This window comes from Girardinichthys multiradiatus, chromosome 23 (assembly GCF_021462225.1).
Source record: "Girardinichthys multiradiatus isolate DD_20200921_A chromosome 23, DD_fGirMul_XY1, whole genome shotgun sequence".
In the NCBI taxonomy this organism is placed as follows: domain Eukaryota; kingdom Metazoa; phylum Chordata; class Actinopteri; order Cyprinodontiformes; family Goodeidae; genus Girardinichthys; species Girardinichthys multiradiatus.
This window is the reverse complement of record NC_061815.1, coordinates 22701264-22917609: the sequence shown is the minus strand read 5'-3', so window position 1 is coordinate 22917609 and position 216346 is coordinate 22701264. Positions and strand designations below refer to the sequence as shown.

Below are 216346 nucleotides of genomic sequence, written 5' to 3'. Positions count from 1 at the left end.
AGTTCATATTTCCAGTTTTTATTTGAATGAATACAAAGGCCCATTTAGGTTAAACAGCATGACTACTCTAATTAAAAAGTACAAGCATTGTAACGTTTAACAGGTATTTAAGTTCTCAATAGTATATTACTAATATATTAACTTTAAAGTTTAAGGAAGATGGTTTTGATTAGTTTCAAACATTGATACCGCAGCAGTCTCTTGATGTGTTGAATCCACAGCAATAAAACATTAGTCACATCATCTGTTGATTGGAAACATTTATCTTTAACTCTCTGAGCGAAGTTTTGATTGACTTTTATTTGTCTTAGTTCACCCTCCTGCTACAAAATAAATTCAGAACCAGTCTAGCAACTTCATTGTTATTAAATAGAAATGTAAAAAGCTTAACATTTTTGTAAAGATGTGTAGACTAGAGTGTAGGTATTATCCTCCACCCTTATCTGGGTACTAAATATTCTACTGATGGAAACAGAAAACAGTCATTAGTAAAGGTGAAAATATTTTATTTTGTTTTAAATGTTTTTTACTAAAACAACTAATATAATTAGAATAAAAAGAGGAACTATAACAGTTGTCCCACCCTCTCTAATAGCAGTGATTTTGGTTTAGACCTTTCACATTTATAACACCAGCTGTGTGATGATGGTGCATGCTCAAAAAAAGCAAAGGTTCAAGAGGAGCTGTCTGGTGCTGACTGGCTGTAGTTTGACACCTCAATGAGATTGTGGTCTGGATCTCTGAAGTAAAGTGAGGTGATGGGTCCCACAGCTCCACTCCTCTGCACGGGTCCTTCTTCAATCTCAACACCGCAAACCTGCAAAGAGATAAAATAGCACTGAGCATTAACACTTGATTTATTCTCCAAATAGTAACAAAGGGTTAGATGAAAAGTTCAATGGAGGGGATACCGGTCTCTGTGTGTTGGGAGTACCTTCAGATGGGCAGCTACTACACTCAGAGGGGTTTTGGTGACGAGACAGAGGTCTGCAGAGCCTGAAGTTGGATGCTTAGCTTTTGGCTCAAACTCTTGGCCCAGTTGGTGAAGGTTAAACTTTTGTTTCCCAAAGCTCAGAGCTTTACGACTACCCTGAAAACATTAAGATAGGAGATATAGAAAAAAATGAAATGCCTTGAAGCCAACTAGGGAGACGGATGCTATCAACTCGTTCAGAGTCAAATCCTGCTCTCTAGTGGCTGTTTTTCTATAGAACTACTATCACTACTACTGATCCTACAGTAAATATTTACTTAGTGTTTTATAAAAATATACTTACCCATTGAACTGTTTCACATGTTGACACATTACAACATCAAACTTCAAAATACTGCAGTGGGATTTTATGTGCTAGAGCAACACAAAGTGATACATAATTATAAAGTGGAGTAAAAAAAAATCTGTTCAGTTCAGTTGAATTCAATAATACTTTTCTGATTTTTTATTTTTTCAAATTTGACAACCATGGACATATCTTCCACGTCACGACTATGCACTACTCTGTGTCGGCCTGTCAATTAAGTTTGGGGTTGTAGCAAAATTTCAAAAGGTTCACGAGATATAGATTTGCAAGTATTATTAGTATTACTATTACTAATACAACGCAATCTTGTTTTGTAATATTCTTTGATGAAGGGTCACCTACCTTAAAAGTGATAACCTCCATTCCGAGAACTGATGTATAAAAGTTGATTGTGTTTGGCACATTTTTTACTGTCAGCACCAAATGATCCAGATGGCTCACTTCAACAGGACAGGTTGCCTTGAATCTGACAGCGAGGTGAGTTTCAGTGGGGCTGACCTACAAGAGGTGTGATAAATAATTTTCCGAGAATTACCAACACGTGCTGATAGGTTGGATGTCAAACAAAAGGAATGCAGCTTAGATTAAACAGCGCCCCTCAGCGGTGGCTGTATGCTACACACTTTTCACCTGAGTTGGGTGTAATTTTAGCCTAAATGGCCCACCATCCCTTGGGGTACATTAGCAGGGATTTTTCGGGTACTCCTGCTCCATAACGATTTACAGAGGCCCGTTCTCACTACCATAAGTCAAATTTCCAAAAGGACATCCTGAAACTGACAACTCTACCCGGAAATACGCACACAGATCTAACTCTCAGGCCATTTAAAAACGAAGCTGGCTATATGTAGCAGCGGATGCTTGTAAGCGAAGCGATAATAACACAATTTACCTTAAAACAAGTCCTCTGGAAATACAGCAAACGACTACCAGCTGCCCGGAGCGCCATCCTTACTGGTGTGTTCAAAGGTCCGACTGGTGTTGTGCCGAGAAAGTGTTCCCCTGACGCCTGGAGCACTTCCTTGTCCGACCTCCATGTGGATAATCCCACTAAACTGGTCTCGGCAGACCTGTACAATAACTATGCAGTACGTCTTCTATGAATTATGAAACCCTTCTATTGTAGTCCGCATTGCTGGTCCATCTCAATAAAAGACAGTAACGAAAAGGTATTTGATTTCAGTGTTTATTTATATAAATTTAGATGCTTACAACTAATGACAACTGAAAGTTCCGTTTCTCAGAAAATCTGATTACATATGACTAATAAAAATGATACCGACGTTTTGATTTGGCCTACAGAATCATTGGGAAGGCTGTTGACTGACATGTCCAGAAGACAGTCATCGACACCCTCCATTAGAAGGGTAAGCTACAAAAGGTCATCAAGCTGGTCAGTCACAGTGTGCTGCATCCATGTATACTGATGGGAAGTTTAGTGGAAGGAAAAACTGGTTGAAAATAGTGTAGAAGCAAAGCCTATTCAAAAGTTTGGAGAAGATTCTCAAGGAATGCACTGCAGCTGGAGTGACTGCTTTAAAAGCAACTACAGACAGACGTACCTTGAATATGGGCTGTAATTGTTGCCTAAATTACTTGTTTTAGTTCACACTGCCTCTGTATATATAGAGAGATACTACAGAACCAATTAGTAAACAGTCATGGCAGAGGAATTTAAAACTCAGACATTTACATCTCCCCACAGAACTGGCTTATTATAGTTTATCTAGAGAATTAAAATAAAAGCACTTGCTAATGGTGCATCACCAGCACCTGTCAAAAGTGTTTTTTTTAACAAGGTTAATGGTTTAAAAACACAACATTAAAAACACAAACCTATAGTTATATTCAACTTGCTCAGTTATTAAGTTCTAAGTAGCTTATTGGGTCAGGATTCCAAGACTTATCCAGGTACAAACAAATTTAGATGGGGTTTTAGTAGTATAGTGTTTTATAAATCAAACAGTACAATGCTAAAATTGTCTTTAAAATCCAACAGTTTCCAGGTTATATTTGTTTTTCATTTTCTACTTCAAGATTCAAACACTGCTGAGCCCCAAATTATTCACAGCCCCGTGAGATTCAGGTTCCATCTTTTACCAACATGTTTTTTCTGAATGGAGGCAATATTAGGCCTTGGAACAGAGTCTAGCCTCCAATCTGATAAGAGAACCCTTGGAAATAGTTACAGATTAGGGTGATGGTAAGGAGACTTTTGAACCTCAGAGACTTGGAGCTCATCACCAAATAAATCATTGTACCAGTGAAGACATGTACAAAGAAGAAGGGTTTGATTGGTGTAAGGCCAACAAACATTTCCCCAGATTATTGAGAGGGGTATATACCTTCAACATGGTATTTTTTCATTAAAATTCAACTAAACACATAACATTTTTATAATACTTTTACTTTTTATTTTTTTAGAGATGGCAGCCTCATTTCTTAACAGAAATAAGTGTCTTGTAGGAATGAAAATAATTTTAAATCTAAAGCTGCTAGGAGGATGAATAATTTTGGGCTTAACTGTGGATAAATACTTAACTTTATAATCATTCACTAAATAGGGTGCTTTACAGCAGTTCCTCCATGTTTTAATTGTTCCTAAAAGCAAAACAATTAGGAGATTCCGTGCTTTGACACATAAACCACTCAAGGTTTTAAAGCCACACACACCAGTCTACGATTCTGATCTGAAAAGCTTCTGAGTGCACCGCAGTCAAATTGCTTGTTTGTACAAACGTGATAATAAAACTGATTCTTTAGATACCGAAGAGGAATAAAAGAAAAATCTGAGTTTACCTGTTCTTCCTCTCAGTAATGCTAGGTTTGTCCAAAAAAATCTAATTGAGATTCAAATATTTTTACTTTAGACACCAGAATGAGAAGTCTGCACAGCCAAACATTTCTCCATACTTACCCGGGCCTGGAAGATGTCAAAGGAAATTCCACTCTTTACAAGGCCCAGTATGAACTCTGTTCAGTAAGTTCAGAAATCTAAATCATAAGCACCTTTAAAAACCTGACAGAAATCTTGTATATTATCTGTTCCATGAAGCAGAGCTGGATCCCTTTGGTGCGACTGTCTGGGCAACAAACCCCCCCGGCGTATTACTGGTCCACCCTTTGCAGCAAACAACGTCTTAAAAGCGAACTGGAACATCAAAATAAAGCATTAAAATCCAATGATGTAAGCGAATGATTGTTGCTACACAAGGGTATAAAATAGTTTATTTGCTTGCTTTGCCCCTTAAGCTCACCATGTCCACTAGAGGGCAGCCCAAAAATAAAGCTGTCAACACCACGTTGGGAATTTAACCCAAGGAAATAAATGACAGCATCAAATAAACTATTTTATACCCTTGTGTTGCCACACATGTATCATCATAAAAAACAAAAACACCACAAGCAGAGCCCAGAACTCATAGCTCTGATGTATTATTTTATAGCATAACAACTTATTTAATTCAGCGGTTAGTTTCATCAAAACACCCAGTTAACATCCTGCACTGGGTAGGTCACAGAACAAGGCCAAACCTAAGCCCGGCCCCTTTAGAGGAGACACACAGTTCATTTTTTTTTTTTTTTTTTTTTTACATGTTTATGCTATTCAACATCTTGCATTCAAATATCTGTGTCCCCAAAGGGGAGGCTATAATCGTGGCTAAGACATCAAACAGTGAAACAAGAAACAGGATGGCAATAATAGTGATGCCCTTCAGCTCCTTTACCGATGTTCCTGTTTAACATTTTTAAAACCTACATAGCTTCTAGATAAAATCAACTTCAACACAATGGTTATAAGTCTTCATTTAGGATTTCAACAGTTTTTAACAATAGTACACATTTAAATCATGGTCTGTTTTTACTATACTTGTACATTTTGCAAATATTGCACACCACTTGGGAGGATTTGCTCATAAAGCAGTTGGGCAACCTCTTGACTTTATGTTGAAACTTCAATTTTCCATCAATGTCTGAGAGTCTAAGCCATTGTTTGATGAACGTTTTAAACTCTGGCTTTAGCTAAGGTTAAAAATCATTTCCATCTGAAACCAGTTTCTGGTTGTATTAGTAACCCGGTACCAGAAAAATACGACGAGCTTGCTAGCAGGCAGCAGCTGCTGGTGAGAGCAAGGGAATGATTGCTGATTCACTGTACACCAGAAAACATATGAATAGTGGAAGAGGGACAACTTTAAATTTTGAGTCTGTTAGTCTAAAATTAGGACTCGTGTACAAAATGAAATCTGCCGACATTTCCTGGTCATTTTGCCCCTTTAAATCTGCCACAGGACGTTTGATCCCAACCATGTCAACAACAGTTTATGCCTTATAGGTCAAAGTAACTTTATTTAATCTACCTGGTCTATTGTAGGGAAATGTGGTTTTCTGCCTCCAATAAATTATATCTACAAGCAGGTGGTTGCTTAGAGTTTTACTCTGATCGGGGGTCATGATTTGTCATATTTCGCAGGGATTAACTGGCCCAAACTGGGCTCAGGACCCAAATAATTGTAGGCAGGGTATAATAAAAAGTTTTCTTAAAATATGGAAATTTAACATGTGAAATTTCTATAATTTATAATTGTTTATGAGTACAAAATGAAAGTAGAAAAAGATAAAATGGCAAAATGATGGCAGGAAATGTGGGTTCAAATTGTCAAAATTTACCTGAAGCCAATACAGGCAGATCCTTATTGCTGACATGTTTTCTGTTCAAAATAAATTAAAAAACACAGCAGGATCCCAAATGCTGTTTCCCTTAATGCCAGAGCAACTGTTTTTATTTATTTATTTATTGTTGTTTTAAACAATCTAGCACAAATTGGCAAATGGAACTCCAGAGTAGGGTCTTGTTTGGGTCATTAAACGAAAAAGGAGGAGCACAAGTTGCCCGCAACCAACTCATGTGTACACACATCTGCTATCCTGACACTGCCTCAAGTAACTGTTACTGAAATGACTCAGATCCTCGTGTGAGATAATTTACAGTCCTCAACCAATTCACTGATACAAAGAGTCAAAATTATTTTTTTACAAGCCTATTTACAGCTAATACTTTTCAACTGCTGCAACTAAGAATTGTGCTTGAGGTGCTAATTAGGATTCATACCAAAAGAAGATATCTGAAGTGTTTAAACTACCTGCAGGTGGGCAGCAGCATTTATAATCCAAGGGTTTAATATAAGATTACAGGTCTACTTGTGTACATGGCTTGGTGTGACGCAACACTGCATGGACACAACAGGTTGATCAACAGCATGCACTGCTTTCGCTCAGCCCTGCACAGCGCTAGCAAATGTCCAATGCACGTCAAGAGACGGAGCACCTCGAATGAAACCTGTAACATAATGATCAAACTCACAAGTAATGAGAAAAATAAATTTCCATAGTGGAGACATTTCTTCGAAGCATCTTACATGACTTGGATGTGTAATTAGTTTGAAATATGGAAAAGGTTGGAGTTTGTTAAGAGTTAGATCACGCTCTCTCGGTTGGCTGATACCAGGACAGCCCTGCGACAGATGGGGCAGGTAGAGTTCTCAGAGAGCCAGCGGTCTATGCAGTGCACATGGTACTCATGGGAACAGGGAAGCTTGCGTAACTTGTTTCCCTCGGCGTACTCCGTTATACAGACGCTACAGGTCTTCAAGGCGTCGCTCTCACCGAAGTTGCGCATAGCAAGGTTATCAATCTGTTCTTTGGTCAGCCCCTGAGGCTGGTCGTCATCGTCGTCGTTCAGCAGGAAGAAGTGAGCAAGTCGGAGGAAGGGCAGTGAGCTGGGCTCCTCTAGGCTGATGGGAGGTCTAGGTCGAGCCCTACCTCCCGAAGCCTGTGGGCCGGTGGCAAGACCCTCATCCACATCCGTCTCAACTGTCCTTTCTCTGGCTCCAGGAGCAGGAACAGCAGGTTGCTCGTCAGCAGCAGACACATCAGCATTACTAGCATCTGGATTGTTGAGGGTCTCCGTGTCTGCGGGTGTCCCGGTACCGCGGTTTGAATCTGTAGAATCCGAGTCGGAGTCCATGAGGTAGCCTAGCTCGCCGAAGCCTGTCATGATCTGCCTTATCATAGACTGGAGAGCCATCGATGTTGCCTCTCCTAACCCTGCATCGGAAATCCTACGAATCGGAATTCGAATGGTGCTGACGTAGGTCCTCACCCCAGCACGCTCAGAGCGGGAGAAGGTCCTGCGAAAACCACCTCGCTCGCTCTCATAGAGAAATGTGTTGTTGGAGTTCTGCGAGCGTGACCGGGTGCGGCTGGCAATGCTGTCTCTTTGCCGATATTCACCCGGACGCACACGACGCACCTGCAGATCGAGCATTATAGTAGGGGGACGTCGCTCTGCTGAGCCTCCTTCATTCCCATTAGACTCCCCTTCCTGAGGTCTGACATTCTGGGCCTCAGGGACGGATTCTGTTTCAACGCTGGGTGGCTGAACATTGTCGTCTACTGGGTTTTGCCTGGAGAGAATATGTTGACGAGTCCGAGAACTGCCCTCCACTTGAGGCACTGGAGGTGTGTCAGTGGAAGAACTGGGGCTTTGAGAGCCATACATGTGTCGTGGACTGGACACACCATCTAGGTGATCCAATCGGAGAGGTGAGCGGCTTCTGGCTAAACGGGCTCTTGTCCTCCGTGGTTCTGGGCTACGACTGCGGGGTCTCCGTTGTCCCCTTCGTGGAGAAGAACAAGGTGGGGGTTGCTCCGGTGAGGCTGCAGCTGCAACTAGAGCTGGGGCTGGAGCTGCAACTGGAGCTGCAACTGGAGCTGGGGCTGGTGCTGCAACTGGAGCTGCAACTGGAGCTGCAACTGGAGCTGGGGCTGGAGCTGAAACTGGAGCTGCAACTGGAGCTGGGGCTGCAACTGGAGCTGCAACTGGAGCTGGGGCTGGAGCTGCAATTGGAGCTGCAACTGGAGCCGGAGCTGGGGCTGCAACTGGAGTTGGGGCTGCAACTGGAGCTGGAGCTGCAACTGGACCTGGAGCTGGGGCTAGAGGTGGAGCTGGGGCTGGAGGTGGAGCTGGACTGGGAGGCTCCTCTACAGCTTCTTGTGAAGCAACCTCTTCCTCAGCTATTTCTTCAGGTTCTGGCTCAACAATGACAGCTAATTCTTCAACAACCGGTTCTTCCACCACCTCTGTCTCCATAGGAACCTGTGGCTCAGGATCTGCAACCCCTTCATCTTGGCCTGCTGGCGACTGCTCCGAAGGCCCCTGCTCCCCTTCAGCTGCTGCCTGCTGTTCAGCCAGGTTGCGGTTCACACTGATCTCCAGGCTAAAGCGAAAATCACCACTGTTTGGGTTTGTCTGGCTCACAGCCCGCCAAGACTGGTTTCCGCGATGTCCGGTTCTAGTTGTGTTGCCGGTCCGTCTCACTGTGTTTAGCCAGTCTAGCAGGCTATCCCCACCTTGGGAATCCTCGGAGCTCTCTGGAGTTTCTGGGTGAGGACAAAAACCAAAGGCAAATTACATTTAAATGTTGATGCAAATTAGGCACTCAAAAGTAAAAGACCCCATAAACATACCAACGGGATCTTCACTGTTCTCAGTACTTGGGTTGTTATTCTGCTGCTCTGGACCATCTTTGATTTGTTGAAGTCTATTAAACAGCTCATCCTCAGTTACCTCTCCTGGAAGAGATATTACAAAACATTTTTATTAAGTACTACTTGAAGGGTATAATCCACTTTGTCTTCTCTAGCAAACTGCTGGGAGTAAATACCTCCTTTAGTACCTATAACAAAAACCAAATATGATCTTACTGCAAAGAATAAAAAGCTGGCTGAGATACACACTAAAATACAGCTACATAATTAAAAGGTTACATCTTAATACATTAAGCATGAAAACCTAAACACCTGCTATTTTGAACTCAAGTGGAATTTGTTTTGTTGGACGCAGCAACAGGACAATACTTAAAAACCTCCAGACTTACCAGGGCCACTGTCCATTTAATTTCACCTCCTTGGTCCTCCACTAAAGGACGCTGCAAACTTATATTTCCCCACCCACTGTCCAGGGACAGAAATGGACTGGACATCTTCCACTGTCCACAGGCGGTTGCATTTTGAGCAAACACAAGTATAGTGAAAAAAGCGGGAAACTAGCCAAAGTAGGAAAATAATGGATTACATGATATGAAAGACACACGACTACAGACTAATAAACCCAGATCAATGTGATACTATGTCCATTTTTTTGTCCTTTAGAATAACAAAGTTTTGTTTCTGTAAACCTTGTGATGGGCCAACAATATTTAGGAAAAATTTGGTATAGTGCAATTCTCAGGTTCAATATGATTTTCTAAACTGAACTCTGAATGTATCAGTTAAGAAACTAAAAAACTAATATTACTAATTATAAAAAACGGGGCTAGTGGTGTAAAATCAGTTGCTAATCCTACTGTTTGCTGCAATCTTAAACAAATAATTACTTAACTTAAATGTTATTGCAAAAGATTCTAAATATAGTGCTAGATGCCGTATGTCTAAACTGTAAACATTGACACAACTCTCCTAAACACTTTTCACATGTCTCCATCTAAAATTGGAGGCCGACACATGGCATTAACTGGATTCCTACAAATGTTTCAAATTTCCAAATTCCAGTTTTCCAGACTCTAATTTCTTGATTTTCCTATTAGTTTTACAACATTTGGGATTTTTGGAGTACAAATGGGCTGTTTGTTACATTGTCTTTATGTCCACAGATGATAAAACGGCACAATGTTGAAGTTGGTTTCTTGTTCAGCAGTGCAATAAAGGGCTATTTCACTCTTTTTTGGCATCTGGATCAACTAAGGTTAGCTCTATTTCTAAATCTATGATCCTAAAGACTTCTCGAACCTGGACTGGATTTCTTCTATGGTTTCTTTAAAGTACAGTTGCCGTTCTGTGATCTTCATTTTATTTGTAAAAATTCCCAGAAATTAAAGGGTCTCACTGCTTCGTTTTTGCCTTCTAAACAAAACCAGGTCAGTCAGTTTAATAACCACGGGTTCAGTTTAAAACTCGGAGCTAAGCTGATCCAGAGGCAAAACAATTATCTTTGGAGAAACTGCCTTTTCTTAATATTAAAATTATTTTGAGTTTTCTTTTTTTCCAAATATAACCAGCCAAACTTTCTTTTACCATCCTATTGCAGAAGAAAATTATTTTAAAAACATGTTTTATCACCTGGATTGCCCAAGAGATTGTTGTCTCTCATAAGGCGATAGTCCTCATCACTGAGATTGTTGACGAACTGATAAAAGGCCTCTTCTCTGTCCAGACGATCCAACTGCCTTCGGCGCTGCGACTCTGGCTGGTCACCGCTGCCTTGCTCTACGCTGTCAGACCCTTCCATCGACTCTGAAGGGTAGAAGAATGAACGGGATACTCTGCAACTTTGAGCAAGATCCAGTTACTGCAAGAAATAAGAACGTTGCATTGTTAGAAATGTGAGGTAGGCAGTTACTATGAGTAAAGCCTGCAGCTGCCATTTTTATTCCATCCATTGAATTTACTGACTGTCCTGTCCACTCAAAAAACAAAAATAATAATTTGCTATTGTGGGTTAAAGGTTTTAGGTAACAGTAACAAAGTAAATTTACCCAGAATTCAATATGTTACCTTATTTACCTTCAGTTACTGGCATAACCTGGACGCAACTTCCAAGTTTTGGTCCAATAAACTTGTGTGTTAAAACCCTAATGATTTATTGGTCAATGTTTCCGAGTACCTCCTGTGAAGCTCAAAATGGCTAATCCCACCGGCAGATTTAGAGTTAATGTCTTTTTTTTTTAACCACAAAGTTTGTTTCTGGTTTGCAATGACAGAGGCATCTCCCAAAAGATAAAAAGACAATGTAGGAGGGGGTTACATTTTGAAAAAATAAATAATGGTTTATTTAGATTTAAGCTTTTACTCGATTATTAACGGAATCTCTACTCTGGTAGTATTGATTATTCACCTTAGTAATGAGCTCCAGTTGTTTAAGGTTGAACCATCTCTTTGCCATCACCCTAATCTTTAGCTCCCTCCTCAGATTCAAGTCAATATTACATCAATATTACTTCCAGTCAGAAAATACCCCAGAAATTTGGATTTTGAAATCCTTTGACTTTAGTCATCGTGAATCTATTTACATGATATGGCTTGAAAGGTATTTTGATGATCTTTCAAATTGCATCATTTGTTTTTGACAAACAAGCCTTCTTAACAATTTACTAACATAGCGAAAAACGCCTGATCTAACCAAAAATGCCCCATTTTATGCATTCAAATAGTCTCACAGGAGAACGGACAAAGCTCTGCAAAACTCCTGTTACGAGATCTAAACGTATTTTTAGAATATGTAGCTGTAACTTATGTTAGCACAGTTCACAAAGCAGACTGACAAGCTAGCCTTATAACGCACCACTTAGTTTTTAACTACAAACAGTATACTCTATAATCCAGAAATCATGGCAATTTACATCTACTTGGTTACAAATAAACTAAATCATTCTCAGACTATGTGTCTTGAAGTCCGAGTCGACAACAAGTATGTTGGTCAAAGTCGAGATAAAAACAAAATGGCATCTTATGACTTGCGTTTCCTAGCTGTCGATTAGCTTTGTGTAAGGTAGCTAATTCAGTCATTTGAAAATGAAACGCAAAGATGACGCTTTACAAAGTGGCCAGAAAATCCCAAAATGCGAACTCTTGACCCGATACTAGTTGTTTATTCGGCTTAATACACGATTATGAAACGATCAAACAACCCGGTTATCTAGCATTCAAGCTAGTTAGCGCTCAAGGTAACTGAGTGGCTATGTACGTTATAGTTAACACTAGCTAACTTTGCCAAATTGTCAACTTATTCATCAGTAGTTCATTTAGAGAAAACGTAAGAATAATTACATGTATACGTTCGATCTGTTTGCTAGAGGCTCGTTAAGATGCCATCAAAAATATATTGAGCATCAACGCAAGCTAACTTAACAAACGACGTCAACGAGTGACGTTCACAGAGCAAGCAAACAAGCTAAAATTTGCTAAGTATGAAAGAACCAAGTTAACCAGGCGTAAGGCGTTGTTTTATTAACAGTTAATGTCACTCTACCTTGTTAGTGATGCCGGTAGCAATATAGCTGGGCGAGAGGATTTCTATTTGAAGAATGTATTGAGAAAAAAGACTGATAAAGCAGAGTACGAGCTCAGGATTCCATTTTCTTTCTTGTAGGAAGGCTATAATGATTTTCCGGAAATGGATCTGAGGGCAGTTCGTCCCTGAGTTCAGCCTCAAGGCAGACAGTGAAAGAGTAAATGGTTCCTGTATGATCGCACATTTGCCGTTTTACCCAAGAGTATATGCCCTTTGTATACTTGAAATTACACGTATAAACAATTATACCTATATATAGTTTTTTAATGTTATCAGCAAAATGCGGAGAAATGCTACCCGACAGACAATAATAGGGGTAAATATTTACCCAAACGCCTTGGAAAGAGTGAAAATATGTTTATTTAGAAGATGGGTGCTGCTGCTCAAGCAGTTGTAGCGTCACGGTGTGGTTAGACTGGAGGACAATGCCAAGTTGACTTTACAGCATGCAAAACAGTCTAAGGTTACACACTCCGGTCAAAATACTGGCTTTTGTGACGGTAAAATGGAAGCCTGAAAAAACATTCAAAACGTTTACCACGAGAAGACATAATCAAAACGGTTGAATCCGTGTGCACACTTAAACTAATACATTCTGAGTCAGAAACATTTGCAAATGTTCTTCAGCCGTATAAGATTGGACATCCCTTGTCCACAGCATTGTTTAGGTGAGCCCGCAGATTTTTCATGTTGGATTTAATCGTCCACTCGTCTATTCCAAAGCCATTTTGTTGATTTCGATGCAGAAAACTTAAATTCCTCACGTTGAGCTTTCTAGCGGACGCCGAAAGGTTTTGATAAAACATTCACTTTGACAAAAGTTATCTAACGAAAGCATGATGGATAGATATAGTAGATATAGTTGGTTTTTTTTTTTTTTTTTTGCCAAACTCTACGGAGCCCTAAAACTCAGCTTTTTTGTTTGTTGCCCAGATGTTCAAGTTTAGTTTCACTAGTCCATAACCAGGTTTTAGACGTTTTTAGCCAGGCCTGAGTGTTTTCTTTGGAATAAACGGCTTCTGTCTTTTACACTAGTCTTTAGTCCAGACATAAGAATACAGGGGGCTGTTGTTACATGTAGAGGTATGGGAAGAAACATGTGCCATCAGAAACTGAATTTGAATTGCTCTGACTGAATTTGTATTTGTGTAATTTGAAATTAAATGCACTGGTTTGAAAAGGAATTTCACTAAACTGAAACTGAATTTTATGGTTTGAAACTGAATTCATTTGCTTTTAAAATGTATTTCGTTGTATTAAAAATCCTTGAAGCCACAGATTAATCGAACACAGATTTAATGATTCACGTATGTCATTCACTTATTGCTGGGTCCAAATCAAGGTCTGCATTCTTTTGAAAGATTCATTTGCAGGCCGATAACGTCCTGGATGAGGCGACGAATGCTGTCTAATCTCCAAGGTTCCAACAAATGCGTCCATTTTATCCCCAGATTTGAAGGATGGGTCCATTGTATCCTCCGTGTCCCACCCTATCCCATGATTCATTGCGGGTCGAAGTAGATTGTTCAAACAGAAGTAGCAAAGGCCAGAGGAGAGAGAAAAGTTAATAAAATTATATTGCGCATTCTGTGAAACAACTGAACTTTAACAATGTTTTTAGACGAGAATGTATGTAGATGTGTAAACCTAATATATCTGGTCAGTTTATGAAGATATCGCTTAATTACACAAATGCACCGATGTGTTCATCCACTGCCCCAGCAGCCGGCTCGCCTCGGCAGCTGTCAGCTGACCGGGTGGTTGAGGTGCGCTAAACCCAGAGAACAGCTGACTCCCGGCACATTGTTTTCAAACTCCCGCTGGGTTTCCCCAATGGGTGGAAGTTAAATGGATATAATTCAGTCAGATGAAATCTAATATTAATGTTTGGTTTATTTATAATAATAATAATTATTATTATTATTATTATTATGCTCTGCAAATAAACTTATTTAAACTTTGCTCCTAAAGTTAATATGTTAGTGTTTAAGTTGTTGAAAGCTTTACAAATAAATTAAACAAATGGTATTTGTCATCAATGTATTTTATCTAGTGTTAGATTTATATCTATGAACACTTTTCAACATTTTCAACATTTTAAATGGCTGAATAACGAACAAGATCATAAAACAATAACATAAAAAAAAAAAAACAGCATTATAAGCCATCAGCAATATGTAAAAAGGTTAAATAAAAACCGTGTAGTCATTTACAGTAGAGACAGTGTTATTAACCTTCAGGCTCCATTTGTTCGGCTTCACGCTAACACGGTTGCTAGGCAACAGAAATTACACTGAGGTAAGGGCAAGAGAAACGCAGACCGACGTAACACACTATGCTAATTTGGCATGTTTAGCTAATAGCTACAGGTAGCATAAGTGTTGCTGTCTGACCATCATTTATTTACATGATTTCTTATAGATGCTCATTTGACTTGGTGATGGACATCCGCTAAGCTCATGTATGCTGCTCTGCTCCAGCTCAACATGCCGTAAAGGAAGTTTAACCTGATGTGAAATGTAAATTGATGAATCTGTGTTTGATTAATCTGTGGCCATCCTCAAGGACCCGGATGTGTGACACAAAAAACTGAATTTTGGAACTGAAATTGAATTACAGACCTGAAAGTGAAAGTAGTCAAACTGAATTTTGAATACAACAAAATACATTTTAGAAGCAAATGAATTCAGTTTCAAATCATAAAATTCAGTTTCAGTTTAGTGAAATTCCTTTTCAAACCAGTGCATTTAATTTAAAATTACACAAATACAATTTCAGTCTGAGCAATTCAAATTCAGTTTCTGATGGCACAAGTTTCTTCCCATACCTCTACATGTACCAACAACCAGCTGATTTGACATATTACCAAAGATATTTTCCTTCAAAGAATTAAGTACCCATAATGTAAAATGCTTTAACACTTTCAACATTTTAAAGCTTTAACTTTTTTTTACACGTGTCCTTCTTGTATCATTTCAAAGATTAACTTAACCTTCCTACGGCATACTTTGTTTTGACATCAAACCATTTTGCAAATTTCAAAAATTTGACATGCTTGATTTTCTTATGTTGTTTTATACAGATCAAAACTGAAGCTTCAGTAAGTCCCACAACTACCATTAAGGATAAAACAATTTTGGTAAACAGTGACATTGGTAAATGCTTTACATGTAATCATGTACCCATTGATACTGAACTAAACAAGAATAAGAGGTTTTACTTGCTAACTGCATAGAGGTAAGCAAGGCGCATTGCCTGAAAATGTATAAACATCAGTGTTTATTGGTCAGTGTATGGAAAAATAAAGGCTATCAGTCAAATATTTGCCAGAAAGAGTGAAAAGAATCAACACAATCATCAAGCATGAACCAAAAGTAACTATAGGTTAAAGTAGTGCTTATTTCCCCTACCCTTTATCCATTCTAATTTTTAAACAGGCCCTGTGCACATCCCATTGAGTGAAACAATATAATTAAAAGTAATTTAGCCAGTTTACAATTTCCAGAGTGACCATTTTACAAAGTAATTCAAATACTGACATATACAAACAAACAACAAAACCAACGCTTAAAATGAATACCATACTTTTACAGGAATTAGTAGGAGTCAGTTGAGGGAGTACTTGATGATGATGCTTCCCAGGTACCTCTCTTTGGGGATCTCGGATGAGCTGGAGAATGCATTCGAGGATAGGGATCTTCGCAATTCTCTCCTGGACCTGCTACATCCACAACATGAGAAACTTTGCTGGATGTAGCATTATTCAGCACACTTTTCTGAAACCCACTCAAATGGTTAGACAGTAACAGTCAGTCCAAAGCATGTACTATATGTATTTCCTATTAGAAAAAATATAGGTAAAAATTGAAGCAGATTTTTCCCCATGGCCTGGAGAAGAAGTCAAGTCAAGTCAAGGCGCTGTACATACGGAAAAACATTACAATGATACAGAAAATCAAACAACAGAGGTAATTTAAGAAAAATAAAATAAAATAAAGAGAATAGAATGATGGATAAGAAAATGAAAGGAAAATTGGACTGAAAACATAACTAATAATGTTTAGATGGCACAGTCAAAGGCCACTCTAAACAAATAGGTTTTTAATTTTGATTTAAAGCAACTTAGGGTTTCGGTGCTTTTACAGTTTTCTGGGAGTTTATTCTAGATTAGTGGAGCATAAGAACTAAAAGTTGCTTCTCCGTGTTTGGTTCTAGTTTTGGGTACGCAGAGTAGATTTGAGCCAGAAGACCTGAGAGGTCTGGGTGGTTGATACACTGACAACAAGTGTGGAATATATTTTGGTGCTAAACCATTCAGTCATTTATAGACTTAATTTCTAGTAAGGAGATGAGCAGCAGCGTTCTGGATCAACTGCAGCTGTCTGATCAACTTTTTAGGCAGACCTGTGAAGACACCGTTGCAGTAATCAATTCTACTAAAAATGAACGCATGAAATAGTTTTTCAAGGTCCTGCTGAGACATTAGTCCTTTAATCCTAGAGATGTTCTTTAGGTGATAGAAGGCCAACCTAGTTACTACCTTTATGTGCCTCTGAAGGTTCAGCTCTGAGTCCATCACTACATCCAGGTTTCGAGCCTGACTGGTGGTTTCTAGCTGTATTAACTGAAGCTGTGTGCTAACTTTTAAACACTCTTCCTTTGGTCTAAAGATTATTACTTCAGTTTTGTTTTGGTTCAGCTGAAGAAAATTTAGGCACATCCATGCATTGATTTCTTCTAAGCATTTACGCAGCGCTTCAATGGGTTCATGGTCACCTGGTGACATCGTAACGTATAGCTGTGTGTCGTCTGCATAGTTATGATAACTTACGTTGTTGTTTATTAAAATCTGAGTTAGGGGCAGCATGTAGATATTGAATAGGAGGGGCCCTAAGATGGACCTTTGGGGAACGCCACATGTGATTTTTGTGCTCTCTGATGTAAAGTTACCTACTGACACAAAAAAGTCCCTGTCCTTCAAGTAGGATTTAAACCAGTTGAGTGCTGTACCAGAAAGGCCGACCCAGTTTTCCAGGCGCTCTAATAAAATGGAGTGATCAACAGTGTCGAATGCTGCACTAAGGTCCAATAATACCAGTACTGTGGTTCTTCCACAGTCTGCATTTATATGGATGTCATTGAACACCTTGACAAGAGCAGTCTCTGTACTGTGGTGAGCAGGAAGCCTGACTGGAAGACATCGAAGCGGTTGGTCATTGTTAGGAAATTGTTTAACTGCTGAAACACAACTTTTTCAATAATCTTACTGATGAAGGGGAGGTTTGTAGTAGTTCTGAAGTAGCAGCCTGTCCAAGTTGCTCTTTTTCAATAGAGGTTTGATAATTGCTGTTTTCAGAAGGCAGCATCGCAGGCCATTCCTGTGTGCATGTCCAGGTAGTGAGAGCTACCCCTCCGCGCCGCGGCCACTGAAGGATCCAACCCCCCCCCCCCCCCCCCCCCCACCTGCAACACTACTCCCTTTCTTCAGTCCACACTTGGATTACCATTTATCCAGAAAGGTTTGGTTCTTATTCAAAATAATATTTCCTTAAATATTATTGTACTAAATAAAGGAGGCTAATTAAACAAGATTAAGACTCATTTATCCAAATGTTTTGGTTCTTATTCAAAATAATATTTCCTTAAATATTATTTTACTAAATAAAGGCAGCTAATTAAATACCATGGAGAATTAGTCATCCAGAAGGTTAGTTTTATTCAGCAAACCATTTTTTCAATATTATTTTATTAAAATAATGTTTTATCTGATCTTACATCATGAATGATTGTTTGAAGGTATACCAATTATTTTCTAAGTTCCAAGACTAACTTAACTTCATTTTCAGATTCCTCAAGATAATTATTGGTTCTCAGACATAAATAACATTGAATGGTAATGTTGCATCATTATATTGGTCATGTTTTAACCATGTTTGAGTCATTTCTTTATATTGTATAGAGTTCATTGATCTTCCTTGTTCTTTCATTTTGCTTGATAGTTTTAGTTGGATTGTTCTAGGGTGGTATAGAGTTTGTTGACTGAAATATGTTTGACTTTGAGTTAACTTATTTTTGTTAATAAATTCTCGTATTTTAAGAAATTGTGTGAATTCATTCCATATATGTGTACAGTTTTGCTGTTCAGTAATGCCAGAGCTTGTTTCACCCCTTTTATTGTTGTTGTAATACCACCGCCTTATTGGGCTGGTATTCACAGACAACACCTATCAGACCGAATTATTACTAAATAAAATATTAATATTATATTCATAATAATAATCACAACAAAGGGAATGTTTCACCATTTGTAAAATTAGATGCTGATTTTGGCTCAAAGACTCTAATTTTCCCAAATTTCTTCATTAAATTTGACATCAGAACTGTGTGCAGGTCAGTCAAGATCTTTCTCAACAAACTCCCTCATCTACGTCGTATTTGGTCTTGTTTTGTGCACTGGTGCAAAGTAATATTGGAACAGGAGGTGGACATCCCAAAACTTTTTCTACAAATTTAGTTGCATGATATTGTCCAGTTTGTCTTTTTATGCTAAAGCATTAATAGTTAATTAAACTAAAACTAAGGTGCATAGTTCAGCACATGAAATTCACACCAGTGCCCCACAGTGCAATAAGGCTAGTGCTGTTCGCCTGGTATGACAAACCCAGTCATTCCCGGTCGCTTTCCCTTTGGAAATTTCATGGTTGAGATTTTTGCACAGGTGTCATCCTGTTACAGTACCATGCTGGAACTCATTTATCTATCTATCTATCTATCTATCTATCTATCTATCTATCTATCTATCTATCTATCTATCTATCTATCTATCTATCTATCTATCTATCTATCTATCTATCTATCTATCTATCTATCTATCTATCTATCTATCTATCTATCTATCTATCTATCTATCTATCTATCTATCTATCTATCTATCTATCTATCTATCTATCTATCTATCTATCTATCTATCTATCTATCTATCTATCTATCTATCTATCTATCTATCTATCTATCTATCTATCTATCTATCTATCTATCTATCTATCTATCTATCTATCTATCTATCTATCTATCTATCTATCTATCTATCTATCTATCCATCTATCTATCTATCTATCCATCTATCTATCCATCTATCTATCTATCTATCCATCTATCTATCTATCTATCTATCTATCTATCTATCTATCTATCTATCTATCTATCTATCTATCTATCTATCTATCTATCTATCTATCTATCTATCTATCTATCTATCTATCTATCTATCTATCTATCTATCTATCTATCTATCTATCTATCTATCTATCTATCTATCTATCTATCTATCTATCTATCTATCTATCTATCTATCTATCTATCTATCTATCTATCTATCTATCTATCTATCTATCTATCTATCTATCTATCTATCTATCTATCTATCTATCTATCTATCTATCTATCTATCTATCTATCTATCTATCTATCTATCTATCTATCTATCTATCTATCTATCTATCTATCTATCTATCTATCTATCTATCCATCTATCTATCTATCTATCCATCTATCTATCCATCTATCTATCTATCTATCCATCCATCTATCTATCTATCTATCTATCTATCTATCTATCTATCTATCTATCTATCTATCTATCTATCTATCTATCTATCTATCTATCTATCTATCTATCTATCTATCTATCTATCTATCTATCTATCTATCTATCTATCTATCTATCTATCTATCTATCTATCTATCTATCTATCCATCTATCTATCTATCTATCTATCTATCTATCTATCTATCTATCTATCTATCTATCTATCTATCTATCTATCTATCTATCTATCTATCTATCTATCTATCTATCTATCTATCTATCTATCTATCTATCTATCTATCTATCTATCTATCTATCTATCTATCTATCTATCTATCTATCTATCTATCTATCTATAAATAATAACTGTAAGGAATCATTCCCATGACATGTCTAGAAACTGTCTCAATAGGATTGACTTTCAATTTCAACAGGCAGAAGAAAAACATATTTATAGGCTGAACAGGTTTGTTAGTGGAGTTATGCTGACAGCACTGTCAATCAGAAAATTCAAGTTGATTGTCTGGTCCAGTACATTTACTTTTGTTTTCAGTTGTAATTTACTTCCTTTTTCAGTTGCTGCTTGGCTAGTATTTTCATTAAAATGACACAGTTTTTAATGTATGAACAAATTTGGTTTTTTTAAAATAATAATTATTAATTTGATTAAAAAGTACTCTATGAAGGGTTAGGAATTGCACTGAAGTTTTCCCAGACAAGGTTAAAACAAAACTTTCATCAATCGAAGATGTTTGATTGAGACACAGAAGACTATTATTGATGATTTGGGAAAAGGCATACCTTGGAGACGAAAAGTCGGGATCAGGATTTTGTTCACCTCCCAAATGAAGTTTACAGGTTTCTTTTCTTTATTAATATTTCTGTGTTCCACATGTCAACAAATATGTAGACCTTTGTAATAAAAGGACATATAATTATTCAATAAATCAAGCAGTATGTATGACTGCCTATTGGCCATAATACAACATTTCTGTGTTAAAACTACTTTCTTATGGTTATTGTGTATTCAGACTTCCTAAGAAAATGTATTTTGGGTTTTCATTAGATGTAAACCATGTTTATCAAAATTAAGAAAAATAAACACTTAAAATGCATTACTGTGTGTAATAAAACTTTGAGTTAATTTTTTATTAAATTAAATTCATTGATATTCTAATTCATTGAGAAACACCTACATTTGGGAATTTGGCATTTTTGAAATTGGTTTAGTTTTAGGTAAATATAAACAAGATTATCTTTTAGGAATACTTTGAACACATCAGATTAGGCTAAAAAACAGCATTTTGAAAACTTTGTTTTCAGCTTCTTGATTTTACTTCACTCTTTACGAAACGCAGAATTAGATATGCTTAATTCTTTGAAAATGCCATGCTGATGGCCTCTAAGTATCATAAAAAAAACAAATAAAACAAGACAAACAGTTGTCTTAATGACAGAGCTGCCTATTTCTGTCCAAGCAGTGAAAGCACACACTGACAAAACAAGCAGGATCCCATTTAATAATTACAGGTGCACCTGATGCATGGCATTAGACACTCCATCTTACAATTTGCTCTCTCTCTTATCTGTTACTGGTGAGTAAAGAACAAAAACAACGCTAATACCGGCTGACAATTTTGGAGACATACATAACAAGATCTGTTTGTGGTGGGAAGCTGTTTCTCAAGCTCCAATTAAGCATGCCAAAATGAGTTGCAGCACAGACCACAGTGGCCCTGGCTCAAAGTTATGGATGAGCAGTCGCTCCAGCAATGCCTGACCCTAAGTGCTAATTAGATGCGACATAAAATAGTAGGAGTGAAAGCAAGACTTGTAAAGAAATTAAAATGGCTTTTGTCTAAGAATGTGCCGGTATAAACAGGGAGAGACTAATTGGAGATATAAAAGGTAGGCAGGGATTGCACGTACACACTTGACAGCACAAACAAACACTCTGCAGAGATTAGATTTATCCATGCTACTATCATGTTAGTATCATAAGACAGGCAGAAATATTTGCCTTTCACAACTTAATGGTGATTTTCGATATTGGTCAAATAGGCAATTGCTCAGGGTGTCAGTAGGAAGGGGTGTGGACAAGCATCAGATAAAAAAAAATACATAACCTAGACATCCATGGTGTGCTGAACAAGTACTCTATTACGTAGGTCTGAGAATAGGGAGACTATATCACATGCTTTGTGCAGAAAGGCAATGTATTTTAATCAATCTCAGATGACTTTCTGCAGTTTGATTAGCTGGGGGGGGGGACCTATTTCCATTAGCCTTTCCTATTCTTACCTTAATTTAGTTTAATTTGTTCACAAAGAAGTTCATAAGTATTTTAAGTCATGTGATGTAGTCAAAGTGTGGGCAGTAATAAACACAATCCAACTCTCTTCAGAAAGCAGCATTCAAAATCTTATTTTAATTTGTATATTTACTCCATAAACATTATTACAAAACTCAGCAAGTTACCAATATTACATTATCACCATACAGGCTTGATCACAAATATTTAAAACCTTTGCAACAGTTACAACAAAACAAACAAAACAAAAAAAAATACTCAAATAATTTACATGAAAATCTATAAAACAGCAAATTGTTCACAAATTATATTTTTTCCCCAAGTTTTCATGTTTTTTTTTCTTTGCTTATTTGTGTTTTGCACAGTAACACAACACTCTCACAACAAGATCATGATCTTATTACAAAACTCCCAACAAAATGTAAATATTTCTAGTTTTTCTGTTGATACTTTCATATTTTGGTTTTTAAAACCAGAAACGTGTCGTCGTATATCCTTTCCACTGCCCACAGAGGCGCATAAAAGGTTACTCACACACACAAATACTTCACAGCACTTTCTAAGAAAAATATACACTTACAAAATATGTTACAAATTGGCACACAAAAAATATACAAGATTTTGTAGGGTCAAGAGTTCATTAAGATTCCTTCTGGTAACAACTCTAGACAGTATATATAAAGCTCGGTAATCTTTTAATGAAAAGAGCAAAAGTAATTCCAATCAGTGTCAAAGAATCATGAAGTGAATACATCAAACATAACATAACATCTTAATATACATTCATAAACAGGGTTAGGTACCTAATCTGTTTTGCATTTCTTTTTTTTTTCTTTTTTGATAATGCTGGGAAAAAAAAGTCAAACTAAAACAATAAAGAAAGGAATTTTCTGCTTTCTTAGCACCATTAACATGAGGCAGCTCAACAGTGGCACATTTTAAAAACAAAAACAGAAGAACAGAAATATTTCTTTAAAATAAAAATTTAGATGATCTCAGAGAAGTACATTCAATTTGACAATAGGCAGAAATGAGAGAAGGCAGACTAAATGGGCCTTCGGCCCATGTGGAGCTTCCCATCAGCAGCTTGTCTTGGACCTAACCCTGATACACTATAAAACATAAACAAAGGATCATGACAGAGAAAAGAGAGACAAAAAGATTGATTATGATCCTTGCCATATGCAAGAAATCTTTTTCTATAACCTGTGTGTTAGGGTTGCTGTATTCAATGTGACTAAGCCTGTTTTCAAATCAATCAGTTTGCAGTCTCATGTAATCACTGCTGTGTTCAAAATTATAATATTGTTCAAAACAGAGAAAAAAATTTAGGCCTTGCTTCAGTAGATATGAGTATAAGATACCATACTACAGTTTGATTGGCTCTGCACTCGTCCTGAATTTAATCTATTGAATAAAATCAAAAGATTTTATTACTTATTAAATGATTGTTAGGTCTATTTTAAGGTTGATTTTTATTTTTGGTGCTCTGAGGTAGTGAATGAGCCCAAAATAGATGACAAAAGTTAGGTGTTTATACATGGCAGACATTTTGACTTAAACATGTAGTGAACACATGTATGTGTTACGCAGGGCAGCATTCCACGTCTGTATCTGTGTGAGTCGTTTAGGCAGAATGTGTGCAAAACCAGAACTTCGTCTAAATGGAAGGCAGACTTTCTTAACGCACTTGTGTTTCCCTGCTCATTTAAGTCAAAAATGTCTGCTGTGAAATAGGTTAATTACATTGTTTCTTCCCTCTGAAGGTCATACATTACTGGTCAGTAAAGTAGGCATGGGCCGGTTCCCAATATCAAGGTACACCAACGTTTCAAAATGTTTCAGTGTTAAAAACTGGTAAAACCTCTAGGTCATATGAAAACTGTAATTTAATGTCCTGTTAATGAGATAATACAGAAAGTGCCAGAGTAATAGGAGTGTTCTTCAGCTGGAGTAATGCAGCACTGCCCCTTCCCCACCTGTTGCTGCACATTGGCGGTCAGCTAGCTGAAAGGCTACAAAACCTTTTCTCAGGTTACAAGAAAGTTAAATTTGTCAGTTTAGAAACAATTCTGGTGCAAAACACAGATAGTGTAAAACTAAAGGAGTGTCACCTGAGACTCTTATTAAAGGAATAGTTCAAATGTTTCAAAGTGAGGGTCTATGAATGTTTAAGTAAGAACGCCCTTAATTGTATTAGACAGTTTTCAAAACACAGTAGGTAAGAAAAAGTGGAGAAATCCTCAAAGCAGTGGTAGTCTAAGAACTAGACAGAGGAACCCATCATTTAGCAGTCCTTCACAATTTAAAACAATTCAAACCGAAAATGATTGTATTCGTGGGACACAACGTAGTATGACCCAATAATAAACTTTAGTGTTACCAAGCTAAAGTTCAAAGAGCAAAGTCCACTACTGGTGGACTTAGAGCTGAGTTGCAGCTGGTCAAGGTTGACTGACAAAGTAAACAGATTCAACGATTATAACTTTAGCTTAGCAACACAGATGTTGTTCAAGTTAGAAGACAGAAACAAACATAACAATGTTTTTTGCTAAAGAGTAGACATTTAATATTTGCTAATAGAGTGCTTTATTCCAAAGATATGTACATGTTCAGTTTGAGTTATTACAGGTTGGTAAAATCTGACGAGGTAGGGGTTCATTCCACTAGCTGTTAGCCCTCCATCGCTCTGAAGATTTCATTACTTTGTTACAAACTCTCTGTGATGTGACATCTCTGATACAGATAACTATTATTGATAATAACTTCGCAGAATTATAAGCTTAAAACAATATAATTATCCCTTTAAGGTAACCCTGTTCAAAAACTAGAGTTGGCAAGCTACAATCAGCCTCTCTGTAAAGCAGCACTCTGCAGGCTAGAAACGTTAGCACACAGCCTGATAAAATGACCAACTAATATCAGCTTGTTATACCTGTGTTACTCTATAAAGAGTATAACCACCAAAAAGTTTAATATCGTACTAGTATGTAGGAACTACACCTAAATTTAGAGGGTGTTTATATTTTTCCTCTGTGAATCAACATCAAAATGAAAATAATTAATGTTATAATAGATAACATTATTATCACTTCAATACTCAATATGTTATTATAGCAGCAGTAGTAATAATTGTGTTTTTTAAAATAGCTCAAATTAAATCATGTTATATATTTTTCTTTTAAGTTTTTTTGTAAACTCCAGGATACAGTAAAACTGTATTTTTACTCAATATTATCATTCTGTGAGAATCTCATCCCGGCCCATGTCTACTGGTCATAATATTTTTTCATAGACTGAAATTACAGGTAAGCTTTTTGAAAAACAAACACATGGCGAAGAAAAAAAGAAGTAAAATTGTTGACATGATGAAATAAACTTAATGATATGCAGCACCAGAAGTGCAACTTATAAAGTAAGGCATAGTTAATAAATAAACTGCATGGGAATGTTAAGAAACGTTTATGTTTAAATTACCTTCTCTAGTAAGACAGAAATAAAAGCTTCTATGAGGAGAGAATGCAAAGACATGCTTTCCATCATTTACAAGATTACTGATTCCATTTGTACTGAAAACTGCTCTCACATTCACAATAACCCGAACTGCAAAAATGTCCATTCACATCTGATGCATGCATCAGAACCTCTACGAGTGATAATCTGACTTAAATTTGCAGTACAAACAGCTATTCAGCAAGATGCAGCCCCAAATGACAAGTCATTTACCTGCTTACCCACAGACATTTCAACTACAAGCCTCGTGGTCCAGACAGAGGTCACCTGAACCTCTCTTTTTACCCAGTCCTTCCTCTACTGTGGCCATCAGAGAGGGGATCTGCCCTTTGCCTCTCTTTTGTTGCTTCTCCATGCCAGGCGATGTTGAGGTAAATTGAATTTGGCAAACAAAGTTCGGGGGTGTGGGGGTGGGCGGGAGGGGAGTAGAATTCAGAGTCATTCAGATTTGGTTTTGTGAGTGGCGGTGTACCACAGCCAGCTGTTGGTGCCTTTCATCAGAGAAGAGAGAAAACGTCTCAAATAAAGAATTCCAGTAGTTGCAACTCTCTGTAAGGAGTCTCCAACCCAAGCAGCCAATATTCCAATGGATAGAAAAGAGGAACAGCCAATATTCACACATATATAAGAGGTCATTTACACAGCATTGTTACTTTTGGCACATCGATTTTGAGATTATAATCATCTTTTTTTGCAAATATTGCATGTCCCTGTACAACAACATTGACAAAAATACTCTGAGGGTGGAGCTTTTATGAATTTGCAAGGCGTAAAAATGTAAATTTAGATAACCAGTTCTTCTCAACTGCAGAAGTAAACGAAACACTCAATAAAAGGAAATGGGAAGTCATTCCAACTTTGAGGAAGGAAAGAAAAAAAGACAAAGTCTGATATGTCATCAATACAAAATGGTCCCATCTTTTGTGTTTAAGATGTCTTGCTCTTAAATAGGGCTCATAAACGGTAGGTTCCCCTCTTGAAATGAGCCAGGCAGTGTATGAAGGACAGCAACAACAGGACATCCATATTCTGCATACAAAAACAGATGAGGAGGGGGGTGGGGTGCGTAGATGTCACTCAATGCATTTGTGTATATAGCTACATCTTTAGGGGAAAAGCGAAATAAATCTATAATTCAGGGGAGATAGTTCTGCTTAGAAAATACAAAAACAAAGTTCCTCAAAAAGGCGACAGTACTGTTTTCAAGGCTTATTCTCTTTTTTTCAGACAAAAGTAAAACAAAAACAACTATAAGAAGAACAAACAAAGCAAGAAACAACAAAAGCAAGAAAAAATGCAGCCATGGTCGTTTCAAATCTCAATCAAGCTTGACACAATCACTCAATAGGTAGTTTGCAAAGTACAAGAAGTTTTTTCATGCAGATATTCATTTCCTCTTCAGGGGTGGGGGTGGGGGGGTTAAAAGGAAGTTGGAGTAGTCAGGGGAAACGAAGTACTCATGCAGCTCTGGCATAGCATCTGTGTAGGTATGTTTGGGAGGGAGGGCTGAGCAGGTAGAGGGGAGGGAAGGAGTGAGAAGGAGGGGAGCAACAGCAGCTGATAACAAAATATTACCTCAGTTTTTCAAAAGAAGTCATCAGTGCTATATCCTTATTTGGGTCTCTCTCAGCTCGCTTCCCTTTCAGTGTCTCAATCCGAGGGAACTTTGCACTGGTCTTGTGGCGGTAGAGCTTTTTGTGTGCTGGCCCGGGGTTAATAAAGCTGGGTTTGTCGAACATGTTGCAGCCCAGCGCGAGCTGAGGGAATAGTGGGTGGGCCGGGTTGAATTTAGCCTGGTTCTTTCCTCCTTTTCCACCCGCCTTCCTGCCTCTACCGGCCCCTGTTAGTACGGCTCCCTTCTTCTTCAGGTCAGCTTCTGTTCCTGCCAAAATTTTGAGGGTCTTTAGGTTGAGGCTGTTGGCCTCAGAGGGCATGCATGCCTCAGACATGGGATTCCACAAAGGCTCAATGGAGGCCATCATGAACCGTTGGACCTCGGCCATGCCAGAGACAATGTTGGACAAAATATTGGAGGGTTCCTCAAATTCTCTCTGGTCATCCCCTACCAGGCTGTTACTCTCGGACCAGCCAGTGCCAGGCCAGTCCCCGGTGCTGTTACTGTCGCTTAGGCCTGCGCCAACTGCCTGATTCTTTGCTGCTTTTCCCTCTAACATGGCCTTTATCTTTTTGGTCGACCGAGAGTTCTGTTTGGGAGTCTTGACCTTTTCTGACTTGGGAGCTCTGGGAGCCCGGCCTTTCTTTGGGCTTTGTCCTGTGGCTGTCTGCTTGCAGCTGCCTTTCCTCTTAGACTTTATATTTTTTGCACCAGTCTGTTCCACAAACTCTCCCAGCTCTTTTTTATCCAAGCCACTGACATCCTGACTGTTGAAGTTGTGCAGGGGAAACTGGCCATCCTCCACTGTGTATGGATTTGTTGTGTGCTCCTGTTGCTGTATAGCTTCACAGTTCCACTTTACCTCCCTATTGCAGTCTATAGTCATATCGTTAACATCCTGGTATTCTCCAACATTCCCTACCATTTTCATTTCACGCCCTACCACCTGGGGGGACAGGTTAGGGGTCTCGGGAGGGGAAAGCTCTGACAGTGATGAGTGTCTGAACTTGTCAGGAGTGAAGTTGGAGATATCCAGCAGGTCTGAGGACTCCCTGAGTGGGGTAAGGGCATCCACACTTTGCTGAATCACCACTTTAGGGCTGCAATGAGTTAGGAAGCTGTCTCGGCCCTCCTCCTCACCCTCTCGTTCACAAGACTTGAGGCTGAGAGAGCTGTAATTGCTGGAGGAGGCTGACAGGGAGCCCACTGAGTCATAGCTGATGAGCCTACCATTGTCTGTGCACAGGGACCCTCTTTGGTATTGCATCTGCCCCTCCACGCAGGCAGACTGACATGCTTGCAGATCTGCCCCAGGCTGAAGCCCCGCCTCAGTCAGGTAGCTCTTCTCATAAAGCAGCCTGTCAGCCTCAGGGCTCAGCTGGTTGTAGTTAGACACTGGCAAGCTGTCATTCAGGGGCACATTAGCAGCTGGGAAGTTGTTGGGTAAGATGGGAGTCTCAGGGGTCTCAGGTCCAAAGCTCTGACTGTGATTTGTACAGAGCTGCGGGTGCCACATCTGGGGGAAGCTGGGGCAGTTCTGAGGAGACTGCTGGAGCTCCGACTCAGAGGGGGGAGAGAGCACGCAGCTCTGGGCAAGCTGCAGAGAGGACAACTGTTTCTCCTCCAGGGACAGCCCCAGAGGATATTGCTGCCTGGATGTTTGCTGGGGGAAATAAGAGATAGCTCCCCCACCAGAAGAATCTGTAGCATCTAACAGGGTCTGCAGGTAGCCCCCAGGGATGACAGGGACATTTGTCTCCACCTCCTCTGAGGAAGGTGCTTTGTCAGGAGAGCAGATGGAGGAGACAAAGGGAAATTTCTCATCGGATGCATGAGCGTTGGTGCCATTGTCAGAGAAATGGAGTTTGATTGTAGTTGAACTAACGGCTGCCAGTTCTAACCCAGCAGCAGGCTCCTCAATCTGTGCTGCACTGACACAGGCATCCGTTTCATTTGTCACACTCCTCCCCTCCTCTCCCTCTGCCTTTTTCATTTTCGTGCTCCTTAGCCTGGCTTCACTTTTGAATTTCCTTATCCTGACTTTTCCTCCCAGTCTTCTCGCTTCCCTCTCCTCCCTCTCTTGAGAGCGGCTTTTGGTTGTGATCATGTGCGTTATGGAGTTTGAGTCTAATGTGACAGGGAGGCCTGTGGCTGCTATTATTCCTCTTGCCGTGGGGGTGGGGTCCTCTTTAGTGATACCTGCATGGCTCTGATCAGAGAGAGGGGAACCCTGTGTTGGTGCTGATTGCTCCACAGTTTGAATTCTGTGAATCTTAAGCCTATTGGCAATCTTGTATTTCCTTTTGGGGTGACTGGAACTGAAAGGCCGATGGTGGCGTCCGTTTAGATGAAAACCCCGTTGCGGTTTATCTCTGGCAACCAGCTTAAGCTGTTCCTGTCTCTGTCTTTGCTTCTCCTGCCAGAAATCTTTCAGGGGAGCCAGTGTTTCGTATTTGCTTACCGTGTCAGCATTTAGACTTACTGTTCCATCCAAAGCGTCCAGCTTGCCCAGTTTCACTGACATGAGTCTCTCTCCTTTGAACCTGTTGATGATGATGTACTTGATGACCACAGGCGGCTCTTTTCGACAGGATTTTCGGCGTTTTTTCGGGCACCAGTCCACATCCTCCTCTTCTTTCTGACCTGTGGGACCTTTCTCCTTTTTCTCCGCATTTTTTTCACTCTCAAGAGAGTCGACATCGTACAAGTAATCTTCACTGTATCGCACCTTTCTCTTGGAGCGCAGGCCATAGTTGAGAGGGTTTGATGGGCTGAAAAATCTCTTTGAGTGACTCTTTTTAAACTTGCCTTCTTGTAGGGTGTCTGAGGAGGAGCCGGTACAGGAGCTGTCATCGCTGAACTCTCCAGACTCCTCAGTGGAATTAAAGTCTATTAGGTAGCTGACTTTGGAGGTGGACATAGGGGAGCATTGAGAGCCGTCAATCGGGCTCCTACCACTGCTGTCCCCACCTCTCCCTTCCTGTGCCTCCTCCAGTATGAGCTCATCAGTTTTGGACTGGATCTCCTCAGTGTTCCTCTTTAATACTGGCACTCCTTCGTCTTTCCTGGCACAGTTGGCCAGCACACTGGGAAAGAAGTTAAACTGTGTCTCCTCCTGGAGAACATTTGTTTTTTCCCTCATGTTGTCCTGGAAAGACTCGTAGCGAATCTTAAGCGAGCAAACATCACTGCTCAGCGTTGAATCATCGTCTTCATCGTCGAATAGATTGTCGACATCCTCCTCGGAGAAGAGGTTGACAGATAGTTCATTCTTGGAGCAAAGATCCAGCAGTTCCATCTTACTTTCGCTGATGAAGGACTCAAAGTAGCCCCAGTCCTGACCAGCATTAGCCAGTAGGACCTCTTCTCCACTAACTTTATCCAGCAGCAGTCCCTCATACAAGTTTTTAGCTGTGGCATCATCTTCTGGGTCATCACAGTCCACAGTGGTTTTATTTTCGTCTGCTCTCTTGGCCTCGCTCGGGGCTTTGGGAAGAGGGAAGCTAAGTAGCTGGTCGGAGAGGAGCTGTTCCCCAAAGTGGCTCGCTGGCTCTCCTGCGTGGCTCAGGCACTGAATGCTGATGTTGTTAATGTCAGAGAAGTCCTCTCGGCTCACATCCCCTATCCGTACGCTGAGCCCGGGATCCACGTCAGGATTGGTGTTGGGGTTAGTTGGGGGGTCCTGCACAGAACTGCGATCCGTAGCGTCACGGGTTTCAATTAGGCAGCCGAGGCAGGTTCGGGAAGGCTGGAGAAGACACTCCTCTGTCAGTGCAGACACAGTGCTGGGCTCCATCATTGTATTAGACAGTGGAAGGGTGATGGTGAGTGGAGGGGATGTTTTCTGTGGTTCTCTTGTTAGGGCCCAGGATCCTGCAGTTGGGTGGGAAAGTGATGTGGGAGCACGTTGAAGATGGGGACCTACAGTTTGAGCATCACTGGATAAAGGACAAGGTGCCACTGCTTGAGTCAGAGATAGGTCACCACCGAGGGCCAGAGGGAGAGGCGGCGATGCAGGAGTGGTCCTCTGGTGGGTTGAGAAGACCTGCTGTGGCGTCTCTGCAGCAGGCGGACGCGAAGAGGCAGGAGGAAGCGCAGCATCGACGAGTCTGCACAGACTCAGGTCACCACTCTGCTCACATACCCCTGCAGGGAGAAAATGAAAAAGGATTTCAGCGCTTTGAACTATAATTCTGAACAGTGTTTTTGTTCGGTAGTCGAATTCTTCTCGGCTGCTCAAATGTAATTAGTGTCAATTAACCCCCTGGAGCTCTAAATGTCAGTTTGTGATGCCATTCTTAAACATTACTAATTAACTTTTTGTACCAGATTCAATAAGGGGTATTATCAATGTCAAGTTGGACATCTTTGCATGTTGACTGCAAAAAAAAAAAAAAGACTATAGGCAAGATATCAAATATAGTCACCTGTTTTATGAAACATTAACAAGAATGGAGAAATGGAAGTGGCAAAGAAATGCAAGTGGTTAAAGTAAAAGTTCATTCATTCATCTTCTATACCGCTTCTTCCATAATGGGTCACGGGAGAAGCTGGTGCCTATCTCTAGCAGTCTACGGGCGAGAGGCAGGGTACACCCTGGATAGGTCGCCAGTCCATCACTAAGTAACACTAAGTAAACGTAAAATAATGAAATAAGCACTCATGTTATGTGGTTATCAGAGGCAGTACAATTTTTCTCTACATTAATTAAACAAGATGTTTTCATTTGCAATAATCCTCAGTTTTTATCATAAATTGGATGCCAGGACATACATAATTGGTTTGGATGTAGTGATACATTTCTAAACGAACTAAATCACAGAATAGGTGCGCCATAGTAACTTTATCACTATAATAAACTGAGGCGTTTTCCTGAGAAGGGTCATCCAGCTGCAGTCTGCATGACTTTGTCTAGTGAAATAGGAACGAAAGGACCCCCCATCAATCGCATTGTTGGTACCTGGTGGTAAAACAAATAAACTGAGACAGACAAGACATGTACGGCTGTGGAAAAGTATTTGTCTACTTACAGATTTTTTATGCTTATGTTCTTGTCAAACTCAAATGTTTCTAATGAACTAAAGTTCAGATGATAATTTGAAATGTTTGTGCTACCTTTGGTGGAAACAACTCCCATTGAGTGTTTGTGATGATTGGCAAACAGTCTTGATCATCTCTAAGGAGGAACTGAGGAGAAACTTTGGCCCACGATTATTTGCAGGTGTGATTTATTTTGGCCACATGGGAAGGTCTTTCAGCATGAATAGTCTTTTTATTATCATGCAACAGTATTCCAAAATGTCTTGACTTTAACCAGGCCATCCAAAACCTTTGGTGTTGTTTCTTTTGAGGCCTGCAATGCTTTGGATGTTGTTCTGGGTTCTTTTGTGACCTCTGGGATTAATCTTAAAAGTACTCTTGCATTAACGTTGGCAGGTCGCCCACTGCTGGGAAAGTTCCTCATTGTTCAGTGTTTTCTATTCTTGATAGATGCTAATGTCTTTTTTTAATCTGTTCTTGAAATTTCTATAGATCGGGGCATGATGTCTTGCTTTTTGAGGTCTTTGTGCCCGTTTAATGTTGTCAGACAGGCTCTATTAAAGTGTTTTTGACAGGTCTGAAGGTAATCAGACTTATGTATCAATTTCCAAAAATGTGCATAATTAAATAATACTTTAAAAAGAGGGACTGTTATTTTCTCACAAAAGGCCAGGTTGTTGTTCTTTGTATTTACTTAGGTTACCTTTGTCTAATATTAAAATTTGTTTAATTATCTGATACATTTAAGTGTGACTATAAGGAAAAACAAAAAAAAGCTGTAAGTGGGCAAATACTTTTTCACAGCACTCTAAATGATTTGTATACATTAATGAAAAAAAAAAGATTTATGCACCGTCCCTGACTAATAATGATGCTGAAGTTTGCGTCTGATTCACAGCATCCAATCTTGTAATGATCTGAACTGAAGTGAATGAAACTGTTGTTCCAAACTGAAAAGAGTATATTTTCAAAACACTGTTCTGAATACTTTTATTCTTTTGGTGAAAAAACATATTCAGATAACATTTTAAATTCTTTTTTGCACTAGGACTACTTTAGATTGAGAGGGAAAACTTGCAGAAACAGGATTAAACCATTCCACACCTACCATCAATTCTTTAAAACATACATTGAGTTTTGAAACTATAATACCATCAAAACTGATGCGCTCAACTATCAGCGGCACCAATATTTTGAAACACACACTTTTCCGTGATTTATCTTTTCTCATTTCTGAAACTTTTCAACAAAATAAAAAAAAAACATGCCCTGCAAGCCATTGCGAGTGCAGAGGAGCCCTTGGGCTGCTTGCATCTCCTTTTCAAAACAAGCATGGTAGAATAGCGTTAAGCATTTGCATTTCATAAGGCTTGTTCGTCATTGCTCGTCGTCTTCCGCTTTATCCGGGACCGGGTCGCGGGGGCAGCTGACTCAGCAGAGACACCCAGACGTCCCTCTCCCCAGACACCTCCTACAGCTCCTCCAGGGGGAGCCCAAGGCGTTCCCAGGCCAGCCGAGAGACATAGTCCCTCCAGCGCCTCCTGGAACACCTCCCGAGGAAGGCGTCCAGGAGGCATCCGGTATAGATGCACAAGCCACCTCAACTGACTCCTCTCGATGTGGAGGAGCAGCAGCTCTACTCTGAGCCCCTCCCGGATGGCCGAGCTCCTCACCCTAAGGGAGTGCCCGGCAATCCTACGGAGGAAACCCATTTTGGCCGCTTGTATCCGGGATCTCGTTCTTTCGCTTTTCGGCTCAGCTCTCTCTTCACCACAACGGACCGGCACAGTGACCCCATTACTGCGGCAGCCGCACCGATCCGTCTGTCGATCTCCCGCTCCATTCTTCCCTCACTCGTGAACAAGACCCCAAGATACTTGAACTCCTCCACTTGAGGCAGGAACTCCCCTCCAACCTGAAGAGGACAAGCCACCCTGTTTCGGTCGAGAACCATGGCCTCTGACTTGGAGGAGCTGATCTTCATCCCAGCCGCTTCACACTCGGCTGCGAACCGCCACAGCGCATGCTGTAGGTCTTGGTTAAAGGGGGCCAGCAGGACCACGTCATCTGCAAAAAGAAGAGACGAAATCCACTGGTCCCCAAACCAGAGCCCCTCCGGCCCTTAGCTCCGCCTAGAAATCCTGTCCATAAAAGTTATGAACAGAACGTGACAGACTCCTGTCATCTGCAGAAATACTCGGATGATTCTGCAGTCGTGGGGTGGATCAGAGATGGACAAGAAGCTGAGTACAGGATGGTGGTGGACTGCTTTGTGGCATGGTGTGGAAACAATCATCTCATTTTTAATGTGACTAAAACAAAGGAGATGATTGTAGATTTTAAGAGAAACAGGAATAAGTCAAAAACTATTTCTATCATGCGAGAAGAGGTGGAGGTGGTGGAGGAGTATAAATACCTCGGTGTTCACCTGGACAACAGACTAGAGTGGAGATGCAACTGTGAAGCCATCTACAAGAAGGAACAGAGCAGACTGTACTTCTTGAGGAAGCTTAGGTCCTTTGGTGTTTGCAGCAAGATGCTGCATATCTTCTATAAGTCTGTTGTGGAAAGTGTGATCTCTTCTACCATCATCTGCTGGGGAAGCAGCATCAGAGCCAGGGACTTAAAAAAGCTCAACAAGCTGATAAAGAAGGCTGGCTCCTTTCTGGGGACTCCTCTAGAACCTCTGGAGATCATTGTAGAAAGACGGATTCTTCATAAAATGAAGAACATTATGGAGAACCCTGAGCATCCTCTTCATGAGACTGTCCTACAACAACAGAGTGTCTTCAGTCAGAGGCTTCTTCAGATGTGCTGTAAGACGGAGCGCTACAGGAGATCCTTCCTGCCCACAGCCATCAGCATCTACAACAGCTCTTTGAAGAAACCTTCATAATGAGCTACAACATTTAATTTCCCTTTGGGATTAATAAAGTATTTTTGAATTGAATAGAATTGACAAAGGGCAGCCCTGCCGGAGTCCAATAGGTCCGACTTAGTGCCGGCAATGTGGACCAAACTCCTGCTCCGCTTGTACAGAGACCGGATGGCCCCTAATAAAGGGTCCCCGATTCCATACTCCTGGAGCACCCCCCACAGGGCACCATGAGGGACACAGTTGAATGCTTTCTCCAGGTCCACAAAACACATGTGGACCGGTTGGGCAAACTCTCATAAACCCTCGAGTACCCTGTAGAGGGTATAGAGTTGGTCCAGTGTTCCACGGCCGGGACGAAAACCACACTGTTCCTCCTGAAGCCGAGGTTCGACTATCGGCTGGACTCTCCTCTCCAATACCCTGGCGTAGGCCTTACCCGGGAGGCTGAGAAGTGTGATCCCCCTGTAGTTGGAACACACTCTCTGGTCACCCTTCTTATGAAAGGGTGAGGAGATGGGTTCCAGAGCCCACGCTGTGCGTGAAGGTGAGCCCGACTATTTCTAGTCGATATCTCTCGACCTCCTGCACAAGTTCAGGCTCCTTCACCCCCCAGTGAGGTGACATTCCATGTCCCTAGATCCAGCCTAAGCATCCGGGGATTGGGCCGCCAAGGTCTCCACCTTCGTCTGCTGCCCAATCCTCTTTGCATTGGTCCCTCACGGTTCCCCCTGCAGGTGGTGGGCCCACTGGGGGATGGCCTTGCGTCTCTCCTCCAGGCTTGGCCCGGCCAGGTCCCGCGAGGAGCAATCCAGTCACCAGGCGCTCTCTGACGGGTCCCGACCCCAGGCCTGGCTCCAGGGTGGGACCCCGGCTCCACCGTACCGGGCGACATCACGTGACTCGTTTGTTTAGTCCTCATGAAGGTGTCTTGAACCGCTCTTTGTCTGACCTGTCACCTAGAACCTGTTTGCCATGGGAGACCCTACCAGGGGCATTTAAGCTCCAGACAACATAGCCTCTAGGATCATTCGGGCACTCAAACCCCTCCACCACGTTAAGGTGGCGGTTAATTTTATAAGGCCATACCTGTTAATTATTGGCAACCAAAAATCTTCTAGACCCACGTTTGACTAAGCAAATAAACCATACCTACCATATAACCTTATTTTCTTCCTTTTTTTTAATTACATTTATTTTTGTAGGTAATGTTAATACCTAAATTAATATAATCCAAAAGAAAACTCAATAATAATACACAAATTTTATAAATATAATGAAATGCATTTACATGGAAAGGTTTTTTTGTCTACTGTATTTATGTATTAAATACATATATAAAATAAGGGATTTGTTTTATTTATTTTTCTCACACTGGAGGTGGAAATTTAAACTTTGTGCTTTCATGTGTCTTTGTTCATATTTGATTCTGTGGTAGACAATAAAAGAAAAAGTTTATTGTAAAAAAAACAATAGTTGCTTTTGATTTTTAGAGGAAAATTTGATTAGTTGGTGAATCAAATAATGGTCAATTAAATGGTCAGAAAAAATATATAGTGGCAGGCCTATTAAAAGTGTTTGCTGTGTTTGTAAAAACAAAAAATAAAATTTATTTGTTTTTCACAAACAATATTATCTCTTCTGATGAATGTATTGTTGCACCAGTATTGATTACTTTTATTTTGCATAAAATGAGTCATTTTGCAACTGCGTTATTTTTGCAAAATAACAATATTTTTCTTTAATTAAAACATAGACTACTATTTTATTTCTAGTTCGCTCTTTCTGGCAGGCAATTTGTAAGAAAATTGTATAATTTCTTTATATTGTACGTTTGTTTTTGAAGATACTTAGTATTGACCTATGAACTACCAAAGCATATTATTACTACTTTCAAAACTTTCAATAAATATCTATTTTTCAAGTTTTGATGCAGAGCATAAAGAAATGAGAGGGCCTTTTTAAAACTACCAAACAACAGCAGCCTATCATATTTCGTCTCTTTACGAAGGAGCACAAACTTCAGTGAAGTCATCCCTCTCTTAAAAACAGTGACAAACCTCGGTGTGAGACTGGACCCTCACTTTTCATTTGATAATCACATCAGTTATCTGTTTAAAACCTGTTTCTTCCACCTTCTCCCAACCCCACTGGTCCATGCCGTTGTCTCCTCCAGGCTCGATTTCTGTAACGCCTTGTTCATAGAGATTCCTGCGAAGAATATTCAGAAGCTGCAAAACATCCATGACTGTGCTGCAAGAATCCTCATGAAGGTTTGCAGACTGGAACACATCACTCCACTCCAGAAACTGGATTGTAACAGCAGCCTCGCTCATGGTTAGGGCTGCAGCTCTCGATTATTTTAGTAATTGATAAATCTAGCGATTATTTTTTGGATTAATTGATTCATCTAACAAGAGATACTCTTAGTAAATTATCATAATTCAATAAACAAGTGTTTTGAACCTAAAAAAATAACATTTATTGCACACTTTAAATACATTCTAAATGCCAAATAAAAAAGAGACCATGCATTTTGTTGCATGTTGCAAGGTGCAATTGTACAAAACATTTGTAAGAACATTCAGTGCTTAGGTGAAGATAAAATTATGTCACCTGAAAAGTTCTGGATAGAGCGCATTTATAGAAAAAAAAAGTTTTTCATTAAAATGCAAAACATGTATATTTTGTACAGTTTTGTCTTAATTACTGCTCTGAGTGGGTTGTTCTTTCAGCAAAAGGTATGTTTCAGAATCTGTATACTCCAGTTAATGATTTGATTCAATTACTAAATTAGTTGACGATTTTTTCAATAATCAATTATCACGATTAATCCGATGAATTGTTTCATTCCTACTCATGGTGTTGCACACCTATTGCCAAATAGTCATTCAAAGTTTTTAACTGCCTCCCCTCCACTCTTCTGTTATATCAGACAGCAGCGACGACACACATATTGACCAATCACATGCAGTCTAAGGAGGAATAAGTGGGAGAGAGAGAAGCGGGAAAAAAAGAGGCTCTCAGTGAGGAGCCAGTTCCCGTCGTTCACAGCTGTTTCAGTCACAACCGACTCGTGTTTTTACATCTTATTAATTCTAGTGTTTCAAGTAAGCACATTTTCACTGGGCCAGACTTGACGGATTTTGACGCAAAACATTACCAGTGATAAGCTACTGGTGCGCAGTCATGGAAGAAGCCTTAAACACGACCTCCAGCAGGGAGTGAAATTACACACCTGAATGAATGTCACACCCACTGAATCAATTAGAGTTAGAGTTAAAGAATGAACTCCAACAATTTCACACCTCCATACTTTTTTTTTAACTCCAGTAATTTGCTGTGAACCAGTGTTTTCATGGCAATGCTCCAGAATACCTAAAGGACCTCCACACACCCAACTAATGTTTTTATTTTCTTTCCTGTAGCACTTTGAGATCTTTTTTAAAAGGAAGAGTACTTTAACAATAAAATTCATCATTATTATAAAACACTGAAAATAAATTCACTTGAGTTCAGTTAATTTCACATTCCAGATTCTCTACATGAAGGTGTCCGGTTCTTCTTTAGGTGCAAAGCCAACTTAGCTTTTACGTAGCAGCACAGTGAATAAAAAACACAGACTGACAGCTTAAATAACACAAATACAAATTAGAACTACATTCAAAAACAGGGGGTTTTGGGAATTTACAACAAACATTTTATGACAAAGGCAAATCATTTGATGACTTCTATCGGACGGGTAACAATCGAAACTCAGGGATGCAAGCTTGCACCAGAAGGCAGATAGCTTTGTTTGCTCTGCATAATTAGATGACAGCAGCAGAGGTAGGTATGTACACATGGGACACGACAAGCCCATATGTTGTAGACTGTATAACCAATATCATCTCCACCTGCCTCCCTCACCGCCGTCCCAAGCTGCTGTCTCACACATATTCTTTAAAACAGTGCCAGGAAGAAATTTTGAAATTGAAAAACACAGCACAGCAATTAATGTGCTCACAGAGGTTAACTAGCAACAAACCCCATTTTAGAATTGGATGCGCCTAATCACTATTGAGGTAGTGATAAATGCTTGAGGCAAAGGCTGCTTAGTGAACAGCATTCATCATGTCTGTATTGGCGATGAGTAAATCTTTGAATATGGATAGGATTTGAGAGTGATTTAATGAGGTAATGAAATTTCTGAGAGCTGGTCTCTGCGGGTCTGCGGCTTGCAGACACACTGGTGCAACACAAAACGCCTGCTATGAGCTTACAACTGCTCTACTGTCATCTTTAAAGAAGGAAAACCTCCTGAGGAATATGCATCATCTCTTTTCCTCTTAGAGTAAAAAACTGTCATAGCAGCAACTTCTCAGAGGTGGCAGAAGCATCACAGTGAGGCATTTGTCATCAGCTCCTTTCAATCCGTGACCTGAGAGCAAAAAGCCTGGGACTGACACATGTTCTTATTGGAGAGTGAGGACAGACATAATTTCCTACATTTACTACTGCTGAACAGCACATAAAATACTGCTGGGTTGTTTCTTCAACCCAAATGCTTGATTTAGGCTGTTGGATCCGAGGTTGGGTAGTTTTCACCAAACATTTGAGCTGCCATGTAAAATGACCTGCACAGTCTCCACTGAACCTCTTCTGAGGCATGAAATAAAAAAATGAGATGGCTAACGTATGCCAACTAGAGACAAATGGCATTCAACCAGCCAGTGCTAGGTTTATACAACATTCATACTTTGACCAAACAATTGGTATAAAGTCAATACAAAGGTTTAGAATCTCCATAGTGCTGAAGCAGAGTATGTACCCCCTAGTAGGTGTCTTCTCTTTTACTTTTTTGTCAAATGTAGATGTTTGAGATCATTAAACAAATTTTAATATTAGACCAAGATAACAAGTAAATACAAAATGAAGTTTCCAAATTATTACTTAATCTACTAAGAACAAAAAGCTATCCAAACTTGTTTTTGGATCATTCTGAGGTGGACCTGCTAGTCCACTCTGGGTCATTGTCCTACTGTATAATCCCAAATATGCTTTAGCTTACACCAGACATAACGAGATGCACACCTTCCAAACAGGTCCACAGAATATTTTACCAAAAGTCTTAGAGATCATCAAGATGTTTTCTGTTTTTTTTCCATATGTTGAACAGGCCTTTGTGTTCTTTGTGGCCATGAGTATTTTTTACCATGGAGGCCATTCTTGCCCAGTTTCTTTCCTATTTTTAAGCTTTGAGCTGTGACCTTAACTTTCTTTGCTTTATATTTTGTTCTAGGTTTTTTTGTGTCCTCCCACATGAGTTGAAGATGTGTTTTTGGAGTACTTTTGGTATGTCACTCCTTGGAAGGTTCACCACTATTTTGTCTTTTTGGCTTCGGGAGCAAGAGTCCCAAAGCCTTAGAAATGCCTTTGTTAACTCCAGACTTATAGGTGTTAATTACTTTGTTTCGCATGTGCTTTTGAATATATTTAGATTGGAGCATGGTGTGTTGATTTTTGAGATATTTTAGCCCCCTCCCTATGTTGTCAGTCTGGTTCTTTATGAGTGATTTCTTCTTTTCTTAATTCAACATTTAAGGTTAGAGAATTAGTCAGTGTAGACATAGTGTCTGCACATTAACTAAGCTCATGCTATGCTGTGCAGACAGTCTGCACAGCATAGCATGAGAAGAAGGAATGTTATTATCAGATAAATGCTTCAACTTTTGTGTAGCATTTGCTTTAATTCTGTAGCAGAGACTGTCGCGTTCTGAGTTTAGAGTGACCAAAGCACAGACAAGAGCTCGGCAGCTGCATGTTTAAAGGAGTCTTCTTCTTTTATTCAAAGATAAGTTCAAAAGGTTTTCCAAACGTAGCAAGAACGTAGCAAAAATCACTGCAGGTACAAAAACACAAGTCAAAACTCCAAAAACTTACAGAGTTGACTCTGCAGGAATATAGTAGTCAAAGCTTTAGACGAGGATAGGTGAACGAACCAAGGAACCAGCGAAGAACAAACAAAAACAGAGAGCTTATGTACAGAGGGAAGTGGAGTATGGACCAATGAGATACTGAGGCAGGTAATCAGATGAGAATGGAAATCAGGTGTGGACCAGGCTATAGAGAACTGAGGGAATCTGGATGTTTGCTAAAGTGACCGAACTAGAATACAAAGGGAACATGAGGGAAGTTAGCCAATAACATAACCAAAGGAACCTGACTACAAAAACAAAACTATAAATAACAAGACTCAGGGAAACAGAACTAAGCAAAACTATAGACGAAGATAATAAACCAAAAGAGACATAAGAACCTAGAATAATCATTAACTAAATTAAACTGAGAAACTAGAGGTAACAGAAGAAACCATAAAAAGAATCCATAAAGAAACCCTCACCGTAAATAAACAAAACCTAAACCACATAAAGGGAACCAGGATGAGGAGGAACAGAGAAAATAAACAAGTAAACAAAGAGCGCAGGTGAACAAATATTTAAACATAAATAAACACAGATATACTAAAAAGGAAACTAAACTAGAAACTACAAGAAAGACAAGGGAACTAGAATAACAACGAATATAATAATAGTCATGAGAAAACCATAACAAGTAATAGAAAAGAAACCACTAAAGGAACTTAGACAAAACCCAAACTAAATGAAAGGTCGAAAACACAAGACCACAACAAAGACCAAAGATGTCGCTTCACGACAGTGATATGTTTGTGCGATGTATGTGTCCTCTCATTGTTGTGTTGTTCAGCTGGATAGCATGTTCCCTGCTGTCCAGGGAACAGCAGAATTATTTCACATATCCAAGAAAATCCATGGCAGCCTGGCTTAGCTATTAATTATGTTTTGTAGGCTACAGAGACAAATGGGTAGGACCACAATGTTGGGGTGTTATTTACTTAAACCTGTGCATATTCCATTGGCATTAAAATTTGATGGCAGATACACATTAGGGTAGTAGGGGTATACCCTAACAGTTTTAGTAATAATTTACGTGTAAGATATTGAAAAGAAGCAGAAAAAAGAAGATTAGAATGACCAATAGAGTATCTTTAGTTATTTGAAATTACACGAGGATAGATTTTGTTACTGCCGAAACTGATAAAAAAGGGTAATTAATAATCTCTTCTCTATTAGGGCAAAGCCACAGAAACAGGGAAACTGCATTTAAAAAGTAAAGAGAGAGAGATTATTTGCCTCCTTTATCACCTTGCATTTGTATGAAACCTAAGCTGCCGCCTAGTGTTGCCAAAGATTGTTGAAAAATGCTTGGAAACATTAAACTCATATTGAGAAATGTGTTTCCTCTGGACTTGTAATGGATTAACAATGTACCCTATCCAGCGTGTGTGTGCATGCATAGATTCATGGAAGAGTGTGTGGATGCTCATGTGTGTGTGTGTCGGAGCAAGAGATTGATAGAGTGTGAGTATTGGCTTGGGGGTATAGTGTTATCGAGAGGCCATCTGTCTCCAGCTGGACCATTAGCTCTTCAGCTGTTCAGAATGTGCCACAGATCAGTCAGTTAGACAGGTACACAAACACCCATACACACACATTCACACACAGACGGTCTTTCAGCGATGACTGAGGCTGACAAATCGAGTTTGACATTAGAGGTCAAAGGGGGATCAGCAGCTTCATATTTGCTGATACGATACAGCATAATGTTACCGCTGAATCTGAGTTGGCAAATGTACACAAGATAAGCATCCAAAATGCTCAACGCTGCCAGGACTCAATATCCAGCTAGCAGGGTGAATTACGCATATACTGACTATAAAACAAGCTTTAACAGATTCTGAGATCAACCTGAAACAGTTGCGGTTTGTAATGGTTTTATCAGGAGGGAAGCTCCTTGAATAGAAACCAATGCTGGATGTGACACAGTTCATGCAATCTGGCAAAGACATAAACCACTGAACATATGGAGGGACCCTGACTGCTGGCAGGTGGTGCTGATCTTCTGATCCCCGGTGCTGCCAGGCCCAGCCATGCTAGACAGCTCGGCTGCCTCCAAACTCAGGCTAGACCAGACAAGACCGGATCAGTTATCACACCCTTAGCTCTCAGGATCACATCTCTCTCCCTCTAGCCATTACGCTATGGACTTCTCCCACCTGAGGTAAAACCTGCCCTGTGCCAGCCGGCTCTATGAGCTAACAAGAACAAGCTGTGGGACACGGTGATGGACAAAAGGAGCGGGACTGGTTGGCGACTGCTGGTTCATCTATTACTGCTTCTGCAGCAGTAATAGATTACATTTCCATGCGCAGACATTTCCATGGTTTTTGTTTTCTTTGAAAGACACATATTTCATCTTATTCTAGAGCCTGATACATAAACAATTCTGAAAGAATAAAACATAAACTGGATGAGCCTTTTGATTGATTTCAAGGTGAAAAAAGTAATATTAAAAGACATTGTTCTATAACAAAAAAGAGCATTTTCACCACATCCACCTCAATATGAAGGCACTACCACATATGGATGATGGCTTCTGAAAATCTTTCATGTTAATTACAGAATGGACTTTCTTGACCTTTTTCCTCGGAATGTGTTGAATGGTGCTGCTTATTGGTGACAGAAAATGGATCAAGTTAGCAATTTTGAAACAAAGATTATCTGTACAGTAAACATAAAGCCCTGTGGAAGTATCGGGTTAAAACGATGGATTTCTCCTCACCCCACAAATGCAGTCTCTCTGCTGAAAAGACCTTTTGCCCCAGCATTATGAAACAATTAGAATCGTGACTTTAAGGAAGAGAATAAACCCAAACTGGAGGAAAGAGGACAAAGAGCCAGATCACTGAGGTGACCACAAGTGTTGTTTGTGAGCATAAAGTTTATTTGGCTAGACCATTCTTTTACAGTGGTTTTTACCTTTCAGGTGTCCTCTGTCAGTACATCTGCAGATGTCCACAGATTAGGGTCAATCAAAAACTGCTGCCTCCATATTATCCTTCTGTGTCTTTAGACATATTAATTAGCTTCAGTTGTGACTGTTTTTTTTTTATCTATGTCTGAACCAAAAGGATGAGAAAGCAATTCCCTGAAGCTGTTTTCCTTTTGTTTATCAGCATTTTAACTTGCTTTCCACTCATGTGTAGCATTAGCATGAAGTGACTTTGTAGTGGCAGAAAACATGGTGAAAACTTTAGTCACCTACCAGTCTTCAGAATAACATTTTGACATTAAATTGCTGTAAGGCTGTTAAACAATTACTGATTATGTGTGAGACTACCGAACCCTAAACACTACATGGCTTGCTAATATAAAATGGGCTATTCTGGTGACACAGTTGTAGTGAGGAAAATTTTGATGCACGCCTGTAAGTATCATTAGTAAAAATGTGAGTCTGAGCTTGAGCAGAAATTACGACATTGATGTTTATGCTGCCACATATGGAAGCAAATCGTTACCATATTTCAAATGAAAAAGCATTTTCAGAAATGCTTTTTCATTTTAAGAATGTGGCTACATTATTTGATTCATAAATAAAATTAGTTATCAATAATCTTATTTGCATTTTAATTTTCTTCTTCAAGACTGCTCATTCTTTCACTTAATTAAAATGAAAAAGAAAAACACATTTGAGATTTATTTTTCAAAATGTACCCCAGCAAATAGATACCAAAATTCAATTTGAAATGTAAAATTTGAAAATGAAAAAGCATTTCCAGAAATGCTTTTTCATTTTAAGAATGTGGCTGCATTATTTGACCCATAAATAAAATTAGTAATCAATCATCCTATTTGCATTTGCATTTTCTTCTTCATGACTGCACATTTGATGCCATAATCAAAAAGAAAACAAAGCAGACATTGCTTTTTTGTTTTCGTGGTCTGCCCGCAGAGTACTGCCCAGAACTCGAAAACGAAAAAGCATTCCGAGCTGCGGGCGCAGCAGAGTGACGTCAGCAGCTGCTCTTCCTCAGCTCCCTGCTGACCGAGCTACCCATCTTGTTCGGTAGGGGGCGCTGTGCACGTCTGCATTGCATTACATTGCAAATGTGCCGAGAAATTGTGGAAAGTGTGATCTCTTCGGCCATCATCTGCTGGGGAAGAAGCATCAGAGCCAGGGACTTAAAAAAGCTCAACAAGCTGATAAAAAAGGCTGGTTCTGTTCTGGGGACTCCTCTGGAACCTCTGGAGATCATTGTGGAAAGACGGATTCTTCATAAAATGAAGAACATTATGGAGAACCCTGAGCATCCCTTTGAGATTAATGAAGTATTTTTGAAATGAATTGAATTGAATTGAATTGAAATTGATTGAATTGCAGCAGGGCCGAGCTCAATTTGTGGCAGTGGCAGGCAGAACTGGTAGTTCCGGTGGCAGCCTCATGGCCCGGGACATCCAGCGTGTTTTTAAGCATTTATTTATATTTTTCTGTGAGTGACAATTCAGAATAGCCACTCGTGCTCTATAATAAACCGTCTGTTTGTGCAATAAATCTTCATCATCCTTTCAACACGTCACACATACACATAGTGCTATTTATTTTCCATGTCAAGTAAATACAATCACCTTATGTTATGGGTCTAAAGCTGTTTATTAAATAATGATCAATAATTAAATCATTCTTTAAAGTAACAGGCTATAACAACAATGACAACCCATTTGCCGATAATCAGCATCAGCTTCCACAAAAACAGTGGCAACCGCAATGGCAAACTTTTACGACCTGTCTGGCACCTTCTGGCATCCTCGCGGAATCCCGTGCCACCCTGCGGCAGACTGTGGCGGAACTGCCACATTCTGCCTGCCACTGCCACAAATTGAGCTCGGCCCTGCTGCAATTCAATCAATTTCTCAGCAGGTTTGCAATGTAATGTAATGCAGACGTGCACAGCGCCCCCTACCGAACAAGATGGGTAGCTCGGTCAGCAGGGAGCTGAGGAAGAGCGGCTGCTGACGTCACTCTTCTGCGCCCGCCGCTCGGAATGCTTTTTCATTTTCGAGTTCTGGGCAGTACTTTGCGGGCAGACCATGAAAACGAAAAAGCAATGTCTGCTTTGTTTTCTTTTTGATTATGACATAAAATGTGCAGTTGTGAAGAAGAAAATGCAAATAGGATGATTGATTACTAATTTTATTTATGGGTCAAATAACGCAGCCACATTCTTAAAATGAAAAAGCATTTCTGGAAATGCTTTTTCATTTTCAAATTTTACATTTCAAATTGAATTTTGGTATCTATTTGCTGGGGTACATTTTGAAAAATAAATCTCAAATGTCTTTTTCCTTTTCATTTTAATTAAGTGAAAGAATGAGCAGTCTTGAAGAAGAAAATTAAAATGCAAATAGGATTATTGATAACTAATTTCATTTATGAGTCAAACAATGCACCCACATTCTTAAAATGAAAAAGCATTTCTGAAAATGCTTTTTCATTTGAAATATGGTAACGATTTGCTTCCATAGCCACAGACTTCTTCTGTTTAGAATTAGAGTTTTGGCCCCTATTTTGTGCATTTCCCACTGTAGTAAATTACGGGTCTAGGCTCCGCTCCGCATAGAGTACTTTTAAATCTCTGGGTTGTGTGCTGGTGTTTTAGGTTTGCTGGAGACAAGATTTCTCCTGACTTCCTCCTACTCATAGGAAAAATCACCCTGTAAATATTCATCTTATGGACTCAAATCTGAGCTGGAGACTTTGCCATCACCACTTTTGCCTTGGGTGGACATGACGTCTACGTTCAGCATTTTCAAACGACATCAGTCTTTGGCAATTTTAATCTGCATTTTAAATATTTCTCTTTTTGGGTCATGGAATTAAATATAAATATCTCATGAAATGAAAGTCACTTTGTAAAGCCACATGAACTGATTCTATTTGAAGATGAGTTGAATGTAAAGTGCAAAGCAAATAAAACAAGTTACATGAGCTTTTTGTCATTTTTTCGTTAATGGCATTTCACATATATCAATGATTTCACTGTTTTCAGCTTACTATCTGTTTCCCATCAAACCTCCCTCTCCTTATCACTCTTCTACTGAAGGTTTACAATAACTAAATACAGAGCACTGATGCCCAGATGTGGGGGGGCTCACTCATGCAGCTTGGTTGTTCAGGCAGAGAATCCTTTTTTGCTCTGTTTCTACTACATATGACATTTTGTGAATGGTGGTGGAGAGAATGAGCCCTGCTAGTACAGAATGTCCATAATAAGTGGTGAGTAACTGCAGCATGATTCATAGCTGTCCTTTTTCAAAGAGGTGCCCTATTCCTGCACAGTGGGCCTGCTTTCAACCTTTCCTTTTGTTGGGCTCATACTCCAAATTCTTCTCCCTGCTTTCCTCACTGCTTCTCTGTTCCTCTGGGTGCCCCTTGAGAAGCAGGCAAGTTACTCAGGATAATCTGTGTGATTTTACCCACTGAACCCGACCAGTGGTGAAACACTAAGATAAATCTCACTAAAAAATTGGTGGTGCTGGGTTACTCTGATTGGTTACTGTTTCTAAAATGAACAGGAAACAACAATATACGGTGTAAACAGTTATTATGCCGAACTGATTGGCTCGGGGTCAGGTGGGAGAGAGGGTAGGGTGGTGGTGGGTGGTGTTGGGTATAAACAAATACAAGATGCAGGTTAGCAGCATTTGGCCCAGTTGCCAATCCTAGATACAGTGCTTGTGAGAAGTTTAAATACTCTCAATACGGATGTTAAAAAAGTAATCTGGGGTCATTTAAAAAAGATTTCAACTGTTCTTTTTTCAGGGTGGATTCATTATACAAATTAAGTAGATCTGGGTGGAAAAGTTTTAGTTCAATGCACATTTTCTGTAAAGCACTTAAGAGTCAAAATTATACATATGGCTTAAATATATACAGTTGAGGCCAGATGTTTAAATACACTGTATAAAAAGACACATGACCTATTTTTCTTACAGTCTGACATCCATTCAGATTAAACTTTTACTGTTTTAGGTCAACTGATTACCAAAATTATTTTTATTTTTCAAAATAATTGAGAGAAGATTTATAATTACTTTACTCAAATTCAGAAATGTACATACAAATTCTTAGTTTTTTTTAACTGTATGACTTGGGTAAATTGATTTGGGTATCCCTTCACAGACATCTCATAATATTTTGTGGGAATTTTGGCCCGATCCTCCTGGTGTAACTAAGCCGAGCCTGAAGGCTCACAAAAGCCACGCTCACATTTTCTATGGGGCAAAGGTCAGAGTTTTGTGATGGTCACTCCAAGTTTAAATTTCCTGTCTCATATCTTGAGATGTTTCTTCAATATTTCCAAATAATGTTCTTTTCCTCATGATGCCATCTATTTTGTAAGGTGCACCAGTAGTTCTGTGTTTAGCTACAGGACTGTAGCTAAACACATGATATTGTCACCCTGAACTTCACAGTTTGAATGGTGTTCTTACACTTACAAGTTTTGCCCTTTCTTTTGTATGGTCATTTTCTATTATGGTACTTCCTATTTTCTATTTTACTTTCACATAAAAGGTCTTTGCAAACTGTAATCGGCTTTCTATGTTGCTTTTGGAGTAACAGCTTCTTCCTAACTGAATTACCTTTTCACCTTAGATAATAACACTCCTTCTCTTATAGCCTTTTTCCACTGAACGACCTGTTGTTCTTGAACCGGTTAGGTTCCTTTAAACTTAGGAGTTTAGCTGAGCACCAACGTGTGTTTCAACCAGTTTTGGGAACGTAGCATGAGTTATCAACAGTGGGTGTTACACAATGCTGGGGGAAAGCATGGTAGTGAAACAGCAGAGTATGCTGAGCTACACAAAATGGTTCTTCTAAAGCAAAAACAGAGCATTCTTAAACTACCGTTAGATGGCGACTCTGTGCAAGAACATGGTGTGTACAATGTTTTCATTTGCATATGTTCAGCATCCGCGGGTGTAACGGAAATGAGTATTTATACAATGCGTGTTTAGTGTGTTTTTGCAAGCATACAAATAATGTTTGTATTATATGTTTTTTGTCTTCGCAGCCGTACTTATTGATTCCATTGTCTGCAGCTTTGACCCACCCATGGGTGACGTTGCGGCTCTTGAACCTCTTTTGGTTGGCGGAAACACGTCACCTAGTTCGAAATCACATTCGGGAACCAGAATGGGCTTTGAACTGCAATGGTGGTAAACGATTATGATTGGCCTCAGACAGCATTTTCACGAAGTTTTTTGCTCTTGTTCTGGGGCTAATCTGCATTCTTGGACCTGTCTTCTTCCTCAACAGTATAATAGCTGGACATTCCCATGGTGTTTATACTTGAATGTAATTGTTTGAACAGATAAACATGGCACCTTCAGGATTCTATTGCACCAGACTTGTTGAGGTTCACAATTCTCTTCCTGATGTCTTTACTGATTTCCCTGGATTTTTCTATGATGTCACACAAGTAAGCAACATGTTTGAGGTGTGCCTAAAACTATATACAAAGGTGTGCTTTAAATTAAGTTGTTGTGAAATAACCTATCTTAAGCTTCCAAATCCATAACATCATCATCTGGACTTTCTAAAGTAGTTTACAGGCATTGCAATCTTGGTGTTAACAAACATCTGAATTTGAAGATTGTATTACAAAAATATCTGTCTTATCATTCTGGAATATAGCAAATATAAACAATTGTGTTAATCTTCACTGAAACTTAAGTGAGAAAAAAAATAATTTTTTTCCCTATTTTATCAGGGCGAGGGCCATTTCAGACACTAAATGTTAGTCTGCTTGGTTCAGTCCAGATCTTGTCAACCTGTCAACAATTATGTCAACTTGACTTGAAGGGAGGTTGATGAATTTGAAGATAGTCCTTCATTATTCCATGCACTTTGTGCAATTCACCAAGCACTGAAACAACTCACAGCAAGATGGTGCCACCACTATGCTTAACAGTTGGTACACAGTGTTCTTAGGTTTGAAAATGTCACCTTGACTCCTTGAAGCATGTGTCTAGTCATTGAGGCCAAAGAGCCTAATATTTGTCTCATCTGACTATAAACCTTTTTTCCAGAAAACATTTTGATTGTCAGTGTGGGCGGTTGCAAATTTCAATTGTGCTTAAAGTTTTAAATGTTTTGTGGATACGTTCCATGCTGTTGTTAAACTTGCTTAACTGTGGACAGGGTCACTGGTTTTTGTGGTTCCTGGGTTGTTCTTCATAATGTTAAGCATTTTTGTTTCCTCTGATGACAGTTTGGGTTAGTAGGTTAAAAACTTGACCCACTTGTTCATTCCAGAATGAAATCATCAAATTGGGTTTTGGAACCCATAAGGTAGACGAACATTAAGCTTCTTGTTTCTATCTAAATTGTGTTGAAAATGTATGGACTACGCATAAAAACCAGTACTGTGCTGGGAAATCAACCAATTCACCCAAAACATTCCTTATAATAACATAAAGCACATTGCCAATTCTAGCTTTCAAAAAAGTCATTAAATGTGTTTGTTTTATGACCATTCCACACTAAAATAAACATTTTTAACTTTCAAAGTCCTAAATTAATATGATGTTTAAAGTCCATGAGGGCTTTCATCTTCACATTGGCCCACTGATTCCAGCAGTAAAAACCCTTTCGTCGAATATGGGCTGATTCAACTAAGATGATTTTGACAGTTGTAAAGAAATACAAAGTGTCTCTTTAGCTCACCATAACTATAGAAATAAGACATTGCTTTCTGTTAAACAAGTGTGCTTAGCAACTGCAGCCAGATGATGGTCCACTGCTGACACAGTGCCATGAAGTTTGGTTTTGTTCTATAAAACTGACTCAGAGGAGTTGCTAAATGAATCTGAAAATGATTATCCACACTCATGGGTCAAAATGTTCAGTAAACTGAACAGCCTGTGCTGCAAGCAAACACAAATACGTTTTCCACAAAGTTTTAAAATTAAAGGCTTACATCACAACAATATAAAAATCTGGATGAAAATTTTTATTATCAAAGATTTTTGGAGGGTAGAATTTTTTTCTCCACTATTGTTTTCATTCTGTTTTCTACCATAAAAATGCTGTGAAAGGTCTGCGCCTTAAAATACGACTGGAAAAAAATCTGAATACACATACACTGTACTGTATGGACCAAGGTTTTGTACAAGTGAATGCACAATTATCCTCGAGCCAGCCTCTAAACCTGTAAAACATCCCTCATGCATGGGCTACATGCAGACATCTGTGAATAAGCTCTGAATAGAGAGGCAGACTTAATATCTTCAAGCTGTGTTTACAGGATCGTGAAAAGAACCACAAGTACAGGTATCACTTCAGTGTGTTACATATTTAAACCATAAACATTCTATCCGTTCTGCAGTTATAGTTGTTTTCATCACACACGAGTTGAATAAACAGTGCAGGGCATATTCCATCATATAGTTTCAGCTTGTTGTGGTTCTTTTCTATCACACACTTTAAACACTGAAGAAGAACAACCTAATATTACATATTTATACAAACGACATTCATCTGTAGTCAAGGTTGTTGCTGCCTCTAAAGCTCACTGTATTTTCCAGGATATGATGCTGAGATTTATGAAAGCAAGTTCCTGAAACATCTCTCTTTTGGTTACTTTTTGAAAGTTTAATAGGATCTATAATCAGAATTTAATGCTAATAGTAAATATTTATAATATAAGGTGCTGTGAAAAAGTCTATGTCCCCTTACAGATTGTTTTGTTTTTGCATTTTTACACAAATCATCAAACAAAATTTAATAGTTTTCTAACGATTTCCTTTTATTAACGGAAAAACCCTCCAAACCATCCTGGCCCTATACGATAACAAGTGATTTCCCCCCTCTTTTATTTTCAATAATGAATTAATTGTAATCAACCACATTTTTTTTTTTTGGAAGCTGAGCTCGATTTCTTAAGCAATACCAAGGTCTGATTACTGCTTGATCTGTTGAATCTAGAAATCACTTAGTTAGAGCCTGTCTGACAACATGAAGTAGGCTGAAAGATCTTCAGAAGCAACAGATGATGCCCTGATCTAAACAAATTCAAGAAATACATCAGTCTGGAAAGGGTTACAAAGTTATGAGATGAGATGGGATGAGATGAGATGAGAAGAGATTAGATGAGATGAGATAAATGTGCAAAACCACATAGTAATAATAGAATAAAATAAAAAAAATAAGAATACTTATGTACAGTAAAAAAAGTGAAGGTAATTTGTGCCAAAGGGACAATGATTACAGGTATTTACAAATACAGAGGTTGTTGCACTCGTTATTTTTCTCAAATTATAACTTTTAGGAAGGTGTGTGTCGTTCAACATCTTTCATAAAAACTAAAACAGCATTTCAGAAAAAAGAAGACCATAGCTAAAGTTAAAGATGGTGGTAGTGTGATGTTCTGGGGCTGCTTTCCTGCTTCAGGACCTGGACAACGTGCTGTAATTGATAAAGGCTTTGCTTTCTAGCATAAAGTCCTGAAGAAGAATGTTTGGCCATCTTAAGCTCAAGCACACTTGGTTATGCACCAGGCCAGTATCCTATTCAAGACCACCAAGAAGTGTCCTAATCAAAGTTTAGAGTCAAATCGAATGGAGATTGTATGGGATGACCTTAAACAGGGCATTTATGCTGAAAAAACTCTCCAGTGTGGCTGATTTAAAACAATTTGCAAATAACTGTGGGCCACAATTTCTCCACAATGATGAAAGCGATTCATTGCCAGTTATCAGAAGACACTTGATGTCAGTTGTTGGGTGGCACACCAGCTATTAGATTTTTACATGTTTTTTTAGATAGCTAAAAAGTGTATTTGACAGATATTACACTTTGTTGGATTATCTGAAACATTTAAGATCTTAAAAATAAAAAACTGAATATTTCACAGAGCACTTTTATGGAACTAAAAGAAAGAAGAAAAACTATAAAACAATGTGTGCAGAAACCTGCATTATAAATTCAAGACACATGGTGAGAGTTAGTTATCTTTTGCATAATAATAAAAGAGACTGAACCTAGAATGAGGTCTTAGAAATTAACAAAATAATCTATACAAATTAGATTTTCTATGGGCATCTATTTGTCCATGGCAACAAGATTAAACATGTTTTTGAGCTTTAATTGTCGCCCCTGCTTTCATATTTGCAGCTTTATAAGAGAAAATGTCGATAGAATATTTTTGAGTTGAAGATGCATGAGGAGAGAGGATTAACAACAGCTTAAAAACCCTCATTAATGTTTCTTTTCCTCTTTTCCTTTGAAAAAAACAGGTGTTGCACTGTCCCCATTTCTTGTCAAAGAGCTTAAAACTAAGTGTAAAAAACTAATTTAAGAAAACTGTTTCATGAGCATGGTAAGACTAATTGTCTCTTTAAAGCTTTCATTAATTCAAGCTCACTTATTTTTAGGAAAAGGAAAAAATTCTCCTTTTAGATCAACGACTGAAACAAAGGAAACAAATAACACATTGTTGGACTGGTTGTTAGCACAGTTGCCTCAAAGGAAGATGGCACCGGGTTCATATCCCAGCTGAGCCCTTTCTGGGTTTTACATGTTCTCTCTGGAAGTGTGTGGCTTTCCTCCAGTTCCCTTACATATTCCCAAAACATGCATGCAGGGTTAAATGGAAATGGTATATTACATCTAGTTATTGATGTGCACATTTAGTGCTTGGCAGGAAGATTTATAATACTAAGTAGTGCAAAATTGTGAAAAGGAAGGGAAACAATAGATGGTTTTCAACATTCTTTAAAAATAAAAATGTGGAATGCATTTGAGTTCAGCGCTCCTGGGTCAATTGCTTGTCGAACCTCCTTTCCTTGCATTTATCTCCAAGTCCTTTGTCTCTATTTGTTTAAATGTCCAAAAAGGTACATTTTGATCTTCATCTAAACAGAGAGGTTTATACATGGATTGTAGCGAACTGCAAGCAGGACTTCTTATGGCTTTCTTTAAACAATGGCTTTGTCATTATCCCTCATCCATGAAGGCCAGATGTGTGAAGTAGATGAATAACTGTTGTCCTGTGAACAGAATCTTTCACCTGAACTGTGGATCTCTGGAGCTCCTGCTGAATTACCATGTGCCTCATGACGCTGATAATGCTCTCCTTGCCTGGCCTGCTGGTTAAGGTGGACTATGTCTTAGAAAATTTGTAGTCTTAACAACTCTTTTCATTTTCAGATGATGGATTGGAATGTGTTCTGTGGGATATCCAAAGCTTGGGATATTGTTTTATAATCTCTGCCTTAAACTTCATTATGCTGTTTGTTCTCTAATGTTCTCTATGAAACATCTGAGGCCTTCACAGAACAGCTGGAGTTATACTGAGATTAAATCACAAGTTGACTATAAAAGGTATTGCTTTGTTTTATTTAAGAGTAAAGAATAAAGGTTGCTGAATACAAATGCGTACCACACTTTTGAGATTTTTATTTATAAAAAAAAAAAGTTGAAAACCATCTTTACTTCCACTTAAATCTTCCTAAATTAAATGTCAGACATAGATGCTGATACCTGTATTTTCGACAACATTTGCATTTTCCGGTTCTGAAGTCTTCACAATCAATGTGAGACTGCTGTCTGCTAACACATCCATCAATATGGCTCACTGCTGGTCCACCTACGCATCATTCTGACGGCCCCACCTGTTGGAAAAAGACACAAAGACAGCACAGAGCATGGGTATGGTGAGTATTTTGATAGATCAACTCACATGTGACTAAAGCAGTAGTGCAGAGTTCAGGGTGGCCATAAACACAGACAAACACCAAACTCTTGGAGATGACAAAAAATACCCAGATTGAGACGTCAAAAAGACCTTTGAGGCACAGTGGAGTCACTCATTTCTTTTAAGACAGATTCATTCTAAGATTAATTCAAACTTTGCCAACCTACAAAGTAAACAAAGAGTCACTGCTGGGATCACTATGGCAACTGTAAGCCATACTATCCTAATTTAGGCTTCATTTAACATTTATGGCTTAGTTGTTAACCTATGTGGGCCTCACATGGGCATCTCTGAGAATATTTGTTTATTGTAATTAGCTGACTCCCTCCCTGAGCAACAAGGGAACTAGCAGGCTCAAAGAGGAGAGATTAAAGCAATGTGGCTGAGGAGGTGACGGCAAACTCTGAACACTGGCAAAACTTTTTATTTGTAGCAGTTCCTGATAGGGAGCGAGTAGGTGGGAGCTCTTGTGTGCACGTACAGCACATGTGTGTTGAGTGTGCACGCCGGGTATAGTTGGTGTGATACAAAAATGAAAAAATACAGTGAAGAAGCTTAAGTTTGTGATTGTGGAAGAAGAAGAAACAGACTCCGAGCCAATACACGATGAACATTTGATGTTGTGGTTTCTGTGCTTTTGTGCTGTTTTCTTTTTTCTTCCCTCGCCGTCCATTTCTGGAGGAGTGGTGCTGCTGGATGACAAATGAGCCGAGGGAGGGGATCTAATAACATGAGCTCCTTGTGGTGTGAAAGGGGTGGATGGGAGATTAAGACAGACGGTACACAATAAGACAAAGGTAGTGCGCAGCTGACTACAACCAAGTGCCATCTCTTTCATCCCCTTTCCTCTAAATGTCATTAGCTGTTTACTGACCTGAGTGGGAGAGCTACCTGAAGGGAAGCCCTGCTTCAGCCTTCAACTGCATACACAAGCTGCTCAGGGGGGTAATTACCTTATAAGCCACTGCATATACTCTTTGCAGTAGCTACAGAGGCATGTACATAGGTGGAGCAGGTAATGCAGGTATATTTATATATATATATATATATAAATTCAATTAATCTTTGAATATATACGTCTATTTGTATACATGTTTATTACCACTGGCAGAAATTGACACTGCGATGACAACTGCGATTCAATATTGTGCAGCTCTACCAGCAGTCCAATCAAAAATGCAGTTATGTCTAAGCATTATTGCCAGTAGGTGGTGACACAATCAACATTTACAAAATTCGAAGGTCGAAGATCTTAAGAATGACTTGTGGTGGATTCTGTTTGTGCTCAGCGGTGAGATGAGTGCGGATCACCATGCAGAAATTCAACAAGAGCGCCCCATGAAGTCAGATTTCAGTGTGGGAAAGTCAGAGTCACAGAAAGCTAGGTATCCAATATGGCTGCCGCACAAATAAAACAATCCTGGTTACAGGTATATATTTCTTATTAGCAGCTCTAATGGTTTGCTGCTTATTTATTCAAGAGCACAATTTGATTTGATTTGATGCCAGTTTCAAGTTTATATTTTATTGGCTAATAAAGATGTATTTAAACATTGTATTAAACAATCTTCACTTTGTGCTCGTGGTTTTGATTTAGCCAGTAAATCTGTTTTAAACTGAATGAAACAAGAGGGCAAATTATATAGATAGTTCAGGAGTTTTGAAGTAAGTGTCAGTTAAAAGCTTATGTTACTATATATATGTATTATAATCCCAGATTAGTTTATCCAAGGTGCTGCAGCTGAGACTAGCCAGAGAGGGGTAAGACCAACTTAGACTTTCACCATCTTTAAACAACTCCCATCTAAAAAAAAACTCAGTGTTTTTTATGCAAATGCTAGCTCGTGAAGCTTTGACAAAAGTTGTGTTTAAATATGGTGTTTATTTTCCCAAAAGGTAATGATTTTGTACTTGGTAAATCGAGTTAGGAGGCTGTGCGCCATCAATCATCTCCCTACCAGAAACACATACTGAGAATGGAACATGCAAAGCATTTCCAGTAGGAATAACTGTTTGAAAGTAAACTGTTAGTCTGAAACAACTATTTATTGATTTTTACTCTGCCTTACTTTAATTTCAGACAGTTATTCTGATTGTCTGTACATGTTTAGGACAAGCAGATCACAGATGGTGCAATGCTTCCTGTGTCTCAACAGTTTAAAGGTTGAAAAACAGAGTTAACAAAAAGAATTGTGAAGTTTCTCAGATACTAGTTGTTTTATTGTGCTTTGGTCTTCGCTCCTCTTGGACTACCCCTTAGCTTTGGCCTCTGGGACAAACTAATCAGGATTTATACTAAATGAAGATGCCAAGACAGTTATTTAAACCATCATTATAGGCGTAGTTATATTAATGCATAAGTTTCAGCATAAAGCATAATTTTCACATAAACATAAGTGATTAGGGCTGCACGGTGGCACAGTTGGTAGCATTGTTGCCTTGCATCAAGAAGGTCCTGGGTTCAATTCCCAGCCAGTGGTCTTTCTGCATGGGGTTTGCATGTTCTCCCCGTGCATGTGTGGATTCTCACCGGGTACTCTGGCTTCCTCCCACAGTCCAAAGACATGCCTGTTAGGTTAATTGGTCACTCTAAATTGCCCTTAGGTGTATGAATGAGTGTGTGCATGGTTGCTTGTGTGTTGCCCTGCGATGGACTGGCGACCTGTCCAGGGTGTACCCTGCCTCTCGCCCATAGACTGCTGGAGATAGGCACCAGCTCCCCTGCGACCCACTATGGACTAAGTGGTAGAAAATGACTGACTGACATAAGTGACTAAATGTTTAATGTATTTACAGTCCAAAACTGTGTAGATCCATCCAACATTTGGTCTTCTCTTTAAAGAGAAGCACTACTAGACCTCCAGCCTGAGATTAAGTGCTCATCTTGGTTTTGAGGTAAAGTTGTTTTAATAATTGAAATATTTAACTTCTACCTCTGGCGATAAACACATCTCCTTCAGAATGGCCTGAACTGGAACTGACTGGCTAAGATGAGCTGAACTCGACCTTATCAGCCTTATCAAAATAAAAAAAATGAAGCAAGCGTGGCAGCAGTTTATAAAAAAAAAGCAAAACAGGCTGGAGTCAGTGAGAAGTCTGACACAACTGCAGCTGGGATGCTGTTCAAGCCGCAGAGGTGCTGCTGGGAGCTCAACGCTGAGAGCTGCTCAAAGGTGTGTATGTTTGACTGCATGTGTGTGAGATAAAGCCTCATGGCTGTGGATCCACAGCATCAACATCCCCCGGCACAAGCCTGCACGTACAATCACATGAAGGGAGGCAGAAAAATCAAAGCGGGGCATTTACCAGCACTCCCAACACCCCTCTTGCCAGCCAGCTCCAGCTCCACTGCCTCAAATGTTTATTTTCTACATTATTCATTTTCCTTACCCCCTGCACGGTCCCTCCTCTCTCTCTTCCTCCTTTAACATATCCAGCACTCTGTCAAGACCTGACGAGAGGCTATTTCAATAATGAAGATGGACTAACTGCAATAGAGAGTGCACATAAATTGGAGCTACAGCCAACAAGCATGTCCAATTTGCCAAGCGGTTAAGCCTGATGTCTGGGCACAGCTTTGGAGAGCGCCGTGGCTGCCGTCAACAGGTTTGCTCCGACCTGATTCATCCATCCACATCATTAATACTTCACAGAGGGCACTAGCATTTAACTCTGCTGCAGGAAACTGCTCTTTAAACATCGCACATTAGGCCACGTAATCACCGAAGCACTCATTTCTGAAGCGTTCAGCAGGTGGAGGGAAAATTGCTGGTACTTCTGACCCTTCTATTGTTCTTCACTCGTGGGCCCAGGGGTCCTTTTGCACCAGGAGGAACAGAAATAGAGACAAAGAGCAGAGAGTGGGTGCAAGCCAAACACAATGATTAGAATTTGATTTATCCCTTTAAACCCTCCTCCACAGATCATGTGTTAATGTGCAAGCTGGATAACAAGATAAGAACGTGTTTACCCGGTCTATAAGAACTTATCAGCGCCACAATCTAATTCCTGCAAGCCTCTTGCCAGTTCCCCGATTCGCCACGCTTCTCCTCCATTGGATGTAATTTCTCTTCAATGAAGCAGCATCGACAGGGATTGTCAGAGTTGGATTGTGTATAACTGCCCACAAAAAATAAGATAGGAATGTCTCGCAGCAGTGGTACGTTCAGGTACAAAGGGGCCATTGTGTCAAAACAGGGGGAGAGTCAGGGGCCAAGGAACAGGTGACCGAGAGAGGAGCTCTGAAAGAGGGCACAGCGCCACGGGGAACGCTGATCCAAACAGACAGCGCTGAAATGGCGACTCGTCTTTTCAGCACAGGTGTACAGTTTCAGAGCAAGTTCACTGCAGACAGGATGAGTAACCCGTTCCACACGCAACACACAGCAATAATCCTGAGTTCAATATGTGGTTAGACTGCAGAAAAGCCCCAATTCAGTGCATACACAGCTAAACACATTTTAAACACAGCAGACACACCCTGCATTTACAGATTCAATCAAGAAGTAAATCTGGATAGATCCTGTTGGAAAATTGACCTTTTGTTAAAGTTTTGGTTGTTTTAGGCAATAAATGGAGATATAACCACTGAGCCAGAAAAACAGAATCTCCATATTCTTCCTCTCACAGAGGTTCTGCCTGGGTTATTTGGCTGAACACGGACAAACAGTTACTTCATGGGCGCTGCTGCTCATTTTTGCTCATCTTGGACTGAATCTAACAGGAGCAGAAGGAATTTTGCCTCCAGTCAGCGAACATTTGTGCATTCTGTTTTAACTGGGGAGCTGGAATTTGCATGTTTCCAGAAGGACATTTGAACAGGAGAAAAACAAGATTACTGACTTACAAAGTGAAAATTCTGACCTTTTAAAAGTTATTATTCTTAAAGGTGGCAATTATTTTTCTTTCAGTGGAAAAATGAATAGATCTTTCTTTCATCCATTCTTTTCACCCTGGACCTTTTCCATGGATCCCATACATGGATGCCCAGCCTCTTTCCCATTGTTTAATCATGAAGCTTTAATTGTGGCCTGCAGTGCTTTGGATGATGTCAGGAGTTTCTTCTGTGACCTCCAAAATGAGTCATTGGGACTCTCTAAGAGTAATTTTGGTTGGCTGGCCACTTTTTTGAACCATGTTGTTTTCTTGAGATCTTTCAGCCTACTTCATTTTCTCAGACAGATTGTATTTAAATGTTTCCTGATTCCACAGGTCAGGCAGTAATCAGACCAGGGTGTCTAGTGTCTAGTGAAACTGAACTAAAAAATGTGGTGAATTCATGGTATAACAACGAGAACAATTATATTTTCACTTCGGGCAGGTCGGTTTAGATTTATTGTTTAAAAATAATGAAATAATGTATGAAATAATAAAAAAAACTGTTCTTGTATTTACTGTTTTATCTTTATGTGATATTAAAATGTGTTTAATGTCACCAAACATTTAAATGTGATGAAGAAACCAAGTACGGAGGCCTTGGTCCTCGAGGCGGCTGTCACAGGTTCGAGTCCCAGCCCGTTGACGTTTGCCTCGTCTTTCCCATCTTTCCACCCCGTTTCCTGCCTGCTCCCTTTTGAAAAAATTTGAGCAAAATTAAAGGCATTAGAAATGTTTATTTGTTTTCTAAGCTCCACTTTAATTTTGTAGTGAATACCAGGGTATTAAATGCTACTGAATATTACTGCATGTGCCTATTTATACCTTACAAAATTTGGCAGCACATGTAACTTCTGTCTTTAAACATAACACTATTGAGTCTGAACTGTAGGTAAAAAAATAATAATACAAAGACGAGACGCTCTTTAAGGTCCCTCGATCCGCAACTGAGCCAGCCACGTCCCAAGCGGATGTAAGCTTTCATAAGTAAGCTAGTCTTGTGGAGCGCCTCAGCAGTTTGACCAAAAACCTCACATATTCAGGAACAGCCAACCCAAGGTTTACCTGGCTGTTAGGGGGATGTCAGGCTCTCCCATAAATGTGCAGTGATGATAAACTTGATGTTTAGGATAAAAAATATCAGGTTTTAATTGATAAAAGTTAAAGGTGACTATACATTTATTAAAATAATATTTTTTTTTTTTTTTTTTTACTCTTGTCTTGCTGACTGTTAATTATTCATTGAACACATTTTTTTCTTTGCTTTTTGTTGGCACTATGGACTTTGAACGCCACCTAGTATTTTTCCATCCAATTTATATTACTACTAGCATTTGCTGCTTTATACCAAGCTACTAATCTATGTGCTATGCAAAAAGCAGCGCTGACTACAAATTATGTTTTATGAATTTGAAGGATCATGATCAACATGAATTTCCAGCTTCCCTTTGTTCGGGTCCTCCGTTATGCTGCTCCTGCTGGAAACATCTGGTTGTTTAGGTGCTAAAAGATACTCAGTGAATATGTCACGTCTGTCTTCATCAAGCTGAAGGGTGAGAAGTTACTGTCTGCTGTTACTACTTGGTGTTTCATTCTGACTTGAAAACTGTCTTGGCCTCTTCATTGAATAAAATAAACAAAAATATATATATATGCAATAAAAGATACATTTTCAAACTAAAACTGTGAACTACAGCAACAGCTTGTGCTTCTGTTGTTGCAACTACCTCGTGATAGAAAGCTCAAACTCACTAACTCACAAAGATTACATGTCAGGTAAAATCGCTGCCACAGCCGAGGATTCAGACAGTCTCCAAGACATGAGAGGAGAAAGAATCTCTCTTATCTATATATCTTAATTCATTGGTGTCTCCTACACGGGCCCTTGCTCCTGTGCACCGTCTCCGTCAGCTGCTTGGAGGCTCCATTTGATCCGTCTTCCTCACCTCCGATCCCTTACCCAGCCACAGCAATGGCACAGATACGGCACCCGTTTGAGATAATCATCGTCAATCACAGTCTGCTGAAGAGCCAGGGAAGCATCCGATGAGTAAAGATAGACGAGGAATCAGGATTAGGATGTTTATTGGGGCAGCAGAATCTGCAGAAACAGATCTGGACCATTGTATTTACTGCAACCTCGGCGATTACAGTCTGCTGGAGGAGAAAAAAGGTGGAAGTGAAAATCCAACTTTTTCTCAGAAGGCTGTTAATTTTTTTGTCTTAATGTAATCACAGGAGAGTTGAAAGCTATGAGTTGTACGCCACGCAGGGGATTTTAGACGATTCATTTATCTTAGGAGTTTAAGAGTTTATGCTTAAGAAAATTACATCATTCTCTTCTGTGCAGCACAGATATATATGGATATATATATATATTTTTTTTTGATTCAGGAAATATATTTATATAAAAAATCTTAAAACGCCAATGCCTTTCAATTAAAGGCTTTTTTGTTAGTTTTTGAAGTAACCAGATTTGTATGGGTATAAAGCAGAGGCCTTAAACTTGCTTTTAAGATCACCATCAAAGTTTTACATCAAATATTTGCAGTGGGAACCAACCTTTGATTCATTTTGACCTTTGCCTTTTTGCCTTCCTGCCCACTTACCCACTGCCCCTAACCCTAACCCTAAACAGTTGAATATTGTGATTTTCTTCAGTCGAACTAAAGTATCTTTTCTTCTCCTATTTTCCATTTTATTCTTCCTTCCTTTGATCACAAATAGATCATAAAACTCTGAATTATCTTATTAAAATCCTCTTCTAGACATCCGGGAATCAAACAGACTTAATCAGATCAATTTCTGTTATAAAAAAAAGCTTTTGACATTAGATCAATAATATAATATAGCTGATAAAAGAAATATTTGTCTTGCAGATAGTAATTTATGTCTGTCCTGACTTCTTTGCTTTAGTGAGTGATTTGTATGAAATGTGAGTCCCCAGCCTCTGTTTCTGGTGGAAACAGAGGCTGGGGACTCGGGGTTGGACTCTTTCATCACCCAGGCTGAAGTCACCGAGGTGGTTAAAAAGCTCCGTGGTGGCAAGGCTTCGGGGGTGGATGATAAAACCTGAGTACCTCAAGTCTTTGGATGTTGTAGGGCTGTCATGGTTGACACGCCTCTTCAACATTGTGTGGCGGTCGGGGACAGTGCCTCTGGACTGGCAGACTGGGGTGGTGGTCCCCCTTCATAAGAACGGTGACCGGAGGGTGTGTTCCAACTACAGAGGGATCACACTCCTCAGCCTCCCTGGTAAGGCCTACGCCAGGGTATTGGAGAGGAGAGTCCGGCCGATAGTCGAACCTTGGCTTCAAGAGGAGCAGTGTGGTTTTCAGTGTGGACCAGCTCTATACCCTCTACAGGGTACTTGAGGGTTCATGGGAGTTTGCCCAACCGGTTCACATGTGTTTTGTGGACCTGGTGAAAGCATTCAACTGTGTCCCTCGTGATGCCCTGTGGGGGGTGCTCCAGGAGTATGGAATCGGGGGCCCTTTATTAGGGGCCATCTGATCTCTGTACAATCAGAGCAGGAGTTTGGTCCGCATTGCCGGCACTAAGTCGAACCTGTTCCCAGTGCATGTTGGACTCCGGCAGGGCTGCCCTTTGTCACTGGTCCTGTTCATAACTTTTATGGACAGGATTTCTAGGCGCAGCCAAGGGCCGGAGGCGGTCTGGTTTGGGTACCAGAGGATTTCGTCTCTTCTTTTTGCAGATGACGTGGTCCTGCTGGCTCCCTCTAGGCAAGACCTACAGCATGCGCTGTGGCTGTTCGCTGCCGAGTGTGAAGCGGCAGGGATGAAGATCAGCTCCTCCAAGTCCGAGGCCATGGTACTCAGGTTGGAGGGGAGTTCCTGCCTCAAGTGGAGGAGTTTAAGTATCTCGGGGTCTTGTTCAAGAGTGAGGGAAGAATGGAGCGGGAGATCGACAGACGGATCGGTGCGGCTGCCGCAGTAATGGGGGCGCTGTGCCGGTCTGTTGTGGTGAAGAGAGAGCTGAGCCGAAAAGCGAAACTCTCGATTTACCGGTCGGTCTACGTTCCTACCCTCACCTATGGCCATGAACTTTGGGTCATGACCGAAAGAACGAGATCCCGGATACAAGCAGCTGAAATGAGCTTCCTCCGTAGGGTGGCCGGGCACTCGAGATAGGATGAGGAGCTTGGCCATCCGGGAGGGGCTCGGAGTAGAGCCGCTGCTCCTCCACATTGAGAAGAGCCAGTTGAGGTGGCTCGGGCATCTATACCGGATGCCTCCTGGACGCCTTCCTCGGGAGGTGTTCCAGGCACGTCCCACCGGGAGGAGGCCCAGGGGACGCTGGAGTGACTATGTCTCTCGGCTAGCCTGGGAACGCCTTGAGCTCCCCCCGGAGGAGCTGGAGGAGGTGTCTGGAGAGAGGGACGTCTGGGCGTCTCTGCTGAGTCTGCTGCCCCGTGACCCGGTATTGGATAAAGCGGAAGACGACGAGTACGAGTACGAGTGATTTTTACTTCACAATATTTAATCAACTATAAACTTTGCATGGTGATCCTTTTAATAAATATCCTAGATTAAAATAAATCTACACTACTTTATAGCTGCAGTTTGTAAGAGCTTAATTGAAAGATTCAGTTCAGATTTCAGAAGAAATGTATTTTTTTGATAAGCCTTTAGACTGATTTGTTTTTGGATAACCAACAAGAAAGGTTGGTTTATGAAAATTAAAGCCATTTAGCTGTTTATGGAGTAATCTTTTGGTTCTTTCTGGATCACAGTCTATTCATTTATCAACCTTGACAAATACAGGCACACAAGTACCTTATAGCTGGACTCAAATCACCATGTTCTTCTGTGGTTGCCCTGCTGATTCATTTTAAGTTTCTTACTTTATCTTCACAAAGTAATATTTGCTTGGAACTATTAAATTAAAATACATTCCACCTCCCAAAGACCCTTACAGACCCTGATGTTGTTTTATAATTGATTTCATGTATAAAATTAACCAAAAAGTTTAACTTCAAAATTTGTGTTCTTTGTTTTAGGTAATAAAATGAGATTAGAAATTGCAAAAACTACTGTATTTTCTACGTATTAATTTTTTATAGTCAGCAATTATTGTAGATCAAAAACAGAATTAGGATCTTGCAATTTAAAGAAAAAAAGAATGCAATGTACAAAATGTTTTGGGTTGACTGTCTGTCTTAATGTTTATGTGTATTTTCAGCAATAAGAACAGGATATGGCTCACTCTTGCTTTATTTAACCAAATTTATTAAACAGCTGGGCCTGAGTCTGCTTTCTTAGTAAAAGTCAATGGATGTTTGTAAACCTACTTTCAACCAAATTAAATTAATAGCAATTGCACACTAACGTTTTTAAATGTGCATCTGCATCAACCGCATGAGCTGGCAGACCAAATTTATGCCATTCTTGAGTTTTAGTTGAGGGCTGCAAATGGGCCCCAGGCCACACATTGGACAGCAACACACACACACTTTTTTCTTTTCTACAATCAAGTTAAAACTTTGCTTAAAATGTTAGTAAAGCATCATTTAACTTCTGTGTACAACTCAAATACAACACCCTCCACATCTATTGGCACCAGTTAAAGACTGGCTTTAAAAGGAAACATATTTTGTTGCAGTAGTCTAATCTCACACAGACAAATTGGGAAAAACCCACGCTTTAATTTAATAAGACTGATTCAGTGGGAAAACAGTGGAACAAGACTTTTAGGAAGCTCACTGTTAGAGAACTGGAACTGGTTTTTAATGAAAGATTACGTTGCTGCAATAAAGAAAAAAATGTTTTATGGCTTTTTACATCTCTTTACCAGGCATGCCAATAAATGTGGAAGGTTCCTCTCGAACACGAACAACTTACAAAATGTTAAGTTAAACAAAAACAACTAAAATCTCAGTTTGAATTTGATTGGTAAATGGGGGCTTATTAACCGCTGTGTAACTCTTCAACTAACAAAGAAAATTTCCAGTTTTGAAAGTTGACTGAGCTACTCTTTCTATTACTTCTCACTGTAGACATTCAGCTAAGACACTTTCTGTTACATTTTCAATCTCCTAATGTGTTAACTGCAGTGGGTGTGAGGTATGAACTGCAGGCAGCTCAGTTTAGCACCTGTATCATCTTATTGTGGAGCCACGCTGTTTTACTGCGTGCAGAATGGAGTTTGGCAGTGATTTGCTGACATATGCCAGACATTTGTTGCCCGAAAACAAAACTAATAAATAAATAAAATAGAATCTGCATTCATGGTGCATTTACAGATGTGCCAGTTACACTCATGCAACCCTCATACCACCACAAATGATGGCTTTTGATCTGTATGCTGGCAACAGGCCAGATTGTCCTTTTCCTCTTTGGTTGAGAGGAGTCAAGTCCAAATCCATTTTCACCCATCCAGTTGTCGTTCTTCCTCTGCACAGTATTAGCTGATCTTCAGAGCATCTTAAACAGAATTTATAGCAAGACTTTCATGCTGGATTTGGAAAAAGCCTTTCGGAATTAACGTAACTAACAAAAAGTATACTATTTAAACAGCAATATGAATAATTGATTGTTTTCTGTTTTACATAAAATTAGAGCAGGGGTCTCCAGGACCAGTCCTCGAGAGCTCCTGTCCTACAACTTTTGAATGCATCCCTGTTCCAGAACACCTGAATCAGATGAATGGTTCATGAGCAGGCCTCTACCGAAATTAATGATTTGCTGAGGAGGTAATTTTGCCATTTTATTTAGCTGTGCTGGAGCAGAGATGTACCTAAACGTTGCAGTGTCCCTCAATTAGATCTAGTATACATTTTGTTTTTTAGTTTTTGTGTTAATTCTATGATACAGTGAAACTGCAATATTTCCATAATGGGAACCTTATACAGGCCGCATCTCGACCTTTAAAGGGACAAGGTTAACCAGGGCAGACGCAGACAGATGCTGCATAATGTCTGTGTTTAAAAATTGTTATCCTTTCTCTGTTTATCATTAGCATAGCTTGAGCTCTTCAACATGGGGACAAAAGGACAGAAAGAGATAAGGAAGGTAGAAAAATAAGCAAAGAGAAGGTCAAGAGTGAGCACATAGACAGACTATTAAAATACATCCTCGCTTTCCTCCAGAAACAGCTGGTATAAGTGTGTACAATGTTGTTCTGTCCATACATGCACAGATGATGGGGGAAACAAGTCTGCAGCTTAAAACAGAATAGAACAGAAAAAAGGGACGGCAATACAACGGTGAATGGCAGAGAGAAGAATGGCAATAAGGCAGGCGGTAGGCGAGGTGTTAAAAGTTGATTAGGTTGTTAAAGGTCACATAGTCAGGCCTCATCAGCTGTCCCAATGGAGCGCAAGAAGCAGCTCAGGGCCTCAGCTCAGGCGTTAATGAGACAGAAGCAATGGCATCCTCGCTCACATATGGATATATCCTGCGTCCATACAAAGCCATCTCTTTATGGCACATGAGAGCGCACACTAGCACACACGGTTAATGTGATGACATTAACAAAAAGCAGCTCGGCTAGCCCAAGGTTGTTATAACGAGCCCGGCATGCAGTACAAAGAAAGTTGAAACAAGTGCGGCAGACGGTACAGAGGGAGCTGCGTGGGGCCCTGCACTGTGGAATTATTTGATCACAGGCTTCGCAAATGGACTCTGAAACTGAACATGCTTGTAGCACACCCAGAACTTTCACGTTGCACATGCATTTGCTCATTTGAGCGGATTGTGTTCGGTCCGCCCACTGCTCCTGAAGGGTCAGTCTTATGAAACGAGTGTTTAATGAGGCTGTGCATGCACGCACGTGCACGTTCCCATACGCGCCCGCCGTGTCCACATTGCTCCCACTCGATAGAGTTAAAAAAGAAGCTGATGTATGACTAACTGCTGGTAAATACAAAAGTTGCATCCGCCCCCCAGAAACGCAGAGCCGAAAAGCAACAACAATGGCCCTTTGAACTCCTGACTGAAGCACAAAAAGGCGCACATCCATGCTTCAAATAATCTTTACTGCTACAGCAATAAAAGGTCAGCCATCAGAGAGGCAATTATCATATTTCCAACAGGTGCATTTATCAAAGCTACGCTTCATTTGCTGGGCTGAATCTAAATCAGGCTGGGGGGACTGGGGGCCATTACATTGCAGTGATCGTTGCTAATATGGTGACATAATATCCTGCAGGTTTACATGCCTGCAAAGGCACTGAATCAATGCCTGATTCTGCCTCAACAATTCCTGTCAAACACTTTATGGGTTGAAGTGATCAATATTTTTTATTACTGCCACTTTGTTCTACCTCAATCACATAAAAGCTCTTGAATAATGGACATTTGTGCAGTTTTCAAGGCTTTAACCCTTTCTTCTATTCACAACAGACAGCGTGAATGTGTTCCTTATTCTAAATAAACAGCTGAAAGGCTTTGATTCCAGCTAGTCTAGCTGTTTTTTATTTAGGTGTAGGTGTGCTTGTATTCAGCCTTGTGCATGTGTCATAATGAAGGATTAAGTGTCCTTCATTATGAGGAGCCCTAGGTGAAGCTGGATCACAGGGAAAGGGCATCAGAAGCAGTGATGATTGTCGCTTTGGTGTTGAGCTCAGTGAGTACATGTAGCCACGCTGAGGTATACTATAACCATTTTAATTTAGCTTCTGCAAGAACAGGCATGCCTGCAGCAGAGATGGAAAAAAGCAAAATCACACTCAATATCAGTGTTGGCTACAACGGCAAAGAATGGCTAATCAATAGAGCGGTGCACCTATGGGATGCATGTTTCATTAGGTCTGCAGGTCAATGTGTTTTCCAGCTGATAGTGCTGGTTCATTTTCCCTGGTGCTTGTACCAATCCACATTACCAGCCCCCATGCTCGATTAGCTGCCCTGCCTGGCTCCATTTATGTGTATCAGTGATCACCCCGGAGTCCTATCAGTCAGAAGGGAGAGGGGTGAACACGTTCAACCTATGACCCCTGCCCTCAGACTGAAGATGACCCTCAGTAAAAAGGTGTAAGTTTACAAAGTATTTGCTTCAGTTGGGCTATTGTTCACCTGACTGGAATGTATGCATCATAGCCACTCTGAGATGGCTATGATGTAGAGTGAGGTAAATATGGGGCCACACTGCTCAAAGACAGGTGAATGCAGCCAAATCTTATCATCAAAAATTGGCGATGCACAGAAAAATCGGCTGGTGACCACAATCCAATGATTAAGTATTACAATTCATGGATAATATTTTAAGTGCAATTGGCCAATGAACATAAAGATAAACTGAAAAAATATGTTCTGTTAGAACTCTAATTGATGTAGATGATTAAAGTTGACAATATACAATATTAATGTATGAATCTTTAAAGTTTTGCTTCTTTCAGACGCCAATTTGTTTGTGGATGAGACAGAGCCGTCTGAAACTGGGTGTTTATGATGTTTCATAACCAACCTCATCACTTATTATTTGAAGTAACTTACTTTGTTCTATTCATCATCTACTGTAAGGAAATGAGGTTTTGTGAGTACCTTAAAAAACACCTACCAGCAAGAAGTTGCTTATAGTTGTTTTCTTTTTCACATGGGAACTAAATATTATAAATCCTCACTTATTTGACATTCCAACCAATAATCTTTAATAAACACATCTCATCATAATGTATTCGACATTGCTAAAATAGGTCAGGTTAAATATCAAATATCATTATTATTATAAAGAAATAGTGTAAATTACACCACCACCCATCCCTGTACTTGTCATACCAATTATACATCAGATGGATGCAGAGTGGGATAGAAGCGTTGGAGCGGGTGATGACGCAGTTTCGTTTGGGCAAGCCACCGATGTTTCTTACTGACTCTTCTCCAAGAAAGCCATTATCCTGTACTTCTAGTTAGCTAAAAAATATGTAATTCAATCACAAGAGCGTTATACTATGACAAATAAATCTTTTTTATATATAAAAAATGTATACATCTTAGGTTCAAAATTATGCTGCATTCAAGATAACTTACTAAAATACAGAACAAAACTGATCCCGCATTGCTTTAAAATGGGAAACACAATTGAGCAGTGGGAAATGGGATAATACTGTATCTTAAAGGACATATGGCAACTCTACCTACAGCACAACCAGGTTCTCCTGACAATAACACCCTTCAGAACTTGCTGCTGCAGAAAATGCGATGCTGGTTGTAGTTTTAGCATTAGTGAGTTGTTTAATCTCAAAGAGATGTAAGAAGCTATTTTAAAGGAAGCTGCGTTTTCGGTGACATGATGAAATACTTCTACTGTTCATTCAGGCTGCAGGAAGTGGAAAGTTTAGCAGATAACAAAAAGGCTTAATGAGTACAGCAAAATTGCTCTGTTTTATGATTCCGAACGTTCATCCTCTGTCTCAATGACATCATAACGAATCATAAAGAAAAACACAAAAACCTTATAGACTTTTAGAAGAAAAGCATATATAGCCCAATGTAAGGAGAATGATGAGAAATGTAACAGCAAGCTTGGGGGAGAGCTGGACCCTGCTTTAGGAATCGGCTTTCCATCTTCTGTCATCATCACCTATAAACATATCGCCACTGACTGTTAAAAATACAAAATTAACAGTCTTCCCTATGGATTTAACATGCAACACAAGTGTCGAATAGGGGACGACTGCATGTCTTTAATGCTATCACATTTTCGCTACATAAAAACAAAGCTCTCAACCAAAAAAACATATAGCAGAGCCTTCAGAGAAAAGAAAAACAGTGAAATGATCAGTGTGGGCAATTTTGCCAACTTGTGTCAAGAACAGCTGAGATTTACTTTATTTCGCTCCATTCTGTTCTCAGCTTCTGACTGAGATACTTTAATTCATTATAAAAAGTATGGCTAAATGTTAATTAAATTTTACAAGAGCGTTTCATCCCTAACACGTTTAAGCCAGTTTATGAAGGTGAAAGAAAAGGAGGAAAACAAAACCGATGCATTGGAGCAAGGGATAGTCCATTGCATAAAATGTGTCCTATAAACAATCCAATGATCTCTTTGTTTTGACAGATCGTCAGTACGTTCAATTCTTCACAATCTACATTGGTGATGCTATTACTGTGCCTCATTAAGGCTGCAAGAAAGAGAGAGCAACGATTTCTGCAGATAACAGGAAGGCTGAACGGAGTACCTAAATTGCTATTTTTTATTTTGAGCCTTCAGCCTCTGTTATTGAAAATGCTGGATTTGGAAACGCTGATGGCCCTTAGAATATCACAAAGTTAATTCAAGAATCAACATTCTCTAAGATATGAAAATAGAGATTGCTATTTTGGTAAGGCTAACCACAATGATGTTAATATAAGATGCTAATTTTGTCATTGCTTTAAAATATTTGTGAAACCCTGTTGACATTTCCACTTTAAATTATATAAATATTTAATGAGTGGTCATGAATGGGAAGCAAGACAAAAATCCTTTTAATTGTCTTATATTTTCTCATTTTTTTGGCTAAAAACAATGTTGATATATCAGCTTTACAAAGATTGGATATAATTCAAAAAATTCTCTGTTCTGTATATCACTGGTTGGCTTATTAAAAGCACTGTTTTTCATGTGTGTGTGTGTGTGGGGGGGGGGGGTGGGTTATTTCTCCTTCATTTGATCTTTTGTCTGCATGCGCATCTAATCAACCTGAACTGACAAACAGAATGTGAGAACATGCGTAAAACACAATAGCAAGTAATTAATGAAATGACCCCTGAATGCTGCACCTACAGCAACCCCCCTTCTCATCACAGCCGCACACACACACACACACACACATACACATATATATGAGAATAGAATGGCTGTCTGGAACCTGCCAATTATTCTGTACTTTACTGGACTCTCGCTGCATCGGAGGTGTGATTGGAATAACAACCACCCCACAGAACCATGCAATTCTCCGCTCCCTGTAGGGCAGCAAAGGACTAGCAGGGGAAAAAAAGGAAGGAGAGATGGTAGCCATGATGAGGATGTGGCAGAGGGAGAGAAGAGTGGTAGAAGTCAAAGATGGGGGGCTCCCTGGCAACATGGAGCGGCAACGTGAGAGCCGTCTTGTGTGAAACTCACTCTCATATCCCCCCCTCTGGGGAAATAACCCCCTTAATCCAGAATGCTCCTTTAGACAGACAAGATCCCCCTTCTTCTCCCAGCACGGATATGAAATGCTCCCCCCCTGCGATTCAAATATTAGGGCTGGGAGAGGAATACACAACACTGTGACGTGGCGCGGCTAGAGAAAGACATCAATGTTCCCATCTCCTCCTCTCGAGCAGCTGAGTCGCTGCCATGGAAGAAGGGACAAAGTCATTGGTTAAAACAGGAGGAAGTGGCCTGCCATTGGGTCGCATCCGGGGAGGTGGCCAACAGTAACAGGAGTTGCAATTTTATGGAAAACGCACATTTTTATATTGAAACGTGCATTTATGTTGTAACACAAAGTGATTTTTCTTTCTTTTAATCCGCAGAATGTCCGGAAGAAAGCAACTCTTTTCCCTCTGCTTCATCCCTCCAGCCGCTTTTAACGCCTCGCACCCCTTGGTAATATCCTATCTAATAAGCATGCACAATGTGACAAACATTCAGAGACTGGATTAATTAATGGCACACAGCACTGGATTGACCAGCGAATCAATAAAGTCAAGGCGGGCAAAGTCGCAGCAGGCCGAACAGCGGGACCCGCCAACCACGTAGCCTTTTCAGTACAAACCAAGGGAGGTCTTTTTTTCTCCATACTGGTAAATCACTCCACAGCCAGGCTGCTTGGTACACAGAGAGAACCGCAGAGCTGGGCCGGCACAGTGTGATATTATATTAGCATTACAAAGGCTTTCCCACCATCTGTGACACGTTGTGGATAAAAAAAAATCACTTTCCAGTATCCAAGGCCCAAATGCTGATGTTTTCTACCGGTTCTTCAAGAGTGGCTGATGGGAATGACAAAAGGAACATACATTTATTACAGCCTCTCTGACAAGTCTGATTCACCTCCGATGCAGTACAAATAGTGCTCAACACAATAAACAGCCTGACAAACACTGTAAGCCATTAAAACAGCCGCTGAGGTCTAACAAATGACCAGCAAACACTACCACACTACTCTTCTTGTTTTACATCTAATTCAAAAAGCGGGTTAGGTTTCTAATCTGTAAGAAACCCTTACTGTGCCATGTTCTGCTTACTGAGCACAGATAGACGTCTGTGCTTCACTCTGCCGCCTATTGGAATGAACAGACTTGGCTCATCCACACAGCTCTCCCTGCTTTCCACTGTAGCCTGTTGTCACTAGCCCCTGGTCGGACGCCAGTCGCCTACTTGGCAGCGAGAGGTGCTGTACAAAGCAACTGGCAGGTCTGGTAAATAATGCTGATGGAGTGCGATAGAGAAAGAGGCATCTCCTTTATTCCACACAGCTACTCTATCTGTTTCAGCAATGAAAGAGTGAGGACATTTTTCTTTCTTTTTTTTTTACGATCCATTCAACTGGAGATTGATAGGAGGGGAAAAAAACGACCTACCTAGCTCCTCTTTGTGTTATCTTTCATTAGGTTTGCCAGCTTGAAAAAAACCTAGAGCTGTCAGCCAATGGTTTACCAGAATGCTACAGAGGAGGATGACCTGCCAACATCTGGGATTTACAGTCAAAACTTCATGCATACAATTACACAGATAAAGAAGGGACAAGTGGACAATAGCAATGTAGCAATGAGAGGAAACGCTCATCCAGGCATTCATGCAATGTCCTCTATGTAGGCAGGAAAAGCAGGAAGGAAAGGAGACACGATTATCACACACTGTATGACTGACTTCATAGTTTAAGCTTCAGCTGCTTGTTGATCAGTGGTGCTATCTGAATTAGATGTGAATTAACAACAAAGCCACTTTAAGTAGAGTTGACAATAAAGCTGCACATCTGTAACAACATAGATTAAGGCTCTGCCAAAACTCAACTTGGACCAGGAATATCTTAATAACATCACTCGTTAACACTGTTCCCAAATTTTACAGGGACACGTGCCCCAGGATGTACTGTATCCACTGTGCCCCAGTAAAAATCCCAGTCAAATTTCCTCCAAAAGATCCACTTTAAAGCAAGAAATTTCAACATTTACATGCATGTTCAAACCTGGAAGTAATGTCTATTCAGTATGTAGTTTTACAGAGAATAGCCTTACAAAAATCACCTCAAACAAGACCCCCACAATGAAACATGGTGGGGGCAGCATCATGCTGTGGGGATGCTTTTTGTCAACGGACAGGGAAGCTGGTCTGAGCTGTTAGTCACAGCAACAATCATTTCATATTTTTATATATCTGATTATATAAAGATTTAAAACAACTCATGTCTAACATGATATGGCTTCTTTTATTTAACACACACAATTATTCCATTTAACCTGGAAGATAACCTGCAATAAAGAAAGTTTTTAAATAATTATTTTATTTATTAAGGGAAAAAAGAAATCCAAACAAACCTGCCGTTGTGAGAAAATATAACTGCCCCCTTTGTTAAGATCACGAACTGTGATTAAACATGTATTTTGGATGGTTTTGGGGTTCAGTTTCAGTTGCCACCCCTAGACCTCATTCTTGGCATACCCATAAACCATAAAACCAGGTCATTTTTACTTGTTTGACAGTAAGAGGTAAGCTTAAAAGTCTAAAGAAAGTCTCTGACCTCGAAGAGTCAGGGAAGGCTTACAAACCCATTTCTAAGGTTTTGGGGCTCCACTGAGCATCATTATCAAAAAATGGAGAAAACAGAACAGTGTTGAACCTCTCCAGGGGTGGCAAGCCTCCTAAGATTTTTCCAAAAACACATTGCGACTCATTCAGGCAGTTAAAAAAGAACCCAGAACAACATCCAAAGCACTAACATAAGTCAATGTTTATGATCTAACAATAAGAAAGATAATAGGACTCCGTGGGAGAGTTCCACAGGAAAAAATCACTTCTGACCAAAAAGAACAAAATATTTCCCCAAAAACATCTTGGCGATGCCCAAAAAGATCATGTTCTTAGATTATCTGCTTCCAGTTACATCTAGCATAAAACTAACAGCACTTCAGAAAAAACATCATACAGGTAGCCAAACATGGCGGTTGTGGTCTGATGCTTTTGATGCTTCAGGAACTGGGCGACTTGCAATAAATGGTGAAAGTATAAATTCTGCTCTCTAGCAAAAAATCCTGAAGGAGAATGTCTGGTCATCAGTTTTTCCTCTTAAACTGAAGCGTATAGTGGGTTATGTAGCAGGACAACAGCAATCCAACCCTAAGGGGCTCAAGCACACCAAATGAGTAGCTGAGTCAATATCCGGATTTAAATCTGATAGAGATACTGGGTGGTGACATTATACACCGTTCAGCTGAAAACCCTGCAAAGTGCCTGAATTAAGTCAATTCTTCAAAGAAGAGTGGGCCAAAATTCCTCCACAGTGATGTAAAAATTAATTTCCAGCAATCACAAGCGAGTGGTGACAGTTCCTGCTGTCTAGGGTGGTACATGAAGTTATTAGTTGTTAGTTTGGACTGCTTTTTAAAAAAAATAATTAAATTAGAATTTGTAAACTGCTTTATGTATGTACTCAGGTTTTGTTTCATTTTAAATGTGCCTGATGATCTAAAACACTTCAATGTGACAAAAAAACAAAACAATAGAAGAAATCTGGTGGGGGGGCAATTGTCTCAAAGATTTGATTCGATTAACCATTATTAAGAAGAACATGATAAAACCATGTTTATGTCAGTATTAACTACCAGATTTCACAGATTCCTGCAACACAAAAAACAGCTTGTTGATCATTTTTTCAAGATTTCAATCACACTAATTAGTATTTTGAAAAATCTGAGGAAAAAGTTAAATAAAAATAATTTTGTTTAAATTTGCAAAGTCATTTAGCAGCAACACATACTAGTGGGAAAAAAAATCCCAAACATGACAGTGCCTGGTCCTATAGGACAACAGGTTTTCCTTGAATGAACACCCTGCACCTGTAGACACCAGTCAACTGATGGACATTAACTGTGAGTATCAAAAGAACATGGACGCCTCAGTTACAGCACGTAACGCCACTCTACATGTGAGTGCGAAGGGTCAATGAGGTTTCCAGCACAGCATAACATTCTTGTCAACGAGCCTGATTCTGAAAACACCTGTAGATGCATCCCCCGTCCCCTCCCTGCTGCTAAGTGTAACTCACATTAACATATGGCCAAGAATATCCAGTCAGGAAGACAACCCGGTGACAGCGAAGGTAGCAGGGTGAGCTCTCTTGTCAAAACCAATATCCACCTCTTGAAGACTAGACCTGGGAGAGGCAGCTAAAATCATCTGCATAAAGGAGAGGCCCAAAAAAAATCACTTCTCATAAAATACGGCAGGGGAGCCGGCTCACACTGGTTAAAGCATGATGAAAGGAATGGAATCCAGCACAGCTCCCTGTCTGTGGATAATCAAACAACCCTGGCGCTAAAAGCATGGCATTCAGATTCAATTGTGAAAGCCACTGTCGTCGGAGGAAAGAAAGAGAGGGAAAAATACATTCCTGTTGTTTTGAACCCAGTGGGGGCTTAAAAGATGTGTTTTGTAATGCCTCCCATTAGAAGTATACATACAAACCTTGAAGCTTGAAGCACAGTTTACAGTAATAAAGACATGCAACAGTGATTGTGGCAAATGGCAACTGATTGACAATGTTTTGAAGCCAATAAGGTTTTATTGAAGTGCAGGCAGCAGCAGGATTTTATGAAATCCTCAAGCCAGAGCATGACAGCCATATATTATCCTTAAGGGAACAGCGGTACATATCAACCAGGAGATGATGGCAATATATCACTTGGACTGTCAATGCACAATATCATCTTGGAGCTACCAGCAGATCAGCCTGTCTGACACAAGATAAAAGCTGGAAGATGTAAAAACAAAGAATGAAATACACTTCAAAAGCATCTTTCTATTTATTTAACATAAAAACATCAATTCACATGAAAGAGCCTCATACAGTCCCTGACACAGTAGTCGGGCTGAGACGTGGTGGCTGAGACATGGCGGTGCAGCCGTGGCGACAGAGAAAGAGTACGAATAAACGCCCCAAGCATGTGTGGAGCGGCGCTGGGAGACCTGGGAGCGGGGTGGGTATGACAAACATCTTGGTGTCAGAGAGGCAAAGGCTGATGAAAGCTTTGTGCAGAGTTGGTCTGAAAGCACAGACACATGACACAGCCCATAACTGCTCGCCATCTAGGACAGGATCGCATTCATGTAGCCCTCTGCTTCATGTATATTTAAACACTTGCAGCTCCAGTTCAATTTCAGCTGAAGAGGTTTTACTTTTTCAAACAGTTAAGGAAGCAAATACCTATGAAGAATCAGAAACTGACCCCCTAAAGTGGGAAAGATTCTCTTTACGCATTTTTTTAAATGACTCAAATAAGCAGAGAAAGTGAGCAGGCTGTAATGTCCCTGACACATTAAGACTGCATGATCTCACACATGGTTTGTCTTCAAGGCCCTTCATGTGTTTGTGTATTGGAGCCAACGTGAGAAAGTGTGTTTGTGTAAAAAAAAGGGGGGGGGGGGGTGGGCAAGTGACGATGAGAGAGTATGGAGCGAAGGGCTGAGATGGATATGAAAAAACAAAAACATAGTAGAAGATGGCAGCAGTAGGTGTCTGTGTGGGCCCAGGGGGTAGGTAAGATTACAGATGTATACACAATGTTGTGGAGCACAGGCCAACGGCTGAATAACAGAGTGTTGCTGCCTCTGCAGAGCTGCCCGCTGCAGCTCACACTGCGCCTCGTTCTGCTCAATGCCCAGGGCAGCCATTCAGAGACGCGCCCCGTGCAGACTCTTATATCCCGAACAACAGAGTTCCCCTAACAGAGAGGCACTGTTGTTGATGAAGCCCTTAGAAAAACAGCCGGAGAAGAGAACCTCCGCAGGGCACACATTTTTTATCATTGGGACATTACTCATGTTTACTCCCAGACAACCCCTTCTCCACATCTTTCCCCTGATATATATATCAACATTATGATTATTTCTATTACTTATTTCTATTGATGCTGTTATGTTAAAGCAGGAGATTTTGGCAAAGATCTACGGAGGAATCAGCTTGTGGTTGGAATCAGATGATTTTCAGCCTGATCAGGCCTGATCAGTCAACAGCTGCTTAGAAACTCATAGATCAGATCTTTTTCCAATCAGTAAATACACATCACTAAGCACTACCAGGTCACACTGACAACACTCTTTGGTGTAGATGCTCAAAATTAGGGGACAGAAAAAGGATGCAAGAAGCTATTCAAAAGAAAACGGTATTGGGCCACGATGTTTCGCTTTTTGACATCTTTTAGCCTACTTCATGTTGTCAGAGAGTAATTAAGTATTACTTCCATCCATTTTATACACCCACTTCTTCCAAACAGGGTTGAGGGGGAGCTGGTGCCTATCTCCAGCAGTCTACGGGCGAGAGGCAGGATACACCCTGGACAGGTCACCAGTCCATCACAGGGCAACGCAAACACACACAGGACAAACAACCATGCACACCTAAAGGTAATTTTAGAGAGACAAATTAACCTACAAATTATGTTTTTGGACTGTGGCAGGAAGCCAGAGTACCCAGAGAGAACCCACGCATGCATGGGGAGAACATGCAAACTCCATGCAGAGATTGAACCAAGGAACTTCTTGCTGCAAGGCAATGGTGCTACCAACTGCACCACCGTGCTGCCCTAAGTAATCACTTGCTTTAGGTAATTACTTGATTCTATATGTCTGGCAGTAATCAGGTTGGGTGGGTGTAGTGAAACTGAACCAAACAATGGGGTTAATTCATGATTTAACAAGGGAGTTTTTCGTTTGAAGCCTTTTATGCATTTTGTATTTACTCTGGTTATCATCGTTTGATATTATAATTGGTTTATTGATCTATGAACATTTTTAGAAAAAAAACCCAAAAGGAATAGTGCATTTTCACAGACTGTATTGTGGCATTCAGGATTAAAGACAAAATCAGAAAAACTTTCTTATGGAGAGTCAAACTAGAGAAAAAAATTTATTAAAATTTGCTTATGAGCATAGAAAAATATGTCATAAATTGAAAGATTAGGAACATCTCCCCATGTAAGGCTGCAGCTCACACCCAGAAAACAAATCTCTGACGTAATCAATTACTTGAACTTAAAGTAATCAGGAAGTCATCAAACGGAGGAGGGCGGGTATTCCCAATCAAGGCAATCAACTAGGATGGAGCTGGAAAAACGTAAGCAAAAGTGCTGGAAATATTGAAAAATCAACAACAAAAGAAAGACGAAAGAAAGCAGGTTTAAAACAAGGTCAGTTTATCCTTTTCCTGATCTAAATCTTTGAAGTTTTCCAGATGAAAATTTGTTTTACTTTGTGGTTTTTGGTTCTAATGTTGAGTAAAATGTGTCTTTTAGCCTCTTTTCTATAAAATATATAATTGCTTCAGTGTAGAAAGCAGCTGTAAATTTCACCGTGATACTGTATTACGGTGGGCCCAGGAAACACTGATTCTTGCTCACTGTGTTGAAGATAAAATAATCTGTCCAACACACAAAATGTGGTGCAAAGAAAAACTTAATCACAGCTAGCCTAAAAGCAAACTAATAGCAGAATATAACAGTTACATCTGGAATGACAGCATTGCAAATCGATGAAGAAACTACAACTGTGACTACTGATTTTCAAGTACAAAGTGACACATTAAGTTATAAAACTGCTTCCCATGCTGGGATAACGTTCCTGCCTGCTCTTTTATTTTAATACACGTAACAAAAGGTTTAAGAAGGAATTTGGTGTAATTGAATTGAATTTTTAGGCATGTTAAGCTCTTCCACAGAACCGTTTGTCAGGTTTATGCTAAGAGAAACATCAAATTTTAATTAGCTGATGGCAGGCTGAGGCACAGTCTGCGGCGATCAGGTGGCGGCAGGAGTAAAAAACCAAAAACAAATCTGTCCACTTTTCTGAAGACCTGATTGAAGAACTTACGCAACACGCTTGGCAAATTACAAGCCGTTTTGGATGACAAGAAACAACACCTTTCAATCAAAAGACAAGTAATCTTGTCTTAGAGGAAAGGTCTACTGTGCATTTGGAATAATCATTGGCAATAAATTAATAATACCAAAGAAAGTAGTGATTTAAAAGAAACTGCATGCTTATTCCTTATTAATACATTTAACCACAACACCACAGAAAAACAACATTCCTGCACAAGCAACCACTAAAGGTTAAAGAGGAGCTAATCTGGTTAGTTTTGTAATAATAATTTAATAATTCATGCCAGTTGAAATCATCATGTTGTCTCTTTAGATCCATAAACACGGGTCACTCTGTAGTAGGCATGGGGCGAACTCCAGGTATGAACAAGGTATGATTGTAAAACTGCAAAAATATTGGGTCATGCTATTTCTTTAATTTACAGTTCTTTAAATATGAGAGTGTGTAGAGCTTAAGGCAGCACATCCCTCCCCTACCTGTTGCTGCTCACTGCCACTCAGCTGCCCGACAGGCGTTTTTGCTGAAAGAGTGCAATAATCTGATGAATCAAAAAAATACTACTGATATATTTTTTAAACATTTATTTCTGTAAAATGCATTGATTACTAGTAGGCAACAATTAAACATAACAGTCAAAATATAACCTTCAGCAGCACAGGATCATGCTGTCTCCTAGACATCGCTTTTGGCTGAACCGCAACTAACTGAATGTGATTAGTTTCATCCTAAAGACTGAAAACTGCTCGTCCAGGAGGAGTGAACGCTGCACGTTATGCTGCATATGCGCCCATAACCCCCCCCCCCCCCCCCCCCTGCATGCTGCTGATAATCTGGAGAGTATTTTACATGGTTTGTGTTGGACTGCAGTGCATTTCATCCCACTGCAGAGGTGGTGGCAGAAGTTGGCTCTCCCAAGGCTCCATTTATGCAAGAACGTCCAAACCTCAATGTGTACAGTCACCAGTGTCAAGAAAAGAGCACAAAAATCTTTGTCAAATACTGTATGTAAATATATTGACGGGCTGAACATCCCATTCTCCTCTTTTTTTCTTCCACATTGCTTTTATTTTATTTATTGTTTTTTTTTATTTTTATCATGAATATTTAACACTGCCCTAAAAATATCACACAGACCGTCAGTGTTTCTTCAGGTTATTTCTGGAGCTTGATGGACCCTGACCCTAATAGTTTTTTTTTTTTTTGTTTGTTTTTGAATAAAACACAAATATTAACAGAATATCAATTTAATGTTATCTCTGGCCAAAATAATATAAGTGTAATAAGGTTAGCAGTAAAAAGATTACTTGCTTCTGTACAGTTCAGCCTTAAAAACAAACCTTTGGTTTTTTTGGGTTTATATCTGGTTTGCTGCTCTCTGTTTTGCCCACGCTATTCCAATTAATTGCTCGCATCAAAATCTAATATCAACTTGTGCAATTAGAGTGGCACCTGTTGTACAGCAAATGAAATGCAGCGACGAGGGACAACGGCAGTTTAAAGGGGTCAAATGCAGGTGGACCCTGTGTTCAGTGTCTTGTGTAACACATTCAGTTCAATTCAATTCATAAATACGTTATTAATCCCAAAGGGAAATTAAATGTTGTTGTAGCTCATTATGAAGGTTTCTTCAAAAAGCCGTTGTAGATGCTGATGGCTGTGGGCAGGAAGGATCTCCTGTAGCGCTCCGTCTTACAGCAGATCTGAAGAAGCCTCTGACTGAAGACACTCTGTTGATGTAGGACAGTCTCATGAAGAGGATGCTCAGGGTTCTCCATAATGTTCTTCATTTTATGAAGAATCCGTCTTTCCATAATGATCTCCAGAGGTTCCAGAGGAGTCCCCAGAACAGAGCCAGCCTTTTTTATCAGCTTGTTGAGCTTTTTTAAGTCTCTGATGCTGCTTCCCCAGCAGATGATGGCAGAAGAGGTCACACTTTCCACAACAGACTTATAGAAGATATGCAGCATCTTGCTGCAAACACCAAAGGACCTAAGCTTCCTCAAGAAGTACAGTCTGCTCTGTCCCTTCTTGTAGATGGCTTCACAGTTGCATCTACACTCCAGTCTGTTGTCCAGGTGAACACTGAGGTATTTATACTCCTGCACCACCTCCACTTCTTCTCCCATGATAGAAATAGTTTTTGACTTATTCCTGTTTCTCTTAAAATCTACAATCATCTCCTTTGTTTTAGTCACGTTCAAGATGAGATGATTGTTTCCACACCATGCCACAAAGCGGTCCACCACCTTCCTGTACTCAGCTTCTTGTCCATCTCTGATCCACCCCACGACTGCAGAATCATCCGAGTATTTCTGCAGATGACAGGAGTCTGTCTTGTACTGGAAGTCTGAAGTGTACAGAGTGAAAAGGAATGGTGAGAGTACAGAACCCTGTGGTGCTCCTGTGCTGCTGACTACCTAGTTAGTCAGCAGCACAACCCTTCAGTCTCACAAACTGTGGTCTGTTTGTCAGGTAGTCTTTGATCCAGGAGATTGTTGAGGCCTCCACCTGAGTCTTCTGGAGTTTCTGACAAAGCAAATCAGGTTGGATTGTATTAAATGCACTGGAGAAATCAAAGAACATGATCCTCACAGTGCTGCTGGCTTTGTCCAGATGACAGTGGGTTTGTTGAAGCAGGTGTATGATGGCATCTTCAACTCCAACTCCACAGCGATAAGCAAACTGAAAGGGGTCCTGATAGTTTATTGTTTGCTTACTCATGTTGGCCAACAGGAGTCTCTCTAGGACCTTCATGATGTGGGATGTGAGGGCAACAGGTCTATAGTCATTGAGGACTGATGAGTGAGTTTTCTTTGGTACCGGAACAAGACAGGAAGTCTTCCACAACACTGGAACCTTCTTCTGGGTCAGGCTAAGGTTGAAGAGGTGCTGCCGAATCCCACAGAGCTGCTCTGCACAGCCCTTCAGCACAAACATCCTGGTTTGCGTGTGAAAACCGAGGAGCGACTGGCACAAATTCCCTTTTTCTCCCTGTTACTCGTTTGAAGTTGCATCTTTCATCAGCAGCTTACTTCTTAAACCTCAAGGCTAAAGCTGCTGCCGCCACGTTGCATATGAGCTTTTATTTTAAGCTGGCCATTTTTCAACTGAAAAGACATCTAGTTTTTTTTTCTTTTTCACAATAAGGTGAAAATATAAATTAAACTGCTAAATATTTACATAGACCCAGTATTTTCTAAAATAATACTGGTTGGAGGAGAAAAAGCATTTATCTATGAGAAATCAATTAGCCATTACTAGATGCTAGAGGTAAAATGATTACTGGTTTTAATGATTAACATGATATAATTTAGATCCATCTACTGTCTTCTGCATATTCTATCCATGAGGTAACAGGTCCAGGAGGGAAACCCAGACAACCCTCCACCCCAAGGTGTTCCAAGTCCAGAAGGGATATTTGGTCCCTTCACCAGGTTCTGGGTCTGCCCTGGGCCAGTGCCTGAAAACATCCTATTAGAGGCTCCCAGGAGGCATCCTGATCAGATACCCAAACTACCTTGACTGATTTCTTTTGGTGCAGAGGAGCAGCAGCTCTAATTCAAGGTCTCCTGGATGACAAAGCTCCTCACCTTCTAAGGCTGAGTCCAACCACCATCTAAAGAAAGCTTATTTCAGCCGCTACGCGTCTGTCATTATCCATATTTACTCATCATGGGTGGCAGTTGGAATGTACATTTAAATCGAGATCTTCTATTTATTTCTCAGCTCTTTCTTCACCATGACAGACTGAATCCATACCCACACTACTGCAAACAAAGCCCTGATCTATCCATCCATATCCATCCATCCATCCATCCATCCATCCATCTCCCACAATATCCTACCATGAACGAAACACAAAGACATTTGAAACCCATGTTAGATTCTCCACATTAAAGTGGTGGTGGGGTTTGAGTTCCCCTGTTATCCTGGGTCATATGGAGAAAGATTAAAACAAAAAATAGGGAGACTGGAAAGGGGTGGCGGGTGGTTTTAGTTTCTGACAAAGCCTTAACTACTAGAGCTTGACCAGGACCACCTGGGAAAAGCAACAAGAGCTTCCTCCAAGTGGGACCACCACCTGCAGGAAATGATGTAAGGGCTAAATGCAGCTTTATTTTGGACCTTATAGCTAAGCAGCACCCTCTGACAAAAAAAGAAAATAGATAGATAGATAGATAGATAGATAGATAGATAGATAGATAGATAGATAGATAGATAGATAGATAGATAGATAGATAGATAGATAGATAGATAGATAGATAGATAGATAGATAGATAGATAGATAGATAGATAGATAGATAGATAGATAGATAGATAGATAGATAGATAGATAGATAGATAGATAGATAGATAGATAGATAGATAGATAGATAGATAGATAGATAGATAGATAGATAGATAGATAGATAGATAGATAGATAATAGATAGATAGATAGATAGATAGATAGATAGATAGATAGATAGATAGATAGATAGATAGATAGATAGATAGATAGATAGATAGATAGATAGATAGATAGATAGATAGATAGATAGATAGATAGATAGATAGATAGATAGATAGATAGATAGATAGATAGATAGATAGATAGATAGATAGATAGATAGATAGATAGATAGATAGATGGGTTCAAATTATGCCATCAAAGTGTACACGTAAAAGTAGACAGTAGACAAAAGTAGTGTGTGTATATATATGTCAATTACGTTTTGGGTACTAGTGTATAAGATCACATTTTATTGTTTGGTTGCAATGTCTACAGTTCTACGAGAATTTAAAAATGATATTGACAGTTTATTATCACATGTATGCTTGGAAAAAGTGTGGTCAGCCAATGTTTTAGCCCGTCAATGACACAAACAGTTGCTTATGAGACCCTTTGGGAAAATAATTGGCATCTTCCAGCTTACAATATCTTCTCCACTCATAAAAACAGCGCAGTGTGAATCCTGGCTGCATTGTGCCTCTGGGCTTCAGACTGTAATCTGTCTGTGACATCATATGAGGGCAAGTTAATAACTTTTTCAGTCTCCATTTCTAGAAATACTACAAGCAGAAATTAGGCAGTTTAATAAACATACAGCAGTTGGTGGATTCCTACATATATTTTTGTTCTCTTGGGTTGGTTTCATCTACATTTCAGTGGAGTTAGTCCATCAAAGTTAGATGATTGTTATTCTAATCTAGAAATTGTTATTTTAAAAATATTTTTAGTTTTGTCCTTATTTACACATATAATGTTACTGAGACATCAAGTGTTGCACATGGTTCCAACAATTTTTGCATGAAAAAAATTACATTTTTTTCTAGATTCCAAAGATTCTTTGGATTTTTTGAAGTTCTGATAAATTTCTAGACATTTGAGCACAAAAAATTAATCTTGTTCACACAAATATTGAAACAACTCCATGTTTAAGTTGACTCCCAGCTATGATAAATTGTTATTTTGCTACTTTTTCAGAATGTGGACAAAGATTATCTAACACTTAGCCTTGGAAAATCTGGTCTGGATGATCCTACATTAAATACGTATCTAAACCAGACCTAGTTTATTTTTTAACACACGTGCATTAAAGGATAAACCTCGCTTATGGTAAGAAACAAATATAATGTAACACAAGAGAGTGTGTTGGTCAAAAGAATCTATATGTGAGTACTACTACTACTACCACTACTACTACTACTACTAATAATAATAATAATAATAATAATAATAATAATACATTTATGTTACAAGTAAAGAATCACTTTATTGGCTACACTTTTAGTGCTATACCTTCATCTTTTGTTAGTACGTATTGTATGTTTTGCAACCACTGCAGAATCCACAACAATATAACGATACAAACGTTCTGTGATGTTAAATTAAGCCCAGAATTATTCATACCCATGGCAAATTTAGATTTAAAATTATTTTCTTTCAACCAAGAAGCTTGTTTCTAAAAGGAAATTAGACAGGCATCTATCATAACAGGTTGTAAAGCCTTACCTGTTATCTATTTAGTCCCTTTTAACTGATTAGTTAAGTATCAGTGCTGATTTATCTGTACAAATATGCATGTCTTGACCTTAAATGTACCCTCAGAATGCTTTAAAACATGTTTCCATTTGTTCTCTGTTCGATTTTCAACCACACACACTCCACTTTGCTTTGGAGGGAAAATGTTAGATCCATCTTGTTGGAAATGTGAGAAAATGATTTGCATCTCATAAGAGACAGCACAATTCTTAATCCAAATCAAGGCTACAGCTCAGTTATGACACTAAATCACAATTACAGCCTAACATTGAGCTTTTGTCCTGCTTCGTGCCATGGTGGCCTTGTTGCCTCCATCCAGCCTCTCCTGCTTGAATGACAGCCGATAAAAGCCCTGGGCTTTTGCTGCTGTCACCGCCTCTATGTAATTCCACTGCAGGGAAGTATGCTTTTAGCTATCAAGCCCACTGTCACAAAAGCACCAAAAGACACAGGCACAAACCCTTGCCAAATTGCCCTTAAGCTCCACAGATAGTTCATGTGACATTTTATTGACAGAGACAATTGTCACCATTCCACCTGTGTGTTATTTACTGTATTCTATCTGCTGCCCCTGCATAAACCTCTAACCCAAAGCTGGTAGCTGCATCGAGTGCAGTCAGTTTGATTAGGAGGTCTGCTTAAAACTTTAAAAATAAAGAATGCTGGCTGTATACACCTTTCAAGACAATAATGCAGCAACACAAAGCAAATTAATTTCAAACATCCCAAAAACCTGGGGTAAAAAACACAGCAGCTTTCCTATTAATGCTTGCACAAGCATGTGTGCATACATGAGTGTGTATGTGTGCAAAAGCAAAAGGGAGAGACCTTGAGTGCAATGGGAGGAGTAGATGCTGCAGCATTCAGGGAGGGAAAGCAAAGCTAACTGTGAGTCAGACTCTTTCTGTCGCTCCTGTTCGGCCCTAACCTCCCTCCTTCCAGTCTCACTCTCCCCTTCTCCTCCCTCTCTCAGCACTTAAGCAGCTGCCTCCACTTATGCAGGGCACATTTCAGATGACTGGAGGGAGGGAGGGAGGGAGGCAGAAAAAAGGGGAGGAAGGGTACGACGGGGAGGTGGCAGAAGGGGTACTGGGGGGAGGGAAACAAAAGGTTGCACGATGATTGCACAATGACTCGAAAGCTGCTGAAGGGGGACATTCCAGCTGAGGTGAGGATGCTCTCCTCCTCCTCCTCCTCCTGTTCCTCCTCTCGAGCTAAAGAGCCACACCGCTATACATCACAGAGGAGAAGGTTAACCGCTAGACAGTCTAACCTCTGTAATAGAATTGTTTTTCAATGACCATCAAATAGTGTTTACTACCTATGGGCTGGTGATTAATGGCCGTATGTGCGGGCCACCACCCATAACACATCTGCTCTTTATGGGCTCAGAGATGATCAGGAATGTATTGGTTCACATGAAAGATCTGTGTCTTTAACATGTCTTCAGGTAAAAATGGCCTTTTCTCCTGCTTTCTCCCATTAAATATTGTAGTCTAAGATCAAACATTATCGAATGTCTTGTGAATACAGTTTCACTTGTGCTACTGCAGAGTTAATGAACGACGAAAAGAAAACCCCCAAAGCTTGAAAAACTTCAGCAAAACCAACATCAAACATAGTTTTTTTTTCTCCTTTTGCACTTTTATGGGGAATTATCTAAATTGACTCGATTTCTCTTAGAATATTTCATTTAAATAACTGCCAACATGTTTGGCTCAGTTTGTGCTTCTAAACAATTTAACATTGTGGAAAATGTTCTTTTTTTTTCTTTTTTTTTTTGGATGACATAAGAAGACCAAAAAAGATATTTTTCTAAACATGCCATTGTCTTTTGAATAGGTTATAATGAAGTGAGGAGGCAGTAGAATAATTGAACAATGAAGCTCACAATATACATGATTAAGATTCAACTTTTAGTCTTTTAAAGGGATTAAGAATACCTCTGCTTTATATGTTGCCAATGACATAAGAACAGAGTTTAGAAAATAAAGAGGGAAATAGAATGACTTTTGGGTTTGCTTGGATATATTATCTGCCACGCTTTGTACCCCCAAGTTATATCGATGTGTTGCTGTTTCCTCCCTTCCTATTTCCATTTCATAACCTGTAAAAAATACTCGTACTCGTACTCGTCGTCTTCCGCTTATCCGGGACCGGGTCGCGGGGGCAGCAGACTCAGCAGAGATGCCCAGACATCCCTCTCTCCAGACACCTCCTCCAGCTCCTCCAGGGGGAGCCCAAGGCGTTCCCAGGCCAGCCGAGAGACATAGTCCCTCCAGCGTGTCCTGGGCCATCCCCTGGGCCTTCTCCCGGTGGGACGTGCCTGGAACACCTCCCGAGGAAGGCGTCCAGGAGGCATCCGGTATAGATGCCCGAGCCACCTCAACTGGCTCCTCTCGATGTGGAGGAGCAGCGGCTCTACTCCAAGCCCCTCCCGGATGGCCGAGCTCCTCACCCTATCTCTAAGGGAGTGCCCGGCCAACCTACGGAGGAAGCTCATTTCAGCTGCTTGTATCCGGGATCTTGTTCTTTCGGTCATGACCCAAAGTTCATGGCCATAGGTGAGGGTAGGTATGTAGACCAACCGGTAAATTGAGAGCTTTGCTTTTCGGCTCAGCTCTCTCTTCACCACAACGGACCGGAACAGTGCCCCCACTACTGTGGCAGCCGCACCGATCCGTCTGTCGATCTGCCGCTCCATTCTTCCCTCACTCGTGAACAAGACCCCCATGACAAAGGGCAGCCCTGCTGGAGTCCAACATGCACCGGGAACAGGTCCGACTTAGTGCCGGCAATGCGGACCAAACTCCTGCTCCGCTCGTACAGGGACCGGATGGCCCCTAATAAAGGGCCCCCGATTCCATACTCCTGGAGCACCCCCCACAGGGCATCACGAGGGACACAATCGAATGCCTTCTCCAGGTCCACAAAACACATGTGAACCGGTTGGGCAAACTCCCATGAACCCTTGAGCACCCTGTAGAGGGTATAGAGCTGGTCCAGTGCTCCACGGCCGGGACAAAAACCACACTACTCCTCCTGAAGCCGAGGTTCGACTATCGGTCGGACTCTGCTCTCCAATACCCTGGCGTAGGCCTTACCAGGGAGGCTGAGGAGTGTGATCCCCCTGTAGTTGGAACACACCCTCCGGTCACCGTTCTTATGAAGGGGACCACCACCCCAGTCCAGAGGCACTGTCCCCGACCGCCACACAATGTTGAAGAGGCGTGTCAACCATGACAGCCCCACAACATCCAAAGACTTGAGGTACTCAGGTACTATCATCCACCCCCGAAGCCTTGCCACCACGGAGCTTTTTAACCACCTCTGTGACTTCAGCCTGTGTGATGAAAGAGTCCAACCCCGAGTCCCCAGCCTCTGTTTCCACCAGAAACAGAGGTTGGGGACTCACATCTCATACAAATCACTCACTAAAGCAAAGAAGTCAGGACAGACATAAATTACTATCTGCAAGACAAATATTTTTTTTATCAGCTATATTATATTATTGATCTAATGTCAAAAGCTTTTTTTATAACACAAATTGATCTGATTAAGTCTGTTTGATTCCCGGATGTCTAGAAGAGGATTTTAATAAGATAATTCAGAGTTTTATGATCTATTTGTGATCAAAGGAAGGAAGAATAAAATGGAAAATAGGAGAAGAAAAGATACTTTAGTTCGACTGAAGAAAATCACAATATTCAACTGGTTAGGGTTAGGGGCAGTGGGTAAGTGGGCAGGAAGGGGGACCACCACCCCAGTATGCCAGTCCAGAGGCACTGTCCCCGACCGCCACGCAATGTTGAAGAGGCGTGTCAACCATGACAGCCCTACAACATCCAGAGACTTGAGGTACTCAGGGCGGATCTCATCCACCCCCGAAGCCTTGCCACTGCGGAGCTTTTTAACCACCTCGGTGACTTCAGCCTGGGTGATGAAAGAGTCCAACCCCAAGTCCCCAGTCTCTGTTTCCACCACGGAATGCGTGATGGCAGGATTGAGGAGATCCTCGAAGTACTCCTTCCACCGCCCGATAATGTCCTCAGTTGAGGTCAGCAGTCTCCCACCCCCACCATAAACAGTGTTGGCGAAGCACTGCTTCCCCTCCTGAGGCGCCGGACGGTTTGCCTGAATCGCTTCGAGGCCAACCGATAGTCCTTCTCCATGGCCTCACCGAACTCCTCCCAGGCCCGAGTTTTTGCCTCTGCCACAGCCCGGGCCGCAGCATGCTTGGCCTCACGGTACCCGTCAGCCGCCTCAGGAGTCCCACAAGCCAACCCCAGCCGATAGGACTCCTTCTTCAGCTTAACAGCATCCCTTACTACCGGTGTCCACCACCGGGTTCTGGGATTTCCGCCGCGACAGGCACCGCAGACCTTACGGTCGCAGCTACTGGCAGCAGCATCGACAATAGATGCGGAGAACATGGTCCACTCGGACTCTATGTCTCCAACATCCCCTGGGATCTGGTCGAAGCTCTCCCGGAGGTGGGAGTTGAATACGTACCTGGCCGAGGGCTCCGCCAGGCGTTCCCAGCAGACCCTCACTATGCGCTTGGGCCTGCCAAGTCTGTCCGGCTTTCTCCTCCTCCAGCGGATCCAACTCACCACCAGGTGGTGATCAGTGGACAGCTCAGCCCCTCTCTTCACCCGAGTGTCCAAAACATGCAGCCGAAGGTCTGATGATACGACAACAAAGTCGATCATTGACCTCCTGCCTAGGCTGTCCTGGTGCCAAGTGCACTGATGGACACCCTTATGTTTGAACATGGTGTTAGTTATGGACAATCCGTGACTAGCACAGAAGTCCAATAACAAAACACCACTCAGATTCAGATCGGGGAGGCCATTCCTCCCGATCACGCCTCTCCAGGTGTCACTGTCATTCCCCACGTGGGCGTTGAAGTCCCCCAGCAGAATAATGGAGTCCGCGGGAGGGGCACTATCCAGCACCCCCGACAGGGATGCCAAGAAGGCCGGGTACTCTGCACTACCGCTCGGCCCGTAGGCTGAAATGATAGTCAGAGACCTCTCCCCAACCCGAAGGCGCAGGGATACAACCCTCTCATCCACTGGGGTAAACCCCAACACGAGACGGCTGAGCTGGGGGGCAACAAGCAAACCCACACCAGCCCGCCGCCTCTCCCCATAGGCCACTCCAGAGTAGAAGAGAGTCCAACCCCTCTCAAGGAGATGGGTTCCAGAGCCCACGCTGTGCGTGGAGGCGAGCCCGACTATTTCTAGTCGATATCTCTCAACCTCCTGCACAAGCTCAGGCTCCTTCCCCCCCAGCGAGGTGACATTCCACGTCCCTAGAGCCAGCCTAAGCATCCAGGGATCGGGCTGCTGAGGTCTCCACCTTCGTCTGCCACCCAATCCTCTTTGCACCGGTCCCTCACGGTTCCCCCTGCAGGTGGTGGGCCCACTGGGGGATGGCCTTGCGTCTCTCGTTCGGGCTTGGCCCGGCCGGGTCCCACGAGGAGCAACCCGGCCACCAGGCGCTCTCCAACGAGTCCTGACCCCAGGCCTGGCTCCAGGGTGGGACCCCGGCTCCGCCGTACCGGGCAACGTCACGTGCCTTGATATTTTGGTCCTCATGAGGGATTCTTGAACCACTCTTTCTCTGACCCATCACCTAGAGCCTGTTTGCCATGGGAGACCCTAGCAGGGGCATTTAGGCCCCAGACAACATAGCCTCTAGGATCATTTGAGCACTCAAACCCCTCCACCACATTAAGGTGGCGGTTCAAGGTAAATGTAAAAACTACATTTGATAATATTTTCATGAGCAGTGGATATATCCAGTTGCGAAAATATTAAAATCTCACGTATAAATAATCTTCTTCATACCTTTTGTATATTATTTTTAATTATTTTTATACTTCTTATACATTACTTTATCATGTTCTGAGAGACACCTGTTTCATTTTCTATCGGAAACAAATTTCTTGGTTGAATAAAAATAATTTACCAAGGGTCTGAATAATTTTGGGTTTACCTGTATGACAGATAATGATTAAATGTCCTGCTGGTGGATATCCTTTAAACATGATTTGGGGAAATATTTCTTTACACTACTTCATTAGTAAAGTATAGAAACTGTTTAAATGTGACAGTTGTCAAAATGGGAGTGAAACATCTCCAAGGCTGGTAAGATTTGATGCCATGTTATTTGATGACATATTATTGATGAATATTATGGGGATGATTTCAGTTTTTCACATTAATCTCTATTCCATCTTTATGATTTTCCCATCACTCTTCCTGAGCTTTACCATCTCGTTCACCAACCTCTACATCTGGTTTGTTGAGTAAAACCCTTCCGACTGGCAAAATATATTATTAGCGAGCAGAATTGCAATGCATTGCAGCTGTATTGGTTTATCAAATATTGTTTCCGAGCAGAATTTTCCAATTGCAATATTGTGATATGGTTGCCAATTGTTATATTGTGTAGATCTACGTACAGGCCAGCTAAATAACTAAAAAACATTAACTTATCAGGCTCTCAACAATTATTTAAAAAAATTAACAGGATAGACACAACATTCTGCACAAAAACAATGTTTAATTTTTACACGATGGCTATATTCTGTTGGAATTGATTTTGTTTATCTCTCCCAACACTGCCTTTATTGGTTTTAAACATGCATTGTGTCTTCTAAAACAGCCTCTCTGGTAACATTTTCCCTCTATGTTTGACTTTAGACTTCAGTCTTGATCTTAAAAATATCTCTAGCTGACTGATCTTATACACAATCACTGTCAACACACTCGCCTGTGTTCTTTCAGTCTCATTTTGTGTGCCTGTGCATCAAAAATAAAATAACCAGACATAAATATTCTAAATTGAATAATTACAGCTATTACAGTAATCAATATTGATAGTACATAATACTACTTCAGTAGCAGTTAGCAGTAGTTGCTTTCATTTTTAAATAAAGCGATTAGATCGTGTTTTTTGCTTATTCTTTGTTTTAAATTTTTGCTCCAACACAATAACACCCTGAAACCCCTTATCATATTATTATATTCTCATGTTTACTTGTTTATATAAGTAAACAGCCAATAAATCCCTTTTACTGTTAAGTTGTGAAAACTCTGCAAGTCAAACCATTCGCTTGTTGCATTTAATCAAACAAACGCTGTCTGAACCTGAGATAACAAGAGTGCAGTTAGAGCATCACAGTCTCAGAGTGCGACTGCTTAGTCACTGTACTGGCTGTTAAATTTGTTTCTGATGGAACTTCTGCTATATAAAATGCCACATACAGACGTGCTGAGGTAAAATCTCAATTTGATTATTTTAAACTTTCCTCTACAAGCTTTAGTACTTGGAGCTGAGTTAGAGAGCATTCATTTTCATCGTGTTACAAGTTGTAAGAGGTTGGAGCAAATCCCAAATTTCACACGGCGAAATGCGGGGTTGCTCCCTGGACAGACTGACAGTTCAGCGCAGGGCCAACACAAGAGACAAACAACAATTCACACTCACACCTCGGTCAATTTAGAAAGCCCAATTAACCCAATATACATGTTTTCTGGCTGTGGGAGGAAGCAGGAGGCCCACGCATGCCTTAAGAGGAAAACAAAATCCACAGAGAAAGCCAAGATTCTTGCTGTGAGTCAACAGTGGTAACCATCACAACACCATGCTGCCCAAGTCAGGGAACAATCATGGTTAAAGCAGGGAGGACACTGTTAGTAGAGGCATATGCTATTTCAGGACACTTAGAAACTTTCTGATTCTGACTCTGCTTTTACTTGCGTTTCAGTGAGTCTAATTATCATATCGTTTTGACTAAATGCCAAGTCGTTGAAGGTTGCTAGATCAGACCGATGCATGTAGAGAAAGATTTATCAGTGGTAGAAAAAAAACAAAAGAGTAAACAGAGCCTATAAACATCCACCAACTACAATCCTCTGTTCTACATTTTAGAGCAAAGTGAAGTTAATCTGAACCAAGTTCATTTTCAGGATGTTTTCTTTTTGCCCAAGATCCACCTCTTGACCAAATCTCAAGAAATACTGCCCAGTTAAAAGAAAATACAGCACACAGCCGGGAAAAACCTTCATCATCATGTCGAATCTCAGATAAAAAAGATTTATCTGAATTCTACACTTTATTTTATTACTACCATAAACTGTGCCACCGAAGTATGAGCAAATCTGTATCAACCACTAAGCACCAATACCATGACTGAACCACCCCCAGTGGGGAGACTTAAATGGAACCCATTTGCTTGCCCTACCAACCAAATAGTGTCTCTCTTCACTTATGCTGTTTGGCGAAATTTAAATGAGGTAATGTATGCATTTGAGGGAAAGCCCACCCATATTTATAGCGTTGCATTCTCAAAGTCTAGAGCTGTTGAAATAAAGTCCAGAGCTCATGCAGCCTGTGAAGAAATAAAATACCATCTGCTGAAAGCTGGTGGTAATTATAGTGCAGGAAATAAATAAATAAAAGCAATATGTTGTGCTGCTGGTCATAAAAAAGAGTCAGGAATTTCATAGAAAGTCAAATTCATTATCTTATCTGTGAGGTCTACCTGACATCATTTAAATAGAATACAGCAAAATAAGATATATACACCTTTATACTTTCATATACACCCAACAACACCACAATTATACCTTAATTATTTGTTTTTTGCTATTTTGCACGTGAACCATAAAAATTACAACACTTTTTAGGACTCTTTGAGTATATTTTGGTTCCACCCTTTTAACACATTATGGTTAAGCTTTGCTGCTTCTCTGAGTATGGAAGATAAAAAGCTTTTCTCAGACCACAGTATCTTAACTTATCTGATTTTCATGAGATAACAGATAAGGTTAGCACCCAAGCATTCAGCATGCTGCAGGTCCAAATGGTTAAAAAAGTACCAGTAACCTAAAGCAGCTAAAATAAAAGTGTAAAGGAATACCACTGTCACCCAGTCTCCAGAATGCAAAAGCTATTTCTTTTTTAAAAGGTTCAATATTCTGAAACGGTGTCACAACTGAGCTCAAGGATCTCAAACCAAAATAAACAAAACTAAATTTTTTTGCTGCTTTCAGCAGCTCAGAGAGCTCTTCGTGTCACTAAACCTGGAAAACGTTGACTCTGACCTTATCCCTCTGTTTGTTAAAGGATTCAGAGGGGAAGAAAGTAGCTGAAAAATACAGAAGTTCACTCACTCCACAATGCACTTTAAAGACTAGCATTTATGCAGCACCTCAGATTGAACACAAAGCCAGATCAACTCACTCTCGTCACTGCACTGTTACTCCAATATGTCTTAGTAGAAAATTGCTACTGCTGTTGCTTCTCCTGTACTAAATATTGCATATATTTAACCTTGAGTCTTCAACAAGTGTTTCATCAATCAGTTTAGCCTTTTGCTGTCATTAGAATAGAAGTAAAAGAGAAATATTCTTAATTGTCCCTCAGTGGGGAAATTCAGGTATATGAGCATCTTTTTTCTGTCAGCTGAAAAGTCTAGATGATTCTTAGCACTGACCAGTAATAAAGAAAAGGTGCTATTAGGTCATGCAGCACTTTTAGATACCAGTAATGGCCTGTTGACCTGTACCATGGTTGTCATGGCAACCTGATGCACAAAGAGTCAGAAGATTCCCCCTGCAGAAGGCCACAGTAGCCAAGCGTTGATGTGAACTTCCAAGTTCTTATTATGAAGACCACAATCAAATGGGAATCTACATAGGATGAACGTACAAGGGTGTGAAAGGGGTACTGATTGACAGCACATGGAAAACAGAGTCAGATAGGAAATGACCACTTCTATTCCCAGCAGTTTTTTGAAGTCACCTGGACGTACTTTAAAACTAAAGCATCAGGATGTTTAAGCAGCATAAAGTTGTTGTACAGGATATGGAATTTTAACACATAATAAAAATGCTTGAAGCGTATTATAAATAATAATTCTTGTCACAGGCAGCTAAACATTAAATATCAAACTCTAAAACAACACGAGAAGGAACTGTGGAAAAAGTTGTGAATCTAGCCTAAAAACATGATATAAATAACATTTTAACAGGAATGGCTCATAATTGTATAAGGAAAATAATCCATTTTATAGGTACTACAATATGATTTTTGTAATTTGTAATGTTTTTTAAAAACCTTTTTTGCTAATAAAATTGAAAGCATCTTTAAAATAATTAATTTCCCCCCATTTTTTGTACAAGTATTGCAGCGAGTACTGACAAAAAATCCCAATAATCACAAAATTTACACAACCACTGTTAACAAAATTTCCATAACCTGACATTTTATTTCAAACATAAACACTATTCTTCACCATCTATATATGTATGTTTTTAATATAATTTGATTTGACACACAGACCTAATCAATAATATATTTATTCTGTAAATGTGGCTGATTAATTAGTCGGGCTATCTGCTCCAGTAACCGGCCTGCAGTCAGCACCTTTACAGACGTGCCACTTGTTGCATCTGGTTTTCAAACAGCTCCTTCAGTTTTTTAAACCATATTTATGGTCTGTTTTTCTTCACACTGGAAAATACAAAACACATACTAATATACCTCCCTTGCCCTTTTTTTTTTGGCCAGCTGACTGGCAGTGTGTATTATTAATTGCGGGAGTGTCATTGTAGGATCCTGTAAACTGAGTGTATCATCACACCCCCATCACCCATGCATATACTTTCATTAACTTTGTTCTATTTCAACAATTAAATGTAACAAATCAGAAACGGATAATGTGCAATGGTATCCTGACAGAGGAGTTAAAGATTACTCCTAATCTTTTCACTGAACTCAAAACAAAGTGCATCAAAGAATACATGTGTTTACATTTCAAACAAATGTGTGAATCTTCTGTTATGATATATTTAATGAAAAAGAAACAAAAAATTTAAAATGTTTATCATTTAAAATTCTGACCTAACCCATCAAAAATGCAAACAAAGATGTTGCTACTGCATGTTTTCTAAAGAGGGTGCAGCTCTATAGGAAATATTTGCACATCTTGGGTTTTAAACCTTTTTTTAGGTGTTTATACTGCTGTACTTTTAATTTAAAAAATCTGCAATATATGATTGCTTTTTTAGAAGGTCAATATAGTTTTTTTTTATAGTAAATATTGGATGGATTCCTACCAAAGTAAGAAAAAGTGCTGCATCCAGTGTACCAAAGAGGAAAGAATATTTTAGATTTTCTATGAAAAGCAAACAAAGTGAAAACAATTCAGATGAGACTAGAGGTGCACAATATATGAAATTACAATTGTCATTACATTATCAGTCAGTGCAATATCAGCGTTGCAAAAAAGCCAAAACTGCTTGGATGCAATATTTGGAAGGATTTTATATTTCAAGTGCATTCATGCTCTGCATGCAAGCTGCAAGCTGGGTGGACTCTTACTACCACTGATGAACACACCTGATATAGATGCTAAAGCTCACAGAGTGCTGGTGACATTAAGAAGATAATAATAAAAGAGGGGAGCTAGGTAAATGTGGGCTCATCTATTCATTTAACCAGGTTTCCCATATGATTACAGGTCGCTCCTGCAAGGGAGACATGGTCAAGACAGCAGCAACATGGTTTAGTTACAAAGATTACAAAACAGACTAGTAAATTAGAAATATCATCAGCAAACATCATCGCAGTATATTATATATCTATAGTGATATCATATGTTTTTCTAACATCGTGCAACCCTATGGGAAAAATTTGCAGATGTTGATTTTTAAATAATTCTCAGGACTAATACTATATTCTGAGCTGGAGTTTTAAACGTGGAATGGATTCAATCAAGGAAAAAAAAATGTACTCAAAAATATTTCAGCTGAAACTTGATCTGCACAATATATATGGAATCAAAATGGTCATTTCAATTTCAGTGTGCAATATCGCCATCGCAAAAGACTGCTTGGATGCAAATTTGCAAGGCTGTTATATTTCAAGTGCAATGCATTCGTGCCCACCCCTGAAATGGACCATAGGGGCAGTTGCCCAGGGCAGCATTAAAAAGGAGAAGCTCATCATGCGCGTCATGCAGGAACCTGGGACACAGCTTCCTATTAACCAAGGCTTTCATATCTTTCTCTAGAGTTTCATTTTTAAAATCTTTAACACCTTCTTGCTTTTTTAAGTAGGGTTTTAGAATGTTTTTGTTTATTGCCAAATTTCCTCTTGTTAATTTACTGGAGTTATTTTTGTAAAGGTCGAATGGCTTAATTCCAAGAGAACAAAAAAAGCTACATGCAGAGTTTACTGGTAAGATATGACTAATTTTGGTTTTCTGTAATATATGCAGTATATTTCAGATCTTTCGATGTTTAGTATCACAGGAGCTTGCTTCCCAACTTCTAATTTTGAACTGAATAAATGTCCTGTTAATTTGTTTGCAGTATATGGATCCATGAAAAAGGCTGATAACAGCTGAATAAAAGAACATGAAAGTGTCTTATTCACTCTAAGGATTTCTCAGACAGTCTGGGGCTATTTTTTTAAATGTGTGTAATTTTATTAGTGTAACATTTATGTCCTTCTGAATATTATAATCACTACTGTTAGGAAAGGATACAGTTAATGCCTCAGATGTGTCACTGATGTTGTTTTTCTCTCTTCAGCATTTTATCAGTGTTCTGTCTGAGGCTCTAAAACGAAGACAGTTTTCATCCACATCACAAAATCCATTCCATTACTCTCACAGCAAAGATTTCCCTTTGTTCTCGGAGGCACAAATTATTTTCCCGTAGCTTCAGAAGGCGACTCCTTTACTTGGCTTCAAAACCAAAGGACATGGGCAGGCGGGGTGGGAGGAGGAGGATGGCAGAGGACAGAAGGAGAAGAAAGGAGATACACACAGAGAAAGAAAAGGAGAGTGAGGGAATGGGAAAGGGAGGGCAGAGGGTGGGGAGGAGAAAACAACGAGACGAGGCAGGAAAATCCAGAGAATGGTGTTAGCCAATGGAAAGAATGTGTGCAAAATGTGTTTGAGAGGAATAATGAGGAAGACATGGGACAGAACAACAACGACACTCTGCCCTTAAGTCCATCAGCAAATCTCGATATTCACCCTCCTAACTCTGCTTGTTAATACGCCGCCTTTCTTTGATATTTGTTTTTCCCTTTAAAGTCACCGACGTTATTAGTTTTTGAAGCCCGGCTTACAGGCTTATTGATAGGCTGCACAGACTGAAATAAAAATGATCTCAGACTCTCTGATGGGAAGGAACACTAATTCTTGTGTGTTGCTGCTGAAGCTGCAGAACGTCTGCAAAACAAACCGTGGCAGGAGGGAGTTTCTGTGTTTTCCTGCACTGAGGCGCTCCATGCTGCAGTTTTCTTTTGGCCACTGTGTGCTCAGTAGTCTTGCTCAATAATAAATGAAAACCCCAAGCTTTCTTATGAAACACTTAATCAGGCAGTGTGGAATCAGTGAAAACAGCAAAAGGAGCACACTGTCACGGCTCTAATGTGTGTCTCTCTGCGTTTAAGTGGGGTGGCGGATAAGGGGGGTAGTCTTTCTCTGATGTGCCACAGCTGAAATTGGCAGGCTATCAGTCGTAACCCTGTAACACAATGTACAGCATTTCTAAACAGTATAAGGAGATATGACAGCCAAGAAGGCAGAGAGACAGATTGAGGGAGGGAGGCAGAGGGAGAAGAGATGGAGATAGAGTGCAAAACAGAGAGTGACAATGAGGGGAAGGCCATTTTTAGAAACTGGATGTGTAAGTCTAAACGCTTTCTTCACAACTGGGTCAGAACAGCACTTAATTCTCAACTCAAAGGGTAAGTATTTGTCATTTGACACCCACAGATTTAACTCATAGTGAAGCAGTTTACAGTCAAATCCCATTTTCTACTGTTGCCCTATCCTTACCGTACTCCTGCCTCACCTGTCTGCTTTAAAACAGAAGTCAGGAGGATTAGTGTTTAAAATACACCTCTACAAAAAATTAAATCAGCCAATAGGGCATCATTTTTGGTGAAACAAATGCTAGGTCAACAAGGCTCTGAGTGGAATTGCCCCTTTGCCGATTTATATGTATTTCATACTGAAGAATTGGCTTTTTGTTTAAACCTACATAAATAAATCTTTATCTACTTATGTAGAGTCATGTAAACAAGTCAGGACACCCCATTAAATATTTAGTTCTTTATTAAGAAATATTTTTATATCATATAAAAAAACACAAACTTTCATAAGGTGTCTAACCAAACTCATATTGTCAAATAAATTATGGAGCAAAATACTAATAAATGCTCAAATGCCATATCTAATTAAATTTTTATATTATTTTTAGAAGATTGCATGTTAAACCCTTTTTCCATTGATTATAAATGTAATCCTATTTGGTCCATATGGCTCTAAGAGAGGAACTAAGAGAGAATTTGATCCTTGAAAAAACCAAAACAGCCCTGCGCAACCTACTGCAGAAAGATAGGTCTCAAATTAGATACTCGCATTTCAATACGTCAAACTACAAGCAAAAAAACTTTTAATTGTTGGTAGGCAGGTAATCAAAAGCCCAATTTGAGCAGGCCAAAAGTACAAACTGGTTACAGAGCAAAATGGCCATCGCAAAGCCAACTTTCTCTGTAAGCAGTTACTTGCGGGTGAACAACACTTTGCATGCAAACGTAAAACACTAGCTTACACCGAAGTAAACACTAGCATGTCTATGTTGACAATACAGAACTGTGACACTCTTCAGCATGACAATTTGTGGTATAGGGATATGCGGGAAACTGGGATTCCGACTAAATTTCTCACCAGAATCCTCACAGGCATGATCTTTAAGCCAAACATGAAAAATCTGTTCATCGGCAAAATCATCGTTAAGATTGCTCATGTTTGTTCATAAACAAGTTCAAAAGGTTTTCTTACATTTTTTTGTTTTTTAAATAAAGCGATGAGACAACATCCAGGTCAAAAGGTGGTACTTGGTTGGGCTGCACAATATCACTGCATTGCATTATCAATAGTACAAAAATAACAATCACAAAGAACTGCTTGAATGCAACAAGCAGTGGACCTTTATATTTCAGTGCTATGCTTCCATGCCCTGCATCCAAATAATATATTTGGCGAGTTGAATGTAGTTTTCCTGGCTCTAGCCCACACACCTGATGTAGATTTTACTTACTGGGATGCAAAATGCAGTTATTAGAAAGGTAAAATGGGAGCTAAATGCAAGTTATATCATAATGGCAATATTCAATAGTGATACGGTAATTGCATGATAACATGCAGCCCTACTATTCAGCTATACTTTTATAGTAATACTAAGATTAAATTAAGGTATTTGCTCAAAATCTTTAAATTTAGTTTTTGCTGTAAAGACCAGAAGGATTTTGCGTTGGGAATTTTGAATTTAATACCAGATTAACTGTTTTAATATAAGCGCAGAGGTACATTATCTAACCCTGTTGTTATTTTCTGTTGGGCCGCTAAGCTGTTCTCAGATTAACCCTACGTTGAAGAATATCCCTCTCTTTTCTGTTGAGAGCAACACATTCCCAAACAGTCACAGATCATTTTAATGCTAGCTTAGCTTGTACCAGTGGTTTCTGTATCTCCTTATACTTCCACCACTGGAAGGTAGAGTTTATCAGCTGCATTTTGTGTTCCTAATTATAGCTTTAGTTTATTTTCATAGCATGGCATTTGTTCACAATTAGTGAATTAGATTAGAGGCGCATGAAAATTGGGCTTCAACTGTCTTTATTCTCACTGAAAGGGAGTTTTGTTTTGTTTTTCTTGCTTTGTTTGCATATCAAATGCTTGCTCATATGTAACGTATTTGCTTTAGTCTTTATAAAATGCCCTGAGAAATTAAACTGAAATGATAAAATTTTAAAATCTATAGGTCTTAACTGGTAAATGCCAGTTTCCTATTTTCTTTTAGGTCTGACTTGTTGACTGCGATTTTGGTCAATTCGGATTGTTCCGATTGCTTTTTCCGGATTATAATGAGGGCTGCACAATGTATGCCAAATTGATTGGCATCACAATATTGCTGTAAGCAATATCAGTGTTGTGAAGAACTGCAGGAAATGTTAGCTAACGATACTGGTACTATTGAATCAGACTCTGAATGCGAGTAGGACACTTGGTGACGCTTGTTGTTTGATGCAGCAGAAAATGTTTTAACTTGTATGTTTGCAATAAACCCAAAGCTGAAAGACATAAACACTGTTTAGCCACGTATGTTTTCACTGCAGGCTAAATCACCATCACAACATTATTGCATGTCACATTTTTTCCAAATATCCTGCAGCCCTGAGTATAATACATACAATATCATTTGAATAAACTCTTATTTTATTAAATCATTAATTATCAGAATTATTGGTCGTAAAAGAGGGGAGTTTATTTGATAGGGGTAGTAGTTTCCAATCCAACATAACGTGCAAGGATTGCATTATATCTGATTTATTTATCAAAGCATATTAAGCTAACCTTTGCCTGATTCTTATTAAACTTAAAACAAAGTTAACCAATAAGTTGTTGAATTAAGAAATTGTTGTTTTCAGTTTTGATGAAATTGACGACAGGGCAAAAAACATTTTATCTTGACCAGTCAGAGCTGATTAAATGAATATTGACTGATTTCAATGATTCAGTTGAACATACAGATATAAAATATTTCAACCTATTTTTAGAATGAATATTATTTCCAAATGTGAAAAGAAATCATAAAGAATGAAATGTTCATGTGCTAATCTGCATAAATATGTTATTGTGTTTCAAACAATATCTGAAATTAGGGCAGAAATTATAGATATTAAAACATGAGTCTCACCTGTGGTGTCGCCTCAGGTGTTGGGCTGCCAGCCTGGGTCCAAAAGTTGGCAAAATGTTGGAAAGAAGCTGGCCCTGCAGACAATTGATAGCTAAGGCTGCCCAGTTTGTAATCACCTCTATTGATCTGAGCCAGTGTGGATCTGTAAGAGACTGGGAGCCAGTGGCTGTGTGCATATGCACGGGAGTATTACCAGCATTTATTCTCTTTGCCTGTGGGACAATGCCGTCTCTGAGTGAGGTGATTAAAAGGCCCAGGCTATTGAGCTCCTCCAATCAATGCCCTCCTGTGCTACTGGACAGAGCAGGAGGCCACTTCCTTGGCAACACACACTCACATGCTAACATGGTTTCACCTCCTTCATTGAACGTCCCCCTTCCCCCAAAATCAAGCCCACCTTCATTAAGCATGGGGACAAAGAAGGCCAAATCCACCTCGTCTGGCTGTTTGGCATCTGCAAAGAGACTTGCCATTTGTATCGTGCACTCTGGCCAATTAAACAAACCAAATACTGGAGAGAAGAAGGGGGTTCAGGGAGAAAAGTAGGAGCTTTCCATTTAAATGGATAAGGTTAATGAGTTATTTGTATGGTTGACGTATTCCAATGGTTTAAAAGGTTAGGTGCATCTATACAGCTGCCCTTTGCAGTGATCTCCGCCGTTTCACGCTCCCTCAAGCAGCGGTAATGAGAGGTCACCGTACACCACGAAGGCCGTAGAACCAAGCAGCCGTGGGCTGACCACCAAACATCCACCAACATATTACTCTTTCCTCCAAAATAAACGGGCCTTCCAGAGAAGAGCAGGTCATTTCAACCCTTTCTTTTAACCTACCTCTATGGCTCTCTTTCAATATACTGATAAGTGGTTTGCTTTCATCATGCGGTGACCAGTGAACAGCCCTCTTGTTTTTCTCAGAAAATCCACTTTCATATTTTCAACAAGGTCAGAGTCATTTGTGTCTCCTAAGGGAGAACCTCCCATTTTCTTTAAATTTCATCTCAGAACATTGACCAGTTTCTCCTTATCAACCTCATTTTTGACAGTGATATGATTGACTGTGGGTGCAAATTATATATACGGAGTGGTTTACAGCTAAGCTCCACTTCCTGTTTTTTTTACAATTTATGTTTCTACAAAGCTGCAGTATTTGTTGCATTGTTCATACTAATAATAACACAGAACTTAACTTGTAGCTTCAAAGAATTCAACATGCACCCAAAGTGAAATGGGATTATTGCTGATGTTGATAGTCCAGGTCCATTAATTACCGTAAAGCCCACAATTACTCACACCCATAGGTTTAGGGTTATAGCAACCTTTAACCAATGTTTTTCTTCTGAGTAGAAGAAATAAAATTGTTTAGGAGTGACTCAGCCCAATCCTGACTGATCAAGAACCTGTGGGGAAAGCTAAGGATTAGGGTGATGGCAAGGAGGCATTTCAAAATATGGAGCTCATCACCAAAGATAAATTGTCAAAATACCAGCAGAAACTCAGCAAAAGCGCATCAGCAGTTTGATTGCTTTAATGCTAATACATGTTTTTTTCACTGGTTACTGAGAAGACACTAAATAATTATCAAAAGGCTGTTTTTAATAAAATGTTAATAAAACTAAATTAATAAAATAAAATAAAATCTAAATCTGCCAGGACTTTGAATAATAAAGCTAAATTTAAAGTGACCACTGAAAACAACCTGTATTGGTAGGGTGGGTTGCATTTATACCTTTTTTTTACCCTGGTAATGGCAGTGGGAACACAGGTTCCTAGAAAAGTTTTCTGCAGTGGAAATGCACCTTTAGTGTGAAAAGATAGTTCCCTGGAAAGTCTTCACTCTTCAGATAGATGAGACTGATTCATTTATGAATATGAATATAATCTAAAGCAAATTTAATTTCCCTGCAGAGACATGTTAGTTTTTTTTTTCACAGTGCGTTTCATGAACCCCTCAGCTGATCCCTGCTTATTAAACACAACCGGTTTTACTAAACTGTTCCATAAAGGCTCAGTAAGCAAACATTATTCAAATTTCCACAGTGACCATAAGGACCTGGTGAGAATCCTGAGAAAAGGCCTTTGCCTAATGCACACCTATTGATTTTGTAATTATTTAATAGGCAGGGATGTCCAAACAGGGCATATCAGAGAGAAGCAGGGAGCCTGGGGTGTGTTGCTCTCAGGTGCCTGTGTGAGGGGACAGTGGCGGTGGGCTCTCCTTAAGAAACCGTATTGGACAAACACAAACAAACGAGGCAGCGGCCACTGTGACTCAGTGCTCTAATGAACCAGCGTATTGACTTGCTGGCTTTCCCTTTCTCTCTGCCTCCTTGTCTTTTCTCACTCACACAAACACACATGCATACACTGCCTCTCTCTCTCGGTGTCTCTCTCTGTCTGCTATGTTTGTATGGATCCCAGCTGCCACTCGTAATACCAATTACTGTAGGACCAGCAGAGGGGTGAGGAGAGGGAGAGGAGGCAAAAGAAAGAGAAGGGAACGAGGGATGTTGGAAACAGACTAGGGTGAAAGAAGAAAGAAGGGAAAGAGGTGAAGCCAAGCAGGTGATCACAGATGCTTGCTCTTACTTTCGTTACAAAAAAACAGAGCTGAACGTGATGATGGAGCCAATTTGTTCACCTCAACCTGGATGTGTAGTTGATGACGTCAGAATTCAACCTGAAGAAGCTCAGGGTCAAGCTTTATCCCTATCCAGTGTTTATAGTAGCAAATCACTAAATGTCTATTTCCTGCCCAATAAGAAAGACGTTAGTCGATAAACACAAAACAGAGGGAATATACACATCTTCTTTGCATGTTTATATGTCAAAAACATTTTCATAATAGAAGAAAAGTCCATTAGCCTGGGATTCTGTTTCTTTAAACAAGTAAAAACACGACTCTTAAATTATTGCTTGACATTTTAAGGGTTATTCACGTGTAATTCAGGTTTTTTACATCGGCTCTTTCAAAAGCAAACTGATAAGCTTAAATATCATGACAGTCAGAGGTAAAATGTTGCTTTAGCTCAGCCCACAGTGCCTCCTGATTCCTCAGCTGTAATATAAGAGGTTTGATTTCTCAACTTTTTTTCACATTTTGCCAAGTTGTAATCACAAATCTTCATGTATTTTATTGGTATTTTATGAGATAGACTGACACAAAGTGGTGCACAATTATAAACTGGAAGAAAAAGGATACAGGGTTTGTATTTTTTTGGTTTGACAAATGCAAATGTGAAAGTGCAACCTGAGTCCATAATTACCTATTCTGTTTTGTAAAATAGTTCAAGCTCTATCAGATTGTCTAAGGTATCAATTTTCAAGTCTTTCCACAAACTCTCAATTGAATTTTGTTCTAAACTTTGACTAGGCCAATATAAGTCAAGGATATGCTATAAATTGCACCTGTTGTTGCTCCAGCTGTGTGTTTAGAGTTTTCTTCCAAGATTACCCTGTATTTAGCTCCAGCCATCTTCCCATCAATTCTAACCACGGCATCCCAACTGGACAAAATCAATGTAATTTTAGGGTGATCTGAAGTCAGTTCTCTGCTATACAAATCATTTTGTCAGTTTTTTAAAAGTTACATTTCTCTGTTTAGACCAGAGCACCTCCGTCTATGTGTTTGCTGGGTTCCCCTTGTGGCAAACTGCAAACGGGACTACTTATGGCTTTCTTTCAAGGGCTTTGTTCTGACCAATCAAAGTAAAGGGGACTGAATACAAATGTACTCCTAACTTCCATCCATCCATTGTCTATACCCACTTATCCCTGCAGACTCGCAGGGGACCTGGTCATTGGAGAAGAGGCAGCGTACACTCTGTATAGGTCACGAGTCCATCACTGGACAACACAGGGATACACTGGACAAACAGCCAAGCACGCACACAGTCCGACCCAAGGGAAATTTATAGAGACCAACTAACCTAACAGCCATGTTTTTGAACTGAGGAAGGACGCCGGAGTACCCAGAAAGAACCCAAGCAAGCACGGAGGAAACAGGTCTTTCTGCACTGAATTTGTTCAGTGCAGAAGGACCTGGTTAGGATTGGCTCCTTCACCATACAGCCCCTCCAACCTTTTGAGATTCTTTTTTTTTTTGTAAAAAGTTAGAAAAACTATGATTTTTGTAAAGTGAGAAAATGTAAAAATACGCATGCCAGGCACTGTACATGTGGTGGTTAATGGTAACTGACCAGTATGTGAGAGACGTTTAGTGCTCTCACAATACGTTTTTGGCTTTCCAAAAAAAAAGCAAAGAGCAATAGCAGCATTTTATGCTGCTATTTTCATATTGTTGACTTTGGTGCTTGTTTATAAAGGAGCTTTAGCTCTTCGTCTTCATATTATATCTCCAGATTTTGCAGCACCAGCAGCACATGCGTTCAGAGCATGTCTCAGAAATCTTACCACCTTTATACAGCAGTGGTATTTGAGGCTCAAGAAATGAGAGTGACGTTGCAACACCTTGCAAGGAGCCAAAAAGTGCCTGCATGTGAGACACCTCAATCCCAGATGCTGTGACAATCTCACAGCTGACACAGAACGGCAAATCAATGGAGACCTTTTTCATGGTCTGCCAGAAATAGCTGCAGCCCATGCACAGGGAAGGGAACAGGGTGTTTTGCAGGCTAAAGATACATCTTCTTGGTGGATTTTGGAATAAATCTGGGCGCTGCATCTCCCAGTGTTGAGATATTTGTTTTTGATAAAGGCATTGCTACAACGGTGGGGATCTTTTGGGTCCAGTGACACCCCTTCGCTCTCTCTCCCTTTTTTTTTCTCTTTTTTCTCTACTCAAAGTGCCGCAACAATTCTCATGACAACCATAATGAGCGCACTCACATTCTGCACGATACCACTAATTTGAGAAATTTCCAGCACAAAGACATAATTAGACAAACTAATTAGACGAAGACTTCGCTGCACAGAGATCCTCCACAGTTCAACTCATCCGCCTACCTGCCGACGACTAAAATAGGAAGCAGCCGTCAAGCCCGTCCGTGCTTATTCCCCTCAGTTAGCACCCTGAGATGTTTGTGAGATGGCGCGCAAAGGAGAATAACATGATCCCCCCCCCAAGAGGCGGCGGCCGCTTCTTGAAGTCTTCGTCATGGACAAGCAGGTAAACTGGGAGCAGACCATCCTATTTATATCAGAGGCTGCACAGGCCGAGGCCGGCACCTGCGTAAGACATGTTAATAAATCAGAGCAAGGCACTCGGAGAACACTTAAAAACACACCGAGTTCTGGATGAGGTGTTCATTGTGAGCTATAGGTGAAGTGCTGAGGTTCTCTAATGAAGAATATGACAAGAGCGCTTAGAGAGTTGGAGTGGCGAGGGAGGCAGAGAGGTAATTGATTTTAAAAGTGATGGGAAAACCCACAGGTCTCAGGAGGGAGCAGAAAACTGTCTCGACGGATACAGAAGCCCCAGCTGCCTGGAAGATTAATGGAATTAATTCTTAGTCTCACTTAAATACATTCTATAATGGGAGGCCTAAATTAACATTTCATAAAGCCCCCAGAGATAGAGTCAAAGTGTAAGTTATTACAATTTTTGTGTTTTTTTTTTTTTTTTTTTTTTACTTCATTTTGCTTTCCTCTTAACAATAAAGCCTTTTGTCCTCTCAACATGTGTTCCTCGTGGGCACCGTGTTATCCAAATAACCGCGTTTGCTTGTTAGCATTTTGTACAGTGCATATTGAAAAGCACATAAAGAATTTTTATTATAATATAAACCTGGATTGACTTGCTCCCGTACAGAAAAACAAACTTCTGTGCCCACGTAAGAAGCTCAGGGGGCCACAATGTGTATGTAGAATACACACTGGTGTTTTTGAATGCTTGGCACACTGTCACTGCATTCATTGTGGAGTCTCAGTAGTTGTGGGCAGAACTGTAAGAGCGTAACAAAGGCACAGAGACTGTTTGTTACTGCTAATTTTCTGTCAGGTCACTAGGTCCAGAAAGTAGGGAGCTAGAGATTAACAGTCTGTACAGAGAGGTTCTTTTTCTCCTCCCTAAAACTGAGCTTTAGTTTGCATTTATGCACACAAACACACATATCCTACAAAAGAGACAGTTTCCCCACTCTCTCCAGAGGCTTCATCACTTGAACCAAAACACTGCAGCGGCATGCATCTTTGATAGCAGTTTTTAAACCTATTAGATCCTCCTATGGATGCCTCCAGCCTTACAAAGAGTTCGTCTCAGCGGAATCGGCAGCATAAATAAACCATCAGCAAATCCAAAATAGTCCACACTAAAGGAAGAAATGCACGGTGTACTCATGCACAATCATGTTTGTGTGCACACCTCTGAGACAGATATCAAAGGAATGTAAGTTCTACATAACACAATTTGAATATAAAAAGAAAATACCTGTTGCTGAATTGCTCTCAGAGCATTTAGCCCAGTAGATGGAAACAGAGTGGTGACAGAGGCAACAAAAAGAGAAAAACTATTCTTCATCAAAAGAGTTCTCAATACGAAAATAAAGGTTTTTTTTATGTTAGGCTAGAATAAGTGAACCTGTACTTGTCGGTCAAAATTGTGAAATACAGATTTAATCTTGAATATTGAAATGCAAACAAAGTGATTTGAGGTAAATATGTGAATTATCTTCAACAAGGGACAGTAAAAAAAAAAAAAGGTTACCATTCAATTCTGATGCTTTAGGCCCCAACATATCCTTTTTTAATTTTATATTTTTCTCTTTTTTTAATACCTGCAACTAGAGATTTTATCAAAACAAACTGTAATATCTATAATGTGCCAGCAGGTGGTGATAATTTTGACATAAACAGTCAAAATTCATCAGAAGAAATTTCTAAGCATGGCTAAAGTAGTGGTGGGCTTAAAATCCACTCTAATCAGCTGCAGCTTGTGTCTTTGACACTGTTTACTCACTTCCTCACAGTCAGGAAACTTTTCAGCTAAAATGGGAGTTTATTGAAAATAGAGTCATGAAGTGAGACAGATGTTAAATAACCCATAAAAGCTACTTCAGAACTCATGTTGTTGTCTCTAGCACAGAAAGCCAGAGTGGGTATGTGTAAATTTGGCCTATATATCATTGTTTCTAATAATTTCAAAATATACACTCAGACTAAATATGCACTTTGTAAAGGATTTTGAAGAGTAAAAAACAAACTTGATTTCCATGTGGATGGTAGGTGCAAATGAGAGATGCAACAATTAAGCATTAATTGCTTCTGACTGCGATAGACATGTATAATACTAAAAAAATATATTTTTAATCAAAACTAACAACTCCCTTCTTTGTTTAGTCTATAAACACTGGTAGTACACTTTACTAAATTATGAGAGACAAATTGAAAAGCCTTTCTGACTATTTATTTTCAGCTGTCAAGCAGGGATGGACATCACAGAGCCAAGCAGCTCTGGGGGAGAGTCCAAAAGAGTTTCTTTCAGATTCAACATCTTAGCGTCACAGGAATGCATAAGTTGCACCGTATTCTAGCTCAGTGATACAATCCAGAGGTCTCAAAAAGATTGTTTCAGATTTCAGTTCAATTCAGGCTACCAAGTTTTTTGAGTTTAGTAAAAATAGGATCATTGAGGTTATAGTCACATCCTCTGATGCATACATTTAGATTATATTGTAATTCCTTCCTTCTATTAAAAGCCTGTAGCAAATCAACTTCCATGTGTTAAAATCACAATCTGTCAAAATCAGAAAAAGCAGGTCAGACCTCAAAGAAACAGGAAATTGGTAATGGTGAGGCAAAGCCTGATCAGTGCTTTCTAGTGCAAACGGAGCAGAAAATCTCTGCTTCGCAAAAATACCCATGTCACTGTGGACAGGGGCACAATTCTCAGCTAATAGACTGTACATTTTCTTTTCTCCTGCCTGTTTTATGCGAACCGCAGCCCTGTAATTGTATGAGCCACTGCAGTCGGCTGAAGACTAAGGGTGTTGAATGAGCGAGACAGACTGCTCTCAGTAAGTATCAGCCAGTGTCCTGACACAGAGAGGGTGCAGCTACAGAGAGACATTTAATATGGGTTAGTGGGAGATTTGCTTTTATTGAGGCTACAGTTTCAGAGCTTATGTTTAATTGTGAGTTTGTTGCATTTTTCAACCATAAACAAAAGACAATAAACAAAAATGGCGGTAAAAAAATATTAAAATTGCTCATGAAGCAGGTGCTGAAACAATTTACGGCTGCAATAAATAACTACAGAAATATAGGGAGGGTTACATTGTAGTACCTAAGCAACTTTACTGTTTTCAAGGCACTCAAAAAATAGACTGGTTATTTCTTATTGCCATTTTCTGAAATTATGCTGTTGAGACAGAAGTTGGTTAATTTTAACCAAACATTTGGTTAACAAGCTTGTTTCATTAGAGAAGAGACCAGAAGGAGCCTCATCATTGTACACAGGCAGCCATTTTAATCTATATCGTGATATCGATTAGAGTTCACCTAACCTCTTTAACAGGGTGATTTAAGAAATTTAAAAATGGTAGAATTATAATAATATGTATAAGAAAATAGTTATCAGTGGTTTGTGTTAATGGCATTAGTTCAGACTAAAGTTTGTTCATTTTATAAAGCATTAGCCTTTGTGCTAACTATTTAGCCTGCTAAGTAGTTAGCGCAAGCTAGTGCTAGCTTTGTACAACATTAACACTTTACCAAATACCTGGCCATAAAGTTAGTACAGACAGGTAATATTTTACACAGTGCTGTATATTAACAATGAATATCATTTTGTTATCCATATGTAACTTTTTTTCTTTGGCTGCACTAGTGGCCTTTATTTTTGTTATTTTCCCAAAGTCAGCAGGGAGAGAGTTGATGGAGAAAGGGGGAAGACATGCAGGACTGGTCTCCAGGTTGGAACTCAAACGCTGGACAGCTGTGGCGAGAACTGTGGTCACACGCTTTACCACTACGCTACGCGCCGCTTCTTTTTAAAATAATGTTTAATCTTTATTATGGTGTTTATTTTACCCCTTAATCATTTTGGACCTTTGATGTTTTGTTCGTTTCATTCCTAAATTCATTGTGTATGAAACCTTCTACAGCAGGGTATTTTGTATCGACCATGAAGTAGTCCCTGTACTAGTTTCTGGCAGTGAAGTAATTTAGTATCAGAATAATACAATTGGCAGCCATGTTGGCTACCTGCATCACAGATCCTATTTTCTATGCAATCTTTTTAAATAATATACAGTTTAACTAAATTACACATCATATTTGATCATTTATATTTATATTTCATGAAAATAATTAACTTCAACTAAAAATAACCTGATATACTGTTGACGTCGTACATAGATTTGAATGAGTTTGTTTACCAGTATAAAGTGGAAGTAGGTAGGTGTGAAAGGGCAATGCGATTATGCAAAACAGGGGTACAAATTAGCGAACGGGCGAACTGACCAGGAGCCATTTAATGCAGAATTAAACAAAAAATCTTTTAATCTTCTAACAAAACTGGTCTTTTAAATTTGCTTCCCAGCAGTTGCACAGTGGGGCAGTTGTTAGCACTTTTGTATTACAGAAAGGTTTTTCTTTTCAACCTACTGCCTGGTAGCTTTGATGAGACATTAGTCACTTTTATAAATTTTTTGGGTTGAAATCCTAGCCAAGTATGCTGGGTCAAACCCATAGCACAACACTGTTGTGCTAAACCAAGTTAGAGCTGGATCAATCCATAGTTGGCCTAGGACTGGGTTGTTTTTAGCCAAGCAGTTTTTAAACTCTGACAAGCTTTCTTTGCTTCCTCCTTCGGACAAAATGTATCAGCTTCACAACTTCAGTCAAGCGGAATAAGATGTTGTGATGAATAACTCTGAAAAAATTATAAAATCATATTTATATTGCTGCTCAGTGTACCTGAATGTTGTTAATATCCTAAAATAACGAGCATTTAGGTCAGACACTCTTCAATAAGGATATATATATATATATATATATATATATATATATATACATATATATATATTTGGTAGTCTCTCTATGTAAGAGAAATTTAATTTATTGATTGAACTTTCTCTTGCTCAATAAACTCAAATATCAATAGACTAATTAATTTTATAATCTGATTTGATGAGATGCAGTATTGGTGGTTTAAAGAGGGTTGGCTGTGACTTAGGACCTGGTCTCTCATTGTATTTGGGTTTTCTACATGACAAGCTGAACACTGTTGAGGGAACAGGGGCCTTACAATTTAAACATAATAATGAATAATATTAATAATACATATTAGTAATTCATATCTGGTCATATGCATTTATCTCAGTTTGAATATATAAAGTCTTCCCTCAATTGAGATGGTCAAACTCAATTTTAAAACCTCTTAAAGTAATCAGGTCTTAGTCCTCAGCACAACTCCACATCTGAATTCATCACCCCGAACTACAACATCTGTAAAGGAAAAAGAATTGCCCTCACTTTTCTGAAAAAAAAAAGAAATTTAAAGAAAGAAGGAATTTATGATAAATTTAAGATGTAACTGAAGCATGTGTAAAACCTAGTGTAGGAAATCTAGAGGTATTTAAAACTATTTAAATGATTTGTTGACAGAGATTTGTTGATACACATACTGATACAGATTTATTACTGAAAAACACAAGCGCTTCGATTGTGATGATTGAGAAGCTGTCTGTGGATCTCCTGCGGTGATCTAAGTTTAATGGAAGCCACCTTTAAATTATTGCACACTTTGACTTAAGGCTCTATTCAACTCGGTAACCCATTATTCTCTCTTTTCAGGAAACCCCAGATGCATCGCTTCATTTGAGTTCAGCTTGGAGTTAAGTACAGAGTTTATGTTTAATGTATGTCTTACATTTATTTAATAAAATATTTCTCAGTTTTATTCATATGTTTGAACCTTGATGCAAATAAAGCTTAAATTAGTAAAGATATGAATGTGATGTTAATGATCTGATCTTATTTGTTGTGTTTTTACATTCTTTTGGGAATGCTCTATTTTGGCTGTGCATCATATAATTTATGCGTGCTATCTTTTTGTGTCAGTATTTTTGGGTACCAAACTTATGTAACTTGTTGTTTACACTCTTCTTCTTGTAGAGAATATAATGAATAATAGCTAAGGCCACACCAGTTCAGTTTGTGTATTTGTAAGTGATCTCCCAGAACACAAACTCTCACATTGCTTGTAAGCAAAATAAGTTTTATTTCTCTGATCTGCAAAAATTAGGTTTTGGGCACAAGTGCTGTTATCAGTTAGCAGCATCAGAAAAAAACAGACGGGACCTTACTTTGGAAGTAGGTGATTTAATGGAGCACAATAAATGTACCAGCAAATATTTTACTGAGAAAATTAATAAAAAAATGCTAAATATTTAATTTATTGAATCTCACAATAGGATAACTTTGAGTAAAAATACCACAATTTTACATTATTTATACAAAAACGTAAAAAAAAATGCTTTGGGTTATTTAATTGCTTTATTTAAAACAGCTTGCCAACCATTGCATGTATGACCATTATGCACAAACATGCAACTAAAATAATCTTGAGCACAACCTTTCATATTTTCCTTGTTACACTGGTGCACCTGACATTTATGTCTTTTTCCATGCATTTTATTTTATTTTTTCCCCCTCAAACATGTAGTAAAACATCAAGGTCAATTAAATGTAGAGAATGGGGGCTGATTACCTCTGATTGGCTCTGATCACCTAGATGGATAAGGGTTTAGACTAAAATCTTGTTTTGTAAAAAATTAAAACAATACGAGGATCAACCATGCTATAACGATCAACAAGATAAACTAAAAGATTATTATTATTTTCAAATGTAGTACTGCCTGTAAATATTCACGACTCTTCTCAGGAAGTTACAATGTCCACGGAGGTAACACATCTATCTGTCCCAGGGCACTATACCCAACTCTCAGAGCGCTGGAGCAAATTTGGGATGAAGATTAATGGATTCATACTAAGTCACTGAGAGGCTCATGAATCAGTACAACAGCCATGATTAGAGAAAGACAAATATGTATAAGACCTAGATGACAAAAAAATCCAATTCGTTAAAATTAAAGTTATGATTTCTCAGTGGTGACCCCTACAGTTTGGGTGGGAAACTGCAACAGTTAAGACAAGAAAATTAATTGAAATGCTTTAATTACAGTTGTGGATAGGGCTCTTTGACTTTTCATACCTTGACTTTTAGAGACAAAATTATTTAAGGTACACCTGTTAATTTAGTGTAAATGTTTTTTTATTTGTTTATTTTTAATAAAAAGGGAAAAAACATGGTAAAACATGATGATGGCATCATCATGCTCTGGGAATGCTTTGTTTCAACAGAAAAAAACCTAAGCACCTTCTTTCAGCCATCTGACCAGCAGTGTGCAGGGAGGTGGTGCTGCTTTAACTTACGCTCCATACAGTTAATAAAAATCCTGGTTGCTGGCTCTTTCTCTGGCATCTTAAAGGACCTTACACCAGTATGAATAAAAAGGTTTTTCCTGCTAAGTGCCTAGTGTAGAAGCATTTCTTGAGGCACATTTCTGTCTAAAATAATTGGGCCCTAATCAGTAGAGTTTGCAATTATCTGCTAGGTTCTGTCCAACAAAGGGTCCCAGAGAAAAATTAATTGAAGGCACAGCTCTTAATTTTGTGTAAATGTTTTTTATTTGTTCTTTTAAAATGTTTGCCTCTAAAACAAAAGCTATAGGTTATCTCTCAGTTTAACAATTAAACAGTAAAACTGACCTCAACCTCTGTCTTTTTTTTTGGCACGAAGCAACCAAAAAGCACATTTTCACTTTAATTAAAGCCCACGGTCTAAAGTTTGCTAAAATAAACACTAATAATGGTGATTGAAATGAAGTTAAGACCAAAGGAGGTAAAGGTTTTTACAGCCCTAATTAAAAAAAGGAGTTGCCTGAAATGTTTTATTGCTTTCATTTTTTCTTTATTTCCTATTTTAGATATGGCAAATACTTTATAACTTCAATAACAAGCAGAAAGACTGGAAATTATTCAGCAAGATCAGAATCCTGCACAAAAACATACACAGCATTACTCAGAGTGTGGAGGGCATTGTGTGACTAAATGATAAATTAGCTCTTTTATCAGCTGCGGCTACCCAGAGGTGCATATTTGACTCGTTGTGTCGAGCGCTTTACCGGCTCAGCTCTGATGTATGTGGGCTGTACTCTGACAGTGTTGTTGAATGATGACTGGGGGAAATGGGTTAGAAGAGCGCAATGACAGACAGAGAGAGAGAGATAGCGAGTTGAAAAATGTCTATTTGCGCATGACAAGCAGCTCGGCACGTCACTGAATGTTGCTGTCAGGGGTTGAGCCTGGAATAAATGTCACTCCCAGATCCTGGCCCCCTTCACGCACTTTATGGCTCTTTATGCTACAATTAGCTACTTGTTTATGACAGCTATGACTGGGTCAGTGTCATAATGTAAAGTAAGCAGTGTGTGTTGTCAGACGTAATGCTGAAACAAAACCCACAGCTTGCATAAAATACTCAGTGAGGCGTGCGGTAGCCGAGGATGACACACGCCGGGAAGCAAAAGAGCAGATGCACAGCTGTACGTTGTAGAAGTCAAGCAGCCATAGTACACACTTCATGCACTCTCCTGTGATGCATCTGAAATGAGAAGTCCTAATTATTATTTCCATTGTGCCCCACTCCAGTGACAAGGACCACTAGCTGTGAATGATTATAATTATTACCAGTAGTAGAATAGCCGTCATGCTGTTGTATCATCAGCAGAATCATCCAGCACATCAGGGTCAGATCTGACTGGAGATTCATGTATGCAATCCAGTTCACGTTCTGTGTTATGATATTTAAAAGCGTTTGATTTCTGCTCAGATGTGATGTGCACGGTATTTGCCTTGCCTCTGGCATGCTGTGGTAAATGAAACTGGAGCAGTCATCTTCAGCTGACAGGAGCAGCAATGCATCTGCTGCACAGGCTTACAGTGCCTTCAACCTTTTCACATTTTGTTACGTTACAGCCATCGACTGCAATGTATTTTATTGGGATTTTGGCAGATGGAAAAACACAAAGTTGTGAAAAACTGTGATGCGGGAAATAAATTATACCTGGTTTACAACATATTTTACAAATAAAAATCAGAAAGGTTTGTTGTCCATTTGTATTCACAGCCCTTAACTCTAACACCACAAAATAAAATCCAGTGGACCCAACTGAATCTAAAGTTACTTACAATAACATTCAAAGGTTCGGACACACCTTCTCATTCAGTGGCTTGTCTTTATTTTCATTCCTACCTCTGGGAACTTCCTCAAGAAAACCATTTCAAGTGATTACCTTATGAAGCTAATCGAGAGAATGCCAAGAGTGTACAAAGCAGTAATCCAAGCAAAGGGATATTTTGAAGAATCTAAAATCTAAAATATTTTTTTAGTTATTTCACAATTTCTTGATTGCTACATAAATCTATATACCTCTGGTTAATAGTTTTGATGTCTTCATTGTGTATCTACAATGTAGTGAGAAATGGAAATAAGGAAAAGCCATTGAACAACAAAGGTGTGTCTAAACTTTTGTCTGGTAGTGTAGATAAGTATGGCACAACTGCAAGCCTTCCAAAACATGGCTGTCCACCTAAACTGACAAGAGCATTAATCAGTAGCCAAGGCTTCCATGGTAACACTGGAGAAGCTGCAAAGATCCACAACTCAGGTTGGAGAATCTGCTGACAATCTGGCAAGACAAAAGCCACTGCTGAAGCAAAACTATTTCAAATGTTTAATTTTTGCTCAATATGTAAAATGCTGTTTGGGACAGAAAAATAGCATGCATTGCCCTAAACACACCACCCCCATGGTAAAACATGATGGTGGCAGCATTATGCTGTGGGAAGGTTTTTTCTCAGAAGGGACAGAAAAGAAAACATGTTAGAGGCTACAAAGAACTTGAGCCTGGGGTGGAGGTTCACCTTCCAGCAGGACCACGACCCTAACCAGAAACCCAGAGCTGCAGTGGAGTGGTTTAAATCAAAGCATATTCATGTGTTATCATGGCCTAGTCAAAGTCAAGACCGAAAATCTGTGGGAAAGCCTGAAAACTGATGTTTACGGACACGCCCCATCCCGTATGATTGAGCTTGAGCGATTTTGTAAATAATGATAATTCAGTCTCTAAATGGGCAAAGCTGGTACAGAAATACCTGAAAAGTCTGTACAGTGAGGTTTGTCACATGACAAACTGAGGAAAAGGTCAAGGTGTTTGAATACTTTAACAAAGACCGAGACCTCATTCTTCTGTCTTTGTTGACCAAAACCCTCTGAGAAATTGGAATAAAAATGATCCGTTAAAAAAAGGCTACAAATAGAACCCAAACACAACAGATCTTAGCCTGTTGCCAACAAAGAGGTAGATTTTTCAAACACTATTGTGAGGATTTATAACAAAACTATACCCTGTCTGTTATTTGTACATAAATTTCCTGCATTGTTTGGAGCGGAAAACAAGCTTGTCTTGAATAGCTGGTAATTATGTACAGCGTGAATAAAGCGGGGTTTCTTTCTGAGGCACTGGTGGCTTGTTAAGTGGTAAACAGACAAAACAGCATTTAGAAAATGAAAGGTACAGGGAAACATCCAGGGCACAGTGAGCTCCTCTCTATTAGATACAACCCTGTCTGGTTGCTTCTTCCAACTGGAAGGATGCACCAGTAACTATGTGTCTTTGCGCTGTGTCCACCCATCCCTTCCTCTAATCTTCCCACTGACCCATCTCTCCTCCCTGTTCTCTGTTTCCTTCCCTCTTCACCTTCATTTCAGGCCACCCCCAACTTTCCAACATCAAATAAAAAAATAAGGCAGCTTTTACTTTTCTCTTTATCTCCATGTCCTGTGAAACATGGATATGAAGTAGCTCCAACGTAAACAAAAAAAATCGTTCAAATTAGACAAGGGACACTGGGGACAAGAGTAATCTATTAGTGCTATTATATAATGAAAACCCCAGATGTTATTGCCACTATGTGTGCCATTAAAAAGGGAACAATACATATGAACGCACTGTGTGAAACCAATTAAAATACAGCCCTGTCATATAGCGTCCTCGCTTTCTGAGTCATGTTGTGACTGTGCTGCTCTTGCAGCATTCACATCAGAGCATCTGTGACCACTGCATTAGGTCTACACCTCTTTGGGCTCTTCCTCGACTCTCAGCCTATATGTTTCAAGACCTGGTATTTAAAGGGGGGCCCAAGAGAGGGAGAGCAGGAGTGGTCAAATCTCACATTCTCTATCCATCTGCAATTTAAGGGGGCCTGATGTGGAAGTAGGAAATGAGCTATGAATGTCGAGCATGCCTGCTCCTGCTCCCAGCGGTCACCGGCCACCGGCCTGCATATTGAGATCGAGTAGACACTGCAGAAAGTGGTTAAAAAGACCCCACTTTAATTGGACTTTTATTTGTTAATGGCTGGAATCCTGATGCATAGCTTTAATTATCCCAGCAGAACTGATTTATGAACATGGAACAAGAATAGAGGCTGAACTTTGCGTTGAAATATCATCCAACCGCTTCTCCTTCTCTTTTTGTGAACCTCCAATCCTCAAAGTGCTCTCGATTGCCTTCCCCGGGAACTTCTCTGACTCGACTTGTGAGGCGTTTGACGCTGTAAACCGTTTCAACCGGGCAGCCACGATAAATAAACTAAATAAAGAAAGAAAGCCATTTCTATATTTTCTTCAGGAGGAAGATCCTAAATGCCAGCATGTCCATGTTTGAGTTCAGGGCTAACCAAGATGGGTTCAGCTCTGACTATGGAAGTGAAAAAACTCTCTGAACCTCTCTGTCAATCAACAGAGAGCCCTAATGTTGCACTGATTGCACTCTAATTCGTTACATCACTCTACTAAGAGTTTCCCCTCAGCACTAACACATATTTACTAAAAGGCGCCATTCTTTACAGCAGATTAACACAGTTTGCCTTTCAGCTACAGATGCGTTTTTCTGCCCATCTCTGGCACAGTGAGGGTGCAGCAGGATGTATTTGCTTACGGCGTCTCATAACAGTATCCATACTCCTTGAACCTCTCCTACTTTTCATGTTACAACCACAAAGTTCAATATCTTTTTGTGGGATTTTATGTAATAGATAGACCAACACAAAGAAGTTCAAAATTGTGAAGCGAAAGGAAAACTATACATAGTTTTAAACAGGTTTTAAAAGTTAAATATGTGGAACCATCTTTGGCTGAAATTACAGCTGCAAGTCTTTTGAAGTGTGTCTCTACCAGATTTTCACAGCTAGAGACTGAAATTTCTGCAGTCCTAGTCCCAGTCAGACTGGATGGAGAGTATCTGTGAACATCAGTTTTCAGGAAATTGATAATTGAATTTAGGTTTGGACTAACATACGTATGAATACACCTTGATCCAAGCCATTCAATTGTAGCTCTGGCTGTATGTTGAGGACCGTTGTCCTGCTGAGAGGTAAACATCTGCCCCAGCCCCATCCTTGTCCTATATTTAGCCCCATCCATCTTCCCATCAACTCTTCCTTCCTCATACTTAGGAAAAGCGTCCCCACAGCATGATGCTGACACTGCCATGCTTCACTGTTGGGCTGACATGTTCACGGTGATGTGTAGTGTTAGTGTTCCTGCTGTGGAAAACCATGATGATGGAAAAAAGTAGGTTAAATGTAATCTATGCTGTCATCCCAGTATTGAACGATAAAATTGCAGTGTCATGATTTTACTTACTTTACTGAGATTCAATTCCACACAAGTGAACTAGGTTTGCTAATTAGTTACTCCTAGAGACAGTTGGTTGCACTGGATTTTATTTTGTGGTATCAGAGTAAAGGGGAGTGAAATATAAATGCCTGCCACATATTCAGATTTGAATTTGTAAAAAATAAAATAATTAAAAAGCTTTCTTTTTTTTCCCAGAATTACTCACTACTACTGGGTTGGTCTACCGCATAAAATCAAATTAAAATAGACTCGGGTTTGTGGGTGTAATGAGGCAAAATGTGAAACGTTCAAGGGGTATGAATATCAATGCAAGGCACTGCATGTGCAAGTGTGTTCCTGGACCCTTCCCACCTGAGGTGATGGAGTGGGGTGCTGAGCAGACAGCAGAGAGCTCAGCAGCGCCTCAGTCCCCCAGGACATGCAGCAGCTCTCTCCTCACCGCAATGAAAAGCAATCAGAGCCCAGTCTTCTCCCCTGGACTTACCTCTGTCTTTAATTACAGAATTCAGCAGCAGCACAGAGAAAGACTGCCTCCGCTGGGCTGCAGCTAGCATCTCACAGCCTAACCAAGGTGCCAGGGTCCACACAGCAGGTTTCTGTATAAAGTCTTATGACATAAACAGTCCGCTCATACGATTCAGCTGGTCCTGATGGGCCCAGCATGCCTCTGCCAAGACTGAGACAAAGCGAAGGTGCTTGAAGTGATACAGAGAGCAGAGCAAAGTGTGGCAGACCAGTCATAAAGCACAGCAGGGCTCCACGTGGCCGAGGGAAGCCCTTTCTGTATGCTTAATGAGATGTTGTCACCTGGTAAAAAGTCTGAACCTGCAGCTTCCATATGAGGGGATCTTTTCTCACTCCTGCGTAAAAGGGAAGTGAAAATACAGTGTGTGTAATATTAATCAAAAGCAAGATCCTGCCTTATGAATATTAACTTGCTTGTGAGTGAAAGGACGGCTGATGACGATCAGCTCAGCATGATTAAAGCTCTCTCCAATATCTAAGACGTGCTGTTAGAGGTCTACGGCTGATGTAACCACAGAGCACACATTGGCAGGGGAAGATAAGGGTCTGTGTACACAGGCTGCTGGTTTTATTGCTGCAACATAACAACTCCAACAGCATTTTAAACACATTTTTCAAAACAAAAAAAAAACTACAATCACTGGCCTTGCTACAGGGGAACAAAGCCATGATAGCTAAATGTGTCATTGGGCTTCATTTCTCACCCAATAGCATCGAACGTAAAATGGCACTTTAGTGAAGGAAATGAGGCTGACCAAAAGAAACTTGAAAAGTAAAATATGAACTCAGATATCTCCATGGCACATCACGGAACTGAGGTGCACATGATATGATGAAGATCATTGTTTCCACGTCTACGATTTCCAAACACAGCTGGAGCAAGGGGGTGCTCTCCCTTCCCCCGTCATACCGCCTTAGGCCCTGTGGTCCACTGTGCCGTCACACATGATAACGACGCCACACATAAACGTGTCAACTCAATTTGTCCCTCTTATAGGCTTTCTTTGACTCAATCAATGAATGGCCTTCCATCTGGTTTCCTTTGCTGTCTTCACATTAGGGGAGGAAAGAGCAGTGGCATCATCCCCTCCTGAACCCCTTGCAATTTAAAATTATTATGTAGAGATGCACTGGAATTGGACAATTTTCAGCTTGATCTGCCCTGACTGGAGACTGGCAGGTCAGAAACTCAAATATCTGATCTCATTTCAGTCAGTGAACACACCATAAGCCCTCCCAGGCGGCTCTGATAACAACATAGCTTGGATGGTTTTATTGAGTAAAAACCCAAAGTTAAGGATTTCCTGCAGCGGTGAGGGCTTTAAACTGAAGTCAGAGGAAGGAAAGATGTAAGTTGGTATTTAAAAGGAAAATGTATGCGGTTAATTCAGGCTGTAAGTGAGCAGGATTTTCAGCACAAACAGGAAGGCTGAACGGAGTGCAGTAACGTAGCTCTGGTTTTTGCTTTTGAGTTTTCAAGCTCTGACTGACATAGATTATGCTGGATTTAGAGTTAATGGAAGGTTCCACATTCTCGGGGGAATACACATTATTAGTGATGCTCGATGCACAAACTGTGCTAGATGCACTAACCGGTAATATGAGATGCTAAAGATTGGTTAACATAACATCTACAAATCATCTTGCCTGTTTTAAAATAGTGACCTCTCATTGCAGAAACAGAAAAATAATTAGTGCAATTCTTATATCTCCTCATTATCTTGAAGAGAAATCAGAATCAATGAAAATTGCTAACGTTTACAAAAACCAGAGATTAAATATCAGCTACAAAATTCTGATCAATGCCACTTTTTTTAATAGGCCAATATCTTACTTGCAGTAGATAGTTTGCTTGATGTTTTGATTTAGTATAAATCCAGTTGGCTGAAGCTGAACGTTAATGGCTGATTTTAAAGGGGCCAAAGACCTCTTTCAAAAGACCATTAACACTTTTGCATTATGCAGCTATTTACAAATGCGTTCTAATTATTTACACACGTAATGCAGGTAGAAGACAGTTCACCACCAGTAATCTCTCCCTTTGTAAAATAATTCGAAGTTTTTTCAGGTAGAGGAACTCTCTGATATAAAAGTAAAGCGGTGTAAAGACCAAAAGTATAGCAATTAAATGTACAAAATTCCATAGATTTTTACATTGCCTTATTTTTCTGTTGGTTCGTTTCTCTGACCAGAAACACTTTATATGTTTGTTCTCAGTATGTGTTTCACACAGGAAGATCATTGGTGGTGCACTGCCTCCAATCTCCATATCCTGTCTAAATAATCACCACCTTCTTTGTAAGCTGATGATTATAGCCAATGCAAATTTGGTACATAAACTGCATTGTTTTAAGATGGCAGAAGTCTGCTTCCCTCTCAGATTAGCCACTAGCGTTAGCCTCCAGAACAAACTATTCTGAATTTATTCTAAATAAAGGTGCTGTGAGTGTTACCCACTCTACTGCATGTAAGATTGTAACTGCTTATTACCTTTTAATAGCTTACTTAAAAAGTCCTGAACTATCCCTTTGATATCATGTTTTGTTCTGGAACCGCAAATGCTCCACTAGGTACTCTGAGAGGGATGAAAAGGGTGTAAAAGAGGTCACATCAAATCCAGTCAGGAATCCACATTTAAAGTTCTGATTTAAAATTCACATTCGTTGAAAAAAACAAAATCACTCAGGCATTTATTTCCGTACTTGTATGCGATGTAACCAAAATCTTCTTTAGTGCAAAGTTACGCCTCCATTGAGCCGTGCAGACAGGCTGTTACCGAGGTCTGTGGCTCATTATTTTTTAGGATGCTGCTGGCTGTGAGCCTGAATGGGACTTCCAGTAAACATCTGTCAGAAAGCCTCCTTAAAGGGGAGCAGAGACACACTAAGCTACTGATCCAGTGACCCCGAAGTGCAGGCATTAACACATGCCCTGCTGCACCTGTGTGCGCTCTGCCATGCTTACATTAAGACCAGATCTCCCTTTTTGTTAGAAATATACTGTTTATGAATGCTAAATTGGAGCAGCCTCTATGTAAGAGGTGTTATCCTGTTAGGTCTCAATAACCCATTTATGAATCATTTATTAGTATGCAATCGGGATGTATTCATTCCGTATTCATACTGGGACAGCAATGCTCGGAATGCATAACGTTGATTCAAAATGACGTCCACAGGCCACTGTTTGTCTCCAAAACATGCACATATAGAGCATCATAGCTGCCTCACATTTGAACAACCACACGTGTCATCCGTATTTGTGTTGAATTTTCGACCTCTTGAAGAATAGGTGGGGGATTGAGCTTTAGGTAAGAGGTGGTATTTTTTTCTGGGTAATCGATGGAGCAGAGACGGATGAACGTAGGCTTACAGCAGCTGTCCCAAAGATGTAGGGCTGCTACTCTACAACGCATGCATGGTGTTCTCTCCCTCTATACAGCAGCAAATATGCCCGATCAGAGCAAAATCTGGGGAATATAAATCGGTCTTGTATGAACCGAGCTGTCATGTGCATACCGAATAGAGCTCGCTCTCTGTGCAGCCCCGCACGGCACGTTGAATAGCAGCATAATAACCATTTACGTGCCTACCTCCGGAGCGTGTGTGCGCTTTTTTCCCCCCTTGCCTTCGTTTTTCTCCCTCCTTGGCAATGGGATCCTTCTCAGTTGCTCTGGACAGTATCAGCAGATGCGTCTTTCCCCGAAACGCAAACACTTCCCCTGCATATCCCCCCTCCGCCACCTCCAGCAGCAGCAGCAGCAGCAGCAGCCCGGGCCTCCAATAATAGCAGGTGGACGCGCCTCTCAGTGATGGAGACAGAGCGGCTCTCCTCTCCGCCGCCGCTCCATTATGCTCAGCCAAGGAAGGATTCGTATTCCAGGAAACGCGCTACAGAACCGCCAGCATGTCCCGATGTCGCCTCTTTTCTCGGGACAAGCAAAGCGACCGTCGGATCTGAAACTCTTGCTTCGCGGCGCCCCCTCCCCTCGCGTCTAATCTTTTTACGAGAAGCTTGATGTTGCCATTGTCACGCCGTATTTTTCTTCCTTTTCCTCTTTTTTTTTTTTTTCTTTTTTCTTTTTTGCAGCTGGACCTCTCCCCCTCCTTTGCGACGCGCAGTCTCGTAGGCGCGCACTGTGCTGACTCCCCCCTCCGCCTGTGATTCTTCTCTGCCCGACCTATGAGCGCGCACAACCAGCCGACGCAGGGCCACGCACTGCTTTGACGGACGCGCTGAACAAATCAGGTAGCCCACTCCAAACAGGACTGTATCATAACAGGGCAACTGCAATGACATGAATAATGAATAGGCTACTTGTGTTTGCCAGTGCTGGATGATGGGCCCTTCTCACCTACAATGCGAACCGAATTGGACGCAGTACAGGTGCATTTCGATCAATTAGAAAATAAATCGAAAAGTTGGTTTATTTCAGTAAATCTATTCATATGTTAGATTCATTACACACAAAGTGACATATTTTATTTCAGGTCATCCTAACTATAAAGGATAATAAAAACCTAAAATTCAGAAACTCAAATATTTAATAGGAGCAATAAAAAAGGATTTTCGACACAGACATGTTATAGTATGGCCTAAACAATCATGGGGAAAACTGCTGGTTGACATTTGTCCAACAGACAGTCATAAATCACGAAAAGGTCATGGCTAAAGCAGCTGACTGTTCACTGAGTGTCGGATGAATCACATTAATGGAAGGTTGAGTGGAAGGAAAACGTGTGGTAAACAGTCATATTTCAATTTGACAAGTTTATTCACTTGTGTCCATGCTGGAGTCACATTTAATGGACAATTTAACTGTAGGATCTTAAATGAATCAATGAAAGTTGGTACCTCCTTCCTGACTCATGAATGTGCTCTCCATGCTGACACCAGACATGACTGCCAGTCCAAACAAGTAAGTGAGATAAATAACATAGTCTCCATAATTTATTTACTACTTTTTATTTAATAAATCATGTGAGTTGGAATTGAAGCCCCGAGTGAAATTGTGATTAGGGCCTCGTACAACAATGGACCGGCTCTGCTTCAGAGGGTTGTGAGGAAAAGCTCGTTCCAGAGTTTGTGGGAAATTCACAAGTTGTGGACTTGAGTTACAGCTGCCACATCATGTAAGAAGCATCTCACCAGGACATCGGAGAAAAAGCATGAACTGCCTTCATGCAAAAGAAGCTCCAACCAGGTTTTGAGTGCATATACTGTAAACATGGGAATACTTCTCATCAGGTTAACATTTCTGAAGTAAAATCCTTTTTTTAATTTTTTTCTTATGTAATCAATTTTTTTTTAAACTGAATTATAGGTGTTTATTTGGTGTCAGCCATCATCATCAAAATGAACTCAAATAAATTGCTAAAATATATCACTCCATGTGTAATTAATCTGCATAATGTGTGACTTTAATTTTTGAATTCAGTTACTGAAACAAACTAACTTATAGGTTTTCTAATTGATTGAGATGAGGCTGTATTGGGTCTCACTTTTTCTCTTCCGAATAGGATCTACAGCAAACGAGACAAATCAACGAGTAAAAACATGTAAATGTGTTTTAGTGTGAAAATAGCATTAAAAAGGAAGTAGATTAAAAAACTGGTTACAAACGTGGTTTTGTCGTTGTTTATGTTTAACGTCAGAGCAGATATCTTCAGTGACGGTTTTTGGATCACCAATGGATCTGCTGATTATGTTTCCATAAATGTATGAAGTGCATGGCTGACAGCACTCTGGGGTTATCTTTCACAGATCTTTGACACTGAAACAGCCTAAACCAGAAAAAGAGAATAAACTAAACGTCAAATTGTTGATGTTATCAGTACCCTGTTCTTATACTACTTCAAAATCAATGCCAATAAATTAAAATATTTTGTAATTTATTTTACTTTTAATTAACTGCACGGTGGAGCAGATCGTAGCACTGTTGCCTTTTAGCAAGAAGGTCCTAGGTTCAAATCCCGGCCTAGGGTCTTTCTGCATGGAGTTTGCATGTTCTCCCTGGGCATGCGTGGGTTCTCTCCAGGTACTCCAGCTTCCTCCCACAGTCCAAAAACATGACTGTTAGTTTAAATGATTAGGTATGAGTGGGTGTGTGCAGGGTGGTTTGTCCTGTGTCCCTGTAATGGACTGGTGACCGTTCCAGGGTGTAGCCTGCCTCTTGCCATATGACGGCAAATCTTGGGCTGTGGACAATGTGAAACATATATTGATCTCTGATGAGTCCACCTTTACTGTTTTCCCCACATCCGGGAGAGTTACGGTGTGGAGAAGCCCCAAAGAAGTGCACCACCCAGACTGTTGCATGCCCAGAGTGAAGCATGGGGGTGGATCAGTGATGGTTTGGGCTGCCATATCATGGCATTCCCTTGGCCCAATACTTGTGCTAGATGGGTGCGTCACTGCCAAGGACTACCGAATCATTCTTGAGGACCATGTGCATCCAATGGTTCAAACATTGTATCCTGAAGGCGGTGCCGTGTATCAGGATGACAATGCACCAATACACACAGCAAGACTGGTGAAAGATTGGTTTGATGTTGTAGGATCCGAGATATATAACAGCAAATCGTCTGCATAGAGAGACACTTTGTGTTCCACACCACCTCTTATTATTTCTTTATAATCATTTAGAGAGAGTAATAAGATGGCCAAGGGTTCTAGAGCAAGCGCAAATAACAATGGGGACAAAGGACACCCTTGTCTTGTAGAGCGCTGGAGAAAAAAGGGCTAGAGTTTATGTGGTTTGTCTGAACTGAAGTTTGAGGCATAACGTAAAGTAGCTTAACAAGAGATATGTATTTAGGGCCAAGTCCAAACTTCGATGGGGCCGAGAAGAGAAAATCCCACTTGACCCTGTTGAAGGCCTTTTCAGTATCTAGTGAGAGCAGTATTTCAGATGGGTCATTCATATCACCAGTGTAAATAATATTAAATAGCTTTCTAAGATTAAAAAATAATTGCCTATCTTTCACAAATTCCCTTTGGTCCTGGGACACAACCGTTGGAAGAACTGACTCTAACCTTATTGCAAAAATCTTCGCTAATATTTTATTATCTACATTCAACAGGCTTATTGGTCTGTATGAGCCTGGCTCTAGAGAGTCCTTATGGGCTTATGGATTAAAGAGATAGTAGCCTCATACATTGTTAATGGTAGACATCCTTTACTTAGTGCCTCATTATATACATCTAAAAGGAGAGGTGAAATTAGATCTCTAAAGGCTTTATAAAATTCAGCACTATACCCGTCTGGCCCAAGGCTTTTTCAACATTGCATATTTTGAATAGCCTGTTTTAAGTCCTCTAGTCTTATTTGTTGCTCCAACAATGTTTTATGTGCAAGACTTATAGATGGGATTTAGAGATTACCAAAAAAGTTGTCAATTATAATTGGATCATTTTTAAAATCCGGAGAGTAAAGTTTTTTGCAATAGTCCTGAAATATATTATTAATTTCCTTTGGGTCCATAGTTGTTTGTCCTGCCCTAATTTTTATTTCTGTAATCAATTATGATGCTGCAGCTTCTTTAATTTGTTGTGCTAACAGTCTGCTTGTCCCTTCTCCGCACTCATAATACTTGTGCCTAAGCTGTGTCAATAATTTTGTTGTGTCATTTGTATATAGTAGATTAAGTTCAGCTTGTAGTGAGACCCTTACTTTTATAAAGTTCTGACGAAGGCAAAGTTGCACATTTCCTATCTATTTCTAAAAGTCCCTCTGTGATTGTTGATCCCCTTTCCCTTTGTTGCTTATTCCTTTGACTATTTAATGAGATAATCTGACTCCTCAAATATGCTTGTAATGTGTCCTATAATATGGATATTGTGACCTATTAACTTATTATCTGACAGCAGACTGTTGTTGAATCGCCATTTTTGTGCAGTTGATCTATATCCAACTGCTAACTGAAATAATACTGGACTATGATTGGATAGTACAATGGCCTTATAGTCACAACTCTGAATCTGTGTTAAATATTTGTAATCTACTAAGAAAAAAATATATTCTACAGTACGAATGATGGATGGGGGAAACATAAGAAAACTGCCTAACATCGGGAGATAAAACTCGAAATGGATGTATTAACTCGTATGTAATGATAAATGCATGAATAGTTTTTGCAGATTTAGACATAATCACTGATTTTTGGGAAGATCTGTCAAGACTGGGATCCAAGACAAGATTAAAATCACCTCCAATTGTTAACTGGTGGGAGTTCATGTTAGGTAAAGCAGATAAAAAGGATTTAATGAAACTAACATCATCAACTTTAGGGGCGTAAATGTTTGCAAGTGTAACTGGATTGTCATAAAGTAAACTTGTCACTATAACATATCGTCCTCGAGAATCAGGTATTACTTTTGACGTTTTAAAGGGGATGCCTTTTTTGACAATAATGGCTGCACCTCTGCTTTTTGTCATACAATCTGAGTGATATACTTGTTCTATCCACCTGGCACACAACCTCTTATGGTTCTGATTTCTCATATGAGTTTCTTGTAAATATCCTATGTCTGTTCCCAACATTTTAAGTTGTGGTATAACATTTCCCTGCTTAACAGCTCCATTTAGTCCTTTACAATTCCATGAAACAAAATTAATCTTGTTCTGAGATATACCACAATCACTAACCATCACTTTTCTTGTTGGTAAATATTTGCAACCCAAACATTCGTCATTTCAAAGGATAACCTCCCAGAGTAATTATTCATAATAGTGCAGGTGAGAACACAAACAAAAACTCTTACTGAACTAATCCCTGTTCTCTCTCTTTCTCTCCCTGAGCAAAAAAATCCAATGAAACTTGGACAGAGAGTCTCAAAACAAAAACAAAAACAGTAATCTACCCTCAATCCAGAGAGAAATGTGAACATCTGATTTACCACTGAGCTCCTACAATGTTAATCAATTTAGGCTTCCCAGTAATTAAAGTTAAAATAACTATGAAATTAGAATAGATTGTCTATTTACGTAATGTTAATGTCGAAATTTCCATACATAAATACAAAAGTACAAAAGTAATATGAAATTTACTCAAAAGGCCTTTCATTCCTTTAACTCAGTAAAGGCGTAATAGCAAGAGAAGAAAATCGACAATATCATATTTTTCTAGTTTACCTGGTTCTAGCTTATCAGTTCAGGTTTTGAGTTTTACCATTTAGAAATTTCCTCTGTAATCAATGGGGCCTGTGCTATCTAGTCGGCTCCTTCCTCCGGTGTGGCTAGCGCTACTCCATCCATTACATCTTCTGGTATGGCTGCTCCCTGTGCTGCATCTTCCGTTGTAATCAACACGCGGGTCCGGACAAACTTCTGCCTGTGGGTAGGTGAATGTATGTCTGGTGCCGTTCACCGTTAGCACGGGTTTGGCTGGGTAGTATAAGCTAGAAGGAGCACCAGAGTTGGAGCTTAAGCTTCACCTTGTTGAATGCCACCCAACTTCAGGACTCAGGTCAGGAAAAATATAAACAGGAGAACCACCAAAATGCAGGTCGCCCTCACACTAGGACAGTTTCAGGATGTTCTTCCTATCTGAGTAGTAATGCAGTTGGACGATAGTGGCCCTTGGATGCTCCTTGCTGCATGGCTTGGGAGCAAGGCTTCTATGAGCTTGGTTGATGACAAGGGGAGACTCGAAAGTTGTCTTCCCCAAGGACTTGTACAAGAATCGTTATGACAAAGTCCATTGTACTGTTAGCCTCGGAGCCCTCTGTGACGCCTATTATTCGGATGTTCTGTCTGCGGTTTCTGTTTTCTAAATCAGTACATTTTTCCTGCAACTTCTTGTGATCCATAATCAAAGATGATTTCTCCAGGGCAGTCAGCCTATCAGACAAATCATTCAGGGATCTCTCCATATCCTTCTGTGTAGTAGCTGCCTCCGCTTGCATTGTAAACATCCGTCCCGGCGCTAACAGTAGCTTTACATTTACCATTGCTTCACCTCGTTCTCTGGTCTCGGTGGCATCAATGTCTATGGTCTTTTGTGTATATTTTTTGCCTCTCTTAGTTTCCATTTTGACTCCGGCGTGATTTGTATAATTTTGAATTAAAAGGTCTGAAAAATGCGAAATAATTAAATAATATGTGGAACTGGACACGCACACAATTACCAAGCGGAAGTCCGTTTCCTGTGCATTTCTGCTTGGAGTTTGTCTGTTTCCATGTGCATATGCATCTCTGCCTGGTCCGATTTCTTCCCACAGTCCGTAAACATGCATGTTAGGTTAATTGCCCACTCCAAATTGCTTTTAGATATTAGATCTCTGTGATGTCAGTCCATATAATGGACTGGAAAGCTTTCCAGGGTGTACCCCACCTCTTGTCAATTGACTGCTGGAGATAGACAATCTCAACTTCAAACCTACCCCACACACTCTCGGCCCCCAACCACCAGCAATGCTCTCCCCAATACAGAGATATCTCAAAAAAACTTTTATTGTTAGGGAAAACCAAATGATTTGCACAGCTTATAAGACACTTTTGCTGGCAATGCACACAGAAATAGTCTGTGATTAAAAAGAAAATGGTCGTGCAAATTGTGTTAGAATTGTTCTCTGGGGAGACAGCTGATATAAAATCACACACAGTACACCAACAACAGGGATCAGGATGTAAATTAATTCTGGGATTTGGATAGCAATCATTAAAAAATATGGACCCTGATAAGATACTTAAGATCAGATCAGGACATTCGTACGCTTAACAATTAGTCATTCAGTTGGTTAGTTCACATACTGTTGGCCCTGAGCTGCTTAGAGTGGGTTTACATGATAAATCAAGGGTGAAGCTTGAATATTGGAATTTACTGTTAAATCTCATCCTGTGCTGGTCTGCTTTTGGGATTGAGACTATTGGCCTAAACTGCTGAGTTTAAGATACACGTTGATTTCACTAATAATTTTATCCTCATTATAATTTCTAATCCTATTCGACTTTTAAAATTGATCTAAAACTGACATTTTTAATGTTCAAACAAGTTGTAACAGAGAGAGTTTACTCCTTCAGTTTGTGGATTAAATTAAAGGCAAAAGGAATACAGAACAACATTTATATCTGAAAAACTTACCATTGTGTCTTGATTGGTGATCTAAAATGTGATGTCAGTTTGTACTTTCTGCAACTTGTACACACTATAAAGCAAATAACTTTTCTATGTATATTTTTATCTGTAAGCTGTAAAAAAAATAAAGTCGGATTGAAAAGATTAGTTTTCAGTGGATGTTTATTTTGTTATGAAGTAGCTTGGCTATGATCAAAGCATGTATAATTAATATCAGGTTTTATACCTTCATTTAAATTGACTGCAGAGATTTAACTGACAGTGAAAAGTAAAAGAAGATGCTAAAAAGCGGGAAAAAGAGAAGGGACAGTGATCCATGGAGCAAGGATGGAGGTGTAGAGGTATGGGATGCTGAGCTACACACCGAGAGTGGACCGAAACAAAAGCTTAAACTTGCTGCTAGTTTATAAAAAGAAAATAAGTGTGCTGCAAGTTAACTTTGTAGTTTACATCTTCATATAAAGTTGGGCCAACTTGGCACTCTCTCTGTTTCAGTGCTATGAAAATAATATATAATGATGCTCTATCATAAAACAGCCACTAAAGAATTTACTTAAACTGAAAACGATAAATACACCCATAACCATATGTATACTTACCATGTCTATCTATAACTCCCTGTATTAACTACAAACAAAATTAAAGCGCTTGCTGAAAACAGAAAATTTATTACAGATGAAGTCTTTTACGTGTTCTGCGTTAAGAACAGCACATATGCTAATGATTTCCATAGAGACACCATGGAAACAGAGAGGAAATCTATATTTCTTAAAATATCACTTGAACTTCTATCATCAATACAGATGTTTGAAGAGAAAATCAAATTAGATTGGAGCCTGTTTTTATTTATTATGGTGTTGATGCTGGTACAGGTCGTTTCAATAAGTCTGTCAGTGTGTAACTGGATGAATTTGACATAATATCTAAATATATCTAGATTTTTGTCTCTACAGTTAATCTATATGTAAAAACTGAACATTCGAATAACAGATCTGAAGGATTTAGATTTTTTTAATCAGTTTGAATCGTTGTTGATGATGCTATTTTAGAAAATTTTGTTTTTAGGACAAGGGTCTGCAACTAAGAAACGATGATTATAATTTGTATGCAAATTTTTGGGCCTAATATGTGATTACAAAGAATGATTATGCTTTAAAAAAATAAGACTTAACTTTTTATACCACTACATTTTAAACTAATTAATTTATTGGGGAAATATCAGTGTTTAATACACAAATATAAACAGCCAGGTTCAAACAAAAATATTGCAAAATATGTGTTTGAAAAAAGAGATGGAAGAAGACAAAACCTTTAAATAAAGTTAATATCCTTCTTCCCAATAAATAAACAAACATCTCCAGCTGAACACATTAGCCTATATTTACTGACTTTAAAACCCAAATCCCCACAAGTTAGTTATATTATTATATATACTTTTATTTGATATGGAGTAACTTGAATTAAATAACACCAATGTCAATGTTTACATCAGACAGAGAACCTCTGTAAATTTAAAAGGTAGTTTTCAAATGATGATTTCATTTTTTTAAGGCAAAAAGCATAACAATGTGATCCTATTTGAAAAAGCAATCACCTTTCTTGTTTAATCATGAATTAACTGTGATCAGCCACATTTTATAGCCACATTCAATTGAACACATACAAGCCTGTTTACAGCCAGACTAGTAGAATCAAGAAACTGCCTTTAGAACCAGTCTGACAACATGAAGCAGGCTAATCAGTCTGAAAAAGCAGCACATAATGCCATGTTGTAAAGAAATTTAATAACAAATACATCCATCCATTGACCTCTATCAGTCCAGAAAGGGTGGGAAAGATATTTTCCTTATAGAGCCAAGACGGTTTGGATATTTTTTTCCTTAATAAAGGACTGCACTAAATCACGGTGTGAGCCAATATACACAAATGGAGAAAGAATGGAACAGTGGTGAAACTTCCCTGGAGTTCCAGACTTACCAAAAGAAGTCACAAAATAACCCGGGAAAACATGTAAAGCACTGCAGGCCTCACTTGGCTCTCTTAAGGTCAGTGCTTGTGATTCATCAATAAGAAAGAGACAGGAATGAGAAATCCACGGGAGAGATCCAAAATGAAAACCACTGCTGACCAAAAAGCAAACAAAGTCCCATCTCACATTGCCAAAAAACAACTTGATGATCCCCAAGACTTGTTACAACTGGTGTGAACCTGAACAAGCTGAATGACTTGTAATATTGGAATGTCAAAGTCTGGACTTGATTACAATTGAGATGCCTACGGATCAGTCATGATGATAAATCCTCCAATGTAGCTGAATTGAAATAATTCTGCAAAGAAGAGAGGGTCAAAATTCCTCTACAGTGATATAAAAGACTTATCACAATGCATGCTGTGGAAGCTTAAAGCTTTGTTTGTTAGATTAAAAGTGTTACTATTGTTTTTACCATTGTTCTGGGCATAAGGCATACTCTAAGCAGCATGCAAGGCCTGTCTGGGAACAAATTACATAAGTGAAAGTTTTTGGTGTGAGGAATGACTGATGTACTTCTTATTGTAGAAGTGAACTTGTAGGCTGGATAGAAATAGTCCTGCTGGAAAGAATTATGATATCCTGAATCCTGCCAGGTCGCTTTGACATGTGAGTTTAGCGGTCCAGATAAGCTAATGAAATTGTTATGGTAAAAACTGTCACGTAGACCAGCTTGATTTCCTGCAGATGTTTCCTGAAACTGCACTTGAGAATCAATGTTGTGAGTGCCCAAATGTGCGTGCGTAAGTGAAAGGGTATATCTGATTGGTCAAAAAGTCTCACATACACAGCAATGATATGACTGTTGTATATATATATTGACTCATGAAAGGGATTTTGGGATTCTTTGGGATTTTGTATAAAGATGTATTCAGAGATGTGTTCTGAATAAAAGGACCGCCGCGTCGTCTTTGAGAGGAAACCAGTTGTGTCTTCATCATTTTTAAATTAGGAAACTTTCTTCTCCCACATAATTGGTGGCCCGTACAGGGACTCTTTTTGCTGAGGGAGAAGAGAAAAGTGGCTGGTCCAGGCAGAGGGACATGGACTGCTGAAATGTGCCCGTTGAACTAGAAGGGGTAAGATCATCTGTCTTATCTGTTACACTTCAGAAATACGACTGTCCATAGGTCCTCCGCTCTGGTTATTAATTCAAGTGAACGACATCAGAAGTATCCCTTTCAAATTACACAGGCCATCTGGTTCTCCTTAATGGGCTGACGAGTGTTTGCGCGTGCAAGGAGGCTGTCATTTAAAAACACAAAGTTGGAATTGGCTACCTGGCAGTCTTGAAATAATGTTTATGTCCCGGCTAAAGTTGTGGGGGCGAGGCCTAGGAATAGTCCTAATATTATATTGTGTCTGTCCAATATTATTTTCTCTCCAAGGGATTAAGCCACCTTGCAGGAAAATAGCTATTTTGATATATAAAAACAAATGTTATAAAAGACACGTAGTGGCCTTGAAAATAAGTAGCCAGTGGACTGAGTAGAGGTAAGTTGAAACCTCTGAAATGCCTGAGAGGCGGAGATTTTAAGCGCTGAGTAATACTGTCTAAAAGGCAAAGAGAAACTGCAGTTAAGTCCACTTGCCCAGGTTTTTTCTTTTTTTCCTAGGGGCATTCAAAGATGACCCCTTGGAGAGTCAAAGCCTGAAACTGAGAAAGCTGCAGCATTTTTGTGATCTCTGTGGAGATTGGTGTTCTGCAGAGATGTTAAATTAATCCTGTTAAAGGGATTGGAGTCAATTGTCTAATGATTAAAAATGTGTGCACATAAAAAATTTGAAATTGACTCACCTGACCGTCAACAAACTATTAATCAGGTCAGTGGACCCCCGAAGGCATGAAGTGGCATGAAGAAGGATGAAAAAGTGTGGTTGAGATGTATGAATGAAAAGGCCTGGATCCGCAGTGTATGGCAGATAGATGAATGGGTGAATCTCTGAATGATGTATGAACAAAGGTGTTTTGCATTTATGTGAGTTGTATGCGATGTCAGACTGAAATCTTGGAGTGTGGCGATTGAAGCAAGTTGCATGTTATGAGAGACTAAAACTGCATGTTTTGATTTTGATATAGCTGTGTTTGGTTAAAATTACTGCTTGAATTTTTGTTCACTCTTCAAGGGATAGACTTAAAGATCCTTATGCACTTTGATTAGAATTGAAGCATGCTTTAAATAGGGAAGGAGTTTCTGGGAGAAACTGACTGAAAGCAAGGAGAAAAAAAAAGGAAAAAGGCTCTCTGCAGGCTTAAGGGATGGAATTTCCCGTTGCAAGTTGTGTGTGCATGTGTGCGCCTGCACACATGTCTTGCTTTCCACCAGCGTATGACGAAAAGAGTGTGTTTGTGTGACACACAGCACCTACGCACAAACATGTACACATGCATAGTACACAAACACAACACATATACACGAGCACACACAGAAACAAAGAATAGAAGAATAGACACACACAAATGTGGGGAGCAAAATGCATATATGATGTAAAAAGAAAAGTATGAATGTCAAACGCCGGCTTATGTCTGTCTAAATGTTTGTCTAAATGTCTGTCCATGTGTCTGTGTCTGTGTTCATCTAAGTGTTAAATCCATCTGTCATACATATGGGATTATTTGTCACTAACATTTGTTTATCCAAATTGTTTTTCCTTTTTTCTCTATTTTTGACAATTTATTCACAAAAGAATGACAGGTTTTTAGGAACTCCTTGGGGGCGGGCCTCTTAGTGCTCACAAAGTCCGGACTTATGATAGAATAACTGAATAGTTTAAATTCAAGTGAGCGCGGAGTGGTCTGCAGTTACCTTGGAGTCTAAATTACTTTAGAAATGCGCAGGAAAATTGACAGAATGTCCATAAGTAAGAAGTAAGAATCAAGGTTTTATCAAATGTTTTTTTCTTTTTTAGTCAAAGCTCAAATGTTAACTGCCTGATGCAGGCAGACTCTTGTGTAAATACAACGTAAGGTGTTTATATTTTCTTAACCATCAAAGGACAACCGGTATGTTTAAGTCTGTATGGGGTTTAACTGAATGTTTAACTGAAGAAAGTTTCTGAAATGGAGGAAAGTGTTGCACGTCTGTGAAAGTCGGTATGGGATTCAGAATATGAGTGTGTTTGGGAGGATGAGAGAAAAATGAGGAGCAGAGCAGAAGGGGGGCTCCCAGTTCCCCTCCACAAGGATGCAAATGTGTTTTTAGCAGTGGCGATTGCTCTAAGACTGCAAGGGAAGCTCAACTTCCCCTAAAATGTAAATAAATAAGTGATCAAATATATACTGTTGTGTGTACATGTCATTGACTAAATATGCGCTACAACGCTCTCAACTTTTGTTCAGAATCAGCTTCTTATCACTGGTAACGACGCGGCTTTCCTCTCACTCATTCCCGCAGCTTCACAGTGCTTTAAACAGTGAGTTCAATAGCGAAGCAAAAATGCTGGGCTTTGTCCCGCCCATCGGACTCTCAGCATCTCTGGGGGTCTATGGGGCAGTGGGCTGGCCTCAGCTGGCCCAGACGCTCAGCTTCTACATGATGATTGGATGATCTGTCTGAGGCTGAATCCTTTTTTGATTGACAGCGAAATGAGCAAATCAGCAAATCAGCGATCTTGAAATAGAGCTTCCCCCCTTGAAAGACCAGCATCCGCCACTGGTTGTTAGTGTGATATAAGGTTTTGTTATTTTATTATGTCGAACAGTGTAAAAGACAGAAAGTGAGAGGTGTAACAAACCAAGAGGAAGAAATGAAAAACAGAGAATACAGCTTGATTTAATTATTAATATCAGACTGACAGGTGAAGAGAAAGGACTTTTGACAGGAATCAATTTATTGTAGGAAGAAAAAGATTTTACTAGAGATTTGAGTTGGTCCATGCAAGAATTATTGTTTCTTTAGATTAAATTATTAAGGAACAGAGTGATACAATGACTTAATAAAAAACAAAACAAATAAGGAGCAGTTAAAAAGGAATGTGAATAGCAAGTAACTGGCTTATGATATTTGCTACATCGCCTTAAAATTCAAAATTACAATGGTAGTGTTATAGATTTTGCTATTGGGAGAACTTTGCCAATTCTTGCCAAGTACCTCAACAAAATTAATACAAAATTTTACAAATACAAAGTTTTTAGGCTTAAAAAAATAATAATAATAAAATACATATATATAAAATAAAATAAATGAACTCATCTTGCAGAAACAATAATGCAGCCATTAAAGAATGGAAACGTTTGGTTATGTCAAAAGGGTTGAAAATATTGTGTCTGTCCTATCGAGGCAAAGTCTCATGAAGGAAGCTGCCTGGTATTTTGTGACTTTCTGACTGATTACCGCCTGTTAACATGGAGAACCAAACTCATCGTCTACAGCAGAGCCTGCGTGGACAACAGACCACTTGCGCAAGGCCTGCTCAGACATCAGATGACAGAGAAGAATGCTGGGGCCAAAAAAATAAAACGCCGAGCAAAGGAATGGTCTCCACACACGTTAACAAGGCTTTGGACAGAGCAGCACAAAGCCTCACTGAACAGCCCAGCCAGATCAGACCAGAGGCTGTAGAGATAAATGCAAGATATGCTAAAAAGATTCACTAAAATCAATTAAATTAATTTTTCTGTTTACAAAATATAGAATAACCAAATATCTCACAATCTTCCAAATAATACAACAATTTAGCCAAATTTGTCTATTAATCACTTGGGGACTAATAAAGTATTTCTGAAATTGAATTATAATAAGTTACAACATTAAACAGCTAATGAACAAAGCATTGATGGCCATCATGAGTTCTTTCCTTAGCAAAATAATTCATTGCCTTTTGAACTACAACGAGATGATAAATTTCCCTTTGTAAAGGTTGATAAGATACTGAAGACGTTCAAATGGGACGAATTAAATAGCTCAGACTAACCAGATATTTTGAACAAATTTATACTGCATTTGAGCAAATACTGTAATGGGAATTAGGAGTTTAACACAGTCAAAACGTGCAAAATCACTCACACCCCACTCACTAAGACATGTTATAAGGGGGGCGGAGGAGAGCCTGAGAAGCTATATATATAATGTAAGCAGTCAGGTTAGAATAATATTATGAAACACACTTGGTATTTAACAGAAATGTTTCACTGTTGATGTCTTGACCTTAAAAAGCTGAAGAACTGATATTAGAACAGTCTCTATAATTTCAGAAGCAGATTTAGTGAATAGACTAGGGAAATTATGTAAAAATAATCAAATAAGTAACCATACGGGATCAGAAACAGATTAACTGTTGATTGGAAATTTCATTTATATCTTTGCATTCAATTTTAAACTACTATTTTCATTTTCATTTGAATCTTTTGTTGCTTGTTTAATTGTTTTAATTCATGGGAATCTTATTTTAATATAAAAAGAAATGTGATTTTCTGCAAAGCTTTGTTGTTAATTAATTTCTTGACTTTCTTCTTTCTGCATAGAAATAGGTACATGTCCGACGTTACCATGATCTCCTTTGAAATTTTCAACATTGAAACATGCAGCGACACAGATGAACATTATGGGACCAGAGATGTTTCATTGTGGAACAGATTCAGCCTCCCTACTAAGTGACACAAACAGGCCCAGGGTTTGATTGCATGAGTTGCAATTAAAATCTGACTAACAAATAACTAACTGTATTGCTTAAAGTTTTCTCTTTTCTTTTTTTTCAGTAGCTGCTAATCTTTCGCATTCTACCCACCTTGTTCCAATGGAAGACATACAAATGTTATCAAATGCTCTGTTACATAGAGGAAGGTAAGGTACAGAAACATTCGTCATGTTGCCTCCTGATTTATCTAAGTGAAACTGGAGGTTGCCATAGGGATACCGTTGAGTCATTCCTACAATACAATCCATGTGTCAAGTACATTTGAAAAGTAAAGCATTCACATACTTAGGACGACAAATAAATGAAGCGACATTTACAAACGAGTTTCAGTTGCTAAGCAGACTAAATAGCAAACCAGGCATGAATCACTTGAAATATTTGACTTATTGTGACATAGTTACCTTTACAAAAGGAAAGCATATAATAGGGTAAACATAAATTAAAACAGCTTGGCATCGCAAGGAAATAACCTTTAATGGAAGTAACTGACCTTGGACACAAGATGACTGTGGTTCAGTAGGAAGAATAGTCGTCTTGCAATCAGAAGGTTGTGGGTTCAATTCCAGCTTCCTCCTACCATATGTCAATGTGCCCCTGGGCAAGGCACTTAACCTCAAGTTGCCTACCGATCTGCGTGTCGGTGTATGAATGTGTGAACGTTAGTGTGTGCAACTGGGTGAATGTGGCTCTAGTGTAAAGTGCTTCGAGTGGTCTGTATGACTGGAAAGGTGCTATATAAGTTCAGTTCATTTACCATAAATATTATTAGGTATGTAATCAATAATTTAAACGTTTTTCTTTTTCCTTCCATTATCTAAAAAAAAGGGTTTCAAATACTATAGACCTACTTAACTTACACAATATGTTTGGGATAACACAAAAATAAGTTCATTGAATATTTGTTGAGTTGCCAAATGGAAAAAGTGTTATAAAAACTTTGAAGTACACATGCATGGAAAAACCGGTGAGCAGTTTTCTAAGTTTCTTCAAAGAATTATACTTTTGAATATTCTTCCTTTTCTACCTTGTAAGTATTTGTGCTGAATGTAAAATTGCTGAAAAACATCAGTGTTAGCAAACAATAGTTTTCCTAAGGATTAGAGGCATCAAAAAATATGTTGAGGAAGAGAATTGTGGAGCATTGAGAAACATTTCACAACTTCAGATAGTTGTTTATGATGTTAGACTGAAGGTGACTTGCTTAAATGTACGCTTTTAGTGGATACATTTCAACAGAAAATATTTTCTTCAAACGACAGAACTGGCTGTTCTGAGTCTTTGGTCGAAGGAGTAGTTTTTTTTTTTTTTTTGTTGAGGACTGCTAGAAAAGGAATTTGGCTTCTTTATCGTCACAAATTAAACCTTGATATTTGATCTTCACGAGACTGTTAAAGAGTATTTTCAGATGCAAAGTGAAAATAGATTTTAAAGGAAGCCTTTACTTACAAACCACCACCTGGAACTAACTGCAAAATGATTAATTAACATGCAACTTATTTTGAGAAAGGAACGAACAACTGAAAAACAGCTAAATGAATGATGATTTATGCATAAAATCAAACACACAGTTAGTGATTATAAGACTTCTTCAAGGATAATGATCATAAAAGGTGTTAAGTTAAAACAGAGATCCAAACAAAAAAACTCTTGTTAGGATTCCCCCGAGAGAACTCTGTGGGAAGTTTACCCTCAAACATATTAGCTGAGAATGTCAGTCTTGAACTGATGCTTAATGTAAGTGTTATGTGATTTTACTTCAGTTCTAAACCTTAGCAGATGTTTCCAAGAAACATTCTTCAGAAGGCGAGTAGGGTCAGGAAATGGTTTTTAGATTAGTTCCCAGAACAGCGACAGAGATAAAAGCACATAAAGAACAAGGTTTTGACTTAGAAAAGGTGCTAAAAAAATAAAGCATCACCAGGAGAACATAAAACAATAATCAGAAGTGAGACTCCTACAAAATAAACATTAATAGTGGATTTAATTGTATTGGGAGGACTTTAAATGTCAAAAACTCAAATTAGCAGAAAATTAGAACAGGAAGATGGCAGAAGTGCTTAGAGAATTTAAAACCTGGAACTGCCTCCCTTGGAATTGTTTATCTTCTTTTTTGAGAAGATCCAGGCGTTGGACAGACAACGCCAAACATCACATTCCTTGAACAAAGCACAAAATTGCAGACTCCATTAAGTATTCGCACCCCGAATACAGACGAATAAGGGCTAAACACTTGGAATAGAAGTTGAAACCGATCGTTAAGATAAGAGAATGTGTAGAGGAACAAACCCTTACGGAGCTGTGAGTTCTGGTACTGGATGTCAGCTTTTAACTGAAAGAAAACTGACAATACAGGCAGGAGAGAAGAAGTATCATGTCATTTGAATATTAGTAGAGAGACAGTGGTTAAATTAAGTTAGTATCATGAAGATACAATATTATCCAAACATCCAATAGCACAGAATATAAATAAACAAGAAAACTTTGAATGCTGTAAGCTGACTTCTCCAGCTGAAAGCTTGCAAAAACATGATGAAGTTGACTATAGAATATCAGCTGAAATCTGATAAATTAACAAAATAGCAGAAACATTAGCAAAGGACATTGTCATTTGATCTGTTTAAAATGGAAGACTATAAACGAAAAATAGCTTAACTAGGTGAAGCTACCTCAAAATAACTTGTTGAAACAGTTATTGAAATGCAAGAACTGACAAAACCTAGAAAGACCATCAGCTGAGCTAAATGATACTGGAGGAAACTGAAGAAAATATAACCTAAAGAAGCTGAAGTCAATGCTAATATGTTAAAATAAAAATGGCATGAACTGCAAAGCAACAAGGAAGAATTAACAATTAAAAGCAGAAAAAAACAAAAACAAAAAAATGAAATTGCCTAAAGAACCAGAGAGAGAGGAGACAGACAGATGTGGAGTGAGATAGAGGTAGACTGGCTATGGCCACCATGTTCTATCCTCCTGATTTACTTCAGCAGCCCCACAGTGACAGTCTAGATGCAGTTGAAAACTACAGATATTCTTCTCCATTGAATAAACTGGGATGCATCATCTCAAACAGGCATCTCTCATTTAAAAAACAGCATCTAATATCAAAAAAGAAACATTATTTAACTGTGAGTGAGAGGACCATTTGAAGAACAAAAGTGACAAAGCTCATGTCTTTTGTCAAATAAGAGGGGCAACCTGAGCTTATCCGTGAAGCCTGAATAACACATCTAAATGTTAGGATGTATCTTTCTGATCAAAAGGGGGTTAAGTCAAAGGTTTCTGAGATCGATTTAAGAATAGAATAACACATGAGGTGAGGTCACACACGGTTTTATAAGATGACTATTTTCTGAATGATAATAAAATGCGCACTAGACATACTGTTTTCAGACACTGGATCAAATTCAAGACTCTTCAACTTATTTTGACTTACTGTACAAACACACAGTAGCTAGCAGTGTCAATCTATCTCTTTTCAGGATAATGTCTGAGCAATACATAGTTTAGAACAATATCTGTGCTGATAGGGTGAGGCAGAATGGCACTAAGCATGCTTCCAGGGGAAAGGGTGATTAATTTAACTATCCTTGCTAACATCTGTTTCTGTCTTTTGCATGAAAACCCTGAGCGAATATAATTGATTTCCACTGCTAAAAGGAGTAGTTCCTATCTCTCTACCAGTTCAGGTGATGAGAGGGAAACAAATTGACCTACAGAACGTTAGCCTTCGTTGATTTGGAGGCTGGACCTGGGTTCTCGTTAAGAAAGCTTTTAGAAGAATGTTCTTTCTGAATGGAAAATGGTTACACCATTTATTCTATTTCTTAAGAACCTTATGTATTTTTTATTTGCTGCAATTTTAATCTAGAAGATTTTCACAGTTAAATTTGGTTTCAAAGTTGCATTTCTGCTCATACTACTACTACTGTGAAAGTTGTCACACCCTTTTTCATGTCATCGATTAAAAAGGAGGATGTTGAGGAAATACAGGAAAAAGGACACTAACGAAATACAGAAAAGATGATGCTATCGATGCAACGATACCCAATTTACATATGACATTTCTGTTACGACTATGATCTGAACAAGGCCCCTGACGTCTAATGCTTGGATAACATGTATAATTTAGTAACTAAGAGGAGATTAGTAAGGGTTTAACTGCTTTTTTGTTGAACAACGTTTTCTCCTGTTTCTGTTAATATAGGAAGGTAAGATGAATGTATTTGGTTTCAGTTTCTTTTATCAGGTAAGTTTTATCCGTAAAAGGCAGATCTGTTTTGGTTGTTATTTTGGCCTGAGTTAACCCTGAAGTTACAACAATCTTCTTTTATGCACAACTTAAGTTTTGATACTAGATAAACTAGTTTGTTTGATATTTTTTAATTTTGTAGAATTTGTATGGTTTAGAAGGGAATATGTGGAACAGTTAATCGGACATGAAATTGGAAATAAACAGGAAATGGATTGTGGAGACATCAAGAATATATTCATATACGGACGAAGGATGTTTAATTAGACATGTGGTAATTTAATGTCATGGCTTAGCACGATACTGGTCAGTATTCTCTGTCTTCTCAGAATGACATCAATCCAGAGACTGGCTGTACAAGTAACCTTTTTGGGCACTGGACTCAGAGACCTATGGACACATGAAGACTTTGTGGGACCCTGAACCAGGATAAATGCGATGCCAGAACAATAAAGTTGAAAAGAACCAATCTAAGAGACTAAAGAATGTTCCAGGAAGACCAAGGACAGAGACTGAACTACACTGTTTTGCTGCTGAGAATTTAACTGATTTTTTTCTATTTTCTGTTACGACTTCAAGTTTGTCTTTATGTCGTTTTAATGTTCTGGATGGTTTCAAGCTGTTTATGCACTCTGATAGAATGGGAGCATCCATTCTAGTGATATTCAGCTCTAGAGTTTCAACATGGTCAATGTATTCTGTTACATATATTGTGGTGAACAGGAATGATGAACCAGGACCTGATTGGCATGAAAGGTCCTTAAAAATAGATGATAATGATGCACATTAGATTCAATACAGGGATCTCTAATTCAGATTGGCCGAGAATGAGTTTTCTCTGAGGCCTCCAGACGTTTTCTCCCGCCTTTTAGGACGGGTGGGTTTTTCGACTGGTAGGACCTAAGCTGACCTGAAGGTCCCCTTCATCGACATGTAGTTTGTGAGTTTGACAGATGTGGATGCTTGTCCATGGGTGAGTTGATGAGATGTGTTCCAGAAAGAGACCTTTGGGAAGATTTGGTCTAATTAGTGAATAGGTTTAGTTTATCATAGTCTAACACAATTAAAATAATGTGTGCATAGGAACTTTAAATAGGATCTTAATTAATTAGTTGAACCCAAAATTTCAGACCTAAATAAGAGCAATCATTTAGGGTTGCTTAATTTTTATAATATAATTTCACTACTTTCCATAATCATTCACATTTTTATTCATTTTACTCACTGGCATGAATATAAGACCTCTCTCAGCTGTTAATTAGCTTAAAAACTTAATTAAAGGGGGGATATATGTGGAAGCTTAAAGCTTTGTTTGTTAGATTAAAAGTGTTACTATTGTTTTTACCATTGTTCTGGGCATAAGGGAGAGATCACTCTGAGCAGCCTGCAAGGCCTGTCTGGGAACAAATTACATAAGTGAACGTTTTTGGTGTGAGGAATGACTGATGTAATTCTTATTGTAGAAGTGAACTTGCAGGCTGGATATAAATAGTCCTGCTGGAAATAATTATGATATCCTGAATCCTGCCAGGTCGCTTTGACATGAGAGTTTAGCGGTCCAGATAAGCTAATGAAATTGTTATGGTAAAAACTGTCACGTAGACCAGTTTGATTTCCTGCAGATGTTTCCTGAAACTGCACTTGAGAATCAATGTTGTGAGTGCCCAAATGTGTGTGTGTAAGTGAAAGGGTACATCTGATTGGTCAAAAAGTCTCACATACACAGCAATGATATGACTGTTGTATATATATCTTGACTCATGAAAGGGATTTTGGGATTCTTTGGGATTTTGTAGGAAGATGTATTCAGAGATGTGTTCTGAATAAAAGGTCCGCCGCGTCGTCTTTGAGAGGAAACCAGTTGTGTCTTCATCATTTTTAAATTAGGAAACTTTCTTCTCCCACAATGGTACAACCAGTGTTTATGGTTAAGGAGTATTTGCTTTATACCAAAGGTTGGTTTGGATTGCTTTTTTTCACTTAATTAATGACATAATTTAAAAACCGCATTTTGTGTTCACTCAGGTTATTTTAATCTGTTTGGTGATTTGAAAAAATGTAAGTGCTACAAAATATCAAAACAGAAAAATTATATAAGAAGGCAAATCAGAAACAATCATTCAAGACACTAAGATGATAAATAACACATTTTATGACTTTTTTTATTTTTATTTAAGCAGATAAAGTGTTTTAAAAGAATAAAAAAATTATTTGGAGCCTTTGAATTTTTGCACTCTGACTTGACAACGTTGACTTTTGTACTTTGTAAAATCAACAATGGACCAATGGGAAATAAATAAATACTTTTAATAAATTAATAAATCTGTGTTTAGAAAAAAACGTCCATCTCTCATTAATCCAGAACCATTTGTATTAACCTTTAAAGGCCAACATCTTAAACTTGGTTACGAATGAATCCATCATTATTTCTTTTTTAATAAAACCTATTGCAAAGTGCAGTTTGCTGCTCAATTACGAATAAATCTAAAAAAAAAAAAGAAGTGAATAAATAATGTTTGTTAGGAATAGCATGAAATGAAGAAGGAGATGTTGGCAGTTGTGTGTGTTTGATGGACTGCTCCATTGTCGCAGAGCACAGCTGTGTGTAACAGCTGGAAGCTCTTCAGGTTTAAGTTTATTTTACACTCACATGGAAATATTTAACCACACTGTTCATGTATTTTTGTCTCAATTCTCTGGTATCTTAATATTTTATTTTATTTTGATTTGGTGCTTTTTCATTTTGACTGAGAGACACTGAGTTAAGCTTGCTGCCACAAATAAAGCTAGTTTTTAGCTAAATGTGTTTAGATTTTGAAAAAAACTAGTGAATTGATAATTCAGAAACAACTAACTAGACATTTGTATATTAACAAACTCTCCCTACATTATTTAGTAAGTTTTTTTTTCCTTAAATCAAAACTAGAGAAGTGGTACATTCCTAGTTTTTATGCCTCCATAGAAGATAACTCTAACAGAGAGGCCCATGGTTGTAACACAGTGAGAACAGAATGTTAAATGCTGAAATTTCAGCCTTTGACGCTCACCAGGTCTGACAGGCGGTGTGAAATCTCCAATAAGATTATGACACTTTTAACCTGCATGAATCCATCCTTTTATTAACAGCTCTGTGCCTGAGCAAAGAAACCTAAAAGGGGCCATTTGGTCAAATTTGCCAGCAGTGAATGCAATAGTTGGAGCTTATTTCAAATAGCACACCTGAAACCTGCATGGTCCCAGAGTGGCTGAGTCTGGAGTCTCATGAATCATAATGATTCTTGAGAATCAACTGAAAAGTCTTAAAGGACCGGAATGACAAAAGGGAGCACATGTTGCAGATAGCTGGTTTAGGTTTGCTGATTCACTCTAAAAATGAATTTTGATTTGTTCTTTTGAAAAAAACTAGGCTTTGGCGAGTAACTCTCAGAGATGCTGTTTTTCTCTGAGAAGCAAGTTGTAGCCATTATTCTCAACCTTGAGACAAAAAAGATATGAAATGCAAAAATGTACTGTAGGTAGCACCTGAGGTACACAGATTCCAGGAACTGATACATACATTATTGATTTGTTAAATGATAACTGAGACAACATGCAAAAAGCACTGAAACAGCTCTGTAACACGCTAATTAACCTGATTGTTATAGAGTAAAAAAATCTTATCTGGCCCAGACCTCAAATAACTTCATACTATGATTTCAAAGCTCTAATATTTTTGTTAAGAGTAGCTTTCAAACATTCATCCACAATTATGCCAGGAGATTGCCGATGGTTAACAAAGCATGGGATTTCTTTGCTACTTGCTACGGGACATTTGCCTGGATATTTGTTGAGGTGTTTACATATATTTAAGCCTTTATGTATACTTTTCACTAGTTTTTGTTTTGTGTTTTATATTACCATAGAAGGTTATCCTGGCCCTGTGGGTCTTTGTTTGTCTGTGTCTTTTTCCTGAAAAAGGCCATAAACGGAACTACTACTGCCCTGAACTTTAGATTGAATGGGTTTCACATTGTCATGCCACCCTGGGAAACTGCCAATATAGCTCTTATCAAAAACTGTCTCTGCTCTCAACACTCAATCACTTGGTGTAGAAGCTGGTCCTACTGAGCCTGGTTCTGCTGGAGGATTCTTCCTGTTAAAAGAGAGTTGTTGTTCGCCACTGTCACCACATGATTACTCAGGATGAGATGATGACTGGTGCAAAGTCTATGTCTATGGCTCAGTCCACATCCATGGACTTTCTTTCATGACAAATTATTTTAGCTGAGGCAGCCAATCACCGCAGAGTATGGTCTTAGGTCTTTAGCTTTACCTAATTTGGGTAAAATACTGACTGTGCATAACCTCTCAACAGAACTCCACTTCAAAGAGTTTGAACTATCCCTTTAGCATGTTGTACTAATACAGAAAAGTGAAAAAAAAACATATGCTGCTTTTACACTATATTTCCAAAAATATTGGGTTACTTGCATTTACCCACACATGGCTTTTATGAAATCCCATTCTTAACCCATTGGGGTTAATATGATGCTGATCCGTTCTTCACAGGGTCCATCCTTAGCAGCTTCAATTCTTCTGGGAAAGCTTTCCACAAAGCTTGGTATTGTATTTTTGCAAATTTTGACCGTTCTCCCACAAGCACCTTTGTGAGGTCAGACACTGATGTTAGATTAAAGGGTCTGCCTTGCAGTCTCCACCCTAATCCATCCCAAAGATGTTCTTTCAAGTCAGGCAGGTCAAGTTCTTCCACACCAGACTTGCCTATCTATGTCTTTTTGGATCTAGCTTTGTTGGAGGCATACATTTGTCCAAAATGGCTTTGCGTGCTGAACCTTTAAGAGTTCCTTTCAGTAAAATGAAGGGTTCTAACCCAGTTCCTAAAAAACATCCATACATCAAAATCCCCTTGGCAACAAACTTTACACCTGAGAAAATTTAGTCAGGCAAGTGCCATTCTCCTGGTGACTTCCAGAGAAAGTGACTAGCCCTAGAAATTATAACAATGAAGCTAAAAATATATAAACATCTGACCTGAACTGTAAACTATGTAACTATTTTTAATAGACAAAGAGACAAATATATGGCTACTTTAATTGCTCTATAAAGGCAAAATGCACATTCTGCCTGTGATGATAAAACAAATTCACAAACTCTGCAGCGAGTTCACAGCTTACAAATGCTTGACCCGGATCATGCCAGCTCTGCTTGGGGGTTGCATCATCTGCAGCAGCAAAGCGAGTGCAGAGATGTTAATACCGCCCTCTCCTTGTTTATTGACTTTTAAAAAAGGGGGGAGAACCAGCTGTATGTGTGTGTGTAAGTGCATGTGTGCGTGAATATTCATTCTGGTTTTGACCAGGAGCATCGATATAGTACACAGGGATTACGCACATAAATTTACACTCCCACACAAAACGGTGGAAATAACTACATTTTCTCTGAGGCTGTGATGCATATTTATCAAGGCGTAGACGCCCTTGGCCACATGATCTTCGTATTGTGGTGGGATGGGTGTGAGCTCACTGTCTGGTGCAGAGGGATCGTCATGAGTCTCAGCCTGCCCTCCCTGTTATCGTGATAAAGAAAAAAGGAGGGCTTTCAGCAACAGGCCGAGGAGGGGTCAGCTGGGATTTGACGTGTGTGGCGAAATCCTTCTTATGACCTCTGGACTCCTAACAGCCGTCTTGGGAGGAGAGATGCAGCTCTTTGGGCATGTTTGGAGGATCTAAATATTAAATCCAGCACTGAATCACCAGGTTGGATAATATGATGGAGACAGAGAGAGAGAGAGAGAGAGAGAGAGAGTGGATGCAACAAGCTGATATTACCCAATCAGTATATCTGAAGCATGTTCTTTGAAACTTTCTCCTTCAGCAGAAGGTCGTGGTGCTAGCTGCAGTCCATATTAAGGACATTATCAAAGACTTTTGTGTGTCTGCCTTTCTTCTGCAGACCGCTGAATGGTAAACGGCAGAACGGCTTCCTGATTACCTCCTGAAAACATGCAGACAAACAGCAGCAATCACAGAGCAGATAGGTTCTGCTGATCAACAGATTTTCTGACAAAAATAGCGAGAAAGCAAACACCCTCCCTGTGTAGATCCACCTCAGATTGCTTAGTAACTTCAATGCTTGTGTGTTTTGTCCTTGACACACACAAAGAGAAAAAGCAACATATAATAATAATGGGAAAAAAAAGTGCCCTGAGTAATATCTGAGGCTCTTTCACACAACCATGGCACATCATGGTGAGCTATGTTCTCCGAATAATTAGTGGATAACCTGTTAGGGGCAGCAGCCGAGCATTGCTGGGAGTCACTAATGAATAGTTTCATAATCGCTTCCTAGGTTAGATTAGAAGGACGCCATTAACATCAACTCATCTGCCAGGACATCTGACGCATGAAAGGAGGTCCATCTAGCCGTAATCATCCAGTTGGTTTCTTTTTAAGCAGGGCTTTATCAAAGTCTACTTTCATCTACAATGCGCGACTTTCTCAGGAGGTGGCAGAGGCTGCACAATGCTGCGCAGCAGGCCTTGGTCTGTCACATAGGGTGGATGTTTTTCTTATTTGTCGCCGTCAATTATAACCTAGCCGAAAGGCCTCGCAGAAAGTGCGGTGTGATGTTTCTGGTGCCAGAGGAGGGGCCAGAGAGCCGCTGGGGGCTCCTAGAGGAACATCTCATGTCATTCTGTCCGCCAAGAAACAAACACAACCAGAGTGCATTAGTGTCACTTGATCATTTCAGCTTCCATGACAGATCTTATCCGTGGATCCTTGGTAGGAGGAAGATCAATGGGTTGTCAACACAAAGTGGGAAAATGTTTTGGTAACAGCTTTCATGGATGACAGAATCATTTTCTGTTCTATTTTCTTTGATTAGAAATCAAACGCTATCATCATTTCCATTTGACAACATTTCAACTGGGTTTTATAAAATAAAGCGGTACATGTCAACCATAGTGGGCCATTCCCTTTAAGAATGTAGAGTGCTGAGAAAAGGGGATGCCTCTGTACAGATTTAGCTGCAAGTCTTCAGGGTATTTTAACCAGATCCACATTTTGCCAGCTCCTCGTTGGAAAATAGGTGAAGATCAATCAGATTGGAGGGAAACATAAAATTTTAAGTAATGCCAAAGGTTATTAATTGCATTTATGTCTGGACTTTAACTAGACCATTCCAACACGAATATATTCTGCTCTAAACCCTCTAGCTGTATGTTCAGGGTAATTGTCCTGCTAGATCCATTCATCTTACCATCAACTCTAATCAGATTTCCTGTCCCTGCTGAAGAAAAGCATCCACACAGCATGATGCAGCCACCACCATGTGTCACCATGGGTGTTCAGGGTATTGTGTAGTGTCTTTTGCAAGGGAAGATATTTTATGCTTTTAATCTAGTGCAATGAAATGTTGTATATGTGTATGGCAAGATTAAGAGTCTTGAGTTTCGTGTATGCAAATAACATGTTGCACGTTTATGTTAAAATAATAAGCATGAGAGTGCAAAGAAGTATCTGGTTAAGGTTACTGAGGGGTTATGTCACTCATGTTTGCACCGTAGTATTAATGGCACTGTGTGAGGTATGTTCAAGATCTGTTAAGAGATCCAGATGTTACAGAGACAATTAAAACAGTCAGTAGTACTGCCTTACAATTACACTGTCATAATATTGGACTCAAAACTTACTTCCAAAATTCGTATTTAAAAAGTTCCAAAACAAAAAAAAATGTATTTTATGTATTTTAGACACATAAGGCTTCATGGATGTACGTAAACGACACATATGAAGTACTGTATGACCAGTTGGACAGAAGAAGAAGGGATTACCCACAAACATTAGAAAGATTATATTAAATGCTTTAAAAATACTAGATAATGTGTCTTTATGTTGGGTGTGAGTGTTTCTGTATGTATGGATGAGGGTGATTGTGATGTTTTTCTGTCATGTTGGGTCTAGGGCTGCTCCCTCTCCTGGATCATCTATTTTCTCCTTGTCACACTCCCTGCCGGGGGCTGGTGTCTCTGCCCGCTGGTGTGTTGGTGGTTCTCGGTGTCTGGGGCTTGGTGTTCAGATGTGTGCCGGCTCACCTTAGGTGGCTGCTTGGCGGGTGTGGGCCCCCTGGATCTGTCAAGGCTCTGCTGGGGGGTGATGTGCCCTTGGGTCTTAAGTATCTGGGTCCATGGCTGGTCCTGCTCCAGTGTAATCGGCTCTCCGGTGGTGGTCCTCCCAGGGTTCTCATGCTTTCCGAGCTCTTTAGATATCTGTGGCTTCGATCTCTTCCGTGTCTAACTCGGGTCCTGGGAGGCAGGTCTGTGGCTCCTCACCTGCTATAGAATATTCCTATGGAGAAACCTTATATACACTAGCGTGCTCACACATACACCCTCAGGTGTTTGGATTCAGGGGTTTGCAGACATACTCTATCTTAAGCTGCAGCTGCCACTAAATACATCATGTATTAATTAGTACCGTGTACTTTTCAGTCACGTTAAATTTGCATTTGTTGTTAGCCCCTGTGGTTATCTCTCTCTCTTTCTGCAGGTATATAAGCAGACTTCTGGGGTGTTATCTTCTATTCTCTTTATCCTTTCTCTCCTCTATTCTTATCTCCTTTCTATCGTTTCTCCCACCTCTCTCCCTTCTTGCTTTTTTTTCCGTCACCATGTCTATTGCAATTGAAATAATCCCAAAGCAGTTTCTAATAAAGCTTTTTTTAATATATATTAATCGCAGCATTACAGTGTTAGCCGTAATGCTCCACTTGTGAAAGTAAATCTGTTGGGCTTCTTCTTGGCACTCAGACAACAACTCTAAGTGCTACTCTGCCGGACAGGACATGTTAAAAAAGTAAGCTCTTGATGAAAAAATGAAAAGCAACTTTGAAGGTAAAGAATTGCTGTGGCATTTGAATCCTGAAAACATGCCACAGTAAATATGTGCTGCAATCAAAGCTAAATGTTGTCTAGGCTATTTTTCTCCATCAAGGCAATGTATTTGTAAAGGCCGTGGTCTCTCAAGGGTTTATGGTTCTTCATTGCACAGAAATTCATTTAATAGTTTGTGTTTCACTTTGTTCTTGTAATGTCAGAATCTCTACAAGCATTACATATATGTAAAGAAATTGATCATTTATTTGTGTGAAGATTGTGTTACATTAAGCAATAAGAAGCCAACTAGATTTTTAATAATTATTATAATAAATGTGTTTATCCTTATGTCGGAGTCTGTGCTATTTTATATGTTCTCTTCCGGGTCTATCCAGAGGAGGTGATGGAGAGGCAGAGCACTGCAGTAAATATATAGAAAAGTAAACACCACAAATAAATACAGGATAACAGTGAAACTCACTCGGTCTCAGCAGACTTTTAGATCAGTTTAACTATTTATCCCAGATAAAAAGATTAAATTAACAGTTAGTAGTTAGATAAGAGCCCAATGCATGTTTTTTTTTTTATTTACACTTTAATTTATCCAGCATTTTGTAATCTAACAAATCATAAGATTGAATGTTTTATTGGTGACATCAGCCTGTCAGGGACAACAGAAGATAATTAGCTTAATTTTGGCATATGGTTTTTTTTTTTTAGGAGGTGCTCATTTTAATTAATGCCCACTGTTCTTTTTAAATAACTTGAGAATTGTGACATTAGGAGAGAGCTCAGAGGAATAATTTTATTACATTTCATCCACTGGTGTTTCTCTGCTTCTCCTTCGTCCAACATGTTGGTATTTTGGTGCAGCTGTTGGACTTTAAAGACGGCTTCCTGAGAATTAAAAATACCTGTCCTCAGGCTAAATCTGAATTTCTAATGTCCGCATTATCAAGCTAGGATGTCTTAGGCTGTGCAATTTATATGCTGTGGTTTCTGATCATAATTTTATTGTAGCCTCATATAGTGTAATTATTTTAGGATGTTTTGTGTTTTTTAGAAATCCCATTTGAAGTATGAAATTGTTGTCCTGTTATTAATTTCCTGATCTCTTCACTGCAATTATAGTTTTTCAAGCACTGTTTTAATGGCATCAATAAAACAAATCTGGAAAAGTAAAATTGTCTGTTATACAGTAAATTTGTTTTAAATGACATATGTTCTCTGGGGATACGCACACATCCAACTTGGCTGTAATAAATCTATCCCAGTTTGTGCTGAAATTTGAAAGCAATCAGCCGTCACTGAGAGAGTTTTCTAAAAATGTATCTAATGGGTCTGAACACAAGAAAAGCAGAAATACTTTGGCCTTGGACAGCAAAGTACGGTCGACCACAATAAGAAGAGTAAATTTACCTTTAAGGTAACCCTGTTTAGCCGTTAGATATTTTTTAGTTCTCATTAGTTAAGATACATACAGACATACAGTGCTGTGAAAATGTATTTTCTAGATTTCTTCGGTTTGTGCCTTTTATGGTACACTAGGATGTTTACGACCCTCATACTAATGTTAATAGCCAAACCCAGGTCTGATTACTGCCTGACCTGTATAATCAAAGAGAAAATCAACTAAACAGCACCTGTCTGACAACATGAAGTAGGCTAAAAGATCCCAAAAGGACACATGTACTGAGCTAAAAACAGGTTACAAAGCCATCTATAATCCTTTGGATGATCTACGATCTAGGAAGGGAGGAAACATTGAACAGTAGTGAACCTTCCCAGGTCGGCCTTGGGAGCCTAAAGACGGAAACCACTGCTGGCCAGAACATTAAACAAACATGTTAATCTCTGTCTAAAATGATAATTATTGCATTATAGGCTGGGCCGTTGCCTGTAAAACAACTGTAAAGCACATGGAAATAACATACAAACAAGCTTTAAAATTCTTTGTCAAAAAACATACAATCACCGTCATATTTTGAAGAAATATGGGCTTTTATACTGGAAAAAAACTGCGAGCCTCTCTATACCATGTAGTCAAGACTTCCAAGTGAAATCCCTGCGCTTTATTTAGAAAAAAGCATTTAAAATATGTTTACTGGAAAATCTAAAGTGTTATTATGTTTAATCTTTTTTCCGCTTTTACTCCTGTTTACTAAGATCCATGCCTCTGTAAAAAGGACAAAAAATATAAACATATAAATAAGTCTCTGGCTACAGCCTTGTGTGTTTACATTTAACTTGTAAATGTTCACCGATATATGCTGTCCCTTATTTTAAATAAACTAATGGAAGAAAACAATAAAATCAACGGTTTTCTACAAAGCAACAAAAACATCCATCTTTGTTTTAAATCAAAGTAGATCAACAAAAATCAAAGATTTATTACTCTTCCTGCAGGTTAACTCTTCAACATGGTTCAGATTACCTTAGAAAAGTCTTTGACATAGTGTGTTGTACAAGACATTCAGATATAAATTTTTCATTTACAATAAAACGGTCAAATATGAAGGAAAGCGTAAACACGGCAACCAAAACACCCCCCAGAAAGATGAGGATATACATGTTGTCCTTACGCAATGTCTCGCAGAGGAAGACTCCATATTTGGTCACAGAATCTAAAATCTTTGCATTGTTACTCTTTCAAAACCCCGTTGCTGTAGGACGCTTGGATATGAACAAAGTGGCTTAAGGGGTGAGAAACATTTAGAGGTCTTGCCTCTTCTTACGGGTGTAAGATTTATTAAAATATGCAAGTCATCCCTCTATTACAAGTTTTGTTATATTCTGAACAGAAATTGCAAATAACATCATGTGCATTGAGCAGCATGGCTAAATGTCTCCTTTATGTAATAGTGCTCCAGCTGTCTCCTAGTCCAGGGTTTGGATAAGTACGCACTCTAAGGTCAGTTTATTTTTATGAATAATTAAAAAAACTAAATCCGTACAAATTGTGTCAACGTCAAGGCATATGCAAGTGATTACATGTTTCCAGTGCAATGAGAGATGTCACTAAACCAGATGTCCAAAATGAGGAGAAGAAGACAGCCATGTTGGAGAACAGATGTCTCCAACACACGTACTTGATACACGGAGTCTCTTATGCTTTGCTTCAGCTCAGACAACTGGCATGAAAGCTCTAAATCTGGCCAGGAGCCAGAGCTAAACACACTTGCTCCCTGTTGTGCTCCACCTCCATTTTAGTGTGCGGCGGCCTTTAGTTGAAAGAGGAGGAGAGATAGTCACGCTGATTGGGGTTTAGATGGAGAAGAGAACCAACCCGGCCCCTCTCCAGCTTTGCGCGCAGACCGAGGATCCCAGCGCGGGCCATCTGTGAAGGATGAGGGAACATGGTGGTGGAGGCTTCTCTCAGCAGGAGCAGTTCCCGCAGCCCTTCACGCTGTTCAAGATCTCCTCCTGCAGCTTCTTCCTCTCCTCCTCCTTCTGGGACAGCCGCTCGGCCGGCGGCTCGGCTGAGTTCTTGTCGCCTGCCCTGCTCATGATTTTGCTGTTCTGAGCGTTCCACAGTTCTCCATATAAGCTGCCGGGGTTGGCGAGGAGGGTGTGGTGGCTGCCTTGCTCTGCCACTTTGCCCTGGAAACAAAACAGAGGAGAAAAATGCTCACAGATCGAAATAAAGGGGCCATAAACACAGAGATATAATCAGCCTTGCATCGTGACCATACTGCTAAGAGTCCACGACGCCTCCCCAACAACTGTTGCGTTCTTCTCGCAAAAACACAAACTCGTGGACAGAACGACAAACACTCTCCTCCTACGCAGCCACATACAAATGAGGGCATCCCCTTCCCCCACCTCGGCTGAGCGTGCAGAGGTGTTGGCACAGTCTTTAGCGCACCCAGGACGAGCATGTGACTGTACCCTGCTCGTTATTTTAATGAGCACCCCAGGCAGTCCTCTGCTGGTGACACTAGCAAACACTGTGGCGACATCACACGCAGACGTGCCTCCTCGTCACAACCCTCTGATCCTCGCCATCTGACTCCGGGAACATGGAACGAGACAAGCTCGGCTCGCCACACTTCAAAGAAGTCCCCTCTCATTTTATCCTCCCGCTCAAGCACTGGTGGAAAATGTCAGCTCACCTGCATCGCTTCTAATATTAACTCTTACTTTCTAGATAATAACCGCCCTTCACTCCTCGTCTCTTTTGTGTTTCACAGCCTCGCGCGGTGCAGTTTTTTTCTGCTTGCTTGGATGCAGAGAAAAGATTCACTTCTGCCACAGTTTAGAACAATCATGGCTGTCAGAGAAGTCATCTGAGAAGCCATGTTTAGCCCTGAACAAGGCCTCATCAGTGTCTGGGAAGCTAGCCCATACATTATTAGACGCAGAGACAAACAACATGAGCCATCTGACCAAAACAGCCAGTCGAGTCCGACTGCTTTAATGAGCCCTTATGGAGAAAATAATACATTCTCTTCTGCAGACAGTCGTCCTGTTGTTGTTGAAGTTAATGAGAAAAGTTAAACAAAGCAGGTTTTTATCACGCACGTCGAGGAAAAGGTAACAGGGGAAATAAATGATTGCCAAAACTGGCGCGGCGGGCTATATTCTCATTGCTGGCAGATACATGAGTTGAAGGTTATGCAGGGTGCAGGTCATTGTCCTTCCCTTCATGCAAATGTATCTAATTGGACTGGCAATTAACACCGAGGATGTTTTTGCTCAGAAAGTCAGCCATGGTATAACTTGTTTCTCCGTCATATCGATGCTCCGGCTGAAAATGTTAACAAGTGGAGGTATGTGGCCAAAGTAACGACACGCAGGCGAGCTCTTACCTGATTGAGAACCAGAATCTCATCTGCATCTACGACTGTGGACAGCCGGTGGGCGATAAACATCGACGTCCTGTCCTTTACTATCCCCTTCATTGAACTCAGGATGTTCTGGAAGCACAAAAAAAACCTTATTGTTATTGTTGTTATTGGACCTACAATGCCTTACCAAATAATTCATACCCTTTCAACTTGTTCACATTTCTTAACCTTGTAAGTACAAAGAAACCTCAGTCTTTTTTCCTGTAGTTTCATTTGATCATAGACCAGTTACAATAGAGAGAAAAAAGTCAGAGTCAAATACTTTCTAGAAACACTCCAAATCATCCCAACAACTAGCTTCCCTGTCCCTGCTGGATCAAGGGATTCCCACAGAACCTTCTTCTACATGTGTGTTGTATTCCCTACAAGCCCTGTGGAAAACTGCCAGAGACTTCTAATGTCTTTCTTCTAGCCAAACTGTCATAAAGGGAAGCTCTGCAAGATGTGACTAATAGTTTTCCTGCTGACAGATCGTCCCACCTGAGCTGTGGATCTCTCCAGCTCCTACAGAGGTGTTGTGGGGTCCCTGTCAGCTTCTCTATTCCCCTAGTGCGGATTGTCGCCTTTGGCGGACGGCCATGCCTTGGCATGTTTGCAGTTGTGCTATGCTCTTGCTTTTAGAAAAGAGGGATTGAATGTTGCTCTGTGAGATGATTCAAGATTTGGAGCTTTTGTTTTGTCAGGAAAATCTGAGTTAAACATCTCCACAACTTCCTCTGTAATAATGGTTGCACTGGATTTCAGAGTAAGCCCCCCAGGGCGTGAAGGTGCAATTTTTGTAACTTTTGCGGACCACCTGCGCATTTTACACACGAATGAAGCAGTTCTTCATGATCTCTTACAAAGAAATCACAAAGCTTTTTCCTCTTCATTGTTTTACTCTTATGAATCTGATACTTTGCAAGAAACAGAATCACTTTGGAAAGAAATGTTTGCAATAGTGCACACAGCCATATCTGGTGTTAGGTGAAGCGCTTCTTCTCTCTTTTACTACATTTCCACTGGTTGCCTCTCATACTGCCCCCTGTGTTTCCAGGGAATAATGCAGCAACGTCCGCGTCAACTACAGGTCCTTCTCAAAATATTAGCATATTGTGATAAAGTTCGTTATTTTCCATAATGTCATGATGAAAATTTAACATTCATATATTTTAGATTCATTGCACACTAACTGAAATATTTCAGGTCTTTTATTGTCTTAATACGGATGATTGTGGCATACAGCTCATGAAAACCCAAAATTCCTATCTCACAAAATTAGCATATCATTAAAAGGGTCTCTAAACGAGCTATGAACCTAATCATCTGAATCAACGAGTTAACTCTAAACACCTGCAAAAGATTTCTGAGGCCTTTAAAACTCCCAGCCTGGTTCATCACTCAAAACCCCAATCATGGGTAAGACTGCCGACCTGACTGCTGTCCAGAAGGCCACTATTGACACCCTCAAGCAAGAGGGTAAGACACAGAAAGACATTTCTGAACGAATAGGCTGTTCCCAGAGTGCTGTATCAAGGCACCTCAGTGGGAAGTCTGTGGGAAGGAAAAAGTGTGGCAGAAAACGCTGCACAACGAGAAGAGGTGACCGGACCCTGAGAAAGATTGTGGAGAAGGGCCGATTCCAGACCTTGGGGGACCTGCGGAAGCAGTGGACTGAGTCTGGAGTAGAAACATCCAGAGCCACCGTGCACAGGCGCGTGCAGGAAATAGGCTACAGGTGCCGCATTCCCCAGACCTGGGCTACAGAGAAGCAGCACTGGACTGTTGCTCAGTGGTCCAAAGTACTTTTTTCGGATGAAAGTAAATTCTGCATGTCATTCGGAAATCAAGGTGCCAGAGTCTGGAGGAAGACTGGGGAGAAGGAAATGCCAAAATGCCAGAAGTCCAGTGTCAAGTACCCACAGTCAGTGATGGTCTGGGGTGCCGTGTCAGCTGCTGGTGTTGGTCCACTGTGTTTTATCAAGGGCAGGGTCAATGCAGCTAGCTATCAGGAGATTTTGGAGCACTTCATGCTTCCATCTGCTGAAAAGCTTTATGGAGATGAAGATTTCATTTTTCAGCACGACCTGGCACCTGCTCACAGTGCCAAAACCACTGATAAATGGTTTACTGACCATGGTATCAATGTGCTCAATTGGCCTGCCAACTCTCCTGACCTGAACCCCATAGAGAATCTGTGGGATATTGTGAAGAGAACGTTGAGAGACTCAAGACCCAACACTCTGGATGAGCTAAAGGCCGCTATCGAAGCATCCTGGGCCTCCATAAGACCTCAGCAGTGCCACAGGCTGATTGCCTCCATGCCACGCCGCATTGAAGCAGTCATTTCTGCAAAAGGATTCCCGACCAAGTATTGAGTGCATAACTGTACATGATTATTTGAAGGTTGACGTTTTTTGTATTAAAAACACTTTTCTTTTATTGGTCGGATGAAATATGCTAATTTTGTGAGATAGGAATTTGGGGTTTTCATGAGCTGTATGCCACAATCATCCGTATTAAGACAATAAAAGACCTGAAATATTTCAGTTAGTGTGCAATGAATCTAAAATATATGAATGTTAAATTGTCATCATTACATTATAGAAAATAATTAACTTTATCACAATATGCTAATTTTTTTAGAAGGACCTGTATAAAAGCCTACAGCCTTAAAGGTTTCTGAATGTCAATGCACACCACACTATTCAGATTTGTACAAAAAAAAACTTAAATGCCTGCATCTTTTTCCCTCCAAACAAAAAAAAAAACAAAAAAACAAATGATGTTTTTAAAACCATGTATCATTTTGTTTCCACCTTACAATCACACGCTCTCAGATGTTGGTCTGTTACATTAAACCCCACTAAGACACATTAAAGTTTGTTGTTGTGACAAAATGTGAAGGATGAATACTTCTGCGGGGTTCTGCATAGCCTTACAACAGCATCGACTATTCCAAAGGAAAAAAAGTTTGCAATAACTGGTGTGAAAAAATGCATGAATGACAGAATATATATGAAACATATTCCCACACTTTGATTTAACGGAGAATCTAAGTCAATACAATGTTGCGCAGCAACATCATCCGTCATATGCTCTTCTTTCCACTGTGTGCATATGATAATTTAAAAACATCTTTGTGATGAGAGGCAACGGTGAAAAAAAACTCAATTAACAGCCACGTCTGTTGCCCAACTCCTTATTTTTTCTGGATAAGTTCAGAAAGATCGTGCTGAACTTTCTCATTAGATGTAACATTTACAAAGACTGTGTGGTTTAAGCAGAGCTGGAGATTAAGTGGGAGAAACAGAGGCAGGTGGCGGGAGGAAGAGTGCTGTGGGTGGTGCTGTGTGTGTGTGTGTGTGTGTGTGTATGGGGTGTGTGTCACAGCAGGTATGTGACGCAGAAGGGAGCTGAATTATTGTGTACCTACAGCAGGTGACTGAGTGGGTGTTTGTTCTGCTAAATGTGTATGCAGAAACTATGAGGCGGCAGCTCTGAACTGTTATTATGCATGCATGCTGGCGTCTGTGTCGGCAGCAGGACCAACCTCTTCGGTGATGGAGTCCAGGGACGACGTGGCTTCGTCGTACAGGAGGATGGGCGGATTCTTGAGGATGGTGCGGGCGATGGCGACGCGTTGCTTCTCCCCACCTGAAAGAGGAGAAGAGCTGCAACGTTTGACATATGCAAAGAGACAGACAACAGGTCTCTGCTGCTTGGCTCTTCTCTTCATTATTACTGCAAACTGAGGGGGCCATTACTCACACAATACCAATTCGGCAGGCTTTGAGTCAGTAAAAACAGACTTCCATTTAATCGTGAGGGAAAAGTCAGGAGGGCTTAAAGATTTCTCCCAGTGTGTCTGACTCTGCCTTTATTACATACGAGCGGCGTGTGGCCCCTTGAAAGCAAGCGGCTTTCAGCGTGTGTAAACATCGCTGGCAGTGGAAAGCGCCGAGACTCGCGCCGGCCCCTTCCTGACCCCCCCCTAACCCCCCTCCTTCGTTTGTCACTGGTAGCTGTCACATATAGCAGCAGTGAAATTAATGAGAACTTAGTCATGTCTGTATTTTGTCCGTTCTCTCGCCCGCTCCACATGCAGAAATCTGTGCTGCTGGTAATTGCACGTTGAAGGCAGATATGGCTCACGGCCTTGTTTACGTGGGCTAAATGAGTGACGCTAACAACCCAATTCAACCCGGTCTCGTGTGGATCGAATTAGAGCAACTCACAGGCAGCATGCCATTAAACACACTTATGATCTGAGGTGGAGAAAGTGGCGGCGCAGCAGTGATGGTGCGAGTGATCAAACTGAGACCTTATTGCAGTTTGTTGCCGATTCTTTACATGGACGAGAGCCGTTTCGACAACTGAGCCATGAGGGGTAACATTTAAAAGCAAATGCCATTGAAAGACAGTGTTTCATTAGTAAATATAAATTTACTTTAGGTGCAGATTTCTTTTTTGTGAATTAAAACTTAATATGAAGCAGGTGTGGCTCACTAAAAATGTTCCTAAATCTGGTGCCAGTTATCAGTGATTCATGCCAAGATTAGGACAGCTCACTGAAAAGAAGCTTCATTTATCCTGAAAAGTGATCGACTTAAATGCAGCCGTCTCATTTAAATCTGCATGACTATATTGGAGGATGGAGAAACGGGTCAGAGCCTAAAAAGAGATAATTTTGTTGTGTACAGGTTTTCTATCAGTTTGAGTCAATTTAAGAATTTTTAAAGACAATTACAAAATAAATTTAAGAACTACAAAATAAAAATTTCATATTAGTAATAACGGTGATAATTTAAGATAAATCTAACTCTGACAAGATCCCATCTAGGTCCTTCATTTTTACAGCAAAGTTCATTTTCATGCCTTTTACACGACATGCAGTAAGCTTCGTTACAGCGACCAGGAACATCTTATCTTTTTTATGGCACTTCATTTTTAATAGTTGGCTTTTGTCTGAGAAAGGCGCTTAAACAAACGCTACTTGTGTTTATTTTGCAAAGATATGTTAAAATAGTATTTTAACAGATTTATTGGTTCCTCTGAAGCAGTGGTATCCAAACTTTGTTACACTGGCTGTCAAGAATCAAGTTAAAAGTACTCCTTGGCCACAAAAATGTTTAAGTTGTTTTAAATAATAAAGAAATAAATGACCATATAATTAAATTTGCTTTTCTATTTTAGTAGCTCAACACTAAACATGCCATGTTTTAATAAAAGTAGTCAGGTTTTATTTTTTTTTATCCAGAAAGTGTAAAATTCTAGACCCGAAACATAAATAATGTCAGTGTTTTGCATCCCTAATGTCATTCCTCTTTTTTGTACTTTCTTGGTCTTTTCTCATTAACAAGAACAGGATGTGGGTAACTTTTTCTGTAAAAAACGCTTTATTTAGTTGTATTTGGCCAATTTTAATAAATGGTTGTGTCGGAATATGTTTTTGAGTGAATACTGCCGGATGTTTGTGATCCTGTTTACTATGAAACTGAAATAAAAGAAAACAAAGGCGTGGTTAAGAAATGATCAAACCTAAAATTCTCCATTTGAAGAAAATCTTTGTCAGAGATGACATTTTTCTTTTCAGCCAATCACATCAGCTCTATGTCAACAGAAGGAAAAATGAAGCTTTCAAAGCAAATAACACCATACCTGCATTGAAACACGGAGGAGACTGTGTTTCATTTTGGAGCACCTTTGCTGAATCTGAAAAGAGGCTACCTCAGTCACAGATGATGGGTTCTATTATATTCTAGTTATCTATTTATCCATTTGACCTCTCTATCTGTTCCTCTTATATGCTCAGACACTTTCCTGTCTTTTCCTGGACTGCAGATGAAGGTCTCACAAAATTACAGTTTTGACAAACATTTCAGCTTTAAAACATCTTTTTTTTCCTGCTTGTACCTAAACACAGTCAGGTGAGTAATACTGTAAAACTCTTTCAACTCTCCACACCCTCAAATCTATAAAGTGAACCAATTTAAAACGTTTTCTCAGTTCGTCATTTGTTCAGTGGCAAAACAGAAGACATCTGTGAAAGTGCACGAACGTGTGAACCTTGGCTTTTAGAGATGGGGGAACAGCTCGAGTGTTTCAGGTTGTTGTCTTCCTGGATGGCCTCGTATCCCTGGAGATTCAGCCCACAGACAGATGTGCCAACATTGTTCATCAGCATTTGTAATTTAATGAGTGGCTGATTTGTTCTGTTTTTAGCAGAGAGGGAAGGACCTTTGGGAGCACAGAATGGCAGGTTCATATAAGAAATGGATTTTGGTCATTTTAACTTTAATTAACAATGGTAGCGTATTTATATAACAAAAGGTTGTTATAGAGTGTGCACATTATTTTGTTGATCTGGCGAATCTGAGTATTTGTCAACAATCCAAGCATTTTTCACTCTTTACACTAATGAAAAAAACTAATGTTTGCTGCAGTTTCCTTTCTGCGCTGCAATATCTCGACTGAGACGCGGCCCAAAAGCAACTACAACGGTTTATTTTATTAAATGTTACATTAAATGTTCAAAGCAAAGCCCTACGTTTCTAAAGCAGAGAACAACTTTTTCCGATTGTTTTGGCAGCACGACATTAACTAAAACTGAACTGAAATGTGTTATACCAACAATATCATATCAAAACAGAGACTTAGCGTTAGCATAGCAGACTGCAGAAAAATGTAAGCAGGAGCAAGACATGCTTTTTGGGACTGTAGCTTTGAATTTTCAATCAGATACATGTTTACAAATAAATGATTAAGCTTTGCCAAATTTACGTGAAGCTAGTAGCGGCCTTAACAGAGTTAAAGCTGCATAAGGGAGTTCTGAAAAAACCTGGACTTAGCCTGACAATTTGAACAAGCCTCCCCTTCCTCTCTGTGATGCTACAGTCCTCCCTCCGCATCACAGCCTGTCGTGAACGCACAGCTTGCTTTTGGTCATCGGTCGTCTTCTGTCTTTACCTTGAATGACGGTACGCGCTGTGTGGGGGAGGGGTGCGAGCAACATGTACATGAGCCTGATTGACGCCACAAAGATGTCCCCCTGGCTCTGATTGGTTGGTTCTGACCGGGAACGGTGCATTTCCGCAAATGGGTGCAAGACCACTGGGAGGAGCCAGAGGAGCTTGGTTTTTTTCACAGATCATCTGTTTGATATTTTACTGTCAGGACATAGTGACAGTTTTAACAAATGTTTAAAAAAAAATTTTTTGCAAAGGTTGCTTAATGCAGCTTTAACCCAGGGTTGGAGCAGCATATTAAGTCTTATCTGCAGAGCAAAATCCTTTATCCTTAATAAATAATTACATTAAATTAAAATATTTCAAATCTGTAAAAATGCCTAGTGCTTTTGACTTCTAAATGCAATGCTCTCTGGATGATATTTTATTTTACAATATACCTATTGTTGATTTTGACCAATAAATTGTCCAAAAAGGTTATATGACCTGAAAATTTCCACAAAACGGGACAATTTTAAACAACAGTGTTGTTCCGATTGCTTGTTATTGAAAATTTTATGAAACATAACAGTCTGGCTTATGTTTCCCTGCCTATCTGGAACTTTATCAATAGAATATAAACTATCCAGGGAGTTAACAGCCAGTTAATAGGATGACAGCTGAGCTTTTAAATTCTTTGGTTAAGACAGCAACCAGGGGAGCGAGATAAAACAACAGCTCTGGTTTCTATCTGTGAGACCACATTCATTGAGTAGACATAAATGTGCAGCAGACCTGACAGCTTGAGGCCCCGCTCTCCAACCTGGGTGTCATAGCCATGGGGCATCCTGAGGATAGCGTCATGTAGCCCCGCTAAACGCGCCACTTGGTACACCTCCTCCGCTGTAGCGTTTATGTTGCCGTATTGCAGGTTGTAGAAGATGGTGTTGTGGAACAGAACGGCATCCTGATGACAAAGTCAGGGAACAAAATGAGCCTTCCGAGGATATTTTCATGGCAGCAGTGAGAGAAACAGAGGATGGCAGATACAAACAACAGGACTGGGGAGCAGAGAAAGAGGAGCAGAGCAAATGACAAAAATATGTTCATGCACCATCTGTTCAGATCATCCTCGGTGCTCACTAAAGCCAGAATTATCATTAACAATTACTCTGACATGACTCAGTGCCAATCATTTTTGAGTATAATTGTATTTTAATATCATATTAAAAATGTAAAGGCAATGATATTAACAGGGTTCCTACAGATTTCCCCTTGAAGATTTTAGACTTTTCAAGACCCATACTGTGAAATATATCTCAGCTGATTTTCATTAAAGTATTTAAATAATTGTACCAAGTTCGGTTTTATTATCTCTATGTTTTACAGATCTTGAAACAACGCATTGCTGAAGTTGGCTTCCTATCCAGCAGTGTGATAACAGACAATGGCTTAAATTTTTTTAAAGAAAATAAAGGAGATACATTAAAAGGAGGTAGATTAAATATTACCGAATGTAAGAAGTATTTTAATATTTGGGAATTCATACTTTATCTTTTAAATAACAGAATAAAAAATTGAATCTCTTTTTTTGTCAGGGCCATGATGCTATAAAGTCATTTGCACGTCCATTTTATTGTGTTTGTATTTTTCCAACCTGAGGTACGACTCCCAAAGCCTTCCTCAAGCTGTCCAGGCTGACTTCTCGGATATTCTGCCCCGCGATGTAGATGTTACCCTGCTGGGGCTCGTAGAAGCGGAACAACAGGCGCACAATGGTGCTCTTCCTGCAGACAGACGGAAAAAATCTCTGTTACTGCCTTGTCTGTAAGACACAGACAGCCACACCCCCCACGGTCTATTGATAATGCTTTCTGTCCCGGAAGAATGATGACACTAGCGATGCACCAATCATTCAACCTGAGATCAAAATAGTCCAGTTTTCCCTAGATTGGCTCCGATAGGTCATTAGCAGGTCAAATATATATTGTTTTCTCCCTATTCATTAAATGCACCACAACTAAAAACTCCTACCCTTTTTGTTCTATGAAGGCAACAACCAAGAGAAAGCACTTTAGTGCAGTCAGTCAGTCATTTTCTACCGCTTATTCTATAGTGGGTCGTGGGGGAGCTGGTGCCTATTTCCAGCAGTCTATGGGCGAGAGGCGAGGTACACCCTGGACAGGTCGCCAGTCCATCGCAGGGCAACACACAAACACTCATTCATACACCAAAGGGCAATTTAGAGTTACCAATTAACATAACAGGCATGTCTTTGGACTGTGGGAGGAAGCCGGAGTACCCGGTGAGAACCCACGCATGCACGGGGAGAACATGCAAACTCCATGCAGAAAGACCCCTGGTCGGGAATCGAACCCAGGACCTTCTTGCTGCAAGGCAACAGTGCTATCAACTGCACCACCGTGCACTTTTTTAAATTATTTTGGCGGTATCAGTACTCAGTATCAGTATTTAAAATTGCGATGACCAAAAAGCAACACAAAGGCCCATCTGCACCCGCCATGTATGGCACCCATTGCCAAACATGGTGGTGGTAGTATGATGCTCTGGGGGGATTTTGCTGTTTCAGGAATTGGGTGACATGCAGTAACTGAATGAACTATGAATCCTGCTCTGTAGCAGAAACCCTTAATGGAAAGCACCCGGCCACTGTTTAATGAGCTAAAGCCTAAGCCTCCTTAGGTCATATGGCAGGACAATGATCCTAAGCCCGACTCTAAAAGGACTAAAAAACTAAACAGCATTTTGAGGTTTTTTTTTTTTTTTTTTGGATGATGTGATGCTTTTTGGGATGTTTTGGCCTGCTTCATCATATCAGATGTTATTTAAGGGATTTATTTTAACATACAGGTCTGAGAAGGTCTGGCCTTGGCGTTGATGGTGAAACTGAACCCAGAGCAGCCCAAAACTGTGATTGTAGTTATTTCACGATTTAACCGGGAGAATAATTGTATTTTCACACAAGGCCAGGTGGTTTAGACAGCCATTTTCCATTAGTAAATGAAATCATCATATGAACACTGCACTTCGTATTTACTGTGGTTTTCTCTGTCAGATATAGTTTTACTATCTGAAACATAAATCAGGATAATAAAGCAATTCTTTAACTTTTTGTTTCATTCAAAGCTACTACCTCAATCAAAGAACCTGCAGCACATTTTTCTCTTTTACGTCTTTTTGTCCTTAGAAAAACAAAACAAAGCTACAACAGAAACTGGTGTCGGCCAGGAAAAGTCTGAATGGTGCATCTCTCAAAACAGAACCTACCCTGACCCGCTGCCACCAACTATAGCCACCTTCTTCCCAGCAGGCACCTCAAAGGACACCCCGTTTAACACCTTCTGACCGTCTAGGTATTCAAAGTAGACATCCTCAAAGCGAATCGTGGCATCCTGCGGTGTGACGATTAACGGTGGGGCGAGATCCTTCTCCTACAGACAAAAGAAGAACCGGAGAAGCGTGAGTCAAGGCCTGGAGTGATGCAACAGCGTGTTCTAAAAAGGGACAATGCAGACATTCATTGCATTTTTAAGCAGTTATTTCAAAAAAACCCTCAGAATCTTCACTCTGCCCTTCATTTTGAATGCGCAAGGATCAGTAATAAACTGTAGCGTCGTACTGAGCTCAGAGATGTGGCCAAGGTCAGCGCTGAATAAAACCCGCTCCTTTGCCTGAGAGTGAAGGCGTTTTCTGTAAAAACCTACAAGAAAACATCATCACCCACAATCTGCCTCAGTCAGTTCATGTAAATAACCCAGAGAGCATTAGTATACACAAATTATTCCACTCTCTCCAACATGGAAAAAAAGCCACACTTATCATCATTCTGTTTTTGGTTTGTGTGGAGCGGATTCAAGTGAGATGGGTAGTTTTAAATAATTTTACATCTGCATAATGGGACAATGTGTTCTACATAAAAAATTTAAAAAAAAAAACACAAAACATTCATACAATACTGGCCTGCGGGGCAGCGCCATTCCACAAGGAATCACAATGGCGAGGAATATTACTGATGAGTGGAAAAATAACTAGACAGATTCATGTCTAGCACTGTAATTACAGGCTGGAGATGGGAATGGCCTTCTTATTGTTGGGCGCCAGATACACATTTGCACTGAAGTGCACTCTTATGACGCAGGATGGGCTGTCATGTTGTGTTAAATAAAAGAATATAAAAATAATGGAGAAATGCAGCAACATTCCCAACAAACTAAAACTGATACAGGGAAGAAATACAATACCATACATATATTTATTGGCACCCCTGGTAAGGATGCATAAAAAGCTGTGAAATAAATTCTGTTTTTATTTCAGAAAAATAATGTCCCACTGAATAAATTTCGAACAAAATACAACCTTCAATTTAGTACAATTACTCAGTGCAGAAGATAATTTTGAGGGGGACTGTTTTAATTCAAAATATCTGGTGGAACAATTATTGGTACCACTGCGGACAATCATTTCCACAGAAACATTTTGACAATATGACGGCACCAAGTCGTCTTTATGATATCACAAAGCTGGAGCACAAAGAGAGGATGACCTTTGACCTTTTCTATTGAGATCATTGAGAATAAGGTCTTTTGTTTCTGGGGAACTGCTGCTGTGTTTATATGTTGAAATGTTTTTTCAATCGTTATCCTGCTGAAAAAAAGATATTTATTTTAAAGTTTTGGGTATTTAAACGAGTTCACCATATAATGCACCATAGGCCCACAGCATCAGACATCTACCACCATACTTAACAGTGGGTATAAGGAGCTTTTTGTCAGATTAATTCTTTGTTTGACCCCACTCTTAGCTGATCCATTTGTTGCAGAAAAGCTTTTTTTTTAGTCGGACCAGAGCACACATTTCCAGTTAAAGTCCCAGTAGCTGCTAAATAACTGATCAATGGTTGCTACACATACTTTGTGTCCCTAACATGGCACATTTTGTGGCAGCTCTGTAACAGTGAGTTGTGGAGATTTTTTTTTTTACATCCCTTAAGCTGCTGACACACTGTTTCTCATCTTGTTATTTTAGGTTGATGTATCTGAAACACCTCTGAGGTGGGCCTAAGCAGGAAAAAAGGAGGTGCCTTTGGTGAAAATGTCACAACTAATTTTAATGTACCCCTGTTTTGTATTGTGTGTGAGTATTAGGATGAAGGATTTAAAGCTACAGGGCACATTACGTTTGCCATGTTATTACCATGCCATTTTTTTTTTTTAAACATACTTAATGATCAAGAAATGAAGGTTCAATGACTTATATGAAGCCTGTGGCTATAATTATTAGCAGAAATAAATATTAGGATAGATGAAGCAACTCCAAAGATTTAGCGTCCTGAGTTGCGTTAACTTTTTATCAGAACAGACAAAGCGTTTGCATAGGGCAGCACGAGAACAAGTAAGGGTATGATTAGGTCATCGCTGTGACATTTAAGTAGCTTTCCGTCAGTTCTGTAGCAGTGACATACAGGTCCTTCTCAAAATATTAGCATATTGTGATAAAGTTCATTATTTTCCATAATGTCATGATGAAAATTTAACATTCATATATTTTAGATTCATTGCACACTAACTGAAATATTTCAGGTCTTTTATTGTCTTAATACGGATGATTTTGGCATACAGCTCATGAAAACCCAAAATTCCTATCTCACAAAATTAGCATATCATTAAAAGGGTCTCTAAACAAGCTATGAACCTAATCATCTGAATCAACGAGTTAACTCTAAACACCTGCAAAAGATTCCTGAGGCCTTTAAAACTCCCAGCCTGGTTCATCACTCAAAACCCCAATCATGGGTAAGACTGCCGACCTGACTGCTGTCCAGAAGGCCACTATTGACACCCTCAAGCAAGAGGGTAAGACACAGAAAGAAATTTCTGAACGAATAGGCTGTTCCCAGAGTGCTGTATCAAGGCACCTCAGTGGGAAGTCTGTGGGAAGGAAAAAGTGTGGCAGAAAACGCTGCACAACGAGAAGAGGTGACCGGACCCTGAGGAAGATTGTGGAGAAGGGCCGATTCCAGACCTTGGGGGACCTGCAGAAGCAGTGAACTGAGTCTGGAGTAGAAACATCCAGAGCCACCGTGCACAGGTGTGTGCAGGAAATGGGCTACAGGTGCCGCATTCCCCAGGTCAAGCCACTTTTGAACCAGAAACAGCGGCAGAAGCGCCTGACCTGGGCTACAGAGAAGCAGCACTGGACTGTTGCCCAGTGGTCCAAAGTACTTTTTTCGGATGAAAGCAAATTCTGCATGTCATTCGGAAATCAAGGTGCCAGAGTCTGGAGGAAGACTGGGGAGAAGGAAATGCCAAAATGCCAGAAGTCCAGTGTCAAGTACCCACAGTCAGTGATGGTCTGGGGTGCCGTGTCAGCTGCTGGTGTTGGTCCACTGTGTTTTATCAAGGGCAGGGTCAATGCAGCTAGCTATCAGGAGATTTTGGAGCACTTCATGCTTCCATCTGCTGAAAAGCTTTATGGAGATGAAGATTTCATTTTTCAGCATGACCTGGCACCTGCTCACCGTGCCAAAACCACTGGTAAATGGTTTACTGACCATGGTATCACTGTGCTCAATTGGCCTGCCAACTCTCCTGACCTGAACCCCATAGAGAATCTGTGGGATATTGTGAAGAGAACGTTGAGAGACTCAAGACCCAACACTCTGGATGAGCTAAAGGCCGCTATCGAAGCATCCTGGGCCTCCATAAGACCTCAGCAGTGCCACAGGCTGATTGCCTCCATGCCACGCCGCATTGAAGCAGTCATTTCTGCAAAAGGATTCCCGACCAAGTATTGAGTGCATAACTGTACATGATTATTTGAAGGTTGACGTTTGTTGTATTAAAAACACTTTTCTTTTATTGGTCGGATAAAATATGCTAATTTTGTGAGACAGGAATTTTGGGTTTTCATGAGCTGTATGCCAAAATCATCCGTATTAAGACAATAAAAGACCTGAAATATTTCAGTTAGTGTGCAATGAACCTAAAATATATGAATGTTAAATTGTCATCATTACATTATAGAAAATAATTAACTTTATCACAATATGCTAATTTTTTGAGAAGGACCTGTAGATGCGATGTTTCAGAGTTGCAGCGGTCATGCTGCAGGATGTTTGACATGATGTCCAAAAAAAAAAAGCAAACTCTTACAGAGAGAGATGCACAGAAAGGCGATGCTTAAGCATTTTACTTAAAACTGTGCATCTTCCTAAGCCTCTGAAACACATGGCGGATATGCAATGTTGTGACTGGGGTATTACTGTCCTCATTGTGCGTTGTGCCAAAATTATTATGGGTCTTCATCCAACTGACTGGTCACTGGCTAAAAGAAATGCTCCTGTCATATTCCTAATCTAGAAAAACAAGAATTGATTTCTTGGCAGATGTTCCTAAACAATCTGATTTACTTGAAAAAGTAATGTGAAAATAAATAAAAGTAATATGTACAATTAAAAAATGCTTTAGTTACATATATTTTAAAGGAGATTATGGAAAGAGATTATTAGGGATTTTTGCAGACGCAGTTATAAATCAACTGGTCCAGCGCCAGACCAGCAACACACTGTTAATTTATTTCTGCGATTTATAAGGATCACTGGACAGCTAGAGCTCTAGCCCTGAAATTTTTTTAACTGATTATGACTGCAGTCATTACTCAAACAAAGGCAAAATCAACAACTAAAAACAGATGCCACCTACTTCCCTGCTGCAGATGAGTGACATTTTACGCTCTCAGGCTTACACGAAACACATTTGCAACAAATTCTCAAATTTGAAGTCCACTTAGTTTGAAAGAATGACTTACAGAACTTACAAACTTTTAACAAGTTTACCGCTCTGTAATTTATGTAACAGAGACAAACTAAATTAGGACAATGAGGAAAAAAGCAATCAGTAGAGGAAAGAAAAAACAATCCTAGCATGCAGCACAATTATTTTTCTAAAGTGAAGATGTGCTTTAAAATTATTGCTAGTTTTATGAAATAAATAGTCCAGTTTAATCAAGATGTCATCCATTTTTCCAACTACACGCATCATGCGGATAGATTATCAAAGTCATTCTGAAAACCCTTTCAGCTCAGGATAAAATCCTTTAACGCTTGTTTTCTGTGTTGCTGTTGTAAAGAAAAATAGGTCTGGCTAAGAGGCTTTTGCATTTTACTTTGCTTTTAAATTTCAGGCCAAACTTTCCACTCGCTTGCTACCATGCAAAAATTCAACCTTTTGGTTCTCCTTTATTAGAGGAAAACATTTATGAACACAAAGAAAGCTGTGTTTTAGAGGCACGAGGTTAGTGTCAGGCTGACAAGTTACCTTGATCTTTGTGTCGACGCTGAGCAAGGTGAACAGAGTGTTCATATCGATGAGAGCCTGCCTGGTCTCTCTGTACACTGTACCCAGGAAGTTGAGTGGAAGGGAGAGCTGGAAGAGCAGGCCGTTCACCATCACCAAGTCACCCACGGTCATGGTACCTAAACGATGGCAACAGAGCAGCTTACAGTCATTACACATCCAGAGCTTTGCAAAATTATTCATACCCCAATGAGCATTTTGTCATAGTATATCCACAAACTATAAATGCATTTTATTGAAATGTTGTGTGATAAACCAACACAAGGTTGTGCATATTTGTGAATTGATGGAAATTTGTGATTTGTGACCTTTACTCTTACAGCCTTAAAAATAAAATCCATTGCAACCAACTGCCTTCAGAAATCGCCAGTTTATTTAAATAGTCTGCCACATGTGTTTATTTTAATCACCATATAAATCCACAAAGAAAGCTGTATAAAATAAAAATCCAGCTATTCTGTGAAAGCATCAGAGGTGAGACAGAGGTCTCACACAGCTCTGTTTATTCCAACATCTTAAAATGGAAAGAGTACGGCGCCAAGCAGAGGTTCGCAGCTCAGGCGGGACAATCTGTCTACAGGATAAGCATGACATAAAGAAAAGTTGGTAAGAAGAAAGAAAGAGAGGTCCAGTTCACAGTAGGGGGCATAAACATTGTTTGTTCTTGTCAGATAAGACCAAAATTACACTTTTTAGTTTAGAAATGCTGAACGCATGGTAAACATTTGTTGGCAGCATCATGCAGTGGGGATGATTTGTTCAGCTGGCACATGGAAGCTGGTCAAAGTTGATGAGAAGATAGATGGAGCTAAATACAGGGTAATCCTGGGGCAGAGGTTTGCTTTCATGCAGGACATGGAACCCAGACATCCAACCAGAGCTACAACAGATGGGTATTCAAAGCATTTTCATCAGTTAGAATGGCCCAGTAAACTATTCTCTAAAGAAGAATAAGCAACAACTTCAGTCTAAGGATGTGCAAACATACCTCAAATGACTTGTAGCTTTAACTTCGGCTAAAGTGGTTCCACACAGCGTTGACTCAGGGGGTGGCTGGATACAAATGCACGTCATTTTTTTGGAGTTTTATTTGAAAAAAACCTATGCAACATTTCCCTGTCCCTTCATTATTTTTGCACAACTTCATTTCGGTCCACCACATGAAATCTTGATAAAATTACACAGAGGTTTGTGGTAGTAAATGTTAAAAAAAACTATTGTTGCATGTACCTTTGAAAGCGAGATAAAAAAAAAAAAAAAAAGAAGTCCCCATTTTCTCTTTCAACTTGTTGTGAAAGCAGACCGAGCATCTCCACCCCCTGTGATTTCATTTTCTGCATCAAGGCTATTTTACTTCCTATTCATGCCACTTTTTCATGCATGCTGTGCTTTGTTCTCATTTAGCTTCTATAATGGAGTTCACTCTGGGCTTTATCTGGCAGTTTCATCTGTTTTGTTTTTGGTTTTTTCTTTTAGCTTTCACATTGAAATCTTTTATTTTCATTAAACTCTGAGGCAAATTTAGTCCAGATTCTTTTCCCAGTTTTCCACTTACATTCAAGCATGGGCTTAAATTTTAAAACAGGGATAATTCACTATCTATTCCCTATATTTAAGCCACATTTACACATAATCATTACAAGTTTTTAAATTACTCACCTGCTGCAATGCTGTTGCTTGCCAGCAACATGATTGCAGTGAGGCCAACACTGAAGATAGCACTCTGGCCAAAGTTGAGCATGGCGAGCGTCGACGTGGTTTTTAAAGAGGATGATTCATAGATCTTCAGGAATTCGTCATACTTTTCAGCTTCGTACTTCTCATTATTGAAGTACTGCAGATGAGACGAGAAACATGAGGGGAGAGGAGAGAAGGGAGCGCAGGCCAGGGAGATGATCAAATTTGCAAAAGGAAGGAAGGAAAGTGCAAGTTTAGAGAGAAAGAGGGAGAGACACAAATGTGGTTGAGGTGAAAGGTTAAAGGAGCGTGGAGAGCAGTGTCAGGCAGATACACACTTTATATCCAGTCTGCTTCAAGGCTGCATTTGTTCTCAGTGACCGCTCCAAGCGGAGACTGTGTCTCAGTTGGCCTCTAAATACTTTTTCATGTCTGTGTCTTCATCTGCTCCCAACTGATTTTAAAGGACATGAAGGCGGTGGAACAGAATCCAAGCCTGCTTTGCTGAACTGGCAGCAGATCTGAAGCTGTGCCAAAGCAGAGTGACTGTGGCACAAACAACAGTTACAGATATTAGGCCGTGAAGCCTAATCATCACTTCTGAACAAGAATTACAGCTGAGTGTTGGAACGGGTTTTCTTTGTATTTACATGAGCAGCAGCTTTTACAGATGCCTGCATCAACAACAGAGCACATAAAGCAGGCCCAGCTGTAATACCCTACACAACCAGCATTAATAATGATTAAGACAGTTTTCATTAAGCGAGAACAGCTCATGCATCAGCCACAAACACACCTCAAAAACTGAATACATAAAACAAGAGAAAACAATCCACACCTCTGCTGCCAATTACTTATTATCGTTGCAGCACTGCTGTTTGTTTAGTTTTCACTACTGTGTCCCAGCTCTGGTTAAGTGGGCGATTTGCCCCTCTAGCTAACGGCAGTGAAGCTGCACAGCTACCGACTTACAGCGGATTTGCATATAAGAAAATGCAGTGAAATTGGAGAGGGAAATCTGAAAAATGCACATGGAAGACAAACTGAAGCAGTGCGATTCGCCGCGTTCATGTTCTCATGCAGCCCTTTGTGGAAGTGGAACGGATTTATGAGTGGGTGGAGATCTAATTACATATGCACACTCACAGCTCAGAGTGATGCTAAATCTGGCAGCATTGACACAGATGACACAATATAACACTGAACAAGATGTTAAGGAAAACAGGACACAAAATTACACAGCAAAGAAAATAACACTAACAAAACACATTTGGAACGGCCACTGCAGCACTCCAAAGCATGTCTATTAAAACACTACCCAGTTCTTTAGATTTGGGTGGAAAAATCCAAATGGGCACTCAGTCTCCTAGATGAGCTTTCTTGAAATGTTTTCCAAGCTAGAGATGCACTGAGAAATCGGTTGATGGTTGGATTCTGCAGATTTTCAGCTGGATCGTCCCCGACTGATGATCGGCCAGTCAGAGACTCAAAGACGAAACCAGTAGTCTGCACTGACAAACACACTCTTCGGTGAGGATGCTGTTTCTGAGACAAGAAGTGTCAAAGATGGCTATTTTTAACCATCGGTGAGATCTAGGAAGCGATTTAAAAAGAAAACTGATTTTCTACTACATGTCTGTGATCCAGTCAGGCTGCGAGCAGATGAGAGAGAGCCATACTTTACAAGATAACAGGAAGGCTGAGCAGAGTACAACAACATTGCTCTGTGTATTCCTTTTGAGTTTAAACATCCGTCATAGACCTTACTGGATTTAAAAACATATGGTAAGTGATTATGTACAGTCTTTAGGGAATGCATCCATATACTACTGTTTATTGGCAATGCTAGCCTAAGATGCTGAATACAGTTTAAAATGTCAGCTCTAAAACCTGTCTTACATTAAAGTTCTATAAGACAAATCAGAACCGGCTAATGGACAGGTCACAGCCTAACAAAAACCAGACATGGGACTTTGTCCACAAAGCAAGTCCACATGTAAGAAACTAAACTCCTCAATAGACGGGACATAAGGGACCTACTGATCATAGGAGTTGTTTTAGCAACAAACACACAAACAATAAGTGTAAAAAAACTAGCGTTAACACATTAACAGTCAGCTGAGCACCAAGCTGACATTTCTGTGTAAAACAGAAATGTGTCACTGCATAGACCAGGGAAAACACTTCATGGAGTCCAGAAAAGCTCAGTATATTTGCTGTGACCGGATTGACATGAGCTAAAGAGTGCATCATTTTAAGCTGGAAGACAAATGAACTTCAAAAGAAGGACAGAACAAAAATGGAAATTTATTGAGTCAATTGTGATGAAACTGAATGATAATTCAACAAATGAAATCACATTAATTATCAATGTTTGAAAAGAAATGGTCAGCAGTCATAAAGCAGACAGATAGATGTATTGTAGGCCTGGCTGACTTAGAGGGCGGTAACTCACCTTCACGGTCTCATAGTTAAGCAGCGAGTCAATAGCTGCATTTCCTGCTGCGTTGTCTGCTTTGTTCATCTCAATGCGGAAACGAGTCCTGTGTGCAGAAACACGTGGATGGTGACCTGAATGCTTTCATTAGCACGTCCCAGCCAGTGGGTGACATGTTTTTTTTCCCCACTGGTAGCACATGAGGTATTTACAGAGCTTGTCAAGGAATAACAATCCTGACCTATAGACAGATAGAAAAGTCACAGAAATCTTCCTACCTCCACTGAGTAACAAGAATTGTGAAAATAGTATACGCTGACAAGGTGCCCAAGGCCACTGCTGCAAACTGTCCACCACACTTGTAATACTGGGGAAGAGAAGAGCAAGACAAGGCATCTTTATGTGCAGTAATTCGACATTTCGGAATAAAACCTCCAGAAAACACATCATGCTCAGTGACCTGAAGCTGGTATCACTCAGGGTTTTAAGAGGGTACTGTTTTTAACCATTCCAGTATGAAACAGGGTGTCACTAACAGACAGAAAACTATAAGAAGTAATCAAGTTAATGCTTTGAATTTGGGGAATGGAGTCTGCACAAATCTGTTTTTTGTTTTATTCAGCAATAGGATGAAGTAATGGTAGAACCGTTCATTCTGTGGCGTCTAAAACGGCTGGGGCTGGGGTGGGGTGCGTGGGGGACCCGCTCAGGAGGACATTCAGCTGCTACAAAGCTCTGGGATTCATCAGTGACACTAATGGACTGCGTTTGCAACAAAAGTTCAAATTCCATTTACAATGTAAATGAGGCAACATCTCAAAAAATAATTTCCAGACAATCAGCTGCAAGGAACGTCAAGGTGATGTGAGGTCCTGCGCGATGAAGAGTGGAACGGCACAGACAACAAGGTGGAAAAACCACATGACGACAGGAACGTCCCCCCAAAAAAATGGACCTGATCCTTGGAATATTCATATAGGCGATTTTATTTTAGGTCGAAACACATGAAATGTATTTTGTTTAATAAATAAACATTTTTACTTTGTGAATCATACTTTGAAATTTTGAAAACAATGTTAAAAATGAAACTATATCAGACAATTAAAAAAAGTGACTGCTTTGAGACATGCCCCTTAAATAATGATAATTGTTTTTCAGTTACTGACACTCTTTCAGTTAAAGGCCGAGGCGTGGGTCAGTCAGTCACCATCACAAACAGATTAAACAGATTTATTATGGAAAAATAGATCCAAACCAACTGGACCCTATGAAAAACAACTCATGCCCACTTGTTAAATTATGAATTACCTCAGATTAACCACATTGTTTAGTTCAATTTCAAAGCCACAGCCAGGCTTGATTATAGCAAAACCTGTAGAATAAATAAATCACTTACACAGAACCTGTTTGACAACATGAAGTAGGCTATGAGCCCAAAAAGCAGCACATTATTCCATAATCATAATCATATCATAACTATGCAGACGACACACAACTATATGTTACGATGTCACCAGGTGACCATGAACCCATTCAAGCGCTGGGTAAATGCTTAGAAGAAATCAATGCATGGATGGGCCTAAATTTTCTTCAGCTGAATCAAAACAAAACTGAAGTAATAATCTTTAGACCAGAGGAAGAGCGTTTAAAAGTTAGCACACAGCTTCAGTTAATACAGCTAGGAACCACCAGTCAGGCTCAAAACCTGGATGTAGTGATGGACTCAGACCTGAACCTTCAGAGGCACATAAAGGTAGTAACAAGGTCGGCCTTCTATCACCTAGAGAACATCTCCAGGATTAAAGGACTAATGTCTCAGCAGGACCTTGAAAAACGTTCATCTTTAGTAGAATTGATTACTGCAACGATGTCTTCACAGGTCTGCCTAAAAAGTCGATCTGACAGCTGCAGTTGATCCAGAACGCTGCTGCCTGCGTCCTCACTAGAACTAAGAAAGTGGAGCACATCAGCCCGGTTCTAAAGTCCCTACACTGGCTCCCTGTAGCTCAGAGAATAGAGTTTAAAATACTTATGTTAGTCTATAAATCACTGAATGGCTTAGCACCAAAATACATTACAGACTTGTTGTCAGTGTATCAACCACCCAGACCATTCAGGTCTTCTGGCTCAAATCTACTCTGCATACCCAGAACCAGAACCAAACATGGAGAATCAGCTTTTAGTTCTTATGCTCCACTAATCTGGAATAAACTCCAAGAAAACTGTAAAAGTGCCGAAACCCTAAGTTGCTTTAAATCAAGATAAAAAACTTATTTGTTTAGAGTGTTGAAAGTGTTATCTAAACATTATTAGTTTTCAGTCCAATTTTCCTTTCATTTTCTTGTCCATCATTCTATTCTTTTTATTTTATTTTACTTTTTTAAATTACTTCCGTTGTTTGATTTTATCATTTGATCTGTTTTTCTGTGTCTGTATCTGTGTTTATTTGCTTTGTGATTGTATTGTAATTGTATGTACAGAGCTTTGAGTGCCTCGTTGCTGAAAAGCACTATATAAATAAACTTACCTTACCTTACCTTACCTAATCAAAAGAAACACAGGAACAGATGAGAACTAAAGATACTGACATGGTATTAGTCTGAAAAGGATTACACAGCCATTTCTAAGGGTTTGGGGCTCCAGTGAAGCACAGCGAAAGCCATTATCCACAAATGGAGAAAACATGGAACAGCGGTGAACCTTCCCAGGAGTGGTCGACCCACTAAAATTACTTCAAGTGCACATCAATGACTCACCCAAGAGGTCACAGAAGAACCCATAACAACATCTAAAGCTCTGCAGTTTCCTCAATTAAGGTCAGAGGTCATGATTCAACAATAAGTAAGAGACTAAGCAAAAACGGCCTCCGTGGAGGAGTTCCATGGTGAAAAATATTGCTGAGCAAAAAAGACACGTCTCACATTTGCCAAAAAACATCTTGATGCTCCCCCAGACGTTTGGGAAAATATTTTGTGGACTGATGAGATAATAACTGAAGTTTTTGGAACCTGGTATCAAAGTTACAGCAGTTTAGAAAATGAACATAATACTGACAGTCAAACATGATGGTGGTGGTGTGATGGTCTAGGGCTGTTTCACTCATTCTGGACCAGGACACCTTGCTGTAGTTGATGGAACCATTAATTCTGCTCTCTACCAGAAAATCCTCAACAAACTACAGCAGGACAATGATCCAAAGCACACTAGTAAGTCCACCTCTGAATAGCTCAAGCTGAGTTTCTGGCATAGTCAAAGTCCAGAGTAAAGTCCCAGTGAGATGCTGTGGCATAACCTTAAGTAGGTTAGTGTTTCCCCCAAGGAGGGGAAAAAAAAAAAAATTTTCAGAGCAGTGTATATCATCGTTATCTCCAGCTAATGTAGCAACAGGTTTGTCTGAATCGAATATTGCTGCTCACTGCGGATCAGCTGGATGAAACAGAGACACTAAAAGTTTTCCATGCTTTTAAAAAAGGTAACTTCAGCTGTGTGTACATGTTTCCTGCTGTTACAAAACACAGACAATCATGGTAAGAAAACTAAAGGAGCAGCAACCAACACTGTTAAGGCAAGGCCATTTTAAATCTAAAGCTGACAAACCACACACGGCATATGTGTGAAGCAGGCAGTGATGGCTACTAACTGTCTGACTGCTTACCCAGCTTATAAGGGTTCATTCTCCTCTCCTACTCTATAAAGGGCAAACCAGTGCAAAAAAACAATATTCTGTGAACTGAGTATTTGAAAACTACCCTGAATTAGGGGCAGGAGTTCCTTCTACATAATTGTTTAAGTTCATGTATTGAAATAAAAAAATGTTATAACATTATTTTGACTGTAGTTATAAATATGTTATCTCTGCAGCAGTAGCAATAACCATTGTGTTAAATCCCAACGCTCACCAAAATACCACTGACGAGGGCCATCTCAAAGACCGTGGGTCCTAGATTGAAGACGAGAGCGCTGAGAACGAAAGAGATACCCCTTGTGCCGCGGTCGATCGCCTTTGACAGCGCCCCCGTCTGACGGCTAAGGTGGAACCCCAGATCCAGGTTGTGCAGGTGCAGAAAGACGTTCCTGGCGATGCGTCGGATGGAGCTTTGAGCCACTTTGCCAAACACAGTGTTCCTCAGCTCGTTAAAGAGTGCTGAACAAGCCCGAGAGGCACCATCTGGGGAAGCAGAAGACACGGGGAGTTTTAGGACACCTGCTGTGAAAAGCAGGGAGGTTTAAACGGTACAGAAATCATGTGTGACCGTGATCTAAAACAGAGATAACCATTCTGAAATAAGACAAAAATGTGATTTAAAAGTCAACACCCTGAAATAAATGACTGTATATTGGAGCTGATGAGATTTTCAGGCCTTTTGACTGCACCGGGAGAAAGGCTGCATGAGACGGAGGGACCTATCTTTCAAATCATCTCTGGCCTGTAAGCGCTGCGGTGCTCCAGCAACAGCCTCCCACCAGTAATTACATACTATGATGCTCTGTAAAGCCTCAATGCACAACAGACTGAAGACAGGGAGGGTATCTGAACGTGCTTAAAATAGTTGTGTGTGCGGGTCATGTGTGTTACAGAATACGGGAAGAGGGAGGCGGGCTTAACGAGAGTGTCATGGAAAGTTTTCAATTACCAGGATTTATTTCAGCAGCACGCTTTCTCTGAAGGATGAGGGTGGATGCAAGGAGAGCCGCCTCTCTTTACACCATTTTAATTATCACTTAATTGTATACTGGACATAATTCATTTAAACTCCCTCGGTTAAATGAAACTGACAACTTCACACTAAAAAAACGAAAGTAATTACATGAGCTCACCAAACGCAGACAACTGTATACCATCATACGACTAGACTGTCACAAATACATAAGAGTTTGTGTTGAAAAGATAGATGCTGCCTCTAAGCTGTGCGAACACATGAGCAGTCTGTTGAGACCAGAGTCAGGGTGATAATCTCTCCGTCTGTTGGTCTTCACGGGGCTGTAATGTGGCGTTAAATAGGAATGCTCATCTAATGAACAATGTGTCCACATCTGACAAGGTAGGGTGAGCACTGTGCAACCTTGACAGCAAAATTACACCAGTCACTGCAGGCTTCAAATCCAAAAGCAGCAAGAGAAAGAATATGATTTCTCTTGTTAAGATCATTGCCCACATCCCTCCTTAACAAGCTGCACAGCATTTTGTGAAGTATTCATAACCTTTTCACACTTCTGTCATATCACAAACTTTTTTTGTGGAGTTTGTAGGTGATCAAAATGCACATAAAAAAAGCGTGGCATTTGTATTTCACCCCCTTTACACTAATATCCCTCAGAAGTCACCTGAGTGCTACAGAGAGTCCGCCTGTGCAACTGCAAACCAACCATTAGGGCTGATTGATTCCTCGAATCATTTGAGTGCCTTTATTACTGAACTTCCTCAAGGCAAAATGACAGAAAGTCTCAAAAGTGTGGGGTCACTTTAAACTTCAGACTAAACTAAAGAAAAGAAAGTACGACACAGTGATAACGTACTGCAAAACTGAATTAGCATTCTATAACAGCAAGTCCTTAATGAAGCAACATCTGAGCAGGAAACATCAGCCGCAGTTTATTATCACCTCGCGCTTTAACAACACACCAGGAAGACGTATTTTACTGACGGACCACTTCCGTAAACAACAGATGTCTCGATGTGCAGGAGACTGTTCGTGTGTGCGGGGGAACTTAAAGTGAGGTTTGATATGTAAAAGCCAGTGTTTATTGTGCCTGAATTAAAAATTGCCATTAACCTTTTTATATTAATAATGTGTAATTATTGTTTACTTCTTGTCCGATTTTGCACTTTCAAAAATCAAAAAGTGCAATTTGGCACTTAAGTGAACTAGAAGGGTTCTATTTTATCTGGATAACATTATGTTCACCCAATCAGAAAGGGCTGAGTTTTTGATTTGTTGATGTTAGAACAGATGCATCATTTGCTACAAATGTTTGAATGTTCACTAAAGACATTCTATGTTATTGCCTTTTAAGCAATGTTGATTTATTAAAAAAAAGGAATCAAATTATTGATTTACTTGCATTTTATCTTTTATGTTTTTTATTGGAACATGTAATTAAATAAAATCTGCAAAATTGGCCAATTGTTTTTATCCAATTACTCGATTAATCTTCAGAATAATCGATAGAATGCTCGATTATTGAGATAATCGTTAGCTGCAGCTGTAAAAGAAACAGCTGTCACCCAAAACTGACGGGCCAGGATTGGAGTGTTAATCAGACAAGTAGCCATGAGGAACATGATTACTCTGGAGGAGCTGCAGAGATCCAGTCTGTTTCCAAGACAATTAGTTCAGAGATCCACAAATCTGTCCATTCAGTGAAAAGTTATAGAGATAAGGTCCTTGTTGAAAGCCTGCCATGAGTCTTGTTTGTGTCAAGCTAAAGCTGCACAATACATGGGTTGGACAATGAAACTAAAAAACCTGGTTTTACACCACAATAATTCATTAGTATGGTGTAGGGCCTCCTTTTGCGGCCAATTCAGCATCAATTCGTCTTGGGAATGACATATACAAGTCCTGCACAGTGGTCAGAGGGATTTTAAGCCATTCTTCTTGCAGGATAGTGGCCAGGTCACTACGTGATACTGGTGGAGGAAAACGTTTCCTGACTCGCTCCTCCAAAACACCCCAAAGTGGTTCAATAATATTTAGATCTGGTGACTGTGCAGGCCATGGGAGATGTTCAACTTCACTTTCATGTTCATCAAACCAATCTTTCACCAGTCTTGCTGTGTGTATTGGTGCATTGTCATCCTGATACACGGCATCGCCTTCAGGATACAATGTTTGAACCATTAGATGCACATGGTCCTCAAGAATGGTTCGGTAGTCCTTGGCAGTGACGCGCCCATCTAGCACAAGTATTGGGCCAAGGGAATGCCATGATATGGAAAATATTCAGTCTCCAGATTTGTAAAAGTCCGAAACATCCGAAACTAAAATTAACAAAAGCACATAAGAAATGTATGAACCTCTGCTTTAAAAATGTATCAACTTGGGTTTACTATTAAAAGGCCTCAGAGCCTACAATATGGATGTGGGAGTGATAAAAAGAGATGAAGTTAAATGCAGAAAATAGATAAGAAAATAGATAATATGCAGAAGAGGTTGTGTAGCAGCATTCATATGAATGCTGTAGGAAAGGTCAGCATGTACACAACAGTCCTGGCAGCGTAACACGAGTCTTGGACTTACAGCCAATCAGCACGGTCGTTGCCATGGTAGCCACAGTGCTTGGCGCGTCATTTAGGTTCAGCATGTGCCCCGACATCTGGTTGAGCTCGTCCACTGCATACTTAAACATGAAAGGCACGGTCACATTGGTGAGCTGGGAGGGAAGAGAAAGAGGAGATATTAGGAGGCATAAGTTGCTGCTGGGATCCTTAGATAGACAACTTATTATCAACTGGCATTATGTGACCAACCCACTTTGATTGTACTGTAATATAACTGGGATTTTACTGGACTGTATGTACTGGAATAAACTGGATGTACTGGTGTTGGAATAAACTGGGTTGATTTGAACTCATGTTAGACCTAAACAACTTGATATGAACCGAATCTCCCGCCCTGTAAAGTGCCGTGAGATGACATCTGCTATGATTTGGTGGGAAATTGAATATTGAACTAAAAACTAAAAGCCAGTGAATTCTGTCACCCAAATATCTTCCAGAAAAGTCAGTATATCAAAATGTCATTGATCTACACTATATCGCCAAATGTATTCACGGATCTGATTTACAAAGACATAAACTTGTAAGACGTCCCTTTTTAAATCTATACGGTTTATTAAGATGCCGTCCCAAACAGCTTCATCTATTCTGGGAAGGCTTTCCACAAGGTTAAGGAGTGTGTTTATGGACATTTTTGACCATTGTTCATGAACAGTATTTTAGAGTTCAAACCAGAAGCTCTGGCTCACCGTCTCTGCCCTAATTTAACCAAAATCAAGTTGCAGTCACGATTCAGTCAAGTTCTTCCACACCAAACCTGCTCATTAGCGTCTTTATGGACTTCGCTTTGCGCATTGGATTGCAAACGTGTTAGCACAGGAATCTTTAAATTGTTCCCACAAAAGGTATGGTGAAGCGTTGGAGAAAACATTTCTCTTCAGCTCTAGAGACCAGTGGTGGCATGCTTAATACCACTGGATCGAATGCTTTGAACTGCACTAGGTGATGTAAGGGGCGGATGCAGATGCTCAGCCCTGAAAACCCATTAAATGAACAACTAAGAGTGACCCAGTCTTTCACAAATGTTTGTAGAAGCAGTCTGCCCGCCTAGGTGCTGGATTTCAAACCCCTGTGGCCATGGCAGCAGTAGGAACATCTGAATTCAATGATTTGGAAGGGTGAGTGAATAATTTTGGCAATATGGTGTATTAATAGGCTGGACTAAAAAAAACAACAACAAAAAAACAAACAGCCTGTGTGGCAAGAAAAGACAATTCCCTTCTGAAATCTTCCTAGCAAATGTCCCAAAGTGGGAGGCAGGCGACCAAGGACGAAGAGGAAAAGTAACTTGGTAAACATTAAACCTAAAGACCAACAAATACTGGATATTTTGAGGTGACAACCAAATGTTTTTTGCTGTAAAGACAGGACTTGGCTCTTGAACAGTGACATGGCTATTATGTGAACTGCTCATTTCAGCTCCTTTTCTATAATGAGTAGAAAAGAAAAATCATTAAAGAGCTAAAAAGCCATTCACTTTATTTTCTATCTTGGTGCCTAATTTGTTGCAAAAAAGCCCAAAGCATAACTGATCCACTCCTACACTTAGCAAAGGTAATCTTCCTCCAAATACACATTTCTGCTGCAAACCCCCCCCCCCCCCTTACTCAAGCCCAAGGACTCCATCCAAACACACCGTGCTTGTTTCAAGTCAATCTCAATATCTATGAAAATGTTTATGCCCAGTTGACACACAACCCAGTGTTTGGTAAATGCTTCTTAGGGTTTGTTTGAAGCCAAAAAAGCAGGGTTTTTATTTTTCATTTGAGCAATCTAACAAGTTGCTCTTCAATCACGTTTTCAGGGTCATCCAGACCTCAGCTGAACTACCAACAGAGGCAACAGCTATTAAAATGTTTTGCTCTCATCTACTTTCTGAGAATTTATTTACTCTCACTTGTAGTTGCTAGGCAGATGTTTGGAGGAGCCATAATCAAAGAAATAAACGCTTGAAATAATTCAGTTTGTGTGTCACAAATCTATGTAATAAAAGGAGCTTTACCCTTTGAAATAAATTACTGAAAATGTTTTAAATGCCTCTGTATTTAGAGAGGTGGGTGGGGGAATGAATGTAATGTCCAGCTGTTTCGCAATTATTTTAAAAGTGTTTTAAAAGCTTGTTAAAAACAAACATTATAAGCTCCTCTTTCCAAATGTTTGTGTAATAGTATTAGATGATCGTATACTAACTTGATAATGTGTTGTGTCTCTTTAAGCCTCTTCTATGCATGGACGGCTCCCATTCCAGAAGCATGAATTTCTACAGCAAATCTAACACTGACATTGTAAGTGCATTTTGAGGAAATGTGCAAGTTTAACAAATGTTGTGTCATGGCATTGTGAGTGCACGCTCCGTTTTTTTGTTTTTTGTTTTGACTGGCTCTGGTAGTGCTGGAGAGGAGCTGCTGCTTCCTGCTAATGGAATTGAAATGGTTATTAGGGTTAATTAAAAGCACAGGGACAGCTGTGTGACTCAGTCTGGGCGGTCCGCTGCACATTAGGACACGCGGCGAACACTGCATCGCACAGCAGAGCGTTTTTCACTTTGAACCTCCAAAGCCTGAGCAGGTTTTTAGGCTCCTTTTTTCTCTCAAACTCTCCATTAAATATCCTTCATAAAATGTACAAATCAATGACAAACAGTGTAAAAGTAAACCTATTTATTTTGCCAAAAGCCACATCCCCAGGGTTCTTGCTTTATACACTTGGGTATTACACTCAGACAATAGAAGTCCTCTGAATCCCCAAAGGAAAAACAATATCTGCCACTTTGCTACCAAGACAACAGAACATGACACAAAAATAGCCCAAGCCTATAATCACACAGCCAAAACATGTCCTCGGTTCTGCCACTAATACGCGATAAGGTTGGGTGCGCTCTTTTAATCCATTAACGGCAACCACTGCAGATTAAATTGACACTGTGTCAATCTGTACCTGGCGATATGTCATCCCATAATAGAGATTCTGTGTCAAGTAGCCGAAAAAGGCTCCGGGGCCATGGAGAATTAGCTTTACCTTGCGCTATGAAACGCAGACGGGCACAGAGACACAGAGAGGGCTTCAATCAAGGCCAACTTGTGTATAATCATTCATTTGAAATGAAAATGTCACTGATAATGTGGCTCGCAGAGGTGAGATGCACTGTAACCACGTAATTATTCAGTTGATTTAAAAATTGCATCCACACAGCTGGTGGTTTCGGTTCAAACAGACAAATTGGTAAAACGGAGGTTAACTCCAACCACGCAGGGAAATAGTAGGAGTCGATTGGACTGTATGCGCTCGCTCCCCACTCTTTTAGTACACACCAGAGGGAGCCGTGCTGGGCGGCAGCAGGACACACTTATTTGGGAGCTTTGAATTTGTGATTATTTTCCAGGGTATAAATTAGAGACTATCAACAAAGGAAGAGAAAACACATCACACACTGATTGATGCATGCAATTAATTATTTAAAAGACCGCTTTAAATGCACGCTGCTTTTAGTTTTACATGGCGTCTTCTCCAAGTGCAATCACTTAACGCAAGTGCTCATGATGTTTCAGCAAAACGTAGATGATGCGGAGAGAGAGAGGATTTGATTAAAGGGGAATATTTTAAATTAAACCAGCGCTTCAAGTGATCCATTTTGCAACATCTTGGAAGTATGTCCAAAATGTTGTCAGGGTTTCTACGCCAGATTTCAAATTTCCATTCGTTTCCACACGTTTACAGCTTTCTTACAGAGATGCTACAACATTCTGGACATTTCAGTATAAATATTTACCTTTAACTATACAGTATTCAAATACTATCTTTTCTGTCACACTAATGTGCACTAATTGTGAAACAACACGATCCTGAAAATGGCTTCAGATTTTTTCTACTTTATTTCTGTTTGCTTATGAAAACTTAACAGTTTAAAGCAGTACTGTAATAGCCTTTTTTTGATTTTTGAATGGATGTGAATTCAGTCAGTGAAGGCACAATATACTGATGGGAAAATGTTCAAATCAAGTTGTGACGTGGAAAATTACAGATAAAGCATGTGGTTTAGATATCAACAAAAATCCAATGCATTTAAGTAAGGTTTAGTCAGCTTTTTTCCAGATTTCTTCCTTCCTCTGAGGACTTCCAAAATATAACCACAATATTTCTGTACTCAGTTTTATTTGAAAGCTTGTCCATAATTTTTCAGACCTGGAAAACGAATGGAAATTACATGCTTTTCCAGACTTTAACATTATTTAAAACTCTGAAGCGTCCAATTTAGGAGCTTTCATTTAGTAAACACCTCTGATTTAACCACACTAGGCATGTTTACATGGACATAAGTAATCGGAATATAGGGCCAATCAGAATAAAAATGCGTCATGTACACGCGCCAATAGAAATATTCTGATCTGTTTCGGCTGAATGAGAGGGGAACCGCGTCCATCTTAACACTTGCTCCGATCGTCTCATTCTGATTGTGGCAAACAGACCTGACTTCACATGTGTGCTGTTGAGAATTAAAATCATGTAATTTCATGTTATTAGTTTAGTTTGCAACGTGACACATTTCCGCCGGTAGTAGCAAAACCTGAATGGATGTTAATGTCCTCCCGCTCTCTCATGCTGTAACGCAGGACCAGCAACATCATGTGTTGCTGAGCCTGTAGCTTAATTATGGAAAGCAATAATACTCTCAACCGCCCTCAGTTACTGGTCCATTCTGGGCGCTCCGAACACTCAGAACCAACACACTTTGTGGTTGTTTTAGAGCAATTTGACAACTCTGCGCATGTCAAAGTGCTCCTATTCTGAAGTAAGCGCGGTGCATGAAAATGCACGGCGCGATCGGATTATTTCATTTTGCACCCATATAAACAACGTATTCTAAATTAATAGATTTTTGTTCAATCCAAACATTTGAATTCGATCAAGAAATTTTGCGCTTGTTAACAAAGCTAATGAAATACATACATGCAATACATGCAGCATATTGACTATTTTTTATACTTGATTTTTCTTTGATTAGAATAATAAATTCTGCACACCCAGCAAAGTGTTACACTGGGTGGAAACCAGAGCACCTTATACCAGCACAGCTGCATCAAATAATCATGCTGTTTTCCCAGCAAGCAGTGACAAACAAAAGCAATGTCCTTCTGACAAATAATGAAAGAAGGCATGGTGTTTGCCTGGGCTGGTAAAGCAGTATTTTAAGTCTAATTCTACTGTGTTTTTCAATGCTTTTTAATTTTGCATCAATTGGCATTGTCTGCAGCATTGCAATGTGACAACTATTGCTCAGTGTATTATACTGTTTTAACTCTAAAATGATTTGACAGATTTTTCACTGTATGCTCCAGATAAAGGAAGTGTTGGATTTCAGGAAACTCGTGGAATAATTTATTGTCGCTAGTGGGATTTGTGTTCCTTAGTTATCATTGTTATAATACCCATCCCTAACGAATACAGAGCAAATCTAAAATCCTCATTACCTCAATTTGTCCTGATTTGTCCTTAAAACACAAACAACTTACGCAACAAATCATTAAAAAAAAGATTTATTTAAAATGGAAAAAACTATGAAGAATGAATAAAGACAAAGTAAAGGGTTCTGTGAGTTATTAGAAACCTTAGAAAGGCAAACATCACGTCTGATTACTGACAGCAGCGCTCACATTGAAATAAGATTTTTGGGGGGGACTGAGATTGAAAAGGGGCCGACAGTTTGTCACAACTGATGTTCAGGCACATACTGTTCTATGTGGATTAGTCACTGCTGTTTGGCGTCCTTGGATGATGTGCTGCATGCTTTAGGGCAGAGTCATTACAATATTTAAAAAAAATAAAAAACCAACATACACCGCAAACAAAATGTACCCACTCAATCACAAAGTCTGTGCTCGTAAACTTATTTTTAGACTTTTAGCATCCTGCCTGCTTAAGAAATAAAAAAAAAAAAACATCAGAGCTGCACAATTTATCGAATCACACATGTGATCAAAATATCAACACATGCAAGGCCGCAAAGCTCTCAGAGAATGATTGGGAGTCAAGAAAATCCCAGATTAATCCTAACCAATATTGCCATCACAATATTCAGCAACAGTATAGCATTTAAAGGCTACTAATCTGAGGCTTCAACTACATTACAACAAAAATTGGCAAAATATTTTTCCCTTGCTTTAAAAAAATTAAGTAAATGTTTTTCAGAAGAAAGCATTGATGGGTCCGGGTCAAGCCCAATAGGTGCCAAGGATGTCAAGGGGAACTAGATAGAAAATTCTTCTTAGAATGAACAGTGCTGCAAAATGTGTCCCCTGAATGTCAAGCACATTCTGTTCTATGCAGCAGGTGATCTCTGGGAGTTGGTGTTTAATTATTACTCATTTATGGAATCAACAGTTAATAGCCTTATAAACTCAAAGTGCTCTAACAGGTCGTCTCAGACCGCCCGCCTGTAAAACACTTTGCCCTCTATTTAAAAGGAAAACCTCTCCTCTGTTGCCATCACTCCTACAAGAATCCACAGGCTGATTCTGAAAGACCGAGCCCAGAGATTCCTCAGCGGCAATTTGTGTTACGTTGTTTGTTTAACACCAATGACCATTTTCTGTTTTCAGGATAAAGCCATCTACAGAAAATGATGCAATGGTTTCAGGTTTCAGTAAATTAAATTTAAGACGTTTAGGACCTTGTTAAGACAATTGTGATTTTAACTTAAGACAGACATGAAATAAACATTCAGTAATCCAATAATTTACTTCATGATTTACTAAAAGATACTTAAACAAAACCTGGGTTTTGTTTACTACTGCAATGTCTGTTTTTAGACCAAAATTAATTAAATATACGTTTTTTGATTGAGAAGGGGAAGTTGTGGATAACAAAAAAAAAAAAGGTTGTTAGAATTAGCAATGATCTTACATGTATAAAGGCAAACGAAACACATAACTAGTATGGAAGATCAAGGCATATTTAAAACTTCTTAGGGCCTAATATAAGATTTTTAAATATAAAACCTTTTAAGAAAAAAAACCACGGCAAAGTTTTTTTATGGGAAACAGTAACCAGTTACTATACAGCTCAGGGTCAATTCAACCCATCGCCAATGTCCACCTGCTTTTTTTACCCACATATTACCATTTCATCCCTTCCTACCTCAATTTTTCAACCATAAACAGTTTGCCGCCCATTTGTTTAAACTCAGTTTATTTTACTTTGTAGTTCGGTTTGTTCTGGAATCACAGAGAAACCGTCATAAAATATGTATACACAACTTTAATGAAAATATCAAAACAACATCCAGCTGTTTGTATTGTAACATCTCAGTTGTTTCAAACATTTCTTCTCCCATGTTGCTGGCTCCAGACGACGAGTCGCTAACGGATTGTTGGGACCACAGCCATGGTTACGTGAAAGGCCAGTACAGACTTTTCTGGAACTTTCAAAATAAACTGCATTAACCTACTTCCGGCACAGCCAGGAAACGGGGTAAGTGCGGATTCCTGTGACGTCACTGTCCAAATAAAAGCACCGCTCTTGCTACATCCTGTCTCTTCTACGCAGGTCACCCAGGGGCCTGGACAGAGAAACACAGTGCGCTAATGTCTCTTTGCTGGCAAGAAGACATAACTCTTCAACTGGATCCTAGGGTGTCATACAATCGCACTGAGTTAAGTACTGATGAATTATTGTCTGTGTATCCGGTAGATTCATTCATGAACGGGGTGATTAAGGCACAAGCGTTGCTTGATTTTCTCTCCGAGATCTACAGAAAGCAAACTGTGTTCCAGAGAATTCCCTGCAGGGACCTTGTCTCTACAACGCCGAGTGGAGCAGTTTCCCGATCTGAAAGAGGACCGCATCAACGTGGTAACGTGCAGTTTCGGCCGGCCGACAGAACAGCCACCACTCTCCGCAGCTAAGGAGGTTAGCTGTAGCTGACCGTTTGTTGACTGTGGATGTTTCTTTAAACTTCGTCATCGCCCGGACACTTCTCCTCAGCACGGTTCATGAGGTTAGGGGTTGGGCAGAGTAATAGAAGTGATTTAGAATGAAATGATCTAAATGTTTTTCATTTTATGAAATTTGGTTTTGTTTGTGAAACTCAGCTATCTTAGTGCTAGCAGGCTATCTGCTCAGCACCACGTGCTCAGTTTTGTGTTCTGTGTTTGTGTGTTTTTAAAGTTAAGAGTGGGTACACTTTAATGAATGAGAAGAAAGCAAAGCGTAAAGAAAATGTTAAATATAATTAATATTCACAATATTAAGAATAGTAAGGGGAATAACATGATTTCATGACACCATGCAGCCGTACCTCAGATCAAATCAAATAAAAACTCACACCTAAATCCCCTTAAAATACATTACAAGTAGATAATGGAAAGGCACTTTAAATTGCTGAGAAAGCAGGTACCAAACACCCCAAAGATAGGTCTAAATTAACAAATGGGCAGTACAAACCGTATCATGGCAACTGGCTCCATTTTGTAACTAAAATAGCTGGGTAGAAAACAGCTAAAACTGCAAAAGGTTTCAATAAATTACCTTAGCTCCAGCTAGAAGGCCAAGCGAAATAGCAACGCGCGCCCGCAGGTCTGGTCTGTCCTTTGGCCACACGTAGGACACCATTGCAGAGAGAATCTTGGCCGAATTCACTTCTTTCAGCTGCAGCAAGTAAACAACAAAAACAGAATATTAGATCATTTTCCCTGGTTTTCAGTCTATCTTGTAAAATGCAGGAAACATGAATCAGATTGTGTTTGGGATCATTTTAACTTTCTAATCTGCCTTTCGGTCTGTAAACACTGGCGAGTAATGCTCATTCTGCATTCAGTGTGACAGTCGCAGCAACCTTAAGACGACACCGTGGGCAGACACATGGAACATCAAATGTCAGCAGGAGTCCCCCGAGAGATCTGACAACAACAATGAGAGTCTCCAGGTGGACTTGGGCATCCAGTCTGACACTACAACTCCCAGGAGACACCTGGGCTGTCATCCCAGCTGAGGCTGGAAATCCGCTGGTGCCAGCGCGGTTGTTTACCCACACTTCCACACACATCTGCCACAGGGACTCTGGGCAGGCCACAGAATATGCAGTAATTCCTCTAATCCACTCAATATGGTGGCGCCATGTTACAGCCTTGCAGTGTGGCAGCTCCTTGGAGCAAATTACATTGAAAGTGTATCCAACACCTGCCTTTAATCAAACACAATCAGGCAAAGTGTTACACTGCAAAGGGAAAACAACAGATTACCATGCAACTTAAAAGGCATGTATATAAGACCACATGTAAAAATCTATAGAATATATCTTTCTAATTTATTCAAAAGCTGCAACAAAAACTCACCAGATTACCGTAGTGGTGGTAAAATAAGTGGATTTAAAGCAGTAAATCAAAATGTTTCAGCTATAGTTTTGGTTTTTTTAAACAAAAAGGTTTAAAACTGCGTAAAAAAAAATATTCAAAAGCCTTAAGAAATGTTCTGAAAACTGGGTAAGAGTGGACTGATCAGCAGATATGAACAATGACACTGTATTTAGATTACTGGAATCACATTCACTAGTATTGACAAAGTGTTGAAAAGTTAAATCAACCCTGACAATGTCAAATCAATACCCTCAATACTCACCGACACCAGCCCTTATTTTAAATTAATTTCTCATTTACAACTTCCAATTATTGTTTATTTAATTGCTATGAATAAACACTGCAGCATTAAACTTCACCGGTACAGCACTCACCACATTTTTTGGATCTGCGCTCAAACCTCCACCAGCCTGACCGTGCCAACATGTCCGTTTGTCCGTTGCCTGCAGATGCTGCAGAAACATCGTGAGAATGTGATCATTGTAATTTCAGGTTTGACTTTGTTAACACACACATTTTCTACCGTTTGTAAAACTCACGTTTACTCCCTCTAAAATCCGACGACCGCTCTCTATTCTGTGTGTGCTCCATGTTGATGTTCGTAGGTGTGGAAGGGAGCTTAACTGAAACACAAGAGATGCCTTAGATGACTAAAATCCGGCTGAGATGCAGTGGTATGAGCTTAAATAGGATGTTTATGCTGAAAACCGCCAATGTGCCTGAATTAGGACAACTCTGCAAAGAGGAGAGGGTCAAAATGTATCCAAAGAGGAGTAAAAGACTCTTCACAAATGCTTGATGGCAGTTATTGCTGACATTTATTCAAACAGGGAAATGTTAGTTTGAATATCTCTTTTCACTTAATGAATTAAATTATCATTTAAAACGTTTTGTATTTACCCAGGTTATCTTTGTCCAATATTAAAATTTGTTTTATGCTCTGAAACATTTAACTGTGACACAAGTGAAAAAAACAGAAGAAATCTGTAAAGGCCAAATGTTTTTCTTTTTTCATGACACTGTCAAGCGATACAAAAAAGGGATTTTAATAAGATACCAAATAGAATTGAACACTTTTTCTTAGTATTTATAAACTATGTTGCTTATATTATCAGAGCTATTGTGTTTTTCTACAGATAGAAGTGAAGTCAGACTGCCTTCAGAAATCTTCACTAAGTGTTTTAAAAGCTGGTTGAATTTACTCATCATCATGAAAACCAATTGGGTGCAATAGAGGTTTTTAACATGTCAGGGCACGTTTCCAAGACAATTCAGAACTTGTGATTGTACATCAGCAACAGAAACTCATTTTAGGACCACTTGCAGTTGATGCAGGATGAAATAAAAACCACCAACACCTACAGAGGCTGAGCTGACTGTTAACACAACATAAACCGTGGGAGGATTAAGACACAAACGCTGAGCTTAAAGTCAACCTAATCCATAGTGACCCGTTTCTATTGTTGTACATACTACTATATTTATATATACACACACACAACTGTGGAAAAAGTGAGTGGGCAAATACTGAATACTTTTTTTTTTAGTCACACCATGGTATTTTCCTATATGTAAGATTTATTGCAACTGAGTTTAGGATATTAACAGGTTGCTTCAATTCTGAACACAATATTCTGTTGTTTTGGGTCCAGCTTACATGATTGTAGCAGCCACACCTTCTACAACAGCACACAGGTGAGCTGGGCTTTCTGGGCCAATCAAAGAAACATTAAAGGCCAGTTGAAGTTCTCACCAAAACAACTTAAAGCTTTGTAATGTCTGGTCGGAGGTTAGTTCTTGGGGTTTTATATATTGCTGCTTTTAAATGTTTTACCATTTATCAGTGTTAACTCTTTGAGATGTCAGTGGATACTTTGTTTTGTCTCGTTTTTTCTTATGTTCTGGTCCTGCTAGATTTGACCAATTCCATATATTTGAATTAGTAATTTTGTATATATATATATTCTTACATTTATTTTTGCCAGTCTCGGTGGTTTTATCACATATCCCAAATGTTTTCACAGACAGCTATGGCGAAGAGAACTTCAGGCGGCAGAGCCAACTACACCGATGTGTGTACATCGCAAGCCTCAGTGAGTGTGTGTTTTTATGAATGTGGGTGACTGGATGTTTGAAGAAGGCTTGTTTCCTATTAACCTTGTATTTTCCTCGGTTTCTGTAAAGCAATTTGTGCTACATTTTTGTGTTGTAAGAAAATTTCTACAGAAAAAGATTGATTGATCATGAATGTGAGAGCATTCCAAAGAAGACTTGCAGCTAACCGTAGAAAAGAAATGAGCAAAAGGATTGAAGAGTAGCGTTATTTTGAAAGTAACTCAATGACACGTATTGATCTTTTAAGACGGCAACCTTTTTTTAACCAATTGTCATAATAAACTAAAATGGTCTGCATTGGTTTATGGCAAGGATTGAATTACAATTTATTTGCATCTGTCAATAAAACTGATCTGAGTATATATTTATTTATATAAACTATGCCATAAAGTGCCTTGAGAGAGATACTCTGAATTGCCACTGTAAAAATAAACTTAACTGAAACTGACTTGAGAGAAATTAATTAAAAGGAAGAAGTTATTGAGTCAGTTCGGCAGTAAGTCTGCTTTTGGTTGCTGTCTGTACCAGCGAGGCGGTGCATCGGTACTTTCTGAATGTCAATTGCCGAATAAAGTGGCAGCTGCGTTTAGTCGATCATTACCAAATAACCAATACGTCTGTTGACATGAGATGACAGTTAAATCAGCTATAACACGAGTGGACCTGGGTGGGACTGAAGGTCTTATCTAACCTGTCAGATGTAACTGGAGACACGTGACTGAGACTACCGCGAGGCAGCACGGTTAGCTCATACATCTGACACAAAACACTACTCTACATAAAGCGCATAATAAACATGGCGGATCACCCGTTGTGTACATAAATGATTCAACATTTAGCAACGACTGAAAACAACATTTCATAAGTCGAAAGAAAGGTTTTAAGAGTAAACGTGTGGCAAGTTAGCAGTTAGCTACATTGAACTTTAACAGCTAGCTATAAAAACCGTTACTTTGACATGACAGCAAAATGTTTATCATATAACCTTCAAGCGCGAACTAAACGGTATGAACTAATTTTGTTCTCTCCCGCTGAAAGTTAGTTAAAGGAACTTTTACATCTGCCCTTGCGTAGAGAGTGTGTCCTCTCCGACCCACCGTCCCGTTTAACTCACCACATATGTGTTTTGTCGTTTATAATTCCTCCCGTCTTCTTCGCCGCGTTTATTCCAAATGTGATATGAGCTCGTCTGGCGAATGAGGAGCGCCACTTTTCTTCTTTGGAAGTAAAAGCCGGATTTTAGCGGTGCCAACATCGGCGCCATGTTTTACGACGGAGGACGACGGTTAGTCAACACGCCGGGCATCGCGTCACATCCGGCTTACGTCGACGTCGGAGAGTCAGTCAGTAGCAGTGTGGCATCGGGGTCTTTTCATCTTGTATTCGTCATTAAGAAGAGGTTGAGCAGACTTCAACAAAACGCAAAAAAAAAAAAAAAAAAACGTAATCGCGGCGGTCTGAATGCGATCCAAACAGGTCCGGGCCGTGTGGGTTCTGTGTAAGTCGTAGAAGTTCGAGCTGCAGCCAAAGAACAGGCAGAGCACGTTGTTTCCATTACCTCGTGAAGACACGCTAGCTCCCTTTAGCATTGAAACGTTGCGACCTCGCTGTGAGGATGCCCTGCCACAATCAGCAGCTCAACAGTGACCAGGAGCAGCCGATGAAGCAGGTTCGGTTTGCGAACAGCAGCAATGTGCCTCCGATTCTGAACAGCTCCGAACCGAGTGATGTCCCCACGCAGCCCGACAGCCAGGACAGCCTGGGACCTCAGCTGAAGCTTCTCCCCCTGAACGACCAGATCCGAGAGTTACAGACAATAATCAGAGACAAGTGAGTCCTCCGCTCCTACATCTGAGATTAATCAAGTTAATCATCTCATTTAATCAAGTTTATTAATTTGACCTTTCCAGAGAAACGTTGGTTCTCAAAGAAATTAACTCACTATAAAAGTACAATTACACTCACCGTCGGTTAAAGTGCGATTTTTTTGTGACTTAAAAAAAAATGAGATCATGATAAATCATTTTAAAACTTTTTCCACTTTTAATGTGACATGCCCTGTATAATCCAATCAAAAACGAGCAGTTAAAAGCAAAAATAAACTATTGTAGTTTGAAGTACCTTCTGGTTCAATTTCAGTATCCAGTCTTCACTCTCTGGAAAGTTTCTCCAAATCTGGGGCAAACTCTTGTCCACGATTCTCCACGTCCAGCAGATCTTCATTCAGATTTAGCTATGGACTGGTTAGGCCAAATCCAAAACTTTAATTTGACTTAAGTTGATTTTTGAATAGGGCTGATACAATTAGTTGAATAATCGGTTATACAAACAATCGTCAACTAATTTAGTAATTAAATAATCGTTAACTGGAGTACACAGACTTTAAACTATGCCATTTGCTGAAAGAACCCACTCAGAGCAGTAATTAGGCCAAAATTGTACAGCAAATGTATGCATTTTGTATTTAAGATGAAAAACTTTCTGTGTCTGTAAATCTGCTCTATCCAGACCTCCTCAAGTGGTGCAGTTTTAGCTAAACCTGGTTGAAATTCTGCGCAAAATCTCCTTTTAGGCACCTTTCGCTATCTGATTATTAATAGATTCATCGAAAACATTGTCGAAAGATTAATTGATTAGCAATATAATCATTGGGGAGTGGTGGCTTAGTGGTTAGAACAGGAGGTTTGTGTTCCAGAGGGGACACAAGGGGCCGGGTTCGTATCCCACAGATTGCCACTCTGGGTCCCTGAGCAAGACCCTTAGCCCCAGAATGCTCCCCGGGCGCCGCACAACGGCAGCCCACTGCTCCCTATAAGGGATGGGTTAAATGCAGAGGGTCTAATTTCCCCTCGGGGATCAATAAAGTATCAATTATTATTATTATTATTATTGGTTGCAGCCCTATTTTTGACATAAACTTGTACTCCCTGTGATGGTGAAAAATAGATTCCCTGTTCAGTTTTCTAGTAGTCAACTGAAGGTTTTGGGTGAGAACTAGCTGCTGTTTAGAGCTGTTAATGATTTGATCCACCCTGAGAAATGTCTAGATCCATCTGAGGGAAAGGCATGATGCTGCCACTGCCGTACTTCACTGTGGATTTGGTGTTGTTTTCGGGTTGCTCTCACCTTTTGGAATTATTGCCAAGAAGATTACGTTCGGTGTAGGAGATTTTCTCTGGGCCTTTTATTGTTTTTCTTGACATAAAATACATCTGTCTTTCAGACATATGGAGAATACCGGAAGCTGTCAAATTATGTGTATATATATAAAATGGGTTTTCAAAACAGAAAACCTAATCTGTAGGGATTAGTAACTTTAAAAGGTTCTAACATTTTTATTGTGAGTTCAGAGTTTAATAGTTTTCAAGTGCTCAAAAGGTCTTTTTGTGTTCCATAAATTCATATAACCTCTCCTGAAAAGGGATTAACCTCACTCTGTCTGAGCTGAAATAAAACATTAACGTTGTTAAAGCAGAGGCTGATCTAATGAAGTGCCTGTTAACACTTTCAGGACAACCAGCAGAGGAGATTTTGTTTTCTGTGCGGACCGACTGGTGAGATCACATTTTCTTCAGCAACACAACTGAACTCTGTTTGCTCCTTTCTGAAATTGTTGGTTTGTTTTTACCCCAACAATAGATCAGACTAGTAGTTGAAGAGGGCTTAAATCAGCTTCCCTTCTCAGAGTGCACCGTCACCACTCCCACAGGTGAGAAAGGTCTCAGGTCTGAAGACTTGAGCCGCAACACTGAACCGGTTTCCGTGCTCGGCCACTTTTCTGCAGCCTGAGTCAGAACTGCTTCATTTCTGTCTGTTCTTGCTTCACTTTTTTTCACCCTCAGGGTACATGTATGAAGGTGTCAAGTTCGAAAGAGGCAACTGCGGAGTCAGCATCATGAGGAGTGGTAAGTGAGGCCGACTGCAGCAGAGCTCACTTAGTCTTGCAAATGTGAGGACATTTAATGGGTCTTGCATAAGTTTGTAAATCTCTGCTTCTGTATATCTGCTTGTGCAGATTGTAGATTTGTTACTGCTCATTCTCACGAGCTTAAAAATCTTTTGTTCGCTGAATTTATTTTAATTTGGATCTATAGGCACCTTAAAACTAGCAGCCTATCAGGAAGATACAGAAAAAGATAATTCCTAAAGAGCTATGAAGTGAAAGCTTTGCCTAAAAATGCCGATCAAATAAAAGATGATGTCTCTTTCCTTAACATGTAACTTTTAGATACTTTTTCTGTCCTCGTGTTCCTTCTTCATGCACACTTGGCACAATGTGGTGTCATCGTCAAGTACAAGACAAAGCGGACAATATGTACAAATAAAAACCTTGAAGGACCTTCAGAAAGCCAGTGAACTAATGACAGAGCTGATTTCCTGCAAGCAAATAATAAAGAAACAGTTTAAAACTTTTATTTTGTACTTTATGTCTCTAAAGGTGTGTAGTTAAATCTACAACGATAGAACATGGCCGCTCTAAATCCATTCGGTACCATCTTGTCAGAGCATATCTGAAATGTGTGTATCATCACAGCACGTTTGTTTACAAACATTCATACATATACACTACTCACAAAACGTTAGGAATATTTAGCTTTCGGGTGAAATTTGTGGAAAACATAAAAAGTTCCACAACATTGATATTATATCGTGAAAGTAGGGCATTTCAGTAGAAGCAGCTGATGACACTCGAAGCTCAGTGGCCACCTCCGTCTGAGAACATCCTGTTTGAAGCCTCACAATAACGACGTACTGATCCGTTGTTGGGTGTCGTGTTGGTCTCATGATGTCAGAATGTGAACGGCACAGTGAGGAGGACTGCTTGGATACCAATTCTGATTGGACCAGGAAATGTGTTGGTCAATTCATGGATCAAACACTTGTTGTTAATTTTGCCGATAAGCTCCTTGTTGGAGAACAGCGAGTTGTGTAAAAAGTAGTTGGAAACGTGTTTCAAAGGTTTAAAGAAGGTCACATTAAGGTCACCTGTAAAGGTTATAGTGCATTTTAGGTTCATCCTGAAATTTCACCAGAAAGCCAATTATCCCCAACTTTTTGTGAGTAGTGTATAGAAAATGTTTGCAAACGTGTATATTTCCAAACTTTATTGTCAGAATATCCATCTCTCCATCCATCTATATTTCTGCCATCAGTCTCTCTGGGTGGGTCAACGACGGACTGAGAATTCTGGAGATTTCAGTCTGGCAGAAGTATGGAATTAAGTCATGTAAACGTGTAGGAACCCTACTAACAGAACCATGTTTGGTTTCAACAGGTGAAGCCATGGAGCAGGGTCTCCGGGACTGCTGCCGCTCAATCCGGATCGGAAAGATCCTCATCCAGAGCGACGAGGAAACCCAGAAAGCAAAGGTCTACTACGCAAAGTTTCCCCCGGATGTGTACAGAAGAAAAGTGCTGCTCATGTACCCCATCCTAAGTGAGTAACGGCAGGCTGAACACCCAGCTCCGGTCGCAGGGAAATGTCAAGACGCGTCTAATTTTGTGCAAATGCAAAAAGCTTTTTCTGTATTCATTTATTCTAAGAAATCTCCCTTGAGATGACCTTCACCACCACCAAGTCTGCATTTCCACATCATACAGGACCATACACACTGCTCTGATAATTATAGCTCTCATGGGGAAATTATACGCTGCCTCAGAGTTAGCCACCAGGCTGCTGAATAACATAATGAGGACCAATAAAAATAGGATGCTGATGGTTCTGGTTTCCTGATGTCACAAAGGGCCATACGTCTGCTGGTACTTAAACATGTAAAAGTGACAAAGCTTGGTTTAACGATTTTGTTTTATCACAATGTCGGAACATGAAGTTTAATTAATGTTTCTTTCCTTCAGATGAAGTGACATTGTAACCAGAGAGGTGCAAATCGCACGTCTAACCTTGCATCTGCTGCGTCTGCAGGTACAGGGAACACTGTGATCGAGGCCGTGAGGGTGCTGATAGAACACGGAGTCCAACCCAAGCATATTATTCTCCTCAGCCTCTTCTCCACACCTCATGGTAAACTAGCACACAGCTCACGACCTGGTTTTTCTTCTCGTTTGTGCTTTATCACCACCTCATATGCGTCTGCAGGATTGGCCAATGGTGCTTTCATGGTTTTCGTAAACCTAAGTTTGGAGTTATTTGGTAATTTCTGAATCAGCTCTGTAGTTTCTCTGTTAATGTGGCATTTAATATGGATGTTCAAGAAGGATTTCCAGTCATCTACACTTCATGACCTTTCTTGCTATGGATCTGTTAAAATTTACACTTAAACATAAGATGTATTCAAAGCTGAAGGGCACAATGCTATAAATTCACTCGGCATGCATTTTTTTTGTCCTTTGAGAACTGATCTTTGCACATTTCGATGATTCTGTTTCGTGGTGGTTGGTGGAAAGTGTGAAGATGAGAAAATGTGTGGAAAAGAACAGAGAAATGACACGTAGCAAAAGATCCAACCTGCTGGGACTTCCAGCATTCATACCTCAGTTCCTTCCCAGATTAGTTTCTCTTGATGTTACATTTAAAAACTATTGTAGTTTAGTTCAATGCAGAGATGAGCAGATCAGATCTTTGTGGCTGATTCCAGATCTGTTTTTGTAAAGCTTTGACTAGACCGTGCTAATTTTAGATTTTGATTTCTCTTTAAGAGCAAATCTTTTTTTTTCTGCCACGATGTTATCAGTATAAAACAGTTTTGATTTTTTTTTTTTCCAGTAAAATGAATAATAGAGTGAATTTATAGTGCTTTTCTAGTCATTCCATCCACTCGAAGCACTTTACACTAGAGCTGCATTCACCAAAACGCACACAATACACAGGAAACGTGAAATGTGGTATCGAACCCACAACCTTTTGGCGTGCAAGACAACGACTCATCCCACCGAGCCACAGTGGAAGAAATGATTGACATTTTAAACAGTTTTTAACATCTCCTTTCAGCAGTTAGCGTCACCAGTGAACAGCTGCCTCCTTGTTTATTTCCCTAGAGCAGCGCTTCTCAACCTCCGTCCTCAGCTCCCCTGTTCAATGTGTCAGACGTGTCTGCTCCAGCATGCTCAATTCAAATAACTGCATTACCTCCTCAGCATGCTATCAAGCACTGCAGGAACCTGCTTTCATTCAAGCCCAGATTTTTCTTTTAACCCTACTTTAAATTAGTCTTAATTTTATCACAGTAAAATCCTTACATAAGCTAATTCTCACAGGTTGAAATTTAAGCAGAAAAGTCAATGCTGTATTTCTGAAGCCTTTGAGACATGTTTTCTCTATAATTTGTCACATCTTGTACTTTTGTTAATATTCCACATTTCTATTGCGATGCCCATTTTAAAATATAATCTGTGTACTTCCTCTAGGAGCCATATCCATAATCCAGGAGTTTCCAGACATCACCATCCTGACCACAGAGGTTCACCCGGTGGCTCCGACACATTTTGGACAGAGATACTTTGGCACTGACTAAAACCTGGAGAAAATGATGATTAGCAGTGTTTATGGCATATCTCATGGCGTCCTTGTGTCGTGCAATACTTCAATCAAGTTGTTAAAACTGAAACCTGACGATCAACCCCATTACTGCTATTTTTTGCTTTGTGTGCTTAGACTGTAGAAAGAAAACCACAAAGATTAAAACATGACTCATTTTATTTTGCATTGTATCAAGTGATGGATCAATAAAGATTTTTGTTTGTTTACAGGCAAGATAAATGAAAGTGTATTGAGGTTTTTTTTGTAGGTCTGAAGTGGTTAAAAAAAGGAAGCACCATTCATACTCTAAATACAGTTAAAGAAAAAGGAACCACATGTACTCTAACAAGATTAAATTTCCCTCCTCAATGCAAATAATCTATATATGTATGTATATATATATATATATATATATATAGTTTGATAAAAGCACGCTGCTTTAAAGTTTGCCACAAAATATACAGATACTGCCTGCAGCAGATATAAATCAGAACCAATAAACAGGAAAAAACAAATTTTAACAAATAGACAAGACTATATGATACACTTAACATTTACCCTTAAACTTTACCCACACCTAAAACAAAAATGAATAAAACAATTATTTCTCAGACTGGAGTAACACTGGATATGGGTTAACCAACTGGGAAGCATTTTAAAGTGTCCGGATCCAACAGCATAATTAAGGTTTAGTTACAGAAATTAAGCGTAACAGACAACATCCAGCAATGTTCTTCAAATGGTATTACAATTTTACAAAGATAAAAAAAAAAATCTACATAAAGTAGAAGATCATCATCCACTATCAGCCAGTTGGCAAGGACAGGTTTAATACATTTGCACAGTAACTTGACTGATGATAACTGATATGAGTGAATGAGGGTAATCACAGCAGCCATGTCCAATAAGCACACCCCAGATTTTAGTCACCGGCATTTAAGTCATGATATACAGGATATTACTTCCTACAAAAATAATAAAAATTATATTAAGCTTGTAATAAAACTGATCTGAGCTTAATCAGTGCTTGTTTAGTACGATATGTCTGATCAGATGTGTTATTGACTTTACAGCTCAGACAAACACTTTCCTCAGATTTATGCCCTAATCATTGACACCATGCTTCAACCGGAAAGGATGATGAGGTGGATACATTCTCAAGAGAAAATGTCCCCAAAACACACAGGAATACTTAATGGAAGGCGCAGGTCAATCAGGTGGAAAAAGATCAAACTGACCTCTGCAGGCTTTAGTGTGTGAGTTTTATTACCCACTCCTGCAGAGAAGGATTCATAAGGTGCAATACTGTAAACTCAACCCAGCTGTGAAACAGAGGCATGTAAAAAAGCACTGTAACACACGGACACTTCCAGCTTCCTCAGCAACACCAACAAATCAATAATAAATAACATTTCCATCGTACTGAGGCGATATGTTCCTAAATAAAACCGTTATTGTAATCTGTTTAGAGTTCCTTTGCTCATCATTATGTAAAACTTTAAGGGAAAATTGGCAATATAAGTCCCAATGCAGGTGGTCGTCCACTCACCCTCAGCGTATCCCAACTTCCACATGATCTGGAATGCAAACACCTCATAATGAAGTGTGTGTGTGATGAAAGTCAACATTATCTGTGCGTGTGCAGATTAATCCTCCATCTCAATGGTAACAGAGGGGTCTGCGTCCTCCACTGGAATAAAAGAAAATACATTTTAGTGAACAGATTAGTAACTTTTTCCAAACGTTTTGGCCTAACTAATGGATTTCATAATCAGGAAAGATTGTTTCATTGCATCACCCCTAGGTGACAGAATATCCACACAACAGCTGTGTACTGTGACTGATGGTTTCATTGTTCACATCTACATAAAGTTATAATCAAAAAATACAATGACCACAAAGCTCTTTGAATGATAGGTTACAACTGTATGTCTATTCATGCATATACATGTCTGGGCTTTAGACCCTCCAAACCCACTGGCACAAAGGGTGAAAGAAGAATCATAATCTCAAACCAAATAATTAAGAAAAAACAATCTTTAATTTGAGTACATTTATTTAGTGGTCAAACCAATTTTGCAAAATTGCCTGTGCACCATTTTTTGTTGGCACTCCTGCTGTTAACAGGTTTGAAAATTCCCTTTTAGCAATAAGACCTCTAACATTTCACAAGGTTGGAGCACAGAGAAAGAGGGATCTTTGATGACTCTTCTCTGCAGAACCCCTTCTGTGTCCTCTCTTTTGCTCTCTTCTCAGCTCACCCCAGAGGTTTTCTTTAGATATGATTTAGGTCTGGGGACTCATTTTTGGTTTTCTAGTAGAGTTCACTTGATTTTTGTTCAAATGTGCTGATATTATCTACACTTAATGATGCCATGCACTGTTACAATGATCCCTGGGCTTTTAAAGGGTGATTCTCCACCTTACTAAACAGTGGGCAGCATGTGATTACCTACATATTCCCTTAGTCTCATCTGACCAAAGCACACAGTTCAAGTCCCTTTAGAGTTGAGGAATCTCTTCAAGTTTACATTTGTGATGGTAGGGAAGATTTTTTTTCCTGGCATGTCACCCAAAAAAACTGGTTGGCATGTAGCTCTTGTTATGGAGACTTGGTGACACAGATGCCACTTTATGCTGCAGTCCTCAAAAAGAGCAGAATTTCAGCAGGTTCTTAACATAAAAAGTCTTATTCAATTTTTAAAAATTGAGAACTCGAATGAACTTTTCAGTTTAAGATCCCAAATTATATTTATTTTATTCTTAAATGTGTCTTTTTGCACATTTTATTATTGTCATTTTTTAAACGGGCTGCCTGCATTCATTTCCTCAGTGATTTGTAGTTCTGAATGAGGTGTGTGATGTAATCAGCCACATCTGTGACAAAACTACAAGTCCCACGATGGAAGGATGCAATAAAACCCTGCATATTTTTTCGTGAAATACTGCTTAAACTGAGGCTAGCTCAGAGTACAGTGATGGCAAACAACTGTAAATGTATAGCAGCGTATATAGAGTATACGCATATGTATATAATGACAGATTATACATCTAGGATTGAATACGTTTTTCTTCTTCTACTGTTTCGAACATCCAAATACCTATCAACATTGGAAAATGTAGACATCTGTCTAGGGGTGTATGATCCCACACATGTATTCATTTGGTTTCTGTATGTGTTTAGGTGTACAATCTAAATAGACTATTAGATTATTTCACCTTCTAAAATACCTACTAAGGCTCACAAAGTTGTCTAAGACCTGCTTAAGTAATTAATTAAGTTAAATAGAAGTTATTTGGTAAGGAAATTGTTCATATTATACTGGTCTTTAAAAGATCTAACATTTAACTTAAGGAAACTCACAGAAAGTGTGAGCTTCGGAGATTTCTGTATCTTCCTTTACCTCCCTGCTCCCTGTGCATGGTTGCAACATAAATATGGGTCCTTAGTCAGGCTAGTGACTGTTCGCTACAAGAAACGGGCCTTGTTGTCACGCCATGTTTTCACTCCATGGAAACAGGACGTCAAACAGTTGCTAGAAACTCTTTTTGACTTATATTTATATCAAAAGGGGTTGAGAGTACTAATAATTGTTCCACTGGTGGTTTACTGGGAACTATCATTTATTAATATGGGAACCACTCCTAGGAATATATGTTCTTCATTTTCAGCGAGAGATTTTGTTACAGCGATAAAATCTGAGTTTTTTTTAAAGAGATTTTACAGGGCTTAGTGTTTGGGGCACTGCACAGTCTATGTATCAGTGTTCGGCTATTAAGTCTCATCAGAGGAGATACTGAAAACGATTAAGTAGGGGAAAAAAAAACCTTAAAGAAAAATGTTTTGGTTTGACTTATTCTGCAGCCTAATTAAGTAATAAACACAATAAAATTGAGGGAACTTACCCAGGTCTCCTTCTGACCCATCATCTGACTCATCCCACATGTCCTCGTTAGCTAACAAGAGGTTACGGGATTCAGAGCTCGGACTCCGTAGAGGGAAGTAGTGACCGTTCCCTTGGCTGGGATTGCAACATATAAAAGGGAAATGATTCAGTGTTTTGTTTTTTTGCTTTTACGTGTAGAAGTACTTTTGATTCTGTGATCAACTTCCTATAACCACTCAGGTGACACTATGATTTACATTTTGATCTTTGAGTTTGCTAACCATGTTACTTGATGTTTCTGTGATCTGTCTCGGTCCATGACACTTTTATGTCTTTTACATTTCCACTCTCTAATTACCTTGTGAAAACAGGGATGAACCACAGTTTTCGGTCTTCTCCAAACACATGCAGCAGGTTTTTGTGTAGGCCAAGATTGAACCCGTTTCTGTCGGGCCCACTGACAAACACTGGAGCTGAGAAGGCCTCTAGACAAGGTGAAAAGGAACCGTGGGTCAGAACGTGTTTAATGGCACAATTTAGCTCATTTATTTGGAGTATAAAACCAGAGAAAAAGCTAGATATTCTCTAAAAACAATATGTTAACTCACCTAAAGTGGATTTGTTTTTTGCCACTAGCCAACAGTGGTAACTGAAGAGAAACATGAGACTGACGAAGAACATGAGTGCCACAAACATGAGGAAGAGTATATGGAACTTTGCAGGTTCATTTGGCAGGGCCCCCTGAAGGACAGGAAGAAAAATGAGATCTTAGTTCATGAGAAAACCAGAGGAAAAAAGAAACAACTTTATTTGAACTTTGCAGTGATTACACAGCAAAATATTGAGCAACTGAACAAGAACAATGACACTCACCACCCAGAATTTGAGGAAATACTGAAGGACTGTTGCTGTGATGAATATACAGTATAGCATAGAGTAGGCAAGGAAAAGTAGGAAAAACTTGTAGTTGGAAAAACCAACACAGTTGTTAACCCTGCGAGAAAAATGAGATTTGGGTATCAGGGAACAGTTAGTAAATCCGTGCATTCAATCTATAAAGTACTGGCTAGGTTACAACTTACCAGGGACAGTGATGGTCCATCTTTAAGACGCACCTAGAAAATAAAAATATATTTTTTATCCATCACTTTGAAAGGGTGAATAATCATAAAACGGTACATTAATGTAAATGCTCCTGAATTACTGTCTCATAATGAATGTTCTTCATGAGAATCTTTCCATTTATTCTTCAAATTATTATTTTTTTTACTTTTATATTAAAAAGGGAAAAAGCATTAAATACCTGAATATCAACTTGTTTATTACAAAGATTTCTGACATCTACAGCATCCAGCAAAACTGCCCATACCCCATTAACTCAAAACAAGCAGTCAGATGCCATGGAAAGCATCTGTAAACATCACTTTTCAAGTCTTGCTACAGATTCTCAGTTTGACTTAGGTCTGGACTTTGACTGGACCATTCCAACACACACATATCCTTTAATCTGAATCATTCGATGGCAGATCTGACAAGGCGTTTAGAGTCAATCTCCTGCAGGAAGGCGAACCTCCATCCTAGTCTCAAGTCATTTATAATTTCTAACAGGATTTCGTCCATGATTGTCCTGTACGAAGCTCAGTCCAGCTTCCCATCAGCTCCAGCCAGCTGCCTAGTCCCTTCTGAAGAAAAGCATCCCACAACAGGATGCTGCTATCCCCATGTCAGTTTTCCGCAACACATAGCATTTTGCATGTGGGCCAAAAAATTACAGTTTTGTATTATCTGGCCGAACCACATTCTTCCACATGTCTGCTGCAGGGTTTCAGGCAAACGTTTATGCAAAACTCTATGGCTTTCTTCTTGCTATTGTTATATTAAGGCCAGATTTGCTGAGTACCTCACTAACAACTGTCCTGTTGAAAGATTCTCCTACCTAAGCTGTGGATATCTGCAGCTCGTCAAGTGTTACTATGGGCCTCTTGGATGCTTCTCTGATTAATTCTCTACTTACTCAGCATGTCAGTTTAGGTGGCTGGCCATATCTTGGTAGGTTTGAAGTTGTTTAGTACCGTTTCGATTTTAGATGATGATTGAACAGAGCTCTGTGAGATGTTCAAAGCTTTCAATGTTGTTTTAAACTTCTTCCACAGCTTTCTCCATGACCTGCCTGCTGTGTTCCTTGATCTTTATTATACTGTTTGTTCAGTGATGTCTTCTAACAAACCTCTGATTACTTCACAGAACAGCTGGATTTCTATTAAGATTAGATTCCACACATGTGGACTCCATTTACCAATTACATGACTTTTGAACTAGCTGACTGGATTTTCTTTTGGCATAAATGGGGCTGATGACAAATACATGCCGTATATTTCAGATTTTTTATATGTGAAATATCTTGAAAACCATATAATTTCCTTGAACTTCACAATTACTGCTGTGTTGATCTATGTCACAAAATCCCAATAAAATTATTTTAAAGTTTGTGGTAACAATGTGACTAAATGTGGAAATGTTCAAGGGGTGGGAATACTTTGCAAGGCACTACATATACCTTCTTCTGCCAAAGTAATGCACTGATTGATCCTTGGGATTCTGTTACAAATGAACAGAACAACATTCTCCGAATTATCACAACACCTCCTGGCCATACAATATCTCCTTGTCTGAGAGTAATCTCTCTAGATAAAGGTATTGGGGAGGAAAGAGAAGCTTACGTTTCACAAACGGAGCAGTGGTGACAGCGGTCAGGCTTCAGTACCTGGCAGCGGTCACAGAACCTGATAGCTGGAGACAAGAACATGGACTAGTTCAATGGACGACATCTGAGCTGAGCACACTTCCTTCCACACGTCCTGCTGCCTAGAACGTACTGTTAGTAATCAGCACTAATGAAAGTAATGCATCTGCTGATTACTACTCTGGAGAGCTTGCACCTTATAGCCCTAACCGACTTGTTTTCACCAAACACAGATAGAGGACCACAGCTCACCTCCAGATTGGGCTCGGGTGAAAATGGGTAATTTCTTTGCAATCTCGATGAGGATTTGCTTCTGAGCGTCTGGCCTCTCCTCCATCTCGTATCGTTGCTTGTCTGAGTATGACAGCTGGAACTGAAGAATAAATAAAATGAGATTAACCATATTTCTCACACCACATGACCAATGCCTGTGTGGTAAATTAAAACTCTAGTTTTCAGTCTACCTTTTTGCATGGTGTGGCAGGAGGGCTGAATATGGACTTCCAGTATGTCCAGGAGAACATCCCAAAGCAGACATGAAACACCAGCAGATATACCACTGCACATAAAAACACAGAGATCAACATGAGCTGGATCCTGACAGTTTAAGCTAATAGGAGCAAAATCAGGAAGAGGGGGCTCACCTTTCTCCAGTGTGTTACTGATTGTAACTGTTAAAACGAGAACATTTAAGATTTTTAATAACCACCTGAAATTAGCACTCTTAATTGTTCAGAAGATAAACAACAACTCAAAGCTAACGCAACTAGCCGGGCTGTAGTCAGCTAAGACAAACAATAACACAGTAGTTTCTGTGTGAAACTACAGTTAACCCTGACCTCTCAGAAATGACCGGTAACGTTACACAACTAATAAAAGCAGACATTCAGAGCCACTTCCGCCTTGCTCCGGCTCTCAATAACCTTATTGTTGTTAAGTGCTCATCGGTAATCCGTTTGTGGAGGAAAGAGGTCAAAAAACAGCCGCCATACTTACAAAGACACAGCTCAAACACATAAGCATAATAAGACCAGAGCACAACGGCGGTGATAATGAGGACAGGGATCCAGGAGAAAACCCTCTGACAGCATCTCAAACCTCTGGAGAGAGCCATTTCCAACTGAACTCCGCTCCGCCTCTGCGCTCCATTAACGTTCCTGGCGCTTTATCCATCAGCGACATCTGCGAGCGATTCACTGCCCTGAAAAACTCAGCGCAGCCGAGCACAGGAGGACAGAAACTCAGCAGATCTAACAGCCTCTTTATTGACAGAGTATCTATTTAGGGAGTGCATGTGACGGAGAATAAAACAAGTAGTTATTTAATTTCCGGTCAAAAATACAAAGTATTACTTTGGAATGGGTCTAGACACAGTTTCTATTTGTTGTGGTCATGAAGGGTGTCAGAATATGAAAAAACGGGCCGTTGTTGTTTTTGTTTTTTTAATATATATCTATATAGATGTCTTATCTATATCTAATATCTATACAGCTGTACGGAGGCCCATTTTCAGCAGACATCATTCCTGTGTTCCAGTGGCACATCCTGTTAGCCAATCAAAGTTTATTATGTTAAAGGTTAATGGATCATTTGAAAAGCCTTGTGCAATCATGTTAGTACAGTTGAAAACTACTGTACCCATTAAAGAAGCACTAAAATTGGTCTTGCTTTGGCTAGTTGAGTATCTGGAGCATCAGCATTTGTGCGTTTGATCATAGTCTCAAAATGGGCAGTAAAAAAGAACTTTCTACCAAAACTCGTCAGTCTATTCTTCTTCTGAGGAATGAAGGCTATTCCATGAGAGAAATTACCAAGAAAATGAAGATCTCATACCACGGCGTGTACTTCTCCCTTCAAAGAACAGCGCAAACTGGCTCTAACCAGAATAGGAGAGATGGAAGGCCCCAGCTTCTTTTCTGTCCATAATGCAGTGACCAGCAACAGTTACCAGATCTCAACCCTATTGAGCGGTTGTGGGAGTAGCTTGACTGTAGGGTGCGCAAGAAGAGCCCATCGAGCCACTCCAACTTGTGAGAGGTGAATCAGGAAGCATGGAGTGAAATTTCCTCTGATGACCTCAACAAATTGATGGCTAGGTCTGCAAGGCTGTAACTGCTCCAAATGAAAGATTATTCAATAAAAGGGAATGTTCAAAAGAAGATCAGAAAGATCAGAAATAATAATATATATAAATAAGGGCACCAAAATCTAGATTTGCTTCAAGTAAGTGGCATAAAACTCAATTTATGACAGCAGCAAAACAAAATAATAATATGGTAAATAAAACAATTTAAAGTCAAATTAAAGTTTTCAGGAAGGGTGTTCCACAAGGGAGGTATGATAAAGAAAATTATAAATCAAAGTTGGTTTTTATTATATGAATAGTTTGAGCTCCAATAAAAGTATATTTGATAAATATGCCTAAGACCATTTCTCATTTTAATAGTCATTAAAATTTCTTTAAAATAATTTCTGTAACATCAATACAGATTTTTCCATTTATTGTTGAGAAGAATATAATTAAGTTTCAGCATGCCATTTTTAAATCAAAGTCTAAATAAAAACAGACTTTGTTTTTCAAAAGTGCAGTGCTTCCAGAAATGGGATTTCTTAGTTTTCTATTTGTAATAAATTTGCAACCATCTCAAACAAACTGCTTTTGCATTGTCATAATGGGGTATTGTGCGAAGAATTTTGAGGAAAGAGATTAATTTGATCTCATTCGGAATAAGGGTGTTACGTAACTAAATGTGGAAAAAGTACTGCACTGTGAACACTTCTCGGATGCACCGCAGATGCTTCTTATACATTGTTTTATTATCTTTTAAGAGACAAATGTCTCTGTTTGTATCAGGAAATAAAAAACATCTTGCTGGAATAAAAATGATTTTTAAACATAAATCTGCCAGGGGAATTAATAATTTTGGTAAACAACTCCCCCAAGACATCTACAAGTTAGACATGGTAACTGAAGACATGACTATTCCCTGTGAACACAGCTATTGTATGACCTGCATTAAAGACTTCTAGGATGAAGAGCATCAGAGAGGAATTCACAGCTTGCCTCAGTGCCATAAACCTTTGTATCTACGACTGTCCTGCAGAAAAACATCATGTTATCATCTTAAGTGGAGGATTTGAAGGAGACTGAACTCCATGCTGTGCCAGTTGATCACTGTTATGCTGGATCTGAAGATGTGGCCTCCTGTGATGTCTACACTAGGAGGAAGCTGAACATCCTGTCTGGTGTGTTTAGTTTCTTACTTTGATAATCACTTCCAGCCTCAATATAATGTTGCTCAGTTACCGAAGCACAAACTGGAAGAACCTAACGATAAGCTCCAGGAGAACATCTGCTCTCTTCATGATAAGGAAATGAACATTTCCTGTTATACTCATCAGCAGTGTATCTGTTTCTCTGCATAATGGATGAAGGACTAGCTATAAGAAAAGACTGAAAAGCAGAAGGCGCTCTGCGTGTGTCGACAACAAGTCCAGCAGAGAATCCAGGATCGAGAGAAGAATGCGACGATGCTTCAGCAGGAGGTGGAAGCCTCCAATCTCTCTGCTGATAAAGCAGTGGAGAACGCTGAAAATATCTTCATTGAGCTGACCCATCTAATTCAAAAAGGAAGCTTTGATGTGAAGCGGCAGATCAAATCCCAACAGGAAACTGAAGTGAATTGATTTACTGATCTTCAGGAGAAGCTGGAGCAGGGAGGAAAGAGGAAAGATGCTGAGCTGGAGCAGCTTTAAAACCCAAAGGATAACAACCTGTTTCTCCACAACTACCCCTCACTGTCAGCACTCAGTGAGGCTACACACTCACCAGCATCAGTATCTGTCCTCTGAGCTTTGAAGATGTGAAAGCAGCTGTATCAGAGCCAAGAGATAATCTATAGGACATCCTGAGAGACACATGGACAAACATCTCTTTGACAGTCACCAAAGTGAATATTATATCGTCAGAGCTAAAGACCAGGGCTGGGGTCTTAAAATATTTCAGAGAAATCACTCTTGATCCAAACAGAGCAAACAGTTATCTGGTATTATCTGAGAGAAACAGAAAAGTTGCATTAGAAGAAGAAGAACTTATTCTTATTCTGGTCATCCACAAAGCTCCATTGGCTTCAGGTTCTGAGTAGAGAGAGTCTGACTGGATGTTGTTACTGGAAGGTGGAGTTGAGCAGAATAGTAGCTAGTATAGCAGTTTAATAAAATAATATCTGCAGAGCAGATGAGTTGCCTTATTGTTCATTTGGCTACAATGACAAATCTTTGTCATTAGATACAAATCATTGTGACACAGATGTTTACACGTTTAATCGCTACCTTGTCCAAACTCCAATGTGGGGTCCTGTGTACCTGGATCACACAGCTGGTACTCTGTTGTTCTTCAGCGTCTCTGAAACCAAGACTCTCCTCCACAAAGTCCACCACACTCACTCAGCTGCTCCTTGCTGGGAGTAGGTTTTCTAATTATATTGGAGCCTTTGCTGAGTTGAAACTAAAATGGTCAGACGTGGTTTAAGGTCTACGGAAGATTGTTGCTTTCACCAAAGTGAAACAAATAGAGATCTTTTCTCATAATTACAAGATCCGGATCTCTTCCGATTCGGAAAACAATTAAAGGGCAATTCCACCTCATTTTTTATTATATTGAGCATTTTTAATCTGCTACCAACTCACAAACTACAGTACCTAGACACCTTCAATCTGGTCTAGATTGTTCTCCACTAATAGCAAAATCTTATTAACACAATTTGGGATTTGTGAAGGGTTTACTTGATTTGTGAAAGTTTCATAAAGAGCCATATTAGTGTTTTTATTAGTGCTAACATTTTATACATAACAAGAACCTTTATAGTTCCTTTCTACTACAGCAATACATTATAAAGTTCTGCTCGAAAAATGTGGCAAAATCAAAGTGGAAGAATATAATGTCGCTATAATTTCTAATAGTAATATATCAACTCAATGATTACAGTTCACAGGAAAGGGTTTAGGTATTTCTTATGGGTGCACCATATGCAGGAGCTGCAGTCCTTGATGCAACTATCCCGGGTTCGATTCCCAGCCTTCCCCTTCTCTCTCACTGCCCTTCTTCCTGTCCAGCTACTAACAAAAAAATGCCACTAGTACCACAAGAAAAACCTTATAAATAGCAAAAGAATAAATAAATAAATAAATAAATAAAATGTAACCTTGCCTAAAACAGATGAACAAACTAGCTACCAGTCTCTGCTGAACCCTGGTAAACACCTTGCAGACCTCCTATGTTGCACTTGTCTGTAGGAGTAGAAAGGGTTTTGGTTATCCTACACTACTTTGGACATTGTCTCAATACTTTAAAAACATACCTACAGCTATCATAAGAATAAAAATCCAGTTAAGTGTGACTATCCTTCATGAGGTTAATGCTCATTACAGATGAATACATCAGGATCATTAAGGGGTGTAGAAAACCAGAAACTGTTGAGTGGGATTTAATTAGAGTTATTGACCTCAAAATTATTTAACTTGAACATGGCAAAGTGATGTGGGGCTGAGGGGCTTTTTCTTTCTAAATAGGAAGATAAGATAATAAGACTTGCAGAGCTATCCGCTATTATGATGCATCGGGACATTCGTATTGCTCAGGACAAATAGTAGAAATTAATGGATTTCAAAACACACACTTATGCATGTCAGTGATGTCAAGAAGTGCATACACATAAGGAAAACAATGTCTGCTCCTTCACAAATACATAATGGCCAAAACACATTGGCAATAAGCACACCATCATTATTCATCATCAGGGTGTCCAACTTCATTATTTAACATCTCAGTTCCTGAAAAAACATATTTTAATGCAAACTCAAATCAATCTTAGACTCTGATACTCTTGCAGAAGCACTCTTTGCTTTTATAGTAGTGTTACATTCAGCATGCTAGAAAAACATGCATCTTATATAAATATTTTTATGTTGGTTGCAAATGTGCCTAGTACATTGCACATAGTTTTGTTCAAAAACTCTAACAAGGTTTGGATTTACTATGTGAACAAGCTCCTGAGCAGGACACCAAGACACAAAACTCAAAGATCGACCCCCATCCTGGAACAATTCACCTTTTTTCACTTAAGAACCATGGCCTCAGAATTAGAGAAGCTTCTCACTCCACTGTGTGAAGCTCCAATGCATACTGAAGGTCATGGCCTCAACATGCCAGCAGAACCACACCATCTGCAAAAAAACAAAGATAGGACCTCGAGGTTCCCAGACCAGAGACCCTCCTCGAGTACATGCTGAGATCCAGTTCATGTACATCACAAACAGGATCAGGGACAAGAAGCAGCTGTCTCTACCATCT

At 39.6% G+C, this 216346-nt stretch overlaps 6 protein-coding genes and 2 long non-coding RNA genes across 12 annotated transcripts; 3 read left to right on the top strand and 5 right to left on the bottom strand.

The window, feature by feature from the left end:
- Positions 1–489: 489 nt before the first annotated feature.
- On the bottom strand, positions 490–2399 carry glod5 (glyoxalase domain containing 5). Its single transcript, XM_047354196.1, has 4 exons — positions 2194–2399; positions 1644–1799; positions 935–1090; positions 490–817 (listed from the first exon to the last, which is right to left on the bottom strand). The coding sequence occupies exons 1-4, from the start codon at positions 2248–2250 to the stop codon at positions 674–676; spliced, it is 513 nt and encodes a 170-aa protein (XP_047210152.1). The 5' UTR covers positions 2251–2399; the 3' UTR covers positions 490–673.
- LOC124860692 lies at positions 2329–10713 on the top strand. Of its 2 annotated transcripts, XR_007036416.1 has the most exons (4): positions 2329–2470; positions 2604–2668; positions 4172–4281; positions 10576–10707. It is a non-coding gene; the product is annotated as an uncharacterized LOC124860692 (long non-coding RNA). The 2 variants fall into 2 exon arrangements; XR_007036415.1 differs by lacking the exon at positions 4172–4281 and having other exon boundaries at positions 10576–10713.
- Positions 4721–10650, bottom strand: rlim (ring finger protein, LIM domain interacting). Of its 2 annotated transcripts, XM_047354191.1 has the most exons (4): positions 10482–10650; positions 8832–8936; positions 8262–8744; positions 4721–8183 (listed from the first exon to the last, which is right to left on the bottom strand). In XM_047354191.1, the coding sequence occupies exons 1-4, from the start codon at positions 10648–10650 to the stop codon at positions 6778–6780; spliced, it is 2163 nt and encodes a 720-aa protein (XP_047210147.1). In that variant the 3' UTR covers positions 4721–6777. The 2 variants fall into 2 exon arrangements, with proteins under 2 accessions (XP_047210147.1, XP_047210146.1); XM_047354190.1 differs by having other exon boundaries at positions 4721–8744.
- An 11715-nt stretch (positions 10714–22428) lies between the features above and the next one.
- On the bottom strand, positions 22429–126492 carry nexmifb (neurite extension and migration factor b). Of its 3 annotated transcripts, none has more exons than XM_047353624.1 (4): positions 124603–126492; positions 54818–54948; positions 27420–31605; positions 22429–26873 (listed from the first exon to the last, which is right to left on the bottom strand). In XM_047353624.1, exons 2-4 carry the CDS (start codon positions 54897–54899, stop codon positions 26597–26599), a joined length of 4545 nt encoding a protein of 1514 aa, XP_047209580.1. In that variant the 5' UTR covers positions 54900–54948; positions 124603–126492; the 3' UTR covers positions 22429–26596. The 3 variants fall into 3 exon arrangements, with proteins under 3 accessions (XP_047209580.1, XP_047209581.1, XP_047209582.1); XM_047353625.1 differs by lacking the exon at positions 124603–126492 and adding an exon at positions 102762–102972; XM_047353626.1 differs by lacking the exon at positions 22429–26873 and having other exon boundaries at positions 27246–31605; positions 124603–126490.
- A 28764-nt stretch (positions 126493–155256) lies between these two features.
- Positions 155257–197159, bottom strand: abcb7 (ATP-binding cassette, sub-family B (MDR/TAP), member 7). The gene is made up of 16 exons (XM_047353870.1): positions 197002–197159; positions 194312–194395; positions 194147–194224; positions 192946–193065; positions 184385–184517; positions 181043–181311; positions 177422–177510; positions 177162–177249; positions 174689–174863; positions 172991–173148; positions 167943–168106; positions 166312–166441; positions 165450–165621; positions 161261–161364; positions 157690–157797; positions 155257–156481 (listed from the first exon to the last, which is right to left on the bottom strand). Exons 1-16 carry the CDS (start codon positions 197149–197151, stop codon positions 156257–156259), a joined length of 2247 nt encoding a protein of 748 aa, XP_047209826.1. The 5' UTR covers positions 197152–197159; the 3' UTR covers positions 155257–156256.
- LOC124860505 lies at positions 182826–191973 on the top strand. Its single transcript, XR_007036374.1, has 4 exons — positions 182826–182857; positions 185455–185540; positions 186639–186707; positions 191767–191973. It is a non-coding gene; the product is annotated as an uncharacterized LOC124860505 (long non-coding RNA).
- A 93-nt stretch (positions 197160–197252) lies between the features above and the next one.
- On the top strand, positions 197253–203604 carry uprt (uracil phosphoribosyltransferase (FUR1) homolog (S. cerevisiae)). Its single transcript, XM_047353873.1, has 7 exons — positions 197253–197717; positions 199399–199441; positions 199527–199596; positions 199730–199792; positions 201163–201324; positions 201811–201909; positions 203253–203604. The coding sequence occupies exons 1-7, from the start codon at positions 197503–197505 to the stop codon at positions 203357–203359; spliced, it is 759 nt and encodes a 252-aa protein (XP_047209829.1). The 5' UTR covers positions 197253–197502; the 3' UTR covers positions 203360–203604.
- Positions 203524–211191, bottom strand: zdhhc15b (zinc finger DHHC-type palmitoyltransferase 15b). Its single transcript, XM_047353872.1, has 11 exons — positions 210991–211191; positions 210639–210665; positions 210459–210553; positions 210247–210367; positions 209972–210041; positions 208334–208366; positions 208125–208245; positions 207860–207992; positions 207610–207736; positions 207271–207386; positions 203524–205054 (listed from the first exon to the last, which is right to left on the bottom strand). Exons 1-11 carry the CDS (start codon positions 211106–211108, stop codon positions 205011–205013), a joined length of 1005 nt encoding a protein of 334 aa, XP_047209828.1. The 5' UTR covers positions 211109–211191; the 3' UTR covers positions 203524–205010.
- Positions 211192–216346: the final 5155 nt, after the last annotated feature.

Coding starts and splice junctions, on each gene's coding strand:
- glod5 (XM_047354196.1), bottom strand. CDS start 2,250: ATGGCGCTCCGGGCAGCTGGTAGTCGTTTGCTGTATTTCCAGAGGACT. Junction 1,800..2,193: donor TCCAGAGGACTTGTTTTAAG/GTAAATTGTGTT, acceptor CACCTCTTGTAG/GTCAGCCCCACTGAAACTCA. Junction 1,091..1,643: donor TGGAGGTTATCACTTTTAAG/GTAGGTGACCCT, acceptor TAATGTTTTCAG/GGTAGTCGTAAAGCTCTGAG.
- rlim (XM_047354190.1), bottom strand. CDS start 10,650: ATGGAAGGGTCTGACAGCGTAGAGCAAGGCAGCGGTGACCAGCCAGAG. Junction 8,937..10,481: donor CAATCTCTTGGGCAATCCAG/GTGATAAAACAT, acceptor TATCTCTTCCAG/GAGAGGTAACTGAGGATGAG. Junction 8,745..8,831: donor GAACAGTGAAGATCCCGTTG/GTATGTTTATGG, acceptor GTCCTCACCCAG/AAACTCCAGAGAGCTCCGAG.
- nexmifb (XM_047353624.1), bottom strand. CDS start 54,899: ATGGATGTGTTAGCAGACAGCAGTCTCACATTGATTGTGAAGACTTCA. Junction 31,606..54,817: donor AAATGTTGTCGAAAATACAG/GTATCAGCATCT, acceptor TTCTCCCTGCAG/GGGTATGTGAGCAGAGTGGT. Junction 26,874..27,419: donor ACTTCTTTTGAAAAACTGAG/GTAATATTTTGT, acceptor TTTTGTATGCAG/AATATGGATGTCCTGTTGTT.
- abcb7 (XM_047353870.1), bottom strand. CDS start 197,151: ATGGCGCCGATGTTGGCACCGCTAAAATCCGGCTTTTACTTCCAAAGA. Junction 194,225..194,311: donor GGATTTTAGAGGGAGTAAAC/GTGAGTTTTACA, acceptor ATGTTTCTGCAG/CATCTGCAGGCAACGGACAA. Junction 156,482..157,689: donor AGATTCTGGTTCTCAATCAG/GTAAGAGCTCGC, acceptor TTTTGTTTCCAG/GGCAAAGTGGCAGAGCAAGG.
- uprt (XM_047353873.1), top strand. CDS start 197,503: ATGCCCTGCCACAATCAGCAGCTCAACAGTGACCAGGAGCAGCCGATG. Junction 199,793..201,162: donor AGTCAGCATCATGAGGAGTG/GTAAGTGAGGCC, acceptor TGGTTTCAACAG/GTGAAGCCATGGAGCAGGGT. Junction 201,325..201,810: donor GCTCATGTACCCCATCCTAA/GTGAGTAACGGC, acceptor CTGCGTCTGCAG/GTACAGGGAACACTGTGATC.
- zdhhc15b (XM_047353872.1), bottom strand. CDS start 211,108: ATGGCTCTCTCCAGAGGTTTGAGATGCTGTCAGAGGGTTTTCTCCTGG. Junction 210,554..210,638: donor CAGTAACACACTGGAGAAAG/GTGAGCCCCCTC, acceptor TTTTATGTGCAG/TGGTATATCTGCTGGTGTTT. Junction 205,055..207,270: donor TGGGTCAGAAGGAGACCTGG/GTAAGTTCCCTC, acceptor CTTTTATTCCAG/TGGAGGACGCAGACCCCTCT.